Source organism: Epinephelus lanceolatus, chromosome 21, assembly GCF_041903045.1.
Source record: "Epinephelus lanceolatus isolate andai-2023 chromosome 21, ASM4190304v1, whole genome shotgun sequence".
Taxonomy (NCBI): Eukaryota; Metazoa; Chordata; class Actinopteri; order Perciformes; family Serranidae; genus Epinephelus; species Epinephelus lanceolatus.
In genome coordinates this window covers 10,206,629-10,494,986 of record NC_135754.1, presented here as the reverse complement: position 1 = coordinate 10,494,986, position 288,358 = coordinate 10,206,629, and the positions used below count along the sequence as shown (strand labels likewise).

The 288,358-nt window shown below is 41.2% G+C and overlaps 1 protein-coding gene across 22 annotated transcripts; it reads left to right on the top strand.

Annotated features, from left to right (window-relative positions):
• The first annotated feature begins 60,247 nt into the window (after positions 1-60,247).
• Positions 60,248-280,127, top strand: cacna1g (calcium channel, voltage-dependent, T type, alpha 1G subunit). Of its 22 annotated transcripts, none has more exons than XM_078163617.1 (38): positions 60,248-60,354; positions 88,434-88,567; positions 110,639-110,736; positions 130,929-131,088; positions 134,651-134,945; positions 135,546-135,638; positions 135,799-136,687; positions 137,470-137,870; positions 157,003-157,154; positions 158,407-158,592; positions 163,931-164,048; positions 165,935-166,090; positions 170,229-170,294; positions 179,787-179,880; positions 191,138-191,316; positions 191,775-192,101; positions 192,985-193,164; positions 196,684-196,784; positions 205,487-205,604; positions 210,525-210,593; positions 212,417-212,601; positions 221,056-221,182; positions 223,027-223,152; positions 223,277-223,366; positions 223,502-223,694; positions 225,430-225,480; positions 247,914-248,065; positions 251,179-251,288; positions 254,383-254,516; positions 258,663-258,733; positions 261,398-261,476; positions 261,810-261,931; positions 264,063-264,476; positions 265,919-266,071; positions 268,895-269,017; positions 272,452-272,659; positions 272,979-273,148; positions 277,989-280,127. In XM_078163617.1, exons 1-38 carry the CDS (start codon positions 60,262-60,264, stop codon positions 278,979-278,981), a joined length of 7,410 nt encoding a protein of 2,469 aa, XP_078019743.1. In that variant the 5' UTR covers positions 60,248-60,261; the 3' UTR covers positions 278,982-280,127. The 22 variants fall into 22 exon arrangements, with proteins under 22 accessions (XP_078019743.1, XP_078019742.1, XP_078019745.1 ...); XM_078163616.1 differs by having other exon boundaries at positions 191,135-191,316; positions 247,917-248,065; XM_078163619.1 differs by having other exon boundaries at positions 191,135-191,316; positions 265,967-266,071.
• Positions 280,128-288,358: the final 8,231 nt, after the last annotated feature.

Sequence of the window (288,358 nt, the reverse complement as noted above, 5' to 3'; positions counted from 1 at the left end):
AAATGTCATGATGTCACTGTTTGAAATCGGTTGTTACCAGCTTATGTAAGCAGACATCTTATTTCGTTTTACAGGAAGTAAACATGATTGGATTTTGATATAAGAATACGAGGACATTGATTTTTTTTGGCATATTTAGTTTAATGAGGGCACAATATTGCTGAGGATGTGATCTGAAAGGGTTAAAGAAGCCTTTCCATTCCAACATGCAATTTTGTGTACAAATTTCATTCTGCTTTTGCTTCACACTCAGTGAAGCAACAAATTGGGCATTTGTTTCAAAATGGAGGAGGAAATTTTGCTCCTATTGGATACTTTACCAACTTTACTTTAAAGCTGGGTTTGTTTCCTTGTGTCTGAACCTCTGAGGACACCTGAAACCAGGTGCCCTGTTGATTGAGTTGTGTTGTGATGCTTGGGAAATTATTGTAAAAGTGGTCATTTTTTTCTCCACTTAATTTGTTCATATGAAATTCTCAGTCTGTTAGATTTGGTCTCTATTCCAGTCCCGTCCTCTGTCCTTAATTTCACCCGTGCTGCCTCTGTTGCAGCCACAGCTGCAGGCCAAACCTCACAAGTCCAGCTCGCTTCGCTGTCAAGTGCTCAATCAGTTCTGTTGCACTTTAGATCCAAACAGGTTGTGAGAGGCTGTATGAAGAAATGAAGGAAAGGACGATAGGCATCATGGTAGACAGATGGAGGGAATGCGCCACCGAGTCCCAAACAGTGGGAAAGTCCTGAGGGAGAGATTTGTTCTGCTCCCCTCTGCTACGCTTCACTGTCCCTCTTTCTCACTCCTTCCCTGTCTACTTTTATCCCTCCTCTCTCCCTCCTTCTTTCACTGTTTGACTTCCCTGGCTGGGCTGTGATTTGTTTTGTTCTCTCCTAATGCTATCTGTTGCTATTCTCAGAGGCTTACTGGCTATGAGGATGGACAGTGTGTATACACTTGCCTCGAGTGCGGCGTCACATCAACGCTGCCATGGCTGAGTGTGTGTGCAGTGGGCAGAGGGGGGAGTCTTTGAGGAAAAAGAAAGGGCCAGAGAGACAGAGAGCTGGCATGTAGACAAGCATGGCTTCACTCCATATTCACAAGACAATTTTACTATCTACTTGTTGACAGAAACTCTCAAAGCACCCTGGGAGTAAAAGTCTGATTCGGAAATCTCTCAGTGAAAATCCCTCCACTAGAAATGTAGTTTGGAGCCCACAAAGTGAATGTCACTTTTCAGCATAAAGAGAGAACAGCTCGGAGCAGTAATCTTTCTGGTGGCAGCCATTTTAGAGCTTCCTCTCTTCATGGTGGCATTGTGGTGCAGTCCCAGTTGATTATGATGTTGTCGGTAGCTGTGGCTGCTTCTCTCCACTCTCAGTAAGCCACTGTGCAAAGACAAGACACAAAATTGGGTAATATATGACTTTGGAGACCTGCGATTGCTCAGAACGCGAGACTTTATTGCATGTTGTGAATACAGTGCATATGGTTTTGATTTGGGTTACTTTTTTTCTTCCAAGCTGGAGCGCAGACACTCAGCCACACACATGCAGATGCACGCAGACAAACATGGAGAAATATGCATGCAAAACACACTCACACATGCACCGACACAGATACTACACACACTTGTGTAAATCAGCCCCTCCAGAGCAGCGTGTTTTTTTTTTAAGATCACTATACTCACTGATCCCTGCCCTTTGACTTTCTGACCCCACTATGCCTTATTCCTGATGGCTACTCTTGCAGTTAATTGCCAGTCATGGCCAGTGTGCCCCTATTGAGTTGCCTTGATTATATATCCAGTGCTGGACTCATTACTTTAATAGGCCTGCACTGACAACTATACATTACAACTGAGGAGCCAGGATCTAAATGCTTTCTGTAAGGGCCTTTTGACACTTTGTAATCCAAACCTTGAGAGGATTTCATTGGGCTGAGGTGATGTAACCACTTAAAACAGTCTTTATGAGCGGAAATAAGTTTGTTGTGGAGTTTCTGAAGTTGGTGTTTTGCTAACAGAAGTCAAGCATAAATGATGAGAGGGAAAAGAGGATGAATTGTGGAGAAAACAAGATGAGTTGGTGAAGTGAGGAGAAAAGATGTGCAGTGTAGCTGCCAGGAAAGCATTGAGCATGACGTTCATGAACATACAGTAGCGACACTCAAATATGCACTAAGCATCCTTTGGAAAGTGGTTTGGAGTCGACAGTGCTATGTGGTTATTCATTTCTCATTTCAAAACTGAACAGACACGAAGATTCATGAGCATTCATGAGCAAGGAGATATATTCTGATTCTTCTGGAAATACAGTTTGGTACTTTTTGTGCACAGAAAAGCATTCCTTAGTTATTAAATAGCCAGTAGGGATCTTATAGGTTTGGGTGCTATAACCAGTTTACAAGGCACACCTGTAGTGCAACTTTATCGCCATACAACAAAGTCAATGTAAGACAATTCTGCAAAACTCTATGGTTAAGGTATGGCTAGGGTTAGGCCTGGAAAACATTGAATTTTCACATAAAATGCAAGCTACCTTTTGCACTGGCACTGAACATTGGCATTAAAAATAGGACACAAGATCCAAAATTGTCCAACATGGACGAAATTCCGAGGGATACTGGGCTGAATAGTGACTAGCACCATGAAACTGATTCAACTTTACTTTTGTTTGTGTATAGAATGGATTCTTATGGCCACAACACATGTACTACACTGTAAGCATCAGTAAAAATTCACTGTATGATAAACAGCAATCATACATTTCTTTTTTAACCTCAAACAAATGTATATTTTCATGCTTAGAAATGTGTGGAAACGGAGACAAACAGTACCCAAACCATGAGAAAACATGTCCATCAGTGTGAGGGATTGTTTTAAAACGTCTTCTGGCTCTGACAGAAGAAGCTCTAGTTATGGTGTTGAAAGACAAAAACACAAAGCAGGCATCATTTTCTGACTCATGAAGTAGTCACTGTCCTTGTGAGAAAAAAAACAAACAAAAAAAACCCAGTTGTGTAAGGACACAACACACCAGAACCGTGCTCGTATGTAAAGACATGGTGCCCACCCAAACTGTTGAGAGGGATGTCTTGAAGGCAACGGTAAAAACACTGCATTCACAGTATGGAATGCCAAGCCGCAAATACTTCACACAAAACAAAATCCCGAACTTGTACAGCAGCTGTCGTGAGAAAGAGGAGCAAATGGCACACACACACACAAACACACACACACACACACACACACACACACACACTCAGACGTAGCCTCAGCTGTGCAGTGTGATAACTTCCACAAAATTGTATAAAACTGCCTCCATAACCACTGTAACATATAATATTAATTAACTGATAGTAACTTTAACTTCGGGCAATAATTAATTACTTTCCCAAAGTCTTCTATATATATGCATTTTAATCTCATTCTACTGGAACAAACAGGGAAGTAATTATATAAATGTATTTCATGAAGGTAGTTTTACTGTAAAATGCTCTAATATTACCATTATATAAAATATGAGGTCACTGCTTTGTGCTAGGATCTTGGAATTTTGACATTTGTTATAACATATAGAATCTTATGCAATTAGTACGTTAATACTTGATACTGATTGGCCAGAAGGTGTGCATTATTTTCTGATAACCCCATCCCTCAGACATTATAACCTCATTGTTCTAATGCATACTCCTTGTTATAAGAAATGGGCAGTGCAAACAGTTTAAGAATGCATCTGTGGTTGATATAATGAGGCAAAGGGAATCAATACACAGTTAAAATGGTTAGCTACATAAATGGTTGAAAAAGATAGCTGAAAATAATGTATAAATTGTTGAAATAGATAGCTAAAAGTAGTGAGTTAGTTTAAATAGTAAGTAAAAAGTAATGGATAAAAAGATAAAATAGTGAGCTTAGCATAGTGGATCTAGATGGTTCCAATAGCACCATGGTGCGTTAACGTTTTTGTATGGGTGAGCCATCTGGTGAGGATCGCCCTATCTTTGCCTGCCATGGTGCCCAGTCGATGATACTTGAACAAACAAATCAAGGTAAACAACAAGGTCCATATGGCAACCCAAGACTGGATTACAGACCCTAATGCAAAACCCCTGCTCACACCTTGACCCGGACATTTTGAACTCTCTCTTTTCTGGACTCAATGCACGCATTTTGGTTATAGAGGTTATAGAGTTTGTGCCTCCTAAAACATTCCCCCCATCCCATATCACGTGATAAACCTTCACATTCTCTGTAAGTAGCTAAAAGTAACAGATAAATGGCTGAAATGGTTAGCTAAAGGTGTAACAGTTCAAATAGTCAGCTAAAAGTAATGGATAAATGGTCAAAAAAGTAAGCTAAAAGTTACCGATAAACGGCTGAAATAGTCAGTTAAAAGTAATATGGTTGAAATAATAACCTAAACGTAATGGATAAATGGTATAAAAAAATTGGTAAATGGTCAAAATAATGGTGAAAGGAATGGATAAATGGTCAAACTAATGGTAAAAGTATTGGTAAATGGTCAAAATAATGGTGAAAGGAATGGATAAATGGTCAAACTAATGGTAAAAGTAATGGCTAAATGGTCAAAATAATGGTGAAAGTATTGGTAAATGGTCAAACTAATGGTGAAAGGAATGGATAAATTGTCAAACTAATGGTAAAAGTAATGGATAAATGGTCAAAATAATGGTGAAAGTAATGGCTAAATGGTCAAAATAATGGTGAAAGGAATGGATAAATAGTCAAACTAATGGTAAAAGTAATGGATAAATGGTCAAACTAATGGTAAAAGTAATGGCTAAATGGTCAAAATAATGGTGAAAGTATTGGTAAATGGTCAAAATAATGGTGAAAGGAATGGATAAATAGTCAAACTAATGATGAAAGTAATGGATAAATGGTCAAACTAATGGTGAAAGTATTGGTAAATGGTCAAAAATAATGGTGAAAGGAATGGATAAATGGTCAAACTAATGGTAAAAGTAATGGCTAAATGGTCAAAATAATGGTGAAAGTAATGGCTAAATGGTCAAAATAATGGTGAAAGGAATGGATAAATAGTCAAACTAATGGTAAAAGTAATGGATAAATGGTCAAAGTAATGGCAAAAGTAATGGCTAAATGGTCAAAATAATGGTGAAAGTATTGGTAAATGGTCAAAATAATGGTGAAAGGAATGGATAAATAGTCAAACTAATGATGAAAGTAATGGATAAATGGTCAAACTAATGGTGAAAGTATTGGTAAATGGTCAAAGTAATGGTGAAAGCAATGGATAAATGGTCAAACTAATGGTAAAAGTAATGGCTAAATGGTCAAAATAATGGTGAAAGTATTGGTAAATGGTCAAACTAATGGTGAAAGGAATGGATAAATGGTCAAACTAATGGTAAAAGTAATGGATAAATGGTCAAAATAATGGTGAAAGTAATGGCTAAATGGTCAAAATAATGGTGAAAGGAATGGATAAATAGTCAAACTAATGGTAAAAGTAATGGATAAATGGTCAAAGTAATGGCAAAAGTAATGGCTAAATGGTCAAAATAATGGTGAAAGTATTGGTAAATGGTCAAAATAATGGTGAAAGGAATGGATAAATAGTCAAACTAATGATGAAAGTAATGGATAAATGGTCAAAATAATGGTGAAAGTATTGGTAAATGGTCAAAATAATAGTGAAAGGAATGGATAAATGGTCAAACTAATGGTAAAAGTAATGGCTAAATGGTCAAAATAATGGTGAAAGTATTGGTAAATGGTCAAAATAATGGTGAAAGGAATGGATAAATGGTCAAACTAATGGTAAAAGTAATGGCTAAATGGTCAAAATAATGGTGAAAGTATTGGTAAATGGTCAAACTAATGGTAGAAGTAATAGATAAATGGTCAAAGTAATGGCAAAAGTATGGATAAATGGTTTGAATACTTAGCTGAAGTGATAAATGGTTAAACTAGTCAGTTAAAAGTAATGGATATATGGTCAAAATAGCTCAAAGTTATGGATAAATGGTTGAAATAGTTAGCTAACAGTAACTGATAAATGCCACTGCCATTTGTAGTATGATATTGTGACATGTTGGCCACTATTGTATTAAAAAAAAACATTGGACAATATGTACTTTTAATATAGTCATTTGTGTCAAATAATCCAGTTAAAAATCTATTTGGATGAAAACATATGGAACATGATGGGAGATGTTGATGAATGGGGAACTATGAGTTTATCTGACAGAGCTGCGGGGGTTCACACACCATCACACCACCTCACTAACACACACACTCAGGAGAAAGTTCAGATGCTGGCGGAGTACTTAGTACTAGCTCTTTGAAAAGAACAGTGGGAGGTAACTAGGTCAACAATACACACATGCGAACACCTTATTCTATGAATAATTCATCTCAGCCTCATATTTAAAAGGAAAGTTTTTGTTTACTCGACACCTGATTAACCACAGTGGAGCTGAATTATTGGCAGGGGAAACTGTCGCTGCGTTCGTTTAATAATGTCTCACACAACAGTGTTCCCGCAGCTGATGGATTTAGTTTTTCCACATTTCCTGTCAAATATCAAACCTCTATTTCTGCACTGAATAAAGCCAGTGCAATCTACGCTAGATTTCACAACACTTCTTTTGAAGTATGTACTTGTGTTTGGGTAGATTAGCTCCAAATTCTGCCCAGAGAAGAAACTTCTGAATCATACTGAAGCATTGGTGTGTTTAAAAAAAGCCAGAAAAAACACAAACAAACCAGTGATTAACAGAGCCATTCAAAAGTCACATATTTATAGTTTGTTGATGTCACCTATGTCTATTTTTTGTGATGGATGCAGAGCTTCTGACCTCAGAGTTGAACCCTCAGGTCTATTATTCAACACACAGCCAAGCCCAGTAGTGGCGTAATGCATAATGCATAAAGCCGGTAATATCTTGGCCTTTTCCCTACCTTTCTTTCTTTCACAACTGTTTGTTGACTTGGGAATAGGGATTTGAACTGCCCTCGGATAATAGAAAGTTAAAGAATCTGAAAAACAAGAAGACTGATACATTTTGGACAGAAATGGAAAAGGATAACAAGGATTTGAATTTTCCCATGCAACTCTAAAAATGATAAAAATAAGGTCTTGGTTATAATAAGATGAAATCATCCTTTAAAAGCTATTCAGTGCAAGGTCTGTAGGTCTTGATGAGGAACAATATTAAATGCAAGGATGTTTTTAATGAACTGATTTCTTTGTTGTTAGGGAGCTAGCTGTTCATTAAGGGAGTGTTTGTGTTGGAGGGCAGCCTCAGTGCAGCAGACCACAGAGGGAGCTACACAGACAGCTTTATCCCAACCTGCTCTACACTAGACACCAACCCTCTGTCCCTACTTCATCAAATAGAATCTTCAGTCTTCATAACCAGCCTCACACCTCCACCCTCCTATTTTGCCCTCTGTATGCTTCCATATCTTTCCTCTTTCAACTGTCTTCTTTGTAAGTTTCTATCCTTAAACTTGTTGTCTTGCTTACAGCTCTCGTGTTTACCTTCCCCTTTGCTCTTCACCCTGCCTCTCCCCACCTTTGCCTTTGCTTTCAAATCCATCTGCGCACTGATCTCAGTGTTACACCAACCCAGAGCCTCGTGGTGTTTGAGGAGCACTTTAAAATAAGTTCAGACTGCGGGGCATTCTTAAGATTGAAGCAGTGTAAAAAAACCAAGCCTTGACTCAAGCAAATCTTTGAAAAAAAGTGGAATTATCTCTACCCCTGGGCAGATTTTTCACTTGCTTTAAGAAAATATATGATTTTAAGACTCACTGCGCTAGAATAAATGATTGTGTAAGATGCATATTATTCCCAGTGGGAGGCTGCTGACATCTCTTAGAGTTGTTCTGGCTTAAAAAAAAAAAGCATCAGTGGTTTTGTCGGGGTGGGTGGCGGCAATAAAAGGCAGCTGTAGCATTGTGTATTTGTTTTCATTTGTTAGGCGACAGGGTTGAAGGGGAAATGAGATGAATAAATAGCTGTTGTTTGTTCATACAGTAAAGGCCGGGGTGGCAGACAATGCCATGGGCTGCCAATGGATGAATTTTTCTGCTTTTAATTCCTCTTTTGTTTTCTGCAACCAAAAAAAAAAAAAGTGCTCAACTGTGTTAGAGAGTCAGCCTACTGCAGGAAAAAGCCCGATCACTCACACACTCTCCTTTCCATCCTCAGGTCCTTCGGCTCTTCACATCTAGAAGCACTCCGCATATTTTAGCATGCATATGAATCTCATGATTTTTAATGGCTCTAATTGGCTATAGCTCATCGCTCTGGAGTGGGCTTTAATCTTTTGTGTGTCAAGGTCTCGCCTCACTTGCTGAACCAAAACAAATGAATCAGTACTTGTCTCCATTTAACTCATCCGTGTTCATCCCACCTCCCCTCTACTCTCTGTGCGAGTGGCTTCACAAGCAGAGGACCATTTTCAAAATAAATGCAGTGTGAAAAATGGTATGTTCATATGTGCAAGAGTGGAAATAATGAATTTCCTGCTCATATCAGTGTGACTGAGTAGCTTTTTGTATAGTTTTTGAATAGCTGAAGTCAGGAATTTTGCTTTTACTCAACTGCGTTTTGACTGACTTATTTCACCGTGGAATATTTTATGTGCAGCATTTTGCTTTAGAGTGTAGGTTTTAGAGGCTGCATGACATTGGCATCGACCTTTTTAGGGTCCTTTTTTTTCAATCTTTCCACCATGTGTTTACAGTCTTATCTTATCACGTTGTGACATTATGTGCCATAAATTAAAATTCAGCTCAGTAATTGCTTGTACTTAAGTAGAATGTGAATTTGAGAGTGAAAGAAACTCATTTTTATTCCATTTCAAAGTGGTTTGAGATTAAAGAGGACCCATTATGCTCATTGTCAGGTTAATACTTGTATTTTGGATTTTTAATAGGACATGTTTACATGATTAAATCGTTACAGAGAAACACTTTATTTTCCGTAGACTTAAAAGTGGACATATTTCAGCAGAAAATGATCTGAAATAGGGAAGAAAGTAACATCGGCAACCAAGACTATGTTAACTTGAAGTTAGCATGTAGCTACATGTAGCAGTGCACTTGCAGCCAGTAATGATAGCAGAACTTTCTCCCACTAAAAATCACCAATAAAAGCTTCTTAACACAACCAGGCATGTTCCAGCAGGAAAATGATTAGAAATTGAGGAGAAATTAACAACTTTGGCAACCAAGATTGATGTTTACCTGATGCTAGCATGTTGCTACATGTAGCAGTGTATGTGCAGCCAGTAATGGCTGAGTGGTACTTTCTCCTGTAATAAAAACAAATCACCAATAAAAGCTACTAAACAGAACCTGACATATTGAGCTGAAGTCTGATAGAAATGAACACCATCTGAAGTCAAAATTGCATGTTCCCCTGATGTTAGCATGTAGCTACATGTAGCAGTGTGGGCCACATAATGTATTCACTGAACATGTAAAAAAGAATCTGTTACAATCTGCTGTCTTCTTGTGGCCAAAGTAGAAAAAAGCATTGGAAATAATCAGAACAGTCTGAAGCCTGAGGTTTTGGTCGTCAAGGACAACTCTTTATTCGTTATTTAAGTTATTTAAACTTAGGCCACTTTAAAAATCAACATTCCTCACTGTAACGCTACACACACACACACACACATATATATATATATATATATATATATATGTATGTATGGCTGAAAATAAGGAAAAGCATAATAGGTCCTCTTTAAAAGAGTAAATTAATCAAAGCTTGCTGTTATTGTGATGCTGATTAGTGCAATCACTGCCGCTTTTGTTGTTGCCAACATCTTGTTTTTGTATCAAATGACTGCCTGCTTTCTACTCTGTGTTTGCGTCTATGAATGCACTGTACGTGTGAATGTGAAGCCCAGGTGTGGCTGAGAAAGTGAGACCATTAGCATGTTCACACCATGTCAGAGCTGCTTTCCTCCGGGGGCAGATGAAGGAGAGTGATGCCTTTTTCTTTCTGCCTGAGAAACTCCAAGTCTTGAAGGAAATCTTTGTTCGTTTGTGGTAGAAACTCTCTCTTTGTTTCAGTAAATGAGTTTCTTTTCATACTGAGACACCACGACATATTCATTTGGTAATCCCTCATGGGCTGTAGGGATATTTGTGCAGTCAGACAAAGATTTGCTACAATCAATAATGGATTCCCTGATGAATATATAGTCTTTTCTGAGCCACGTGACAACAGTGTAAACTGCAAGCATCTTTCGGACTATTGCAAGTTATTTCTATACTGGAGATGTTCCAGCTTTGTTTTAGGGCTCTATGTATATGTGGATATTGTTAAATGATGCTGGATATCACATTTTACATATTGCAATATTGTAAGTGTAGAAGGGTTTTCTGTAGAACCTCTCATAGGAAGTTCTGGGTTTAACTTTTTACAGATGGTTCTAGGTATAAGCCCTTATTTGGGTTTCTGAGTATAACCTCCTGAACGGTTCTGGGCGGAACATTTATAAAGAGGTTCTTCCAGGAACCAGAAAGTGTTCTTCTGTGGAGACAAGTGGAAGAACTCTATCTGGTTTTAGTTAGCACCTGTATTTCTAACAGGGAATAGCCAATCCAACATATGGTCCCAATATTGATATGGAAGTAATTTGACAAAAATATCGTGATCTTTGATTTTCTCTGTATCGCCCAGCCCTACTTTGTCAAATTCTTTGCTGCCTCTGTGCCTAATTTTCCCTGCTAGATCAATAACTCATCTTCTTATTTCATCTCTCTTTTGAAATAAATTAACAGAAATTGGTGGCAGACACCTGGTTGCATGAAAAATGACTTGGTGTAGCTGCAGCTGACACCTCACTGTAAACCAGCTGACAATTCACTAACACAGCAGACATAGGGTCACAGGGTACAATATGTGTCAAATGCACGGTCATGCTCGCAGCCCATCCGCTATAGGAGTAATGGATTGGGCAGTAGAATATAGGACAGAATGATGGGTCAGGTTACATCACCGCTGTCAGATGTGTGTATGTATGACAGAGTGAGACAGCGTGGGAGGCAACCTGCATTTCTGCACAGGAGAAAGAAATATACATGCTCGGGTGCAGATACATGAACGTGTCTGCATACATTATGAGGTATTTGCATGTACTGAAATACTGTACATGCCAAAACACACGACAGCAGCCCCCCCTGTGAAAAATCGAAATAAAACCAAGCACCACTCGTCATATACTTCAGCTGTGGAGTTTTATGTAAATCCAATTGGGTAGAAAACAGAGCTCTAGCGAGTTATTTCTGTTCTAAGAATGCATTATCCAAAGTGATGAGGACAGTTTTTGAGGTCGCTCCTGCTGGAAAATACTCAAGACGCCTGTGTGTGCCCTCCCCCTGAAAAGTCTCTGTTCTCTTCTAATTGCTGCTTCCCAAAAAGCCACTCGCTGACAGTTTTACACCGAGTTTGACAAAAGCAGCGGGGAGAAGGGAGGAAGTGAGGTAGACATGAGGATGAAGGGGTGAGAAGAAAGAACGGGGGGTGGGTGGGTGGAAAAAAAGAGGGTGAGGTTGAATCGCACAGAGTGAACGTCAATATCCTTACCTTCCAGGGAAGTGCTGCCAGCTGCAGATTTTCTCTGAATCTCCTGGTGCTTTAGCATAGTCTCCGGTGTCGAGAACACTGCAGTGCCCTCCTACATTAGCTTCTCTGTATATAAGCATTCACCTTATTAATCCCCACTGAAGAAAACCACCAACACTGTCCTACACTGGGCCTTCTGTTCTGCTGTAATAATCAAGACAGCCATGTGATCCTCTCCTACCTCTGCAGATACACATTTAATGGTAAAGAGAACATATGATGAATGCAATTCTTGTATAGTCAGACATACTTATTAAAGGAATACTTCACCTTAAATATATTGGGTATGAGTATCTAGCATTTAACCAGTTGTAGGCCAAATAGTGGCTCTGAAAAGTTCAAGAAGATGTCAGCTTGGATTCACAAAGCTTACAATAGATTCCAGTGGTGACCCAGAGTCACAGCGAAAAGAGGCATCTGTCAGATCTGAACTTATCAAGCCTCTCCTGCAGCGTAATCCACTTTTCCCGCTGTTGATCCATATGCTCAGTGTGTTCCAAGCAATTGTTGCTGAGTAGTACTTTTTCTCTCTTTGTGCTACGTTGTGGAGAAATCGAAAGTTTTTGAAACATATGGATCAGAGGCAGGGAAGTGGATCATGCTTCAAGAGTGAGTTGAGTAGTTTCTGTCGATTTTCACCACTACTTTTGACCAAACTTCACATCTGTCATCCTCCATGAAGAAGCAAGCTATAAACTTTTCAGACCCATCTTTCAAGGTTCCAGGCAGGGAGTGATACTCAGAGGACACATTTTTATTTGAGTATTCCTTCAGCATATGTCAGAGTGTATCCTTATTTGGCCTTGGTTGTTGGGTGTGGGCAAAATTGTAATTCTGAGATGTGATGATGGAAGGTAAACATAAAGTAATATTTCAGCATTTTTTTTAAATGCACTTACAAGCTTTCTTGGCAAGAGTAAGATGATTGGATGGATATCACTCTGATATCTGCCAGTTAGCTTAGCTTATCGTAAAGACTGAAAACAGGGGGAAAAAGCTATCTTAGCTGTGCCTGAATGTACCAAAATCCATGACTGAAGCTCACTAATTAAAGGTCCGGGTTACTTACCTTGTCCGTTTGTGTTGGAGAGAATGAGACCTTGGTGAATAACTCAGCTCCTGGTAAGAATTTCCTGAATAATGAACACTGAAGGAATTCTTACCTGGAGCAGTTTCAGTTGGTTACAGTCTGCAATCCTCACTGCTTACAAACTGGACCTTTTGTATGTTGCGTGTTGCAGAGACTTCCACCAGGCCTTTTGCCGCCTTGAGAGGTCACTGCACCCGGCCAAGAAATAGTCCCATACGCTCCATAAAACCACAAGTTGTTGTTTTTGAACGTCTTCTTTTTTTTTTTTTTTACAGAAGCCAATTTCCGGAAATGTGAAACATTCCCCTTACTGGCATCCTTCATCTGAGTAGTGTTTTCTTTCTCTTCTGGCTACTACACATGTTGTCTATCATTGTTTTCTGTTCTGGGGATTTTGTTGCCTTGGGGATATTAAGATAAAATGAAGCCTTGTGTTGCAGAAACAAAACAACAGAAATGTTTTCTTCATTGACGTTAAAACAAAATATTTGTCCTTGGTAGTAGTGCGAAAATGTCCACTTACTTGCTTTTTGTGGATCTGTTAAAAACATTTGAGTCTCCTCATCACACCATACTTCATGCCAATTGCCTTTGACAATTGAGCATATTCAATGAGCTGGTGAAGACCATGGTATATGGTTAAAACAGCTCCAGAAAAAGCCAGTAAGTTGACCTTGAGTAAGACTATTTTGTCAGATGGTATATTTATTTTCCAACTTCAACTTCTCTGGCTGTGGAATAATCACAAGTCAGTTGTCACACTGTTCGTCTGCCATTGATTCATAAAACACAGCTCAGTTTGACCACAGCCTGCAGAGTCTCACGTCTGTGTGCATGGACAGCTTTTATCAATACAGTCCCTGGCTCTAAGGCCGAGCTGGTGGCTTCCACCTGCACACTCACACTCTTACAAACAATGTGTAAATCCCTGTCTAAAAGTATGCAGGGGGCCAAGGCAGAACACTGACTAACTAATAGGATTTGTGGGTGGTTTACTTGCTGTGTATATTTGCATGCATAGTTTTATTGAAAGAACAAACAGTACTAAGCAAAGGCTCCATTACTGTGGTTTATGAATCATATACTGATCTTAATTTCAAGCCTCAGTAACTAAACACAGACTCTTGGATTTTTTTATTTGCAAATTTTAATAGATTTTCTGTCCATTGCATGCACTAACATGCCAATGCCTTAAAACGTGGAGCCACATGTTTTTTATGATTGTTGTTTCCCCCGTCGTCAGGCATTTCGGGGAACAAATTGTGTTGTTTCCTGCAGAGAGACGATGTTTGTGGAGAGAGGGTCTGCAAAAAAAAGTTTCACAAAACTGCAAGCCAGTGACTGACATGTGCGCGCAGCTCAGATTCAGCCACCATTTGGCCGGCGCATGATGGGAGCAGCTAACATGGTATTTAGCTCCCTATTATGTGTGGATGGAATTGTCAATCATGATAACATTACAATGAGCTCAGGGCTGCAATTTAAAGACCCATTCAATGGGTTGTCGCACAATGGAAAATCGAGGAGAAAGATTGTGTTGTCAATACCCAAGCTCACCTGTCAGAGTGACACATGAAGAATACCAGCAGGAGGGTGGGGAGAGGAGGGGGGGGGGGGGGTGTTAATGAAAGAGCAGGCTGTAAAAAAGGAAATAAAGGGAAGGCTGTAGGTGCAGTGTTGCAGCAGTTGGTGACTGATTACAAATTATCTTAATTATCTCTCGTCCCTTGAGAAGCATTAGACCACTTTCAAACAGCACCACTGGGAATGGTCATCCGTTTGCTCTGTCTCATGGTCACCACCCTGAATCTATACCATATATGTTTTTCTTTATTGGCTCTCTCCTTTCCTCTAGCTTCCTTTCCTTATCTCTCCTCTCCGTCATTTACTATAGGCACTGTCATCTTCTGCTTCTGTTCATGTTAACAGACATTGCCTTAGTGACTGTGTGTGTGAGTGTGTGTGCAGATGTCATAAAGATGTAGGAAGTGTTTGATTGATGGCGACATGCAGTGACAGCGTCCCTAACTTCAACCAGGCTTTCACTATAATGGCCGCAAGCCGAAGCTAATTTGGAAATACCAATATTTACTGTTCCTGAGAATAAATCTAAGACGGCCTAAGATCGACTCATTCGCTCTCGACTCATTTTACCAGTTTGTAATGAGATGCTGGTGATTTTACTGATGGTTTATTCTTTCCATTATTCATTATTCATTCCACTGTGTGAACTTGGAACTCTGACAACAATTATTCCGTTAGATATCCCCTCAGTTGGTGTTTTAATGATGGTGGTGGAGAACGATGTTTAACACATCGCTCCATATCTCCCACAGGTGTTCATTTGGGTTGAGATCTGGTGACTGTGAAGGTCAAAGCACATGATTCACATCATTATCTTACTCATTAAGCCATTCAGTGAACCTCTGTGCCCTGTATGGAAGCATTTATTGTCATTATGTTCCTCCAATTATTCGTTGAATTTTTCTTCCTTTTAATTTGTGACCTGCCAATATGCTCTGTGTTGTGTTTATTGGATTGACAGGTCCAGACTTCTTGGCCCTCTTTACTTCCACTAGGACTTTCTTTCTATTGCCAGTCAGGTCTCTTATACTGGCAATGATTGCAGCAAGCGCTGGACTCCAAAGCAGTTTTTAAATGTCCTTTCAGAAACATGTTGGTGGTCCCATGTATGTCTGAGTCAAACTAACGAGGTTTCAATGGGGGCTCAGTGTTAATCCAAATGAGCTAATATTAAACTTATGGAAACTGTAGACAGGGTATTTTTTATAATTATTAGTTTTAGTGCAGTGTCAACAGTGGCACAGCCTGTCTAATCAACTTGTCATCAAGATCACGGTGGTAGGTGTGAGAATAAATGCTGTATTATATTTACTGCCTCATTTCCACTGCATGGTTTGGCTCGAATTGACTTGACTAAACTCACTTTTGGCACCAGGTCCTTTTCTTTTCCACTGCGGATAGTACCTCCTCAGTGTAGGCAGGATTCTCCACTGATCGCCATAGTGACCCCATGTGAAACTGTGGTGACATCATCTTCAAGGTGACACTTGGGGATCCTGTCATCAGCAGCCAAACAGAGAAACGTCTGCACATCGTCAATCATTTGTCGTAGTTTTGTAGACAACTTGGCTATTTACATGTCACAAGTTTGTGTAGGATGTCTCAAAGCGCACAAGCGATGATACTCTCTGACCAATAAGTGGTCTGCTGCAGGGTTTGTCTCAAACTCCTAGTATCTGCTCAGCTCGCTTGGAACCTCAACTGAGAAAAAAGTACCAGGTAGAAAAGAGAGAAGAGCGGTGCCATACAATGCAGCAGAAATGCGGCATGTGTGTAGAGCGATGTAAGAAATAAGCCTCCATTATTTTAATGTTACTCTTTGTTGTTTGTTGGTTTTATAACGATTCCCTCTCTTAATACAAAGAAAATGTAGCTGTGTTTGTATTGTGCATCATCTTTGCGCAACAGACAACATAAAACAGGACAGAAGGAAACCAATGTGGTGATCTCGCACACATACACACACAAACACACACACACAAACACACAGATGCAACAGGGTGAAGACAGAGGCAGTGGTACACTGGAGCATCCAGTGAATGATGGTCTAGTTAGCAGCAGTCTGAGTCATTCCTACTTCCTGTTGAAAGGCAAACACAGTGTCGCTGTTTGTCTCAGGCGTCGGTTTGGTTTGTGTTAGGTCGAACTGTTCTTCTATTAATATTTTATGTGCTACTTTTTATGCACTCTGCTTTTTGTCTCGCTCTTTGGGATGTATGATTGTCATACTTTCCATCTTTTTCGCATTAGTGTTATGGTTCTGACCATATGACGAGATGGTTGCCGTTTGCCAAGATCGTGGCTTTGTGAACGTGTGTGTGTGTATGTGTGTGTGTGCATGTCAGTATCAATGTGCTTTATTCCTAAAGTTTGATTGCCCGTATTTGTGGCTTTATAGATGATCTCAGCATTGCGTGCCTTGTGGGCTTGTGTTGATGTTGTGTGTTTGAGAGTGTGTGTGTGTGTGTGTGTGTGTGTTTGTTTGAGGGGGTGTTTGGAGCAGGCATGAGGCAGGTTCGGGGGCAAGCGTGTTGTGGTGTAGTATGGCCTTCCTCCAAAGCCCTGTGGCTGTTGAACTTTTATGGAGAGTCAAGCGCTGCACAGACCTTCCACTTTGCCTGTGCACAACACACACACACACACACACACACACACACACACACACACGCAGTCACACACCAGCAGCAGCTCAGCCTTCATTAGAAGTTCCACCAGTAGCCAGGCCTGCAGCCTGACACTTCAAAGAGCTCTCTCTCTCTCTCTCTCTCTCTCTCTGTCCCCCCTCTATACTCTGTGCCCACTCTCTCATTTTGGGGCTTGTTTTCTTCCTCTGTCCCTTTATGGCTTTTCTATAATTCCCCTCTTTCTTCTACCATTTTCCCCTGCTTATTTTCCTCTATTTTGTCATGAAGATGTTTTATCCACTGAGGGAAAATACTTATAATTGGCTTTGTGTGATCTTTTAAAGGAAAACTCCACCAACAGTTTTTCCTTTGTGTTTTAAGTGCTCACCTGTATCTACATGTAGGCTTTAGAGGAAGCTCTAAAATCTTTGTAGTTTGCTTTTTAGTGGAGAACAGTAGCCACAGTCAGCTTGGAGTCACAGCAGTTTGTGCTTGGTCACACCAAAAAAAGCATCACTTGCACCTCATTATAAAATAAGTATTGCTGGAAGCTTAGTTATCTTATCACTGTTTGCACTTTCATACTCTGGCACAGCATGGTTAAACAGAATTGGAAGGTACAATAAACAGACATGACATATATTTCAACAATTTGACTCACAAATGTCAAAAATTCACTTGTTCTAGTTTCTTATGTAAAGATTTTCTTTGTCTTTATGACACCAAACTAAACAAATTTGGGTTTGTTGTTAGGCCAAATATTACATCTGAAGACAACATATTGAGATCTGGCAAGCTGTAATAGGCATTTCTTACTATTTTCTCACATTTTTAGACCAAGCTGTTCATCAAGAGAATACTTTTTTATTATTTCATTGTTAATCAATAATACAAATAAGTGGTACTTGAACTCTTAACTTAGCAAACTGTGCAAATTTCCCTTTCACTAATGTCTGAATTCATTTCCCCTCCGTGAGCAAATCCACTGATCCTGGTGAGTCTTTTTAAAAGTAGTTGGATTTCAATCTGAAACTTTGTTCTGTTAGAAATGCTGATGAGCAGGTCCTTGGATTCCAATGGTAACTCAAAGTCACTGCTAAAAAAGTGTCAAAACACTTCACAACATCCATAGAGACTTCTGAAACTCCTACAGCAGCAGAATTCACAACCTTGCCATTGATGCGTGTGCTCATTACTGTCTCAAAAGATCTCTACTTTCAAAAGATCTAAATTGCCAAAGATGAAACTGTGGTGGAACTTCAGAGCTATGAAGAGGTAATAGGGAAGTGGTGTATTAAGCTATAGTGTATAAAAAACTATGAGCATGCTGATCTTTGAACATACTGAGCATATGGACACCACTATAAGCATTGTTGTCCCCCATGTTGCTATTTGCACATTCAGTATTCACTTGCACTAAATATGTTCACTTTAATCCATTGCTCACTTTTTTATCCACTGCTCATTATTATTATTGTTATTATTTATTGCTGTTTCTTGTATCTTTTGTACTTATTTCTGCATGCCTAGTTTTTTAATTTTTTAAATATTGAAATCTTTAATTTGACTCTTTACTCTTGACTGCTGTAACACTGGAATTTCTCAATTGTGGGATCAATAAAGGTGTATCTTATCTTATCTTATGGACTGATAGCAGAGAAATAGATGATGCTGCAGGAGTGATTTGAAATGTTTAGCATTTTTATTTAAGCATGGCACAGTATACAACTGCAAAATCCTCTTGGCGTGGTCGTAAATTCATGTGAACTACAGATTCTTTTCTCCATTAAGGAGCAAACTACAACATTTTCAGAGCCAGCTTTCAAGCCAACAGGGGGTCTTTTTAAATCATATTTGCTTTATTTCTCAAACTGGACCCTTATCTCCGACGTTTTTGTGTCTAAGTGACTAATGGGAACAAAAATTGGTTCAGTATTGAGCGAGAGGGCTTCAGATGACATCTGCAAAACAGGCTACAAAGGATCCCTACAGAGACAGACTTTTTGTTAGAGTAAGATCTTTTTTGATTAACCAGAAATTGCCTAAAATTGCCATCGTCAAACTCAACAGACTCCATTCTAATAAACAGTAATTTTATTGTGAATAGAGCCAACATATAACTGGGTGAAGTAAGGGTTTGGTTCAACCAAACCAGAGTTGGTGATTGTTGGAACAGTAAAAAGACAAACCAAGACTGTTTTTGTGAGTTTTATATTGTTTCTGTTGACTTTGAAGGAAGTGCGTTTAAAAAGATAAAATTACTGTTTATTTGAATGGAGTCTGTTGAGTTTCGTGATAGCAATTCTGAGGGTGTTTCTTTGACATAAAGTCTATCTCTGTAGGGATAGTTTCAATAATGTTGTCAAACAATGTGAGCCTGTCAGTGGCAAAAATATGCACGTTTAGGGGACGTAAATTGACGGTGCACAATTGCCCCAAGTGGTTGCATTGCATCCTGTTTTGCAACTGCCTTCTAAAGTGCCTGTTCAATACTGCACCCATTGGTCACTTAGACATAAAGACATGGGGACATGTTGTCCAGGTAACAGATGAGTGAGTTAAAATTACCCTTTGACATAAAAAAAAATAGAGAGATTTTTGGTGGTATTTTCCTTTAATCATCTGAGGACAGATGTGGGGAAGGTCAAGGCTGGATTCATGATTCTTCAGCACCGGCCAAGTATCTTAATATCTCTTCTTCTCTTCATAATCTCTGCTGTGTCTTTCTCTGGTTTCCCTGGTTTCCCTGGTTCATGTACAGTTTACAAGCACACACAGGGAGAAGAGAGACAGAGACAGATTCACAGGCTGAACTCTGTATATCTCTTTCTGAGAGATGCAGTGGGGTAAACAAGCCCCACTTGGCCGCAGACCAGATCCCAGATATTGATCGATATTCACGTGGATCGTTCCCAGAGAAATGCAGCCCCGCAGACGAGTGCTGCAGATGCATTCGATACTCTGAAGTGTTACTCCACCGAGGGAGAGTTCCACCAGGAGCGGACAGATTATGCGTGTCATGATTCAGCTTGCAGCGGGCATTTCTGAAGCATTTTTGTGCTCCATTCACCCGCTGATGAATCGCAGTTGTGCATGATAACGAGCCTGGCAGGACGAAAGCAGGCGTTCCAGATGTGTATCCAGATGAAGGGGTGATGTAGTGGAGCAGAAGTCAGTTTACAAATATTCTTGAGCAGAATAGAGTTGGAATTAAAATGTGTCAAAAGTATGTGAAATCAAATGTTTCACTCCAGTTTTTGTGCTTGATCCTGATCCTGGTTCAGCCTTGAGCCAGTCGCCATGTGGGCTCCAGCTGTGTGTATTCCTTCACAGCATCTCTCAGACCGTAGGAAAAAAAACTGTCTGGCTTTGACTCAGGGAGACCCCAAATGAGTGTGTGTGTGTGTGCATGCGTGCGTGTGTGTGTAGGTGTGTCTAAAGGGGGGTAACCCTATGACATGCTTTAACTTTGTTCTTTCACTGCAGGAAGCATTACGCGCCTATTTTTTTCGCTCTAATCCTGCTCTTACCTAGTGCTTCCTTCTCTCATTACCAAACTTTTTCTTTCTCTTCCTCTCTCTCTCTCTCTTACACACACACACCTTGGGGTATTAATAGTTCTGCTAATCGTGCAGAATATTCAGTGGAAAGGCCTGTGTCTATGTGAGTGAGGGAAAGAGGAGAAAATGGCTCCCAATTAGCTCAACTTTGAAACTTTGGCCACTATTCCCCCTTTTTTCTAGAACATTCCCCCCTCTCAGCCCCTAGCTAGGGGTGTGTGTGTGTGTGTGTGTGTGTGGGTGCGCGCGTGCGTGCGTGCGCATGTATGCGTGTGTTTGTGTTGTCGAATGTGTATGCGCGCATGAGCTTGAGGGTCTGGCACCGAGATGACCAATTAAAACCAGTGCCGGCAGCGAAGGACCAATGGGAGCAGGGCGCCAATGCACTTCTCCACCGTCGACGTGGTAACGCAAACCAGATGCAGTTGGGCAGTGTGTCTGTGTGTGTGTGTGTGTGTTTGTGCGTTTGTGTTTGCTAACATCTACTGTATGTGTTTTTGCGAATGCTTCTTTGCTGATACACACTTTCTGCTTGTGCATGTAATGAACATTTTTACCTTTTTGGAAAAAGAGATGCAGAGCTTGCAGATTTTGTTTGTGTGAGAACCAAAGGGTGTACGAAAGGGTCGGATAACAAAGAAGTGGTCAAAGAAAGAGAAGTTTTCCTTCTTTTACCCCAATAGATATCTTCTAAACGCCACAGCAGGCCTTCTATCGCTTGGCTCCAAAATATCTCACGTTGCACTTACTGAGCATTGTTCTGGAACTGTGCAGAGAATCATTTCTGACATTCTCTGTCAAAAAGCCATCATCCTGCCTTCATCCTGCACTTTGATTGCATTCAGAGTTGGCATTATGCACGCCAGATTTTTGTTATTGCTTTTCTCCGAGTTCTTCAAAAGTTCTTTCATGCAATTAGGTTCTTTTGAAGCTGAAGTGCACAGCTTGAGAGCGAATGAAGGGCTGAATTCTAAAATATTATGAGATTTTGTAATGTGACTTTTTTCCACGTTGGATGAATACTTGCTGGGGGTGTTTAGAGAAATGCCCAACAGAGGCAAAAATCTGCATTCTGTGTATTTTAAGACAAGAGGAAAAAGAAGAAAATAAAACTACAAAAGAAAAAGACAAATCACTCCTTTACAAAGCCAACTCAAACCAAAAATACACAGCCATCATAACAATACTTTTTCCAGCTAATAGTTGTTTCCATAAAAAGTTGCACAACAAAGATGATAGCTTATTGGTTATCCTTTGCTTCCAATTCAATAAGCCAAAAAAAAACAAAAAAATGGGGCACATGGTAAAGCCTGTGACGTCTATGTGTATTAAGGCCATTGCAGGTACAAAACAAAACAAAACAACAACAACAACAACAACAAAGCTGGAAAGGGGGTTAATGTTCTGATAAAAAAACAACCCAGAGTTTCTGAGATTTAAGTCGTAAATAATATTCTGAGAGATTATATAGCACAAATTGGCAAGAAAAAAATTCTGAAATTTTCTCAGATTTAAACTAAGAGAAAAAACGGTGGTATGGTAAGGAACCAAATTGCTTCACTTTGCATGGCTGGGTCAATGTCATCACAACACAGATGCCGCATTCACACTTTATTTTAAGTAGGGCTAGGTCATAAAGACCTCAATACCGAAATTGTGGCGATATCGTAGGGTTGAGATTTTTGATAAATAATCACCAGTAATGTGGACATAATCAATAAGGCCAGAGTGTTTAAAAAATTACGTCGCTTTATTACATTGCAGCTTTTAAAACCAGAGAAAGACACACTTACAATACTTAGTTATCTAAAATCTAAGATGATGTCTATTCTCATATCACAATGTCAATATAATATCGAGTACAGTACACCACAAAGGCACAGTTTAATCTCAGAAAATATCTGACATTTTTTAAATTTATTTTGTACTTTCTATGGCCCTAACATGCCATCATATAAACTAGCTCACTCCTTGGCTGTATTATCGCTCTGTTTGTATCATGTAAAGCATGATAGAAACCCTGGTGGTACAAAAACTTTATATCATATAAATCCCAAAAGAAACCAAAAAATAGAAAGCAGGAGTAACAAATTTCCAAGAAAATGAACATAGCTTTGCGTTTTATAAACAATCTTATCAGCTATCCCTGCGGTGTGGATCTATGTCTTCTGGCCGATTTGTCGGTCCACCACTTTGGTCCAAACTGAAATATCAATAACCAACAATTGAATCAACTGTCATTCAGAAAACCAATCCTAAAACATTATCTTGAAAATAACAATAAATGGTGTGCCTAGCTGAGACAAGTAGCATATGCCAAAACCCTAAAAGGAGTAAAAAGCAAGCGGTTAAAAGCTGACTTTTGAGTTTTAGATTTCATGTCAACAAAAATGATACCCGTGAGCTGCTATGAAATTATACACTCTCAACTTTCGCAACAGCAGTAATGTTTGGCAGGACAGGGGGTAAAAGCTAAAGTCACAACTCTAGACGTTCTGCTGTTTTTTAGCTTTGCTATGAATGTATCGGACGCCTGGAGAAAATATCTGACTTCCCCTCCAGACTTGCAATTTGATCCAAGATGGTGTCTGGAGATGCTTTCAGCACGGGGGTACTTTGGGGATGATTAAACCCTCTCTCTCTCTCGCTCTCTCTCAAACACACACACACACACAGCAGCTGTACACTATATGATGGATCTTAGTATCCCACAGGGCAGTTGAAGTTGAGATAAAGTGGATCAGTCTGTTCATGTGCCGGTGTATTTGTGGGTGTGTTTGGCTCTTTCGTCAGTCATGTTATAGTCTGACTGTATCTCTCAGGAAAACGGGGAGCTGTTTCTGATTACGTCCACAGTGATAGTCATGCTGTTTAATTGTCTTTTCTTTCAACATGGAAGCACAGATTTTCCACACATACACACAAAAAAACATGGCAATATCTCAGTGTATTGATAAAAAACAGAACCCTCTTAAGTCTAAGTTGTTCTGTATGTCGACTGATTCACCTCATTTAGAAGGGCTGACTGATTGTGTCAGATTTCATTAGATGATCGATGGTTGAGAAGTAGTAGATGGAGGAAGCAGTCCAAGTTGGAGTGAGGGAATGAAAGTATTCATGGAAATAAGTGGCGACCTCTCCAGTGATGACCGGGAGAACTTGTGCCTAGAGAATGATGCAGAGAGGGATGGACAGAAAGCGACAGGCGTTGAAAAGGAGGGAGAGGGATGAATGGAGACAGAGATGGAAAGTGACAGTCAGACAAAGGGGTGGAGGGACTTCAGACTTCATCGTCCGTCTGTGGTTGCTCATGATGGATTTAAGACGGAGACAAGAACTCATGACCTGTGAGAGTGCGAAAATTGCATTTGTTTGCAGTAATACTGTGTCCACCTCTTTGGGAAATTATGTCTTCCTTGGTTGGTGAAAGCAGTTCTTTCATGTGCACCTTTGGAAATTTCCCAAATTTGGCAACTGTTTGCTTCTGAACCTTTTCTACATTCCCAAAGGACTGGTGTCCATCTGTCCATTACGTTAGAGCAGATTAGATATTGATCACTGCTTGCCATAATTCCATCAAGTTGTATCATGTGATATTGACTTGGTATCAGGATTCCATCAAGCTTATATCTGCGTGTGCATGTGTAAGCAGTTTGCTGTATTGGTGCCAGGTAGTAGCATGGATTTAGGAGTATGCTGTACTACTAAATCCAGGCTATGTGCTCCTCCGTTTGTCAATGAATGTGTGTCCACACAGTTTGTATCTGTGTAGTGGGAAGAAAGGCCACTACCCTGTCTGTAGTGGCAGCATAGGGGTCGACAATCTGATGTAAAAAGAGCCATAGAGGCACAAACTGGTTACAGGCTGCCATAACAGTGGTGGAAAGAAAAACGAAAAAAATGTCAATTCGCGGTGTTGTACCCCCGTAGTGCGTTTATTTTTAAAGAGACTGTATATAAACGTTCAATTTCCTGTGAAAACAGAAGTGTATCTTGAAAGGAGACAATGCATGTAACAGGCAGAACCTTACAAGGTGTTCCAGAGCGCCAACAACCAGGGTACCTTGCGCATCATATGTGGACATGGAGTCCATGACATAGTCAGGGTAAGAATGTGTTGACTACATGTGGCAGTGTGAGACTGTCCTCCAACAAAATAGGTCCACATAGGTCATTTTTACAAGCAGAAATTACAACCCATATGTACGTTTTTGTTAGGCGACAACCTTTGGTGGCCAAAATTATATTACAGAAGCAAAGGAGGAAGTCAGGGTACGCAGTATAAAAAGAACAAAAACAGTTTGAGGATCGCACACGGATATGTCCGTCAGCAGGTAAAAAGATTTTAATGAGGCCTTTCAAGCATTTTTAAAGGACAAAGCGCTTTCGGCCGTCCGGCCTTCATCAGTGTGAGTTAGAGGACTAGTAGTGCATGCACTGATTTAACAGCTGCAGTGGAGTCTGCAGATCAGCTGTGTTCAATCAACAATCACCTGGAGACCAGGTGATTAGATGTAAGGTAGATAGATGTAAGGTTCCTCAGAAAAACCAATCTTCAAAAAATGTATCAGAATTTCCTAAAAAAGATTTCATTTTTAATTTTTTCAATTTCATCTATAAATTTACATCTATAAATATACATCTATAAATATGAATACAAATTACATCTGACATTTAGAGTTTCCAAGACAGGTTACATGGAGTCTATGTTGGAACCTTAATATGTCCAAATTGTGATCAACTGTTATATATTTAATCAACTTTTACCTGTCCTGATGTATGAACGGTAGTCATACCTGATGTTTTCAGTAACAGTTGGAGTTGTTGATAGACATGTTTTTTAACTTAGCACATATGTATGTGATATGGGATTGTCTGTTTATTGTCTTTGGTTTTTCAAGATATTGTGTGAAGCATGTACCATCTTACATGCCACTCTAGGGTCTGTGTTGGTGATTGTTGATTGAACACAGCTGATCTGCAGACTCCACTGCAGCTGTTAAATCAGTGCATGCACTACTAGTCCTGTAACTCACACTGATGAAGGCCGGACGGCCCAAAGTGCTTTGTCCTTTAAAAATGCTTGAAAGGCCTCATTAAAATCTTTTTACCTGCTGACGGACATATCTGTGTGCGATCCTCAAACTGTTTTTGTTCTTGCTGGATATTTATTTGGACTACGCACTAGGAGGATCAGAGCGCAGTGGTAATTTTTGAGCGTTAATTATGCAGTATAAAGAGCAATAAAGTCAGCTTACGGTGGGTTGGTCAAAGAAGCACAGGACTTTAATCCAGGGGACTGCTGTTTGTGTCCCACGTGAAACCAGTAGTCAATGTTGAGATTGTTTTAACAGCGTAGCATAATATGTAGATATATTTCCCATAATGTGTCAGGTGAGTAACGTCAGTGAGATACAATAGGTTAGGTTACTCCAAACCATGATCCTTTTCTAAACGTAACCTAGGAGCTTTGTTGCCAGAACCTAACCTAGTTTGGTGCCACTGTGGCCGTATCACAACTTTTACCACATTCTTAAAATTGCGACTTGTAATGGTCATATCTGAGCTTTTCTGTAGTCCAGGGGCACTAAGGGCGTGCGTCCACATTTTTCTTCTTGCTCAGAGAAGTAACAATACTTCACTCTAGTGGTTCATAAAAAAAGGGACTCCCAGAAAAGTTCATTGATTATCAACTACAAGGGCTCGGAGTAGCTGCAAAAAAAAAAAAAAAAAAAAAAAAAAAGAAGGCGCTTGGCGTGGTGCTTTATGTCTAGGCAGCAGCATATGTCTCCTAACTGGGAGATCATCACTGGGTGCTGGCTCTAAGACAAAAAGATGTGATATGGACACAGGCCCTAATTTAGGAAACAGGGTAGAAACATATGACCTATGTGGTCGTATGGGTTGAAGGACTTGTTGGGAAGTGTAATCAAAATGCTGTGGAAACAAAAGCTGTATTATAAGAAACATCTGAAGAACTGAATTTTTGGGTTGTCAGCTGCTGTAAAAACAAACTTTCACTTGAGAAAAAAAACAGAAGGACAGAAATATCCACATGCATATTATTTTAATTAATCTCAATGATAATTGTACATGCTATGAAAAAAATCCTACTCTCTGCATAGTAGTGTTTCCTGGCCACAAATAAGGTGTTTCTGAGTTTTATAAAATGATGCATTTTATCTGATTACTGAAATCAGAGCAATCACTACAAAGTTCATTCACACCAGAGAGTCTTCACAGGGGGCGAATTCCAACTGAGATTAGTTCAAACATCTGCAGTCAGTAAACATTTTGCTTCACTCCACCACTGCAGCAATGGAAGCATCACTAGAGAGCAAACCACTTAAATCAGCCAGTGGGTTTATCTATAGAGATTTAGGCAGGAGTTATAGCTCTCATAGCATCTTCTTGGCCGGGGCCAGGACCCCAACATGAGCTGGAATCCTGTTCTGGTTTGGGATCCTCTCACCAGTTCAAACTGCATATATTCAGTAATAAAAAGTGACAGCTTTCTCTGAGCCATATGGATGTAATGCAGACAGCATTTGGCTTAGGATTCCAAGCTTAGTTTTCCAAGCAACTGAGCAAAAGTCTCCTGTGGTTGTGAGCTGAATTTAAAAAATAAAAACAAAACACAACAACAGAGCAGAAAGATTCTTCCAGTCACATGCTGCATTCTCCTTTCAGCTTATTAGCCAGCGCGGTTTCAGAGTTTCCGACAAGCCTGACGGTAAATCCCAAAGCCTTATGGGAATCCTTTGTTAATTAGGATTCACCTTGTGCGAGGCAGACTTTTTTTGGGAGGGGGAATCTGGCGTCGCTGTGTGGAAACACATGCTTGTTGAGCTAATGGAACAGAGAGTTTTAGTCCCTTAGAACGTTTCATCCCTGCGGTGGAAGCACGCCGTACGCCCTCGGGCCCCCGTGGCTTTATACCTGCTGTCTCCGCATCGCTGCTCCCAGATAGCTGCCCACACACATTTACTACTTGTGTCGAAAAGACAGAAGACTGGTTGTAGTAGTGAAGTGGCACATTTAAATGTTGGCAACTTCCATCAAACTGTTGTAATCCTTTCGCTTTGGCTGCAGCTCTCTTAAACTTGCCTTGATGTTGCATGAGAGAGTTACTGATCAAACATGGAAGGCACGCTGATAACTTAATGGACTTATGGTGAGGAGATGAGTGTATACACATAAATGGCAGCGTTTTGGATCATTTATTTCCCAAAATAGCCATAGATATATGGAACTCAGAGTGTGTGTGTGTGCAGATCAATGGCCTCCTTCTGTTTGCTTCTGGATGAAGGGATGCAGGGATTTTAGCACTCATTCCTCCCCTACCTAACCAGTGAAAGAGGGAGAGATGGAGTGTGTGATAGAGGATATAAAGTCCCTGAGGAGTAAAACGTGGACTTGCAGTTTAATGAGAACCCTGGCTCTAATGCAAATGGGAATTGATTACCGCTGCTGAAGTGTCAGGAGATACTTAACTCTGACAGGAGAGAATGTGTGTGTGTTTGGGTGTGAGTGAGCATGTGTGTGTGTTTATCTTTTGTCTATCGTATGGTCAATACGCTGTCTCTTCCATCTTCCTTGCTTGTCACTTCAAGAACAATGTCTGATTATACTTTTGTCAGCACTGATGGGTTTTTGATGTTGTTTTTGCCCACATACATGTTGTAATGTTCCTCCTACACCGAGGAAGCATGGGTGCATGTGTGATGGTGCATTTGTGTGAGGCCTAGTGTGTTAGCTTTGTCATCTCTTGTTAGCAGGGGCCCGCTGCGGCTCCTAAGGGGCCCAGTGTGACATTTAGACAAGGCGATAGAGCACAGCCCCTGATGATCGATCTGCTTCTTTGTGCTACTGCAAATAAACAGAGATCTCTGCCCTTAGACTAAGACAGTACACCAAGATGGCTCCACTAGGGTGTGTGCCTGTGAGAAAAGCATTGATTTATGTAACTATGTTGCTAATTAGATGTGCACAGCTATTGAAAACACACACACTATCTGTTTTTTTTAGCCAAATAAACTGCAGTAATGAGGCAGATATGCTAAAAATGATAAGTCACAGTGAGCGCCATGGCCCAAAGCTTTAGTTAACACCAGCATGACCTTTAAATGATTCGTAAAATTGATCTTTATTAACATCCCGCCACTCAGTCAAACCCTATCGTCTCGCCTCTTTTTTTTTTTCATCCCTCAAAGCCAAGAGCCCTTTAAAAGTTTACAAAGTGGCCTTCAGCTCTCATTTGCGGATGGATCACTCATTAGGAGCTCCATTAGTGTCTTGTGTTGTGTGATCCCAGCGAATTAGCTGCAATCAAGCCGTCTTACTGATGCTAATCTGAAACAACTTAACGGGGTTAGCCTAGCCGCTGCCGGCACTCCAATTAAGAGCCGTGTGAGTCACTTAAACAGCCCTCGCTTTCAAAAGCTGCAATTCAAGAGACAATCGCTCGGTTGCACAAGGAAATTGGTGGCTTGGATGTGTTCACGTTGCTATGTCACTGCACCTCAAAAGCTGGAGGTTAGCTTGTGGCTGGTTGGGCTCGTCACATGCCCTGATTTCAACTGGGTTGTTGTGTTTCCATAAGTACCGTATGTAAGCAGAGTCAACCGGATGTTTAAATGTCTGGTTACTGTCATTCTGTAAATAATATTCCTCCAATTCCAGCCTGGCTCTCCCAGTCATGGGTCAGTATTTGTTGCTCCACAAGCTAAAAGCATGTGGATGCTCACAAAAAGAGGTGGGGTAGTTTACATCAGGAGTCTGGAATATTACACAGGGAATATATGTTCTTAGAAAACCAATGAAGAGTTTGGAAAAATGTGTCTGGATTAAGATCTTTTCATCAAGAAGGCAGAAAATGATTGTAAAGCAAATTCATCAACATGTAGATGCAGACATATGTGGTAGGCATGGGCACATTATGAGACAATGGGTCCCTGGGCACAAAGGCCCCACCACCTTTCCTACATAGGAGACAACACACAGACTTTGTGGTGGTTTTGCCTCATTTTTGTTGGGGTTTTTTTTTGTGTGTGTGTGTGTGTGTGTGTGTGTGTCTTCTGTAGTTGTAATGTAGCTTTTTGTGATTTTGCATCCTTTTTGTAGAAATTTTGTCTGTCATCACTTTAGTCTCTCCGTTTCTTTGTAGTTTTGTGTTGCCTTGTGGTTGTTTGTGTCTCTTTGTGGGGTTTTTTTGTAGTCAATTTGTGTGTCTTTATGGTTGTTTTGTGTCTCTTTGTTGATGTTTTATGTCTCTTTGTTATGTCTCTTCAGTCATTCTGTGTCTCTGTGGTTCTTGTATGTCTCTCTGTGGTTGTTTTGTGTCTCTTTGTAGTCCTCCGTGTCTCCTATTAGTTGTCTATGTCCCCTTTTAGTTGTTCTGTGTCTCTTTGTATTTTTGAGTTTCTTTGTGGTTGTTTTGTGTCTCTTTGTAGTTTTGTGTGTCTGTGTGGTTGTTTTGTATCTCTTTGTAATCCTTTTGTGTCTCTTTGTGGTTGTTTTGTGTCTCTTTGTAGTCCTTTTGCATCTATATTCACTTTGTGTCTCTTTCTAGTCATATGCTGTCTCTGTGGTTCTTGTGTGTCTCTCTGTGGTTGTTTTCTGTCTCTTTGAAGTCCCTTTGCATCTCTATTTATTCACTTTGTATCTCTTTGTGGTTGTTTTGTGTTTCTTTGTAGTCCTTTCGTGTCTCCGTGTAATTGTTTGTATCCCCTTTTAGTTGTTCTGTGTCCATTTTTAGTCGTTCTGTGTCTCTTTGTGGTTCTTGTGTGCCTCTTTGTAGTTATTTCGAGTCATTTCCTGGTTGGTATGTGTTAATTTGAGTCACGTTTTGGAAGTGAAGGCCTAGGGTGTGTGGGGCTAACACTTTGGACCCTGGGCCTGGGCTCAGTGGGCTTGTTCAGTAATCCAATCATGGTGGTAGAGGAGTGTGGAGAGCAAAGAACTTGTCCTCTTTAGAAGTGCCTACCTTTGTTATTTGCTAATTCTGTGTATTGATTAGTGTTTTTTGTAGAAAACCACACGCAGTGTATAATTTGACCACAAAATGATCCCAGATACTTACTTGCTTACAGAAAATGATGTTTTACCCTTGAGAAAACTGATTTGATTTTCTCTTTCACTACATTTAGTTGGCGAAGCAATGTTTGTTAGTCTAAGCATGTAGTCAGTGTTTATTTCAATCACTTTTATTAAGCCACTCAGCATTTATACAAAGTGTGTTCCCTGTGTTAAATCATGCCAAAAGTAGTGCCTTCAGGATTTATTAATGAATGCTGTGTCAAATGTGTTAATGAACTATGAATGGAATACTTCTGACATTGCACTTATTTGCTGTCTTGCCAAGAAAAGATTGATGGGCTCACAGTATTTCCTCTCATCATGCCTGAGAGGATGTTTGGTCCTCATGAGGACAAAACCGCATCAACACACACAAACACATATAATAGCTTGATGCTACAGTTATTTGGCTCTCTTGTAGGGCATTAATGGCTATTAGCCAACCGCTGGTATTTACTCAGCACCCATTAGATCTGATTGTTAGCCTATGTGGCTAATTAGCATTCCCCAGCTGGCACTTTCACTCTGTTATTAGGCTCTCTTATCCACCAGCCGCTACACTAACAAATGTATCTGCATCTAACCCTGATGACATCTATGTTTAGCTCCATGGATATTAGCAGCATTGCTAATGAAGTTTCACACAAAACTAGACAGTCTGTGTTCTCAAGGTTGGTTGGAATGAGTCCTGGTCTCTTACCATCAGGTTACACATCTGTCATGAAACCATAGATTCTCGTTGGAATTGACAGGAACACTAAACGCATTGAGACAGAGAAAAAAATGCAAAAGCTCCAGGTGTTATACGCCTCCCAAACAAGCTTTGGCGGTGGTGGTCTGAGCTATTGTTGGCCACATTAACGGGTGTCAATGCCACATGTCTCCATCTCTCACATAAACACTGCTGAAGCAGATCAAACCAAGATCAAACCAATGCAAATCAAACAGGTGGTCGACAGTTTGGATAATAACACCTTTGTGGAAAATAGATAGCAATTTAGATGTGATGGGAAACATCTGAAACAAAGTGTTTACTGTCTTTTCTTTAGAGGATGCAAGTGTCATTTGAGGTGTGATGTGCTTGTTTTGGCTTGAATCTCACTGTTTGTATTAGAAGCACATTTGATCTTGTTTTAATTGAAACTCATCTGGAGATTACCAGGTAGTAAGGAGCCACTAGAGGGAACCGTGTTTGTTTCCCTGCAAGCATTCTGCAGACTGATTACAGCGCTGTATTAAAAGTGGAGAATGTTTAATCGTTCCTCTGCAAGTAGAGAAAGTGAATGAACTCAGTGAATAGATAACGAATCATATCATCAGACTTGTGATTGTTGCGGAAAACAGGGAATATTGGCCCCCTGGTGTTTGTCAGAGCAACAGAGAGGTACAGATCTGTTGTGCTCTAATTGTGCTGTAGATCTGACTCTCTGTCTCGCTCCCCTCTCGCTGGTCTGTTTGTTTCTGTGTGAAAGGCACATTGTTTGTGCCGCATGCACCTGGGAAGGCACCGGCCACTTCACACGGTGCAGCTCAGGGCCCCCAGAGAGCTGACTGCTCCTCGTGCCTCCTGTACCTTATATTCCCATGCTCCCCTGCTTACTGATGAGCTTCACTTACTCTGTCTGCTGCTCTTTTACTCCTGCTCTCCTCCCTTGGCTCTTTTGTTCCTCTTTTGAGTCTAGCTTCACTTTTTTTACCCAATATATTGTTGCTTTACAATACAGAGTTCCTACTTACTCTGCTTACTCAAAACTAAAGGTGCCATCCCTTAGTATGGTGCATTGGTCTCCATGTAGCTCTGTGTATGTTTTGGAATCAACCTTGAGGCAGATTTCAGACTTGACATAGAAACAAATTTGCTAACTCGTCACTTGATTGTGATAGCTCTAGTGAAGAGTGCATTCTTGGAACCCATCGGCTGTATTTGGCGTCTGACTTCCGGCAGACGGCGATACAGCCTCTGGGGGCAGACCAGACCATTTTTTGGCATTCCGGTTTGATTTGGGCGGAGGAGGCGAATTTCCGTTTCTGACTTCCGTTTATATATAAGTAAATATGCTGAACCATTGCGATGGATTCAGAGTTTGTAGTGACGCCAATTATGTTCCGTCTCGTTACTTCACCGCACGGAGCGTTTAACCTGGCAACAACTGCAGCCGGCTCAAACGTGATTGGTCAATATGACGCGGACTACAAACAGCCTACAACCGGAAACCAGGGCTCTTCCGCTCTTCTTCCGGAGGCAAGATCTCCGGGGTTGTCTGGATATAGAGACTATGAAGAGTGCAACGGCATATTATGTTAACATTGGTAGTATGCTAGCTTTGTATCATATAAGCTGTGTCTCATTTCAGGGGCTGCAGCCTTCCAAAGCTGCATTTAAAGGCCAATTACGTCACATCAGCACGACCAAGGCTGTCCCATTTCAAATACTCATCAAATGTGGCCAAAAATGCAGCCTCCTTTTCCAGAATTTGGAGGAAGCAAGTGATGAATCCCTCATTGCCCAGCCTATCCCAAGATGCATTGCACACCGGTGACAATTATATATTAAGTTGTTAACTAACAGTTGTTAACTAGCCAACAGTTAACTGTTGTTAACATTAACAACAGCACACAGCTTAAACACTCTTAATTAAAAAACGGTCCTCCATCAGCCTGAAATATATCAAACGGTAGTGACTCTGGCAGTGAATCATCTCCTCAATTATTAAATAAAATAAAAAAATATATATATATATATAATAACAATCTCTGGGTCAATGATTTAGGACTAACTAAAGGACTACTAGCTTACTCCTTTCGTCAAGGGCAGCTGATTCCTAGCTAACAGGAACACCAATGAACAACAACAACTGTGATGCAACTAGGGAATCCTCCACGGACCAGAGCGTCCCATTTCAGAGACTGTTCGGTTTGGCTGATGTAGTCTTCAAAGGACTGGCCGATATATACCATGAAGGCAGCTTCCTTCAAAGGCTGCAGCCCCTGAATTGAGAGACAGCTATTGAGTGCATACATAGTGGTTCATGCGCATGGATGGATTACTGAACGGGCCCACTGGGCACAAGGACACATACAAACACATACTGACCAGGAAAAGGAAAATTCAAAGGAACTGCAAAGCGACACAATATAACTGCATAAAGGGGCAAAACAACCACAAAGAGGCACAAAAAGACAGAAAAAAACCTCAAAGAGACAAAAAATGACCACAAAGACACTTAAAACAACCTAGAAGAAATCACTACTAAAGAGAGATGCACAATCACCACACTGAGACACAAAACCACAACAACAACAACGACAACAAAAAAGGCAATACCGCCATAAAGTCTGTGTGTCTTGCTCCTGTGTAGCTGAGGTGGTGGGGCGTTTTGCATATCTGCGCCCAGGGGCCCAGTGTCTCATAATCTGCCCATATTTATTCGTGTTTTAACACACTATTTGAAATCATTGGTCCTATTTTGTCGTGTGGATAGTAATCCATGTGCATATTCCTTAAGACTGGATGGCAAAATACATACAAAATTGACTTTTCTATCATTTCAATTCATCTGTAAACAGGTGCATTTCCTCACATTGAACACTGGGGGGCGTACTGTACTATACGGGATTATGGACAAAAACAAAACTGCGTGGAAATGAAGTGTAACGGACTGTAATGTCCATAAAAAGTCTTAAGTTTTGGTTCCTTTGAGCATGTTAAAGACCTCCCATTTTAATCCGTTTACCAAAGCAGACTCTTTAAATTAAATTTGCCTTCCAGGCAGCCAGTGGTGTTATATCAGTCCAGTATAAGACTACGCTGCAAAGACTTGCTTCAGATAATCTAATTGAAGAGAGGGTATCTTTTAGAATTTGATGTTGTGATTGAGTGGTAATGCAGTTGAAAGCAGGAAACAGGTCTTCCTTAGTGGTGCATTCAGGCACTTCAGTGCACCACTTGGAAAAGTTCACACATTTTGAGTTGGATTTGGTTGTGGGTGCCTGAAAACAGTGCAATGAAAACATATTCAATATGAGAACAAAATATCATGGCGGTAGTTTCATTGCACAAATATTGATTTCACTAACTGCATTACAAACTAATTCTCGTGCAATTTCACTCCCTTTCTTCTACCCCTTTTTTTCTTCTCTTTGCTCCTTCCCACTTGCTTCAGCCTCTTTCTGTCCATCTCTCAGCGGCGCTGTCGTGTTTTGAGGCTCCCTTCTTGTTTGTTTCCTATTGTTTGGATTTTCCTCCGTCGCTGATTCTTTCCCCAGCTCTCTCCATCCATCTTTATTTCCATCCGCCTCTTTTTTCCCCTGGCGCTTGCTGGTGTTCCCTCATTACAGGGGCTCGCCGACGGCTACTTCCCGCTGCACTGCTCTGTGAGGGCTGCGCACGGATTACATGTGTGCGTGTGTGTGTGTGATTGGGTGTGTATTTGAATTTTTTTTTGTTGCTCAGTTGGCAGAGAAAATATGACAAATCCTACATTATTTCCAGTCCCTTTCTGATTTTTGCATGTAAGTAGATGCATTATAAGGAGATTTGTCTTAACTTGAAAAGAAGACTCCCCCTTGAAGGCTAAGAGAAATGTAACTGCTCAAGTAAGAGCATACAACCCATCAAGGCATGACTTAACTATTATCAAATCCCATCAGCAGTCTTGGAAAAAGGCTTTCTGATTAGGTAAATTAAGAATGAAAACAGCCAATCAGAGCACCCGCCACTTCTTTAAAGACAAGCCATTGGTCCAACTCCCAATTTCGAGACACATGATATTCCTGCTGCATCTCTGCATGTGTATGTGTTTGTGTAATCACAGCCATATGTGTACACATTCCTGTACTGTACATAACATCAACACACTCACAGCTCATGATGCCCAAACACAGAGATGCCGACTTCATTGCCATAGAAACCGGATCCTAGCCAGTAAGAAGGAGCTGCCTTTTTCAGCAGTGTAAACATTTTCTTTGTTGTCATGGAGAAGTGGACACTGTTTGCATACCTTGTATTTGTTCTGATTTTTATGTTGCCTTTCACTGTGTGTGTATGTGTGTGTGTGTGACCTTAGATATGTTGCCTGAGGATGTGTGAGAGAAAGTGAGAGAAGGTCGAAGGCTTGGTAATTTATTAATCAGCAATAAATGAATTAATAGTGCTCGCAGTGTGGTGCATTTTAAGGTGGAGGAATGCTCCGAGGTTGTGGTTTAGAATGCGTTGGATGTTGTATTGGTGTGTAGGTCTGGGAGAGGTTATTTGGGGTTGCTGTTCAATAGCTGTTTGTTCTTGTTTGGGTTTTGCCGCATGCTTGAACTTTGTGACAAAGACATCACCGCCAGGCGAAGACTGTCAAAAGGAGCTTATGTTTGAAGATTTAAATTTGCTGTTGTTGCAAGTCCCTCTTAGAGATGATTTTTTAGAAGTCTCCCTCTCTTCCCTCCTTTTCTTTCTTTCTGTTTCTGATGTTGGAGGCAGCCAAACAACACAGACCTGGGATTTTTGTAAAGCTACAGAGAAAGTTTTGAGTCATCCAACACTTAATATCCACAAGGCATTCTTTGAGATTGGCAAAGCTTTTAGAGTCACTGGGGTTTATGGGCTCTTTCTCTCCCTCACACACACTCCCCGCTTACCTCGCTTTCCCTTTCTGAGAAGCTATTGGGGCCTATAGCCATGGCTTATTTGCTCTGTATAATGGGCCGCTCAGTGCCAGAGGATTGGCTTGGCTGGGAGGAGAGACCAGAGGAGAGGAGAAAGTGGAGTCAAGGGAGGGAGAAAAGGCAGAGTTCTACTCAGGGAAGACTGCTGTTTTGGGCCGAAGGTTCCCCAGGTCTCCATTGTAATGACTGTATGTGTTTATGTGTATCTGTATATAGTGTAAGTAGTGGCCACAAGCGGCAGCCAAGTGGAGATTGAGGGATACTTTTAGTGCACTGAGAACCAGACAATACGCAGAACACACCAGACGTTACACCACCCCCACTGCCCCATTTATTACAAACGATTAGACTGAGAGAGAGTGTGTATTTGTACAACCCGTTCTCTTTCCCAGGGCATCAAATACAGCAGCACGGTCAAACCCCTTTGGCATCTGATAGCAATCCACAATGCACTCTTTAGCGTCTGTATTACATGCACTGGGATCTACCTCCAATGTAAACCCATTTGTGGCAATGACAGAGTATAAAGAACAAGGAAGTCCATCTAGGGAGGAGGTTAGGGTGGATGGATGGGTCAAACCAAGACAGGACTTTGACTCAGGAGACTGTTTGTGTCCTGTGTGACATAATTTGTACCCAAACCATGATCTTTACCTAAATCTAAACAAGTAGTTTTGTTGCCTAAACCTAGACTTGTTTTATTTTGAAAAAGACACTGTGTACATGTTACAAGTGGAAACTGTACATTTCCTGTGAACATGGAAGTCCAAAACTGACACCAGAGGGGTACCTAGAGTGTCATAGTTTGAACCCGAGCGCCTCTGCTGCTGCTGTATTTGATGAGATAGGAGTGAGAATGTGTTGATTTGTGGGGACTCAAACAAACTCTGTTCTTACTGTTACATTATTAGGACTTACATCCCATTACAGAAGACAAATCAAGTCCTCACAAGGTAAACCATTACATTTCAGGGTTAAGATTAAGATTAGGGTTCTATTAAGGTCAGAATAAGGAATCCGGCACATAGTGGTTGTTATTAGAGTTAGGTTAAGTCTAAAGGGAATGAGGTTGAGTCATTTCAAAGTCTTTCTAAGTGACAAAACCAAATTTTGTGTGTGTATCAGAAAGAAACATACATATACAGCTTTAAATAGAAAGGACACATACAAATACAGAGGACACAAATAACTTACAGACACTATGGGGAAGTCAACTTGGTAGGGATGGGTTTTAAAAAGTTTTTTAGGCAGTTTAGGGATTTTGCTGAAGCTAACAGCAAAAGCAAAGTCACCTTTGGAATGTGGAAAGAGCCAGGTATGAATAAGATACCTTGGCTGGGCAATCTGAGTGGCCTAGAGCTGGTATGAGGATGCAAAAGAAATGGAAAGGAAATTGGAAATATATGAAGGGACAAGACCATGTAGGGCCTTGTAGATGATGAGCAGCATCTTGAAATCTATTCTATACTTTACCCTTGAGCCAGTAAGGTATTGCGAGAATTGGTGTGACTGATGTATTGAAAATTTAGTCAATATTACCACGAACTGACATTGGAGATGCAAGGTGCCTTGAATTATTAGTTTCATTGAAAGAGTAACACAGAAATCTTAATATACTGTTATGTACTGCCTTCATACAGTATATCAATTGTTTCACCAGTGTTGGTTACAGGCAAAAGCTCTGGGTATAGCTAATAACAAAGACCTTACCCTTTCAACATGTTCACACTACGAGCAACAAAGCTATAATCGCTGAGTGACTGTTCAAAGGTTGCTCAAGTGCTTGTTGATGTAGTTAGCCTTGTCTTCATGGCTTGTGTGTGTCTGCTACTTGCAACAAGCCCCTCAACTACCATCACTAAGTTCTTCTCGGGTCAATTTTTTTTTTAATGTTCTTAATCAGTGTCTGAGTCTCATTTTAAGATCAAATTCCGCAGCAAAGTTGCACCCCTTTGTGCACGGTAATCACAGAAAGCTAGCATAATGTCAGCTAACTAAGCTAAATAGCACAGCACCACAGCTAGAAACCAAAACATATGATTGGTTGAGGCTAGCTCAAGTTTAATTTGACGCGTCTTGCTCGTCACACAGTGACAAGTGTCAGGCATCAGTTTTCAGCTTGATGTCTCCAGCTTCCATTGAAAATGACTTGTAACCAGTTGCTTTGCCACCAGTAGTCTGAACACATCATTAGGGTTTACCGCATACATAGGTCTCCAAGGTCAAGAATACATTTTCACACTTTTGTCACATTTATGTTTTAGAAGGAAAGCTATACCCTGCATGTCTACAGGGGAAACCCTAATTGAAATTTTCAAATACTGTATTAGTACGAGGCAAAGATGAGTGGAATACCATTGAAACTTAAATCTAATTTCTGCTAAAATGGTTTTCATCCGGAGAGACATTAAACTTGCAACTGAGGCAGATAATAATCACATATGCTGACATACTCACACACAGACCTGTATCTATAAGTGTCTATGCATGAATTTGTGTTTGTGCATGCTGTGGTAATGTTCCTACACCCCCAGAACTAAATTAATATCCCTCTCAACATTTGAATTGTATTTTAGTACCAGTAATAAAAACAAGCCTCTTTGCTGTCTCCCCAGCGTCTGCAGTCTGAGAGATGCCTTCTCATGCTACACCAGCCAAGAAAAAAATGGTTCATGATTTAGGACCAAACATTCAAATACACTTTTATTTCTTCCTCACTCAGAACAGGACAAGAGAAGACAGCAAGAACAGGCTGTTCTTTTAAAAATGTTCAGACGAGAAAAAGCCACAGAATGAAAGATTAGAGCAACAGCATGCACTGCTGCTATTGTACAGGTGGAAGAACAACTTCAAGCTTGTCACAGAAACGCTCATTTTTTTTAGAATCAGAGTCAAGTTTAATACGAGGAATTGAGAGCTACGTGGAAAGCCAGTGTACTAGCAGAATAATCATAGTACAACTTCATCATGACATCCAAAAGAGTGGTCTATAGCAACAGAAAAAACAGTACATATTTGAACAATTAAATGCTCGCTTCTCATGTGCCATGTTTTTTAGAGTCTCAGAAAATAATCTCATCTGAGGGTCCACTTCTTAGCACTTTCCAGAGCTTTTGTCTGCTCATCACAGTCTTCTTCAAGGAATAGGGTTCACTCGGGTGTCGTCTTGAGACTAAGGTGTGGAGCTTTGGTCACACCTCATGACACCTACACATGCTCTATTTGCTGAAGAAGACCTTGAGATGTGGTTGAAACTGTGGTGAAAACAACTATCTTGAATCACTGAGTTGATTCAAGATAGAGTTGTTACACAAATGGTCGAAAATGATTTACCATGCTCAGTTAGCAATGATGTGTTTACAAGGCTGTAAACATGTTAATTTCTTTTGTAAAGTTTGGCATTTAAACATCAGGGTTTATGGGCATTGGCTTGCTTCTGGAGCCGCCCAAGTGGCCATTCAAGGAACTGCAGTTTTCAGCACTTGTGCATTGGCTTAATTTATCAGGCTCAGAAATGCCACAGAAATGCTCCTTTTTTTAGGATCAGAGTCAAGTTTAATACAAGGAATTGAGAGCTATCTTCCATCTGCCCCCAAGGTGGGCGCTATGCTTCTGCACCACCATCGTCTTGACCTCAACGGTAATTGCCAAATGAATGCAGTGCGGTGCGCGGTGCGATTAGCTAGCCAGTGGGATACACACATGGAACTCACATGTATGCGAAGCTGATACGTGTGCCGCAACAAAGAACAGAGAAGCTTGAATTATGACAGAGAGGTAGCATGACTTCATTCTCTGCTCAGGACGCCATTACTCCACTATGTTGTTACATAGCAAGTAGTTGTGTACTGCTATTTAGTACTCTAAATATCATATAGAGCTCCTTTAACTAACCGTATTAACTGTGTTTTTTATTCTGATCATGTTCATTTTAGCCCTTTCTACGACTTTAAGGTCCAGATGAGCTTTTTCCTGTGTGTGTGTTCATGTGCATGCCGTCATTGCACAAGTTCAGATCTGTTTTCCCGTTGTTAGCTCTGATTACTAATTAGCCTAGTATCTGAACTGTATCACATGAATATCCTGTGTGTGTGCGAGAGCTTTCATGTGTTCTCATTTATATTGTGTCTGTGTGTGCGTGCAGACTACAGTAGTGTGCCTCTGCTAACTTCCCCAATATTAGCCTGTGTTCTGTTCCGGGGCCAGATTAGCAGCATTGATAAAACTGACCTCATGTTAATCATGCTGATTCTGGCGCGGCGATGCATTTTTCTCATATCGTAACTTCCCTCCATTTGCATATTTTCAGTCGGGGCATTCTTTTCACTTCCACTTAAGGTTTTTTTTTCCTAAGCTTTTCTTCATTTTCTCATTATGTTTGCTAGTTGACCTCTAGCTAACCTGTCAATGCAGCACGAGGTGTGTTTTCTCTTTCCTCTCCCTGAAGAATTAAGGGCTTATTTGTTTGCTGTGGCATTTAAGTGGATTTCCTCGGGCACTTGTATACCCTACGCGTGTGTGTGTTTGTGTTTGTGTGTGTGTGCGTTTGTGGATGTGCATTCAATGCTAATTCCACTGAATGGAAGGAGGTCTCTAAATAGCTTTGCCTATGAATGAAATGGCAGCGATGGCAGACTCAAGACGGGCCGAGAGATATACAGTGAAAGAGAGCTGGAGAGGGATTCAGTCAATGGTTAATTAATGAGGAGCTACAGGGAATTGAAACACTGCCTGACCTCTGCCCTGGCTCAGCTCCCTCTACGCCTCCCTTCCCTCTATCACACACACTTTCTGACAGACCAGTTGCGTCCTTAGAATTTCTGAGAATGTGTGTGTCAATCCACAACAGGTCTATCAGCCAGCAGCAGCCATTAGCAGGGATATTATACTTTCTGCATTTGTGTGTGGATGGTTAAAAAACCACTCAGCTGAGGATTCGGATCAATTATTCATCCCTCATCTCTCTTCTCTCACTTTTTGCCTGTTTAATTTGTTTTTCTCTCACCTCAATCTTTGTGTCTTTGTACAGCGTTTTTCACTCAGTCCTCCATTTTTCCACCCCTCCCTGTCTACTCCTGCTCGCCAAGAATTGGACAAGAGATATGAGACATGAGTGTGCACACTAACAAAAAAACAACAACAACAAAAAAAAACCCTGCACACTCACAGTAGTGATTTCTGTAGGAGATCATCCTGTCTTCAAACATCTAATATATATGCTTTCTGCTCCCTTGGGCTGTTAGAGCTCTCACTCACAATAGGAAACACACACACTGTACACCCGAGCACCGGTACATATAAGCACACACACACTGGCCAGTACATCTCTGTCAATTAGGATGACAGATGTGGTGCTGTGTCCTGTCTGACGATCACACATCTGTTAATTCAGAGCTCTGAGAGCACTTCCTGGCCACAGGTGTTTCTGTGTGTGTGTGTGTGTGTGTGAGTGTGCCTTGTGGTCATACAAATAACTGTCATCTTTCACTTGCAAAGGACAAAGGAAGTTGTGTGACGTTACAGCAACTGCTACTGGGCAGTATGTCGATATTATATCAATATCTTAGTATGAGACAAGATGTATCATCTTAGATTTTGGATATCGTGATATCGTAATTGCTGTCATGTCCTGGTGTTAAAGGCTGCATTACAGTAAAGTGGTGTAATTTTCAGAACTTAACAAGCTGTAGGTGTTCTATTATTTGCCTTTACACACGTGGTCTATCTATATCCACATCACTGATGTTTAGTTACCAAGTCTCATTGTGCAAATATTTTGGAAAAGCACCAATAGTCAACCCTACAATATCATCCCAATGTAGATATTAAGATGTTTGTTTAAAAAATATTGTGAAGTTTGATTTTCTCCATATCATCCAGCTCTAACAACAATGCAGAATGTCTCCCAAAGGAGGTTGAATGTACAAAGGGAGGGATTTTGACACCCAAGGCATCACTGCTACTGGTAGTGAATTTCCACAGATAAGGATGCCTAGCTAGCAAGAGATGCACTAACCATGTGTATGGCGATTATGTTTTGGTGAGAGCTCAGTCTCTGACCTGACTCAGAACTCATCAGGTCCTAATTTCTTACCTCCTTCTTACCTACCTTAAATTATGTTTTAAGTTCAGTTAATTTGTTTGTTTTTTTCAGTAGGATTAAAAACTACGGGCCCAATTTTTCATGAAACTTGTGGAAAGGGTGTATCTTGGGCAAAGGACGAACCCATTACATTTTGGAGTGGATCCAAATTATGGGGCAGATACAAGAACTATTTTTCACTTCGGTTAACATTGAGAGATAGGACATTTGGCCTTGGTGGAGATCTGTGCTCTTCAGTTGCCCTTCTAGTTTCCTGTCATTTCAGTCTTTCTCATTTTTCCTGCTGTCTGTATAATTGTAAAGCAGATTTATAAAGCTCTGGAATAAGCATAAATTCTCCGGGCCAGTTTATATGTAATTCCATTCCCAGTCTCCTCTTTCAAATGGCTTTGCATGCAATGCCTCTCTTGGTTTTGTCTAACTTTTAAAGAGGTCTTTCTTGGACTCAAACAAAATTCTTGGACTATAACAAAACAGTCTCCCCACAAGGTCTATTTAGTAGCTGTTCTGGTGCTTTCAGAGTCATCACTTCTTCAGCAGATGAAAATTGCTCAAGTGCCGTTGTTTCCAAGGTCAAGCATGGATTTTGAACAGGCAGTCATTAAAGAATATGGAAATTTAGAAATCTACAAATTCACGACTACTCCACTGGCAAACTCCATCTGCTGATGAAAATCATGTTAGTTGGTTGCCCAACTCAGTATCCCTTTGAATATTGGATGTTTCTGCAGTGCAATTTTTATGTCTAAACCAAAGATCCACTTTCAGTGCAGGAAGCAGTGTGCCCTTCATGTATTAGTGTGGTGCATATCTCTAATTTAAATGATGAATTTTAAAAAATGTTGGCATTGGACATTCAGAAACATTATTATTTAGGGTCTGCAGCATTGTCCAGTATCAATTTCCTGTCTGGTGAATGGGTGATGGTCCTCCTTTGTGAGTTTGTGGTTCTCTACTTTGATGTTTCTAAGATGCTGCCAACTTAAATTCATGTCTTTCACCTTGTGTTCAGTCACACATGTGAACACAATAATATAAGGTAGTCCCTCTCCATCTTCTTCTGAGCCTGAGCAGCAGAGAAGTGTAATTGCTGGGTGATAGAGATTTCAACATTATGACATAAGTGGAATGCAAGAGGTTCCTTTGCCTTTACAAAGCTGCTGATTCGACAGTCTTAAATCAGAGCAAAGAAGCCTTTTACTGAGCAAATAATGTACATCGTAAAACTATACTGCAGAAATTAGCATATTTGATGCCCCAAATGGCAGCAAGAGCCACTGTACCCTTATGATATCCTGTAGTATAGTCTTTCCTTTCTACCTTCTTGCTGACTGTAGTGGAGAAGGTGATATTTCCTCGTATTACGTCACCAAGCCAGCTCCTCCAAAAGTGTGAAATCTTTCTCCCACTCTCTTATTCTTCTCTCTTTCTTTCTTCTCACATGTTGGCCCGCTGCCATTTAACAGCATAGTAGAGCAATATTTTCAACTCTGAGTGTGGCCGAGTGTTTGGACACTACAGGTATTAGATCAACTCTTTGGTCATGCTATGCTTTTGCCATCCTATTGCAAAGCAGTGACCCGTCTGAAATGTGAGTAGCGAGGGATCGTCTGTAAGCAAGCTGGGATGATAAAGCATGCTTCAGTCTTAGCAGATGGTCGAGGAGAGAAAAGCGAATTCTTCACGTTCTGGATGGTCTCTGTGGTTGATGATGTCGCCGAAATAAATGTCAGATTCATCAGACTTTCAAACGCCTTTGTCAAAGTTCTGCTCCGTAGCTGCGACAACTCTGCCCCATCACCTCGGCTACAGACACCACAGCAATAGAGATGTGACTTCACAGTACTTCCCAATGAAAGCCTGCGTTGCTAAGCAACTCACAGTCCGCAGTGGCAAGATACAGGGGTGTTTCCTGGCTGATGAGAGAGATGTGTGTGTATGTGTGTGTGTGGAGAATCTGTTTGTGCATCGAGCCCATTAGGAACCCTCCAGCCCCCCCCTCTTTGGCACATACATTTTATATGTAAAACTCACTTCTAAAAGCACAAGGCAGCAGTTCACCAGCTGAAATGATGTAAGTATCCACAGGAGGACATCTTGGAAGATAAACCAGTATTGTTCTGAATATTGACGAGGCAACCAGTCAGCCTTTTCTTTGGTCCCTCTCACATAAAAATTGATCTCTTTATATAGTTCTTCCTAAGTGTTCCCATTCTGCCTATATAGCCTAATAGTTGTACTGCATGTATCCATATTCATGAGCAGGGGGTATGAAACAAAGTTGCTGCCTATGTAAATGGACAGCGTCTTAGAGTAAGGGCTGGATTTATCAATAATGTAAGCTGGTAAAAGTTTAATGGTGTTTGCCGTCGTCGATGTTACCCCCGTGGGAAAACCTTCGGTCAGTTATCTAACCTCACTGACAAACACACACACACATGATAGTGCAGTCACTGTGGTGAAATGCCTTGTACAAACTGATACTGATGTGTTCACCTCTATCTTTCTCACATGCTTCTTCTTATTCTCCGTCTTCCACATTTCACCTGTCATTCCTTGTGTCATCTCTCATTTTCTCACACATGCCCTGTCTCTCACGTATTCTTCCTTTTGGTCTTACACCTCCTCCTTCCCTTCCTCTGTCGCTCTCCAATCCCTTTCCCTCGTTTTCAACCCACCTCTCATATGGTAGGCACTGATACAGCCAGCGTAACAATATGCCGCTATTTCCCTCAACCTCCTAACTCCCCAGCTCCTGACTCAGGCTGCTGATAAGCCGTGTCAAGCGAGCAGCTGGGATATGCAGTGTTATACCAGCTGGATTTTCCACGCCACGAGTCGAGGCGCTCCGCTGTAACACGCTGGCCTTTTGCTAAGAGGTGCGCCTCTTAGTATGTCGCTGAGGCAGCTTATTTACAAGCTTAATACTCATTTTAGCTGGTATAGTTTTGATTAAACTCCCTGCCACTTAGTGACAGCTGTATCAGAGAAAAAACTGCAGTATGTGTCAGCTCTTAAGGGTTTTTCTGCGTCTTCCTTATTCCTCTCTGGGTTATGGAAACATAGCAACAGTTTATAGACAGGGTGAAAAGGATTTAATCAAAACCAGATTCCTTTAAAATGCGCATATTAAAGGAAAACCAACTAAGTCCTGTTCCAGCAGCTTCAGATTCAGTTATCAATAACAGAGTGTATTCATTAACTTTCTTTACACACATTTTCCCAGCGAGTCCCTGAATTCAAACGAGCATCTGTGAGGTCACAAGCATGCTTTTTCAACCTCCACACTAATACTAAGTCTGTTTTCACCATTAAAGCCACAGCATTGTGTTTGTGCAATGCTTAAAATGAACTATGTTTATATTTTCTGATATGCACCCTCTCTCCTGGTCTCAATCCTCACCTGTAACCAAAAATTAAAAGGAGTATGACATTTTTATAGTTGTGTAAATCATATTAAACTGGACAGACGCTGTACATATTTATTTGTATGTCCAATATGCAGGGTTGGAAATTAGCACCAGCCTCCAGCCAAATGCTGGTAAAATATTTAAGTGGCTGGCAGATTTGCTCCACTTACGAACAAAAAGAACAATGGTTATCTATTTAGTGACTGGTAGATATTGGAATCAGTCAGCCACAGTGGCAGGTTGACAAATAAGTTCATTTTCAACCCTTCCCGTATGTCTCATTCACTCAAATTAATTTAACTGTCATGACCTGGATACTGACACTGAACATAAACATGGATCCCTGATAAGTTGACTATTCCAGTAAGGTTTTAGTCAAACAAGATAACAGAAAGACAGTATTATTTTATACAATTCTAAACTGAAGTTAAAGGAATACTTCACCCCCCAAATGATAATTTGTATATCAGTTACTCAATCTGTGTTATGTTGAATTCATAAAGAAAATGCTGTTTTCTTTGCATGCCTCCACAGTAAAGGAAGAATTAGACAATAGAGAAAATTCCTGATGAATTGAAGTCATAGGGGGCCACGTTTAACAACTGCAAAACTTTATCAAATCTGATTACAAACTTTCACACAACGGGAACAATATAATCCAAGTCTCATTTATCCAGTCAGATGCTCAGTACTTCCCAAAAACTGAAAATGCATGTGTTTGGGATGTACTGAGCACACAACTGGATAAATAAGACTTGGATTGCTGCATTGCATGTGTGAGTGATTGTAAACAGATGTTTGATGTAGTTTTGCTATGACTTCAATTCATCAAGAGCCTGTAAGCAAGAAGAATGTAAACCCTAATTTCAATTTCATCTAAGTAAACCAGTAATATCTGAACAAACTCACTACAGTTTCTTATAAATCTTCTGACAGCAGCCATGTTGGGTAATTGCAGAACTGCTCAAGCAGCAAGACAGACGACCAAGAGTGTGGGCATGCCAGAAATCCATACGAATGTCCAAAAGACAGATCTTTGATCATCTGGGCAATTAATCAGGAGGTGCAATAGCCTGATGCCCTTGTTATCTATCCAAAGCTTTACCACCTACTGGCAAACAGATGATAAGCATGTACAGTAATGAAGCTGAGAGGTGAATTATTAGAGCCACTACTCATTTTGTATCCCAAATGCAGTCATTCCCAACTCTACTTGACGCAAGTTTTGGCATCTGCAGTGAAAGCACTCACTGATGGTTAGATTAAGCAAAAGAGAGAGAAATACACAGACTGATCGATAGTACTTTAATGTTCTCCTGCTCAGAAGGGCAACAGGGAGACAGACAGAGGACTGAATTCTACTTTTGTGATAAAGTGGCATTTCTTCAAGTGGGGTCTCGCAGACAAATAAATGTAAACGCGTGAATGCACACTCATGCATGAGCACACATGCACACATTTAAGCACAATGACAGTGACGGATCGCATATTACAAAGGGCTGCGGCAGTCGCCCTCAATATTTCATGAACATCCTTCCCCTTTCAGTTCTCTCCTCCGTTTTTTATTTCACTCTGGCATGTTCAGCATTCTTCCTCTGAAAAAAAGCTTCATTTTTTGTCAATCCCCTCCCTGAGAATAGCTGGGGTAAGACGGTACAGGCAGAAAAGTGAAAGGAGTGGGAAAAGAAAGTGATCAGAGAGAAAAAAAGCTTTGAGGGGTTTGGAGAAAGAAGGGATTGATGGGAGATGAGCAGCAAAGGTTAGGCAGCAGCAGCCATCTCATACTTGAGAGATAAACCTCACTTTTCACCCTGAGCTACCTTCCTTCCTGTTTTGCACACCTTCACATATAGTTGCTGTGCTTTCTTGCCTTTGTAAAGTTTGTCTTCTGAAGAGAAGGCACTGAACTCCTGGGGAAACTAAGACAAAGAGAGGGGTGGTTGTCATGAGAGGTAAAAGACAGAAAATGGTCTGTAAAATAGAGAGGCCACTTAAGAAAAGCAGAACTAAGAAAGGGGACAATGATTTTAGTGTCAGCATTCCTCTTTATGGCGGCCATTTTATAATCATCTCCCCAGTGATTTCCTGTCATCAGACATGAAAAGTTTCAATTACTGTCCCTCTCTCAAACTAACTTCTGTCTGAATCCAAATGTCTGGACTTTACTGTCCTTGCTGACTTTGAGGGCTGTCCACATCCAAGACTGTCCTCCATCCACTGTTTTTAGGAAATGCCGAAAACAACATATGCTGAGGTTGTAGTGGTTGTAGAAATGAGAAAGTAAACTGTTGTTTGTCGAGTGAAAAGAATGAAATAGTGTGAAATTGTGTCATTAAAGAGCCACAAAGTTCACAGGGGCAAGAAGCTGTGGTGGTTGGATGCGTCAACGTAACATTGGAGTTTAACATGGGAGACTGATTTTTGCTTCCTATTTCTTTGCAGCAGTCAACATCGGTTTCTTTTAACCATGACTACAATCTTTCCCTAACCTAAGTCTTTTTGGTGCCTAAATCTAACCAAATCTTAACCGCAGTGGTGTCAGAGCACAGAATCATATTACTTTTCAACCTCATCTCATGGAAATTTGTAAAATGACCATGACCTCTTATCACTGTATTACATGGTGGCGCTTTTTGGTCTCACTACCAATTGCGTGACATTTTCCATGGAATTTGTGTGTCCACCGTGACAAATGATCCAAATTTACTTTCCACTGGCATTCTGTGATGCTGGCATGCAATTTTGAGACATTACATATCATCAGTGTTGTAGTGCTTCAGAGCAGTCTTGATCTCGAGATCATTTTTCGTAGGTCTTGGTCTCATCTGAGAGTCGACCACATACTTAGTCTCCATCTGAGATAAAGAGGACTTGAATTATATTTCAAGACCTGTCAAGACCACAACTGTGGGGAAATCACTAGATTGCCTTGGCAAAAAAAAGGAGTGTTTAATAAAGATGGTTAAGTTGATTTCAGCTCCTTAGTGTTTGCATTTGCTTGCTTATAGAAAGCAAAGGGAAATTCTCACATACAAAATTTGCATAGTACACTTACACATACACAAATATGCTGTATACTGTATGCTGCAATAAAGACTTAATGGTACGTGTTTTACCTGGTAAGTGCCTCCATGCAATGTGGTACTTGCACAGGTCCGGTCTTGACTTGGTCTCAACCCCTCAAAGTCCTGGTCTCGGTTTTGATACACTCTTAAACTGCGTGCCCACACCAAGTAATGTGGTGTTAAGAGGTTGTGGTCATTTCACTTATTTCTGTGAGACCAGGCTGTTATTTTTGCCCACAGGTCAGAGCCCACAGCCCTGGATATCCCTCGCAGGTTAATTCAGCCCTGGTCAGTGGTGTTGGTTATATCAATGGAAATGACTGAGGTCTGAAAGTACACTTTATTGCTTTGTGGCCCAGCTGCCTCACATAACCGACAAAATGACAGTTAGCTTGCTGCTGAGTATATGAGAGTCTACAAGAGCCCAGCTCATATGCACGGTATCATTTGCACATTTTCTTGCCCTCCCCCACCTCCATCTTCCTCTCATTTTCAATCCTTCTCACAACAAACTGAAGGTAAGCAAACTGTCAAAGCACCAAAAACCAACATTCCTCATAGGTCCTTCCTTTGTCCCACATCTACCCACCTCTGCTCCCATCTGTCTTGTTCTTCATGCTGTTCAAGTGCAGCTGCCCTTTCCTGCAAGTGCCGCCGTCAGCTTTTAATAAGGGGGACACACTCACACGTTGTGACGTACGGCTGAATATCACTGCACCTGTCCAGACCCCAGCTCAGTGTCCTGGCTGCTTCATATTCCAAGACACCTTGCATCTACTGGTGCAGGACTGTGCCTTTGTCATGTTTGAACTTCAGGGCAGAGTGAGTTTTAATCAAGAAGAGGTGCCTTTGCACAGCCTCTGTATGGATCCTCTGTGTGCTTTGATCTGAATTCCTTTCATGAGCATAATGGGGAGTTGTGAAGCCAGAATTTCACCAGGTTGCGTCAAGCTGTCTCAGTCACATACTGTACAAAGTAAGCAATAATCATGCTAATTTAACGTGGGCTCATACATGCTTTTGAATTCCAATGAGTGCCTTTTGTGACTTGAAGCTACCAATTGTTAAGATACAGTATGCACCATGGAAACATGGAGACACTTGGAGAAAATACAGAATTATGGTAGTGACAGTGATAAATTGATGAATTGATGATTTGTTACTTTAGTTCAGTTCAAAGGTTTGTTGGAAATATGTAGTTAATTCATTTCTTTTTGTTTAGAAAGGCATGGCATTATGCTTCACAATGCTAAGACGCTTTAAATGTCACTGTTTTGACCTCTTACTCAGTCTAAGCTCAGTCTAAGTTTGTTGGTCGTTGTTTGTTTGTTTTGAGTAAATTCTCCAAGTTCAGTGCAAATTTTAAATGAATCTCCCGAAAATTGTCAAAAGCAAATGCGAATAAATGTGTGTTTCAGTTTACTCATATTATGCGAATATAAAAGAGTTGTGCGCATCAAGATAAATAGTTGGTAGTGCTACATGTAATTCTCCGGTCAGGTGTCATTAAATATTGCAGAAGAAGAGGATGCAACAAGATGATGTAATTGAAAGAGCAGATCTCAAATGATGGAATCATGAAGGAAATACAGTATTTCTTTATTTCATGCATTGATTAAAATTGCAGACGGTTACGCGCAGGTCTCCTTATCTCTCCGCATGGATCTCATGTTCACATCACATTTTGCCTTCAAGTAGCTCAAAGATTGTTGAAATCATCTTATTTTATATCATCTGAAAGTGTTGTGTTTTCCATACAGGCTTGTTTCACAGCTTTTCATGACAGGATAACTTTGGTATTTTTTAACCTGGACCCTATTTGCTGTTTTTGCTTCTAAGTGACTACTGGGAACAGAAATTGGTCCAGTATTAAGCAAGAGTGCTGCAGCTGGAAACCGCGAAAGCGACCACAATGTAATCACTCAGTGCTTGTTTTTGTCACTGACAGGTACATTGTTGGGAGGATCCCTACAGAGGTAAACCTTTTTCTGTCAGGATAAGATCCTTTTTGTTTTTCTAGACACAGCCCCGAAATTGCCATCACCATCTTTTTACTCTTCCAACAAACACCAACTGTTTCCCCTGCTGCTTCTCTGGTGTCTGACATCCCTTTCACTCCTGTCCTGATATTTTGTGATAATAATCTGGTCTGATCTGATTCTGTCAGTGGCAAAAACTAGCACTTTTAGTAGACGTAAATTGATGTGCACTAGAATGGCAATGTCAGGATTGTTTCTGGTTAAACAAAAAAGATCTTTAACAAAATGCTCTGTCTCTGTAGGGATCCTTTCCATGATGTTGTTAGACTCTTAGAATAACAATCTGAGCCTGTCAGTGACAAAGACAAACACTTTTAGTGGATGTAAATTGATGGAGTGACTTCATTGCCTTCTTGCTCAATACTGGACCAATTTCAAAAACTATTGTCTTCATTAGTCACTTACATACAAAAACATGAGGAAATAGGAACTAGGTTGATAAACACCAAAGTTACCTTTTAAAGCTCTATGGTGTTCACACTGAGAGAAATATTGAAATCCAAGTGGCTGGCAGTTTCATCAAATCGTTACTCAGGATTTTCATGTTCCATACATTTCCCTAAAATCTATTTTGTATCCTCAGAAAACTTGCAGTCTCCACTAGAATTTCACATTTGTCTGCATGCAGTGATTGACAGTTCTCTCACTCGCTAGGCTGTTAAAAATCTTTGTGTTACATTTTCAATCTGGAAAAACATAACGAAAACTGTGAAAACGCTGTCACATTTCTGTCAGTCTATTCACCAATATTGGTTCCTGAATACATTTAAGGTGTGATTTATACTGCGCTGTTGCATAACCTCGCTTTATTATATACCTGCAACACCTAGTTTTCACTGTTAATGAGAATTGGAAGTGTGGAAAAGTGGCGTCTCATGTTCCCTGATACTTCCTGAACCCACCGTATCTGATAGGGAAAAATGGATTTTCAAGCTGATTTTTTTCGAGACATATTCCATATTAAAAATGCAGTTACAGAGATGCACACATTAATGAGCAGCAAGATCTACAGCAGCTCTTGATGTAACTATACCGTGCATACGGCCCCCTTGTGAGAGATATAGATTTGGAGAAAGAGCGTACGAAGAGCCAAGGATGTGTGGTACATGTGGAGATGCAGAACCATGTCCCGTGTGAGTTGTAGTAAACACAATGAATAATATCTATTCAGAGAGGCCCGTCTGTATCGATCGCCCTCGGACTGTGTGCACACCTCATCTCTCGCTGCTGAGGATTCATTCCCCTGTACGCTCATGAAAGAAATAAGAGCTGGAGAGAACTTGACAAGATGAAACTTTTTTCTGTACGCCAAACTTTGCTCCTTTGAATCCGTTACTTTATTTCTCTTTTCTTCCTCCAGAGCCAAACACACACATATATACACACTCTGTTTCTTTTCTTTGTTGTTTGTGTCCTGCTGTCTGGTGTCAGATCATTAGTGGACAGAATCAGAGTGAATCAGCAGTGTGAGGCAGGGGAGGACATAAGGCTTGCATATTGTTTTCCCTTCATTAGACAAGAAGAAAGGGACTTAAAATGTGTGTGTGTGTGCATGTTTGTGTGTGTGAGACCGAGGGAAAAAGCTGAAAGAACCCATGAGAGCAAAACACAGGATAAATTTTGAGGTGTTGATGAGTTTGATAATTTTGCCTCTCTGATGAAAGCATTGTTCTATGAGTTTGCCTGTGTGTGTGTGTGTGTACTTGTGTGTGTGTGTCTATTTGCATGTGTGTGTATGTGTGTGATGTAGAGTACACTTCTTGCTTTTGGAGTTTTGACAGAGCATATCCTTGTGTATCTTTCCTCTAATTGAATCCATCCCTCAGGGCGTCACCGCTTGTTTGTATGCTGACACCATGAAGGTGTGTGCATGTGTGTGTGTTTCTGTGCTCAGAACACTGCAAACGCTCTCTCCTTATTGTTTAATTATAGCCCACCAGCTGGGGAGACAGAGGAAGAGAATGAGGGCAGGAGAGGAAGAGTTATTGATTGAATTAGTCAGATTATTCATATTTAATGTTTTGCTTTGTCTCCATCCTTCTGCCCAGGCCTTCTCCTCTGCCGTCTCCTTGATTTCTTTCTGTTAATAAATTACTTTTATGCAAGACCTCCAATAAACATGACATTCCATACACTTCATGAGTCGACAGGGTCTGAAGTGCATCAATAAAACATGTCTGCTTTATAAACGCGTGTCCAAGGGCAGCGAGCGAGGCTGCCACGTTCACAGTACTTTACTCATCCGCTTTAAAAAAAAAAACTGTTTCCTTGCCTTGTCAGTTGTAGAGAGTTATAAAGATCTCCTTTTTTGTAGGTCTGAGTTCTCTCTGTGACCCTAAAAAATAGTATTTTTCTCTTTTTATACTCAGTCTGGTGTCCACTATCTAGTGCAACAAAGTTTAAGATTCTGGCACACACCTGCTCCTTTGAGGTACCGATAAAGATCTCTCAGAGCATTTTTCACACCTTGACCTTTTATGTATCCTCACTAAGCTTATTCTCTGAATTGTGCAATGTTAGCAGTAGCATTAGCTCCCTCAAAGGAAGCAACCACTTTGCAACAAGTAGCAGGCAGGTCCCTAATAAGTGCCCCAGGCTTTGAAGACAATTTTAGTAATGGTCAAACAGTGTAATTACAACTTGCCATGGGGTCTAAAAAATACTTTTTCCCATAGACTTGCACTGTGAAACATGTCTGTAAATCAGTGGATACATTATTTTGAGCATCACTATCCCTGCAGAATGACTCGTTTCACTCTCAGAATTTAATCAAGCCCATCAAGTTAGCAAACTAAACTTTGAATTTGCAGATTTGGCTGGTGGAGGTCACTAGTGCACCTGTTCTATGGGCCCAATGATATGGCAGCAGTGCCGATCATCTGGGTAATTTTCAAGAATGAATTTGAATATTTTTGGTTACATGCACCACTGAACATCTTTGCTACAAATAAATGATGTCTGGCCTTGTACGCTGTATCTGGTTCTCTCTGTACATCCATGGATGCAAGACTTGCCAATAACAGAATGATGGTAAATGCTAACACACAGTCCAACAGTAGCAAAAGTAGAGAAGATTGTAAAGTCAGCAAAATGACTCAGTTTGTAGCAACAAAACCCTTGCGATTTGTGGCCACTTGGTAGCAGAAACAAGCTCCAACACTGATATATTATCACCTTTAAAGTTGATGTGTTGGCAAGTTAAAATGTTGCTTGAATACACTTTCAGCAGAACAACATTAGCATTTGTTTGGCCACCCAGCAAATGTCAGTCAAATCATAGCTTTTGTGTCGAAAACAGTTGCTGCAGCAACTGAGAAAAGATGCTACCAGAGAAAGAGTGAACTAAAACAGTTAAATTGTGGGCTATAAAACCAAAACAATGATCTGAAAGGTGCTAAAAAGCTATCAAGTCAGGTGATAATGGTGGTATTGTCACATGCAGCGACTGATTTCAAGTTATAATTGTCACGCGATCCATTGTTAAAATAAAAATAGTGATTATGATGAGGGATGCACAATATGGCTGCTTCTAGCCAATATGAATAATAAATACTTTTCTACTTCTCATGGCCAATACCGATAACAGATCATTTCAAATGTTTGTATATTAAAAGTCAGTTCATCACCTGCAGTTAATGCACACCTGAAGGTAAGACAGGCTAAGATGCATTGAGCAAAGATCCATGACTTTATATTCCATAGCTCTGACCCAACCAAATCTGACATCACTATTGTTAACACAACAAAAGCAGAGAACAGTTCTGACTCTTCATATGCTCGCTCTTTTTTTTTGAAAGTACATCAAAAAACTTACAAAACATACTTTGGTTTTTCATAGAGCATTTTGCCTAAGAATTCAAATTAAATGCTTTGTCATAATCTGTCAAATCAGACATGTCAACATATTATAGACAAGTAACTGAAACAAAAAGTAAAGTGCATCCCTCGGTACAAAAATAAAGGCTTTGTGTTTGTACCCCACGGTCTCTCCGCCTCCCCTCTGCTAGAAGGCTACTGCTGCGGGAGTGTGAGCTCCGCGCTGGGGACAGCTGACAGTGACGATTCGCCCACACACACACACAGTGAAAGGGCTGTTAGCATTGTACAGCTAATGTTACGTAACAGTTACCCCACAGCAATTGTGTTGTCTCTCTCTGTAACTGAAAAACATGGCTCTCTAGGTAGCATGTTGTGCTTGTTCTTTTTCTCTGTGTTTACTGGCGATCACACACCAACTTTAAAGGTGCATACCGCCACCTACTGTGTCGGAATGTAGAGATGCTTCGCTTATCAAATTAATGAAAGCAGTTTGGCTTTGTGTCATCGGACTGCCAACAGCTGTAATTTAATCGGAATAATACATAACAATATACATTTCCTGTATTTATTAATTTACTTTTAGAACTTTTACTTTTAGTTGCGTTATTTCATTTTCGAAACGTATGTAGTTTCCCTTTAAGTTTGTTGGCTTGTCAGCCCACGTGCCTGTCATTCAGCCTGCCAGTCAATTGTCTGTCTTTCAGTTTGTCCAACTTCCCAAACCCCAGCCTGTCTGTATCTATTGATTGAAACTGCAGCAAGAGACCAGCGTTGCTAAATAACACAAATTGTAATGCCTTCAGTGAAGCACTCCGTCCACAACAGCAGACGCTAATGATCCTTAGCACCAGTATTTATGTTGACAGTTCACTGTGATGACTGTCTCTGGTAACATTGTACAGAAAGCTGGGTGCAAAAACATCCATCCAGTGGTTTTTTATGATTGTAGAGAGTTTTTTGGCTTCAAATATCTTGTCCAAGGTGTTGAGAGGCAGGAAATCACATACCATACCTCAGCATGGACCCCAACTCTAAGGTAAACAGTTGACCTGCTGTCCTTTGTGCAGCACAAAGTATGAGTTGTTTCTGTTGTTTCCACTGTGCTTTAGTTTTGTTTGTGCCTCTTGTTTGCTTTGTATGTTATTGTGAGAATTTTCATGCTGACCTGTGCAGTCCTCTTTAATGAGGGCGACTTTTGATTCTAATGTGGTCCAGACAGCAGTGGAATCTACAGGTCTTGAGTGCATTTTTAGTTCACACTCACAGTTTTGCTTTGCTACCATAAATTAGGAAGAGACCAATTACCCTATGAAATCTTAACATTCTATTTGTAACCCTGGTGATATCAGCAAAGTCTATGACCCTCTTCAGATTTGTTTTTTAGAGGCTAATTATGAAGTGTTAGGTCTGCTTATTATACTAGTCTTGTGCAAACAGAGCTTTGAAGAATGACTTATCAGTGACCTTCTAAGTTTGGGTCTTTAAGTTTGTCAGCAGTAAAATGAAACAACATACATTACTGGGTTTGCTGTACTTGGCTCATTGTTTCTAATATGGTGGTGTTACAAATATTAAAGTATACAGTGCTAAGTGATATCATGTGTTGTAATACTATATACTTATACTCAGTGTTCTTAAGATATATGTATGATTACCTTCGAAGATAACAGAATTCAAAATATGTAAATGGTCAATGATAAATTTAAATTTACCAGATACTTTCTAAATTCTTGATTTTTATACAGAGTAGACATAGTGCTCAGTAAAATGCTTTTTTTTAATGTGAGTAATTTGCGAACATATTCAATAGCATAAAACAAGATAATAGAAGTAAAACAAACGTTAAGAGGCCACGATTCATACAATGAACCTACCCTGCTCTTAATTTACCTCTTTGAAATAGAATTCAGCCTTTAAAATTGCAGATTGATACATTTCATATTTTCATTCCAATGAAGTGAATTTAGAACAAATAATTTTAGATAGACTACATGCTTTTCAAAGTAAAATTTTCCAACCTATGACATCGGCATAAGCATTGCTATGCCATCAAAAATTCAAATGTCTCTCATTTCCTTCTATAACAGAGGCGTCTGTAGAGTTCGAGGCAGTTTAAGACAACGTTACCAATCTTTTTTTGCAGAACATAAAGCTTACGTCAAAATATTAGTAGCATACAAAAATCAGCAGACTATTAAGTTTATTCATCACAAGTGTAGTTATTTTGCTATTTTCATTTTCAGTAAGAAACAAAATGAAAACAGCTTTCCTTTTGAACTTCTTCAAGTCATGGAAAGTTGGCTTTGAAAGCTGTGGGTTACCGGTGGTTAGAAAAAATACATCTTGTTGTATATTAGAACATGTAATTAAAAAAATGCCATGCTCATTTATCATTTCTGATGCAGAGGGAAATATAATTGCTTAAATACGCCAATTTAGAAACAACATACTGTAAAACAGTCAGTTTATAGTTGCTGGAGAAATGATGAAGTGAAACTTTACTGAACTAAAATGACATTATGTTTTGCTGTAATTGAAGCTGGTGATTACACAAACAACACATGCAGCTCATTATTTTTAATTAGCCCCACCTTCTTAGTCCTTGGCAGTGAACTTTTGCTGCGTGTCAACAACAGTTCGCTTTCCCTAAAACTTTCATTGCCACCGCTCTCAGACTACGGGCCTGAGTGCCTTAGCTTTTGTTTCCTGTTTAATGATCCTACTCTCCATACTGACTGATCTTTTTAATTGCATCCCTTTGGACTCTCACAACTTTCTGTGCATCCTCCAGTGTGTGACATAATCCTGTGCTGCCTTCCAGGTGCAACTATCATTACCCAGCTGATGCTACTGAGGTGCCTTGTGGTCATGGACTCAACTTCCCTCCAGCCTGCATCTATTATTCAATATTCCTGTTCAATACTGGATTGGACCTACCGCAGAATATCACATTCTAGCCCAGCATCCCTTAAAACTACTTTCAAATTGGATGATCCTGCAGCACATGATTCGTGTCCAATGCCGATGGTCAGTGCTGATGTAGGGAGCAGTGTTCCCTTTCTTTAGAGAGGTATAAAGTAAAGTTTTGGAGGGTAAGATTAGTATTTTTCAACTGGGATCCTTTTTTCCCATGTTTTTGTGTCTAAGTGACTGATGGGAAGAAAAATGTTTGTAATTGGACCAGTGTAAAGTGCTGTCGGCAGCTGCAATACAGTTTGCAATGTCAACACTTGGGGCATGTTTGTCCATCAATTTAAGTCCACTAAGAGCACTTGTTTGTCGCTTACAGTCTCAGATTGTCATTATAAGTACCTGACAACATTAAGAAAGGACCCCTACAGAGATACACCTTTTTATTCAAGGGATACTTTGATGATTTTCAACCAGCTTTGTATCCTAACAGTGTGGGTAGTACAAACTGTGTTAAACTTCCCTCCATCTTGCCAGCTCCAAGATCTTCCTGGCCATTTGCCAGGGTTGGGATTTACTCCTTGGCTGTTGTTCAAAGTGTTGCTCAAACTGCAGATTGTACTTCCTTATTTTTTAATGCCTTTTGCCACTATGGATAGAAAGAGTGTAGAAGCGGATTGAGAGAGAGAGAGAGAGAGAGAGAGAGAGAGAGAGAGAGAGAGAGGGAGAGATGGGTTGTTGGGGGTTGGGGGTTGTCTCTCTCAAATTCACTGCCTCTTTGGCTGTTGCTCTAACTAGAGAACTAGAGATTCCGCATTTTTGTATATCTACCACCACAGACACAAAGCATATAGAAGCGGATCAAGAGAGAAACCTGCCTTTCTCTCTCTCGCTCTCTAAAATGATGCCGAAACTTTGATCAAACTTTGAGCAGTGCTGATGAAATATCAACCAAGATTCTGTTATTAGAAAAACATTTCAGTGCACCATTTAGCTCTAACACAAGTAACAGGAAGTGGGCGCCATACTGTTTCCTGTATTGTGAAAAATGGAGGCTTAAAGAAAAATCCGATCAAACGGTAAAACTAAGCAGTGCTGATCATATATTAACCAAGTATTTCTTGCCTAAAATGTTTTCAGAAACATATTTCAACTTACCATTTAACTGTAATTGGAGATTGTTTGTTATTGGTTGGCTGCCATGTTGATTTTTGGAGAAGCAACTGACATTACGTCACCCACCAGTGGGAGTGATTATCGGCCCAGTCCGCGTGGTGCCTTCTGGTAGTTCTAGGTTTTCTACCTCATGAGCAAAAGTGAATGCCATACCCCTTTTTTTGTCTGCTTTCCCTGGTCACTTAGCACCAATTTCAGAAGTCTTTCTACTGCATAGACAACCTTGTTTTGTGAAAAGATCATCATTCCAGCAGTGAAATACTTCTTTAAAGAGTAAGATTGTTTTTGTTTCACCAGAAACAGCCCTGAAATTGCTATAACCAAAGCCACCAGACTCTGAGATATTTGAGATTCTGTGTTTAGCCCTCCACTACATATCTGTTTTCTCAGCTTTTATCAGATTGTCTGGTATTCTGCTTTGAAACTCTAGCCTGCGGTGGCAGCTTTTGACCAGCATAAAGGAGGAAAGTTAAAAACTGGCTTTCACAGTTGTCCTGCACTCAATTTTTTTTTGTGTCGGCTCTGGGGCCATGCTGACCCAGCTGCATTATGGGTCAGCGGGATGAATGAGCAAGTGGCGGCAAATGCGATAAAAGACGGACAGGTCGTTTGTCCTCACAGCCTGTGTGCACCCTTTTACACACATACATTCTTAGATGAAAAGCACTGTTTTCCTTTTAGCTCGCGCACACACACACACACACACACACACACACACACACACACACACACACACACACACATTGGATGACAAACAGTCTATTCTGTCTAACATTGTTAACCAGGCTGGATGCAGGGTGCTGTCTGTGGATGCAGTAGCAATATATAATATATGTGGGCGTGTGTTTGTGTGTATGCATGCAACCCACATTATCTGATAGCACATACTGCAGCAGTAGCAGCCTTATCTGTGTTTGATCTCATCATTGATTGGTGTCACATAGCCCTGCCTGGCATTTAACCTAACCACATTAGGAAAGCCCACTTCGACCCTGTGGTCAATAAAATTTATGTGCTATGCATCAGGATGTCTTCACGTATACCAACTCTGCAGCCTGATACTTCATTCTCCTCTCAGTCAGCCTCCCAGTCTCTTAGCATCTGCTTCTCTTCTCTGTTTTTTTTGCCTCACACAATCTCTTTATGGTGCCCAACCAGCACCTTCGCTAAGGACTTGGACATGCCTTGCAAACAGATCTTTGGTTAACAGGGTGAAGAGGGAACAATGACTGCCACTCAGAACAACCACAGGTGGGATTTTCCACCTCCCATATTCCTCTGTGGCTCATTTTTCCTCTCAAAAGCAGTTTTTGGTAGTGAATTGGAGTGAAAGAGATAAGCGTGCATCACTTTGTCAGAGTTTATACATTTGAATGGGATAATGAGGTCACTGGAGAGAGTATAGAGATGTATTTTGTGCTTGTCATTAACTGTAAGCTCCTGACTCTTGTCTTTGGATCACAATCTATCATCTATATTCCTTAACTACTGCTCTCTACATGGTTCGAACGAGCATCCATGTTGGTGATCCTGCTGAACTGTGTGACACTGGGCATGTTTCATCCCTGTGAGGACATCTACTGCAAATCTGAGAGGTGCAAGATCCTGCAGGTAAGACACTTTACAGCTTCGTATCTTATGGATTGTATGTGTTTGTTTAACATAGAAAATTCAAGCAGAGCAAGAGCAGAATGCAATTTTTATCTCTCAAAAGCAGTAGGGAGATGTACCTAAAGGAGTTCCAATATGTAAGTGATAACACACAACAAGGTGTCCTGATACAGTTGAGGCAGAGACGAAGAATGCTTGAGTCCATTATTTCCAGGAATCAGTATACCTATGTGTGTATCAATGCTCTTACACACATCACTCACAGAAAGTGTGGCTGGGGCATCACTGTGAATGTCTTCCAGGAGAGACTGTTGAACAATATTGAGTCTCAGTTCTCACCATTGCCCCATATATACAGCCTGCTCGAGATGGTAATGTTGCACCTCGCCATTCTGTGGAAACGTAAATAGAGAGAAAGAAAAAAACGGGGATGAGCAAACTTTCTGTTTTGTTTTTGTGTGTGTTTCTCTGTCATCATTCTGTTTCTCCTCTGAATTTTGATTTTTTGAGATGTAGGTCCAGGAATGCAACAAAGGCTGACCTCCTCATGAGTTTTTTTTTTCTCCTCTTCAGCAGCAGCTTGTTGAGTTTTAGTTGCAGGGGTGGATGATTGATCAGTCGATTAGTTTGTGGTTGGATCGATCAGAGCTGATAAAATCAGATCAGTGGATTAGAGGAGCAGCTGCTGCAGAAACAAGTGAAAACAAACTTTTAGACCTAGCGCTGGACCGCAGGGTGCGAGGTTTCCATTGGAACACAGCCGGTGTCATTAAAGGTAGTTGGCGTTAGCTGATGAGGGGTGGGGCTGACTATCCGTCTTTTTTTATTATCTTTTTTTTTTTGCCAGTGTCAGGGCTTGACGCTAACTTTTTTCCCAAGGAGCACATGTGCTCCTAAGTTGAAAAAGTAAGGAGCACACAAAGAACTTTAGGGGCACAATGTATATTGATCAAATAATGTGTTTTCCGTAATAAACGTGATGCAAATAGACATTTACAAGCAAAATTATTTAATGAATTTGTCTACAAAATGTACAGAAAGGTAAAATCATCAAGTTTTGAAAAAGTATTGCAATTTAATTTTGTCTTTAATGTTATTATCTTATATATATTATCTTTGCAATATGATTATCTTATATAATGTTATTACTATCCTAAAACATTCTCCAGGTCCTCTGAAACTCTGCAGGACTTATTTCCACCCTGCCCAGCAGCGGTACCGTGGCGAATGGTCCCTAACTGCGGAGAGGACAGAGCAGGCCTCCCCAGAGGTCTGCCGCTTTTCCCGGTCCGTCTCCTCCACACTTTGACTTATTTCCACGCTGCCGACAGTGGGACTTAACGGCAGGGCTCCACTGGCTGCAAACGTAAGCGTCACGTCAGCGTAGCGTTGCGGCGTATTCATTGGGGCTCCACTGACTGCGTACGGAAGCAACACGTAGAGAAGCCAGCGGGGTTGTTTACCGCCGAACCGAGAGGCTGCATGTAGGCTGAAAGAAATGTTAAAGCATTTTCCACCTAAGTTATTACATATATTTGAGTTATCTACAAGTTTACTGTACTGTTTGTCATCTACTCGCTTTCGAATGTCCGCCACAGACATTTACACAATGTCACAGATAAACATGGGTAAATGCATGAAAAAAAGTCATCACATATCACCTCTGATAATGGTTTATTCATTTTAAAACACATTGTGCTTGTTTAGCACACTATTTCATGTAGTTTTTATCTGCTGGAGGGTCATGTAGGGGAGCGTAGCACGACAAAAATAGAAGAGCCGCGTAAAATAGAGAGTTGTCGCGCCGCTCCCGTTGCCGGTGGAGTCGCTGTAATTGATTAACAGGGGGGCGAGCTGCTACGGGACTCACGCTGCAGACGTGTCGTGCCGCTGACGTGCCCGGTGGAGCCCGGCCGTTATATTCATTGTGCCGACAGTAGCTTGGAAAACCGCCCATAATGCCAGGGCCTGCCCTGCCTGCGAAGCGCAGCGCACCGAAATTCTCCCGCGAGCCAGAGCACTTCCGTTCACATCAGATGCGCATCTCTCCACGCTGGTCAACAAGCGGTTCTGCTCCCAGCTGTTGTCTCCGTCACATTTGGGGCTGTTTTTCCATCATGGGTAACTACCCAGCTTGACACATTCGCTCGCGGCTCGAGCAGAAAATAGACCACACGCCGAAATGATCGCTGCAGGGCCGGCGGCGGAGCTGCGCGGCGCGGCCGGTGTGGATGACACAATCGGTTAACATGGGCACCGAAAGGAAACTGGCTTCACTTCTCAGCGCTTCGAGGCTATTCGTGGCGCTTCCGCGGACGGTGTGGCTCTTAACCGTGTCACACGGGGAAGAGGGAAGAGGGAAGGCGGCTAGAGTTCCTCCAACATTTGTGGTTAGATTATCATATTTTTTTATTGACAAAAATATAGGCTGCTTCGGCTGATTTTTTTATGCTCACATGTGCCCCTAAATATTTTTTACAGTTCGCACACACCTATTTTTAGTCGCAAATGCGAGTGAAACGCTCGCACTGTCGAGCCCTGCAGTGTGTCCTTGTGTATCAGTCTGTGTCCCCTCTCTAAATCCTGAGATTTTTGCAGGTACATGAACACAGCGCAGGTGGTACTCTTTATGAGTGTTGTTTTTTCCTCAGCAGCAGTTTGAGTTATTTTGAGTCGCTGGGTGGATAATTGATTAGTCGATCCGATCAGAGCTGATCAGATCAGATCAGTTGATGAGAGGAGCAGCTGTCTGTGAGTGAAAGCAAACTTCTAGACCAAGAAAAATGAACAGTTAAGTTTCACTTTCACTGTTCCGAGTGTTCTGCTGTTCCATCTTTGCCCAGAGTACGCTCAGCGCTCCTAGAACATGGTGCTCTGAATAACCGAATGGTACATATATTCCAACAGTGCACCTAATGAACCATCCAGCTCCAAAAATAACCGATCAAATGTGGCTACAGATGTTTTGATCGTGGAGGGGGGTTGCCACAAATTAATGAATGTGCAGGAAACCCTGCTGTCTGTTCACAGAGTCTGCTCTGCGCCCCAAGACTGTAGTGCTCTGAATAAGCTCTGAATGAACAGTCTATCTCTAAAAATAAAAAATCAATCTGTGGCAGCAAATGCTAATATTGTGGCAGGGTGCCATAAAATAAATGAATGTTTGGGAAACCCTGTAGTTACAGATCCAAATCGACATCTATGTAAAATAGGGGAGATGCCAAGATAGGACCTGGGTGTCGCTGGTGCTGTTGAGCTACACATCACGCCGATTTTGCTTCTAGAGTGGCAGCATACAGTCGAAAATCACACTCTGGGGCAGCATTTGTTGTCCCCTTTTGTTTCAGTGTAAATGGTGGATCTTCATTATGGCACTTTTATCACACCTTTGTTTAGAAAATGCTTCTCAGTAGTCAGTAGTTTGATTCATCTGCTACAGTAGTATAGCTGGACCTTGAACTCCTTATTGGAAAATGTGATTTAACTGTTGATTGAAATGATGCTTGAGATGTCCTGTTGAAAGAAACAACACAGAGTAAGACACATTTATCACCAGCTTTTATTTATTTGCTTTGATCTTTATTCAATAAGACAAAGAAAACTCACTGGAGAGTCTGGTAGGATGAGCATGAAGAATAAGAAAACACAAACACATTACAAAAACAACATTCACACTCATACAGTAGATGTGACACTTGTAGATGCAGACAAGAAATGCAGAGCAATGGCTGGAAAATATCAGACATTACAGCAAGGCAAAAACCGCCACAATCTGTACGGCAGATTATTCAAACACAGCGAATAACAGATGACGGGGAGCAGGAACTCTGAGAGGTACAGGTACAATTTTCTAAACCAATGCCTTTGATAGAGTCCCAGAGAGAGAGCGACTAAAACAGTATTTTCCATCATATCTGGCCTTTGCAGCTCCCTCCATTTGCATTATCTCCAATGGAAAATAAACAACAACATTGTGTGGAGGCGTTTCCATTAATTTATGGCCCTCCTTTAACCTAACAAACACTAATGGAGGCTGCATTGTTGTTCTTGTTGTAAAACACAGAGGATAGAAATCCCATATTTTTTCTGCGTTGGCTGAAGGAATGAAGCGAACTGAGGTGCAGCAGAATAGATCTGTGTTATCTGGCACCATACATCTTCTGCAGTGAAGGGATAATGTGCTTGCAAAGTGGTTCCAAATAGATTGAATCAGAACAAAGTCCTCTTATTTTCTTGTCCACTGATTCAGTGAAATAGAGCAGTTTCATTCCAAACCGAGTTATCTGTCATTTTAAAAAATACAGCTCTACTCCGAGTATATGCTTTCTGATGTGAAAGTCAATTTGCTGGGTAGGATATTTACTGATCTGAAGCATCTGTTTAAGTAATCATACTTCCATTTTCTCTAAAAAAATAAATGGATGCATACACATAATTTTCTTTTATGAAATTTACCATTACTTTTGAGAGTAGAGGAAGTACAGGAAAAGAAAGGAGACAGAATGAAAGGTAAAGAGGGAAAGGAGGGGCAATGAGAAAATGAAATATAAATTCTATGAAAAGGATGGTTTCAGATGAAAAGAAGAAAAAAAAGAAACATGAGGAGCGAAGAGTTTGAGGCTGCTGTTGCTGGGCAGCCCGAGCCTGTCGACTCCTTCCATCTCTCCGCTTGTGGATATGAGATGTGATTTAATTCAGTGGGTCTCCTCTCTGGAGCGCAGATGAATGCACAGCCTAGAGGTTAAATGCATTCTTATTAATTCCCCGCTTCCTCCATTTCAATCTCACCATCACTCACCGCATTGATATGTTAAGAGATTGTAAAGGCGGATAAACTACACACTGGCATGCTCTTGTTTGTCTTTGATCCGTCTCACACTGTCTGGAACATACTGACTCGCCGCTTTTCTGTCTATTTACATCCTCGCATGTCTCTTTATTTCTCTCACACTCTTGACATGCTGTTGCCTCGATCCCTCCTGACTTCTCATCGTTTTTTTCTTGTCTTTTTTTTAACAAGAGTTTGATTTGACTTTACAACCACCTCAAGTTAAATATTTTCCTCAATACCTGATTTTAAAATTCGTTTTGATAGGACTGTACAGTGGTAACAGAGAAATTAGGTGAAAATGGTTTCGACCCTGGCAATTTTCGTCTGTGTCAAAGGGAGTGGGCCTCCCACACAAAGCATACTTTTAATTATAATCATGTCATCATCCTATTATGATGATAAAGATTGTTGTTTTTATGAATAAAGAATAAGTAGCAAGACAGCTGTAGGATTTACTGAGAGATGAGCTCTAAGAGATATATTATTCAACAGAACTGCATTAAGAGGAAAGTAATAATGGTAAGAAATGAAAAGTTAAGAAATAACTGACTTTATCAGTTACTGCTGACTTTATCTGCAGGTGGGGACAAACTGACACAATGATGACAAAAAAATGATCTAATGTATTTCTTTTGCTGAATTTATATCAAGGCATTGCAAAACTGTCGTAAACCTTTCACAAAGTTTAAAAAGTTTCCCTCAAAAAATTCTGTTCTATGCAACCAATTGGCGAATCTCATTCAGGGCGCCCTATTTAAACTGCTCTGGCCTGCCTACTGTTGCTGCTTCTTCTGCAAGCCACTTTGCAACCCACCTCCACCCCAGCTCCTCCTTTTCATGCTGTGTCTGACTTATCAGTGTCATTTCTGTTTGTCATTGATGCTGCACTGTTCTGTTCCCGGAGGTCTTTGCTGCTGTTCTCCCCAACTTAGGCTTTCCTTGTAGGCACATGAAAGGGCGGGGAGGTTTGCTCTCTCTGCCTCCGGCTTTCCTTGTTTGCACATGGAAGGGCAGAGAGGTTTGCTCCCTTTGCTCAGGCTTTCCTTGTTTGCACATGGAAGGGCAGAGAGGTGTTCTCTCTCCGCTTTAGGATTTCCAAGTAGGTGTGTAGAAGAGGCTTTCTGTGAAGGCCTGAGGAAAGGCAGAGAGGCCCCAGAACAGAGACATACTGCCAAATATAATACTGCAAATGGAAATACGAAACGGTGTGATCTTTAAAGCCCAACTTGCAGGTTGGAGACCATGGTGAATAAATGTGTAGGAAAATGATGTAGAAACTTGATTAAAACAAAAAAACAAAAACATATACACACTACAGTGACTTTTGTGGTCGTTTTTGTGAGAGAATTTTGCTTCCGCATCTACAAACCCACTAACCGGAAGCAACGTAGCATAAGGGAGTCTGGCCGAGTTCGATTGAGTGTAACATTAATAAACATGGATCCCAGTACTAATTTTGGGACTGAAGAGGTTGAAAATGTACATTCATATGCATATGACGGCCCACAGGCTTATAATTATGAGCCTGCTAGGCGTCCAAGAGACCAGGAACAGATCAGGGTTAGGAGAAATAACGGCCACAGGAGAGAAATAGAGCTATGGTTTGAGGAGAACCACTGGAGAACTGGGCAGGTGTCTTGGTGAGCGACCAGCGTTAGCTAACGACAGCTAACGATGTCCAACGCTGTGTTCACATCACAACATTAAGTTTGCCATCACGTATTAGGTTATAACAAAGCTACCAATAGTTCTGCCAGTATTAGATAACTAATGCTACTTACCCATAACAGAAACTAATGCGCAAATATCAGCTTGTGTCAGACGTATCTTGCTATGCGTGTTATAACTCCGCATTACGGTGTATTGACATCCGCAGGGGAGAGAGGGAGAGAGAGGGAGAGAGAGAGAGAGAGATACGAAGATTTCCTGATAATTTGTATGATAGGTGCTTGTGTGGGAACTGCCAGCCCATGTCCTCAGCTGTGGAGAGTATGTGCTGCAGGGAGGTGGATGCCTTCTTGGCTCTGGTGGAGAATCTGACCCCCAGACAGACATAACATGCCTCAGACTGCCCATCAACCCTCACGCCACCTGCTCCTGTCTCAAAAACGGAGGCCTCTCTCTCCGCGGAGCCTGCCCGCACGCCCTCGCACATAGCCCCGAGGCTCTGGTCTTCGCGGTCTCGCATATACCCCCGAGCCTTGCTCGGGTCACAGGGCAGGCGGGCTCCGCGACCCAAGCCTCGGGGTTGGCTCCACCAGGAACATAATCCTCCTGTCCAAAATGAGTGCTGCACGCGGCTGTGTTTTTGGTCACAGATGAAGCCGTGAAATCTCACCTCTTCACCTGCACATAACGCACCCAGGCACAAAAACTAACTCCACTCCTTTTTCTGTCCGGAACACGGTGCACTCGATGTCCTGAACACGGTGCACTCGATGTCCTGACAGACAACCTGCACAAACACAATAATTCAGCATAATCACAAATGGTGAAATGCACTGTTAACAACCGAATAAATACTCACTCACAAGTTTACTACCGCTCAGACTCACTACCACCTACTGCGCATTGGACAGAGGCAGGGTCAAGGACGCAGAGTCCCTCTCGTGACATAGTATCAGGCGATGTTGAAAAAAAAGCGTTTTTAGAAGAGGAGCTAAAAAGAGCCACTTTTTCCTCTGAATTTGTGCCCTTATTTCGTGTAAACCATAATAAATTCTGAATTAACTTCTCATATGGTAATTTTCAGACAAGGTTATGTATATATTTTTTTAAAAAATTAACCTGCAAGTTGCACTTTAAGGACTTATTGTTTACCATCAATCATTTTTTAATGATAAAGTAGGTTTAAACAGACAATGTGAGACATATTTTGCTATTGCAAAGTAAAGCAGTTGCAGTATTATCTGCTGGGAGGTTGTCATGTCGCTCATCCTGAGCAGCAGCCTTCTCTTCTTGCCCCTGTTATTAGCTGGATCAGCCTGCTGCTACTCTTTATCTTTATCTTTATCTTTATCTTTATCTTTCCAGAGTAACATTACTCTTTCCTCCTCCAATTTTGCGTTGTACTGCATCATCATCGGTAACAATGTGTGTAATTCCAAGTCAGATGGGCTGTTCCAACAAACAGGCCAAGGCCGGCAGTTTTATTCCCCCCTTACATTTGTTTTCCCACATTGCTGGTGGTGACCTTGCAGCCCACAAGGTGAGCCGGCCCATCTGGCATTCACCAGAATTGCCGATGGCCAGTCCAAGTCTAGCAGTAACCATTAATTAGAAATAGTTACTAACATTGCACAAAAAGTGTTTGCATGATGTGTGATTCACTGCTGCAAAATACTTGAAAAAAATGACTTGGTGTAAAGTCTACAACTGGGGTCCGTTTCACAAAGCAGGTTCAACAAACTCTGAGTCTAATCCTGAACTCTGAGTTGATCTACTCTGAGATAGGAAACTCTGAGTTTCCGGTTCCAGAACAGCTGATTTGAATCAGTTTAATCAACTCAGAGTAGTTTCACCTGGAGTTAAGCGCGTGCACGACAACTATAAAAAGCCAGCATCAATGGAGCCCTGATTCGACGAGTCACCATGGCAACGGGGAAGAGGAGGGCTGCGTTTTTCACCCCATTAGAATTAGAAATCTTAATGCGCTCATACGGCGAGTTTGCACACGTTTTCAAAAAGAAGTACAACACCGCTGCAGCTGCAAAAGAGAGGGAGACGGCATGGGAGAACATTGCTGCTCGGGTCAGTGCGTAAGTTTAAATGTAGTCCTTTGCAACCACAATAATATTACAGGGGAAAACTGCTTGAATGGTAGCCTATTAATTTATTTCATTTAGGTGCAATCCCGCAGGGGAGAAGCGCACTTGGCAGCAGTTTAGGATGAAATATAAAAACATTGTTCAAACAGGTAAGACCTCGGCATAATCTCATGGGGGTACCTCATTCTGATCATGTTTTACATTGTAAAGTAAATATTAAGTGGCTGTTTGACTGTGCAGTTGTTTTATCCCCAACATAATGCTGTTTTCACACACATAAATATCTTCTCATCTATATCATGTTCTGTTAAATAATTAAGCCTATTTAAACTAACACAGACTTCTACTCAGCGAACAGAAAGAAGGCAGATGCCCGTAAAACGAGCACACTTTTCTGACCGCCCTGCATACAGTTGCCTTATTCAAATGCTCAGCATCTCCGACATTGTACAAAAACTTCCATTTACAAAGAAACGCAGCGCAACACATAATATCTGCTGGGACGTGAGAGCATGACTACGATTGGTAATGTTGCAAATGTAAGGACGGATTAGGTTGTGTATGTAGATGATGGACTGTGACGTGAAACGGTACAGCTCAAAAAGATAATTGTGTGGAAATGCTAAAACATCTATGCGCGGTCTGATAACCATCTCCCGACGAATATTTAATTCTCTGCGCAGTAATGCTGCACCTTCATCCACAGGATCGTTATCAAAAGGACATGCCATGTTAGTGAAAAAAGTCGCCACCTACTGTGCCTAATGGACTTCTAATATACTGACTCTGATTTTTTAAAATGACAGACGGCAGAACTAGGCTACGCCAAAACTCGCCTGCTGACTGAATGAATGAGGAAATCAAATGGAGTGTGTGGCTCTGAAAGAGGGCGGAGACAGAGAGAAACTCGAGGTTCATTGACAAAAACCTGGTCCCGACCAGGTTAGGTTCATAGAGTCTGTTACTACGGTAACTGACCGAGAGCTTAAGTTACCTCTCTCTCTGAAACAGGCTAGAGTTACTCCTCTTTCTCTGGTTTGAGTTACCTCCCTTTTTGAAACGGAAAACTCAGAGTTTCCCTCATTTCAGGGTTAACAGACTCTGAGTTTTCACTAAACCTGCTTTGTGAAACGGACCCCTGGTGGCATCTGACTTAATTGTTGAGTGGTAAGATGGTTAAAAAAACTACGCCAACAAACAAACATGAACATTTGATAATGTTATCTGTTACTAATCAGAAATGTATTTCTTTTGTCGGCTAATAACACAGAAAAGTGATATGATTCTTTCAGTCTCTGCCCAACCTCTTAGATCTTGCCTGTGCTTAACATAGCCATGCTAGCTTAAGTGCAAATGAGGGAGCTTAGTCGGGCCCTTCATAACTCTCCTCTCTGATGCAGGTTAAATGAGCTCTCATCTCCTGACACAGCTAATGGCTACTGTAATGGTCACAGGCCACCGTGTAGCTGCAGGGTAGAGAGTAGGATGATTCACGCTTTATGTGTCAGCACTGTTGAAAGGTTACCCCGAGGCATTATTTACAAGTCATTTTAATGATACTCAGAAGTCGCTTTAAATTCACTGGTTTTCAGTTTCATTACATTGCATTGTTGGATGATACTAAAAGTAATCATTAAATCGATGATTTGGATTAGTATTACCTCTGCAAAGGAGGTCATAGTTTTGGTGCCAGTTGTGCATCTGTTTGTCAGCTTGATTATGAAAAAACTACTGACCTGGTTTTAATAAAACTTGGTGGTAGTGTGCAGCACAGGCCAAGGAAGATCTCATCAAATCTCGGAGCTGATCTGAATCATGAGGCAAATGAACCAATTATTTTTTGCTTGTTAAATTTGCAATACATATGCTGTCTTCGGATGTCACAAGCAAATATGGAAGTGGCTGAGCCGAAATGGTCGCAGCTAGCAGTGCCATGCAAAAAACACCAACAATGCTGACAGAGCTGACAGTGTTAATGCCAGAGGGCGGGCAGCACACTTCAGTGATGATGCTGTCCCGCCACCATGGGTGGGGGTGACGTTGTGAGATTTGGCCATGGTGGATGTCTGTACTTTCTGAGTGCTCCTCAAGTTTCAAGTTTAAGTTGTGTAAGAGGCTCAATTTGAGTTTTTTAAAGTCAACCACGGACATCCTATTTTCAGCTATGTTAGTGGCACAGCTCTAGGGATGTCTGTCAGGTGGGACAACATTTAATGGAAATTTGTACACACATTCATGATCCCCAAACAATAAATCCTAATGACTTTGGTAATTCCTTTTTAACATGAGCTCCCAGCAGCTGACATTTGTTGTTTTGAGTATATTGCCTTTGCCATTCAGTTGTTGCCGTTACATACACCGATCAGTCAAAACATTAAAATCACTGACAAATGAAGTGAATAACATTGATCATTTCATTACAATGCAATGTTCTGCAGGGAAACCTTTGGTCCTCACATTCATGTGGATGCCCCTATACGCACTCCACCCACCTAAAAACTGATTGCAACAGCTGATTGCTCAGCAAGGCAGTGCACCATGCCACACCACAAAAACTGCTCAGGAATGGTCCAAGGAATGTGACAAAGAGCTCAAGGCATCGACCTAGCTTTCAAATTCCCCAGATCCCGATCTGATCAAGCATCCGTGGGACAAACAGGTGCCCTGGAGGTCCTTAGTCCAGGTCTCGACAGATCAGAGCCAAGTCAGGTCTAGGCGTTGTTGACGGATCCTTTGAGTCCTGTGGGTTGTGAGGTAAGTTACCGGAATGCCCAATGGATGTTCGATCGGATTGGGATCTGAGGAATTTGGAGGCCAAGTTGACACCTTGAGCTCTTAGTCACGTCCCCTGTGCCATTCCTGAGCAGTGTTTGTGGTGTGGCATGGTGCATGTCCTGCCTGGGGGGCACACTTCCATCAGGGAGTGCTGTTGCCAGTAGGGGGGCTGTACTTGGCCTGTAATGGTGTTTGGATGGGTGATGCATGTCAAGTGGCATCCACATGAATGCCAGTACCCAAGCTTTTCCAGAAGAGCATTGCACTGTAACAAAACAATCAGTGTTCTTCACCTCACCTGTTAGTGGTGTTAATGTTTTGGCCGATCGGTGTGTATTCATGCTTGCCCCCCAAAAGATCCTCTGTGAAAACTGGCAAAATTATGTCTAAATTGCATATCTTTTACTTATCAGCCAACATAAATGCAGATACCAGTATATCAGTGATCTGCTAAACTGTATCTCTCAGGCTCCGCTAACACCTTAATGTATATGTCTATCGAATAGTGAGGAGAAAATATAGTACTACCTATTTGTGATATATCTCCCTTCTAACACTTTCTCCCAGTTGATACCCAGACCTGAACAGACCGCAGATGAGGTACAGAAGAGAAAATCAGAGAGCACTCCATATAAGAGTGAAAAAATAAGGGATAAGTGATGATTTAGCCGATGGAGTAGTTTCAAAGAAATGTCAAACTCTGGCTATAATGTAGCAGCTCTAATGTTAAAGAATGTCTCTTTTTTCCCTGAAGGAGAAATTTCAATGGAACACATTGTGCTCTGAATGCTACAGCGCACACTTAACCTTCCACTGTCCCTCGCAGCTACAGTACAAAACGATGTCTGTGGAAAGCGAATTAAATCATTGCCAATACAATGGCAACGCTGGGTTACAGAAAGAAACACAGAGAGAGGAAGAAAGAGAGAAAGAAGGATGGAGAGGAGTTGGCAGACAGAAGGCATGGATTTAAATTCCTTGCTGAGATGGAGCTACTGACATTTGTGTGGAGTCACAGTGCTGTTGCTACATGGAACTGCTGTAGGAGCTTTCAGGCCTGATTGGAAACCACACACACACACAGGTTCACCCCTACGTCAGCCTGGCATGGGCCTGCAGGATGAAGAACTGTCAGATCTTGTGTCTGCACGCGTTTACCCTGTCTGCTCTGAATGGTCGTGATTGAGCTGAAAAGTTCCGCTCACAATTTTATCTCCCTCCACCTGTGAGGAGTGGATCTCAACTGAATGGCAGATTACAGTCAGCCTGCCCTATTCTCCACACCACATGAGGCATCCACCGCCTCCGTCGGCATGTATGGCTGGCTGTCTGCCTGCCTGTGCAGTGCACCTGTGTGTGTTTGTGCGTGTGTGATGAAAGCATCTGACCCCTGCGATAATAGCATTCAGACTTGTGACAGGCAGAATTAGCATACATAGTGGCTGAGATTTATTTTTCCAGGGAGGTTGCAGGGAAATGTTTTCACAGAATTGATGGCACCTGTTTTGGCCAAGACGAATATATACATTCATATTTACAACTTTCTATCTGTTGAGATGCCCTTTAGTTAAGTGCAGGGACGGACACAGCAGTCATAGTGGAGAGAGATTACTTGTGGATTCAGGCTTCATTAGTTATGTTCTGAGAGACACTGTTTACCACTGACCGCCTACCTTCTGGGAAAGTGCTGCAGAGGATTGATAACTTCTTAATCAAATATGAATGGATTACCAACATTTCTAACAGCATTGTTACCAAACAGAAAGAAAAGACACTACCCAAAAGGATTTTCACAACTTAGCAACTTCATTTTTTTCCTCATGAATGGCTTATGACTGATCTACAGACAACCAATAAAGCCATCTGTTCATCTGTATTTGTTCCCTCTAATGACCATAGACTGTAAAAATGGATGACGTGTCATCACTTCCTCCCACTGCCCATAAACGAAGCCAAAATATCCCGGACACGGGTGCTGCCATCTTGCAGTGGTGATGTTATTTGCAGCCAGAGTCTCCACAGTTAATCGGAGAGTGGAGCCAAGAGTCAAGTTTCCACCCATGCTACTCAATCACAAGTCAATCACAGCCATGGAAGGATTACTGAATGGGTCTACCGGGCACAGGCCCAGAGTGTCGGGGGGGCTGTCCCTAACCTGCAAAGTGTCACATTAAATTAACATGCACTGACCAGGAAGAGATTCATAATGACCACAAAGAAATGCAAAGGAACTGCAGAGAGACATAAAATGAGAAGAAAGGGGACAAATAAATCCCAAAAAGACACAAAATGACCAAAAATAACACCAAATTAGATCAAAGAGACACAGAATTACCTCAATTACCTTTTAATTGATTAACACCAAACATCAGAAAAATTAACACTTTAACATATACATTAGTGTGATAAGAAGTCCCTAAAATAACAGACAGCATGTTTGGGAAAAATTAATTTAATGTGTACTTAGTTTGTTTTTTTTTTTAGTTTGGCCCATGTCCTGTCCGCTAATATGGAGGGGGTGGGGTTTGTGGCCTGTGCTGCAGTCAACCACCAGGGGCGACCAAAATGTTCTGAATTTCTTCTTTAAGGGGGTTGTCATTTCATCTATCTTTATATATAGCTTAGTCAATAGCAGAGTTGGGTATAACGCGTTACAAAGTAACACGTTAGAGGACTTTGATTACGTTTTGCAGTAACGAGTAACCTAATGCGTTAGTTTGCTGTTTGAGTAATCAAATACTTACGTACATTTTCAAACAAGACATCAGTTACTTCCGTTACTTTTAGAACGCTGGTCCTTCAGCTCTGAGACAGCAATGGCTGTCGTTTGGTTCTAATAACGGAGATAACGTTAAACCTATCAGTCTGAAAGAAGCCACAGAGCTTGTGGCTCGCTACGTAGTCAGAGAAATGCTGCCGTTGTCTACAGTGGAGTCTAAATAGGTGGAGTAGGACTCGCTGACAGACATATTTCAGACTCAGGTACACGCTACACGCTGGTACTCACCAATTATCCCCGGTCGTCTTTCACGGCGTGAGTGATGTCATCGGGTTATTCTTGTCCTATTTTTATTACTTTCACTATTATTTGAGTCACTGTGTCTGTTCATGTGCCAGCCGACATGTTGTTGTAGTCACCTAAAAGCGTCAGCAGATGGCAGGAGCTACATTTGAAGCGCCTGTAAACTGTCAAGCTACTGTATCTTCCACAGGAAGTTCTGACAAATGTTTCAGAATAAAAGCCTATTTAGAAACCTTGGCAATTCTCTCAGCCAAGGTTATAAGGGGCTTTTAATTTGAAACAAGTGTTGAGTTTGAAATGATGGTGCGATACAAAGACAACGGAGCGGATAAAAAGTAAATATATAAACACACAGAGGGATTAATAAATAACGGACCGTCTATAATGTAGTTTGTTTCAAATGAAGCTGGGAGCTTCTGCAGTTGTGGTGAGTAAAAGCCCCGCCACTATTTGTTAATGTTATCACTTTATGTCCGACCGTGAGGATGTACCATTGTTTGCTAGCTTGATGCTAATGATAGTAACATTAACTCAACCGGTTGACAAAGTGCCTCTGCTGTTTCACACCATCATTTCCCCCTTTTACTCTGTGTGGTAACATCCCTAGAGGAAATATTAAAAACGCTGGGGTGTTGTTGTCATACAGTTGTCCACAGCAGCAGATCGTTCTGTGTTTCTACTGGTCAAAGTGACGGCTGTGATGGGAGAATTGGATCTCAGTGAAGGGCAAGTGGTCCATAACTTTAATTTTGGAGACAAAAAAATGTAGACTTAGCGCCCTGTGGTCCATTGCCCAATAGGAAATGTAGAATACTCAAAAGTACTTTAAAAGTGCTTGAGTTACTTTTCTCAGGGAGTAACGTTGGAAGTACCTTTAAAGTAACTGAGCTACTTTACTCAGGAGTAAAGTAACTGGTTACTTTTTTAAAAAGTAACGCAGTAACGTACTTTGATTACTTTTAAAGTAACTCTTACCCAAAACTGGTCAATAGTGATAACACCAGACCCCCAGGAATACTTGCTTCCAGTTTTTCCCAGTGGTCACTCGCAGAAGGGCAGCCAAAAAAAGAAAAAAAAATCCCTGCACCTCAAAAAGCAATTTCCCCATAGGCCACCATTATGGAAAAGACATCTCTAAAACTGTTGACAGGACACCTCAAACTGCAAACAAGGTCAGTTATGACTCTTCCTATTAGAAAGGGTATGGTCAAACTTTCTTAAAGCGATTGAGAACCATGACATCAACACAAGTCGATGAGCCAAGCTGGCACTTGCGGGCAGGGCCAGCAGAAGAAACACTACTGAGCATATTCAGTGAGCTGCAAACCGCAGAAATAAACCCAGGAGCTAAAAACCTTATTTGGCATGTCACTCTCATTTTCTGGTCCATCTACATCCCAACCCTCACCTATGGTCATGAGCTCTGGGTAGTGACCGAAACAATGAGATTGCGGATAAAAGCTGCCGAAATGAGTTTCCTCCGTTGGGTTGGCTAGGCTCAGCCTTAGAGATATGGTGAGGAGCTCGGACAGCTGGAGGGAGCTCAGAGTAGAGCCGCTGCTCCTTCGTGTCAAAAGGGGTCAGTTTAGGTGGTTCAGGTATCTGATCAGGATGCCTCCTGGGCAGGGCTTGATGCTAACTTTTTTCCCAAGGAGCACATGTGCTCCTAAGTTGAAAAAGTAAGGTGCGCACAAAGAACTTTAGGGGCACAATGTAAATTGATCAAATAATGTGTTTTCTGTAATAAACATGATGCAAATAGACATTTACAAGCAAAATGATTTAATGAATTTGTATACAAAATGAAAGGTAAAATCATCAAGTTTTGAAAAAGTATTGCAATTTAATTTTGTCTTTAATGTTATTATCTTATATATATTATCTTGGCAATATGATTATCTTATATAATGTTATTACTATCCTAAAACATTCTCCAGGTCCTCTGAAACTCTGCAGGACTTATTTCCACCCTGCCCAGCAGCGGTACCGTGGCGAACGGTCCCTAACTACGGGGAGAATGGAGCAGGCTTCCCCAGAGGTCCGCCGCTTTTCCCGGTCCCTCTTCTCCACCACACTTTGACTTATGCCCACCCAGCCGACAGCCTGGCCGTGGAGAACGGTCCCTAACTGCGGGGAGAATGGAGCAGGCTTCCCTGGAGGTCTGCCGCTTAACCCTGTCCGTCTCCACCACACTTTGACTTATTTCCACGCTGCCCAGCAGCGGTAGCTTGGAGAATGGTCCCTCACTGTGGGGAGAGGGCTTCCCCGGAGGTCCGCCGCTTAACCCGGTCCGTCTCCTCTGCCCAGAGACGTTCCTGGCTAGTTTTACGCCCTGGGTGAACCATCACTCCTGCTGCTGGTTGAAACGTGATAATAGGGGCGCCCCAGTGCCCACTCCACTAACTTGACATGGAAATGAGCGGTAGTCTAGAAACCTTTTTTTTTGTTTGTTTTCCCTCACATAGATTGCACCCTGGGCGGTCGCCCACATTGCCCATAGCAAAAACCGTCCCTGCCTCTGCCACACTTTGACTTATTTCCACCCTGCCGTCAGTGGGACTTATATTCATTGTGCCGACAGTGGCTTGGAAAACCGCCCATAACCGTGTCACACAGGGAAGAGGGAAGGCGGCTGGAGTTCCTCCAACATTTGCGGTTAGATTATCATAGGCTATTTTTTTATTGACAAAAATATAGGCTGCTTCGGCTGATTTTTTTATGCGCACATGTGCCCCTAAATATTTTTTACAGTTCGCACACACCTGTTTTTATTTGCAAATGCTAGTGCTCCTGGGCGCCTCCCGCTGGAGGTGTCCCAGGCACGTCCCACTGGTAGGAGGCCCTGGGGCAGACCCAGAACCCGCTGGAGGGATTACATATTATTTTGCATCTACGAATTCATTAGTGAATGATGTGGTCACTGGAATATTTCACATGCATTTATTCTTTTAAAACACGATGTAAAACATTCTTAGGCATTCTTGACCTTAGCAACCAACTATAGCCATGTTGACCTGCCAAGTTATTGAAATGTTTTTTGTAGCAAAGTTAATTACTTTGTAAAAACCTCAAAAGCTAAAAATAGGCTATTCACTTTGCCATAGACAAAGAAAAGAACCCAATTTGCGAATTTCATGGCCTGAAATATTTGGGATTTTATTTGGTAAACGGCTTAAACAATTAGTTGATTATCGTAATAGTTGTAGTTTTTTTCTCGTTGATCAATTTATCATTTAAGTAATTGTTCCAGCTCTAAAACAGATCAATAACAAACATGGATCTCCTTGTGGAAATCCCTCTGCAGAAATTCCATTACATGACACTGTATTAAGAAACCAACTCCTGCTCACACTGTCTGTTGAGATCAGAGGTCAGGGTCAGCTGCAGCACACACACCAGGCTTTTGCTAAAGGGCACTTAAGCAGGGTGGATACTTGCTGTACACTTCATCCCTCTTGAAAGACAGACCTCCTGCCAACAAGTCCCCCCTGCATAGACTGGCTGATTATTTAACCACATCTGTCTGTGCTCGTGTGCAGAAACACATGGCAATATTTGAATCATATGCAGGAATGTTTCTGATCTGCAGATCTGCATTGTTCGTCACACTCGGGCACCACACTGTATCTAATAGCTGCTTTGACACTTGAGGATTTGGAGTGAGCTGCGTCAAGTCATTAGGGAGTGTTTTAAGTGCACTCAGCATTAGTGATTAAGTGCACTTAGAACATAAAGGCTCCGTTCAGGAGGTGATGAGAGGGCGTGTAATGTTGGCACTCGCTTGACGCATTGATAACACGCAATAAAGCTCCCTGTGCTTGCTGATGTCTGTGTGTGCCTGGTGGACACGTGTGTTTACACTTGTTCTCAGGCAATGTGAGAAGTTACATTGGCGCCCACACACGCACACACATACACGCGCAGGGGGGCTGTTAAGCTGGTGTGTGGTGTCACTGTTTAGGCTGAGAGGTTCACGCAAGCCTGGATACACATGGAGGGAGAGAGAAAGAAGCTGTCTGAATGCTTTATGTGTGTCCATACAGTGTAATTGTGTGTGAGAGATAGACACACACTAGCGCATAGTTACTCACACACACACACACACACACATGCAAATACAATCAAAGTTATTATAAGCAAGCACATGGAAAATAACATACCGTATACACATGAGCATGCACACACGCAAATGTACCATTATTCATTATTCATTATTCACGCACACTCACACCACAGCCGCGCTCACAGCGAGATACTACGGGAGACATAATCACAGTAACAGTGGACTGATACCCTGGGAGAGAGGGAGGCAGTGGGAGAAAAAGATAAGAGCAAGATAAAGATGAGAGAGATGGAAGTCGGTGGTACATGGGAGGAGGAGGAGGAGGAGGAGGAGGAGGAGGAGGAGGAATGCCAGTAGCTCACATACAGCAGGAATCCCGTCCAGCTGTTATTGCAGGGAGACAAGAGTGGGAGAGAAGATTAGAGTGGCAGAAGGCTAAAGACACAAGTGTGTATCCCACTACTTCTTTTTCTTCATTGGCATAAAAGTTAACTTGTATGGGAAAATGAAACCAAATTTTAGATGTGGTCTATCTAAAATGAAAAAGTGATAAGCCTCTGCTTCTGGAAGGCTGTTGTCAAAATCATAGATCACAAATTAAGACATCGCCTGTAGGTTATTGTGGGATGTCCTGAAACCTGGATTAGGTTTAGGCTTGACATCATTTTAGCCAGTCACTTCATTTTTGTTTAACAATGGTATTTTCTGTGGCTAAGAAGAATTGGGACACTCAAAATGGCAGAAATAGTGCACTAGAAAACTAGGAATGTGATTCTAGACACATGCTGCCTTCAAATGCAACTAATGAAGTTGTGATTACAACATGGAAAGTAGTGCACACAGTGTGCTTGGCATAGTGGTTAAATTGTGCTTAACCACTATGCCAAGCGCTGGTAGGGAAAAAGCAGCATGGACGCTACTGTCACTGTCTAGAAGCCACCGAGTAAGATATCAAAATGGAGAAAATGCGAAGGCATAATTACAGAGGACAAAGATGAGGCTGTTCAGAGTATTTTCCTCAGACATATCATAAAATTAGGAGAAAAAAACTCCATTAAACTAAAATTATGATATATTAATTGACTATTATACTACCAAAAAAAGAACGTTAATGGCCTCCACCATTTCTACCAAAAGGTCTGAGCTTTCAGAAAATTTCCACTTACTAGATCATGAATAGTACTTACATGCATGGGCGTTCATATGGACTCTTCTCATCAACGCAGTAAAGAAGACTCTAGCATACTCTGGAACCTGAGCCTTGCAACTAACATAAAGTATGACAGACAAATAAGTATTCATACAAAAAAATTGACAAGATAGGAGCAACCTGTGTGTTAACAAACGTGCATAGTACTGATGGACAAAAGCACCATTGTCATCACACAAAAATATTGCTAGTAAAGCAGTGGATGGTCACGGCGAACCGATCATCAAAAGGGTGATCGACCCACACTGAAACAACACATAGTTGCTGGTGGGCAAAACACAGGCAGCACCAATGATGATACTATTTGAACCTGGTTGGTAATGATGCACAAAAATAAGGGTGGATAACAGCTGTGAAAAGGAAGAACTGGAAACCAGGATTAGATAATCGCATTGCAGTAGGCTACATGTTTCATTTCAGGTAAGTAACATCAGCTAACAAATCTTTGAAGTGGAAATTTGAGATGCCTTTATGTTGTTCTGTGTTGTTGAGTCAAGTCAGTTGCAGACATGTTTAGCTAGCTAATGTTGCCCCAAAGCTGTCCAACATTACTTTGTGCAAGGGCTTGATTTAATCACATTTAATCGAGACTTGGCAGGTTAAGATGTGCATGCTAATGTTAAACTTGATTTAAGTGAGCCATTTCATAAGTTACTAAAAAGCTTTCTGGCAATGTTAGCTGCAACCAACTGATCCTGGTGTCCAGTTTTTCCTATTCATAGCTGTTATCCATGTGTATTTTATTTCATGGTGATGTCAGGGGTAAATCTGTGCCACAATATTCTGCTACCCCTCTCCCATTCATTTTACACTGTGTTACCACACAAAATTGCACCATGGTTAAGGTGCTAATCTTGTATTTTCTCATGTACTGACAAGGTTAAAATTGACCTTTTTCACAGCAGACATTTTGACATCATAGAATGAAAAGCACAGGTGTATTTAATAACATTAATGGTGGCTGCATTCCAGTTAGGGGAGGTCCTGGTATTGTGCCAGCTGGCTCACTGGAATAGTTTTCTGGCACACTTAATGGACCTGAGCCATCGTTAATGTTACCAATTTCACCTGTGCTTTTTATACTATGACAAGTCAAAGTGACTGCTGTGAAAAAGGTCCATAGTATTGTCGCTGGCGCTACCTGTGTTGTTATCACTCCATGATATCAGCTGGGTTACTCCTTTTGGTATGTAAGTGTGCCTTTTCATATTAACTTGACCTCAATGACTCTTCTTAATATAAAATGTTTGCTAATAGTAGCTAACTCACCCAACTTAGTCGTTAGCCACTTTGAGCTTCCCAAAGAAATTAGCGACTAGCTAGTAAAAAATGTCAGACATTTCACAGCTAAAGACCCCAAAAAGTTTCTCAGACTGTATTTTGGGTTTACATTCATCAGGTGGCCAGAAATATGACTCCAAATGAATGCTAATGTCGCTCTTTGTCTGCTAAGTGACAAAGAAAGGTAAATGTTAGCTAAAATGTCAGCATGACAGCATGCTGCTAATGCTACATCTGCTAGCCAATAAGTAAAGTGTTGTTTTTCTTTAGCTAACTGATATTGTATAACGTTTAACTGTTTAATATCAAAAAAAGATTAATGCAGTTTTATTGACTTAATAAAAATGTAGTAACGTTAGGCCTATAGAGTGCTTCAGGGATGACATTTTTTTTTTGTAGGGCGACATTGAAGTTAGCCTGTGGGATTTTTTTCACTGAATTTTGGATTGTTGCTCTGTAGCTCTGTGGCTAGCAAACATTCATGATACTTACACTTTTTGTATAGTAGGCTAATCTTCATAAATGAACATTTTTATGAATTTTGAAGCCTAAATGAAAACGCTAAAAGTAAAAAGCTAATGTTAGGCTACAAACAAACTACACCTTAACATCGACACCCCAATGAGGCTGTAGACGTGTCCGGCGTAATGATGTTTTGTAGTCTCATTTACCCATTTAGTAGCAACAGCCTTTTTAAAGACATATAAAAGCTTTAAAATTCATGCTTTCATGTTGTAGAACAAAACATGACAGTCTCTTAACGTTGTGTTAACCACAGACCTTATATCAGCCATCTAACCAAAGACTCATTCATAATCCTCATTGACTTTGAGATGAGGAAACCGGTAGCGGCAAAATGCTAGCTCATTTCTGGGTTTTAGGACTCATTCATGGGGCACTCTATATTCCCATTAAGAGGATAGATTATATCATTGTAAAAAATAAAACATAATTTATATGTATACGTTAACAGCCCTTCTTCAGGTAATACATTTTTACACGTCACAGTATAAAGAGAACAAGTATATATACTACAGTTAATAATGTCAGAAATCCATTTAGCTGCTACAGTTTCAGGGTCCTGTATTTTTCATGATGTCTGACTGTCACACTGTCATGGCTTATTTAGAGACTTTAACAGAACAGAGCAATCATTAACGTAATTAGTATTATCTGTCCTCTTCCCACTATGACAAGTCAAATGGCTGCTATGAAAAAGATGTACGTATTTATTTTGTGCCACGTTGCGACTTAATAGTTAGGTACTTTAAAGTGATTAGTCCTGTACCCACAGTTTATGATATGAGGCTTTTACAATTGCTGTGATAAACAGTCAGCGTCTGGTGTGCCTTTACAAGGTTCGTCTGGTGCACAGGAAGTGAAGGCTTTTCCATTTCTGGCAGCAGCACCAGTGGTTTGTTTGGAATAAATATAGAAGGATGAGCCGTGCTATTTAACACCTACACAATATCAAAAGACAAAGACTTTACAGTACTGCCAACACTGTTTCATTGACAAATGATTTTGGAGAGATGCAGTGCAAAACCATGGAGGCAACGAGCACAATAAGCAGCAGCAACACATGCAGAACCTGAATGAACAGTTGGCCCCTTTAAACAGTGTCTGAGCTATGATGTACCCATTAAAGGGTTTCAGTTTGCCAAAGAAAATTGCATAACCGCCCCTTATATTATCTGATTCCCCATTTCATTTTGCTCCAACAGTATTTTTGCATTTTTATTTCTCACTGTTACAAAGAGTTTTAGATTGGATTGAGTCACCACAAGTTGTCTGCTGTCATTTGTTGGCCCATTTCACACTTTTGTGGCTGTCACGCCGAATGAAAGCCAATTTCGTGAGGCTTGTCTGAACTGGGATTAGGCTGGATGATATTATAATTAACTTTTTAGTTTTGTTTTCACATAATGTGAAAGTCTGATTATTCATTGGGGATGTTCCAAAAGTTGCAGAAAAATATCCGACGGAGTTCAAATATTCTGTCGCTCTGTAAATCTCCTCACAGGGAGAGAAGGCAGTGGAGGGTAAAAATTAAGAAGTGCGAGAGCAGTGAGCCGTTCAGCACAGGTCACTTGTGTCTATTCCCTCTGAGGCAGGCATGTGTGTTAGGCTTCTCTTGTCTCCATGTGGATGTACAGGCAGTGAACCATGGTGACAAGGAACACACACACATTTCCATTCTGGTAAACACTCTGCTTGGTATCATCACTGTAAGGAAACCCAGGAGATCTAAGCCTGTGATTGGTGTCGTTGCTACAGAGCTTTTCCTGTATGTTTGGATATTAAATCCAATCCATGCTCATCAGGGTCATGCAACATGTTTCACGCTCCACTGATGTGTGATACAAGTTTCGGGGAATCAATATCCTGATTGCAGAGGCTGTATTACGATGAGCTGCCGGCATGTCCTGTTGACTTGGATGAATTTGAAACCCAACTGTGCGTGGAGTGTGTTTGTATGTTTGGAGCGAGAACCGTATGGAAGGTTGAGTTGGCTGACATCAGCTCAATGTCAATTTATCAAGAGTCCCTAAAGGCTTGGCCCCTTGTGTTACGGTATGCATGTACTGTATGCATTCATGCATGTGTGTGTAATCAGTGTGCAGATGTACGTGTACATCTGAAGTGTGTGTGTCTAACAGTAGAGATATTGTACCCACCACCCTGAGTCTTAAAGAGGATTCTTATATTGTTGGCTCTGCAGGCATGCAGGGCTTTAGCTAATGCAAAATAGATGAGTAATTACTCCCCAGCAGAGACAAGAGGAATGGCTCCATCATGAAACAAAAGAGAACAGAGATAGAAGGATGAAGTATTAGAAGGGAAAGCAAGGCAGTCATTTTATGCTCAGCATGGCAGTAAACATCTCTCCTCCTCTCTATTTCACACAACACTAGACCTCTCTCAGTCAGCCATGTATCTTGGGTCGTAACACCTGTCGATAGTTGGACTTTCTTGTTATTTCGCCAACAGACTGTTGATGTGCCCTTGTTATCTATTCTGAAAGGTCCAGCGTGAAAAGCATCTTTTGAAGAGCTGATTGCTAACAAGGGCAGGGTGCTTCCCTGCTGGTTGAATAGGGCTTTCTTTCTGTGGGCAAAGAGAAACCATTCACACATACTTTACATTGGATATCATGTACTTTCATATCTATTGCATAAAGAAACATTTAGAAACATACACCATAACAAAAAATCTAGAAAAAGATTGAAAGTGGACATTTTCCTCAAAGCCTAGCAACTACCTCAGTTTCCACAGTTACTTAGATTGGCCATCCACTATTTCTGCAACTGGGAAAAGTAAAGAATTAACACTGATACACTGGTAACTGGGAAAAGCTACTGATAACTATCGGGGAAAAACAAAAGCACGATCCTCTTCTTGTTTTGGTTGCACAATGGTTGAAGTACTTCCTTTGAGCTTAATTTTCTTGGAAGATTATACCCAGGGGCAGAGAGAATTGCATAGAGAAAGTCTTACAGGGAACCAATTTAAACGCAGATGGTGTCATTATTATCTAGCTATTACACTGTGCAATCAAAATTTACTTTATAAGGATAAGTTAACACAAAAAGTTGTCTATTTTCACTTTAATCTGACTTGAATCTTTTCACGTCTTTGTGTCAAATATTGAGCTACAGCAAATGGTGAGCTTAGCGTTAAGACTGAAACCAGGAGAAAACAGCAAGCTGAACAAGATTTGGACACCGAGCTTTTAAAGGGGTTGGCAAGGCTGAATCCAGCTTAATTGCTTTGTCAGCTGTACAAACAGTTCCAGGCCACCTGAAGTTGAATTTTAAGTTAAAGGTTAGACGTGAGTGAAGTTTATTATTCTGTTGCGCTGTCTGAATTATATCTCTTTACTCTGTGGCTGCATTAGTATTTGATTCCCTGTTGTGTTCACCTCCAGAGCAAATATAGCCATTTGTTTTTGTGGTCAGGCGGTGCGGGAATTCAAACTTGTTGCCTCAAATTCAAAATAGGTGATAGACGGCATTCCCATTGCTGGTAGACCAGTAGCAAACAAGTATGCCTTTCTGTTTTTTTTTTTTTGTTTGTTTGTTTGTTTTTCTTTTTTTCTGGTATGTTACGTTCAACGTCACAGACGGGCTGAAAACAGTTTAATAGACAGCAGAGAGCAGCATGGAGGCCATGGAAAGTGTTATAGTGGTTACTTTTTTGGTTACTTTTTCACATCTGTGACTTATTCAGTCACTCTTTCAGACTCGGTGCCGACTAGTTTTGAATGATGTTTGAGTGCTACTCGGACGGGGGCGGAGAGTATTTTGTGGTGGCTCGTTAAAGGTCTCTGGCTCCTCTGTGGCTAATAGTGGGCGAGCGGCACCATCAACCAGGACAAGGGGGCATACACTCTCTCGCACACATAGGATTTCCTCCTCCACAGACCATCCAACGGCGGGGGGTGTGGCTGGCAAAACAGATTCTGATAGGTCTGTTGGGCCGGCCAGCTGATAAATGACACGTCAGCTATAACCTTTCTTACTAAATACAAAAGTCAGATGTTGGTGGGTGTTAGTGGGTTTTGTCCAGTGGGAAAAGGGCTGTACCCGTTGGTCAGGCACCTGCACAATGACAGCTGGAACTGTAGGGAATTGCAGGAATTCCCTGTGTAGTACATGTCCAGCACACTCTGAAGGTCAACAGTAGAGTTAGCAACAACACAGACTATTGTGCTCTGAGCAATCCAAATTGGGAGAAAATATCAGGTGGTGATCAATCAATAGGGATTGATCGTCACCTGATATTGAATCAACACAATACCTGTCACCACTGTGCCATGTTATACAGCACAGACAAGTTGGTCTCAGCAGTTCAGATTCAATTTAGATCAAACACTGAGCACAATGTTTTCTTTCTTCTACCTTTTCTTTTGGGGGATTATGCATCACTGAACAATCTGCTCGGAGGCTCTTCTGCCTCTTTGGAGTAAATGAGTGGTGCGTAAAACATCTGCAGTGATGTACGGTCAGTATTAGGGAGGAACCTGGGGCAGCTGTTTGAGAGGAACCAACTGTCTGATAGACTGTATGCCCTGATAATAGCAGTGCAACCCCATATGTTGAGTAAAATCTGTAGGGATGCCAGACAGACGACATAAATGCTCTTCAAAGATGAGATGGATGAGAACTTTGCGTTGCACACACACACACACACACACACACACACACACACACACACACACACACACACACACACACATACATTCCCGTGTGAACCTCCACATTTTACTCACATGGAGAAGCTAGCATGTGCCTAAGCTAACAGGATTTGATATATTTATACATTTCTCTGTTCATGTTTGGATGACTCATCTATCAGTGGGTGTCCTGTGCCTTGATCTTCTTCCAGATTTAATTTTTTTCACTTTTTGACTTTGAGCTGCATTCTTTTCCCTCCTCATCACCGATTCCTTCTTTTCTGTCTTATGAAATTTATTTATTGATTTTCACATTTCAAGAATTAAGGTTATCCTCCTTTTCATTCCCGTCCAACTTCCGTCCTCATTTTCGCTCTTGTTTTCGTCTTCAGTCCAATCTGATAATGACTGGGAGAGCTGAGGCTCAGCCAGACAGTCAGACAGCCAGTAATGAGGGCAGGAATACTGATTAGTGCAATGAGCGGCTTGTTCCAGGTTATTACATTATATACTCTGGATCGGAGGCCATTTGTCACTTGAGTCCCCGTTGAGACGGCAAGGTGGCCTCATGGTGTGCAAAACCATCTTTAGGCCAGGGGACCCATGTTGTCTGTAAGCATCTAGCTTGTTGAAGTGTCCTTGAGCAAGACTCTAAATCTTTTGCTGCCAGGAGGCTGTTATCTTTTTTCTCTTCCCCCCTACCACGGGGAGCCTGCCCTTCTGACGGCAGTGCAAAGAGAAAAGAGGATTCCTCTGCAGGAATTAATAAAGTATCATATTACTGTCAAAGGTTCTCAGTAGGCTATTTTTAAACAAGCAGAAAAAAAATGTTAGAGAGAGAGAAAGGTCTGTCGGGCAGTTGGTTAGTCCACCATGTTGGTTCTATTAACTATTGGATGGATTAACATAAAACTTTCATTCATTGTAGCCAAATGACTCTTCTTGTGCCACCAGCAGGTCAGAGTTTTCACATATAAAATGTTTCACATATACTAAATGTGCTGCTACAAAATTTTGTGCATTCACAGTTTCCACATGGTGTATCCTAATGTTTTTGGTGGCACCCTAACATTTCCTTTGAGGTTGGCAGTTATGGTTTTAAATGAAATGTATAGCCCAGTTGCTAGAGGGAAATGACGTTGTTTCATATGTATCATATCAGTGTCTCTAAAGTGGCATAGTGTATGATGTGCCTTTGTCAACAGAAGGTGGAGGGGACAGCAGATGGCACGAAACCTAGGCAGACTACTGCAGACCAGTGTTTGTGACCAACAAACAAAACAAAACTAGTTGTTTTCTAGTAACACATCACTGTTTTTCCAGCAGCTTTTTAGCCATAAAGTGACTGACCTGTCACTTTATTTCCACCAAGAACAGCACAGTTTATGCCAAGACATCATTTTTCAGCGGGGATAGTGTCAGGAAAAGCAGTTGTTTTTATACTGAGACATACCTGTGTTTCCAGCGGTGATAGTGCTGCAAAAAGTGGTTGTTTTTATGACAAGACATTCCTGTGTTTCAAGCAGGAATGAATGGCATTACATAAAGCAAATGTTTTTATAATGAGACATTGCTGCTTTTTGACCATGAATACGTAGCGTTACAAAAAGTGGTTGTTTTTAACTGAGACTTTGCTGCTTTTCCAACTGGGAAAGTGTCACAAGAAGCATTTTGTTTAAAATACCAAGACATCGTTGCATTTCTAGCCAGGACTGTGTTACTGAACAACAAAACGATCTTTTCCGAACATAAAGATTCGTACATTTTGAGCATCATCTGTCTTTTCATTTAGTGCTATAATCAAGTCAGAACTGTATTTCTTTTCTCCAGTTTGGTTCAGTTTGGTTTAATATCTGCAAAACTAATGACATTCCCATCAGCCTAAGCTGTGCTTTGTGTTGTTTACTTTCAATAATAATGCCAACTTGTATCTTCTGTGTCTGTCTCTCTGCAGAACTTTGATGACTTCATCTTTGCATTCTTTGCCATTGAAATGGTGATCAAAATGGTGGCTCTTGGGATTTTTGGCAAGAAGTGTTACCTCGGAGACACGTGGAACCGCTTGGACTTCTTCATAGTGGTGGCTGGGTGAGTTATGCAGTTACACGCGCAAACATGTGCACACAAACACACAGGTGGCCGAGCATAACCGTGCGTAAACACTGTAGGCTTTCACAAGAAGCAGTACACACACACACACACACACACACACACATGCAACAAATTTGAGCAGTAATCAATCTGCACGTCAAGATTTGAGAGTGCAGGGAGGACAGAATCTAGAGAGTTGTTTTGAGCTTGTACATGTAATTGTGTCACCAGATTTCAACGAGCTGCAGGGTTTTCTTTGCTTGATGCCCCCAGAGCAGATCAAACAACACTGGATTTAAAGCATGAACCTGTTAGAACCAGTCCTCTAAGTAACATCAGGCCTCTCCTCTGTGCGCTCCACTGGGTTTGTCATTAAATGAATTTACCCTGAATGTCCTGTAAAAGCCTTTTAAAAAGGAACTGGTAGCAAGTACCCTCTTAAATTCTTAAGTGCTCAGAATCTGTCAAACAGCTGAAAAGAGTGAGATCAGATTTAAAGAGTGAGGGTGTGAATGCAAAATTAGTTTTCTTTTGAACTTGTTCACGATGTTTACTTGAGCACTTTGTAACTTCACATGCAGATTGAGGCAATTGGAGCTGATTGAAAAGTTCTGTGCTTATCAATCGCCCTAACATAGATATGCACGCTCATGCTTAAAGCTGCATGCAGCTGTGTCCAGGCACACAATACACTTGCATGCACTTGCAGGCCTGTTTACACAGATGCATGTTAACAGACATACTATGCAAGCAATGTATGAACACAGCGGGTGCAGAAGCTCACACAGTGACACTCGCAGCAATGCACACACACAGTAATTTGATTAAACATGTTACAGAACATAGCCTGCTGATTTTGGTCTGACATTTTCATCACACTACATCCCCTGCTGGTTTTTAATGCCATCCTTCTGCCACAGCTTCTGTTGTCCATCAGTAGGAACAGGGGGCATTTCGTTCTGTTTGTGTGACTGTGCGTGTGTGCTTGTCAAAGCGTGTCCGTTTGGGCAGAGATGAGATACATTTCACTTACTTGTATGCAGTAACACACCTATAAATATAATGAAAAGAGATATTCTACTTTGATGCATACAGATGAAACTATAATGTACTGCTGGGGGAAACTGGGTCATTGCAGCAGTGCAGGTTTAGCACAGGCGTTAGATGAAATATTACGATATGGAATTTCATAATAAAACATAATGGAAATAGACAAACTCATCTGTTTTATGAATTACAATATTAGACTGAAATTGAAAGTTAACTCAAAGTTTTTATTTTTGTTTAATATTGTGACATGGTGATTTGGATTGGGTTTTTCATAAATAAATCCAAATTCTAATCTTGTCGGATATATTCTGTGTGACTATCACATCTAGTTTCCTGGGAACCAGCCGAATCTGCGAGCTCGTGTTTTATTTGCTCTGGCAGATGCGTCTGGTCCCCCTCCACTTTGGATAAATTTCCAGCAGCCTGAGGACATGCTGAACCAATCACAACAGTTTATCACTTTGAGACAAAGACCATGAAAAGAAGCATTGTGGGGGAGGCATTTTTGAAAACAATCAAGATGGCTGCAGCTGATGTGGAACTTCCTGTTGAAGTCAGTATTGAACGAACAGGATGGTATATTTACGCTAAAGAACAACCAACTGCTCTTAAAGCTTTTCTTGAGAAGAAAGATGTGTTTCCCACACTGTGCTGTGTCACTTGTTAATAACCTGTTGATAAAGCCCCTTGGAAATCAAAAATAATATGACATGCTACAGAATAATTCACAAATGCGATTTGGTAAATGTCAGGCAAACATCTCGGGTTGCAACTACAGTAACAAATCTTTTTGTTATTGATCATGCAGCCAATATTTATTGCAATTTGCTCAACTACAGTCACAATTTTCACAGCCAGAGTTGACATTTCAATTACTTGTTTTGTCAAATCAACAGTCCAACACTCCCAGAATTTTCAGTTTACTGCCATAGAAGTGTAACAGAATTAATAAATATGTACTTTTGTGAAGCTGGAACTACTGAAGTTTTGGTATTTTTGCTTGTGTACTCAAGCAGTTGATTGATTACCAAAATACTTTTCAAGAACTTTTCTGTTGATCAGCTCTGATCACATTGTGAAAATACTGTATTGTGAGATGGAAATACGTATCATATTATAGCTCATATTTAAGCAATATCACACGAGAGGGAGTGATGTTATATTCGTATATCGTCATGGCTGTGATTTGGTCATAGGCACGAGGCCGCAGGCATCACGAGCTCGAGTGTGATATTGCTTTTATACAACAGTTCAACAGTTAAATAAGCAAGGCTGATTAAGAAATGTTGAAAAATGAGGACAAAATAGATAATTTAAGCATTTTATTTGTCTTCCGCCAACAAAAATAGTTCCCTCAGGACTCCACTGTCACCGTTGCTATGTAACGCAGGCATGGTGCGCCAGGCACTTACTCTTTATACACATTTATCTGCACGTTTCCATTAATTGTGCAGCCAGTGAAATAAGTTTCTGGTGACTGCATGGTGGACTGTTGCTTCACAGGCACAGCCGACTCTGCCTTCTGATCTGACAGTATGTTGCTTTTCTCCAAGTCATTGAGCTCTGCTGATGAAACACTGACAAACCTGGATGTGTGCTCAGATGAATTCAGCTTCTCCTCTCCCTCATCTTCCTCTGATGACCATTCATAGTTCAATTCAAAACTTATTTTAGGAAATAAATCCATATTTTTGGCTGTTTGACAGTGGATGAATTAATTAGCCTACAATGCAACTGCTGACCTAACTGACACTAACCGTCAGTTTTGATTTGATTGTTGATTGCAATCAGCTGTGAGGCGGAGTGATACATACACAGTGAAATAACCGTGATGTTGTACTCCAATATCATCACGGTTTTACTGTCTCTCGACCAATCAGATTGCAGGGCCGGAACTAACTGTTGTATAATGTTGAATACCTCATAAGAGTATAATAAGTGTCTGACATTTGGTTAGGATCAGCTAACTGAAAGTATTCATTGGCACTTTGTGGTGGAACATGAACAGAAATAGTGTATGTACATGCAGAAACATGTATGTGTTTTCAACATTTAAGATGAGGGTAAGACATAACGGTCAGTTACAGTGTAGACCAGGAGTCAGCAGCCTTTTTTATGATGAGTGTCAAATTTCAAAGATTAGGTTGGCTGGTGTGCCAGTGGTATTTGTTGACATGTATGAAATTTATTCAAGTTTTATACACTGTCAGTTAGTTACTCTATTTTTACTCTATCAATAATGTTAGACTGCAGGTCATTGTATCCTCATACGACTCGTATGATATCCTATTAAAGTGCACTGGTTTGTTTGACATCCTGTCCTTTATGTAAAGTTATGTAATTTATGTAAAGTTACGGAGAATAAGTTTCGGCAAGTAAAATTACTTTGGTTAGGTTTAAGAAGAGAAACATGGTGCCTTAAAATGAGTCAAAGTTCACACGGATCTGAACATCGGTCTCACCCACTGCCCCATCCTCCCCCTTACTGGATCACTTGCGTCCACTTCCTTGTTTTCTCCCGTCAGCGTATTGGTCACATGATGGCAGCCTTCCAAAATACGTGGATTATGCAAGAATTACTGGCTCCTGATTACGTGGGATAAGTTGGATTTTGGGTGCATTACTTTTCATATGAAAACATACAGACAGCCTGCTCATTTACTCATTCACTCATACAAAACCATGTTGTGACATTGGCTACCAAGAAATCTAATATAAACTGGGTTTACCAATAGCGTGATCCTTCTCTCTGCTTGTCCCTGTTCAGTTGTGCTACGTCTGGTCTGTATATTCCCTCCTTCTCTCTGAATGGTCTGTTTTCAGTTGACAGAGACACACACAGTGTCATCGATGTCCACTCTTTCATTCACAGCCATGCTGAACACCAGTGCATTTCTCAGTGCGGTTTGCCGGATGTGCACATTTTCCGTTGTATCAGTAATGTGCCTCTCAGTAGTTCTTGCAACAGAGGTGAGTCCTTAATCCCGGATGTGATGGTGTCTTTATGGAGCAGTCTATCCAACATAACCTCTGCCTCCGTTGAAGCAAGCCTCTTTTATGTTTTCTCTGTCTGGAAACACACCTGTAGCATTTCCTTCTGAAATGTTATAGCTATCTTCTGTAGCCTGATTTTAGTTTTTATAACATGCTCCTTTGCTTAGCATGTTTTTATGCTACCGCCCTTTTGATCGACTCACCTTTATTGGACTCATTTTTGAAGTTTTTCTCTTGCTTGGCTTCAAAATGACATTTTACACCGGATGTTTGACACACCAGAGCTTTGCAGCAAAATGCACATATGGCTCGGTCTCCTCCTCCAACGAATCCAGATAAGGTTGATGGGCTGGGCTGAAAAGTCCTGCAAGATTTCCTTGCCGTGTTGAGTGCAAATTGGTGCGATGTGGACTCCTCTTGGCCAGATGCTTACTGGAAACAGCACCTGTGCTGCTGTGCATCAAGTTTTGTGACTATTTGTGCTTTCATTTGCTAATTGGACAGTACGTTAACACATGTTTATACCATCTATTCCTGTCTCATAACTGAATACAGACCATGCCACATTTCTTTTGTGGTGCAAAATATGGGGGATATTTATGGACTAAAATGATATACTCTATGCAGAGATGTGGCTAAAATATTTCTGCTAATATAGAGCAGACAATAAGTGCAGGAACATGCTCATGTCATGTACGTGGACTGTATGTGAGGAAATCCTATTAATACTTCTCACATAGACTTTAATCCGACCTCCTGCTTGACTTGATAGCATTACATTGATGGAAACTGTTATTGATGGAGATGTATTTCGGTCCAGCCGTCTGCATGCACTGTAACATGCAACTGTGATGTCATGCTGTCAGATCGAGCCTGGGAGCCCTATCACATATCACCCCCTTTTCTCTCCGTCAGCGTATTTCTTGTCACTCTTTCCTCTGTAGCTGTGAAAAACGTCACAAAAATAATTTATGAAAAATGTTGGCGCAGGTTTTGCGTATGTGTATTAGAGCATGAACGCTATGAAGTGTAACAGCAAACATGGCACAAGAAATTAAGTCTGTATATATTGGTGTCATTTATGTTGGCTTACATTTGAGAATGGAGCTGATGCTGTGAGCATGTGTGTGTGTTTATGTTAATATCTTTAAGTGTTCTCACAGGTTGCCATTTCCAAACAAATTTTTCGAAAAAATCTCGTCTGTACGGAGAGCCCCAGCCATACAGAGACAATGGTAACCTAGGTAACAGCTGGTTGTCGGGCATTTGATATATCCCAGCAACAGTTGTTAAGTCTGCGGAGGAAGGCTCTGATGAACTGTTTGTTTCTCTCCGAGACGATAATTACAGCGAAGCTGCTTTTTCAGCAGGTCTTCACTCTCTCCTCCTAATCACCTCACTGTCAGGAGGGAATGATGGAGGGATGAGTGTACCAAACAGGTGGACTGTGGAGAAGGAGAGGTAGATGTGGAGGGAGCTTTTAGCTGGTGAATGGTGGAGGGAGTGCAGGATGGATGTACTGCTGTATGATGAAAAAAAAATGGAGATAGGAGTTTCCAACTTCAAGACTTTAGGAAAGTTTACATCTGCTTTTCTTGTTTTCTGATGGTAGATGAAAACTCACACTTAATAAATGACATTTTAATCTCACAAAAACACAGAGGTCATTTTGCAGTTGCATCACTGGAAATGCCTTCACTTAATACACTTGATATTTCGTTTGTGCATTGACTTTACGATGCCTCGTTTGCTCTCAGTTGTGAACTCACATCTATCAATCTTCAACTGCATGCGTGAGAAGTGTGAAAAAGCTGATGATGGCACCCAGTGTGAATAAAAACATTCACTGCTTGATGGCTTCAGAGGACTTGTGTTAACACCTCTAAGTTGTTTGTTTTACCTGTCAAGCTGTTCAGAGTCATGAACACAGAGTAAGCACACAGTCTCGTCTTGACGTTTAGAAGTCTGAGCCAAAGTAAGTGTCGTTTTAATGCATAGATAAATTCCCCCTGACATTTGTTATATTGATGCACGTAATGCAGAAACACATTTTTATCATTCTTTGACACTTGGTCTACTGAAAGCAACAGATCCTTGAGCATTTAATTTTCTGCTGTATCAAACTGGCACCAATCCGTGACTTCAGTGTACCATTATTACTGTTACTCTAGTTAAGATGACTACAGGAACTGACAAAAAAGGTAAATGTATTATGGTGCGGTAAAAAAAAAAGTATGTGCTGGTGCACCTGAATGAAAAAAGTTAGATGCACCAGTTCAACCAGTTTAAGAAGTTACAATGGAGCCCTGCAAGAGTCTGTTCAAGTTATCTCAGACCTATAACTTATTGTTTCAACTTATTGTCACACCAGTGAACCTCTCTCAGAACCAAACACTCCAACATGTCACAAAACTTTTATAGGAGTAAAAGGAAAACAGAAAATACAATACACATCAATAGTGCAAGGTCTCTATTTTATATACATGGCAACACTACCAAAACTAGAAGAAAACCAGTTGAGATAAAAGGACATTTCTGTTTTATTACAATTTATTTTTAGCCACTCCAATGGCTCGGCTCTAAGGATGGTATCCATCACAGTTTAGAGACCAACTTCCTTCTTCAGCTTTCAACTATACTTGCTGTTTATGTGTGTCTACACAGATTGTACAGATGCCCCTTTGTTCTCACATCTCTGATAGAGGTAATGGACAGAACTACCAAAGTAAACTTAAAATAAACCAGAATTATTTTCTTGTACCAGACAACTGGCCTGACAAACAGTCAGCATAATGAATCTGGCTTTGTGGTTGCTTATCTTTTTTGTCAGCTCCATATCTGTGAATTCATACAGTGCCAGACATAACTTTTTAATTGTTCTAGGATGGCACTTCCCTGATTGAAGACTTGAGACATCATATCACAAATTAAAAAGTGGGGAATATTTTGCCACAAAGTTACAGAATGAAAATTTCTTACAGAGTTTTAAATTAAACAAGACAGAGATTTGAAGTACGCCTAATAAGCCAGATTAATCAATTCATATTCATTTAGTAAAACCCTCCCAAACAAGTCTATTTGCATTATAAAGAACTGATTATGCCCATGTTTAAGTGTAGCTAAGTCACATTTTATTCTCAGCTCAGGATTGAATGATTTGTTATGAGAGTGTTTTCATTTATTTATGCGTTTATTTATTGATTGGTGCAGTGGAGCCCCAGTCAATAGCTGAGGGAGTGTAAGTGCAGAGCATACTAGCACTTACTGTAGCAGACAGGCGATCCTATCCATAGTACATCGATCTGACTTAACACTCTCTCTGTGGTTGGATTCCTCCCGGAGAGAGACAGAAAGGATAACTGAGGAGGACGAGGGGGAGTGACGAGGGAACCGGAGAAAGGGCGATAGATTGACAGAGAAAGTCAGACGGAAAGAAGGAGTGAAGCTGAGGCAGTCGGGTCGATCGCGTTATTGGACTCCCTCAATATGTAATCCGGTGTGATGGTGATTTGACATCATGGGAGAAGATACTTATTTTGGTTGTAGCGTCAGTTTGAATAAATGACATTTCTCTGAAACTTCTATATTTCACAGGCTATAGGTAATCCAGTAAGTTTTACATGAAGAGTATAAACCTTGCTACAAAAAAGCCATGTTCCCAAGATGAATTATCCCATGTAAGCCTTTAATCATCCCCTGCAGTACACTGCTGTAATTCATGGCAATCCATCTAATAGCTGTTGAGATATTTCAGTCTGGACCAAAGTGGTGGACTGACTGACCATCGTTGCCATCTTTAGTAAACTTATTGTGAAAAATCAGAAAAAAGTAACAAAATTGTGTAACGGGCATATTTTTGCTTGTCCTTAAATTATCTGGTGACCTCTCAGATTTTTCTTGAGACCTCTTTTGGTTCCAACCCATCTAATCACAGGCACTCTGTAAAGCATTTCATCAATTTATTTGGATTACTTTTTCAGTGACGTTTTTATGCCTTTACTGGACAGGGCCAGGAGAGAGATATGCAAGGGAAATGAGTGGAGAGAAGGATGGGGCATAACATGCTTGATGGTGCCTCAACCCAGCAGGCCTATCAGTACATTAATACCATTTAAATTTTGAGGCATCAAGACATAACAGCCAGAATACATAGGACACAAATGCAACATGACACGTCTAGCCGTAGCATGCCCTTGGCAGAGCGTGCCCATTATAATCAACAGAAGCTGCTACACTGACCACAGAGGTGAAGCTTGGCTGCTCGGGCATCGTGCAGCTCTTCTCTAGCTGGTCTATTTTTTTATCCCTACATGCAGCTCAGTGGCCATCCAATCAGTAATAACTGCATAGACCTGCATGAAAAAAGTTCAGTCTGTTTGAAAATGATGCATATAAACCAGGGGCAATGTTAAGCAGCAGAGCAACCTCATGGGTACTTTTACATTTCACATTAAAAATTAAATCAAATGTACATCATATAGTTCAAACAATCCAGGTGTGAAGGGAACACTGTGGGAACAGGGAAGAACTAACGAGACAGGTGTGACAGAAAACAGGCGGGAAAACATACAAAGACAGGAAGTAAAACCAGACACGACACAAATTTCTACAAAATAAAACAGGAAGCAGATTTAACATGAATGAATAACATGAAACAAGGAACACAAACAGAAAACTCCTAAACAAAGTCCATAGGATAACAGAATATAAACAAACCCAGGATCATGACAGACAGAGTCTGTGTAGCAGGTAAAAGACATCGCTCCGCCCCGCCTATGTGACAAGTCGTGTCTGTGCGCCATGTAATTTGGCGGTAAGATGACTTGAAACGCGACTGTCCTTTATGCATTACCTACAGTAAATCTCTAGGATTGTAGAGAAGCCTTGAGAGACAAGTGAGGGAAAAAATCCATGATCCATTTTTTAGGTCTGACCACATAGTTTTCTCACCTGTTTATGACTTAAAAACACATGGAACAAAATGTGTTGCCAGGATCATCTTTCTAGGTTCCTTTTTCTTTTTTCCATCTGTGAAACTATCTGGGGAAACTAAAACTCACCTGGATGACAACACAAATGCCTTTAGTCCTATCTAGTACATGAAGTAGTGGTACACTTCAGCCTCGTGTGGCCAAAATGACACAAAACAAACACCACTGTCCAAATCTTTTTTTCGTACAGTAAACACAGGAGAGAAAAAAACTTGAAGTAGAATTGCTAGTCAAAGGATCTGGTGTCTTTTTTTTCAGTGCCATCAGAGCTGAAGGTCTGAGAGTTCGTCAAGGTGGTGGATGTTTGAAGTTGAGAGAAGCAAATATCAATCAACCTGCAATGTGCTTGTCCTCTCCAATAAAATAAAAGAAAGCCAAAAAGTGTATAGGGCCTTACTGTAAATTTGAGACTGATTAGAAAGGTCTGACACAATGTGGAGACTATATGGTGTACCTATCACCTTGACCACACTCCCAATCATTTAAGATAATTACATAGAGGTATCACTATTAATTTCTCCATGATATATTGATATTTAAAATGCAAGCTTAGCACCTTTAACCAACCTTTAAATATTCAACACATCCTCTTGGATTTCAGACCTGTGATTGAGTCACACTGAAGGAGGTGATAGAGAAGCAGAGAATCTAATCCTCAGCATCTACTTCTTTCTTCTCTTTATGATTTATTGATGACACTTTGGATCGACTCCAGCCCAGTTTAGGGGGCAGCGGATGGAGGTAAGGGTGTGAGGATGGAGGTGGAAAGGTGAGGGTAGTAGAGATGTCAAGGGGAAGGGAGAGAGGGAGACAAAGTAAGAGAGAGAAGAATAGATGAGATGAAAGGGAAAACACCAAGGGAGGATACTGTTCAAGGGGCAGGTAGAGAAAGAAGTGAAGGTACTTTTTTTTTTTTTTTTTACCTTAATCACATATTTGTTTTTCCTAGAATATTGCAGAGAGACTAACGTTAGAAGAACCGTACAGGGATCATGTTACTTTAACATCCCTTTACATTTATGATAGTGGTGACATGTACTCGAGGTATTGCGCTGTACAGTTACTGTGCTTCATTCATCAGATCAGGCAAGGGCACAACTGTGATGTTATGTTGCCTTCACTTGATTTGGGAATTGACCCTTTGCTAAGTCCTGCCTCTCCAGTGCAGACTGGCCAATCATATTGTTGTGACCTGAGCCTTAACATGGGGTATCATTTGTTGGGACCTGACCTTGTAACAGGCCTCCAATGAAAGTATCAATATGGCTATCGGGAATAATTAATAATTATTGTTAATATGAATGGGGGAAGGGCATAGCAGACCCTTCTGTCTATGTCCTACCTCGGTCGAGGTCCAGGACAAAGAGCGGGCCAGCAGCTCAGGAGAAAAGAGCAACAAGTCTGATGGAGAGCAGAAAGGTCTCCTTGTTGGCTTGTAAAATCATGGGGTTGCATGTCCCTGTGATAGTAATGTCCTGTTAAGTTTGAAGACTGGTCTCTCATTTAGGTCTGACAGTGATCCATCCTGTAGAGAAATGGCTGTCCTTTGTTTGAAGAACAAAGAACTTGCGGTCTTGGCTAACATTCTCGATGGCATGACCCAGAGGAAAAACCTTTACATGTCCAGTTTAGATCTTAACAAATGACAAATCATCTGTGGTCCAGTGAATCCCACAATATCATCGGCCAGCACTAACAAGGGTCCGCTGCATCAACTCTCATGCAATTGTTTCAGATTTTCTTCATTTTCTGGCTGGTTTTGTGAATTTCATTTGTCAGGATATATCTTTCAAACACATATTGGAAATCCCTTTGTTTGCTTCTATCGAAATAACTTTCTCATTTGTCCATAAAAAATTGCAAAATTTCTTCAGGAAGTGCAGTTCGCTAGAGTGTGGGCCCCACATTAACTCCAACAGCTTGATGGACCATCACAAAAGGGCGGGGCTTAGCATCGGGTCAGTTGTGGCCTGCACCTCACATTAACGTGGAACTGTTCAGGTGCTGACTGTGGCAGAAAATTTTATGCCAAAATGGACATTTGGGGTGATGTTGTTATATTTTTTTTTACCTTTTGTATGTCAACAAATCACATCTTTAAAAAAATGAAATAACACAACCCATCAAAGTACAGGAGAACTGATAGTTGAATCCTTAATTAGGTTGAGGACAAACAGAAGCGTTGACTCATACATTCGCTAGTTAACATATTATAACACACATTACTTTTCCTACTTTGTGTCACTAGTCAGTAGCTGGCTTCTATGCTCTCTATGCTCTACGTGGTTAGCCTAGCTTAGCATAAAGACTAGAGGCAGGGGGAAACAGCTAGCCTCGGTCTGTGCAAAGTGGGAAAAATACACCTACCACAAACTAAAGCTGAGAAATTAACATGTTTCTCGGTTAACCCACACTCTTCAAGTGTTAGTGTTAGAGAGAGAGAAGTGTGGAAAAGTGATGTTGCTGTCCAGAGAAGAGGGAGAGGGAGAGAGAGAGAGGACACAGACAAGGATACAGCATCTATGAACAATGATGGCCATTAAACAAACTGTCTCTCCTTCCCTCCCTCTTTCTCTCTCTGTCTGTCTCTCTCTGTGAGCTTGTACTGTACAGCATCTGGATTGGACTGCTGTGTTTTCTTGTCCTGGGTGTCCTTATCCACCTGGATTCTCCTCCATTAGCTAGATTATCTCCGTACTACAAGTGGGTCAGCAGATCGGCCATAGCTTATTAGTCAGAGGGAGCAAGGGAGGGGATGCTTCAGAGATAGAAGGAAGAAAGATAAAGATGAAAACATTTGAGCAGAAGTGTGAGCAGAATATTTTAAAGCTTTACGAGGAAACATTTGCATGTAAATCTGTGCCTGTATTACCCACCAACATTACGATGTGGTAATAGAGAGGAGCATCCTGCAGCCTTCCTTGATTTACCCTGTGTTCCCAAATGAAATCCTGCTTCCATTAGTCATTGGTGAGAAACCCTCTCCGTGCACAGAAAGTGAATATACTTCAATCCAGAGAATGGACTCTGCTGTGTTATGTTGTGTATCTTGTTAGCAAGAATGTAGATTATAATAAAATGAAGTCATAGAATTGCTTCCAACAACTTCAACTAAGAAGTCAGGGCAGTCTGTTCAATATGTTACCTTGAAGGCAAAACCCAGGACAAAAGAGTTCACAGAGCACTTGCTACTGCTTGTAAATCTTAATTGCTGTGAGCACATGGTAGTAATTAAAGATAGGTGTATCAACATTTCCTCCTGTGGATTTTGGCAGCTGGATAGTCGGATGACACTGTGGGTTTCTGTTCCAGTGAAAATGACGCCCTCACTTGTAACTTTGGTATTGTGGTCACTAACAGTACACACTAACAAAAAAAATATATAATCTCTACAAAGTGACATCATCTTACAGAGTCTGTGGGTACTGAGGCTGAAGCCTGTAATTTACTAAATTGGCCTGTGCAACTCCAAGAAGGAAAAGGAGGACAACATAATGTTATGTGATTTCATCCACTGGCCAAAAGGATGTGCTGCAATTCAGCCCAGTCGCCAGAAAAAAATGTTGGCATTGTAGATTTCTGCACAGCACAGTTACATTACATTTGTACATTTCATTCATATTGTATCACTGTTTCTAAAGAGACACAGTTGTAATTTCATGTATATCAGCTGACTTCAGCATCAGGAGGTGGAGGGGATGGTGGATGGCATGACACTTAGGCGGGACAGCTACTAATCTGCAGACTACTGTCCAAGACCAACAAACAACAACACTAGTTTTTTGTGAGCCGTTGCTGTTTCCAGCAATGCTTGTGGCACCAAAACTGAGTATTTTAAAGATTATTTTTTTGTGGGCTTTTGCCTTTAATGAAAGGACAGAGAGTGAAATGGGGAGACAGAGAGAGATTGGGGACCGACATGCAGCAAAGGGCCGTGAGCCGGTCCCGAACCCGCGGCTGCTGCAGCGAGGCACCGCCTCCGTACATCCGTACATGGGGCACCAGCACTATCCACTACGCTACCGACGCCCCAAAACTGAGTATTTTAAGCCATAACATGGTCTTTCCCGAACTATAACCAAGTGGTTTTTGTGCCTAAACATAATTATACATTAACCATGGTATTATTGAAACATAATGAAATCCACTACATAAGAATGTACAAATGTTACATTATCCATGGTTTGTAGAAACGTACAATGCCAACATTTATTGTGGTGATTGGATCGTGCACTTGGAGAGTTGCAATGATTTTGATTCCAGCTTCTTAAATGTGAATATTTTTTGGTTTCTTAAATCCTCTCTGATTGTAAACTAAATATCTTTTTTGGGTTGTGGACAAAATGGGACATTTGAGGATGTCATTTTGGGCTTTGGGAAACTCTGATTGCCATTTTTCATCTTTTTTGGACATTTTACAGACCAAACAACTCAACAGCCAATCAAGGAAATAATTGGAATATTCAACTGGTTCTCACTCCCACCTCATCAAATACTGACATTTGGCCAGTGGCCCGTCTGTGTCAGACACTGCTGCATAGAGGCATCCCTTAGCCGTGGTATGGGAGGAATGGAGGACAGGCAACGGTATTTGTTGATGCTCTGGGCAACTACTGTAGTAGTATGTGAGAAAGTGTGTAAGTGAGAGTGAGAAAGTCCACACAGGAGGGCAGGGAGGGGATGTGGATGCATCAAACAAACTGGATTTTCACCTGGGACACCACTGTTATCTTCCTGTGTAAAACCCAATGCCAATTGAGTTGTTTTAATAACGCTACACATACAAGCAAACTATGTAGTTTGCTTGTATGTGTAGCATACTATGCTTACATTGGTAACAAATACACCCGTTTTTAAGGTAAACCATGATATTTTTTCTAAACTTTACCATGTTCTTTTATTGCCTAAACCTGATGAATAATACATAAGAACAAAGTTTTTTACCTGTATTCTAGGTTTATTTTGAAGAAGACTGTATGCATTCAGCAAGCAGAAACTGTACATTTCTTGTGAGAACAGAAGTAAATTGACATGCCAGAGGAGCTGCATATTGCAAGTTTATATGACAATGGAGACGGTGCTGTTTTTTTTTTTTTCAAAACACTGCGTTTTAAGGCACCCAAAACGCCACTGTTGAGTAAACGACCAGCCAAAACGCAACAGAAGTTTACCATTTTTGGTTGAAATTGTTGTTATTGTATAAACCTAATGGACAATGAAAATGATCATTAGTCGCAGCCCTAGTAGGCTCTGTAGAAGCTGATAATATGTAACAATCATGAATATCGTCATAGGAATGTGTGTTTTGTCAGTTGTTTTATGTTTCACACAGCATTCAACAGTGTTTACAGAGAACACTTGATTCTGAGCGTGTGCATTACTATCAGGTAGCGTCCTCATTATGATATTGAATTATTGTGGAATCTGTAAGGATACTTTTCTCTAGTTGTACAAAAGTGTCACTAACACAAAGGTTGACATCGGTAATTTATTTTTTAAGAGCACTTTGCTTAAATAAAAAGTTCCTTTATTTAGATTGATTTGAAGTGGCTGAGGTATCAGTGGGATACCAAGCTCTGCAGTTATCAAATAATAGCACACATATTATTGTTTGATGAGAGAAAGAAAGTCCCTCAGGCACAGTCACAAGCAAATTGGTTTGTTAAGTTTGATTTTGTTTGACCTGGGAACAGTTGGTTTGAAGTGGACTACTTTATATGCAGCAAAGACAGTCACATTTTGCGAGCATTTTTTGTTGACATAGTTTGCTACAATTACAAAATAATGAGTTTCCTGGAGGGAATGAAAGTAAGCATATAACTTTATTACTGTTATGTATTATTAAATATGTGCTGCCCTTACAGATGTCTTCTGTTTTTATTAGTTTTACGCTAACTGCACCTCCTCTCCCATCAGAGCTCTTACAGAAAATGGAGGAGGGTGCAACAACAGGGTCTAGTACTTAGATTTCCCATTGGGATATGCCAGCTCTGAAGTGTCTGTCTGAAGTGACTCTGAGCATCACACTTAATGGCAACCCTATGTACGAGTGCAGTTCAGTGGCTAAGACATGACTTTTCTGCTGAGGGGCAAGAAGAATTCCCTCACAGTATGTGATTGTTGCAAGAGAAAGAGAGATATTCAGTAATCAAGCATGACTGTGAAGAAGAAGTTGGTTAACATTTGGGTTAGATAAGCAGCAGAGTGGGTTGATGGCAGAACGTGTTGCTGATGAAAGGCTTTCAATCTGATTCAGCATGAAAACACTCCATCTGTCTGTTCTCTGTGGTTTTTCCTCTCTACACTTCTCTGTAATGATACTTCACTCGCTTCAACGTTATCAGCCTCTCTTCATTAGCTGGTGTCCATGCAGCGTCCTACATTGTACGTGTTGTTTAAGCATGTGTTGTAACATAATGATTGGTAAGAGTTGCTTTTATGGTGCACATACTGTTGCACTTTAACAATACACTGTGTACACAAAACCACCTCCTAAACACACATACACTCAAAGAGCTATCCATCACTCACAATCTGTTTGTTAAGGGACATCTAGTGTGACAGCTTGCTTGTCACTGATGTGGAGGCGAATAGAATGCAGGCAATATATGACTAAAGGAATATCAGTGAAGAGGACAGATGACTTGTTAGTTCATAACAAGTGATAAATGATAGATTAGACAAATTATGATGGAGGAATGTGCAGTGGTAAAGCAGCATAATCCAATAGTCCAATAACATAGCAATTTAACAGGTATCGTTAAACAGGTATTGCAGCCCTTTGACTATGGCTCAATCAAATCAAACCACTGCTTAAATGCATTTCTCAATATTTATGATTATGACTCAGTATTTCACAGATAAATGATTTCTTTCCAGGGTGTTAGTGTTTTGTGTGCAAATATTATGTGCAAAATGAGAGCTAGCTCTGTATGGAAGCAATCTGTTTTCTTTATCAAACAATAAATAAAACATTTTCTCACTATGGTTGGCACATTTAGGAATTAAGTGTGAGGACAAAAAAATGGCAGATATTATTTTTAAGATGAGCTTATTAATAAATTGTGGGGAAAATTGGATATTATGGTAAGAGCTAGGTATGAAACAGTAGTACAGTAGAACTTTGTATTTATCTAAATACTGGTGTTATTTAGTGAAAAAAATGTGACTTATGCATTGAGTTGAATAAGTAACTCAATCTACTTGCTTCATGATCATGTATTTGTAAAGGGGGGCCTTTGGAGTTTTTGAAAGGTGTTTTTTTTTTTTACCAAACAAACCTATGCTAGCAGTTTTTATCCGGTTTCCACAATTTATGCAAGGCTTAATGCATCCCTAGCCCACCTCCAGAGAATAAAGCTATTGCTTGTTCTCTTTTGGCACTTTGAAGGGCAGAGCTAGCCTTGTAACCAGAAGTATATGCAAGCTTATAGTTTATTTGCCCTGGCAAGTGTGTCTGGTCCCCCTAGCGTTTAGACAGATTTTCAGCCTACCTGACCAGAGTCAGGCCAAACACCAGACAATGATCAGACGATGATCAGACGATGACTGGCAGCCTGTGGAGCCTTTGACCTTTACCTTAATTGTGTGATGACATCATTTTTGGTTCATGCAACCTTGTGCTGGGGACATTCAACTTTAGCATTTATTTGGTGTCAATAGTTAATCTCCTTGTAGCTCTGGTTGGGTCCACACCAACTCCTCAAGGAAGTCCTTTAGCTTTTTAGATAATAAATGCTCCACTTTGTGCAACAGCTAGTCGCTAACTTTGTCTTTCTGTTGCTGTACAGGTAGCGTAGAGTCACTTCATTACACCTTATATTAATAAAAACAGCTGCCAACTGCAACTGAAAATGTGGTTGATGAGAGTGGCGATGCGGGCCAAAAACCAAAACAATCCACCGAAAGAAGCTAAAACTGCAGAATCTGCTGTTTCGACACTGCGACCCCTTTGCCATTACACACATTTGTTTGTTAATAAAGAAAATCAGCTGTAAAAAGCATGTTAATGAAAAATAGGATCAACACATATTTGATCTGTCTCTGTATTTCATATTCACATCATTTCTCTTACTTTTGGCAACTCAACAAAACAATATAAACAGGTGTGTAATTATCAGCCCTCTACATGGAATGATCACTGGGGTTAGCAGTGGATGTGCATCATGTCTGTTTTACACACATTGTGCCACCACGATGCTGAAAACATTACAGAATACCCAAAGTCATTTGTCAAGTTGCCTTGTAGTGAGAATGCCCCAGCTCACCTCATTAGGTATTCATTCGATGCATTTCCAACATTATTTATCACATAATTTTCTTTGCTGATAACACAAACTCCCCAGCCTCAAATCGAGCATGAAAACTGAGGAGACTCCATCAAAATTTGTCAATTCCATTTATCTTTTCTCAGTCTATCCATCATGATTTGCATAAAAGAACAAAGACGGAAACCCAGCCAGGGAAATGATGAAAGAATACACTTGTGAGTTTCCCTTTATATCTGTCTCTGCCTTTTGGTCCATCTATAAGTCATCCACTTCTTCTTTTCACCTGTCAGATATAGGACTGCGGGCTACTTAACAGTATACCAGTGCAGTAGCTGCAGGAAGACAGATGGGTGGATGAGTGAGATGGACATTAGATGAACAGACAGATAGATAAAGGCAGACAGATAAAGGTTAGGTGAGGACAGGACGGGTTTAACACTGGACACTGTTCTACATTCCTGAGCTGCCTAGCATACTTTCCTAGTATAGCTCCTTCTGGGTGGCATTATATCTGATGTGTGTGTTCCAAGCTACTGTTGCCTTTGTTTTGGAGGAGATGGAGCTGGAAAGCTGTATGTATACCATCCCTCATGTGTCTGGCTGCTTTGGCACAAACACACACATTCACCCTCTGCGATAACTTATGAAGCTACATGCCCAGAAGAGTGTGAGTGTGTGTTTGTGTGTGTGGTTTTGTGCATGCCATATATTTATTGCATGACTTTTACAGTATGAATCTCATTACATTATTCTATGAGTTTGTCCTTGCAAGGAGGATCTCTCCGTATCAAGATGTGTCATATCAGCATGACAAGATGTAAAAAAGTTTTTCGTCCTCGTCTCCGTCCCTGCTGTGTAGATCTGCTCCGTGTGCTTTAGTTTGGGAATTCTCCTCACGCAAACTCCCTCCAAGGTTGGGCCTCCCCCATCCTCTCCTGCTTCTCATTTCTCAGTCCTCCTCCAGTTGCCCTTCCCTGTGTGAGCATCATCAACACTGGCACGGACTCTGACGAAAACAGCGCACGACTTCCTGTCGTTTCCATCGTTTGTTTGATACACTCCATTTCTCCTCGGCTGTTTGTTCATTCCAGATGAGGGGAGATGGGTCAGTTTTCACTGAGCGCACCAAACTTCATCTGGCTCTCATCAGGGGCAGCAAGTGTTTTTTGCATGGACTATTTTTCAACAGACATCATTCATCATCCCCTTTTATGTTTGTTTGGTCAGCCCTGTCTGACGAAAAATTACACCAATATTTGTATTATATTGCTCTGGGGATTTATAGCATGTCGATGGCACTCAAAAGTGAGTTTTCCCATTGGTATCCTAATTGTGTTACCATATATTTCCCATGGGGACTATAATATTCAGCAGGGGAATCATGGTGAATTCACTGTACATTCTCTATCTCATATAGCCTGATCATCATACTGAATGGCCATTTTACTGTCGCTTTATTATTCAATCTAACATTTTGGGTATAAAAGCGATTTCTGTGCGGAAGAGTTTGTTTTTTTAATTGCATCAATCATTAATCATAAATGACTGAATGTATGTGTTCTTTCAACATCCTGGAAGAGGTTAGCAGTAGTAGTTGCTCAGAGTGGTTAAAGTGGACGTATTATGCTCATTCTCAGGTTCATACTTGTGTATCTTGGGTTTTTCCCAGGACATGTTTACATGCTTTAATGGTCAAAAACACTTCATTGTCCTCATACTGTCTGTGCTGGAACACCTGTATTCACCCTCTGGGACGCTTCGTTTTAGCACGTGTCTGTTTAAGCCCCCTTTCCGAAAAAGCCGTTAGCAGCACCATAAAAAGCTTCTAACCACTACTGGACAAGTTCCAGCAGGAATATTATCTGAAATCAGGTTGAAATTTACAACATCTGCAACCAGGTTTACATGTTTTCCTGACTCTAGCATGTTGCATGTATGTTAGCAGTGTGCTGGCAGCAAGGGAATGACTGTAATGGTGAATAGCTTCACTCTCTACTGTGAGAAAACACCGATAAAAGCTTCTAAACACAACTGGACACATTCCCACAGAATATGATCCAAAATTGAGTAGGAATGAATAACAATGGCAACCAAGAATTCCTGTTTCCCTGCGTTAGCATGTAGCTACATGTAGCAGCGTAGGCGACATGATATAAACACCTGCAGGAGTGTGCCTGGAACAGATGACCATATGAAGACACCCAGCACACTATGATGTCATACTATAGCCAGAAAAGAAAAAACTGTTGGAAACACAGTATATTTATGGTCACCTCGTTGGTCCCCATTAACATAATAGTTAGACCCCTGGGAAATGTGCTTCTTTGCTTTCTTGCTGAGAGATAATTCCTATTTATATAGCAATATCTATGTACAATACTAAAATACAATATTGTCTTGTTACTATTTTTATGGACATTTCTTTGGGTCTGGCAAACAGAGATGAAATACCTGTTCTTCATCCTACCTACAACTGTCTGACTGGTTTGGTATTTTTGCACTGAAGCCCAGGGTGACAACTTAAAACATCCTGTTTTGTTTGACCACCAGCCCAAAACCCAAAGAGCTCATAGCTTACCATGATATATTACAGAAAAAAGTAACAAATGCTTACAACTGAGAAGCCGGGGCCAGAGTATAGTTAACTTATAAATTAATCACACCTATATGTCATGGGTATTACCATTTATCATCACTTAATGAAACACTTGAATTGATTTTAAATCAAAAAGAAAAAAATTGCACATGACCAAACATAGTTTCTGTCCATGCCCGACCCAAGGCAGCAGTTTTGGGCCTGAGCCCAATTAGAAACCAGAATTTCCACCACAAAAATATTGTATAATATATTAACATTATCTATCACAAGCTAAAGTCAGCTTGAGTCTATTCAGTGGGGTAACAGACGTACATGATCTCTGCCATGCATCTCCTCCTACTGAATGTACAGCCCATCCCAAATGTGTGTAACATTTCTCATCATTAGTAAGTGCGGGAGTCAGGATGGGTTGATGGCAACACACAGCCTATACATTATTCAGCCTATACATTATTCATGACATTACACAGACTATATGGTCGACAATAAAAGAAAAGGAAATCGGAGCAAACCTGACCTGTTTCAAGCTCCTGGTAATTCTGAAAAATTACGTCCCGTCCCAGCCCTAACGAGTCGGGCCCTATTGGGCTCAGGCAGAGAATCAGCTACACTTCCCATAATGCAACTCAGTAGTATCTTTTCATTATGCCCTCCCTATCGCTAAGCACAAACTTATTAAACTTATTCACAGTAGAATAATGCACTCTGTAATTCGTGAATTAATTTTGACATGTAATTTTGGTGAAGTCCATTTTTGATGTTAGTTTTCATTTCCTGGGCGATATGATATTAACCTTTATAGTCCTGTTTGGAATGATAGGTTGTCATGGGGTATTCATATCTAACTTCTTTTCCTTCTGTGCTTCAGAAATGCCTTTTTTTAATTGCAAGTTGCTCTTTTGCAAAAGTGCCACTTGATTCCTTTTGACCTGAGTGTCCATGGTGACCATTACAGAATATTACACAGCTGCTGATGAGATAAACCTGTTCCCAGAGACCGCCAGATAGTGTTAACCCCGCGTCTCTCCGCTGGTGATGGGAGGGCATTTCTGTGCTGTTCTGTTAACTGTTTACCCATTTACCTTCTCTCTGTAGTCCGCAGGCCATCTGTCAGCTCTGTGTACGTGTGTGTGTGAGAGAGAGAGTGTATTTTTTGTTTTAATACTACTTTAGTGCAACAGACCATAAAAGGCTCGTATTGGGACACCTCAAACACACACATTCATTTAGGGAGTTTCTTGCAGTGAAGGTTACCAACGGGCTTCTGCACACACACGCACATACACTGCCGGACATGTGTTGTGAGTTTGTCAGACAGACAGACTTGGAGTCAGCACGAGGAGGGAATTCCTTCATCTGCACGCCCCTTCAAGCTGCACATGTGCTCAGCATCTGCTCCACACACACATACACACACATAAGGAGAGTGAGTGGGAGAAGAGATGACGATAAACACTGATCAAGAAACAAAAAAAAAGCTTTTTTTTTTCTAGCATTCCACAGTCTTTTAAGCGCTGTCCTTCTAACCTCCCATCACAGCCTGAAAGAGCCCTCTAAAGAGCTGCCAGAGAGGCTGTTAAGAGTGTGCGCCGTCTCAAGGTTACGAGGCGGACTGATCTGATGCTGCTCTTTTATGTACTGTGGATGCCACATTCTCCTCTCAATGGCAAGTGATTCACCCGCTCTTGACGTCTCAAAGGGGATCCACATATGCCGCTTGCTCCTTTGAAGGTTGATCGTGTGAGGGTACATGTGAATATAAGCGTGTTTGTCAGGCACACAAACATTGCGTGTATGCTGCGCTTCATATACAAGTACAAACGCATGCACTGCAGTGTGTGTGAGGTGTTTTTCTAACTTTCTGCTCTGTTAGCTGCAGTTGGAATGAAAGCATATTGTTTGCCAGAACACATGTACTGCAGTCATCTCTAAAGGCAAGAATGCAAATGTGATTTGGGACATTAGAGGATTAATTACCACTAGCCCAGTGAGAGTGGGAGAGCATGTAATACATGCAATATATAATTGGCAACATAACATTGCCCTTACATTTTCTGTGTTTTTATTCCCAGATGATAAAGTAGATTCTGCAGTTGTAGCAATTAAAGGCTTTGGTTTGTTGGTGCTGCACTAACACATCGTTCTTTCTCTCCACATGTTGCAGGATGTTGGAGTACTCCCCCAGCCTGCAGAACGTCAGTTTCTCAGCGGTGAGGACGGTTCGCGTGCTGAGACCTCTGAGAGCCATCAACCGAGTGCCAAGTGAGTGCAGACCTACTGGCCTTTCACACTTAAGCTCTCTATTACCAGACTCTGGATTCCAGAACACTCTGTCCTCTAATATCACAACACTTGTGGCTTCCTCTGGAGACAAATACACGTCTTTGATCTTAAACTGAAGCCAGGCTGCTAAAGATACAGATAGTGTGTGTGACTTTTAGGCTGACCATTGCTTTAGGCCATTGTGAGTGGCATCAGTGCAAGTTTAGGGTGTTACCACAGATGATCTGGTGGTGTGTGAGTTTCAGATGTGAATCTCTTACTCTTCACAAAAAAATTCAAAAGTTTTATAAGACGTACAAACATAGTGTGCACTACTTAAGGGGTAAGTTCGGTAATTTTCAACTTGTACCCTATTTTCCCATGTTTTCATGTCCAAGTGACCAATGGGGAAAACATACAAACTGTCAGTTTTCATCCAGTATAAAAAATATATCAAAGTCACCCTCTAACTGGGCCTGAAAATAAGCTTGTAGCCTCAGTATTTCAAGACTTCTTTATCTTTGTCATCAGAAATGACAAAGGCATAATGCAAATACATAGAATGTAGTCATTGTAAAATTCAGTGTAAAATTATCATTGGCCCTAAAACATTTAGTCTTTTGGATAGTGAATCAAAGAAGAGGACCAGCCAGAGCCAATGTGTGTGCCACACACTTGAACCGAGCTTTTAATCCATAGCAGACCACTTATGACATCATGTAAGACTATATTTTCTGGTGTTTGAGCACTGGTAGTGTGATGGAACTTGACCACATAGTTATTAGTGGTTGTACCCATACAGTGTGTAACATCCGTAGCAGACTGGGAGACTACACAGAGCCCCCTGTGTACGTGCGTACCCCTTGTCAGTGTCTGAATGTGCATTCACTCCCAGTCAGAAGACATAACATCATTACTGTGACACGAAGTTGTCACTGTCAGTTAGGGATGTTTAAATGTTACAGTATAGCTAATGCTAACAGAAAGGTGTCATACTGAAAGTTTGCAATAAAAGAAAAAGTAAGAGATAATTGAGAGGTATAGAGAGAAATGTGCATGAACTCTCCCCCAGTCCAACACTTAACATCTGTCTGTAAGCTAAATATGAACCTTGAAACCTGCAGTTTCCCCCTGCTTCCAGTTTTTATGAGAAGCTAAGTGGCTGCTAGCTGTAGCTTCATACTGACATCCTGCCATGACAGTGGTATCAGTCTTCTCATTTAACTCTCTGTAGGAAAGCAAATGGGCTATTTTTTTAGTAAGAATCCCCATAGACCACCATATTAAAATGCACAAATGTACAGCAGAAATAGACATGTTTACAGCAGGGTACACAAATCAGTTTTGGTCTCTATAGCTCATTTCAACGTTCATGACAACTGTATAACTGTATAGCCCCTTTTACACTGCCAGATTTTCTGCGAATGTTAGGCCATTTTGCCGGCAAGCTGCAAGTGTCTAGACACACAGAGCTGGATTGGCAAGTTGATCCGAGGTGCCCAATTTTCTGCCGCATAGGGGTAGACATATTGGCGTAACCTTTTTGGTTTAAGAAGAACGAGGCGCCCCTCTGCCATGGGAGGGGCTGTTGATGACTTGTGGGAGGAGCTGTTGATGACGCCGCATGTGCGAGCCACTGGCGGTGGACTCACAGGAAACAGCTGATACCAGGAATGAGCAGCTAGTAGCAAGAGGGAAACGTAAACCTGAAAGACACTGTAAAGATGAGCAACTGGGGAGACAAGGAATTGCGCGCTCTCCTTGCCATCGTAAATGAAGAGGCCATTCACCGTCAAATGACAGGGATGGTGAAGGACGGGCCAACTTATGAGAGAATCGCCGAAGGACTGACCAGCCGTGGCTTTCCTCAGAGTGTGTCACTGTTTACGTCACACACTGTGCTACACGTTTTGTTACTTGCTCACGCCCCCCATTGCCTCGAAAAAGGCACATTCTGTATGTATGTAACACAAAGTAGGCAGGCGGCATTTTGCCGCACCCCCTGATTTTGTTTTTATACTGCCAATGCTGACCGAAGACTGATTGGGCTTTCATACAGGAGGTAAATCAGCTACTTTACCTTTTATATATTTTTACTCACTCCCTTCTATCGTTCTGTGTCCCCTCTCTAAATTCTGAGGTTTTGTTTTTTTTACGGTCTGTAAACGCAGCACAGGCAAAACTTCTCATGAGTTCTGTTTTGCATCAGCAGTAGTTTGTGGACTTTGAGTCACGGGGTGGATAATTAATCAGTCAATCTCAATGGAGCATCTCAGATCAGAATGATGGATGAGAGGAGCAGCTGCTGCAGGGGAATGAAAACTTTTAGACCCAGTGTAAAGAACGATTAACTTAGTAATTAACTCTCATTGCACCTGGCGTTCTGCTGCTCCGTCTGTGCCCAGAGTGCATTCTGCTGTCCAACAGTGTGGTGCAATAAATAACCGAATGGTACATATATTCCCACAGTGCTCCTAATGAACAGCCCAGTTCCAATTATTAAAGAATCAACACGTGCCAGCAGATATAATTATTATGGTGCTACACATACAGGAATGTACAGGAAACACTGTCACCTGTTTCACTTTAATTAAGGCTTAAAGTTACACATAATTAATGTCCAGCTCAGGTCACTTCTGGCTCCAGAAAAAAAAAAAACAAGATCAAACTGAAGGCTTTGAAATGGGAGTCCGTAAACCAATGGGTCATGGTTTTTCCATTATTTTATACAGTCTATGTTACAGGCACAAAACAGTTACTCACATATATGATTACTTCACCAAAGGGCTCGACTGAGTTCATCTATCCCATCTCTGAGATTTCATTTTATGTGTATGCATTCTACAAAATCCAACTTGTCCTTCAGAGTGTTCACCTTTAAGGATTTAGTATGTGATTCTGTAGAAAGGTAGTTGATTGTTAAGTTTTATTCCCAGGTGGACAAATACAGACCCTTTGGGCTGGTGGTTCCGATCCAACTGCCAACCAAAAGTGCTGGTATTTGACCAGGGAATGAAACAGAAAATCAACTATCTTTCTCCCGACTCACATACTGAACCTTTAGGGTAAAGTATGAAAAAAGACTCTTCTTGTTAGATGCTTGGTGTCTGCACAATTTGTTTCCAGATTAAGATACTTGTTAGCCAACCAACACAATGACAGGTGGCAGTAAAAAATGACATGTCTCTTTTCCTTAATGTGGAGAGACTGATTTCTGTAATAGTTTGAAGTCAAATGTCACAGTATTAGTATTTAAACCAAACACTGAACTTTAATAGTTGGCACCAAAGAGCCGCATTAACTGACATTTAAGAACATATCACAATGACCAACAAGTGATATCTTGCTTCTCATGATTAATTGGACTTTGTAGCAGGAGTTATTAGCTGTATAAATGTACCTTATCTTAATATTCTGCCTCTGTCCTGGTTCTTGCTTCAACTGGGGATCACACAGGTGGATTGAATTCTTACTCAGCATTGGAATGTGGGTCAGGGACATGCCGGTCCACACTTAGTATGCTGCTTTGACTGTGTCCTTGTGTTTTGGTTTCCCCCAGACGGTCAGCTCTGGACTCAAACAGATTTATATGCAATTTTCCAACTCACCGAATTTTATTAAAGGACTGTAGCTCATAGCTACACTCGCACACACAGACTATCACACTTGTTCATTGCGACGAACGCACAAAATCCCTGAGTTGCTCGCTCTATCCATCATCCTCCCCCTCCCTTTCTTTTAAACACTCACATATTATCCTAACCCCCCAAAAATGGTTCCATATTTCACTCCCCTTTTCTTCCATCGGTCTCCATTAGAGTTTAATCAGCACAGATTGAATTTCCAGTGCACACATTAAGGCTTAAATAAATCATAAGCATTTTTATACCCACCCAGCAGTCCACTCTGTGCATTCCTTCTCACCTTGATTCCACCCCCTGCAATGCTTTCATTTAAATACAGACCCTAATTATGTCATTAGCTCCCTCAATTGCTCAGAGGAGATTGCAGACAAACTGAGCAATGATCCCAGGATATGTGTGTGTTTATGTGTGTGTGTGCATGCAGGTGTTTATCCCTTGTAGGTGCAAGAATGGGACATCAACCTCCTATCCATCTGCCGATGACACTCCCAAACCCTTTTCTGTAATCTTACCCTCTTGTCAATCAAGCCGTTGTAGGGGTCTTGTGCTGCTCATTAGGCCACACACTCGGAGAGCGCACAGCCTCGCTCATTAGGCATCCAACAATTCCTCATCCTAATCACAGGACTAATAGCGGCATTAATGTGCGGATGATTTGGTCTGGTTCTGGCCCTGCGGGGAAAATGTCATTGGGTAGAGTGGTGGTGATGGTGGTGGTGATGGTGGTGGAGGGGGGGTCCCCAAGTGTTTTGTGTGGCTGGTATCTGTCTTCTGTCCCCCCTTCATCCCTCCACCAGCCTAATCAAGTCCTGGGGAGAAGCTCGCAGCATTCATCATGACTGGGTGGAGATGTTTATTTTGGAGCTCAGACTATTTTGAGTCACACTGAACTGAATCTGAATACTGTGAGTTAATTTGCTACATGTAAGACTAGATTCGTGGAACTGACAGGTGTTTTTCTCCTGTTCCATTATTAAGCAGTTGATGGGTTGGTAGGAAATGGTGGTAAAAGGGCAAAGCTACAGTTTGCCCTTTAAAGTTCGGCAAGCACCAAAAATCTGACCTGCCTAACTGGCGATATTACAGAAGAAGTATGGAGTAGGGATGACATAGATGTTGCAACATAAAATGTGATAACATCCACAGATTTACATTTGTATCAGTGCAGCGGCAATGAGTTATACTTGTACGGTACAGTTGCCCACACACAGAAGTTGTTATCACGTAGGATCCTCCTCTCGTTCTCACAGAGTTCATCCCTGGTCTAAAAGGATAGATGCAGATTTTTCCAATTCTATCTTAGAGTATGGACAGGAGGAATAATAACAGTGACCTATAAATGTATTGTACATAGAGAAATGTGAGTATTGTTTTAAGACAGCCTTTAAAAAATGCGAGCCCTTTATGTGTGAGTTCTTCAATCATGTGCTACGTCGACCACAGCAAGACTAAAAGTATTACAGGGTAACTTTTAGCATAGTAGCTATTTAAACATTAATCTCAAAGTATGGTATTGACTCTGTTCAAAGGTGTGTAGGATTAGGAGGGATAAAATGTTAAAAATGGAATATAATATTCAGAATTATGTTTCCATTAGTGAATAATCACCTGCTTCTAAGAACTGTGTTTTTGTTAGCTTACAATTAGCCCTTCATATAAGGTGGGTCCTTTTCTACGATAACTGCTATGTTGCATTGCCATGTTTCTACAGTAGCTTAGAATGGACATACCAGAGCCTGGCTCCAAACAGTCCTTTTGTTTCTGCATTGAAGTGGCAGCTTGAATTTGGTGGCCTGAATGCAACTGAAGACCACCGGACGTTTTTCCACACTCTTAGAAAGGAAGGGGTGAGTTCAGTTGGTTGCGATGTGTAACCTCACCGCTAGATGCCACTACACACTGGTCCTTTTCATGAGTTTTGGAGGTAGTCAGTGCTTGACAGGTGGAAATGTTGACCTGATGGTGGTGCAAAATGGATCCTTAAAGTCTCTGGATTCATTCTATTAGAATCGCTAAGGTAACTGATAATAAGACGAAGAATTGGGGAATACTGTATACTGTCACACCATGATATGTTATTGAATTATTTATTGTACCATGAAAATCTCATACTGTTGCAACCCTACACATGAGTAAATGCAGGCGAGTGACCATCACCGGCTAAGGCAATACTTGTGCTGAATATGGGCAGTGCTGAATGTGATGCACACAGACAGCTAGCTTGCTAATAAATACCAAGAAGTATGATGTTATTGGTACATATCCCTTTTCCTGCATCCCATATGCTTGTCTCCAGAGTCACTGCCAGCCAAGCAGCATCTATAATGTGGGGCAGTTTGTATTTTTTCATGGCCTAATCATGTATACAATATCAGCTGGTTAGACACAACAACAATCAATGTCTCCTCCACACACATTCGCCGCTATTGGGTGAGGCTGCAACTTTGCCGGTCAGAGTTCACCAAAGTTGAACTCCAAGATGCGAATTTGCTTTGTCACCGTAGGCAAATGTTTTTTTTTGAACCCTTCACTTGTATTAAATGGTAGTGAATGGGAGGTGATTATTAACCAATATTAATTTTGCGCATATGTGACTGTGCCCTAAAGCTTTTGGGATGTTGCACTCTAAAGTCATGCTGCTAGCATGGCTTGAAATTCCACTGCTGTCCCACATCCCTAGGTCATTCTAACACAGTGTGAATAGCTCGACAGAGAGCTGCTTGGCACGTAAACAGCAATTACTGTAATGCAACGAGCATCTAATTTCTGTAATATAGTTGCCAGGTAAATGAAAATATATTTCACAGCACAGGGTATTAGAAAGCATACAAATAAACAAGCTGTCATCAGTATGGGTAGATTAACCGTCCAGAATTGATCCTCAGGTTACTGTCGTGAATGAGAAGCTGCCAGTTTTGACATCATAAATCCTAAAAGAGGAACCAATGTGTGTATTAATCTTTGTTTTGGTGAGGACAAGGGAAATGTTTTGTCATTGTGTATAGTGGAGATGTAGCTGTATTTCAATAATAAGTGTGAGAGTAGTCTAGTAAATCATAACCTGACACAATCCAGATATAAGGTGCATATTAATGCCAGGTTGAAACAGAGCCAGGATTGATATTTGTCTGAAGATACAGACCAGACAGTGTTGCTGGCTGATACACACTGTGGATTAAAAGCTCATATCAGTGTGTATTTACAGGTCAGCAGGGTTCATTCAGTCTGTCAGTCCAAGATGGTGTAAACTTTGCATCTCCAGCCTCTTGGTTGACGTTCTTGTTGATAGTTGTCACTGCTGCCTAGAATGTAAGCCATCTGAACCTGGATCAGCAGATGTGTAAACTGTTAGTACTCACATTCCTCTGCCTCGATGTCTACAGCCCCACATTGCCCTTTTCTCCCCCTCTCCCTGTCAGTTACCTCTTACATTAAGCTTGTATTGGAACAGAAGGCTGGAGCTCATCTTAAAACACACACACACACACCCACCCTCAGACTTGTATTAACGAACACATTGTTCCTGGTGTCCACGTCCTTGGCTTTGGCATTGATTGATGTGCTAACATGGCACTCCTGCCAGTGGAAGTGACAGATACATTTCGCAGGCTTCATCCGCCGGCTGCCAACAAAACCAAAAATCTCGGGCTGTACCCACCACATCACCACCCACAATCTGCCACCTGATTGGCTATTACCCTCACGTCCAGTACTGGCCTGCAGGGACCTTGTCCCAGGCCTGTCATTGGCTACATCAAGGCAAATATGACAACTTGTGGCTTACCTGTGTAGGGTCTTAATATTCAAAGGGAGTGGCTCGCCACTCGTGTCCAAAATACAGCATGTTTTCCTGGCTAACGGGAGGATCCTCTCTCTCTGGAAGGAAAGAAACATTCGCTCATGGCATGGAATTAGATAAGTTGCTTTTGTGAGGTTGTATTATGCAGTTGTATTGAGAATGCCTAGCTAATGCAAAGAGCAAAAAAGAAATAACTTGAGATACCCAAACCTTTTCTTTTTCTTCTTTTTCAAAGCAAAGGGTGCTTTTACTAAGTATTAAATAATTGGATACTTTTCCATTTAGAATCTATTATGAGCAGATACTACTTTTGTAACCTTGATTTTGATGCTACAATATGCAAATAGAATTGAAAAGCTGCTTTAATAGCTTTTACTTTCAGGCCTCAAGGCACTGAAACCTAGAATACTGACTTTAGAATGCTGAAATATCATTTTCTGTCTTCTGTTTGTAGGAGTAAAGGTGTCATTGTTATACACAGAGAAGGAAAATAACTTTCTTTATCCTCAGGCTAAAGGGACACATTTATTTCACTATCCAGCAGACACAATTTTTTTTTTTAAGCCAAACATGTTTTTGGAATAGAAAAGGACCACAGGATGACGGTTGCTCACCTGCCAAAGCGCCTGGTTTGGTGACCATGCCAGCCAGCTGCAGCCTGAATTTACAATTCATTATTTTCCTGCTGGCTTGGGGTGATGTATTTTCCCACTCTGGTTATGGACAGGTCCACAATGCCAAGACCAGCTGGAGTTAAAGAAGAACTCCAACAATTTTACATCGATTGTACAGGTTAATTTAAAAGACAAGTGAAATAGTACTCAGCCTGACAAAACAGTTATATAATGTCTTTTGTAGCTGTGGAGGAGTGTCGTCCTATGGCGTCTGAGAAGATAATCCCTGATGGTGTTATACAAATAATAAATAAACACAGCAGTTACAAATGTATAGACCTGCAGAGGACATGTAGACTGACAGAGATGGACAGGAACGATCAAATACAAACATAATACAGTTTGCACAATGCAAAATGTAGGATAGAGGATTTTTGGAGCTTGACCCATACTACGGACTAAAAGTCAGAATATCTCATCCTCTGCTGCTCTGGTTGACAAATCTTTTTTATGTAATTTGTCCTCTGAGTATTGTAAAACTGAGACCTATACCCAGCTGGTATCTTAAGTCTTTATAACTGAACCTGACTGAGCACAACTGCCAAACCCAATCCAAGACCAAAAGTTACGTATTTAATGTTTTCACCAAATGCTGACTGACAGGACCTCAAGGCTCAGCCAGGGGGAGGAAGGTGTCCAGTTTGGGAATGATATGGTTCTGTTGGCTTCATCACACCATGACCTCCAGCATGCACTGGGGTGGTTTGCAGGCAAATGTGAAGTGGTCAGGATTAAGGCTGTCCCAAACGATTATTTTTGTAACAATAAATCTAGCGATTATTTTTTCGATCACTTGACTAAGCTAACGGTTAATTTTTCGATTAGTTTAACGATAATTTTTTTGATTATCAATTATTTTTTCATTATTTGATTAATGAGGCAATTTAAACAATATGAATATCAAAACATTTCTTATTAACATTTATTAAAACATCAGTGTATCCCCTACCATTATATTAGAGGGGCGCCCCTTTAAGGTTACCTTTCTTATAGAACAGGTCTATACCTTGTCCTTTTATTAAACAAACTAAATAGCCTTATGTTATTTATCTTATGTCATTTCTGTCTCTACATGGTCGCACCTTTACAATTCTCCTCTGCTCTCTGTAATGCGCACGGTGGAGTTCGGCCCTGATGCGTGCACGCACACACACACAAAAAACCCTAACCCTGACCCTAACCAATGGTCATGAGCTTTGGGTAGTGACTGAAAGAATGAGATCCCAGATACAAGCAGCAGAAATTAGTTTCCTCCGTGGGGTGGCTGGGCTCAGCTTGAGAGATAAGGTAAGGAATTCGAATCCAGAGGGAGCTCAAAGTTGAGCTACTGCTCCTTTGTGTTAAAATCTGAGGTTTTATGCAACAAAATTACCAAATCCAGCCTGAAACACATCACTGCATCAGGTGGAGCAGGGTATCGGTACTTGATACATTTAAGCTATCGACTGAAATGACTCAATACCAAGTGGAATCAAAACATCTCCCGTCAAACAATACCTGCATTTGCTCCTTTTTGTGCCAGGGATCTGAGCCAGGACTATCCCAACCAGATAAACAAACTTTTTGTTGCTGCCGTCTCCAGAGCCCTTACTATGAACAGTCATTTCAACATCTGCCCAGTTAGCACAAGCTAACACAGCAGCAGCTGCTAACAACCAACACAGAGCCGTTAAACAGTACGACAACAAACTCATACTGACTCTCATACTGGACTCGACTCTGTCGTTAAACCAGATAATAACCATTAGGTAGCATTAGCTGTGTGGTATTAGCAGTTAACCCTGTTACTGTGTGTGCAGCTCTCACCAACTGTCCCTTGCAAGGAGCTCACACTAGCGGTGTAGCGGTAGCTACAACCCATATAGTCTGTGGTGTTGTGAAGTCGGGCGCAGTGTAGTTTACATAGTTGGCAGTTCAGTTTGCCGAGATGCCACCAAAATGTTTGAAAGTATGGCTATACTGTGCTCCACTTTATTCATTATTGGTATTGAATAAAGTACTCTGTTGGTATCAGTATCACTTTAAGGGTACCGGCATTGGAATTGGTATAGTAATTTTTTAACAATACCCAGCCCAGGTGCAGCCAAGATTGAGACAGGCAGCAGCCTGCAAATCCCTGTACTCTATCATTAAATTAGCACTTTTAAAAATAGGCAGCGATTCATTGGTAGCTTTTTGAAGAAAGAGAATATACTGTGGTGTAGAGGCAGTGGTGGTATGATGCCCCAGGCTTGCATACATAACAGATATAACAAGATAAGACATTAATATGCTCCCCCTCTCTTTCGATCTTTCGATGCTGTCAGCCACGTTTGGATGAGGTACTGCTGATTGATAAGACAGAGGCAGCAGTCAATAGGTGATTATCGCAGGACGAAAAAAGTCACACACAAACACACACACACACACACATACGAACACATAAACACACTCAGACACATCTCCATCTTAACAAGACTGAGCCCAGAATAGCCTTTGCATGCGTCTTTATTGGTGAGCCACTGCATGTGGCCTTTTCCCAGTGCCTCATCAAACTGTCACACACAAACATTTTTCTCACACTCTTATATGCACACAAACCTGGAATGCATGCACGTGTGTGCTGGTATTTTCATGTATCAGTAACACGGATTGTTTCATCCTGTTCTCCACGCTTTGTTAGACCCAATGTTTGAGCAGCGCCTGGTTCATACACACTGTCTTGTACTTCTGCCCAGATAAACCCTAAAGGCAACAACAACACAACATCATTGACCTCCCAGCTCCCTGCGTGCTCATGCCCTCCTCCTCCCACTGCACATTGTTTGCTGTGCCTCATTACTGTAATTAAAGAGCTTGCAAGAACGTCCTAGCTTCTATTCTTCGCAAGGTCTATAAGTCACCCCTTGACTTCTGCTCTTGTATTGTGATGTGAGGCCGAGAGGGAGAGCCCGGAGGAGTCAGGGGGATGGGTTTAATCCGAGGGGGTTCTTGTTTGTAAGTAGAACTGAGAAAATAAAAGACTGATAAGGTTAGATGAAGTTCACTGGAGGAAGTTGTCTGCCAGAAGCAAAGGGTGTCACAGCGTAATGCTTGCACTTTGCTGTCAATTCGTTCGCTGCTAAAAACAAAAGATCTTGTTAGTTGGATCTAGATATGACAAGAACACCTCCAGCAGCTCTTGGCATGCAAGTGATATTTTGTTGTTTAAAAGAGAAAAGATTCAGTTTTACTTGGATTTTCAGTCCAAATTCATTTTCAGCTTGAGGTTTTCCGTCGCTACAGATTCTTAAAGCTTGAAATTCAGTTCTTTGATCACTTGGAGTCGTGCTGAGGTACAGTATTCCCAAATAGCCTTTCAAGTATACAACCATCTCCCCAACACAGCTGTGATTGTCAAAGAGATTTGAGTTTAAGCTGTAGTAAATGCTGGTTTTGAACAGTGTGATGCGTAAAGGTGGAAGGCATAAATGAGGAGCATAAATTAAGGGAGTGATTTAGTGCAAGTGGGATGTTGTGGAAACAAAAATCTGGGAAAACTTCCAGACAAGCATGCAAAGAAGAATTTCTAAATATGTCCTCACAAACAAGAAGATTCGTATTTATGGAAGAGGTGTTCTCACATCTTTTCGCAGTGAACAGTAATACATTTCAACGTTTCTACATCCTTCATCTTGTGCATGGACTGGTTAATTTACATGTGGTACAGACATCAAAACTGCTCAGATTTGAGTTGTAAATAAAAGTAGCAACAAATAAAGATAAAGAGGAAACCATCACAGTCAACAAGGTTATAAAATACCTGTTTTACTTTTCCATGACTAGGCCGAAACTCAGAAATTAGTTGCTCTCTGAATGTCAGGGCTGACCGCCTCCTCAGAGCGCGCGCATGCGCACACACACACACACACACACACCCACACACACACACACAAACTCAACAGAGTGAAATCAGACAGCAGCAGAGAGGCCACGGTGCAGATGAAAGAAATATAACCTCAAGATTACTTGACTTAAGTAAGTGCGATATAACCTCTGCCAGCTAAGCCAATACTTTATCAATACATGTGATCAGCATGTAGAAAGCCATATTTCAATCTGCTCTGTCCGCAGTCTCTCATTCACTGCTATTATGATTTACGATCGCGGTCGACACAAGCACATCGCGCTTGCGGTGCTAACAGCAAAGTATTAAAGACAAACTAAAATGAAAGCTGTCTGTATGTAGGGTAACACTTTATCTTAAAATGTACCTGAGGCAGCCGACCTGCAGACAGTGAGTCTCCTAAGTAGAGGGTAACAGCGCCAGGTCACCATCGGTCAGGTATCCCTCCTCCTCTTTCAGCTCTCGCCAGCGTGTGAAAGCCGGGCCGATATTAATCCTTGCTCTCCCGTTTTCTTTTCATTGTCTCCTCAGACACCTTCACCTTCTTCTTTTTCTTTGTTGCTTCAGTCACGACAGCCACGTCTAACTTCGTTCACCACGGTTCGGCTGCACTACTCTAAAGAGAGGAGGGGGATATGATGTATGCTGTAAAGCAGCCAAATTTTGTAGTCTTTTTTGTGTCCGTGTTCCTACCCAAACCCCGTAACTGTATAATGCCAGTGCAAGCAAAACAGACGCTCTCAAGCAATGACGGAGGTGTCATCCAATCTATTGTGAGTTGATGTACCATCACAAGGATCTCGGATATATATTTTGAGGGCTCAAAAAATCCATTGTGTTGCTTTAACAATAGAAAGTGGAGCTATACTCTCATTACAGTCATTCCTCTAGCTGCAATGATGGTACAGAATATGGACTACGGACACACACGCTGACCACCTTGGCTTTTTTGATGTTTACAGAGACAGGTCCAAAATGGAGCCTCAGCATACAGAAAAGAGGTGTTCCAGCACAGAGTGTATGAGCAAAAGAAAAGTGCTTTCGGAATAGTAAAACATGTAAAAATATTTTAGTACAAACCCAAAATACGGGTATATACCTGAGACAAGTGTCATGGTTCCCTTTAAGATACTGTAGCAGCCAGCATGCATCAGGGCATGGACTTAGGGAGAAAAGTGTCATATAATGTGTTAATGTGTTGTTATGTTTAAATGTGGAGATGAACATCAACAAACACTCTTGAGGATTGTGTGTCTGTAACTTAGGAATCAGTTTGTTGTAGGGAGTACCATTGTATTACTAAGGGTTTGTTGGTATTGTGCGCATGGTCAGGTGTGGCTCTAAACATACGCACAAGAGGAGAGAATTTGTCAGATCACATTCCATGTGTAGAAATGAGCTTAAGCAGAAGTCCCAGATCCAGAGATCAGATTCAGTGATTTCATACAAATTGGTGTACACAAAAACAAGTAAACTCACTGGGGCAAATTAAACCAGCAGGTAAACAGAGTTCAGAGGGCTCTGTGTCTGCCTTTCTCTCCATCAGTTTTCATTTTTCTGCATGTACTCCTCTCTCCGGGTCACATGGCTCGCTTATGCAAAGGCACGTTCCCATTTCAGGGACGTCTAGTCATCTCTGTCTGGAGTCACTGACATGACGCTAGTTACCATCCTCTCGGAGCAAATAAGAAGAGACGCAGGTGTACACTGGCCCTCAACTCAGAAAGCCCATTAATTCACAGTACACAGATTACAAAGCTGGCTAGGCCTGAGCCGGACCTGGACAGGAGAGCAGAGGAAGCAGACCTAATCTGCGTGCTAACAGATGGCTCCCCGATCACACACAGCCACCCGCCTGCCAGCCATGTTGGAATGGAGTGGCCGCCCACAGCGAGGTTGGAGAGGGCGCGCAGGCGGAGGAGGAGATGATTGTTATTGAATATGAAATGTCGATCAGTTGGAATGAGCACGCTTTTCAGGTCGGGAGAGGCTCAGAGGATTGATTCTCTTATCTGCGAGATAAACAGAGGTGCTTTGGTTGATATTCATGTTTGCCTGCGTGGCTGAATGGAGAGTTGTTGTCATATATGGCTCTCGTCCAGCTGAAGTAATGTTTGATCCCCCAATTTATACCACCTTTGAAGTAACAGTCAGTCTTAAAACGCTCATTTTTACCACCACAAATATTTTATGCTCTTATACCTCGGGCTGAATTGTTCTACCATCACTCTTATTGCTAAATTTCAAGCACAAACTTGTTCTGTACATCTAATAAAGGAGGTTGCTTTTCTTATGGTCACCAGAACATTTGCTAGCGAAGGGAATTAGAGGAGAAAAGAATGCATTCATTACATTTATTGGCCTTAAGGATACATAACACAACTTTGTTTGAAAGACAAATCCAGTGTACCTTTACTTATTCATCCAAAAGCCAAGGTTGATTTAATGTTACGTTACGTCACTTATGTACAGTCATCGTGCACTAACTTCTACTACCTCACATGAGGTTACGTTACTCACCTGCATGTTTTAAGTCAGAACATGATGTTTTTTCTAGGCCTAACCCAGTAGTTTTGTTACCTAAACCTAACCATGTTTGTTTGACAGCATTAACCACATGTTAGAATGTGTTTTAGCTATGTGTCACATAGATATGCTAAAGGGTGCCATGTGCGACAAGGGGTGTGGCAAAGTATTGTATCCGTATTGACTCCTTCAGAGCTCGTCAGCAGAAGTGAAAGTAAAAGCCATCCCCAGATTTACTCTTGTTTTGAAATGAGCTTTGTCTGTTTTGTGTTGCGCCTCATTATATTTGCTTTATGCCGCGCTGTATCCATGATTTTCTTGGCTTCCTCAAAGATGTGTACTGTTGCTACCTGGTCGCTACCTTTGTATGTAGTCCCGTCTTTACCTGCACTCTGTTATTGGCTGGGGCTACACACCTGCAGATGTTCCTACCACAGTACTGTAAAATGAGACGAAAACAAGAAAATACAGGCAGAGGGCAGAGTTTTTGCAAATAAACACACTACCCACACACTTCTAGTGGGTCATTAGTGATAATTGAGAGGGATTGCTTGATTGATTGTACATAGAATATCATTCATTCAGATATACTGGTTATTTACTTTAACTTTTTACTTGTACTGTTTTGGGTAACAATCTGTAATTTATTCATTTAAATTCTACAAAATTGGATTTGTTTGTATTTAGTTTGTTTTTGCAGTATATATATTTCCCAGTACATCCAGATAATTAGTGTAATATGGCTCTAGACGGAAAACAGAAATAGGAGCTATTAAGTTCTATATATTCTCACAAAAATTTCAGACAACTTGAGTTGAAACAATTAATTCTGTCACTTCTGAGATCATTTGTGACACTGATATATTTCACATCAAGATTCAGAGGATTGTCAAATGTAGCTCCTTTTGTATGATAAATGTGGCAAATGATCTATGTTGTTCTCCATGGCTGCAGCTGTCAGGCGAGTGGAAACCAACACGGAGCAGTTTAAGTATTAAACTCTCATTGTACAGATGCATATCCACTCTGGATCGCAGCGCATAAAACCAGTTAGTGTGCCTCAGGCCTGCTGTGGACACTAATCCCAGCTGCTGGTCCTAACTCAGGCACAGCTAAGCAGCATCCTAACAGCTCAGCACATTACACTATGAGAGCAATCACTTGAATGAGCTGAATGTGTGCTCTTGTGTATGTGTTTGGGATGTGTGTGTGTGTGTGTGTGTGTGTGCCTGCACTGCTCAATAATGACCAGAGAGAGAACAATAGAGATGAATTTGCTGTTGTAGGCAGCGAGTCAGGTCTGTCAGAGTGTATCAGAATACACTTTCTTCGTGAGTTCAGGGCAATTATGTTGAACGGATGTCCTACCAAAGAGCAAGTGGCAACAAATGGCCTCAGGCAATGACTCACAGTTTAATTTTTTGAGAGAGATATGCCATTATGAGATATTTTCTTTATGACTCTCATCTCACAATGTGCTTGTATATTCTGTTATGCTGGTAATTGAATATTGCATCAACGGCATAATGTGGCAGCCATTGTTAAATTGAAATATCTTGGAAACAGTGTTTTTCAAGAGTCTTGCCATTCAAGAGTTTGTGTGTTTTCACTGCTGTCACTTTTGCCCCAGCTGGGTTTCACACATCTTTGCCACTGAGAGGAGGATGCGGTGGAAGATACCATCCAAACATTCATGTTATCCCGCAGATGCTGCTCACTGCCACTCATTCTCCTGTCCTTCAATAGTAGGCTATCTTTGCTCCACTCCTCCATTTATCTCCTCCCTGCGTCTCCTGGCTGTCTCCTCCTCATTTGTTCTCCATATCCTAGCAAATCTGCGAGATCCTCCTTGTTTTCCATCCATCTGTCAACACCAGAAACTCTCTGTCTCAGTATGTATCCACATGAAAAAAAAAAAAAAATCTTCTACAAATATGAAAAGTTCTTCATGCAGTTTGGTGTGCCGCTCCCAGATGGAACGATATCGTTGAAAGGTGTTAGAGCGTGGGCAGAATTGTATTTTTTAAAACATGTTCAGTAAATACACGTGTTTCATTTAAAGCAACAAGCATGCTAACATTTACATTTTTGAGTTTACCTGAGGGTGTCCGATTGGAAAGTCTTTCCTCTCCTTTCTCTCCCTCTCTCTTGCTCCGTCCTCCAGCTCAGTGTGCTTCCCCCGTCTCCTGTGTTCCTTGGTGGCTGTCAGCCCAGCAGACGAGCTCTGCCGGTGCTCCGACAGGGACTGTCCCGGCCTCTCCAATTACCCAGAAAACCCCTGATCAGGAAAATGATCCTCATTATTGACGCCTGACTCACAGGGTTACTACTGGGAGGGTAGCCTGCAGGGATGGAGAGAGACAGAGACATGGGCACACAGAAAGAAAGACAAGGACAGAGACACAGAGATTATACAGTAGCTATGGATGGATAGATGGAAGGATAATAGATAGATAGATAGATAGATAGATACATACATACATACATACATACATACATACATAGATATGTACATACATAGATGAGAATGAGGAAAATCAGTGCATGAAAATAAGAGCAAAATCTGAGCTGCAACAGCAGAGGGACACAGCCAGATTTAGCAGAGGGAGTGTGTGGGCGGCAGGAAGTGTGCGTGTTGTCAGAAACTTGAGGGAACACTGTCCAGAGCTGACAGAATCAGGGATGTACTGTATGAAAGGCGGAAAAAAGCAGGTCTTTTAGTGTGGCGTTAATTCAGAGCAAGTTGTAGGTGTACTGCTGACACTCTCACAGACTGCTAACAAATCCCTGTTCTTCCGTTGGACTCAGGACTCTTGTGTCTTATCCAAATGTATTTTTATACTTTATTCATTCAAGGAAGGATGCTGCTGAGCACACTTTGTTTTCTACAATGGCATGTTTAATATTTTTTACAGTTACAAATATTCAAACTCAGACAGCAAGGTTCTATGTTCCCCGCTAACACAAAAAAGGTTCTATGTTTCCCCAGTTCTATGTTCCCCGCTCAACCAAGCGGGAAACATAGGACCCTTTTTGTGTTAGCGGGGAACATACATAGAACCTTTTTTTTGCAGGGTTAAGTGGGGAACATAGAACCCGGGAAACATAGAAGCCGGGAAACATAGGGATGACCCCAAAATAAGTGTGTCTGTTAACTAAATTAAGTAATGAATGCAAGTTAGCTTACGCTACATACGTGACATACATTAGGTATACATATGTGACTTAAGAAAAGTATGTTATGCAAGTTGACTAAATTAGCCTAGCAACTAACAGAATTTTGCTCAACAAATAGCTTTAAAAGATACATGCTATTTAACTTTTTCGCAGTTACTGTTGGTTTAAGTCACCACATGGCTCGAGTTTCAGCCTGCTTGCATGATTTTTCAGCCTAGCATTGTTGAAACAGAGCAGCTAACGTTGCTTTGTTGCTGCAAGAAGTTAGCGGAGTGTGGCCCCCGGCAAGGCAACATGCGCCATGTTGGCATTGTTTACTTACGGCATGTGTATGTTGACTCATATTGTCTCTGACGTTGAAAATCATTCCACACTGCTGATTTATTCCCGAGTAAATAACATTATCCTCATCGTCTGTATCGTGACTGTTTGCCATCTACCTGCTGCTGTTTGATGGTGTCACAGAATTTCAAAATAAGGTGTAACCTGCGGATGATGATATAGATTGGTCGATGATACTGGATCATTGATCATTGAATCGATACATTGATCCAGATTGATTGATTGTAACCATAATGTCCCTGATGGAATGAACACTTTACATTTCTGCTTTCTTGCTAGTAAAGCTAGCGGTGATAGCCAAATGGCTAACAACAAGCATGAGCCTTTTGGTGCTTTAAAGGTAGCTCTGTGAAATCTGATAAACACCTTGCTGCATGGATGCATTTTTGTAGATCAACCCAGAAGTTGGTGCTGCCCTGGTTCCCTTGACAAAAACCGTAGGGGTTTTTTAATAGGATTTTGGATTGTTGCAGAAAATAAGCTCTGTGACCAACAAAAAATTATGATACAGGTTTTGCTCAGCAGGCTAATCATCACAAATGAACACCACTTTTATGATTTTCGAAGTGTAAATGCATTTGCCAGATGTAGTTGGTTAAAGTTTAATGTCCCTGAAAACCTCTATAGTCTCATTTAGCTACTTGATACTGTAGCAACCCCTTACTGACAGGTAAAGCTGATGTGTGAATAGGGTATTTACTGACATATTTTATGTTGTAGAACAAATTGGAAAGTCTCTTAAGCTTGTGTTAACCACAGACCTTCAGACATCTAGCCAAACACATTCAAAGAAACCCAGTGATTTCAAGATGAGGGAACTAACGCTGACTAATTCGCGGGTTTTAGGATTCACTCCTGCACAACTCTATTGCCTCAAACTGTAACTTGAGATAACATTGGATATTACCCTCCTCTCTTCTTGAGGCTAGAGGCTACATTAGCAGCTACTAGCATAATACCTCCAAATCTCTGGCAAAACTGACGGTGGTATAGTTGCATTGTGGGTAACGTAGGTGCCAGATTTTGATGAGGAAGAAGAATGCTGTGAATAAAAAAAAATGATATCTCTTGTTCTGCTGCATCAGTTTTGATCCTCTCACCATCATCTGTCTGGACGTGTTATGAAGTGCAGTGTTAAATCATTGTGGTACTCTTAAAAAGCAAGCTAGTTGTTTATGTCAGAAGGCATGATGTCATTTTCATTTATTAGTGTAATTATTTATTTAATGTTTAAAAGAATGGTATATGCGAGTGGAACAGATTTATATTACTTACACCTTCACTGCAGTAGCAGCATATGTCAGTGAGAATCATTACATGTCAGTGGGGAGGGGGATGTGGCAGTGGAAGAGGAGTGACATACTGTTTTTATGAGCCGAACAGCAGACACATACGAGTAGGCAAACAACTACACATTCAACTTAGTGGCATACACTAATCTGCATATGCCATTCGAGCAAGACTGGAATACAGACAGCCCCTTTATGAATTCAGCGCCTCTCCTTTATTCATAGGATTTTGTGAATCTTTATTTTTTTAAAACCTTCCCGCTGGCAAAACGTCCTCCTGACAAATTAATATGGTGAATCACTTCTGTTTGTCAAGAGCCAGACCCCATATTGTTTACGACTAACCCAAAGCACTGCTCTTCATCAGTTATAATGAATGACCCTGTTTTGATAGTTACTCATTAAGCTGTTTAACTAATATAAAACACCGGGAGGCTAAATTCACCAGACCAGTGTGCAGTAGGCTGTTATTTTTACAATGCATCATTATTATTTGATTTTCAATCAACTGTAAAAAGTGTTACAGCATCAGCTTGCAAGTGTATAATGAAATGATGACGTGATTGATGAAATGAATAAAGAAACTGAATTGTGCACTTGAAGTACACATGAAGTGTGTCATAATAGGCCAGTGCAAGCGTGAATGGTTGTAAAGTGAGATGACTGGTACTCATACCGGCCATTCTATTTAATAAAATACCCAGCACTTAGCTCTGAAAAATGTGTTGCACTGCCACTTGTAGTAAAAGAGGTTTGATTTTCCATTCTGACAGTAACATACACCTAACCTGCTCAAGTTCATATCTGCTGCATGTGTATCAATAAACAATTATGTGCTGCCCGGCTGTTTGACAGTGTCCTTGTCTCCTCTCTCAGGTATGCGCATCCTGGTGACCCTACTGCTGGACACCCTGCCCATGCTGGGTAACGTGCTGCTGCTGTGCTTCTTTGTCTTCTTCATATTTGGCATCGTGGGCGTCCAGCTGTGGGCCGGCTTGCTCAGAAACCGCTGCTTCGTGGAAGACAACTTCTCCTTGTGAGTTCCACCTTTACCAATCAATATTTTATCTGTGTACTTGTGCCAGTATGTGTAGAATTTTTCCTACTGAGATTTCACTACTCACATCTGCTCAGTTTAATGTTAACTGCGGAATCCATATTGAGTAACAAATTACTGTAATTAACTGTAATTTTGAGATATTTGTACTTGAGACAATTTGTTGTACCACATCTGCACAATACATTTATTTGAAAACTGCACTTGCTAGAAGCTTTCTGTTTATCCCAGTTGCTATAATGATATGTTGGCAGTGTATGTGTCTTGAAACCATGGATATGTTACATTTATACATTTCATCATGTCACCATTTCTAAAGTGATACACCTCAGATTACATGTATATCAGCCAAGTTATTCATGGGGTGGGGGGGTGAATGGCCTGACACCTAGGCAAGTGGACAACTGTTAGAGACCAACAAAACCTGGTCATTTTTAACAACACATTCTCACTCCGTCCTTGTCACATATTGACGTGCTTGGTCGTGGACGTGCAAGGTACCCTGGGTGTGTTGGTTGTTGATGTTCTGGGACACCGTATCAAGTTCTGCCTGTTACATGCATTTTCTCCTTTCAAGATACACTTCTGTTTTCACAGGAAATTTAACGTTTCCATACAGTGTCTTTCAAAATAATTGCGCTACGTCAGTACAACACCGCAAACTGACGTTATTTTCCTTTAACAACGAACACACATGGCTAGCTTTAGGAAAAAAGAACAGAGTTTGGCTCAAGAATCTTACGAAATGCGAACACCGCTCTCTCGGGTCAAAGTCAGTGTTTGTTGGACCCAAACACCACCCCTCCCACCCGCCCCACTTGGATATTTGCCGCCTTAACCTTCGTTCTTGTTCCACCACGTTACCCCCTGATGCTGCCAGGTGCCATTAAACTATAACGTTTAATGTTAAACAAATCCAGAAGTGTTTCAAAAGACATAGGGATATTTCCAGCCATGTTTGTGGCAACCAAACTGAGTATTGTTAATGAGGTGACAAAACTGGGTACCAAACTTTTATGTATTCAGAGAGGCTTCAGCAATGTTCTCTTTTGTTCTGCTATTATGTCTACAGATTTCCCTATTAGCTCTGTGTGTATAATTCATTATAACCATTAGAAATGATGACCAAACTTGCCAAAAGAAGATCAAAGCTTTAATTAACCAAAATTATCCTTTAAAATGGTCAAAGGAAGATACTGAAATAGACACAGTACATCAAACAAAATTGCTATGCACAAAATGTGCATATATTCCCTGTTTAAAAAATATTTAGGCTGCTATTGGCCTTCAAGGACCCATATTGATAAAATTGTTACCAAACCAAAGATGCACACGGTGACTGGATTAATTTAATATAGTAATAGAGCTGAGATAAACAACGCAGGTGAGATTACAAATAGGTCTACAGGGGACCAAGGTAAAACTGTGGAGTAAACCTTGACCCTGCACGCTGAACTGGGTCATGAAGTCAGTGAGGTTAGTGATTATAGAGTCTCATCATCATGATTAATGGGAGAGCGACAAGCCCTGAAATGATGAGAAAGACCCCATGGTATGTGGGACATGGGCACCCATGGCTTATTCATGCTCCCTGCATCAACCTGGCTTCATTACTCTCTATAGGATTTATGACATCTCCCAGCTGTAATTTAAGTTCATGCATAATGGCTCTGGTGAGCTGGCACATTTTTTTGTCATCATCATCAATTTTTCCTCTTGTTTCTGGAAGGTCTCAACATCAGACGAATGGCATATAAGCCTGGCTCTATGTTCAGAGTCATAAACATATCTGTTTTTACGGCTGCTACAATTTCTCTTGTAATCATATCGCTAATACATATTTTCATGCTTTACCAAAGTAACAGCTGTTAACATGGTTGACAGTGACTCTTTATTAGGCTGACTGAGAATATGTGAGAGCACTCGGTAGGAGCCACATCCCGTGCGTCATTTAAGGGTGTGATAAATCAAATGTGTTTCTTACTGAGCTCATCAGACCAATAAATGCTCCTGTAGATCATCCTTCGGTGTGAAACAGCCTTTAAGGATGTATAAATAAATGAGTGTGAGGTGGTCCTGATGTGGGACTAGTCTGGTCACTCAGAGTATTTGAGGATACTATGCAATTAATAAAAGCCGCCATCTGAATGTGTGTTTACGGATAGGCCAGATATCACACATTAACCAGACACACATACCAGTTAGTCCAGACAGAGTGCTCCGGAACAGATATGCTAAGAGGTGGTGTGGCAGGCAGACAAACACAATGCACACAGGGGTCTCCCCAGCCATTTAGCCCCAGGTTTGTCAACACAGTTACAGCTGGCTTCACTGATTAGTTCCTCCTATCTGTTGGAAGGAGCGTTAATCAGTGAAATCAGCTGCTGTAGGATTTGCATGGAATTAAAACCTGTAGACTTTGGGGCTGCAGTTGATCCACTTAAAATGACACCCTGTGAATGCCAAAATCTTTGTGTAATATAAAAACATCCAGCCATTTTAACTGCCTCGACCTGGCAGCAAAAGCAGGTTGTAATGCAGTGATGGCAGAGGGACAAAGATGATTCCCTGAGGAGAGATATGTCACTGTCTCTTGTAAATTGTCTCAGGAAAAACCCAGGTGAAGAACAAATGTTTTTTTTAGCTTTTATGCTTCCTTAACCTTGTGCCCAGATGTCTTGTGGTTTCACAACATGTAGCTTCTTGTATTTCAACATTGTTTGTATGAAATGTACACTAATTCTCTGTCATTATTGTTAGCAATCAGGTCATTTTATTATCTCCTCATTCCAGACCACATTTCTTAGCCTGGTGTGACCAATAGCTTATAGTGGCTAATGTTAGCTAATATTTTAAAAATATATAGTTGTGTAATCTTCTCTACTTGCCTACATATAGTTATCAATGCACAGTTAAATGTGCCAAAGGTTGGGTAAGTGTTCCTATGGAAGCCCAGTGTTCATATTAAATAATGTTTTGACCTGCCACATGGCCTTGCAGTCGGTGTCAGGCTCTCCTTTTATAAATCTACTGGGCCCCATGACAAGTGACACTACTCTCCAGCCCTGACCTAATTTACCTGCCTTTAACTTGTGCTCTCATCCAAACAAAGAGCAAATATCCAGTGTCTTGTCCCAGCCTTATACCTCTACTGTATCTGCTTAGGTAAAACTACAGTGGCTGGCCCCACTGGCTTGAATGATAACTTTGTGTGAATGCCATGGCCCACTCAGTTGTCAAACCACCATCCCTGTTCAGTATATCTGGTTCCAATGGCCTTACCAATAGGCACTAGTTAGCAACCCAACTGGTATGAGACACTTTTTTCTTGACCTGTCATGACATTATTATGGAAGCCATTAAGTCATTGTAATGAGAAACTTTCTCTAAATAATTACTTAGAATCTCAAAATAATGAGTTAGTTAGGTAGTTTCTTACACCCTACACCTGGGGTCTAGTCTGATGTGGTGTGGTGATTGAGACCAGGGTAATTCAGTTGGCTAACCTCTGCCGTGTCTTCTCTTTTTTTTTTCTCCATAGCCCTTTCTCTGTGGAGAGAGATAAATACTACCACACTGAAAACGATGACGAGAACCCCTTCATCTGCTCTCTGGACCGAGAGAACGGCATGAGAGACTGTGACTCGGTGCCAAAGCTGTATGAAGAAGGAGGAATTCAGTGCAACCTGGACATGTATTCTTACAACAGCACTGACAACACCACCTGTGTCAACTGGAACCAGTACTACACCAATTGCTCTGCTGGTCCGGTCAACCCCTTCAAGGGAGCCATTAACTTTGACAACATCTGCTATGCCTGGATCGCCATCTTTCAGGTAAAACAGCTGTTCACACCCGCAAGGCATGGATGAAGACCCATACCAAAACTGTTTGTGAGACCTAAAATTTTGCATTGAGGCACATACAGTGGGGTTTGGCTGACATGCAAGCGTGTAATACAAGATGGAGACGAAGAGGGAGAAATGGAGCCTAATTGGGGCTGCTGTATCATAGAAATAGGGCTTACTGGATTAGCAAGTCGCCACAGCCACACCACCAGACTGTAGCTTAATTTTTCCACACCATTTGTTTGCTATATCCGCGTCATCTGAAAAGCCTTTTTGCTGGAGTGGTTATTCATCACTGTATAGCTGAGGGGGGTAATTTTGGAGGACGAAAGCCAGATTGGAGATGAGTTCCCCCAAAAGTCTGGCCACTGCTCCAGTGTGCTTGCGTTGGGTAAAGCACACAAGAGAAATGTTGGGGATTAGTCCTCTGCTGAGTGTTGGTATTTGGAACACTCTAGACTGTGAAATATGGTCTATTTTAGTCCCTTTTGTATTTCTCTTCTCTATGGTTTCTTTATGAGTCGTCTGATCTTTTTATTTTTTCTAAGTCTCTGTATATTCCTCTCCTCTGCTTGTGTTCGTCTTTAGGTGATCACTCTGGAGGGCTGGGTGGACATCATGTACTTTGTGATGGATGCTCACTCCTTCTACAACTTCATCTACTTCATCCTACTCATCATTGTAAGTGCCACTTCATGGTGCCACTAGCTGTGTGTGTGTGTGTGTGTGTGTGTGTGTGTCTGCTGATGATTGAAGAAGTGGATCAGTCGAGGGGACGCTTGTGTGAGCATCTGTTGGAAGTGTGTGAATAACAATGTCATCCACCCCTCCTTGTCCTTAGATCGGCTCATTCTTCATGATCAACTTGTGCCTGGTGGTCATCGCTACTCAGTTCTCAGAGACCAAGCAGAGGGAGAGTCAGCTGATGAAGGAGCAGCGGGTGCGATTCATGTCCAACGCCAGCACCCTGGCCTCCCTCTCTGAGCCGGGCTCCTGCTACGACGAGCTGCTCAAGTACCTGGCTCATATCGTCCGCAAGGGAGCCAGGCAAGTGGCCCACGTCTGCAGGCTCTTGGCTCGCCGTGCAGGGCTTAATATTGCCGCCTCACCCCCACCCACAGAGCCCCAACGTAGCCACAGCCAGAGAAGGAGGAGAAAGCCCTCCAGGCAGGGATCTGTGTCAATTCATCACATGGCACACCATCACCATCACCACCACCACCACTACAACCTGGGGAATGGCAGTGTGAGGAGAGGAGGGAGCTTCAGGTGTCTTGAGGGCCGGGATGTGGAGGCAGGTGCTCATAACAACAACAGAGGGGCCCTCGTATCAACCACCGGTGCTGGGCATCTTGCTTTATCTCCACCACTTTCAGTGACAGCAGCCACCTCAGATACAAACCTGGCTACTTTGGCCAACCTTGCTGCTGGAGCCGCTGATTCGTCTTCAGTCCACACTGTGATTCACACAGAAAGTCTTCGCTGTACCCCCCCGATCCCAGGTCCATTCTCCCTGGCCCCGGCTCCCGTCTCCAGGGCCATGAAGAGGAACTCTGTACCTTTTGCTGCTCCAGGGCCTAAGAACTACCCCACTCTGCAGGCTCGAGCCCTGGCAGAGTCAAGACGAGGGAGTGTTGCTGTCAGCACTCTGACTAACATCAGCTTGAATATCCCACCCATGCCCCTGGAGAGACGGCAGTCAAGCCTGGTGGACGCACACACTCCCACAGGTAGACAAATCACACAAAACCTACAGATACGTTGCATTGAAAATCATGATCGTAAACACAATCAGAAACTTGGAACGAGTTTGATTAGCTTAGCTGCATTCCTTTGTGCTGTGTTTGCTTTGTTTCATATTCCCATTAAGAAAAAACTGGAAGGCAAAGTGAGGGTTTTGAAAATAACAAGTGTACCTCGTTCAGTCAGAATCAGTGCCTAATTTCCATATCAGTGTTGAAGCAAATCAAGTGACACACCACTGGAAGTGTTCCTTTTTCTGCAATCATCCATTTGGTGGAGTACAGTATCGATTTGTCGTGATTAAGCTTTAAACTGTAACACTGTCCAGAGTTGGGTTTTTTCGTGAGAGACAGAAAGAGTGCTAATTACAGTCAATAAATGCTAATCCCTCACATCCGAGCCTGTAGCCAGCTTGGTCTGACCCAGCCAAGTTCTATAAGGCAGCAGGCTCAGCAAAAGTCAGGCCAGGTCTGTGCAGGTTGTACAGACGGTGGAAATGCTGGCAGCAGGCCAGAGAGACCACAGCACAGCCTGAAGAGACAAGGCATTACTCATAGCACACACTGCCCATCACCGTCAACCACACTCCCTCTGACACACACGCAAACTGTCCAAAAATGTTGTTGTTCACAACAGATCTCTTTCATTGGATTTGACAATTTGTCTAAACCTCTTCATTTTTGTAATTTATCACAATCACTCTGATTTCACTGCAGTTTCCTTCTCTTCGTCTCAGTTTCTCCATCTGACCTTTCTCACTCGGCTGCAGCCCAGCTCTCCTGCCAGCTGTCAGCTCGTGACCTTAGCACCACCAGCAGTGCCATGGACACAGCCGCACTGACATCGGACCCAGAAAGTTGCCCCTTGTGCGCAAGAGCGCTGGCCAACGAATCAGAGGGTGGCACTGAGGGCAACGAGACCCCTGGAGACTCCGACAGCGACGGCATATATGAGTTCACCCAGGACCTCCATCACAGGGACAGGAGAGACAGCCGGCAGCCCAAAAAGAAACACCGTCGTCTGGGCAAGACGGCAGCAAAGGTGGTTCACTTCTGGAGGCTGGTGTGCGACACATTCAGGAAGATTGTGGACAGCAAGTACTTTGGACGAGGGATTATGATCGCCATTCTGATCAATACTCTGAGCATGGGGATTGAATATCATAAGCAGGTTAGTGTTTGTGTGTATCTGGATGTCTCATTGAGAAAAGTGTGCGTGTGGAGTTGAATGCAGCTGTTGGATGGTGCTCCACTGAGGTAGTAGCCATAATAGCCTATCAGATGAGACCTAATGAAAGACTGTACGGCAGTAGTAGTTTAATGAGGCTTCTACATCAGGAACTCGGGCCCAGATCTGAGCAATCTTGGCCCCAAAATCCAGTTTGTTTGACTAGGACGAACACTGTGTACAGTACCCCGGCACTAGTGATGCGTGGGTTAGGTTTTTCTGAAACCTGCACCAACCCATCATGAGAACCAATAAGCCTCTCCTGCTGCAATAATAAATGACCCAAACCTGACCCACAAAACTGCAAATTGGAGCTGAAAGTTTCAGGTCACGACCATCACTAGTAGCAACCTACTTGCTGTTGACTATTGTATGTTGTTTTCAGTCAATATTGTAATATAAAACATGTGTTTTCTGTTTATTAAATACAAACTTAGGAAGACAGCAAGTATTTACCCATCTTTTAAAATAGTTACATCTTATGTATGATCTTGAGTGCACAGCTGATAGGTACAGTGGTTTGTCAAAATTATGTAACAGAAGTGTAAATTTAAGATTTGGTGTAGATAGCTTGCTAGCTTGCTTGCTTCTAGGTTATTAGGCCTACATATTCTCAGAGGGAAATATTTTTACTTTAACAGGTTTTCCTGGTCAGAAACAGAATAACGGCAACCCTGAGCACAGTAGCACTAATGATAAAACTGCTTAATGTGGGTGAGAGACAGAGAGAGGGGAAGAGAAGGTGGAAGGTGGACTAATGTGCACTATTGCTGTAAATTATCAGTGACTTAGTCAGAATGCTGCTTTGTCACTTTATGACCCGCCAACCCGAGACCTGTCATATTTTCTAACAAGCTTACCTGAACCACCTGACTTGGGTTGTGGGTCAACCTGGGCATTACTACCACGCACAATATATCGATCCATGCCCGGGACCACTTGAAAAGGTGGTCTCGAGTACAGTTCATGTTTACTCAAGTGTGGTTCACACTAAGTGTACCAAAGCACAGAGATGGACTGCTATTTAACAAGGGTAACAGTCGGCGAGTTGAAGTTGCAAAGTAGCATTTCTCAGTGCAGCTGATTTCCTCCGAAATCTACATGTGTGCGCAGCATGTGCTGCTGCGTACATTTCGCCTTTTAAATTGCACAGCCATCAGTGATAAAGTAGGAAGGCAATCGAGAGGGTCATTTTTGACATTGTACCCCGAAGATAACCTATAGTAGATATAATGAAGAGTTCAACTCCAACTGTATGTGCTTGGGATCTTTCAACTGGCATACTTTTCTACTCTGTAGCGACAAGGTGAACAAATGTAGCGTAGATGATGACGCAAATGTACTGGGGTATGCAACAATATTGCTTGTGAAAGTTGAGTGCTTGTGAAAGTTGAGTGGCTGGGGGTGGACTGGGTGGCAGTCGTTCTTGCAGTCGGTATGACGGTATGAATACGGTATGAATCTATCATACCCAATATGAATATTTGCTAACATATATATCCTCTGTATTGTTCTGTGTGATTGTGTAAACTACACAACTCCCAGAGGCCCAACTGAAATTCCTGATGTCTCTCTCTGGCCTCATTTGTTTACACGAGCATAATTACAGCCATGTGAGAGAGAAAACAGAAATGAGAGAGTATGAGAGACAGAGAGAGAGAGAGAGAAGAACTGGGGTGATTTAACGGGTGAGGAAGGCCCCACAACATCTGACAGAGATTGTCTTTCTCAATCTGCAGTGTTTTACTCCTGGGTTTCTTTGTCTTTGACCCCATTTACACCTCATATTACCATGCAATGTGGATCAGGACATCTTGTCTGGATTAGGGAAAAGGCATGTTAATGCAAGGTGTAAATGCATGCAGAACACATTGCAATCAGAATGATATTTGATCGACTACGCCACATCTGGAGATCGTTTGGAATGCATTGTGATCAGATCTCAGCCAGGTGTGAATACAACCTGTACAATTTCAAGGAAAGCATCAACCCCGCATTGTTTCCCTTAATCTGGGACACATGTGTTTTTTGACTAGTCCACGAGCTCCAAGTAATGCATAATAAGATCTGACTACAACACATGCAGAAGAGATAAGACAGCACTTATTAATGCCAGGTGAAAATGCAAAGGCCTGTGATCAAATGTCATTGTCTAGACATATCCAGATACATTCCTAAAACATTTAGAGTTGAGACTGAATAACAATGATAGTTCTGAGGAGAGAAATACAATAATTTAGAGGCTGAGATGATCTGATCCTAGTGACTACAGCGTTATTAACCTTTTTAATTGTTCTGTTAAGGCACTGGCTCTTACAAAGTCTTCAGTAACGTGAGCCAAAATATTGGATATTATAATTAAATCAACATTAACCAAAGTGCTTTTGTTTCCTTAATTTAACAACAGAAGAGACTCAGGATACGAAACCCGCACTCTTGGGTAAAAGTTCGTCACTTTGTATGCCCACTAGGGATGTAAATGGTTAACCACCCAGAATTTTCTTGACTGATTGTGTATGTCAGTCTATGGGCTCTAGTTTCCCAGCGCAGCGCAGGTGACGCAGGGTGGCGAACCCCGCGCAGAGCTAGTTTCGAGCAGCGCAACCCGAGGTGCGCTCAGTTTGGTAGTTTGGCAGACCGAGGTGCGCTGAGATGGGTGTGGCGGCGCAGCAGGGGGAGGTGTCGACAGATCCAGCTTGGCGCAGTGACAGTTTTGTGCCAAAAGGCTTCGCCGAAGGTGCACTAAAAGCTTGCCAGCTGAAACCAGGTCTACTGTCAGCGCAGGCAGAGCGCAGTCGGTGTAAGCTGAAGTTTGGCTGACCGGCGGACAGTGAGCACACGTCACCAAAACCTCACAGGCAGGTTTCCAGAATATCAGGCACATTAACAATGCAATAAATAGCCACAAAACCACTATTCAATGCAACTATCTGCAATCAGCACATAAATGTATCTCTATATTGACTGTCCCGTCACATCTGATGTCAGATCAAAGGGGATTGGCACCGTTTGGCACCGTTTGGCACGCGTAATGGAAACCCAACCTGATTTGATTAACACAGCCTGCAAACTAATGAGTTCACATCCCTCTCAGCCAACTACAAACAGCCACAGCATCAGAAAGGGAGTATATATTCAACATCTGTCATCTTAGAAAAGTCAAAAGAAAAGAAACAGAGTGAGACTGCGAGAGAGAAAGAGAGGGCGCACGTGCGCACGAGAGAAATGCAACATTGATTTACAATTGTGGTGACCTCCTCCCAGGCTACCTTTGCATCATCAGCCTGTGGAGGTCTGCTCGCAGTTCCGTATATTTGGACACTGCGAGCTTGGACCTCCCGGACCAAAACATCAGTTTCCTCCTGGGAGAAGTTTGGCTGTCTGACGCTGCTGCCATGGCAAATTGAGTAAACTCTCATTACGCCTTCGCGTGGCGCATTTAAGGGCGAGGAGAGAGGCTCATTTGATTGGTGTGATGTGTGTAAAACCCACTCCACGCCTTCTCTCCTCCCTCTTTCTGACTTGCGCAGGTAGGAGGGACGGAGGTGGGATAGAGGAGTAGCTGCGCCAGGGCACACGGTGTGCCAAACTTACAAAATCCACCTGGCCACACCCAGTTGGTGAAGCACAGGTGCGCTGCGCCCCCGCTGCGCCCGGTCTGCGAAGCTAGAGCCCTGTAGGTTATTTCTGCTACTCTTCAGGTTATTGTACTGCGCAGACAGCAAGCTAGCCACATTAACATGCAGAACCATAGTGGCCAGCGCCCACCCTTCCAGTGGGCAGGTCTTGTGAGGGCCAGTAACCCCTTTATCTCCTCCAACCCTGGCATTATATACCACTGGTTAACACCTTATATTGAAAACCAGATGTAGTCACAAGTGTATTCTTCTGCTAACTTCGCCAAGTTCGTCTGTAACTCAGTTTGGGCTGTCTGAATGCGTTTACCATGAGTGTCAGTATGTGGGTGCATACAGTTGTAACATCAACTGATTTGACCACAGAGATGCGAGTGATGGCTGGCTTGACCGCAATTTATTTTTAGAACATGCAACCAGGCACTCATGGGCATTGTCTTGGCTACCCTTGCTAAGGCATATACTAATATTTGATAGCCAGCCCAGCAATGAAAGCGATTTGTAGAATATGTACCCAGTGTAAATAGAGTGTGCTTTGTTTGAATATGCAGTGTAAATACAGTGCACTCCTGTGGATAGAATCAGCTGGTTTTAATTGAGTTGTGGTTTTAACTGTGTTTGAACACTGTTGACTGCTTTGCAATCTTGTAAATAATTCTAAAAGTAGGCTATGAAGTCAAGTCAGGTGTCAGTTATTATATTAGTTAATTAAACGTGGAATTTTTGCTTTCTGTACACATGAGAAGTAAAACCTTGGATAATCAGTCTTATCATATCACATACGAGCCTAGCACGAACAAAACAAATTAACTGATTGTGTTTTTTTTTTTTTTTTAATTAATGGCTTGTTCGTTGACAAAAGTGTGTCAATTCAAATTTGGTGTATCAAATGGGGGCTGCTTGACTGCAAATTCCCAGGCTGCTTTGTGTTGCCAGTCCACCACTGGGTGAGGGTTTACCGTGGGAGTGGCGGTGGTGAAGAGGTGGATTAGTTTGCATTGAGCCCTCATTTTCTCACTCTTCCAGTTCTTTCTTCCAGACACTGTATCAAGAATCAGGCTTTCACAATGCAGTTCCCTTCACATGAGATGATTTTCCAGGTCTTGAGGTGTGTGTTGTGCTTGAGGCTATTGTGCTGTGTTTTTGGCATGTGCGATTTTGTATAAAGTTATATAACGCAAGTAAAGTAAGTGACACGAGTATTGTGTTTGTTTGTTTGTTTGTGTGTGAGTGTGCATGTGTGTGTGTTTGTAGGCGTTTAGAAGGAGTTTGAAGCCTGGCCAGGTTTCATGAGGTTACTTTCGGTCCCTGACCCAGTGCCTATAAACACATCCAGATGCCATCCTCAGCACACACACAGAAACACAGGAGGTTTTATAGCTTTCTAGTCTTTGTTCAGTCCTTACTTTTCCTGACTCCTCTCCTTCTCTGTCTGCACTCACTCCTCCCTTTTGCTCCCTCCTTCTTTTTATTGTGATTCTGTTCATTCTTCTCCTTCCTCTCTTCCTATTATTTCTATTTCCTCCTACTCTTTCCCTCTTCTTCCACTGCATGTCCTCCTTTTAACTTCCCTCAGTCTTTTTACCATATCTCTCTATCTCATTCTTTCTCCTTATATCCTCCTCCTTGTCTGACTCCTCTTAAGTCTTTTCTCCTGTCTCTCTCTGAAGTGCTCTTTCCTAGTTTGAGTAACATGGATCCTTCTCGTCTCCAGACAGGCTGCTGAAAACTTTACTGAGACGCTTAATTGATTGCAAGCCAATACATCCAATAGACACAAGGATCACTAAGCCTCTGTTTGTCTCTGTAACTCTGTCCACGTGGAGGAGAGACTGGGCTTCAATTTCCATACATCCTCCAGCCAAGTTTTCTGCTGGAGTTTTGCAGTGTGTACCCCTTGCGACTGCCACTGTAGGAATTAGGTTGAGACTTACCTGCTGTGTGCACTGCTGCACAAGTTTAAAATCATCTGTCTTCTGCACTAGGTACGGTGGATGCATCACAGATGCCATTATTGTTTCCATATTCCTTAATCCGTACATCACTATCGATCTCTGATGGATAGAGATCAACCCTTTTATACTGAATACCATCTGCTAAAAGTTTGTGTTTGAGGAAAACAGCCCCTTTAAGAAATCGTATTTCAGCTCTGTTGAGTTTGACAGCTTTTCAATCAAGTTGGCCCGTTTTCCAGCCCACACACACACACACACACACACACACACACACACACACACACACACACAATAGATCTGGCATTATGTATCATCCAACTGCAGATAAGGTTGTGGAGTTCAGACTGTGTCTTGAAGAGAATTTGACAAGATAAAATATCCGCCCAGATGATTAACTGACGGAGAGAGAAAGATGGGGAGCATACACTAACACACTTACAATTAATCAAACTTCAAGCACAACCTAATTTTAAAGGCCAGTTAATGTCTCTGCTGGCAATACTCACACATGATTTGCTTACTAATGAGGAATTATGCTGGATATAGATGGGTATTTCTGACAGACAAGGATATTTTGTCATCTTGTCACAAAGGTGGAGTGTCTGCAGCTGAGCGTTTGCATATGCCTGGGTCTGGAACTTTGACTCTGCCCACTTTGAGTTGACTGATTTGCCTGGCATTGTTTCTTGGTTAAAATAAAAAATGTCTTACGCCATTGTCAAGGTGTTGTTGAGCAATATCAAGCATAACCAATGAGGAAATAACAACAGTGGTGAGCACTATAAACAAGGTAGTTGTTGCTATCGGGGCTGTTCTTAATCGACATGTCTTCTCAATATTGCCCAACATTGAAGTTTGCTTTATCTTTGCTCAGCTTCACTCCTAAAAATTGGTCGTTACCCCCAGAGCCTAAATCATCATCAGACCAGTACCCAGTGGCTTCAGAGGTTGCTGTAATACTTCTCAATGGCAAATTAAGCTTTTAATTTTGCTTCCAGAGAACTGAATATTGACAAGATAGCACAAGACGTGTTACTCTGGGGTTGGCTCACTGGATGAGACTCTTTACCACACACACTCACATACATGTACAATATGAACCGCTGTGACCTGACTCCTGCGATATAAACTGGCCTCTTGAGTAGACAGACCATAACAGACTCTATATCCACACACGTGTCCTTCAAACACAGACGTTGTTACCCTGCAACCCATCAGTGTGTATGGAACTACAGGGCCTGAACCCTCACTGTCCATGACACATAACAGAGCCCCTCTGTCTGTCTCCTATCTCTTAAATGCACAAATAAGTTCACACAAACACTCTGCTGTTTGGGAAATGGCGCACACATGCTCTCGCTTCGAGGGCAGCAGAGAGAGGCAAGTGCAGCGAATGTAAATGTGTGCACGACACAGATGGAAGGATAAAAAGATGATTAAATAGAGTGTTGGATAGGGATGACAGTGTAAGGACTTGGAGGCGAAAGGATAGAGGGGGTGATGGGTGGAAGAGAGGAGGCGGACGGGTTGGACGAGTATGGAGAGGGTGTCTGCTTTATCTCTCCGCGCAGTTTAAGAGCGTTACCATTTATGGTGGAGCTGATGGAATAGTTGTGTGTCTGCCAACTATGTGACACAGCCCATAGTCTATTTACTTGAGAAGGTCAACCTCTCTCTTACTTTACATAAGAAACTTCCCTCTGTCTGTATGACCACCCGTCTCTGTCTTCCCTGCATCCTTTTTCTGAGGCTCTCCTGTCAGTCTTTCCACTCCCTCGATGTATGCTGTTGATGCCAAAATAGCTTGAGTAGAAGTTAAGAGGCGTAGAAAAGACAGGGATGTCAAGGGAGACGTGGTAAAATGCATGGTTCCTGTTTTGGAAATCGTTGTTGCTGTTATAGTGGAAGCTTTTTAGCACTGACATGAATATTGATTCAGCATGTAGCTGTTACATGGGCCCAAAGTGATCTGAAGTCACTTTTGGGTCACTTAGTCTACATTTCCCACAGGCGACCTTTTGACTTCATTAACCTTGAAAAGCTATTCGCTTGGAAAAGAAAGTTGCTGCTCAACAGTGATACGTGTTGGTGTTTGAAAAGTATGTATGGTTTGATCTTGTTTTGTCACTTTATGAGGGGCATTCACTTTGAGAGGGGCATATTTAAGGGTCAAGAGCTCGAGATTGTTAAGGGTAGAGTTACACTCATCCCAAGTGAATGCAGCTAAAACACACTGTGCAACAAATGCTGAGCCCATTTCAAATAAATTGGCATGCAGCTGTGGTTTGACCACTTTTACTTGCTCTGTTACTTGCAGCAAAAACAGCCATGAACTAGTTTTTCAATTTGTTTCCTGCTAATCACAGCCAACCTTTAAAGGGACAGTTCACCAAAGATTCAAAAAAACATATTTTTCCTCTCAGCATAGTGTTATTTATCAATATTGATTGTTTTTGGTGTGAGTTCCCGAGTGTTGGGGATATCAACCATAGAGATGTCTGCCTTCTCTGGAATATAAAGGAACTATATGGCACTCTGCTTGTGGTGCTCAAAGCACCAAAAAATACATTAAAAAATGTCAATGTCTCTTTCCAGAAACTGGTGGCACTAGGTACACTGTCAGTAGATGCACACTACCTTCTGTAGTGAAATGCGCTGGGTGAGTGTAGTTTGGTAGAAAGAAAATAGTTCCTACATGAAACTGCTCACAAGGTCTGTGGATTACCTCGTAACTGGGATCACAGTTTCTGGAAAGAGACATTGCTAAGAAGGAATGTGAAATTTCTCAAATGTATTGTGTTGGTGCTTTGAGCATGACAAGCTGAGTGCCATCTAGTTGCTTTATATCTGGAGACAGCAGACATATTTACATACAATATGTCCGACACTCGATAACTTACACCAAAACAAACCAGGCTGATAAGCAGAACTACAGGTAAGAGGGAAAAATGTACTTTTGATTTTGGGGTTGAACTGTCCTCTTATAAATAAACTGCAAGCTCCAAAATTAGACTGAAATTATGTGTGGTCTTCCACTTTGTAGTGATTACCTATGAATGCAGCTCTGAGACAGCCATTAGGCGTGATACATCAAGAGAAAATATCCTTTGAAATTAATGAAAGCTGTTTCACCACCTGCAACAATTTGTCATATACAGGACAGTGGAATCATAATATGCCTTTTACCATCTCATGTCTCAGTGGCAGATGTTAGTCTTAATATTGAAATTAAATTAAAAAAAAAAAGTTATTTTCTGTTTTATATCTTATTTTATTATATAGCAGTTATTCTGTTTCACAAGCTAGCAGGTTTGTAAGGCTGTATTAGGCACAGTAGTACCGATGCAATACATGTTATTATGCTCAAAAAAAAATTTACTACACTCACTGTCTTAGTTCAGCCTGTTAACATTTGCTGATTAGTGTAAATGTATTTTACATAAAACAGAAAGTACAGCTGAGATTGACAAGAATGTGATTAATTTTATGAATATGGTCAAAAAGCAATGTTTTGCATGTATGGGTATGGAAGCCCATTTCTGCCAGTGTGATGAAACGAAAAAAGATCCTGTTAAGTCATAATAATGAGAAACTTTCTGAGAATAATGACTTAGTATCTCAAAAAATGAGAACTTTTCAAAAAAATATGTTAGTTTCTCAAAAAATGAGAACTTTCTCAAATTAATGAATTTGTATTGTTTCTCAACACTTAATTTCATATTTTTTTAATTCTGTTTTCATACGTTTCTCATTACTTTGAGGTATTTACTCATTATTTTGAGATATTAAGTCAATATTTTGAGATATAGGTAGGCCATTATTATGAGATAAGGAGGCCATTATTTTGAGATGCTAAGTCATTATTTTTGAGATTTTAAATCATTATATTGAGACAAGCAAGTCATTCTTTTGAGATACTAAGTCATTATCTCTAGATTAGTATGTCATTATTCTGAGATACTTAGTCATCTATTTGAAAGTTTTTCATTATAATGACTTAATATGATCTTTTTTATGACACTGGCAGCAAGTGGCTTCCATAGAGTTGAAAGAGAGATCCCCCTCTATCCAAAAGCTGGGGGTGCAACAGTAGCTATAGACAGAAAAAGGTAACAGAAAGCTTGAAGACTTGTGAGGCGCAGGGATTCTATAACAGATACGTCACTGAGGTCATTATGATTTGATTGAATGTTGTTACAAACGGGAATGTCTGCTTATATTCCTGAAGTTCGGCCCCCTGAACATTAACACAACTTGACAGTTAAAGTTGTGAGGTAGGATTAGGTTCAGTTATTGTAAGGACTGACACTAACATTAGTTTAAAGTTACAGCTTGTTTCATTTTTATAGGTTATGGAATTAATGTACAGTGGTCTGTGTGTTTGAAGGTCTCCTGATACATTCTGATGCTTTATCATGCACACACATATTAGTTTCTCTCCTTTCCAAACCTGGAGAGACAGTGGAAAGACCCTTTTGTTGTGCTACTTGCTCCAACCAGAGACAATATTTATTCAGCTTTTATCCTGCCCTGCCTGAGGAATGCAGAGTTGGCATCTGAAGACACTGGCCTCCCTCCAAGAAAGGCCTAAGAAAAGTGTTTTTCTAATTTGTACAATGGTGAGGCATAGAAGGCAAAACAACAGCTCTTAATCCTGGTTTATAGAGGGAGGGCTTTTCCAACCCCGAAGGCCATGAAATCAAAAAGGGAGAATCAATGAAGTGATCAAATGATGGATTCAGTTATTTCCTGGTTCAGTGAGATGTCAAATAACATGCTGCCTGTATTCAGCAAGTTATCCTCTCCTGCCCTTGCTCTTAATCTACCATTTTATCCCCTTTGCATTGTCTCATCAAGTACTGGTTTCAGCCTTTTGTATGGTGGTATATACGCTAAAATAATAATTTAAAATAGAGGGCCGAGTGTGTTTGGAATAACAATTTATAAAATAAACAACCTACAGTTCATTTGGAAAATGTTGAAAATGGCAGAAAAGGAGTCTGTGTGGCCAAAATAGAAGTTTTCAAAACTCTTTAGAACTGATACTGATCTTTTGCAATTTTGTATGGTGTGCAGTCGCACTACTCACTCAAACTACGTAAAAGTAACTTAAACAAAGGTAAATTATAGAACAATGTTAGGGTTTTTTGGTAGATCAATTAAAACATATCAATACTTGGCATCCAGTTCAAATTTTATATGCAGTTTGCTCCTAGGAATTGTGTTGAAGTGGCTGTTTCCAAAAGCACATATGCCATAGAAACAGTTTATGCTTTATTTTTGAGTTAGGTTCACATTTAATGAAATAAGTTTCCTTAACGTTGAGCATAAATTAATTTAATGTAATTCCTTTAAATGCATTATTTAGTTCATTGTTCATAATTAATAGGCAGTGAGATTATTACATTTCTATTAAAAGATACTAGTATTGTTTGCAAAATAAAATGTTACATTCCAGTCTACAAACATCAGTCATATAAAGTTCCTGCAGTCCAAAGCGAGTGACTACTCCTAGTTTGGTAGTTTTGTGCGGTGTTGAATATGCTTAGGTAACCATTAAAAACAGAATGTATGTGATTTAAAAACAACAAGGTCCCTAAAATTGATCCCTGTGGAATGCCAGGTTCAAGGCAATAAGACAATGGTTTGACATATGGGAAAATGACCTTGTTCGCTTTCTGGTGTAGAGTTAGATAAGAAGATCAATATCACTCTGATGTCTGTCCATTAAAGAAAAAGCTTGTATTTGACACTTTAGTCTAAAGCTAACAAATTAAAATGTACTCATATGTTTATTCCCTACAGAAACCCAAGCATAAAAATGCAATTTGGCATTGTATGGAGAGTTATATGCTGGATATTTTCTTGGCTGCCAACAAGTCCCAGCTGGCCAAGGAATCGGTTTTTGAACGGATTAAACTAATGAGATATTTGTTAAGTTAGTGTTAATAAGTAAGCTTTACAGGTTCTGTTTGTTACCTTTGGAAAGCCAGTCCAGTCTTTTTGCTATGTTACAATAACTGGCTGCTGACTCAAGCTTTATGTTTACTGGGTGAGAGAGATATTGATCTTCTCATCAAATTCTCAACTAAAAAAAAGCCAATTACCATATTACCAAAATGCCAACCAATGTTTTAAATGTGTGCTGAGTTAATTCTGAGGTGACAAATTGACTTTGACCATGAAGAGAACTGTGGCAACTGTGGGCCCCACCTTGCCTCTTTAGCTTCTGTAGCAGTACATTATGGTCAAGCATTTACAGTGCTTTCGAAAGATCCAAAAACCACAGTAAATTCCCTATTATTATTATTATTATTATTATTATCCCTGTGTAGTTCTTTCATCAAGTATGTTAAAGAGTTTATGCAGAGTTTCATGTCATTCAGTCATCTGAGACAAATTATCCTCATCACTGTTATTGAATCACAACCAACCACCCATAATGGTGAGTGTATCATTCTCCATTTCATACTTGGAATTTCCTCTTCTGTAGCACGCCTAAGCAAACCACTTGATTAAACTAACACGCACACACACACACACACACACACACACACACACTCACCAGACATGGAGCTGCATCACTGACAGTCTGGGGCTGAGTAGATCGCAGCATCCCGTTTAGATTAGATCACATCAGATTAGGTGACATTACATTAGCGCTAACCAGATTACACTATTCCTCATCTAACACTCTTTACCTCCTAATGCGGCTACAGCCTCATTACCCAGGACACAGTCATCGAAGGAAGCAATTAGAAAAGCACAAGCGTCTTTCTAACTTACACGCTCCTGCACGTGGACAGATTTATCTCCCTCTAGATAGTGCGTACACCTCGGTGGTCATTTGATGAAGAAATTTCTCCTGTTTGATAAGCTAATAGCTGTGAACCTTTGCTAGCATTCATGGGGGGTTCTGGGTGTATTTTTCTACCTCTGTGTCTTTTGTGTGTTCCTATGTGCATTTCTGTGTGTGAGAAAGGCTTTTATGGTCTCTTTCTCTTGCAGTGTTCTTGCATGATGTCTGAGGAATGTCTAATACACAAGCTGGAACAATAGCATAGCAGAAACAGTGGGGGAAAAATAATGACGTGAACCTCAAGGCCAGATGTCTGCAGTCCAAGTCTCACCTCATAAAAACTGTACTTCTTGTTCTGGCTTATCAATCGCATCTATTATAAAGCTGTGTGTGGATGTGTGTGTCTGCACGCAAGTGTGAGTCTGTGCAGAGCTTTGTGCATACAGTATGTGTGCATACATGGTAATGGTTAGAGCTCATGGTGTCGGTTTATGTGTGTGACCTTGATGTACGAGTACACATAGCTATTAGTGTAACTTTGGGGCACACCTCTGTGCATTTGTGGTATTACCCCAGTCTGTTCACGAGTGTGTGTGTTCCTACATAGCTGTGTGTGAGGGCATTCATCTGAAAGGACACACAAACATCCAAGTGCGCTCGCATTTGTTTACCGTTTGAACTTTACTTAAATGCACAATTCGTGCGTGCGTGTATGAAGGATTTGCCACCGCGCCTGTCAGTGTACAAATGAATGGACACAATAAAGCGATGGGATCAAACGAATAGATTTGTCTGTGTCTGTGAACCCAGAGACAGATGCAAGAGACACAGACAATGAAAAAGAGGTGAGATGAAACAGAGAAAAGCTTGTTTTTCATGGAACGGGCTGTGGGCATATTATTCTTTTTTAACAAGGAGGCAGGAGGGGAAAGACATCACCCTCTTCTCTGTATATATTTTCTACTCTGGCCATTTAACATTGCACATGTATTGCAGGATAGTGCTTCCACTAACATGCTTAACAAGTTACATGATGAAATACACATTTCATTTCTATTTTTCCTGCCACAAATCCCTTTTCAGCTCCTCCACTCTGATTCTCCAATTACTTCTCCTCATTATTAGTTGCTGTCATCTCATTTAACAGGCAAGCTTGGAAGAGCAATAATAACACATTTGAATTTGTTGGAGATGGATATATTCTTTGATTTATTGAACATGAGGATGACAAGAATAATGGGTGTTGACGGTAATATGCTGATCACAGCTGAGTTGAATTATGATTTTAAAGGAAGGGTGGCAGCTGCAGAAGTCATGTAAAATGTCTAACTAAAAAGGAAGGAGTCTGTCTGTCTCTATGTCTGTCCTTCAGTTTTCACAACCATTCATCCTTTTAACCGTTCGACTTCATACTTGGTGGGTGTATTGCAGAGGATCCAAGGAGGTGCAGTGTCAAGTGTGAGCTCTTAAGATGTACAGTACATATTAATAGCACATTTTGCATTTATTGTGTTTATTGAGAGGGGACCCCTATTGACTGTTACACAAACAGCAAGCTGAGTGCGTGAATTTACATTTTCTTGGATGGCAAAGACACAACCCACTTTGCTCTGCCTTACTGTGCCTTCAATTGGCTTACCCTGATATTTGTACCTTAATCCTAACTAGTCTCACTGCTCTTACCTAAATCTAACCAATCCTATCAATGAAGGCCACAAGTACCAGCCATCAGAGGGAAAGTAGGGCAAGTCATGCCTTTGCTATACTAGGAAACACAACATAATAGCTAGCTCTGCATCATTTGCTATGGTACATTCAAGAACAGGTAAAGAAAGAGAGACCAGAGATGTTATGTTGTGGCAAACTCAAACATTTCAAGCATCAGTGATACAGCTTCAGAATCAATGGCTTTTGTTCCAGCATTAAGCTGAGCTTTGACTTCATTAAGGCCAGTAAATGTTTGTGTGAGCTTTTGCACCTAAATGACACATATACTTTAGCATATCATGGCAGGTGTATTACTCGAGAGCCAAGGAAGGGCAGTGTCAAGTGTAAAGTTGTTTAGATAAGGAGTTCTTGAGAAAACTGTAAGCAGCAATGGTGGAGGCCAAGCATCCACCCATTATGAACAGGCACATTTTGTAAGGGTGCTGCACTAGTAGTAAAATAGATGTGTAGTTTTTTTGGAACAATGAAGAATCTGTAATGGTATTTCGAATTGTACCATAAATGACTTTTGTTGCAGTAGGGTGCCAGCCAGCCCTTGTTCATTTCATTCTGACTTTTGCCCCCTAATCCTTAAAAATACACAGCATTACCTGCACAATGCACAGAAATTGGCAGAAACAGGAGGTGCATTGGCCCATAGCTCCTGATTGCCCCAGGGCTCCTGGTGGGTTAATCCAGCTTTGTCAGGTTGGATAGCTGGGCATAGAAATTGTCTTAGTTTGTCTCCCTACCAACAATCAGCGCTGTTTTCTTTTTACCATGACCGCAATCCTTACCAATATGTTTAATGACTTAAATCTAACAAAACTTCAACGATAAGAGTGGCGGATCCGATGATGTTAGGAATATTTTCCATGAAGGTCATTTTGGAAAGCAGTTACAGGCTATTAAGTCATTTAAGTATGAGGATTGTCAAAAGTAGCAACGACAACAAGTATGGTTATCATAAGCTTCAGGCTCTCAATTATGGTGCAATATTACATCTTGGTGTTGCTGGACATTCTTTCCCGCCTCAGGGCCTGCTGCTGCATGTTAGCCTTGTGGGAGTAATGACTTAATACTCAGCAATGACTTGTAAGTGTTGACTTTTTTAAACTCAGAGATGCTGTCAGGATGCTCTCATTGAAGTTTTCTGTAGACAGTGGTTGGTTTTGACTGTGATTAAACTGAACACAGATGCACATAGTGAATGACCCATTTCAAGTTTCAACCACAAAATGTCATGAAGTTTTGCAAGTAATTAGAGAGTCACTCAACATGAGGCTGAAAAGCATTGTTTCACTGCCCTGTTTGGTTGAAAGTTTAAAGTCTGCTGCACCTCTGTCCATACGTTGCCTCACTGGAGGGTTTGGTTGTGTGTGATCCAACATATGTTCTTCTTCACCTGTACAAAGTATTGTCATAGTGTACTGAAGCACCCTGGAGTACACTACCACATTACTGCAGCAAGGTGAGAAGTTAAAGAACAGGCTCTGCTTTCGGGTGGTGGGTTTATGATAATATCGATTCCACTCTCATGTTGTCCGTTAAAGAGCTGTATACAACATTCAGAGCATTAATTTAACAGTGAATCACTATTTACTAGTAAGTTAAGACATAGGTGAGTAATGGTGCCCTGAGTGGAGAATGAAGTCACGCTACTCTTCTGTGTTTTGTAATCCAAGCCTCTCTGTTCTTTGTTGTGGTAGAATTCTGGCGCACATGCATGTTAGTGCCATAGACTGTATAAAATCATGGACGTAGCCACTATGACATCACCCATTACTCTTGCATTTTGAAACCTTAAGTTCGCCATCTTGAATTCAGAAATGACCATATGTGGGTTAGAGTGTGGAGATACCACTAGCTGCTAGCTTGGTGTATTTACAGCTGTGGTAACTGTAGTAGTACTAATGCTAATAGTTATTTTTGTAAGCAAAAAACAAGCCTAAAACCAGTGAAACAAAATGTTCTTGCTGGAAACACTTAACATCTGATGCCTTGGATGGATTTCAGTGCAACCAAACACTAGACCAGACTTTTTAAGCCAACCAAAATGTGTATTCACTTTCATGACCTGAAAAGACACTGAAATAGTGACAGCTACAGCTTCGCCTATAGGCCCATTCTGTGAATCTGGAGTTATGCCATGGTTATGTTAACTAACCAACATTGTTGCCATAGTAGCAACTTGTCAGTGGGTGGCACCCACCTGTCACTCAAAGCAGCCGCGGCCTTAAATATGCGAAATGTTAAGCCTTAATAACATTTACAGAAGTGAAAATGAATCCCCTATACAGCTGTTATGAGTGAGGACATTAGCTATAGAGACAAAACTGTTTTTTCACCAGGCTGTAAACATTTTTATTTCTGCTGTAAAGCTGGGCATTTTAACATGGGGGTCTATGGGAATCGACTAGCTTCTGGAGCCAACCTCTAATGGCCATTAGAGGAACTGCGTTTTTTGGCAATTCCGCAACGGCTTCCTTTTCACAGCCCTGGAGGCTGCTGCTTGGTTAGTGCATGCAAGTCTCTGTGAGTGTGTCGCACTGGCTAGCAAATTACCACCATTCTGCAGTGCTCTCATTCGGCAGGTACCACCGATATTGAGATGGTATTGTCACAGAAGCATAGCACCCCCCGTCCAGTTTCCCCCCAGTTTAACACCATTAGGTCAGCACTGTTGCTGTGGCTAACACTGTTTTTTTGAGTTAGCATTGTTAGCTATATACGTTCAGTCATGTTGAGAACCGGCCTATCCCGGCCCAGACGGAACCATATTTAGCTCTGAATGTCCTGTACAGCTCCTTTAAATATGAAACTTCACATGCAGCTGGATAGCTTAGCTTAGGATAAAAACTGGAAATGAGGAAATCCACCTTCCAAGAGCTCTAAATCTCAATAATTAACTTTTCATATTGTTTGTTTAAAAGACTTATACAAACCAAAGTGTAAAAGAAATACTTTATTCCATGTGCCTGATTACTATGCTAAGCTAAGCTAGCCAGCTGCAGGACGTAGCCTTGATTTAATGGACATATATGAATAGCATTAATCTTCTCATTTAACTCTCTGCCTGAATGGCAACAAGCATTACTCAAAAAAACATTTTTCACTGAACTATTGGTGCCATATTTCCTTTGTGAAAGAGAAATAAGGCTCCACTGCCAAACTTGTGTCTGGACGTGCTGAACCAGACAAAAGCTCAGCATGAATTTATTTTAAATGTTTATTGCTTTAAAGCAGGGATACTGGAGCAGTCATTTTCCCATATGATCTAAAAGCAGTGTTATGCAGGGTTCACACTGGACACAGATCACACTGATTTGTTAATTGTAGCAAAGTCGCCAGTCTGCAGTCGCCGGGCCATTCACACCAGAAATGCATTTTTCTTCGCTGGTCAGCAAGCGACTCTGCTCTTTGCTCTGTTTAAATCACATGTAGAGCTCTCTCTCTGTCTGATGGTGTGTCAGTGAGTTGGTTGTTTGTGTGTGTTTGTGTGATTGTGTGTGTGTGTGTGTGTGTGTGTGTGTAGCTCTGCTTATCTTTCTTGCTCTCTAGAAATAGATAGAAATAAATAGATTATCAGTGTGTTTTCTTGCCATCTTCACTTACAGCTTGAGACAAAAATAGACCAGACGCTGAAACTATCGCTGCAGATCGCGAGCAGACCAGAGTGCTCGCTGCCGCAACGCATCCAGTGTGAACAGCCCAATCAGTTAACATGGGCACCGAAAGCAAGCAGGCAGCACTCCACAGAAAATCGGCACACTTCGCAGCACTTCTGCATCCAGTGTGAACTCGGCAGTACAACACAAGTGACAATATTTCATAATAGCCATCTGACTTTGTGTCACTGTTGCTTTAGTGCTCTAGACAAAGTGGTGCCGTAATGCAGCACGAGGAGCTGTTATTCAAGTGACGATGTTAATCTCTGTATTCCTTTCTCTGTGTATTCATGCTAGTGTTGAGTAATCGCCGCTTAAACAGTCATGGTGTATAGTGATTAGTGGCAGCCCACCAGGACTGGCTTAATGACACACTGTGTTTACATTACATTACATTACCTCCCAGTTCAGCCCGGGGATAACGTTTCTGCTGGGATGGCGACTCTATTTATACACACAGAGGGATATTGAGACTGTGAGATATAGGCAGTCACAATCACATATGTGCACACATTCGCTTACACTTTTATGGTGAACATGCAAACACAGATCAGGCCCTCAACACCTTCCATCCTCTGTGCCATGTCAGTGTAATGTGTGTGTATGACACCGTGTTAGAGTTGTGTAAACTGTTTATTGCATGGAGATGAAAGACCTCATGAAGCTTGTCTGGGGTGTTACTCAGCCCACAGACACATAACAGCATTCCCACCGGCTCTTTTCTCCTCGCCAATAATTACAGATACTCGCTATAGATGTCTGATTTACATACTGTGTCATATTTGGATGTGCCGCGCCTTTTATCTTTCAGCCTATGTTCTTTCTCTTGTCTGTCTGCATTGCCTGTTTTCCTCTGTTTTTCTGGCACACATACACATACTGTACACACAGCAGTTTGTTTGATCTAGATGTGAGTGGCAGTCCAATTCTCTGATGAGCTTTGAGCAGATGTCCCAGGCATATTCAGCAGCAGCATTGTGATCAGTGTGTGTACTGGGGCAAGAGAAAGGTTGAGTGTGCGTATTGTGTCTGAATGTGAAAGGACAGATTTGTCACATTTGAACTGAATTCAGCCATCGGCATATTTGCTTTCCACAGCAGGTGTTGTTGCTGTAGTCATATAAAGGGTTTGCTATTAAACATGCACATCCAAGAAGAATTTCAAAGTGCTGTCAGTCAAGCTGAAAACAAGACAAATGTCTTAGCTCCTGAATTTTTTACAATTTGGAGATACAAGGATTATACAAGAATGTGTCACCATACTGCAGTAACGTCTCCTCTCTCTTTGTCTCCTTGTGTCTCTGCCTCCAGCCTGATGAGTTGACCTATGCGTTGGAGATCAGTAACGTTGTGTTCACCAGCCTGTTCTCTCTGGAGATGCTGTTGAAGGTTTTGGTCTACGGGCCCTTCGGCTACATCAAGAACCCCTACAATATCTTCGATGGCATCATCGTGGTGATCAGGTGAGCTGCAGAGCAGGATTAGTTTTTCACAAATCCCTGAAATAAAACAGGGATCCTTTTCCCTCTTCTCTTTTTAAGATAATGCTCATGGCCAGTTTCCATCCAACCAAATTTAACCAAACTCAGCTCTGAAAAACATGATATCACCTTTCCAGTGTGGGGAGTCAATAGAGCAATCAAAAACTGTAAACAGTCTAAAATCGGTGCTGCAGTCTATAGTCTGGTAGTGCAATGTATGTGTAAATAATGGCTCCTCCATTTCCAAAAAGTACTTTTCTGGATCGTTATATGAAAACTTTTACATGACTCATGCAATATACTCCAAGTCTCATTTATCTCTAACTCCCCAAACTGACAGCTCTCTCTGACAGGGAACTGAACTAAAAGTAAACTCTCTTCAAAGCCAGGCTCCATGGACAAAACCAGTAATTTTACCTCACCAAACATGGGCTTTGCTGGTCTACTGCCGCCTAAATCAGCAGGTTTTTTGTGTTATTGTGTGACTTTACCAAAGTCCAAACTAACCCCCTTTAAATAGAGCAAAGTTTCGCTTTTCATTCAGTTATTGTCAGAAAGGGCCATCTGTTTAAGAAGTTCTGGGCATATGACCGGATAAATGAGAGTGGGATTATACTGCCCAAGTTGTGTGAGAGTTTATAATCAGATTTCTTTTGTATAGTTTTGTTGTTTTTTCAAAAGGACCCCTATCTCTTTAATTCATCAAGAATTTTCCCAGATTTTGGATTTTTCGTTCACTGTGGAGACATGCAAGAAACATATTTTCTTCATGAATTCAATGTAAAACTGGGGGAGTAATTGATACAACATTGACATTTGACATTGCTGTTTGATGCGTTAATAGGTAACTGTTTGCTAATGTGTTCATAAGACATTATGTCAGTGTTGTGTTTACAGCCTGTTCTTTTGCCCCAAAGTGGCAAAAGGAATCAAGAAACACTGCTTTAATTATTTAATCAAGTATAAATAAATATTTTATAAAGCATTAATAAACAATGTGAAGCTCCCTATCACAAAATTAGAAGTGCTGTTTACAATGCTTAAACATCTATTGAACATGTTAGTTCTAAACACATGATTAGTAATAGTAAAAATGAATACAGTAAAAGCAGTAGATCTTCATGACACTGGAGATTAACCTGAGAATATTGGTCAGGACTTTTGGCTGTTTGAAGGCCTTGAATCTAACATGAATGTATATGTGTGTTTGTGAATGTGCCTTGTCTTCGAACAGTGTGTGGGAGATCATGGGTCAGCAGGGTGGCGGTTTGTCGGTGCTGAGGACCTTCCGGCTGATGCGGGTGCTGAAGTTGGTCCGTTTCATGCCGGCCCTACAGAGGCAGCTGGTGGTGCTGATGAAGACCATGGACAATGTGGCCACCTTCTGCATGCTGCTCATGCTCTTCATCTTCATCTTCAGGTAGGCAGAGGGAGAGTGGGTGACCTTGCATCCTGTCTTACTCCTAAAAAATATATAAGTATCGATCTTCCAACCTCATGAAAAAATGAACTGTCTAGTTCTTGCTGCTGATGAAGGAATGACATCAAAGAAAGCTGAAATAGAAAACAGACGGGGTAAACTAAAGGGAGTTCGATCAGTGAGCATGAAACAAATTCTGCAGATGTAGTTGAAAGCACAAAGGTGTGGAATGAAAGTAAATTGGTTGGTCAATACATATGGGAAGGAAGGAGCAGGGAGAAGCAGTGATCAGTGCAGATGTGACAGGCAGATTAGTCGATGGGATGACAAGACTAAGTGAGTCCCAGGTCTTGTCAGCAACCCTTCTTTTTGCCTGTTAGGCCTGGGGCTGAGCTCAACAAAATCCAATGTGTGTAGGTCCTCTGCACTTATCTGATGCACAGACACACCAGCAGAGTTGTCAGAACAAAATTTTGGCATCATATGTTTCTGCAAACTGAAGATGTGTTGCATTTGTATGTTTCATCCATATGACGTAGTTCAGATTACATGCACATGAGCTGAGTTTTTCATCAGATAAAGAAGAGGATGGTGGATGGTGTGACACCAAGGCAAGATGGCTGCCAGGCTGTAGACAGCAGCAGACCACTGTTGGAGGCCAACAAAAGCGGATATATTCTATTGTAAGTTTAGGATACTTCCAACCGTGTTTGTGGCAACAAAAGAAATACATTTTCAACACGTTTTGGGACTTTTTCAGCCATGTTTGTTGTGACAAAAACTGGTATTTTTTTAGTGAGAGTTTGGGACATTATCAGCCATGTGTGCATCAACAAAGCAGGTATTTATTTAATGAGAGTTTGAGACATTTCTAGCCGTGTTTGTAGCCACAAAAGTGGTGTCTTTTAACAGTCTTTTTCGGTGACATTTCCAGCAATGTTTGGTGTAACAAAAACAGGTAATTTTTAATGCAAGTTTGGGACTTTTTCAGCAATATATGTAGCAATTAAAGTAGTGTTTTTAATAAGAGTTCACGGACATTTCCAGCCATGTTTGTGGTAACAAAAGCGGGTATTTTTAATGATAATTCAGGGCATGTCCAACTGTGTTTGTATCAACCAAAGGGATGGTTTTTATTGAGAGTTTAGGGCATTTCCAGCTGTCTTAGTAGCAACAAAAACAGGTGTTTTTTAACTGAAAGTTTGGGACCTTTCTAACTGTGTCCATAGCGCCAAAATAGGTATTTTTTAACAAGAGGTTGAGACATTTCCAGCTGTATTTATAAGCGACATAACTGGGTATTTTAAGCCAAAACATATTTTTTTTGCTTTGTCTAATCCTAACCATCTGTTAACCACAGCATTGTCTCAACATTAAATTGAAAAATTGAAGGAAGAAGAAAGGGATAGTGCACCAAAAAATGTAAATTCAGCCATTATCTACTCACCCATATGCCGAGGCAGGCTCAGGTGAAGTTTTAGAGTCCTCACAACACTTGCGGAGATACTAGGGGAGAGGGGGTAGCAACACAACTCCACCTAATGGAGGTATAAGGCGCCCCAGATTCTAACATTCAAAAACATAATTGAAACCACAAAATATCTCCATACTGCTCGTCCGTAGTGATCCAATCTGGGGCGCCGTGCGCCTCCATTAGGTGGAGTTATGTGGATCTCCGCAAGTGTTGTGAGGACTCTAAAACTTCACCTGAGCCTCCATCAGCATATGGGTGAGTAGATAATGGCTGAATTTTCATTTTTGGGTGCACTATCCCTTTAAAGTCTCATTATATCACCTACATATAAAACATACAAATGTATTATCTTTAGTTTGCAGAACAGACACTACCAACATTTATTCTGAAGATTGGGTTGAACACACACAAAGCTGATCATCAAAGAAAAAATGCAATTGATTTTTTCTTTTTATGGCTCCTGTTGATGATAAAATATGTGCAGGAAACTACCTTTAAAAAAGACCCCTTTTTATCTTCAGTGAGATTGACTTTATTCCAGAATGGATTATTTCCCTCAAAGCCCCTGGAAACTTCATACCTAAAGTATTTCTCTGTAACATTAAATATTTATGACTAAATAAGCAACATCAAGAGAGAAAAGAGAAAATAAAGAAATCTCTAATGTAAAAGAACCAAAACACTTTCAACTCTGGCAGAAAATAGTGTGTTAGTGTTGGACTCCATCATGCACAGCAGGAAGCTGTCTGGAAAAAAAGTTTCAGAGGACTTAATGTTTGTGTTATTTTCAGATTATTTGAATATTAATTATGTTCACTGTAAGTTTAAATGAAATAATTTTTTAACTAGACACCTTCCAGTGACTGCATTAGTAGAAACAGTACTGTCACAAACTGGCCTAAAATCAGTCTCTTTTCTTGCTGCCTCACATGTTAGTAGCGCTTGTCAGTTTGTATCTGAGCATGTTCAGCTTCATTTCAGCAGCTTGTTGAGATGTGTGTATATGTATGTGGGGGCACACATGCACTTTAGTACACACACATACAAAAACACAAACACACACACTCAGAGTTCCAAGGGCCTTGTATATGCATATATAAACAGCCTCTGATTTGAGTGAAGAGTTGCCATGTTGACACAGCAGAGGCCTGTTCATTGATCCCTCAGCTCCAGTTGAGCTTCACTGTCTGTGTTTATGAATAAAAGACAGACTGCAGTGCACGCTCACTGCTGGTTCAATAATAACACTCCCGATTAGCTGTCTTACTGTATGTGGCCTTGAACTAACTTTCTTTCTGTCTTTCTTTCTTTCTGTTAAGAACAAAGTAATAATGGGAAAGATAATATTCAGTGTTTTGTTCTCTGGCTTCTGTCTGACAAGACCCTGATCAATACTTAGCATAATGTGATGGCAATCTTTCTGTCTTGCTTTATCTTTTTCCTCTATTCCTCTTCACTGTATTCTCGACCCTATCTCCACTCAAACCCCCTTAAGAAGAATAAAGAAAAAGTGCTATCAATCTTCTCATCTTACTCGTAGAAAGATAGCAAATAAACACACTTCCAAGAATAGTGAAGCTTTAGATTTAAAGGAAAGGTTTGCTATTTTAGGATTTATTATTTGCTTTCTTTCTGGGAGTTAGATGAGAAGATTGATATCACTTTTGTGTCTATGCATTAAGTATGGAACTAGAGCCAGGAGCGAATTAAAGCAGAATAGCATAACGACTTGAAGCAGGAGGAAACAGTTGCCTGCCTCTGATCAAAGTTTTAAAGTTTGTTACTTTAATTTGTACACAAACAGCAATGTAAAACTGGCAATTTGTGGTTTAAGGGGAAATTTAATTTTGCTCTCCAGCTATTTCTCGAATAACTCGTGACTTCCCAGAGCCTTGTCATTGCAGTGAGATTTCCAGCCAACAAGCAGAGACACAAACAACCTGAGCAGACGGATGCATTTTGCTAGCCAGGAAATTCACACTTAAAACCAGCTCCATCTGAAACCACATTTTCACTGCACTGCTTGTGTACAGAGTAAACAAACAAGATGCAATGAGTTAGTGAGTGAGCTTTGGAGGTGTTAGGACCCAGCCATACAAAGTGAGTTCCGCAGGTTTGTGAGGCACTGCCTTCTTGTTGAAGCCTGCCCCAATCAGATGGAGCGCTTTTTGCAGCATGCTGTATCTTATGTTTTTTTAATTGTTGCTGGGCAACCACTAAATCACTGGTAATAGCTTAACTGCTATTTTGCTGTGAAGTAAAATCACGGATCTGTACTTTTAAATTCCCCATAAAAATGGGACAGACGGGGGGCACTTGGGGACTGAGGAGAAATCATAGGGAGTACCACCGGCTGGTCCATGAGCTACAGGTTGACAATCTGCTGTCAGTCACCAGGCCTAATTAAGGTCGGTAAACTGTTAGAAAATAGCTGATGTGACAGTTGGTTCAGATATGTTTCAGCTTACCTTGGGTAATGGTGAAAGTGAGCTAACATTAGCTGGACAAACCATGCATGTTACCAGTTGTCTTAGCCACTTACAGAAGGCACACCTTCCAATTTATCTGATTGAGGAAAAAACTGCAATAATGCTGAGCACTTTACTGGTCTGAGTTGAAGTTGTTTAAACTCGAGGCCTTCAGGGCACACAAAAGCAGTGAGCAAAATGCTTCACTCTAATTGTAAACCATTGCAAAATGCTGTCCCAGGCTGCCAAAAAACTCTCTCTCTGATCAGGGCCTTAGTTGGAAGATTAAGTTACCTTTGGACAGAGCCAGGCTAGCTGTTACCCCCTGCCTCCAGACATGCTAATCGCCTCCCAGCTCCAGCTCCGGACCTCTTTTTATCTCATCCTCATAACGAAAGCAAATATTGGTGAACTATTCCTTGAATTTCCAAAGCAGTGGAAGTAGAGTCCTGCAGGGGTGACAAATGCCTCCCTGATTCCCTCATCAAAAAGCCAACAGGATTGTTTCATTGGATTTTGGATTATTGCAGAAAATAAACTCTGTTGCAAACAAACGTTTATGACCTTACATGTTTTGTTTGGCAAGATGACGTTCTATAATCTCATACAGCCATTTGTTAGAAACAGCCTTTGTAAAACACCTAAAAGCTTTAACATTCAAGAGTTGGGTATTTACTGACATATTTTACACCGTAGAACAAAATGTTAAGGTCTCTTAAGCCTGTGTTAACCACAGACATCTAAGCAAAAACCCATTTAAAAAACCCATTGACTTCAGCATGAGGGAACCAGGAGTTCAAAAGTACAAAAAGTGCTAACTCATTTCTGGGGTTTAGGGCTCATTCCTGTACCACCCTGTACCTTTTACTTAGATGAGACTGTGCCTTTGTTTCTAGTGCCAGTGATCTTCATTTGCTTGAATGAGTACAAGGTGTCATTGCCATGGTTTGTGACTCTCTCCATGGTGCTGAACTCAACCTGGCATAGGCACTCCATTTCCACTCCCACTCCTCTTGGCAACTTTACTCCCTCAATGCATTATTGGCCAACTTTTTAAGAAGCACTGACTGTATATTACCTGACTGACAGCACTCCATATATGGTGTTTTTGTTAACTTTGCTTCTCTTTTTGTACATAAAACTAACGAGTGAATACATCTATTTATGCTTTTGCATGGCAGTCCCCCGGGCAGTAATTACCATTCATGTTCAGTACATTCTGCCTCAGCTGTCTTGCTAGCAGCAGGTATAATCAGTATGGTGGAGGCAAAACAAGGCTTTTCACTGTGTTTATTTCTGTTTATTTGTACTGTATCTAATGGGTTGGCCTGATGTAAACATTTACCCCTCTGTTTCCTGTTTGTTTTCTCCTTTTCCATCCCTCCTCCTGTGTCAGTATCCTGGGGATGCATCTGTTTGGTTGTAAGTTTGGGTCCGAGAGGGATGGAGGAGACACTCTGCCAGACAGGAAGAACTTTGACTCTCTTCTCTGGGCCATAGTGACTGTCTTCCAGGTGAGCATATACCCCTTTCTCCCCTTCTTTTACTCTAATACACATTTACATTTCACTGCGTTATGGCCAATTTAGCTATAGCTTTATATCTGACTCCAATCTGTTGAGACAGTAAAAATTTAACAGCAGGATGACCTAAAGGTATGCAAGTTTATCTCCCATCTGGAAGCTTTAACTTCCTGTGTGATCACACTGCAGCTGCTGAAGTGCCCTCAAGCAAACAACATCTTCCTGCCTTATTGGTGCTGACTGAACCTGTCCCCATTCGGAGTCTGAGAAGACAATTTCCTCTTGAATAAATAAAACACATCCAATTTAATATTTCTCTTCACTCTCCCTACCTGCCTATCTCCCTCATTTTCTTCCACTCTATCTAATTTCCATTTCCAAGTATCTCACAAAGGTTAAGTGGGTCTGCCTCTTGCATCATGTCACCTTGGATCAGTGATTAGGCCTTCTGTTGGGTCCAACATTTCATCCATTATCTATCCACTGTATAGTATTTATCACCCTTAATATAGTACCCATTTATAATTCACTGAAACATCTGATCAGGGACAATGTGTCAGCATGTCTCACTGCAGGGAACATTGAACTGACATGTCTGTTCTTATAATGTTACACATAGGGGGTTTAATGTTGGTTCACTGATCCAGTCTACCTAGTCATGAAAGCATTTACATTTGTGTGGTGTCCTTTCATATGAAAAGCTTGTAGTGCGTAGAAAGTGTTTCTTCTTTTTGATGGATAAATACTAGAGAGATACCTACAAGAAATTAAACTTCATAAACACGCAACCTATGAAGCATTATAGGAGTGACCGTTCGCTAAACCGTTCCCCTGAACAGCAATTGTCCAGTCATCACCTTGCAACTGGACAGTTTAGATAGATGTCAGTCACCATGCACACAATTTGAAGAAGCAGGCAAGAGTACCACCACGAAAGCTAAGCGATGTACTACTGTGGATGGGGGGGCAGCAGCAACATGTGTTCTAGTCACTAGGACTGTTTTTTAGGTTGCTAAAATTTGTTTTGCTGCTGCACTGGTCCGCAGCAGTACATTGCTTAGCTTCTGTGTCGGACTCCAGCCTGCTTCTCCAAACTTGGGGCGTGCTGACAGCTACTGTAGGTAATACACTGACTATGAATAAGTACCTCATACAACCCCACTCAGAAGATCTGTACTCTCTCTTTAACTTGAGACTTCAAACCTAGCAATCTTATAATGTGTGTGAGGTGTTCATGGGGCTGTGCAGTATCAGCAATACTCCACATTTAAGATTTCAGCCTTGTCAAAACCAACACAAGACCAGAAGTGTAAGGAAAACATTTAATGTTTTTATCTGTTTTATTGTAAGCTGCAAAAGTTAGTATATCCAGCTAACTAGCCTACTACATACAATAGCAACCCCATGTTAATTTCAAAGCCAAGGAACATATTTTGTTACTAACGACATTAGTGTGTGGCATGATAGGTTTTAATAAAGTCTTTTCACAACTAGCATATCCATTGTGTGGTATTTCCCCCCAATGTATACAATGAATATAAAAATTATAACATTAGCTCAGCTTGCAAGCTACAGCTGTTAAAATCTCCTAGCAACAGTTGTCACTTCAGCCGTCGAAATCATGGTTGTCGGATAGAAATGAGATGCTATTTTTTTCTACTTCTGTCAGAAAGGACCCATGGTTTTAGAACATACCCAGAACTTGGAGACGTAAAACCACCACTCTTAGCAATGCCTTGAAAGAACGGAAAGTGACAAGTAAGAAAGGGGGATGAGGCTTAGCAAGCGGTCACTTCTCAAACATATTAAACTACTAGAATAATTGCTGAATAATGATGTACTTCTTCTCATTAATACTTTTTTCTTCTCCTCTTTAGATCCTAACCCAGGAGGACTGGAACAAGGTGTTATATAACGGCATGGCTTCCACCTCTCCTGTAGCTGCCCTCTACTTCATTGCGCTTATGACCTTTGGCAACTATGTCCTCTTCAACTTGCTGGTGGCCATCTTGGTTGAGGGTTTCCAGACAGAGGTATGACGTTGCTGGTTACAAAAATAACTTATGTGAAAATAAGTCTTTAAATCAGATTTTTTTAAAAGCCAGAGAAGAAATCTGCCATTGGGTTGAGATTCTTGCTCTTCTTATAAATGCAGGTCAACTTGTTGAATCTTACACAGTGATCTGGCTTGCTGCCAGGTCTAAACAAATTATTTCTGGAGGGGTGAAAATGGTAAATCACTCAATAAGGTGCTTACTTTTCAGCACAGGCACACAGAACACTAAAAGATGGATCTTTACACCCACACATACATAACAAATCCATACGCTGTAGGCATTAGCCTATACCTTTTTCTTGCACTCTCTGCAGCGGGTTATGTGAGGACATGAGAGCACACTAGTTGCAGCGTTTCATTTTCCTCTCCTCTTCATCTTCATCTCGCTGTCAGCCTCTTCTCCTCCCACTCTTTCCCACTATCTCAGCAGTCATCCTCATTATTGTTCTGCTTATTTGCCAATGCAGTCATGCCATAAAGCACATCATAAGAAAACTATGTCCGCTAGACTAGACTGCGCATCAGCCCACATCACCCACATCCCGTTTCATCAGTCTCACGCTCGTATACCTTTTTTTCATGCCCCCTGATCTTTCCCCTCCTTAGTACAACTCATTTTATGTCATAAAACAAAAAGTGAAATGTTCTCCTCCAACGCACTGTGTTTGTGATTCTTCTCTAAGACAGAGAAGGACAAGAAGCTGTTTAGAGACAGCAGCAGGGAAAAACAGTTCCCCTGAAAATTTCAAGGGGAGCAAAAAAGTTGAAACTCATTGAGTGACTTTTTTTCCAGCCAGCCCATTTGGAGCATAAAGGGCTTTATTTAAGACAGATAGAGCGACTGAGAGAAAGGAACACAGGGTGAGGCAAGATTGAGAGAGTAAATCACACAAGTATTCAGCCTATCTCACTTTCTACTTGTCTCTCTCCTCTCTTTCTTTCTTTAAGGAGTGACAGCACTTATGCTTTGATCTCCGATGCTCTTTGGCTCTCGGGCTGAGAGGAGAGAGAACGGACGAGGGGTGGCAGGGAGAGAGGTTGACAGCCTCATAAAATATGGATTAAATTTGAATGGGCTTCTCCTCCTATTGCGCCTCACTGCTGTACAAATATCATGTGGATGACTGTGGTAAATGGAATGACATAGGAGGTGGGAGACAATGACCAAAGCTGCTTAAGATGAAGGCTTTATATGCAAGCCAAGACTAGTGCTAATGCATTTCTGGAGACTTCTGAAAGTCTACCAGACATTAAAATTGGGTTTTGCTAAGAATCAGTGACATCACGTTTGTCTCAATATGGTCAGAATTGTAATGGCAAAAACATCAATTTAATAAATTGATTAATTTTTTAGCACCACTTTTATTTAGTGTTGATACAAACTGATGATATTGGTGCTTTAATTTAACTGGTGCAATATCTGTGTGGAAAAGAACTCATGAACCAATTATAATATCACTTAAATTTCTATGGCTACACAGGCAGTTAACCAGCTGGATGGCTGACGTTTGCTGTTGCTTAGCTTGATCTGTGTTTTGAGCACTCTTTACATTACGCTGTACGTTACTCTGAGTCCTGATTCAAGTCATGATTCAAACAAGTGCCAACAAGTGCCAGGGCTTAAAAATAAAGCCAACAATCCCCCCATTCGTGACCCTATTTTATTAGGGCTTAAACTCATAATTAGGGTTGTTGCTGTGAGTGACAGGCTGTTTTTGAGGAGTCACCACAGTGGATGAGTCATATCCACCCCTCGCTCCTCAGAGCTCCACCCCTCAATCATAATATGGTCACTCCAGAAATCCAAGATGCTGATGGCCAAAATGCCAAACTCCAGGCTTCAAAATGGGAGTCCAGAAACCAATCAGTGGTGTTACAGTGACTATGTCCATTATTTTTACACAGTCTATGGATTCAAAAACTTAACGACAAAGTAAAGCCATTACAGTGTCGGGTTTGTTGGGACTGTTTATAGGCTCAGTGTCACATGTTATTCCCTGCTGCTGTTAGCTCGTGCTAACCAGGCAAACGTTGAACTGAGTGGGAGGAGAGCTGACACTGTTCTTCAGCGCTGCGCCTCACCCACCGATATGTAACAGCAGCAACAGAAAGTTTGCTGATTTTTCTCAGTTTATGTTTGAATTTATGGTTTAATGGGCTTATTGAAGCCTTGTTGTTCAATTTTTGAGTATGGAAATTACTTGAAATGCCCATCCCTACCAGCTGGCGCTTGTCCTTTCTATGGAGTGGGATGACACTTGAATGTGTAGGAGCTGCCAATGACCCAGCAGATCTCTATGCTATGCAACAGCTGTGGTCAGATGCTATATTTTTGGGTTGTCCGTTTGTCCTTCCCATTCTCGTGAGCACAATATCTCAAATATCTCAGAAAAAGCCTTGAGGGAATTTCTTCAGATTTGGCACAAATGTCCACTTGGACTCACCAAAGAACAGATTAGAATTTGGTGGTCAAAGGTCAGCTTCACAGTGACATCATAACGTCCTGCAAAAACACTTTTCTGGCCATTATTCAACAACATAACTCAGGAAAAGAAGGAAAGGCATTTGGTCAGATACTGAATTGCTGACTCTAATTTTAGATGACCATCATGAAACTGTGCTGATTGTATATTTCCTGTGTGCTTTCACATTGAAGATGTGTGTAACTGGCTGGCGGAGGCATACAACCGTGAGGCAGTAATTTTAGATTCAAAGACATGAACAACAACAAAAAGACTCATAGCAAACAATGCTAACACTAGGAAGCTAAGTTAACTATCTAGCATTTTAGCATCTTTCAGCTCATTGTTTTCTTTCTCCAGCTTCCAACTGTGCTGTTTTGGTTCATCCTTATCTATGTCTATCTCATAGCATCATTCTCAGCTGCAGCAGACAGCTGTTTTTGTTTAGCAAACAAGCTATAAAACCCCACTCTGTGCTACCTGCCTGCGGAATCTTCAGACACATACAGTACATATACACACTCCCATAAACACACACGACCAAATGTAGAAACCCCTGAAGGTCTATTAGCGCTCTGTTCTGTTCTCCCCCTCTGCTCTCCTGTATCATCACAGAGCTGTTGGCTTAATTCTCCCTCTCCTTTTTCAACTTAACATCCTTTTCTGCAAACACTAAGTTTATTTTTAGTTGGCCAAACTTTCCCTGCGTCAGGGTTGCTAGGTAACAGGGCGCTTGAATGACGTGAGCCAGGCCTGGAGAGATGAACAGCCATAGAGCCAAATCACACAAAGCCACACACTATTGTGTCACTTCTAATATCCATATTGCTTTGGACATAAAGGCAGCAAAGAAATCACCTTATGGAGGTGTTATGTTTTTTTCAGTCCTCTTTGCCTGTTTTAATTTTCTTGATTTAACTCATCCTTCCATCCTCTTCATCACTCCATACTCTATTGCTTCCCATTACCCATCTCTTTCTCTCGTTGTGTCGCTCCGTCAGGTTGTGACAGTTTGTTCATGTGACAGAATCCAATATCCGCTGCAGAGAGCGCAACAGACCGACCTGTTTCTTTTTGGAGACCTATCAACAGCAGAGAGACAAAAGCTGTTCTTCTTTTTTATTGCACCTCTCACTCTAACAATAAACATACATTTCACACATACACAAACATGTAGGATTCACACTGAGACAGATATACATACTTGAGTCAGCTGCAGAGGAATGCTTCTAGGCTGAGCACATTATGTCCTGAACGATACATAGCTCATTAAATTTAAATGTCAGTATCATTTACATTACTGCTCTCTGAACAATTTTCATCCAAAACATCAGTGGAACCAATGGAGGGTAAAACATGTCTGTCCTCTTCACCTCTACTCTTTACTGTCCTGACTTTTCATGCTTTCAACTAATTCCAGTTGCTGAAATGCACATGTGCATCACGTGACTGCATACTGTGATCCAGGACAGTTGCTTTGATATGCTGACATGTTGCATGGTAAAGTGAAAATGTTACAACAGGCTGAATCTCCTTTAACTCTCTCGTTCTGCTCTTGTCTACTTGCTGTGGTTACACCTTCTCACCTCTCTGCCTCCTTTCCTGTGCGCGCCTCCCTCTCCTGTCCGGCTGCACCGATCACTTCCACTATAGGAAGTGTCCAAGCGGGAGGATTTGCATGCCCAGCTGAGCCTAATTCAGCTGCCTGTAGACTCAGGGGTATGTAAAGCACTGCAGCTCTGCCTTCCCGCCCTGCATTTAATAAACTAACCGCCCTCCTTTATTCTCCCCTCTGCCTTCCCTCTCCGCCCGTTCTCCTCACCCTTCCCTTTAGAGGCTTTACAGTTGCATGTCAGATCTCTCAGTAACCACAGCTTGGAGGTTGTCTTCTCATTAATAGTCACAACGGTAGCAGGATAACTCAAAGTATATGTAGGTCCTGAATGCTTTTGTGCAGCATTTTTGTCTGATTAAGAAATCAGCTACATCATTTATCAAATACATTAACATACAAAATAATAATTCCAGCCTATGCTAGCTGCTAGTGTCTCAAAAAGGGCCACTTCATCCAAATTACAAAAACAATCTGCTTTATTTTTTGTCTTGCCATTAGTGATGTTGTGCCATGCAGATGGGTTCTGTTTTACTCACAGAGGTTTTTAGATCTTCACTGCTGAAAGTCTTGCTGCCAGCCAATTCAACAGAGTACTGAAGTGGGAAGTAAAAGTCCAGTTCAGTTGCAATGAACTTGACTTTCATTGCAAAAAGTGTCTTGCAACTGGAGCTTTTCCAAAAGATGAGTAACTGTGATAAAAAAAAAAAATCTGGCTCTTTGAATTCAGTAAAAAGGAAGAGGTACAAACCAGTGTTCAAAAAATCTAAGGGCCCTGATACACCAAGCTAATGGTCAGCCACTGGTCAACATTGGGCCGTTGGTGAGCATTTGTCACCCTAGTCCGTGCCGTGTGTCCTGCACCATTGCCCCTCTTGTCAGCCTGCACTGGCTTTTTTTCGGCCAATTCGGCATGTTGAATCGGCGTCAGTGAAGGTGGAGTCCATCGTTGAATGAAATTACTCTGATTGGCAGTTAGCTCAGCACACGAGAAGAGAAACGGAAGTGAGGAAAGTAAACAAAGAGCTAAGGTCAAGAGAGAGATTAAAACAAATTTGTTGCATGAGGTAAGATTATTGTTCCTTAGCTGTTTAGCTCTTCAGCAGAGACGTTTCATAATGGTTTGTTCACTGGCGCATGGTAAATATGCTCTGTTTTTTCAACTTTGGATTGTGTTGTTAATGCGATAACTGGCTAAATAGCGTCAAGATGGTATTCAAGTTTCACTTTTTGAATGCTGAATACAGACTACCACCATCTGCTGGTGTGGAGAGTTATTTCCTCTCGCTCAGACTCAGAACGTATGAGCTAGTTGGCCTTTGGCTGTAGCCTTTGCGGTGTGTTCATGTGCAGTGTGTTGGCTGAGACGCAGACAATGTGAGGCAATGCAACAGTCAGCTTTCGTTGCCGCTAGTTCTTTGAAGTCGGTTTGGTGGTTCTGGGCCTCAAAGAATGAGGTCAGCTGCAGCTCCAAGCAGCATCCTGGTGAACATCCAATCACAGAGCTTAAAATTCCTGCTAACAGAAATCAGAGGCTAAAGATAACTTTTTGTAGACACCTGACTATAGTTAGCAGTTTAACTCAATCAGCTGCTTTTGTCTGGGTCAGTTTTGAACAATCTTGGCAACTGTTGCACTTTGTTCCCACTTGCAACAACCGCTGGCCTCTTCTCCAGAGGAACAGCTGCTGACATTAATGTTTATTGTAGTATTTAGAACCATCCATTTGCCCAAACCGATGGGAAATAAAAACAACATAATTTTGCAGAAAGTTGAAATAATTAAAACTGGTGACTATTTTAAGCCATAGCTAAAAGAAATAATAAGAACTGTTCGCAGCAAGGTTTGTGGATTACCCCGACTAAATAGAATTTCTTTGGAAAAAGGCTTTGCAATTTAATTACAGAGAGTAATTTGTCAGGTCTTTGTGTGCCACTAATGGAATTCTATTCATTTTCTCTGTGTTGTGGCAGTGGTTTAAATCTCAGCAATTGAAATCTCAAAACCTCTGTTGATACAGCATGGCTCAATACCTGTAGGGCTTAATGAAAATGCATGTTGGGTGTTTTTTGAAATTTACATGAATTTGTGGAACAAGAGGAAAGAGAAGAAACATAATAACAAATGCTGTAACACCCTGAAAACGGTGCAAATCAAATTAGTTAACAGTACAGTATGATACAGTGCAACTGGCTGGATCCCTATGAAACAATCAGTCTCACAGAAAAGAACCAAATTCTTTATTGTTGGCGCACAAATGCAGAAATGCAACTATGTTGCCAAAAGTAGAGGACCTCCAACATGGCTGCCAGAGACTGTCACATCATCTAAAAGTCCTCCAACCTGCTTCCTGCATGATGCCCTTGCTTCTGAAACTAACTGAGGCTGTGAGTGACTGTTCAGAAGAGACAACAAAGTGCTTAAACACTTGCATTACTTTGCTGTGTCTTTTAAAAGCAGACTCCGTATTAAACCTCAGATTGAATGCTCACCTCCCACCAGCCCTCCACCCTTCTCTTTTTTCTCTCTAGCCTCAGGGTAAGAATGCCGCACCGGCACTGCCAAAAATCTCCCTCTCTCAGTCTCTGTTTTATCTGGCTGAAGAATAGAGATGAAGGGAACGAGAGAGGGGGACGAAGCAGGGAGGCTGAGTGCCGGCTTTTTGGGAGGCCCCAGCACAGCCAGATGAATCCAGACGGACTAGAGGATGAGAGCTAATAAAAAGAGTGGGGGGATCAACTCTGTTTGCATGACTCAGGCTCTTAAGGCAAGGCCAGTACACTCTGTGAAATGAGGCCTTTGAAAAGATGGTTGTAAGTCTTGTCCTCATGTCCTCTAATTTTACACACTGTTGAATGCTATCCAGAACTGAGCCACGAGTTTTCCAGTGGACAAACGATCCAAATTGTTGAAACACAGCAGCCGACTGGGGGCCCAAGCTAGTAACGGGGATTTGAGTGGAGTCTGCTGGCTGGTCTAATGGTTAAACCTGTTATTGTAGTTTGATTCTTCTTCTAGATTGCCTCTTATAACTCTGTGTACACTGTATATGTTTCATACACTATTTCAACTAGCTATGTATAGAAGTCTAGAGCTGCCACTATTAAAACAAAGATATTCAATCAAATGGAAAACTAAAATTTATCTTCTAATTTGAAAATAAAAATCTTCATTATTTTGACTTTCCTTTTGGCGGTATCTATGCGCCTTTTAGCTTATTTATGTTGTTTTGTTTTGTTCTTCAAATTGGCAGAGGTTTATAATAAGTTATTATTTTGATAATAATAATATTGTTTTTGGCACTCAAGGTCGCCAAACATTACATAAATTCAGAAATAAAATGCAAGAAGCAACAAAGCCATTGTGACCATGTTAGCGTGGTTTCATTTTTAAGTTCAGGATGCAGATTGCAAATTTATTATATATTCAAAACATGAACATTATGGAAGTGCTATGTTTTATGTTTTACACATGAGTTTTATTTTTTAATTTTCATTGTGCCAGTAATCACCTATATTGAAAGTTGAAAATGAGAGCTGGATTTTTAAAATATATGTGCAAAGTGAAAATACAGTTTGATTAAATTATTTTATTTCAATGTTGGCACTCCTGGACCTCCATACAGGTATTGCTGTGGTTGTCATTAATGGTGTTAGTTTAGAGGTTTGCTGCTACAGCTCAGGTATCCAATCCAATCCTGGGCTGATGCGTCTCAAATGCAGCTGTGGTAGGATATAATTTTGGTGGACACACACACACACACACACACACACACACACACACACAAAACCCCCCAAAAAACAATTACCCCTCTTGCTCCTATCAACATCCACCATCCGTCTTCCATTTACACCCTTTTTAAAGCAATGTAATTGAGATCCCCCTGTGTGCTGCTAGTGACTATTATTGTCTGGCTATCAGCAGCATCCCTGGTCTGGCCAATCTCCTGCTCCTGCCACCATGCCTAAATTGGGGTGGCGGAGTGTAAACAAGCTATCCGAACAACCAGGTTATTTCAGGATGAGGGATTTCCCTTGTGTCCAGACCCCCCACCCTTACCTCAGAGCTATCATCCCCACCTTTCCTTTCCCCAGTGAAACCACCAACACTTCCATCTACTCACTGATCTTGGCTGAATTCTCCCTGAACCAACAGCATACTCAACACTTACATACCAAGAAGCCCTTTCAGTAATATAACCCTATTAGCATCTCCTCCCTCATCTAGATAAGTATTAAAACCAAAAACTACAAAAGGCTTCTCTGTTGATGACTCCCTCTACCAGTCTTATTTAATTCCTGCTCCTTCGTAGATGCCTTAATCTGGAAAGAAAACTCAGCGTCTTTTTTTGTGCAGGGAAGTTTTTTGATTCACTCTGGCTGGATCTATTTTCATATGGAGGATTTGTTTTCTGACAGCCGAGATACGGATTAATGTCAGCCTGTGAAGAAGTTGTACGTAATGCACTAGAGAGGGAAAGGGTGAAGAAGAGACAAAAGAAAGACACTGAGAAGATGACGCAGAAAGGAAAGATAGAGAGGGCAGAGACAGTGAGAGAGAAAAGCATCGGAGAGAGGGAGAAGGAAATCTGGAAGATCAAAATCAGGTCTGAGCTGGATTCATCTCTCCCTTACAGTCTGGTGTGGTTTCAACCAATTTAGCTGATTGACTGTGGGTTTCTAAATTGCTTTGTGCACTCCTGACAATCAGAGTGCTAGGGCAGAGCATGTCTGAGGTCAGCTCGATCTTTGATACAGTTGGTCAGAATCATATAGTTTAAAGTACTCTAAATCTGTTTTAATCTGCTAGTGCCATCTGTAGATAGAGGCGTATGCTACTGCTGCACATAGATTAGTGTTGTATAAGCTGCTATTTTTTATTATGCTGCCTAAAGAGTCCTACACTTTATGTTTTCTTAAAGGAATCATTAACTTAGTGTAGCCGAGATGCTGAGCCAAAAGAAATAATAGCGTCAATTAATCTTCTATAGTGTTAGTCCTGCAGGTGTAGAGGAATCATGTGCTTGCACTGACTTCTATTGGAAAGTTAAGCTATAATCACCTTCCCCACACATGAAAACAAAATCACAGTGAAGCTTGGGCTGGGGATTTAAAATGGCTACCTATAAAGAATGTTTGCTTTACAGTGTTACAGCACATGGGACTTTGAAAAGAGGAGGGTGATACATTTTTTAAATAAGACGCTGTTTTAGTTTTGCGCCAATATATTTGTTCTGCTGCGATTCTAATATTAAGCTATAATTTTTATTTAACAGCGCTGCCAGAAATGTATGGAAGCTCTGAGAGGTAAAATCTAGTGATGCATTCATAAGGTCTCCTTTGTTTATGATAGGTAAAAAGGAGGTTTTGCTAGGATAATCTTTCTAAGTTCCTAAATTTTTTAGCTGTTAAAACAGATGGAGAAGACAAACTTTGTCCAGGTGAAAATCATTTTTTGAGTTAGGTTTTTCTTTTACCATCTTTGGAAACAGGCAAAAGATTTTGGCAGGGTTAAAAACAAGGTTTGCCAGGATCCTTTTTCAAAGTATGTTTTTTTTTTCTTTTCTTTTTTCAACCATGAAACCAGGTGGAAAACTTTGGCAGGTGAACAGTCATTTCTTCAGTTATTTTATTTTTTTCCCATCCAGGAAAACACATGAAAACGTTTTGGCAAGTAAAAGAAAAGCTTTGCCAGTATAATTTTTCAAAGTTTTTTTTTTTTTCATCTGTGAAAATGTAGGGGAAAAAAGAGAGTTTTGACATGTGCTTTTTTTTTGTTTTTAGCAGGATCATTTTTCAACAAGTATTTGTGGTTGTGGTACTTATTTCGGCCACAAGAGGCTGAAGTGCACCACTACCATAATGTGTATCGGACTAAGCATTCATGTTTCCTTCCAGGTGAATTGTAATTCCTTCATGTGCTCTAAACACAAGGTACATGACAGTAATGTTATTCATTAACACAATATATGCGCCTTTACATATGTACTTTTATTGGTACTATTAGCTGTATTTAAAATGTGGGGTAGTGGTGAATATCAGCCTCTTGTGGCTGAAATGAGTATTATGCGAACACTTGTTAAAAAATTGATCCTGGCAAAACTGTTCTTTAGACAAGACAAGAAATGGATCATCAGATTTTTTTTCTCACTTGCCTCTCAGGGCTTCTGTAGAACAGGTGTGATAATGGAGATGAAATCACCATCATTTTACAACTCTGTAAAGTGCCTTCAGACACAAAGCAATGCAAATTTTCACCTTGTGTTATTCCTACGAATTTTACACCTGGATAGTCGCTGTTTATTTGCTGCAGGCGATGTACCAACCATACAGATGTTCGATATAAGCTAGCCAGCAATGTGTGTGGCCAGTGATTGGCCATGTTTTCATGTAGCAGCTCCTCCTTTGACTGATCTCAGAACTCAGCAGAAACTCTGGTTCTTTCAGATATTTACCTCAAGTCTTCTTTGTCCTTTTCATCTCTGTGATGTGAAATAACACTAGATTAAAGCCCTGGGATAAGCACAAATCGTTTAATCAAGCTGAAACATTTCTAATGGACACATGGATGATGATGATGTTCTCAGTGGGCATAGTGATGAACCTGTCCAGGGTCATTTCCTTTAAGCCAGCTGTTTTGTCTGTGTGCCTCAGAAAGGAGAGATGAAGGTCAGGTTGTCTCGTCAGTCTTCACCTGGGCCTGTCAGGTCTGGTCCGTATTCTTATACTACAGAGTCCTCACAACAAAAGCCCTGGCCTTGCTTTGTGAGTACACACACTCTGTCACGCTGACCTTTACATTGTCCAGAGGCTACTGCAGATACAAGCTCCTACCTGACCACCGCTCAGCAGGAACCAGACTCAACTGCTCTCCTCTCTTTCCCCCCTTACCTGAAGAGAAGAGAGAGGGAGAGGGAGAGGAGATAAGGTTGAGCACCCACAATGCTTAGTGCTGATGCTCCACTGGGTTTGTCCTATCACAGCTGTCCTGTCTGATTGATTGTGTGTGGGTTGATGAGCCCTGTAGGAGAGGGACTCTTGCTGTGGTTAAAACAGAACTTTGTTTTTAAATGTTTGGTGATAAATTGTGGGGTGTGTGTTTGCTTAACAGTGCGAACATTTGTCTGCGGTATAATCTTCATGCCCAAACATGTCTAGAATGTAGCTAAAGGCAAATTAGGCATGATTGTCTAAATACTACTCCCATAGAATCAGAATCAACTTTATCGGCAAAGATATGAAAGACAAATATGAAAGGGGAAAGAGAGGGAAGGATCTGCAGCAGAGGGCCTTGGACAGGACTCGAACCAGGGCTGCTGCAGTAAGGACTCAGCTCTAAAGCTAATTTATACTCCCTTTATGTATGAAAATACATACGTCCATTTCAAAAGTTTTAAATGTCACTGCCCTCATACTTCCATGCGTCCTTTATGATGGCATAAATACAGCCTATAGATGGCACTAGAGGGCAGAGTCAAAAGTTTCACACAACAAATGAGGTAACAGTGGAGGAGATTGTGAAAATGCAGGCTATCTTTAAACGGAGGCAGGGTCGTAGATGACGGTGGTCTGTATGGCCATTATATACATCCCAACATATGGACAGAGAATTCTTTTTACTATTTTCACTATATGGTATATTACTATGTATTATTATCTATTACTGATTTGTTCCGTTCTGCCATTACTTAAATTTCTTCTTTGTCTCCTACAGTCGTATTACGCTTGAACTATGCTAGACTGCCTCCATGTTCTCTGGTGGTGCTGCTCCATTTCGTCCGTACCCATAAGCTTTCAGAAAACATGCACAGCCACAGGGACAATAACCACAGCGTACGGACAAAAGGGTCCGTCCTTCTTTGTCTACGAATCTACTGTTGAGGATAAATGTGTCCCTAATGGTACATATTCTGTTACTGGGGCGCTCCATTGGCCAAGTATTTTGAAGATTCAAAATATTAATCTGATTATCAGCAGAATTGCCTGTTGATCGTCATGACGTATAGAGAGAAAGAGAAAGTCCTACTGCATGTTGAAAAGAAAAAAAATTGAAATTGTTATTATAGAGAGCACAAGATACCGAAAAAAAAAAGAGATACTGTTAGATACAACCCTAAAGGCGATTGGACTTGTTTTAGATTCTTGAAGGCATTTCTCATCCAAAAGCCGCCTGAGTTTCCTTCATCAATTCAGAACATAACACTTAGTTTTCATACCTTGCTATTTAAAGTAGGCATTCCCAGGTGCTCCGTGTTTCCTGCTGTGAGCTGAGATTTTAAATAGGAACAAGCCACTGTGTTAAATAACTAGATGCAGGAACGTGATGAGCACTGCAACCACGGCTGTCTCCAAGTAGCCCTCGAGTCGACTTGCCTGCTAATTCATTAGCATCCGCTCTCCTTATCTAATTTTCCGACACTTCACAAGTCGGAGAAAATCAGTCTAGGCCTCACAAACAGTGGCTTTAACTACAAGAGGGAAAAAAGGCAAATTGGTGCCTCAAAGATAGCCATACCCAACACGCCTGCAGTAAACAAATGCAATATGCAGTATACATCCACACCCACCGTGTCTTTCTCTCACACTCTTGGGAAGTATCAAGAAAGTAATTTGTTAGTTTAAAAGGAGGTGCATGGTGATTAGGTCCTGAGGCTTTTCTGCACCCAGTTTATTCACTTTGCTACCACAGAGGTTTGACTCACCGGGTCGGCATTCTATTAATCCAGCATCCACCTGGCAACCCTTGCACATATTAATGGAGTCTGCAGGCTCCGGCATAGCGCAACTAATACAAGCAGGAACTCTAAGGTTCACTGCAGTAGGTTTGTAAGTGGAAGGCAGCGTGAAGCAGCGCCTGGAAGAGAGTAATTAAGAGCTTGAGAAAAGTCTGTGAAAGATAGTAAGGGGAGGTAGTACGATATGTAAATGTGGCATAGTGAGAACGAATCAATTTGACTAGAACAATGATAGAGGGCAAAACAAGGCATAAACAGCTCTGCTGTTCTGAAAAAAAGTTGAGGGTTGCTGATTTACAGATTGCCTTACACCACGATGAAGTACACTTGGTGTGTGATGTGTGTTTGTGTGTAAGTGTGAAAATCGTGGACCTAGAGACCACACTGAAGCTCTATTGTAGCTGTGTACAGGTCTGGCAACTAAAAAGAACTGCCATGCGGCCAATGTGATGTACAACAAAAATCTACCTGCCAGGTTCTCTCTCAAAACCGCCATGTTGCATTTTACTGTTTGTGTTTCAGTGTGGTTTCTCCATGAACCTTCTCACTGTCCTTGCATGACAACACTTTTCATAGTTGATCTTTTTCACCGTCTCTCTGCCCCCTTTGACCTTTGAACTCTGGGATCAGGGAGACCACACCCTCACCCGCCTGCTTACAAGAGGGAGGTTGCCTCTAGTGACCGATCCGAGGTCAGATCTGAACTGAAGGATTGATGCGACACTGGGACTACAGAGAGATACAGCCAAGCAGGGATCTGTGTTTAGAGGCAACTTCAACCCACATGCTTTCGGTTAACTCTACCAAGAAACAGATTTTCACAGGTGCTCTCCTCTAACTCTTTGTGTGTTTTTTGTGTGTCAAGGGTGACGCTTCCAAATTGGGTTCGGAGATCGATTCCTGTGCACGAAGTATGGAGGATGTTAATGGCAGCAAGAAGGATTTATCAGCCTCTGCAGGTGAAACTGTACATGAGTATACAGACAACACAGTGCATGGCTGCACTCTGCTTGAATCAATGGTGCTGCAAGAGGAATGCAAAGGATTGAACTCAAACCTTTATTACAACACTTGGCAAAACTTGTAACACTTTACAATAAGGTACACAAAATTAAAGTAGTTACTGAGGAACTAATGAGTAACTAATGAGGAACTAATGAGGAACTAATGAGTAGTTACTGAGGAACTACGGTACACAAAATTAGAGTAGTTACTGATGAACTAATGAGTAACTAATGAGGAACGAATGAGTAACTAATGAGGAACTAATGAGGAACAAATGAGTAGTTACTGAGGAACTAAGCTACACAAAATTAGAGTAGTTACTGGGGAGCTAAGGAGCAACTAATGAGGAACTAATGAGTAGTTACTGAGGAACTACGGTACACAAAATTAGAGTAGTTACTGATGAACTAATGAGGAACTAATGAGGAACGAATGAGGAACTAATGAGGAACTAATGAGGAACAAATGAGTAGTTACTGAGGAACTAAGCTACACAAAATTAGAGTAGTTACTGGGGAACTAATGAGGAACTAATGAGTAACTAATGAGGAACGAATGAGGAACTAATGAGGAACTAATGAGGAACAAATGAGTAGTTACTGAGGAACTAAGCTACACAAAATTAGAGTAGTTACTGGGGAGCTAAGGAGGAACTAATGAGGAACTAATGAGTAGTTACTGAGGAACTACGGTACACAAAATTAGAGTAGTTACTGATGAACTAATGAGGAACTAATGAGTAACTAATGAGGAACGAATGAGGAACTAATGAGGAACTAATGAGGAACAAATGAGTAGTTACTGAGGAACTAAGCTACACAAAATTAGAGTAGTTACTGGGGAACTAAGGAGGAACTAATGAGTAGTTACTGAGGAACTACGGTACACAAAATTAGAGTAGTTACTGATGAACTAATGAGGAACTAATGAGTAGTTACTGAGGAACTACGGTACACAAAATTAGAGTAGTTACTGATGAACTATTGAGGAACTAATGAGGAACGAATGAGGAACTAATGAGGAACTAATGAGGAACAAATGAGTAGTTACTGAGGAACTAAGCTACACAAAATTAGAGTAGTTACTGGGAAACTAATGAGGAACGAATGAGTAACTAATGAGGAACGAAAGAGTAGTTACTGAGGAACTAAGCTACACAAAATAAGAGTAGTTACTGAGGAACGAATAAGGAACGAATGAGGAACTAATGAGTAGTCACTGAGGAACTAAGGTACATAAAATTAGAGTAGTTACTGAGGGACTAATGAGGAACTAATGATGAACTAACTATTAGTTAATGGTCAGTTCTTCAGTAACCCCTGATCAAATTTCAGAGGAGTAGCTACTGAGGAACTAATGAGGAACTAACTATTGGTTAATGGTCAGTTCTTCATTAACTCATGATCAAATTTCACAGAGGGGTTAATCACGACTTAATAATTAGTGAACTCGTTACTTCATCAGTACAGAATCATTACTCAATAACCCGTCCGTTAGTTAACCTTTTTATGTCCTAAAGTAAAGTGACACATAATAAGTAGTCTTTCATTACATTATCATCATCTTTACAATTAGTTCATTAACAAATAAAATCACAGACAGCAGGATTCTTGAGAAGAGTTTTATTCATTATTTTCAGACCACATACACATTAATATGACCATCCATGTTATTCTGTACGATGATGCCTTAGAAATAAATATGATAGTGTGTCACATTTTAGGTAGGCTAAGCTTAAAGAATTTATCATGGGGGCTGCGTGTAAAGTACTGTATACTGATCACACCGTTGTTCACAGTACAGTTGTTTGAGGTGCACAGAATTTAAAGTAGTTACTATGAAACAAATTTGGAACTAATGAGGAACTAACTATTAGTTAATGGTCAGTTCTTCAGTAACTCCTGATCAAATTTCAGTAGTTACTGAGGAACTAATGAGGAACTAACTATTACTTAATCATTACCTACCCTTTTTGTGTACCCTAAAGTAAAGTGAGACGGTAATGATAATGGTAATGATTACTGAATCATTACCTACTCATTAGTTACTCTTTTTGTGTACCCTTAAGTAAAGTGAGACATCAAAATGAGTAGGTAATGATTTAGTACTCATTACCTACTCATTTTGATGTCTCACTTTAAAATGAGTAGGTAATGAGTACTGAATCATTACCTACTCATTAGTTACTCTTTTTGTGTACCCTTAAGTAAAGTGAGACATCAAAATGAGTAGGTAATGAGTACTGAATCATTAGCTACTCATTAGTTACTCTTTTTGTGTACCCTAAAGTAAAGTGAGACATCAAAATGAGTAGGTAATGAGTACTGAATCATTAGCTACTTATTAGTTACTCTTTTTGTGTAGCCTACCCTACGAATGAGGAACTAATGAGTAGTCACTGAGGAACTAAGGTACATAAAATTAGAGTAGTTACTGAGGGACTAATGAGGAACTAATGATGAACTAACTATTAGTTAATGGTCAGTTCTTCAGTAACCCCTGATCAAATTTCAGAGGAGTAGCTACTGAGGAACTAATGAGGAACTAACTATTGGTTAATGGTCAGTTCTTCATTAACTCATGATCAAATTTCACAGAGGGGTTAATCACGACTTAATAATTAGTGAACTCGTTACTTCATCAGTACAGAATCATTACTCAATAACCCGTCCGTTAGTTAACCTTTTTATGTCCTAAAGTAAAGTGACACATAATAAGTAGTCTTTCATTACATTATCATCATCTTTACAATTAGTTCATTAACAAATAAAATCACAGACAGCAGGATTCTTGAGAAGAGTTTTATTCATTATTTTCAGACCACATACACATTAATATGACCATCCATGTTATTCTGTACAAGGTGCTGACACACCAAACTGACATCAAAGAACTAGCGGCAACGAAAGCCAACTGTTGCATTGTCTACGTCGCCTCACGTCACCCTGTGTCAGTTGCATTTGAACACACCACAAAGACTACACCCAACGCTTGAAACTGTTACTCATTTATTTTGGCACTGCCCCATTGTCAAAAGACTCTGGAGTGATATTTGTAATTTTATTGCGGACAATATTAAAAAATAATTTAAGCAGTTTTGGAGGGATGTGCTGTTTGGACTTTTTGACTTTAACAGAAATACGGCAAAACCCATTGAAAGATTTATTATTAATCTCATCTTACTTTTGGCAAGATTTCACATTCACAAATGTAAGTTTACACATAGAAAACATTTTATATTTTTAATATTTTCTTGTAAACTCTTATCCCCCCTGGCCCCTGTTATATGACATCTATGTGTAATGTTGAAGATCTGCATTCTGTAAACTTCCTGTCTTAAATAAAGTTGTGGGGGAAAAAAAGAAGACTACATCCAACGGCCAAGTAGCACATATGTTCTGCGCCTGCGTGAAAGGAAATAATGCAAAAAGGGAAACCGGAAGTCCGTTGAATGCATGAGATCAACAAAGTAGCGTGGAGGGACAGAGTGATACATCCTGTCAGCCGAGGGGTTTCCTATCTGTGCAGCCGAGTACCGCAGCACTTCCACGGACTATTACATCCAGACGCTCCCCGTGTTTCCTCCACAGGCTCCACTTCACTCAACTTCACTCAGCTGCCCGACAAACCCGCTGCTTCTTCCCACTTTAACCTGAATAACAAACCAGGGCTTGGTGCTCCGGTTGGATCCAAACGGAGAGCCGGGGCTAACGTTAGCTGGGAAGCTAGCGGAGGCTGCTTCCCTCCAGTCATGCTGCGGCTAACGCTCCACTAGCCGCTCCCAGCTAGCTCCGGTTTGTTATTGAGGTTAAAGTGGGAAGAAGCAGCGGATCTGTCGGGCAGCTGAGTGAAGTGGAGCCTGAGGAGGAAGCACCGGTTAGCCCTGGTTTCACTACAGGCAGATTCGCTTGCTACAGGGAAGAGGATATAACACCTGAACAGCCAGTCAGAGGGATCTCTCTCATCGACAAGCTCCGCCGCCGACTGAACATGCTCAATCAGCCGAAAATTTGGAATGAATGATGAACTAACTATTAGTTAATGGTCAGTTCTTCAGCAAGTCCTGATCAAATTTCAGAGGAGTAGTTACTGAGGAACTAATGAGGAACTAACTGTTACTTAATCATTACCTACCTTTTTTGTGTACCCTAAAGTAAAGTGAGACATCAAAATGAGTAGGTAATGAGTACTGAATCACTACCTACTCATTTTGATGTCTCACTTTACTTTAGGGTAGGCTACACAAAAAGAGTAACTAATAAGTAGCTAATGATTCAGTACTCATTACCTACTCATTTTGATGTCTCACTTTACTTTAGGGTACACAAAAAGAGTAACTAATGAGTAGCTAATGATTCAGTACTCATTACCTACTCATTTTGATGTCTCACTTTACTTAAGGGTACACAAAAAGAGTAACTAATGAGTAGGTAATGATTCAGTACTCATTACCTACTCATTTTAAAGTGAGACATCAAAATGAGTAGGTAATGAGTACTAAATCATTACCTACTCATTTTGATGTCTCACTTTACTTAAGGGTACACAAAAAGAGTAACTAATGAGTAGGTAATGATTCAGTAATCATTACCATTATCATTACCGTCTCACTTTACTTTAGGGTACACAAAAAGGGTAGGTAATGATTAAGTAATAGTTAGTTCCTCATTAGTTCCTCAGTAACTACTGAAATTTGATCAGGAGTTACTGAAGAACTGACCATTAACTAATAGTTAGTTCCTCATTAGTTCCAAATTTGTTTCATAGTAACTACTTTAAATTCTGTGCACCTCAAACAACTGTACTGTGAACAACGGTGTGATCAGTATACAGTACTTTACACGCAGCCCCCATGATAAATTCTTTAAGCTTAGCCTACCTAAAATGTGACACACTATCATATTTATTTCTAAGGCATCATCGTACAGAATAACATGGATGGTCATATTAATGTGTATGTGGTCTGAAAATAATGAATAAAACTCTTCTCAAGAATCCTGCTGTCTGATTATTTTTGTTAATGAACTAATTGTAAAGATGATGATAATGTAATGAAAGACTACTCATTATGTGTCACTTTACTTTAGGACATAAAAAGGTTAACTAATGGATGGGTTATTGAGTAATGATTCTGCACTGATGAAGTAACTAGTTCACTAATTATTAAGTCGTGATTAACCCCTCTATGAAATTTGATCATGAGTTAATGAAGATCTGACCATTAACTAATAGTTCATCATTAGTTCCTCATTCATTCCTCATTAGTTCCTCATTCGTTCCTCAATAACTACTCTAATTTTGTGTACCTTAGTTCCTCAGTAACTACTCAATAGTTCCTCAAAAGTTCCTCAGTAACTACTCCTCTGAAATTTGATCATGAGTTACTGAGGAACTGACCATTAACTAATAGTTAGTTCCTCATTCGTTCCTCATTAGTTCCTCATTTGTTCCTCATTAGTTCCTCAGTAACTACTCATTAGTTCCTCATTAGTTCCTCAGTAACTACTCTAATTTTGTGTACCTTATTGTAAAGTGTTACCAACTTGTACCATCTGTGTTTGCACAGTTAACTGCTGGCAGTTTCCCTCCCTAATCTTTGTTAGATTACGCACTGTTTTGTCTTTCTTACAAAATGAATGTAAAAGTTTGCGATACAAGTTAGGCCGAAGGCATCTTAAGTATACCCTGTACAAACATCCCCCACCTGTTCTCTGTCTGTGGCCTCCTGTTCTCAGCCTTTTCTCTGTAGGTTTCAGACCATACTCAGAGGGCACGTGCCTGCACAGCACCAAACCAGTGCAACAGTCTCATCCATAATTCTTCATACACCAGTTCCCATACTCTCTAATTACTGTCCGTGCAGACTCAAAAGACCAATTGAAACACTACTGTATGGAGTAGAACTCCCAGACGTGCGGTATCATCTCCCCTCCAGCCCCTTCAGATGCTCTGTATGAAAATGCTCACGTAGCTGAAAGAGCCTAATGTACGTCTTCTAGGCCTTGGATAAAGGTTGGAAGACAGAGAAATTAGCGTTATTAAAGTTGCATTGCCCTCTGCATGTCATGTATTTGTGTTCCTGCCAAACATAATATTCTCTCCCACGCATCCCATAAGATTAATGCCTTGCTGAAATATTCATGTTGCTCAATAACAGTATGAGGCATCCATTTTTAAGTATGCTGTGCTGCTTTACTTAGGCTGCACCCCTGTGGCACTCCTCCCCATGCACCACCTCTTCCTGCTCTTCCTCCTGTTTTAATTTAAGTTAGCACTTTCATTCTCCTCTATTATCCTTTTTTAAAATCAACTTTTTGTTTCATTTTGTCACTTCTATCTGTCACCTCTGTCATTTTTCTTTCAATACCTTCATCTTTAATGAATTAATCTTATTCATTCTCCCCTCTATTCTTTACATAAACCCTAGCACTCCTTAAAGGAATACATAACCTCCAAAATGATCATTTGTATATCAATTATTCACCCTGTCTGTGTAATGTTGAATTTGTGAAAATTTGGTTTTTATGCCTTCAAGCTGAGGCAAGAGGCATTATGTTTTCTGGTTGTCTGTCCATACATCTGTACGTCTGTTTGTAAGTCCATCTGCAAGTGCTTACATTCATTCGTCCAATCATAACATTCTCTTGAACACAATATGTCAAGAACACCTTGAGGGGATTTCTTAAAATCCGGTATGTCCACTTAAACTGTTAGATGAACTAATTCGATTTTGGTGGTCAAAGGTCAAGGTCACTGGGATCTTGTGTCTGTTTCATTCTCGCGAAAGCGATATCTCAAGAACACCTTGAGGGAATTTCTTCAAATTTGACACAAACGTCCACTTGGACTCAGTGATGAAATGAAAAGATATCGGTGGTCAAAGGACGAAGGTTATAGGTCACTGTGACCTTGCCTCTCTCATTCTTGTTAATATCTCAGGAGCGCTTTGAGAAAATCTCTCCAAAGTTGTCTCAAACGTCCTTTTGTACTCAGCAATGAACTGATTATAATTTGGTGGTCAAAGGGCGAGGTTACTGTGACCTAGCATAATGTCTTTTTCCATAACTCAAGGACTCATATGCTTATTATGCTGAAATTTCACACAAATTTCTAACAGGGTAAAATGATGAAGCGATGGCATTTTATATTCAAAAGGTCAAAGGTCAACAACACTTTTCTGGCCACTATTCGACATCATATCTCAGGAACAGAAGGGGAGTATTTGGTCAGATACTGAATTGGTGACACTAATCTGCTGTCAAGTTGAAGATGTGTGTAAGCAGCCATGTTTTAGAATTTGTAGTTTATTGCAGCAACATCTATATTTGAAGCTTTTTCTACTGTCATGTCTACATATGAGTGTGAACAGACATGGATGTAAACTGTATCTGCAACCTGACTGGTTCACCAAGGCACACAACAGGAGGCAGTAATTCTAGCTCTCAAATGCCTCCACCTTGAATGAAGAATGCAGAAGTGAAAAAATTCTCGATGACTCGAAGTTACTAGGGGTTATGTTTAACAATAGCAAAACTACATAAAAACATCCATTTATAAATTCTCAGGGTGCTTTCAGACCTAAAGCTCACTTGCTTTAGTCTGAATCAGGGACCAAAGCAAGTTTTATTTTGTTATAAAGTTGCAAAGTAGCCTAGAGCTGGTTTGTGTTCTCACGGCAGCATTTACAAGCGGACCAGATAAAATGCCTTGCGCAAGAAAGCTGCTCTTGATTGGTCAGAATTTCCATGCGCGAAAAATCCAGGAAAACGTTGAAGAGGAGAACTTGCAAGATAAATGCAACACTCTCTAATGTCACAATGGAGGGACATCTACACAGGTTGATTTTAGTGCTGGTCATCATGAACTATATTGCTGTTATTGTTCATTTTAGTCAAACCATACAGTTTGAAAACGAGGCGCGGCTCCAACTAGAAAACAATGCTTTGATGCATTGGATGTGCTGAATGTGCATATTAAGGCAGTACAGGAGGAGGTGCACATTAGTAATCCTCCAGGACTGTAACATGCTCATGATTAACTCAAACAATGCGTGATGCAACTGCAGTTAGTTTGGATCGAGGTCAGAACACGTTCTCACCACAAACGAACCGCACCAGAGTTTGTTTGTAACCAGACCGAGACCACGTCTTTAAGAAGGTCTCGGTCTGGTTGTGAGTGAGATTGCTGTGTTCACACCTACCCAAACAAACATCACTCAGGTGGCAAACAAACTTGAGTTTGATTGAAAGCACCCTCACACAACTCCTACAGTATAATCCAGGTCTCTATGAAGTTTGATCAGTACTTCCCAAACACATGCATTTTTTACCCAGACCTATTTATTGTAAAATATTTCCGCATTTGAGTATCTCCTATGGGCAAGCCTGTGCGTTTGAATTCTGCTTGTGGATTCTGTTGAGCTCAAATGCATGCTTGCCCAGGTGTGCTACTTGCTAGTGTGTGGGACTGTTTAAGCAGAAATGTTTTAAATATTAATTTTAGTAAAGATCCATGTGTTTATTCAGTTTATTTAGCTGATTACTTATTTTACGTGATTCCAGAGCCCATTATTAATTCTAACAATTTATGTGACAAACATGTTATTTAGTTATTAGTTAAAATTACTGTAGAGAAAAAAAGATAAATGTAAGCAGCAGACAGGTGGAACTTTTGGCACGAGAGCAGTGTGCCCCACTTCCACCTACACCCCAGATGCCATCTATTCTAGACTGAACTGACTGAGTGCTCCGTGTCCTCACTGCTGCTGCAGTCTGTCTGTATCCTACATGTTAGTGGATGATGCCAACGAGTTTCAACTTTATAAAGTCTAGCATCACTTGGGCAAATGTTATAAAGATATTTTGATATCGCCAGGCATTTCTATCAAACATTGAAAACTTTAAATACTGCCAGTGCGTTTATTGCGTAAATATTGCGGATATCCTCATTTTCCGCATTGAAGGTCTGCGAAGAGCTGCGGACGTGCACGCGGTTCTGTTCATAGTCTAATTGACTGCCCGCTCCAGCCCGCAGCAGCAAACGGGAGGACTGGGGTGTGAGCTTACTGTCCTCCCACTGCCGAACGGGGAAAGTGAAACTAAACGATGCTGTTGAGTCCGGGGTGAATGTCTGTCATATATCCATACCATGGTGATGCGGATGCGGCTGGCGTGAAGAGCAGAGATTGGAGGGTACTAGACTCACAAGTCAGTCTTTAGACGCTTTGCTTAACTAAAGACTGACGACTTTCTGCCTGATTTTGTGTTTAGATGGGCGGATACAATTTCAGAGTTTAAAAAAACTCCCTATGTTGCAGAACCAATAGTAAATCCGCAGGGCAGTCCTTCGGTGGCTCGCTGAACTCTTGTGCTTGTAAACATAGTCCCACTAGAAACACATGTAGCGGTACAAAATGGCTCAGCCGTACTAGCAGAAAACGCTGTCAAAGTTAGTGGATGTTTGTCGCGTTCACAGCGACACATTCTCGCCAACTAAAAGAAACAAACATAATCTTTTACAAGGCCATGACTCATCCATCTGGCAGGACTATAGAGGGAATCGCCTTGTTGTTTACAAATACTTCCGGGTAGAAAACCAGCAGAGCTTTTAGCTATATATATATATAGCCTATATATCACATTTTTCACATCACTGTATCACCGTTTAGACTAATCCGATATTTGTAAAGTCTATCAACACAATAACTGAACAAACATTACTATTTCTGTGTGCACGTTTAGCTGGGCTAACCGTTAGCTGTTAGCCCTGTTAGCCGTTAGCAGTGTCTGTAATAGGTAATAACTCTGTGAAAAAAATATCTTTTCCAGCAGATATCTTAGTTACAACATGATTGAGCTAGCAAAGCAGTTTTGTGTTGCTATGTGTGGTATTTATTCAGTTTTGGGAAATCACAATGTCTAGAATGCATCAGTGGCTGCAGCTGACAGGGACAGCTAACACCAAGTTAGCAGCAAAGCTAACATCAGGACGTCATCTGTTAAAAGCCTCCCGTTGTCGGATACGACATGAAAATACTCTAGTTACTCTAGTTAGCTCAATCATGTTGTAACTAAGACATCCGCTGGAAAAAATATTTTCTTCACGGATGAGCACACGTTTGATAAAACGGAGTTAAATCTCTCGGCATCCATTTTCAAGCTCTCTGTGTGTTTGTTTCCTTGCGGACGAGAAAAGGGGGAGCGCACATTTCTGAGAAGGCGTGTCCTTTTCAAAAATGCAAGAGGCGTTGCTTTGTTGCCGGCCGTTTTCGCTGGTGTGTTAAACACACTTTAGAAAGGAGTGTCCCCAGACTATCAGAAGGCGGAGATCTCTGATTGTCTGGTGGCGAGACTAGGAGGGTACGCACTGCGCAGTCAGCACGTTGTTGTGCCTTCATGCGGTCACAAAAAAAATAGGAATTAGCCTTTGCCGGGAAACACTGGCCGCGTGCGTAACGGCTGTTGGGCTGGCACGGGTACGGTGTTCACACAGACTGCCAGCAGCCTGCTGCTGTAACCATTGTATTTCCACAGTTAAAAGCCAGTACGCCACTTATTTATGGAGCCCTGCAAGCCACTGCATTGTCAGCAATGTTTGTTTACAAATGAAGGGATCCTTTCCTCAGAAACATTGTCAGAAGGCTTTTGAAACTGAAAGAGGAAGTGTTGAGTTATGTCTGCAAGTGATCTAGACACTGAAACTCTAGTGAAAGGTGCTACAATGTCAATACGATTATCAAAAGACCATCTGTCTACTTTTGCTGAAACGTAGGCCACTGCACAAAGCACCCTGGGATACCTGCAATGCGGAACAAGCTGGCAGTGCAACAAGAGGGTGTGACAGTTTACCAGTTCAAACGGTGCTCACATCTAGACAACAAATCAAGCTGCAGCCACAAGCGTACATGTGTCCAGTTTGCCCAAACTTGCGTCCGCCCTGCACAGCACTTCTCGCTCCGAAAGTTGTGTGAGTTTTTAAATGGATGTTTTGTTATAGTGTTGCTGTTTTCTCCATTTTTGAATTCTTTGTTCACCATGGAGGCATGGGAAAAGGACAACATTTTCTTAGAGTTCAGTGTAACAGGTGGTGAGTAACAGAAATGATAATTTTTTGGGTTAAGTGTTCTTTTAATCCTTTCCGACACTGCTCCCATTTGTTCTAATCCACTCCACTAAATTTTACTTTCTACATCCCTCTTTCCTAAACTAGTAGTGCCTGTAAATGGCCACGTGGACCTGAAGACCAGCCTGACTCCACCTCTAATTACCCACACGGCTGCCACTCCCATGCCCATACCCAAGTTGCCCATTGGAGGGGACCCCGTCCTGGGCTACGAGTCCCGTCGAGGCAGTAACGTCTCCATAGACCAAGCCTGTTATGACAAATCACCGGTTTGTATATTTGTTATTCTTCTCACATACATCGTACCCCCCGGCCTTCCTCCGAGTGTCTCTCTGGATTCATTGTATGCGTCCTGCTGATGTGTGGAGGTCGTAATGATTGATGATGATTAATGTGGCGTGCCGGTCTGACTCTCTACTTACTGCTGCCGCTGCCACTCTTTATTTGACAAACTGATGATCGGGATAAAGACTTGAGAAAATAAGCCCAGATCTCTACATCTGCTCCTGTCTGCCTGTCAGCATGAATCTCTATTCAATTCAGCTCACGTCAAGCCGAGTCAACCCAATTCAGCTTGGTTTATTTGCATGAAAGAACAGCTTCGTCCAAGTTCCAAGATACAAGATCAACACATTTACATGCTGTTCCTCTTGTTATTCTTTTTTTTCTTCCCTGCTTTTCATCCCTCTGTGCCCCTCTTACCCTCCTGGTCATCTTCCTGCTCCAGACCAGCGCCCAGAGCTCTTCCCCACACGCCCCATGGAGCTCTGGCAGCGGCTGGACCAGCCGCCGGTCCAGCTGGAACAGCCTGGGTCGTGCCCCGTCACTCAAACGCCAGAAGCGGCAGTCTGGGGAGCGGCGGTCTCTCCTCTCCGGGGAGGGTGGCTCCAGCTCGGATGACGGGGAAGGCGGAGGTGGGTTGATGGACGAAGACGACGCTTCTCTGGCCAGGACGGACTCCATGTCCCAGTCGCAGAGAAGACCCAGACACCGGAGGATGGAGTCAGTGGAGACTCGGAGCTCTATGGATTTGCACCCTGATGCTCTGCTGCAGGTAGACACTGTGCATCCATCAGTTTCCACCTCTGAATAATTTCAGGGTATTTGTCGGTAAGACTCTTAACCTGGAGCACAGTTGGGGTTGAAACTATGTCAATACCACAATCTCCATAAATTGAAAGCCCCGCTCACTTGAAAGTAGTAACTTTTAGTGTACATCTTAAAATTATATTGTCAGATTTTTATGGCATCTTTCTTTGTTGCACTTACTGGAATGTTATTCCTTATCATAGCTCTAAGTAAGAGTGTGAAAACAAACACAACACTGCATTTTAACTTTCTGACACATTCACATATTTTAAAACAAAATGAAATAAGCTTAGGTAGTTTTAATGACAAACTCTCTGCAGATCACCAGTTGAGTTAACCAGGTTATGCTAGCATTTATCCTGACTCACTGACTATGAAAGCAGGCAGGCTACAGTAATGGAACTGTTATTTACTCATATGACATTGACAGTCAGTTGTTTGCAGGCTTTCCTTCCATCAAAAGATTAGAGCAGGGATATTTATTTGCTGAGTAAATGCTCCTCTCTGGCTGATGAAATGTTAACAAGGGATATCACCTGCTGTCATCTTTGGCTGGGATACAACAGGGAAGGACTTTGCTTTGTGGCATGGAGGGGAATTGCTTTATGGGTTCCTTCAGCCCAGCACAACACTTATGACAAGTTTGTAGTCTTAACAGAATCAAATAGAAGACAGAATATAAGTAAACAATTGTGTTCAGTAGCTATCAGACCTCTGTGCATGAAGCAAAGCTTACCAAATCTGTTACCATACAAAGCACCTACAGAATAAGATTATGAGAGTATAGCATTTATATGACAAGTGTGAGCTGCATCCTGTCCCTCCTTCCTGTCCTTTTCCATGTGCAGGTGCCCTACCTGTACCGCTCAGCCAGTATGCACAGCTCCAGGCCCCCTTCACTGGGACACTTACGGCCCCCTGAGCACAGCGACTGCAATGGGAAGGGGTCTCCATCGGTCCTGGGCCCCACACATGTCTCTCTGGAGGAAAACACTGAAGACGAAAATGCAGATGACGAGGCCAGCCTGGTCAGTGTGTGCGCATGTCTTCATGGTTGCTTTTCCTTCTGCAGATCGATCTGTGGTTAATGATGTAGAGCTGAGAGCTCAAGATGTAACGTGTAACTTTTATCCATTCAAATGTATAAAAATGACCAGACCAATGTTACATATTTTGTTGTGTGTGTACGTCATCCCAAATGTTTTCATCAATGTTCAAACCAAGAAAAATCTCTAATTTTAATCAGGGATGCTGCCTGTGTCATTTTGCGTCATAGTAGTTGCCTTTTACCACATCGTTACACTGAGCGCATCCTTTGTATTTGTAGCACCCATTTGGAAGAGGTTTAAACAAAGACTATGTACTTTTTTCACTGATTTTATATAAGCATGCACCAGGCTGTCTACATGATTATGTCTTCTTCAATAAACATACGAGTGGTGGTTCTTTTAAATCCATGGATATTGTTGGATCTGATGATAAAATGTGCTAGTATTTTTTAAGAGCAGAGCCCAGTCTTTGGCAATTGGTGCTTGCATATGTATTCACTCCCTTTCCTATGACGCCCCTAAATAGGTTCTGGTGCAACCAGTTACCTTCAGAAGCCACATAATTAGTTAAATTAAGTCCACCTGTGTTCAGTCCAAGTGCCACATAATATTAGTTTTTATACACCTGTTCTGAAAGGACCCAGACTCTGCAGCACCACCAAGCAAGTGGCACCATGAAGACCAAGGAGCTGGAGAAGTACAGATTAGGGTTGGGTTATAAAAAAGTATGTGAAACTTTGAGCATCCCACTGAGCACCATTAAAATATATTATTAAAGAATGAAAAACAAGCCTACCAAGAGAGGGCCGCCCACCAAAACTCAAGGACCAGGCAAGAAGGGCATTCATCAGAGAGACAACAAAGAGAAAGATAACCCAGAAGGAGCTGGGAATTGGAATATCTGTCTATAGGACCACTTTGAGCGGTACACTCCAAAGAGCTGGGCTTTATGGAGGAGTGGCCAGAAAGTCTCATATGACTAGAGGACCCTCTTCCATAGGTTTGGGGAGTCTCCTACATTTCTTCTGGTGAACTCCAAATATGTTCCTATTTCTTTTTTAAGTTCTAGCTTTGTTTTCTGGCCACTGTCCATAAAGCCCAGCTCTTTGGAGTGTACAGCTCAAAGTGGTCCTATGGACAGATAATCCAGTCTGTGCTGTGGACCTTTCCGGCTCCTTCAGGGTTACCTTTGGGCTCTTGGTTGTCTCTCTGATTAATGCCCTTCTTCCCTGGTCCTTTAAAGTTTGTGGGCATCCCTCCCCTGGCAGGGTTGTTGTGGTGCAATATTTTCTCCATTTTGTAATAATGGTTTTAACAGTGCTCAGAGGGATGTTCAAAGTTTTAATTATATTTTTATAACCCAACCTTGATCTGTACTTCTCCAGAACTTCATCCCGGACCTGTTTGGAGAGCTCCTTGGTTGTCATGGTGCCACTTGCTTGGTGGTACTCCTTGTTTAGTAGTGCTGCAGACTCGGTCTTTTCACAACAGGTGTATAAAAACTTAGATGATGTGACACATAGACTGGACATAGGTGGACTCTAGTTAAAAGATTGTGACTTTGAAGGTAATTGGTAGCACCAGGTCTTATCCAAGTGCTTCATAGTCAGGGGGGTGAATACACATGCATGCCACTTTTCAGTTTATGAATTTATTCATTTAATGTTAAAACTCTTTATAAACACTTTATAAATTTTGACTACTTTTCTTAGTCCTGAATAACCATAAATTCCCCCTTGATTATAGAGGAATTGTTCACTGTAGGGCAAACCTGCCCCTGGGTTAATGGTGTAGGGCCAGTAATGTCAGCACTAGAGAAGGGTTTGTCCTCATCTGCCAAATTATTTGAGTATATCCATTTGAGTTTACTTTAACTGAAAACTTGAATAAATCCACTCTTGCATCAAATTGTCTATCTACAGTGGTAGGAACAAATGACAAACCTTTAGACAGAATGGAGATGTGTGCGTCACTTGTTTTGTAGAAAGGTTGATACCACATCCTCTTGCTATGGTTGTGCGTCAAAGGTCTGTGGCCACCATCTCGTGTTGAACCATTTCCCCTGTCTGTTTTCTGGTTGTAAGGAAAGCCCCTGTTCCTCTGCTGATACCTGCTTTCTGTAGTGGAGTCCTCTAGGTGCAGTGCAGCATTCCTCCGAGGTTGCCTCTTGTTTCTGTCCTTCCCAGCGGTACACTCTGTTGTGTGAATAGTCCTCTGTATCCCTCTTGTACTGGATCTTTTCGCTTGTAGCAGGTGTTTGTATTTCGCCACAGACTGGTGGATTCATCAATAGCTTTGAAGTCAGGGCCTAATTTCTCTTTAGTTTTGTCTTCATGTTCTTTGATCATAGAATTATTTTGTTTCTTATGATACTTGCTCAGTGATCAGTAACATCAGATCAAATGAACATTTGTTTGGGATTTCCCTCATATCTGTGTGAATGTCTCACATTACGTGCCTATAGTAGGTTCTTTTTGGATCTTTAGTCCCCTGGGAATGCCCTTGTTGATCCAGTCTTCACTCAGCATTGTGGGGTGTAGTTGTAGGCGTGCTCTTTTTCTTTGAGTCTCTGAAGTTGGATTCTCAGCTTCCCTGTTGAGACACGGTTGTCCTCTGTAAGATTATCGCACGAGGGAAACAGAATCTTCTGGTCTTGAGCAAATAAGTGGATATTAGCACATTTCATGGTAAGATGGTTAAGGTCTTGGAGTATCTCCATTATATTATCATGAGTTGTGTTTGCTTGCAAGATTCTGGAGTGCAAAGTGACATCAGGTGATGTCTGTCTCTGATCAAGGTGCATTGGAAATTATCACTTTAGTCTTGAAAAGAAGATCCCACACAATTGATTGGTGGAACAACATAGATAGTGTGCAGCCCATTCCATGTGCAAAATTAGTTGTGGGTGTTTCTCAGTAATGACAGCGTCATGTGTATCATCTGTCACATTGTGTACCCCATGGGAAAAAGAATGAAAACAAGGAAACAAGTACAGCATGGAAAATGAGCGTGATGGTTTCCAACATAGGATAATCCACAAGGACATTTAATCATAGAAATGACATGAACGCTGGAACATGTGATGACATTGTCAATGAAATACTACGTTCCAGTTTACGGATGAGTTAAGTAGTTGCCTTTTACCATAATATTACATTGAGCACGTTCTCTGGGGAATTAATGTAGAAAGTGACAAACAAGTATACATATGAATACAAATATTTTGTGAGTAATAGTAATCATAATATTCATCTATGTAGGACATATATAACAGGGACTTCTATATACATTAAAAGATCATCTGCAAATAAATGTTTACTGTATATTGATGTTGCAGGTTGCCTTGTTTTAGTCATACGTGTGAAACAGTTTTGTAAGAACAAACCAATTGAAAAACTTACATCCGTGCAAAATACTGTAAGTGTGGCTCACAATATGCAACAGGAAATTGTGAACATATGAATAATGAATGCACTGTGCACTTCCTGCTCCCTCCAGGGTCGTTTTGCCAGACTGTTCCGCTGGCTGGAGAAGAAGCAGCCGGAGTGGTGTAAACAAAGAGACACCTGGTCACTCTACCTCTTCCCTCCAGACTCAAGGTACCATTCACTCCTCCGCTCACTTCCATTACTCCACCCCTTTGCCCTGTACTTGGTTTTACAGGTACTTTTTCAATAAGATACAGCACTCAGCACTCTTAAAGTCTGTCGTTTCCAAAGAAAAACTGTCAGTGGCAGGATAAATTAGGTTGTGTGCTTTAAAATGAAATGAAATTTTAAAACACAGCACTTTTTAAACGATAGCTTTTTGTTATCAGTGTTCAGGATTAGACTGAGCCATCATCTGACAAGAAGAGGAATCTTCACATTGTATTTGACTGACATCCCATAATGCTGACTGTAATGACAATTTTTTTTTAAATTTTTTTTTTTTGCCACAATGTGAGCGCAGCATTTTTTTTCTTCAACTCCTATTCCCTCCCACAATCTCACTTCAGAAGTCTCTTTTATCTGCACATTTCTGCCATGTCAGGGGTGAGTAAGGAGCAGAGGGAGGAAGGGAGTTTCTCCTGCTGCTGCGTGTTATCTCAGCCACGTGCTGAATCCATCGCTTCCCACCCCTACTTCGCCCCCTCTTCCTTCACTCCTCCTCCCCTTCTTGGGCTTTGATCTGTGTGTCTCTGCTGTCTATTTGGAGGATGTGGCTGTGGAGGCAACACCAAGCAATACCAGGCCCCAGCCTGCCACCACTGCACCGCAACATGCTAATTAAACATCAAACATCAAGTCCCCACTCACCCACCCCGTAGGAACTTAATGTTACCCCTCACTAGTGTCGTATAATGTCCATTCCAAGTGAGTTGAGGTTCGAAATTTGAAAACTCTCAGATACAGTGTAAAATGAGCTCCATCATCACACTAACAAATGAGGTGGCAGCACCAGGGAAAGACTGAATAGACTACTTAAATTTCGTGTTGATTCGAAATCAGTGTGGTGGTAGGGGACTTGACTCATCTGACTTAAACTGAGTGAGACCTAAGTTGCATATTTGAGTGACTTGAGACTTGCTTGACTAACACCAATAAAAGAATTGGCTTTGACTTGGTATTCGTGATTTGAGACTTGACTTAGAATTGAAACAGATGACTAAAAAAGGACTTTTATAATAAATATTTTCATTTATTGGTTTGAGAAATAGGATTTTGTTTTTGAGACATGATTGGGTTATTTCTAGTGCAAACCTGGCAACCTACTAGGAAGCAGCAGACCAGGAAAGACAAATGCATGAAGCAGCTTTTACTGAGGGGGCTAGTCCAAAAATAATAACATTTGCATTCAAGGATTATGTCGTCGATGACGTTAGTAAGAAGAGAACAGCAGGATGCAAGGTCTGCAGCTCAGAAATCAGCGACATGAACAACATATCATCCAACTTCACCCATCGCTAGAAAGCCCACAATGAAATATACTTGTCTTTGTGGCTGACTGCTCGAACATTAGCTAGAAAGCTAACATTTGACCAGATCATCAGAATTTTATATGAGTTGCTTGATTCTCACTACAGTAACTTGAGACTTTCTTGAGGTGATGTTTGAGGAGGATTTAAATTTCAGTTCAACTTCACAAGTGAAATTAATGGTAAGCAGCCAACATCAATATCACTATGAATAATTGAACTATTAATTTGCATTGACGACGTAACTATTTGTGAATTTGAGCCATTTCAGAAGTTCTGGATGTTTCTCTCTTCTGTTGGCCGTATTACATGCTTTGGAAAAGCTCCCTGTAGTCTGTTATTTTCAGAGTATTAAGAAAACTGAAGGATCTTGGCTCAAACCTGGCTTCTAGCTGACTTTCAATCTCAGCGGGCTGTAACGTTTGGCCATGGCTGAGAGTGACATCGAGGACACAGGCTCTGCGTGGCGCCCATTCTGGCCTTGAACCACCGCAGACGCCCGCCTGTGCTCACAATCACATCAAGAGACAGCAGCGTAGTGGGAGGCCGGAGTCCAGCTGCTTTCACATGGACCCGAGTTCACCTCAACCTGCCTTTGCGCTCTCTTTTGTTACTGCTGCTACTGATGATTACTGCAGGGGAAGTCTTAAATGAGCGGAGGAGTGGGCCGGCCTTGAGGGCATACTGTGATGCAGTCACTGCGATTCTGCATGTTCGCCATATGACTGGGCTGTGTAAGAACTGTGGTCTGTCTTTATGGAGACTGGGGATGAGCCAGACTCACAGGGCTGTGCATGTAGTCCCTCATATCAAAGATGATCAGATCATGTGGAACTACACTGAGTTGCGGGGGAGGGAGGTCATGTGAGCAGCATATGATAAGATACAGATAGGAATAGAACAAACAGACAGCAAGGAAGATGTTTCCAGAGTTACAGTAAATAGTGAAAGTAATGATCTGTGGCATCTTTATGTCGAAACTCTCTGCGTTCCTACTTCCCAGTCCCAAATGATATAACAGAAAAGTGATTCCGCCTATAGCTGGAGAAAACATTAAACGTTCTCGCCATCTGTCAGCTTTTTCCTGGAAAGCCAGCTCACAGGAAGTACTGCGGTTTATGTCTCTGGTTTCTGGTTTGTTTGGAATGCACAGAAGAAGAACCGGATAATTAGCATGAGCGCCTCTTAGCTCTTCTTGCTATTCTACACAAAGAGGGTGGGTAGAATACTGGAAATTTATACCAATGTAAAAGTACAATTACTCCCATAAAAAACGACTTAAAGAAAATACCATTTGAGAAACCTACTCAATTAAAGTAAAAGTATACCTGTCAATATGTTACATACTTAAAGAAGAAGTTATTTTCCGTGAGGGCCAGTGTAAAATAATTAATAAACAGCACTTGTTAATACAACCTTTTTATTGAAGTAAAGCAGATCGGCTAATCAAACGTATAAGAATCGCCTATACAACTGAGATGCAAACAGTTTCCCACTCTCTCTCCATCTCTTCCACTTCTACCCCTCTTTTCCATATTGCAACATCAAAGATTAACATTATACATAAAAAATTAAAGTAACTAGCATTAGCCAGCTAACTACATTTTCACATACAGTATGTGCAACGTATTTCAATGTTCTTGCAGAGGTAAGATGAGTTTTTAAAGGAAGAAATCTCAAGAGGCATAGCACTTTATTATATAAGTTATGTCTTTATTTAGATTTTGCTAGTGAATGTGGCTAAAATGTGACTAGTGATTGTCATTGGAAGCTTCCTTTTGTTCTGGGTTTTGCTCCATCATCATTGTTTTGTGGTCCAAAGACAGGTGGGGCTTATTTTTCTTTCAGGCAACTGCAGCTTGGCATCTGCAGTAGAGGCGTTTGTCGTGTGCGGTGCCTCCATACACTCAACCCTCGCATTTAGAGCAAACTAGTTGTAACAAACATATAAATGGCAGATGTAGTGAAGTCAAAGGTAGATTTCTGGCTCCAAAATATACTTGAGGAAGGAGTAGAAAGAACATTTAAAGTACTAATTCTCTAAAAAAGTTGCTTTTCTACTCACGTGCATTACTTGTTATGCGATACTACCAGAGGTGTTGACTTGAGTCACATGACTTGGACTCGAATCAGACTGAAGTCACAAATTTGATGACTTTAGACTTGACTTGCAACTCAACTTGGACTTAAACATCAGTGACTCATGACTTCACTTGAACTTGAGCCTTTTGACTTGAAAATACTTGATACCTTCCCTCAAACCCAATGATTAATTGTTCAGAGGAATCAATTCATTTCCCCATATGAATCAAGTAAAATTAACTCTATTCATTCCCAGCAAGTCAACGCAGATTCCCCAGACTGACTTTGTTTAAATCAGTGCTACAGTATTCAATCAAGTTTCAAGTTGCAGGAGGGAAATATGACGTACTTTCTGTTACTTATCAATTAGAAAAAAATGATACCATGGGTAATTTCATTCACATACAAAAACTATGTGGTGGTCAGCAAAAACCACATTGCAGTATGCAAAATGTGGTTGAAAATTACAGATAAAGACGCAACAACTTCCAACAAACTTGTTTTAACAAGTAAATACACAAAAAAGGAGCATTTTTGATTTATGTGAATTTAATATATTGCCAATTATGTTTTTAAAAAGGTGTAAAATTTGGCTAAGAGCATATTATGCCTTGTTCAGGACTTGAAACTCAAAGTTTAGGCATTGAATTGGGACTTGCCTGATTTGACTTGGGACTTGAATGCAGAGGCTTCAAACGTACCTGTGATTTGCAATACAAGGACTTGGTCCCACTTTCTCTGGTTATTACCCACCCCTGCAAAGAGGTCACGCCAGGACCTGAGTGAGCGCCAACAAACAGACTTGTTCAGCACAAGATCCAAGCAAACATGTCACACCACCGCCTACACTGTTAGAGTGACAGGTGATTTCTGGTGCAAAAACACCAGAGACGGTCAAAGATTAAAAAGAATATAAAAAGAATGTAGATGAGGAACACCAAGAGTTGGCTGACGATGTAAAAATCAGCTAACACTTTGGGGGAAAAGTGTTGAAATGTACAGATTTGACTTTTAATTGGTAGTGTTTGGACACTCTTAGTGATATTTCAGAAGTATAAAACTAACTGTAATCAATCATGTCAGCTGTCATTTAGGAGCAGGTGAGGTATTGATGCCGGAAAACTCAAAAGGTCAGTAAATGTCATCAGAGGGGAAAGCAAAAAGCAAATAAAATCCTTTCATATAAACATTCACGCATCAAGATGTCAGTGTTGGGTTTTTTTCAAATCTCAGGTCTGACAGAAATATTTTTGCTCTTTGCTTGAGCACGTGGTGACAGTTTTTTCCTGTGTTTTTTTTGGTGTGTTTTTGTAAGTCTCAGGCCATTTGAGCTTGACATTGAAGTTCTCAGCCCACTTTCAAACCATGGAATCAGAGGCGTGTGTTTCCCATGTGACCTCCCTCCCTCCTGCTTGAGGATAACACATGAATTCTTTAGCATCAAGGCTCTGACGTGCAGATGTCAAAGAGGAATTAGCTCATCCAGTCCGTCTACCGTTTGCATAATGCTTATCAAAGTCAGATGACACGCATACATACATACACACAGACTCAGCAAGTGTTGACACAATGGTGCCTGCGTTGCCAAATAAAGCCAAAAATCCAGATCTGAACCTTACAATATTGTCCCCCGCTGTACACCGATATGAGCCATCAAAGCGGATTTGACACACAGTTTAATCCTTTCCACTGTATATGACAAGCATTCCCTCTTTCTTTCTCTCAGTTGTCGTGAGCTAAAAGCTTGGGAACCTTCTCATGTCGGGTAATGAAAGTCAGACATAATTAATGACTCCTAATTCTACAGCGGTTCATTACAGGGTTACTATATGTGAGACAAGCGCTCTTAAATTGAATGAGAATCATTCATTACTGTGGACAGCGTTTCAGTAAATGTCCTTGTACAGTGATGTTTTTTATTTCAGGTTTTTCTTAGAACATACCTGGAAGGAGCACTCCACTACAGTTCACAGGAACATTTAAGAGACATTGCAGGTTAAGATTTTGCATAGTAAACACGATAATCTTAAAAATATGATGCAGTATATGTTAAACTACTCATTAGTATATACACTGAACAAAACTAGAAATGCAGTACTTCGGTTGTTCCCATTTTTACGCCCCTGCACCAGCAATAGCCGTGGCTGGAGGCACTGTATTGATCGCAGTATCTCAAGAACGCCTTGAGTGGATTTCTTCAAATTTGGCACAAATGTGCAGTTGGGCTCAAGAATCAAGTAGTTAGGTTTTAGTGGTCACAGGTCAGAGTTTAAGATCACCTTGTGACCTTGTCCGTCTTATTCTTGTGAAGGCGATATCTTAAGAACACCTTGAGGGAATTCCTTTAAATCTGGCACAAACGTCCACAGATGAACTGATTACTTATTACTAACCTCCAAAATGACCATTTGTTTATCAGTTACTCACCCCATCTGATTCTTCAAATTTGGCACAAACGTCCACTTGGAGCCAATCATGTAGTGACTAGATTTGGGTGGTCAAAGGTCATGGTCACTGTGACCTCATCCATTTCATTCTGGTGAATGCAATATCTCAAAAGCACCTTGAGGGAATTTCTTCAAATTCGACACAAATGTCCACTGAAACTCAAGGATAAACAGATTAGAATTTAGTGATTGACGCTCAAGGTCACTGGGAGAATTCATTCCCTAATTATGACCACATTTCACACAAATGTCTAATAGGACACAGTGATGAAGTGATGGCATTTTTTTTATCCAAAAGGTCAAAGGTCAACTTCACTGTGACACCACAGTGTTCTACAAAAACACTTTTCTGGCCATTACTTAACGTCATATCTCAGGAACAGAAGGGGAGACATTTGGTCAGATACTGAATTGGTGAATCTAATCTTGGGTGTCCACTTTGAAACTGTGCTGATTCTATAGATCTTCTGTCCTGCTGAATTGAAGGTGTATATTGAAACATCCATGTTTAAGAATATGCTGCCTCTTTGAAGCAACATCTATATTAGAGTCATTGTCATGGCTACATCTTTTTTGTTCTATCTTGTTCCTATGGTAGTCCATCACAGGCACATTGGTTTTGCTGATATAAATAGTCTCTAAGTGAAGACAGTATGTTTTTCATTGGAACTTTTTCACATGAATCATACTTCCGTTCGGCCAAAAACACACGTTAATACCTTTTGATAATTTCCTCTGAAGTCTTCAAAACATATTATATGAGCCTGGACAGACATGGATGTAAACTGAAACTTGACTGATTGGTGAAAGTATCCAACTGTAAAGCACAAATTATATATATATACAGTACAGGCCAAAAGTTTGGACACACCTTCTCATTCAATGCGTTTTCTTTATTTTCATGACTATTTACATTGTAGATTCTCACTGAAGGCATCAAAACTATGAATGAACACATGTGGAGTTATGTACTTAACAAAAAAAGGTGAAATAACTGAAAACATGTTTTATATTCTAGTTTCTTCAAAATAGCCACCCTTTGCTCTGATTACTGCTTTGCACACTCTTGGCATTCTCTCCATGAGCTTCAAGAGGTAGTCACCTGAAATGGTTTTCCAACAGTCTTGAAGGAGTTCCCAGAAGTGTTTAGCACTTGTTGGCCCCTTTGCCTTCACTCTGCGGTCCAGCTCACCCCAAACCATCTTGATTGGGTTCAGGTCCGGTGACTGTGGAGGCCAGGTCATCTGCCGCAGCACTCCATCACTCTCCTTCTTGGTCAAATAGCCCTTACACAGCCTGGAGGTGTGTTTGGGGTCATTGTCCTGTTGAAAAATAAATGATCGTCCAACTAAACGCAAACCGGATGGGATGGCATGTCGCTGCAGGATGCTGTGGTAGCCATGCTGGTTCAGCGTGCCTTCAATTTTGAATAAATCCCCAACAGTGTCACCAGCAAAACACCCCCACACCATCACACCTCCTCCTCCATGCTTCACAGTGGGAACCAGGCATGTGGAATCCATCCGTTCACCTTTTCTGCGTCTCACAAAGACACGGCGGTTGGAACCAAAGATCTCAAATTTGGACTCATCAGACCAAAGCACAGATTTCCACTGGTCTAATGTCCATTCCTTGTGTTTCTTGGCCCAAACAAATCTCTTCTGCTTGTTGCCTCTCCTTAGCAGTGGTTTCCTAGCAGCTATTTGACCATGAAGGCCTGATTGGCGCAGTCTCCTCTTAACAGTTGTTCTAGAGATGGGTCTGCTGCTAGAACTCTGTGTGGCATTCATCTGGTCTCTGATCTGAGCTGCTGTTAACTTGCGATTTCTGAGGCTGGTGACTCGGATGAACTTATCCTCAGAAGCAGAGGTGACTCTTGGTCTGCCTTTCCTGGGTCGGTCCTCATGTGTGCCAGTTTCGTTGTAGCGCTTGATGGTTTTTGCGACTCCACTTGGGGACACATTTAAAGTTTTTGCAGTTTTCCGGACTGACTGACCTTCATTTCTTAAAGTAATGATGGCCACTTGTTTTTCTTTAGTTAGCTAATTGGTTCTTGCCATAATATGAATTTTAACAGTTGTCCAATAGGGCTGTCGGCTGTGTATTAACCTGACTTCTGCACAACACAACTGATGGTCCCAACCCCATTGATAAAGCAAGAAATTCCACTAATTAACCCTGATAAGGCACACCTGTGAAGTGGAAACCATTTCAGGTGACTACCTCTTGAAGCTCATGGAGAGAATGCCAAGAGTGTGCAAAGCAGTAATCAGAGCAAAGGGTGGCTATTTTGAAGAAACTAGAATATAAAACATGTTTTCAGTTATTTCACCTTTTTTTGTTAAGTACATAACTCCACATGTGTTCATTCATAGTTTTGATGCCTTCAGTGAGAATCTACAATGTAAATAGTCATGAAAATAAAGAAAACGCATTGAATGAGAAGGTGTGTCCAAACTTTTGGCCTGTACTGTATATATACTGTACATATATATATACATATATATATATATATATATGTATATATATATATATATATATATATATATATATATATATATATATATATATGTATCAGTATTGATACTTTTATTATATTGATACTTTAAAATTCCCTTCAGACATGTTTGAAGACAAATACAAATCAGTTTTGAATAATTTGTGTTTAGTTGAAAATTGTAAAGTATATCTACTCCCTTCCCTAAAACCGAAGGAATATTTGCCTTTATTATCGAGAAAGAAACACACTTGTTGGTGCAGTTGCTTGTTTTGGATGGATACCTATTTATCATTTCTCTGTTGTTGTTTTTTCCAGGTTTCGCATCCTGTGCAATAAGATTATCACCCACAAGATGTTTGACCATATTGTGTTGGTCATTATCTTCCTCAACTGCATCACCATCGCCATCGAGAGACCTAGCATCACCACTGCCGTGAGTCTAAAAACAACAGCACAAACACCCAGTTAGCTTCACACTACATGACCTTTTGCTCTGTAAAGTTAGAGTTAAGAGTCTATGAAAAGATTCAACTTGAATGTGTTGCCTTCAGTCTTCAATGACAAGCACAATGAGAAGAAGAGAGAAAGAAAAAAGTCAGAAGTCAAGATGAAAGATAGGTAGAAACACAAAGAAGCATAAACGCATATATTACATATTTATAATACAGAAATGTAATAAATGTGTGAATATCAGTGTTGAATCCATTATAAAATACTCACTGGCAGCCTAAAAAAACCTCAACAGAAAGGGAGAAAAAAGGAGGATGTACCTGTCAACAAGTTCACCCTTGATGGCTGTTCAAACAAACACACACACACACTCGTCCAAAACAGAATTACTACAGTAGTTTACTCTCCAAAGAGAAAAGAAGTGGAACACCATGTAAGCAGGGAACCACTCCTGTTTGACTGTGAGCCAGGAGCTTTGGGTAATGTGTGCTACACCCCTGTGTCTACTGCACTGCATCATCAACACCATCACCTCCTTAGCTAATGCACTATCCCTTCAAATAGAGGAGGCCTGGCTGAATGCCTTGCAGCAACACACACGCACACACACATCTAAGTGTGTGTCCTTTCGTACTTCTAGCCATAACATCGGAGCCCAGTCCAGTCACTCCATACATAAACACAATAATTATCACTGTTTGATATTTTTTTTCCCTCACTGAGCGAGGTGTTCCGTGGATGGACCTAATTGCGGTCCAGTCTTGCTGGAACACTCCGTTCTGCTTGTTTTGCGACTCAAACACAGAGGAGACAGTGTCGTTGTAATTGATTCAATTATCTGTGGGCTAGCGTACGTGGCTAATGTCGAGGAAAGGAGATGTTTTACAAATGGAGGGCGGCCTACAGACAGCCCCGTCTAATCAGGGCAGAAAGATCACACACACACATACAGTATATATATGGGATGATTTCTTACCCCTCACCTCTGCACACACAGGTCTGTAAACACAAATGCACAAAGTCCACCACAGCAGGCACCCTAACATTCACATCAGAGTGCAGTACTTTTGCATGCACATACATTTTGTCAGCTTCCTGCCGTGGCCGTCGTGTCTGGTCTGCACCCTGAGGCCATTATTGAAATGAGATGGAAATGTATGACGCAGCAAGCAGCCCGAAACAAGAGAACGAGCAGTCGTTACAGTTTTGAGCTGCGATGCTTATTGCTCCAGATCTCATTTGGCCGGGTGGTCATTGCATGCTGCTATTTGTTTGCCTGTGTGGGTTGTTTTGAATTAATGAAGCCGATTGTGAATCGATTTCCACTCGCTGATTCTGTTTGGGCTGTGTATGACTAAATTTCTATTTAAAGAATATAACATGTGACAACATGTTATATTCTTTAAATAGAAATTTAGTCTGTAAGTCAATTTAGAGATAAAGCATTTTAGTCACAACAGTTTTAGTGCGGAATGCAGGCTGAATAATTAGTTTATGGTCTTGGAAGTTATGTCACACACTTTGTGTTTGGCTTGCAGTGCATTGCTGTTTTGGTTTGGTGCTGGATGTTGCTTAGATACTGTCTTCCTGTTGCTTAGGGGAAATGATTGAGGATGATTATACCACCTATTATGATTTATTATTCCTAATTGAGCTAGGGGACAATACATCACTGTCTAGAGTTCTAAATTGAATTATATCAGCATCACCAGTATAAAACACAATCAATCTAAGTTTTCTGCATCCACGTCATCAACATTGAGACAGAAAGATAGCGCTACATGCTGGGCCATGATTAAAGCTTTCCAGGAGGTGTGGGCCGACTCTTTTCTGCTGCTCAGGAATGCAGGAAGGGTAGGTAATTGCATAATTGAATGCTGCATTAAGCAAGATTTTTATATAACAATGTATTCCTGTACAGTCATCTACTAAATTATTGCTATCATACAGAGTGTTGAGCTCCCTAAAAATTAGAGAGAGATACTGTACCTCTCCAGCACGGGGCTGCCAGTGTAGAATGCCTCGTGGAACATTGTAGATTACCCTCTGGAAGTGTATAGTATTAAGTATTGTTTTCCCTGGCTTGTTACTAAGCAAAGTCATTTCTGGTCTATGTCATTATGTTCAGCTTTATGTCAAACCAGGCTGAGCTAGAATGAGCTGTATAGGCTGCTGGCTTGTGGTTCCCTAAATTGTGGTCAGACACACTGGATGCCAGTCGGTACATTCATGGTTGAACTGGGAATGACACCACCACTATTATGAGGAATGGGAGGGGGGCAAGAGGGAGACGGTTTACTACTGTTGAGAGAGCTTTGGATTCCTCTCACCATCTGACACAATAGGCCATTTTCACAGAAGGAACAACACAGGTGTAAATAATAAAAGTAAAGATGGTTGAACTCCATTTAGTTGCTCTGATTTCAGGATTATTGTATCTGCATGCTTGCTCACTGTCCCTCTCACTGGAGCTCTTGATTAAAACAGAGCCATCGTTAGTGCTATTAGTAACACCTGTGATTTTCCAACTATGACAAGTCAAAATGTCTGCTGTATGAAAGTTTTCTCTCTTGCTTTCAGTCCTCGGTCTTCTTTTTATTTAATTTCAGTTAGCCAAAATGTAAGTGTACATATTGGAAAAAAAGCTACAAACTTGTTGATTATGTGTTTAATTTTGTTCGGCTAGCTAGCTAGTTAAAACAGCTAACGTTAGCTACAGCTGTTTACATGCAAACAAATTTTAACAAACCTTATTTAGCCTGCTACAGAGGAAAGTCTCAGCTTCTTTAATATCGTTTATTTTATCATTTTGTTCATTTCAGTCAGCCAAGATGTAAGTAAAGAAAGTAAAGTAACGTTGAAAGTGATACCTTGCTTCAGTTTTGAGGGCTAACATTAACTAACATGACAACAGCTAACCTTAGCAGTATGCGGTATTTCGGCTAGCTAGCTAACATATTTGTTGAGTTTTCAAGAACCAAATTTACCAGCCTGTTAGTGAAAACCCAGAATTTGTGAATAATTCTAAATTTGTAGTTTAAAAAAAAAAAGTTGGTTATTTCAGTTTGCTGAAACATAGCTACATGGAAAAAATTAGTGTAGCTTTCGTGAATGCTTAACTTTTGCATGCTAGCTAGCCAAATTGGCTCGAGTAATTTACATGTAGCTTTCATTTTTTTAGTTAGCAAGCTATTTGTTCAGTTTAAATCAGCATACATATAAAATAATTTTGGAGCAAGTTCTCACCTTGTTCAACATTGTTAAGTTAGCTTTTTTCATCGTTTTGTTCATTTCTGTCGGCCAATATGTAGCCTCAGCATAATGTTAAGTGTGGGGGGAAAAATTACCTAAATTTTTGCAGGCTAGCTAACTAAAATGCAATTTGTTTTTCATTATTTTCTCCAATTTATTTGGCCAAATATACTGTAAGCACATGAATTATGCAAAGGGTAACTTCAAGTTAATACTGTGTTATTTTTTCAGGCTTGTTAGATGGCCTCAGCTATTTACAGTATTTCTGGCACAGCAGGGTGTATATTTTTAAACTGATCTAAATCTAAATCTAAACCTAGATCTAAAGTTAACAGCTTGTAGGCTACAGCTGGTAACATGATTATACTGTACACACCTAAATTAACCAGCCGTTTTCCAGAATGTGGTTGGACTGACAAATTTAGTCAAACTATTGACCAGGGAATTCATATTTCATCAAGGCATACAGCCTGAATTTTAACTTCTATATCTCTTGCTCCTCTGTCATTCTATACCACATGCCTGTTAGTTCCTAATGAATGAAACTATGAAAACTCGTTCACAGAGGACAGGAATGGCTGCTGTCAAGCCTGGAATTTATAAACCCTCTCAACGCCAGCATTCCCAGTGATGTCATGCCTGACATTCCCAGAGAAAACGCTGCAGGACTGCCATCTCTGTGTTTATGTGTGTGATTTTGTGTTCCTCGGAGCATGGGTGATGTTACTTAGAGGCCGTGGGAAAGGCAGCCACCTACACCCGCTCACATGCACACACCAGACACATATCCAGTACATAGACAGTCAGTGGCAGGAAGGGGTTGTGTCTCCTCAGACAGAGGGGAAGCAGGGTAAATAAGCAGTCAGTGAAGGGATTTTATTCTTTCTAGATTGCTTGTTTTTTCTCTTAAGTCCTTGTTTAGCTCAGTAAATAGGATCCCATCCTCCCCTGCGTGCACTGCGCACACACCACTGAGCCATGCTGCCTCAGGCAACAGGGAAGCATGGAGTGCAATAAAGTGCATATAGAAGGAGATGTATTCACTCAGTCCTGATGGTATTGTGTTGTGTGCACACTCACAAAACAACATGATGGTGCTTGCTTTCTGAACTGCCTGTTTATCTCTGATAAAAAAAATAAACAACATGCTGGTTTAATTGGAAAACTGCCAATTTCAGCCTAAAATTTTCACTTCTCAACACTAAAGCGTTTCACCAAGTGTTTCACAGGTGATACGATGCCGCTTGTCCACGGTGCAAATGATTTAATTCAGGGAATACTTACAAGTTTATTTGCACTGTGAAAAACTAAAGATAATGTTTTTTCCACCAGTAAAAGGAAACTTTTAAGATTTTACGCTTAGATATTAGATGCCTTGTTTGAATTTTCCTGCAGTGATAATACATAGTAAACTTTATAATTGCCTGCCAGCCATCATTAGTGAGTGCAACAGAGATGTTTGTACAAAGATGTTTTCAAATACTGCATGAGGAAAATAGCTCCCTCATACATTATTCAGATCAATTTAGAAGCACACAAAGAACAAACTCAGTAGAAAAACATGCTTAGAACAAAAAATGTGAATTTCAAGTCATTAAAAGGGTTAGCATGTACCTCACTCATCCAGGTTTCTCTTCCTTCTTTACTGCAGGAGCGGATCTTCCTAAAATTATCAAACTACATCTTCACGGCAATTTTTGTGGCTGAGATGACTATAAAGGTGAGACACTCTAGATTTCCACTGACATGTTAGATTGTAAAACCTTTCTGTGAGAGTCCTCTTGGGTTACTTTCTAAAGCCCAGTCAAATTTGGTGAAAGAGTTTTGTTCTTTTATTTAATGGGATGCCACGTACTACTAAATATTGATTCTGTGGAGTGTCAAGCTTGCACGCTATGGCCACTGACTGCTTATGGTCATCATTTAAATGTGTGTTTGCTTTCCATTCTTCCATGAAGTCATCACTAATTTCTGTTCTCACTCACTCAGTAGACATCAGCTCTTTTGCCACAAAATATTTGGCAACTCAAGATTTTTTTGGTACCGTACCTCATCGTTTGTCCCCAGCTTTGAAAGGAACAAGATGAAGCATCTGTGTTCACTCACAATGTACAAATTTTGCATAAGATGGAGAAACCGGCACCAGACTCCACAAACTGCTCAGACACAAAGCTGTAGAGAAAATACAGCTATCTGCCTGATACCCGCATGCACTGTAAGCCCCAAAAATACAAAAGAAAACAGAGTTTTCAGAGGGAGGAAAGGGAGAGGAAAGGGAGGAAGAGAATGAGAGATTGAGACTCAAACAGACAGTGAACATACACACTGTACACACACACACACACACACACTCAGGGCTGTTTCATAATGCTAAGCGGAGGATTGTCTCGCCAGTATTCAAATGGACCAGCTTTGAATGGAGGTCCATGCAGGCGTGGGCGGGAGCGAGCGGAGGCAGAGGGGAGGAAAGTTCATGGGTGTCACTCATTCAAAGCCTCTGTCTCTATTTTTGGTCCCAGTGCGATTGGCGGGCTCACGAATGTAGGGCCCGTACACACAAGCACACGCACAGAGTACTGGTTGTGTTATTTAATTTTAAAATAATGTTCTAAAATCATGTCATAGTTTGGTGTTAAAAGATGTGGGCAACGTAAATCACCTAAATTAGGAATTGCAGGATGTTATTTCCATGGGTTAAATGTAATGAGGTAAAAAGTACAATATCTCCCTCTTAAACGTAGGGTAGTAGAAATATAATGTATCATTAAATAGATATACTCACATAAAGTATAATTATGTCAAATTTTTAGGCCTAATAATGGGACGCACTTTGTTCTAACACTGAATACACACAGTGAAGAGTCAGTAGTAGCTGTCTGAGATCTGTTTCTGCTCATCAAATATGATCAGCCTCTTTGATGATTCCCAGTCATATACTGCATATACTGTCATGCATTAATTAGCATCACCTAATGTAAATTATCCTCTATCCATCTCCCACTTTTTCTCTTGCTCTCTCATCTCTTTGGTTACATTAGATGATAAGAAATGCATGAAGCAAAGATAGCTGTCGTGGCCCGATTTAATACGTTTCAGCTACAAAAAAACGACAACAAGTGAGCCAGTCTCTATTATTTTCTGGAATGCAAATTGCATTATGGGTAGAATAAATGATGAGTGGTACCTATAGAATTAGAAATGCGGGTTGAAAAAGCTTGCAGCTTTTCTGATCTTCGCTGCCAAGTTGGAAGAAAACAATCTACAATGCTGTGCATACAGGACATTAAGCATAATAAAAGCAAAAGATGTCTTGATAACAAATAAATCTGCAAACGCTCACCCAAAAATATATATTGAATCACTGATTCGTGTATCATTTTATGCCACTAACATTTAGAGTTGATATGTCAATTTAAATGTATCAAAATAATATTGGTAACGCAGCAGTTTACCCTTTGAGCTTTCTGCTGCCTCAGTAGGATACACTAACTCCACTCTGCTGTATGTCCATGTGTCATGCCTCTGTGTGCCATCTGTTTCCAGATCGTAGCTTTGGGCTGGTGTTTTGGGGACAAGGCCTACCTGAGGAGCAGCTGGAACATTCTGGACGGGATGTTGGTGATGATCTCTGTTATCGACATCCTCGTGTCTCTCATCTCCAACTCTGGTACCAAGATCCTGGGCATGCTCAGAGTGCTGAGGCTGCTGAGGACCCTGAGGCCACTACGGTAAGTGGCTCTCCTGGGGACGCCGAAATTTAAAAACAAACAAACACACTGAGAAACCAGCCCTGAAGCTGTTGATAGGAATCACAAAATAAAGTCTTACCACAAAATACTTAAATGTCCGACCTTCTTGGTGGGAAATATTAAAAGGCCAGAACAAACCGACCCCATATACTGTATATAGGTTTGAGTCTCTCCATTTCCCAGACTCCTGGGATGAAGAAAGTGCCTGATATGGATGTTTTGTTTTAAAACGGAGGTGGCACAAACTGAGCTTTCTCTCAGCTCTGACATGTACCACCTTTTGGAGCTTTTGGGAGATGTGTGTGTGTGTGTGTGTAGGCATTTATTTTCGTGTGCGTTCATGCATCTGTTATTGTCAGCATGTACACAATTGCACAGCTATGTTTATTTGAGCAGAAGTAAGGCGGAAATCACCAATTTGGAGGCTGTATTTGTGCTTACATTTCCAAATGTGTGTCTATGTGTGGGCGCAGAGGGAAATCTAGAATGTGTGTCTTTGTGAAATACCAGACAGGGTCTTCACGTGTGTGCACTTCTTTGTCCTTAGTTTTAGCCTCAGTGTGTGTTCACGCGTGTGCCATTTGCATGCATGTAGCGTCATGCTTGACTTGGCTCACAGCCGCATGCTTGGTGTCTCATCTTGTGAAGGGGAGCTCTCTAGGCTTTGCCCTCTCTTGAATATTTATTGCAGTTCTAAAGAAGAGCACATAAATCAAATATTCATCTTCTTCCTGCCAAATTTACCCACTAAACACCACTGATCTTTTCATCTTCTTTTGCTTTTGTAACTTTCACCTTTGACATGAAAGGGAAATCTTTTGCCAGGACTTTCCTCCCTGCCTTCAAACAGTTACTTTCTTCTTTGAGTTTATACTGTAACATTGGCGTGTGAACTAGGTAGTGAATTTGTTTGTGCTTCACATTAGGTGTACATGTATTTGCAAGTATGCAGTGTGCTTTGCTGACTTATGCTCAAGAATACTGCCACGGAAGCACTCATCAGTGATAAGTGACAATTGTTAGTCTGAGCAGGACAGACAGTGTACACATAGTGGACATAGTTTGGTATGTATGTGAAAGTATGATTTCAGTTTATAGACCCTTTTAGGGTCGACATCAGACTGACGTCATTTTATCAGCTGGACGCAAAACATGACTCACAACCACAGGGCTGTCGGCTACATAGGAGTCTCAAAATGTCGTCTTGTGTTATTGGGAGCTAGAATAGAAGGAGTCATGACTCAAAACTTCAATTTCTTTCACATGCCAGCTGCCACGGCCCATCAACAAAAACGAAGACAACTTTGGTTAAATATGATAAGACAAAAGGACTGGACAGAGTTGATCATCAAAAATGGTCTCGGGTGCAGTGCACACTTCATACCTTATTTATAATTTCAGTAATACCATAGTACCACTGCTGGATGACCAGACGCACATACATACACACACACACACACACACACACACACATACACAAGTAGACAGACAGACAGTGACAGAAGATGAGCTCTGTGTGTGATTAGAAAACAGCAAAGGAGCAGAATTGCTTTTTAGTTTACTACGTCACCCCTTCAGCTTGATTAATGATGGCATTTTGTTTTATAACAGAGAAAGTAAAGTGCTGTATGGTTAGGGTTATCAGGCACTAGTACCAAATTACAGGTACGGGAACCATACCGGTTCAAATGTGAATGGTACTCTGCCCTATTAACAATTAGCCAGTCGGCGCTACAAGTGAGACTAACTGGTGTTAAGCATTGTCATGCTGTGACCCGTAACTGAGGAAATAACAATGGTGCCAGCTATAGACAAGATAGATGCTGCTATCCAGGCTGACATGTGAATTTGGATTCAACATTGTTTTACTTTGCTCAGCTCCAGTCTTAAAGCTCCGGCAAAACAAGTATGCTGACATGACTACGCATCAATGTGAACTTAAAATAGGGCTAGACTGAGGTAGGTACGTTGGTCTCTTGTATATGTTGACAATTCTGTCTAAATTTTAGCCAAAGTATTTGGTAAAACATTTATCAGTGTTAACCTACAGACTCACTTCCTTACTTCAACTTTGACCTACTGTCCGTTCTGTAATTCAGTCAGCCAACTCATGTGGATTAGGTTATTATTATGTGAATGTAAAATAATGCTTATGTGTGGCGTCTAGACTCTGACCTCCTCACAAGGAAAGGAGGGAGTGGGGAGTGATGGTAATAACATCCCCCTATAGTTGAACTCAGAGCCTACAAGTGAGTGGGTGGAGGGTCTTCTGAAATGCTATAGAAAAGCAGCAATGGACAGCGTGTCAGAAAAGAGTGAGCACATACACAACATACTTCAACATACTTCAGAATGTGGTTTGACTGCCACTGTGGTCCCTGATTACTGAAACTAGCATGCTGTTCACTTACAAGTGAAATGTTAATGTGACATTAAAAAGTGCACTTGCTGTCAAACAAGAGGCTTTCTAATTAGATCTGGTGCAACTGCGACAAACTGAGCACTTGAAAAGAGTACCTGATTCTAACTGCTGCTCAATCCTCTTATTTAATCCCCACAGGACAGCAAGGCTGAGGCTGTATTAATGTCGAGTAGGGAAGGTTTTAAAGTCAGATTAGGAAACATGTAGCAATTACAAGTTTGGGGGAAATATTCTCGAGAGCAAAGGGCAATCACTTCTCTGGGGAATGATGTCTTCAGTTTGAGAAAAATGCAACATGGCAGAGAGAGAGAAATGGGATTATGAAGACTGTATGAAGACAGGCAGAGAGAGAGTGAGGGAAAAACAGGAAAGGATGGAAAAAGAAAGAGGAATAAGCGGAGCTTGGTTGCTTGGCTCTCCCCTCCGCTGAGGCTGCAGATGAGTTACACGAAAGCAATACTGTAAAATCATTTTTTAAGGTAGTAATTAACTTTCAATCCAAAAGGAGGAGCATTAAAGGCTGTAGCATATTAAACTGTTAGTGTGCTGCTGTGGGTATATTATATGGCTTGGTAATAGTGTACTGCAGGTACTAAAAAACCTGTTAAAGATAATTCAGTCTGGTCAACACAGTAAAATTACTGCTTGGGTTACATTAAAGCCATGTTTCAGTTTAAGTAGTCAACAAACATTCCTTTGGGGAGCAAAACATTTGTGGAGCTACTGTACAAGTGCTTCTGCCAAACACAACAACACAAGGATGGATCCGTTTGTTAGTATTTGGTGATTTGGTGGCTAAATTGATGCATCCAAAACTGCCTCTAAATAAATATGGCAAAAACTCTATAGTACACTATGGGCCAATGTGAAAATGAATGGGAAGTAGGCACAGAGTCTTACTGTCACATACCCCATAATGTATTGGGAACAAGTGCCTGTTTCCAAAACAAGTCCTGCAATCTATACAACCACATAGGTCATCTGTTCTTACCTTCTAATATGATCAGCAGGAATGTTTCCTAAATTAGTGCACCTACCCGCGGCAGAAGAAAATTACTTACATGATTGTTAACAGTTGGAGATTTAAACACGTGGTTAACGCTGTGAAAAGGTCACAGCTTGGTTAGGTTTAGGAAAAGGTCATAGTTTTGGTTAAAATAGATACATTTGTTAAATATCTTAAGTTCCACACGTAACTTACTTTAAGTATGTGACATAAGTTAAGTACCCTACATGCATGGCATCAGTTAAATATGTAACTGATATACATATCTTAAAATAACTTAACGGTGACTTTTGGTTTCACATGGGAGACCAAGAGCGGCCTCTTGGGTCAAAGTCCTGTGCTTGTTTGACCCACCGATCTACCTCTTTCCCAGTCTTTGTCACTCTTTTTAGTATGTCACGTGACTTCCTCCTTTGTTCCCATTATTATCACTACACCCACCTGAGGCTGCCACCTAACAATAAACATGAATATGGGTTATATTACGCTGCTTTTACAAATGACCTATCTGGGCGTTTCGGGGGGAGGATAGTCTTCCTCAAAAACACCATCTAACAGGTATGATCTAAAAGTCTAAACCAGGGCTCCTCTAAGTCCGCAGCAAGGTCCGCGTCCAGACTGAACCGAAAGTCAGTCTAGACTCAGCACATGAAGTGCAAAGTTCTCTTTATGAATAAATCTTCTACTGATCAACGAATTGTTAGTAACTTACAGTGTAGCTGGAGATCATTCACAGCGATACCCCAACCCAGCTGGCACCGGACATTATTTATATGACATCAGAAAGATGCTGGACTCTTAGGTTGGACAAACGTTAAATTTTGGTTGGAATGAAAATCAGGTTGAAGATATTTTAAATGTCTAAAGACGTTTCATGTTGTATTTAATTCTGTTACTGTTGAATATCATGTTGTGTTTACATTATGACATTATGACATTATGCGGCCATTGGATTTTGTTCTCTTTACCTCATAACTAAGTGGTGTTATTCTTCGTCAAGATGATGTTGGCAGGAAACATTTGGAAGACGTGTTATTTCAGTTACTTAAAGCGGCACTTACCATTCTGGAAATTTTACGCTTTTCTTTGTTAAGGTTAAAATGCTATTAATAAGCTGATGGCACACTAAAATGTAAGTGAATTCCACCAGAGATAAAAACTCATAATTGTACCATTCTCATATGGTTCTAAGAAAATTCCGACCAATCATTGCATTCGGCCGAGTGTCCTGTCTGTCTTCCCCACGTGGAGGCCTCCGACTAACGTAACCGCTCGCATAACATTTTTTCTCAATTTCTACAACTAGTGTAAATGTAGCTGCAAGGTCTGCACAGAACATTCCATTATTGAAAGTTGTTCCGGACCTCTGACTTTGGATTAAAATCAGATGTAGACCTTTGGGTAATAAGTTTGAGAACCCCTGATCTAAACACAATAAAGATACGGAGGCTTTGTCCTCTGCATTACCACATCTGTTGAGACATGGAGTTGTATCTGTGGCTCAGTTTGGCATTTCATCCCAATTAAAGTGGCAACTTAGTCTTAGCATACCAAAATACGCTAGGTAACTGTTAGCCACTATCAAAATATGACCCACACCCAAAGTTAATATTGTGCATCATCAAAAATTCTGCTGATTTATTAGGTCGGTAAACAAAACACAGTCAGTCAATGAAACTTCAGTGTTCATTATTGGTGGACTTCATTTCAAATTAACATTCCAAATAGTTAAATTATGGCTAATAGGCTCATTTCTGTGTAATTGAATCAACTTGAATCCAAAGTCTCTGAGGCAGACATAAATACAAAAAAAAACTGAAAAAAAAAAAAAAAATCTTGATATATGTTAGATGTCATTTCAAAAAAGAGGAATTAAATCTGATTTAATAATAACTTAATGGCTACACAGTAAGGCTATAATATCTTTAACAATATGTTTGCCATTTTGGTAAAACTATGCCTTTAAGTTAAAAACTGTTTTTCCCCCAAATTCTCCAAATTCTGTTGTCAAACATAAGATGAGGCAGACATTGCTTTGCCATCCTGCCTCTGTGTTTTGTTATCAGCTTGGTGTCATTCCTCTTCGATTGTGGCAGACACCGGCTGTTTGAATTAAATATGAGCTTGTCTGTGTTTTCCCCTCTGGCAGCGTAGTGCACGTGGGGTTCACAATAGCAAGCATCATCATCATATTCTTGAATTGCTTGCTACATGTGTTTGTGTGAGTGTAGCTGCGGCAAGCAGGTGACTTTGTGAGTGTGTTTGTGTGCAGGTGTCTGTTTCTCATTAGGAATATCGTTGACATTAAAATGCACAGGAGAGGGTCCGCAGGGGTGCAAGGGTGTGTGCGTTTGTGCGTGTGACAGAATGATGCATCAGCTTTGTTTAACAGGACACACACACACACTTCTGCAGTCATTCATCAAGCCCACAACCGGACCTGAGGATGGGCCTCAGGGAAGGCCTAGAGGGTTGTACCGTGTCAACAAGTGGCACATTTATGTCACCCAACACCACCTACACCTTATTGACAAGCCAGCTACAGCCTAGAAACCCCTCCGCACCACCACCGCTGCGTATCCATTAATTGTACCTGCCACTCTCCCAGGCTTCTTTGCAGGCAGACTGGTCTAAACAGCTTTGTGGTGTTTGTGAGGTCAGGGCTGAACAGGTTTCTTTATTGATAACCCCTCCATGTGGCTGACCCCTGTCGCCTCAGCATTTTAGCTCATCTGTCACTTAATTATGATGTAATTATCCAAAGGTTTAGGTGCTTGCTCACTATAGTGTGGATGTTATTTGACCCTCACACCTTGCAGGTGACCAGTTGTGGCCAATTAAGTCATGACTTTTAGATTATGTTTGTGTGAAACCTGAATTAATTTGCCTACAGTTTACATTTCGCTCATTTACCGACAGGCACGAGAACGGTGGGTGGTAGAATTTGACAGCTGAAGAGAAAGGACAGCTCTAGGTTGAAAAACATGAGAGAAATTTACACAGCAAGGTGGAGCGAGAAACAAAGTTTAGACAAAGAACAGCGAGAAAATAGCAGCTGCCTCATTTTTTATGCCCTGTGTATCCCTGCTACCAAGCAGCCCTCCTCTCCTCCCTCTATTCCCTATTTCTATCTCCCTGCGTCTCTTAATTACACCCAGGGTTTGCACTGTGGGAACATGCCTGCCACTTATGCCCGACTTGTTGTTCTCCTTTCTCACTGTGCTGGTGGAGGAGAGAGATGGGTGGCGCACTTGTGCAGGTGTTGTGCATTACGGCAGACTCCTTCCTGCTCCTTTGTATAGCACACAAAACAAGGACACGCTGTGAGTCGCTATGAAATTATGCAGAGAGGTAGATTAGAAGAAATGAGCGCTAACTTTTCTCCTTCTGGCCCCCTCCATCCTCATCCTGCTTTTCGTGTCATATGCAAATAGACTTGACAGAGAGGAGCCCATCGCAGTGTGTGTCCTTCACGTACTGCATCATCAGAGTGTATTGACTCAGAATAAGAGGCTCGTCTCTTCTCCATTCCCCTCCTTAATAAGCCTTTTCACTCTGGCGTATTTGTCAGAGTGGAGCTCAAAAGGAGAACATGATGTAAAGAGGTAGGGAGGTTGGCCTGGGGGTTTTCATATGCAAAGCAGCAGTATGTGCAAACATATTTTTTTTGTGTGATCTGAGGGACTGAGCTGTAAACGATGTGATTCTGTCCTTGATGGACTGCAAGAGTGCTGACTCCCCTAACATGTTGCACTTGTCTTTCTCTCTTCAATTTTAGGATATTTATTCTACTCTCAAGCTAGTGTTTCTTTTTCTTCTAACTTTTGTCACTATCTTAATTATTTAGGGAGGCATGCACACTAATGCAAGGATCACCAGTTGCACTGGATCAACAGCAAATATGCACTCAAAAGAACAATAAAAACACCTTTGAAACATAATTAGCCATTTGACCTAAAAAGCTGGATTAAACAAGTGTCTGCAACCAATCCTTGAAGTGTTTAGCATATCTGTTCCACTGCAAAGAGATACGTCACAATTGCTTAAATATAAGGATAAACTTTTCTGTAGATAAGAACCTGACTTAGATGACTGCTGTTGCTGAGGAATCTAATGCAAATACAGCTGCATCAATCCTAAAAGGAGACACATGCCGATGCAGTTCTTGAACACTAGTACCCTCCATAGCTGAGCAGTGGTACTGCACCCCAGCATGAAGTTCAATAAAACATCAAAGTGATGAGGTGTAGCCATAGGCTTGTTATTCTCTGATCAGGTCTATTGATCAGTGATCCATCCTGGCTTTTATTATCTCATGTCTTCTCTTAATGTGCTATTGACTTTCCATTCACTCAACTGTCTGCTCAGGGGAAAACATACAAGGCAGACAAAGACTAATAGACAAAGGCAGAGCACGCACATCTGTGTTTTCTGTGTGAAAGCCTGTGCAGATTGGTGTGTGTGAATTGGCAGGTTTTTACATAGTGTGTGTGCGTTTGTGTTTATACCCTGTCGGAGAAGCTCAGCTGCAGTGCAGTGCTGCGCCGGGTGCCATGCTGGCACTAATTAAACATCCTCATCAGTCCATTGGCTTAATTAGATGTGTCTGTTTCCTTGACTGCAGAAATGAAAGGCGGCAGAAAGAGAGGTGGAAGAGAGAAAAAGATGGTTTATTTTAAAGAGGAGCAGGAGTGAATGAAAGAGAAGTTAATTTGTAAGCCAACAGATGTTTAGGTTTAAAAAGCTCTGAAATGTGTGCAAATGAGAAAAAGGGTTTCTGGCTGTGGTAAACAAGGGGATTTAGTGTGTATATATATGTGTGTGTATGGGTGTGTGCAGACAGGGTGAGGGCCTGGGGGTGTGTGGGGGTTGCGTGTTGGAACGCTGCAGGCATCCCTGCTCCATCTGGTATGAACCGTATTGTAAGTGACCTGAGAAAACCCTGCACAAGCACACATACACAGAAAGGCTGTGCATTAATATGCTATTATATGCTGTGTTTCAGTGTGATCAGCAGAGCCCCAGGGCTGAAGCTGGTGGTGGAGACTCTGATGTCGTCACTGAAGCCCATCGGCAACATCGTGGTCATCTGCTGCGCCTTCTTCATTATCTTTGGCATCCTAGGAGTACAGGTGAGAGCAGAGCAGGGAGGGTGTGGAGAGGGTGAGGAGGAGGGATGTAAAAGCTGTCTGGATGGCACTGACAGAAACATTACCCTCCTCCTGCCACGCTGCAACAGTTTGACATGTGACAAATATTCCCTCAATTCTTCACTTTCTCCTATCCCATCTTGGTAGTCCATACATCATGGAATCTTAGCAGAAAATTGTTTTTCCATGCCCTCCACACATTATAACTCACAGGGTAGGACACTTATGTATACTTATCTGGTTGCAGTAGAGATTTCATGGCTAACAGCCCAAGGACCAATCTATACCAACGAGCTATGTGCCCTTGGCATACCGCAGGCTCCTGTCTATCAGCATGTTTATGTCCATAAACCATCTGTCCAAGTAAAGCGGTGTCACAAAGGGTTAATGGCTGTGACGATGCCATGAAGCAGTCATTGGGAGCTGTCGCTAAAGAGCATCCATAGAATTCACTGCACCGCCTTTAACCTCCAGTGTTGAAAACGTTCTAAATGTTGTCAGTGCAAGTGTGGCCATTCAGTAGCCAATCATTTCTTATATACATTTCATACCAAGCAGCCATTGCTGTCTTTGGTATTTAGGTTTCCAGGAAGCACTTTTGGAAGACCTGAATCCCAGCTAGTGCCCTAACCCTAACCTTTTACAACCTGACCCTGGGCTACTCGCACAGCCTGGCAGGGTGCTGTGCCGAGTACAGTAAATATACATATACAGCCAGCAGCCGGTTAGGTTAGCTTAGCAGAAAGACCGGAAACATGTACCTTTTTTCCACCAAAATTAGCATTTATATGCAAAGTTTTTTAAATGCAGGAAAACACGCTAAATATAGGCAAAAGACTCCTTTCCCATTGCTAGTAGATCAGGGCCTTGTACACATCTCTGCAGTCGAGTATGCCTATTGGGATTTTCGGGGTGAAATTCAGTGTCACAAATGCACCCTAAGTAAGCAGTAGAAAGTAGCATGGAGGTAAGTGAAATTGTTAATGATGGTTACTTTTTTTAATGTCTGTTCCTTATTCAGTCTCTTTAAACTCAGTGAAGACTTATTTGGAACGATGCTAGAGTGCTGTTTGGGTGGAGATTGTGGCGGCGTGTCACCATTATGCTGGAAAAAAGGGCTTGTCCACCTGGGTGTCATATTTCCATCAGCGCTGGAGCCGATAAATACTTTTGACTTCTGCAGTCATTTGTCCCAAGAATGCCAATTGTAACCTTTCCCAGTCAGACACAAACGGATATTAATTGGTGTTAGTGTGTTTTTGTCCAGGGGGGAAGCGGCTTAGAAACGACAGCTAACCTACCTCTGTCCAAAAGTATCAAAACCCTTAAATGTGGTGTAACTGGAAGACAGGATGTTAAAGGTTTCTGAGAAGGTGTTTCTGCTGTTCTGTTGAGGAGACTGTGTCCTCCTGTATCACAAGTACCTCTCAATGACGCTTCAGTACCAGAGTTAAACTTTTACTGCGGACCCAAACTTCTATTTATTCTCACTGCAGCAAACAGGATGGTATTCTATTGCTGAAAACAGCTGCATTCTTTATCAGTAAAAGATGGCTCTTGTCAAACATGGATATCACCTAACTAGAGCGCTACTGTGCAGGTTTAAAGTGAAAAAGAAAACAAACAAACAAGCAAGAAAAATGTTGGGTAGAGATACTGGGGGAAAAATGAAACTGTATGAATCTTCTGGAAATATACTATGTATTCGATGATATGAAAAATGTCTGAAACCAAGCATACTAAAAACAGCATGAAGTACTTTTATGAATCAGTTTTCTGTTGAGGGTCACTGTAAAATAACGGGTCAGTTTGTTTTTTCTTGCCAGCTCTTCAAGGGGAAGTTCTTCGTGTGTCAAGGAGAGAGTGTACAGAATATCACTAACAAGTCAGACTGTTTGCAGGCCAACTACAAATGGGTCAGACACAAGTACAACTTTGACAACCTTGGACAGGTGAGATTTCCAATCAGTAAATCCGTAAACAAATGTTTTGTTGAGCTGCTTCGAAATTACATTTTCACAAGCATTTCAGTTTATGTATTACTCTCTCATTGTTTCTTCCCTTTCTCTGTCTCAGGCCTTGATGTCTCTGTTTGTTCTGGCATCAAAAGACGGCTGGGTGGACATTATGTATGATGGTCTGGATGCTGTAGGAGTTGACATACAGGTTAATATGTTTAAACACTCTCACGCAGAAACGCACAGGTTCACAATCTGTTAGCTGTCATTCATGAGTTAGAATTTAAAGAAGGCTTCTACTATAACTGTCTACAAAATTCTCTGTATCCTGTGTGTGTTTCAGCCGAGAATGAACCACAACCCATGGATGCTACTCTACTTCATCTCCTTCCTGCTGATCGTAGCCTTCTTTGTGCTCAACATGTTCGTGGGTGTCGTGGTGGAGAACTTCCACAAGTGCCGGCGCCACCAGGAGGCTGAGGAGGCCAAGCGCAGGGAGGAGAAGAGACTGAAACGCATGGAGAAAAAGAGACGGAGTAAGGAGAAGGAGCTGGCTGGTCGGTAGTCTTTCCACATCTTTCTGAGTCCTGCTTGATTTGAGCCTGAGCCTATTTTTTTCCTTTTTTGCTTTTTGATTTGGTTTGGCCGAATCTGGAAGAACGCAATTAGTGAGCTAGTACCAACTACAGTTGCTGCTCTGCAGTAGAACCTTCCCTTTCCCCTTCCATCCCCTTTTCTTTTCCTCGTAGGCCATCTAGCTAGTTTTTGTTGTTGTCTGGTGATCACCTGTTCTGGCTCTGCAGACTCTGCTTCAGACTGTGGAGGCTTTTCTTCAACTCCAGCATCAAATTGATCAAGCTGGATGTTAAGTAAAGCTTCCATAATCGGCCGGTTTGCAGAGGTAGGACAGCTGACTACTGGCGTTAGCCCCCTCACCCCCCTTCCCTCCTCCCTTACCTTGCCTGGTTTACCATAGACGCCGTGCTTGGGATGGCCCCTTGGAGCATGCCCAATGAGTGCTGACAGACGGGGCTTGCATGGTGGTGGGTATACAGAGCTAGAGGGAGGGGGAGTTGTTGATCATTTAACCGCCCTAAACAAAAACAAGACAATCCCCCTCCCTTCCCCTCTTCTGCATGTGGTTTAGTACAGCCGCAGGGGCAGGGATAGACTAAAATCTGGGAAGAAAACGAAGAGTCTCCCCTTTGTTTTCATGTAGCTAAGATCTGAGATCACTTCGGGTGAGATTTGTAGGAGTTAGCGTTGATTCCCTGCCCGTTCCCCCTCCCCTCCGGCTGTATAGGAGTTGGTGACAAACTGCTTGGTTTGTTTTTTTTAATTCTTTCCACTGCCTCCTATATGCAAAAACTAAAGTGCTAGCATCTGCTAGCATTAGACTTTTTGTGAATTTTGTGCCTATACTTCCAGTATTTTTCCCACTTAATCCAAAGGCACTTTATTAAAAATTTCTGCAAGGAGCAGTGGACACTATTGGTTTCTTGAAACTGAAAAAAATCCCTTTGTTTCCATCTATATGACATGATCATTTTATTTGACAATAGGAATGTTTCAACTCTTGAGAAATACAGATGGAAACTGATCTTCCTTTTTCAGGAGGCGTCTGCCAAGGGTGTCCAATCAATCGAGAAACTCTCGCAGACCCTTGCACACTCAGTCTAACACACGTACACTTGATAACTCAAGATGCCCCTTTTTTTTCGGACGCACACAAAACCTGCCATATGTCTAAGTTTGCTTCCCTGTTTTTGCTTTTTTCTATTTTTGATTGAAAAGTTTGTCTTCTTTTTTTCCTGGCCCAGTGTTTTTTGGGGGGGGAGGTTTTGCCAGGAAACCTTTTTTATACACAGCAGGGAGAAAAAAGGGCTGAATGTTGGTTTATTAGCAAAACAGCAACACAAAAAGGTAAGGTTGCTCACACAAAGAGACAACCTACTGGTGCAACTCAAAACAGTACAGTTCGTAGGGTGGTTGTAAATGTCTGCCTTGGGTTTGAGAACTTCGGTTTATGAGTCAACGGCGTCCTGATTGTTACGAAACAAAAACGTGTTATTCCAAAGAACTGGACTCAGAATCACTGGAAAGACAAAACGTAGGAACATAAACCAGCTTAATCTTTCATCGCTTCCTTCTGGCCTTACTCCATCCCTCTTTCCCTCTTTCTCTCTCTTTGACTCTCTCCTGTTTCCAACTCATCCTTTCTTCCTAGCTTTCTTCTGCTTCTCCCTGACTAACACAGTCTCATTCCTCTAGATTTATTGGTTCCGGGGGTGAGTTGGGCCCTCTCTGAAGGCACATTGAAAGGTACAGAGTTTCCAGCATGTTCTGTGTGTCCCTTTAAACACCCCCACCCACCACCACTGACCACGACAACCCACCATGGTGGCTAGGGTTCTAAGTTCAATGATCACGGGAGGTAGGGCCCCATCCCGCGTCCCCGCCCCCCTGCCTCTCTCCCATCAGCTCTCAGTCCGCTGGACATGCTGTTACCTGTTTTCTCTGTCGCTGCTTTGTCTTTCACAGCTCTTCCACACCGTCCGCGATCCATCCACCGTCCACAGCACTGCACTGCTGCTGCACCACCACCACAAGAAAAGAAGACTCTTGTCCAGTTAGGTTGGCAGGGAAACCGAGATGGGGATGTAGTGAGACAGGGATAGTTTAGTGCAATGCAACAAATATTGGAGTTACTTGAAGGTAAAGGATTCTAGAGTGTCTCCTTCACAAACCTACTGAAGTCTCATGATACAAATGTAAAGAATAATTCCAGTTTATGGCATCTTGGGCCTTATTTTCATTGTGTTAATCATCTTTTCTGTTGGTTGTGGTAATATTTTGCCCACCAAAGTAATTGCTGAGATGTAAGAACATGGTGACATCGCTACAACAAAGTGTGACAGGTCAAAAGAGACATGAGCAGTTGATTATTACACAGGTTGTACACAACTACAGCTTTGATTCACCCAGAAGATTTTGAGATATTTCTTTGAGTAAGTGAAAATTTTGACCTGCTGGTAGCTCTAGATGAAAAGTCAGGCTATGTTTACATTACAAGCGAGTGTGGCCCAAATCCTTTTTTTTTTTTTTTTTGCTCTCATGAGCTCTCATAGATCTGATTTTTTCAGAGTAGTGTGGAAACAGAAATCCATTTTTTCTAATTAGATCTGGACCACTTTCATACGTGGATCTAAATCAGATACATAGCGATCACTGGCCATGCGACTACTGTGAAAACGGCATACTTCACTGTGCAGACGCAGATCACTCACCATTTAGTGTGTGGTGCGTTGAAAATACAGAAGGTTACTGATGCTGTACCACTGCTGTACTAGGCTGCCCAGTCACCAACCAATAGACGCTTTCTGATGGGGACAGGTTGCCAACATGTCACTGACAGAATTATGGGAATGTAGCTCTGGATATCCTATGGTTTGGAAGAACTTTTCCTCCTTGAAACCCTGCACATCGGGGCTCCACCACTCTTGACTCCTCTCCCACACCTCTCCCTCCACAGAACTACCAGTATTGCTGCTATATAACTTTAAAAAGATGCCCACAGATGCCATAATGGTAGACATGATCAACTTGTTGTCTTTGCTTTGTACTCAGTGTTTGATGATCCAGTGTACTTTGGGTGGTTTAAGATTTGATTGATTTGACTGATGTATGGAGAGTTTCTGGATGAAGCTAATTCTGTTGCATCAAAACAAAAGCTCAAATCAATGGGGTAATAAAGGAATTCATCAAACAATAAACTAAGACTAAACCAGACACAAAGCAGTTGAAGACTGTAACCCCATGGCGTCATCCATGCTCCACACTCATTTTAGCACACCTGCCTTTAATTAGAGGTTCCTGAGATGCCAGATCAGGTGACACATTAGGGAATGTAAAAAAAAAAGGTAACTAGAAGGGCTGGCTCCAAATCGCTCTAACAACCCACAATAGCTGCTAATAGAGTCAGTGGACCGAAAGCCCATTTGTACAACAGCCCGTTATCCCGAAAACAAATGGCCATTGCTCCAAAGGACCATTTCTCTGAAAATACACCACACTCCATCCCAAACAGAAGCACATGGCCAATTATGCACAATGACATCATCAGACCTTTCTACTATGGTGATCATTTGGAAGGCGAAGCTTGCTCCGCAATGTCCTTCTTTTTTCTTCATACTGATGTCAGACATGGGTCACTGAGCATTAAGCCCTGTAATGTGAACGTAGCTGAAGTCATTGGAATTCATGCTCTTTGAGCCATAAATGTCTGTACAAGACTTGTTGACAATCTATTCAGCAGTTGTTAAGATATTTCAGTCTAGACCGAAGTGGTGTACTGATCAGAATTCCACATTAACACTGTTGCTCTTGGGCCAGTAGCTATGGTGAGCTCAACCAGGAACTGATGTTCACAATAGACATTTTAGCTAACTATTTTACCATATGCCTTCATTTCAGCACCTGAGTTTGGAACCTTCCCAGTCATCTGCTTGTATTTCTTGCCTGTCTGACTTGCTGATTACACAGTTATTATTACCAATTGGAATGATGGCCAAAGCTTTAAAAATTAGGCCCATGTTTTGATACCTCAGAGTCCTCCTATAAACTAGACTTACTTGTGTTCCTCGCTCACTGTGTCTTGTAATTTCGGCTCACTGCTGTTATAGTGGATCAGATTTATATTGGAGAGCTTGATCAGGTTGTACAAGTGGTGCCATCTTGGATGAACAGATTCTGTCTCTTGCTCTCCTTCTTTAATAACATCCTCTATTAAAGGTCACCGGCCTCCATTAAACTGCACTGGACCACAAAAATTCAATCAAGAGCATTCTGTTTTTTTCCCATTGAGTCTGTGCTCGACTTAAAAGCTTAATTTAAGACACCCAGTGCAAGAATATGTAAATGTGATGACAATAAATTGAACAAACTCAGGCAGAATATCTAACTTGTATTTCTGGCTGCAGTGTCCACAGCTTTAGCGCCAAATAGCTTGTTTCTCTTTCTCAGAGATTGTTTCTTAAGAAGAAAACAATCAATTTCAAGCTTGTGCATCAGCAGGATACCATTATTAAATCATGAGATACAAAAGAGTTAAATCTGTGGCCAAACTGAATACATTTATCTCCACCTAATGGCTGATTTACTAAAGGTCACTGCAGTACAAGTTGTTATTAAGCGAGACCACAGCAGGTTTGTTAACAGTGGTTGGCTCTTGTTGTTGCCATAAAGGTCATCTCAGGTCTGTCTGACCACCCTGACTGGTTTGCTCGCACACATGGTTGAATTGTCGCAACTTGTTTCCATGGCAGTCTGGTTAAGGTATTGTTATGATAGAGCTGCGGAGAGGTGTGTTAGATAATGACAACCTCTTCCCTAACTCTGCATTGTGAAACTTTGTGTGTGTATGCTTGTGGTTAGTATATGTCCAGGTGCAATGTCTGTTCCATAGGAACACACTCAAACAAGGTACCTGACTGTGTTAGATTGTATTTTGTGTGTGTGCTTGTGTGTGTGTGTGTGTGTGTGTGCATATGTGAGTGAGTCAGGGGGCAGACGGTTGGCGAACAGGTCGTAAAATATAGAGGAGCAGCTCTCATCCTTAAATCCCCTCTCCTCTCAGTCTGACCGTCTGAGAGGACCCCTACAACCCTTTTGTTGATCCTATGCAGCATTTCACGAGTGCTTGCAGTATTTTGATATTTTTACCCAGAGGTAATTACAGTGCCAAAAACACAAAACACACACATAAAATACAGCGTAGACACAGTGTGTTACTCGTGTTAGGGTGGTCACCACTCAGAGGTGTGTGTGGGCACGCATGTGTGTCATGCACAGTGTGTTTGTGTGTGAGCGTGCAGAGTCTTATCTGTAGCTTGCACTGCACTGGACTGGCTTTTTTTCTAGAGGCTAGAAGGAGGAGAAGAACAAAGAGAGGAGAGGAGATGATGGAGGAGGCGCATTAAGATTTTGACTGAGGATGGAGGAAAAAGGAGATACATAGAGGTGGAGGGGAGAGGTGGTAGAGTTAATCATGTACTCACTGACAAGTTGGAGCAAATTGCAACCATATAAATAGAGACATGCAGAGATTAGAAACAAGAGATGTTCTGGTACCATTTTTGCTTTCCTGACACCAATTCCGAAACCTGAACTTGTGTACCGACACAATTACATGTTTAAAAATAAAATAAAAGCTAAACCTGAACCTGAAACTAAAGCCTTGCAAACCAAAAACATGACCTTTTTACTGGTGAGACTTCCCTGTATAGAATACTGTTTTATTCAGATGTGAAACTACTTATAAATTCAGTGATAAGATACGTGGTATCGGATCAGTGCTTAGATTAGCGTACTCACCAATACCCAATCCAGCATTCTAGGCAGTATCTGAGGCATTTCCAATACTGTTATCAGAACAACTCCATTCAAAACACACATAATCACACCAGAGCTGTGGACTTGAGACTCGGACTTGAGTTTGACACAGAAATGATGGTTATTCCAACCAGTTGTCAAATGACAGACAATCCCATTTCTTGAGCCAAGACACAATCACGAAAATCATGCATAGTATGTCTTTAAGCTGCTAAATACACTGGGTAAAGCAGTTTCACATAACAAAATCAGTGTTTCTAAGACCCTGTTCAGCTCATCACATACGGGCTGCTAGCCCAGCACGTGCTAATGTGAGCTCACCTTTTTTTTTTTCTTAGAACTTGAGATCCAGATGTTCAGGAGGTTTATACCAGGAGCCAAATTATCCACAGAGGTCTCTTCCTCTCAAAAAACAAACTGACCTGTGGTTTAAACCAGAAAAAAACACTCAATAAAGCAGTTTTAAATTTGAAAAATCTTTATTTTTACGATGCTTTTGGTCATGGAGGAGCAAATGCAAAAGTGCTTAAGTTAAAATCTAGAGCCAATGTTTGATTTGTCTGTTCTAGGCTACTGTAGAAACGTGGCAGACCTGAAAGACAAAGTTTGGTAGATAGAAATGGCTCATTCTAAGGTAACAAATCCTACACACTTTTTACATGCTTTTAGATATTACTATTAACATAGCTTTGAAATGAGAAACTGTCAAATGCAGTGTTATGTTAAATGTCACCTTCAGGGACCCGAAACACTTGCATCCTGATTTGGTATTTACTTATGAAGACATGTGACTGAACTTGGACTTATAAACAGCTCTGAATCACACATATAAACGTTTGCAAACAAGAACCAAACAAAAGAGACCCATAAGAGGTTGGAGGAAATGATGGTAATCATGTTGACATATAAAAACATATCAAGCATACACAAAGGTAGACAGGCATGCACGCTGTCACACAATGAGCGACGCAAACACACACATAAATAGAGCCACAAACACACACATCCAGGATGGCTTAGTTCCCCTCAGGGTTAATGTGAAGTGTCTCCCTGTTTGACTTGACTTGTTGTGTTGAGTCATGCATTCTGCAGTCAGAGTCAGCTGCTTGTGACAGACACATCAGGAGAAACTACAGTACACTGCACATGATGAATGCTGCAAATTGTAAATATAGTTCCATATTATTTCCTTCTTCAGTGGGCTATCAGAGAGGTGGCATGCTGGATATTTTGACAGACAGCAGCTTGTATCAGGGTAATGATGCTCTCAGTGTTTCTGCACTAGTCTATAGGCTGTCGGCTGCTGTGTGCAGCAGTAGCAGTATAGGTAGTGGCAGTTTCACATGTGTGTCTATAAGACACTCTATATAACCCTATGCAACCTATATTCTTACAGCCAGTATTTGAAACATACCAGTAGATCTGTGAGACAAATTATCAGCATAAGTAACATATGAATCACCCATGATGTGCCATGCCTTTGGGGACTGCGATAATAGTTAATTTCAATGATCTGTTACTCTGTGGGTATTTTCTTTTTAATTAACTGATTTACTGTGCAAGTTTCTAGAGCCTAAGTGTCATCTTCCATTTGCGTATTCTGTCTGAAGAAATAGATAAAAACCCAAAGGGATTCTGTTGATGCTCATGTAAGATAGAGAAAAACCCACATCTTGACACTGGACAAGCTAGAACTTATTCCATATCTCAGAGTCTTTGGGGAGCTCTATGAACAAGTAACATGAGTTTGGCAACATTTGATCATTACATGGCAAACAGCTACCAAACTAACCTTGTTTCCTAGAAATTTTGTTTATATACTACTCATTTGTTTTGCCAATTAAATTTTGTGGGAAGTGTTATTGCTGCCAGGATTATATTCAGTTGGAATGGTTTGAGGTGCCACACTCTTGTACTGTGTGGAAGTTGTATGTGGGTGGTCTGGGTGGATGGTGGGTGTACTGCACAAAACTCAAGACTTTGGCACCAGAAGCTGGTGCCTCTTCTGAGTTCTGTGGGGATTTTAGGCAACAAAATCGCTTTGATTTAGTTTGAGGAGACATAGTTGTTTTTGGCGAAACTACATGTTTTATCTTCATTTTTTCCAAAACTAAACCATAATCCTTGGGACACGGCTCAGGTCAGTGAGGGCTTATTACATACTGTATGCACAGCAGTCACTTACTGTTTGCACCCATAACCTACACAAAAAATACAATTTTTATTGCGCTTTGTGGCATGTTTTAAGATAAATAACAGTCCATAAATGGTTTGGCGTAAATGAAAGCTGAGAGTCTGCACTTTATGCAGGTATTCATTGTTTCATTTAAAACCCATTGTGGTGGTGTACAGAGCCAAAATGACGACAACTGTATCATTGTCCAAATAATTATGGACCTGACTGTAATTGATCAGAGTCTGAGGGTTGTGGCCCTTAAAACAATTTAGCCACTGTTTTTCAGCTGCAACAGTCGGCATATGCTACAGCAGAGCCATTAACGCAAGCACAAGATTATCACACTCTGTGGTAACTGCCAGAGAGCCCACATGTTCTCATGTGACAGACTGGCGTTCTTAATTTTGTTGTACTCCAACAAATGGCAGGACCCACTGCAAAGTTAAAATGGCTTGCTTCTGCAAGATTTGTCTTGGGTGGTCCAGTGGGTTCCCAATACCAAAAGAGTCCTCTATTCCATAGCACTGTAGCTCAATTACTTTTTGATTTAAAGCCCTGTGTAATATATATTCCCATTTAGATCACCTGCTAGTAATGTTATCATTCAGTGAATGGGCATTATCAGTGTTTTTCAGCCTCATATGTGTTAGAAAGGGCCTGCTACACCTCCTAGAGGGTCCTTATCAGCCTATTAAATTACCTTGGTTATTGTTAGGCACTGATTTCTCTCTGCCTCAAGTAACGTGACATTAGTATAAATAGCAATAAATTCCACCTGCAGAGAAAAACAACATTGAACTGTTTTAACTGAAGTACATAAGTTTGTCACATTATGTTATGTTACTTACATAAGTTATGGACAAAAGAGGCCCAAATGTTTCTGATGCTGTCCTTGGTGCTAACATACTAATCATCATAGATCTGTTGTCCACAGCTGCTTTTTACTTAGTATGAAAACCGTCTCTTTCAGTTCATTAAATCCCTGAAGCCATCTGAAGGCAGCCGGAGAAATATGTTGGTCAATCTGCAGCCTCTGATTGGAAAGTGCTGCACCAGAGCTCAGTGCCATTACTGGGGCCATCCACTGTTTTTACCTCCATTAACTTATACGCAAATGACACCAGGCTCCTACAAAATAACCTCACACACCTCCACACACATCAGTCAGTTGTACCTCAGCATTCTTTTTCTCTGCGTTTCATGTTTTAATCTTGAAACGCATTAAGGTGCAACACATTGTTATTGTGTGTTCACATTGTGCCACTCTGCACCATCCAGACAACAATACGATCTCCTGAAGAACTGTGTTCTCATTTGTTAAGATGTCATACCTCACTGTGATTGGCTGAGCTGTTACAGAGCTATGAAATCAGTGATGTGACTGCTGAGAGTGTATTTACTTATCACCACATCCTCCGCTCTATATACTACCTCAGGCAGCTCTTTTATACTTTGTCCTGCTACACATATGTGAACCAAAATAGCAGGTGCACTTGGAGACGCCCCCACAGTCCATGCACCCAAGACCTACCTCTTAAAATGGGGCCCATATTGTTATATTCCTGCATGACCTTTATGTTAGTTATGTTTGCTAAAGCATGCAGTCCCATGGGGGACAGGGTCAAAAAAACAATTAGCTGACTGTTCACAATGTAACCTTGCACAGTCTATAGTATAAACCTGTAGTGCAGTAAGTAGGAAGTAGAACAGGGACACATTGGTGTTGTCTCTGTACTCCAGAACATGGGTATTTAAAATGAAACAATAATTTTGAGTTTAAAGTACCAGCTTTAAGCATCCGTTTGAGGGTGTCCACATTATATAACCATGGGAGAGCTGTGCAAATTTAATTTGTCCATTTGCGTGTGTGTCTGTGTGTCTGTGTGTTTGTGTGTGTGTGTGTTTGTGTGTGTGTGTGTGTGTGTGTGTGTGTGTGTGTGTGTGTGTGTGTGTGTGTGTGCTATGCCAGCACTGCTCCAATAAGTCAGTCAGAGAATTGTGGCTCTGCCATGATAACAGATGGCCCTCGACTTCTCAAACAGGCTGAACAGATCAACACTGTGGCCCAAGCAGCCCTGGCTGGGTCAGCCCCCACATGAATTCACTCTATCATACTGTAACACTCTCTCATCACATCTCACCCCAAACAGTCATCTTAGCAAGTTATACACATGCGTGGACAAAATTAAGGCTTACACCTCTAACGCTGCAAACACATGCAAAGGTGTCTTTATAGCCACCTTAATATTTATTGTACATGGCTGTCTCACTGTATGTGTTTCTGTTGTGTGTTTGATTCAAGCTGTCGTGATTTTCAAGACTGTTACCTTTGAATTAAGTAATTTTGTTATTTTTGGCCAGGGAAGTAACAACCTCTCCCCCCTTGGCTGGTGTCCGTATGTTGCTTTGGAAACTCACATATTTAAGTGCTAATTGCCAGCAGTGCCAGGCACTATAGTAAGGCCACATCTTTTTGTGTTAATCCACTCTCAAGTGCAGTGCACACTGAACCTGCAGTGATTCCTACAGCTTCTGTAAATCAAACTCCCACTTGGAGTCCAACAGCAGCTCTTCCCTGCTGTTGTCCTACTCATGGCTTCTGTATGTTACCAAGCTAACTACACACAGACAGTGACTGTGATGGAGGCCCAACCTTGAAAGTGCCTTGCGTAGGTTTTTTTTTTTAAATAAGGAAACAAATTTAGATTTACATTTGCTATTTACCACTAAAACAAATTCACAAAGAATGGATTGCGGTCACTGATAGCACCGTGAATTGAATCACTATCTGCTAATGATATTTCAGTGCAAACACACCTATCAGGTTTTGCAGCTGAGTGCATTTTTGCCATTTTTAGCATCTGATCGCGATTGCCTTTGTGGCAAAGTATACATTTTGCCTTTGCCCAAGAACACAGTAGACAGCAATGGCAGAGAGAAAAAATAAAAAACATTGAAGTGCTGAGGCATTCCTCAAAACTTCAAACAAGGAATTTAAATATGACAAAGAGAAACGGTATTTGGGATTTATTATCTCAGTCTGTCAGTGCGCTTCACTTACCACCAATTCTCTGGCGACGTAAATAACTGTAACTGAAGACTATTGGCACTGATCTTTGTAAATTGCATTTGTTTTTGCTAACGGCCACAAGAGCCATGCTGGCATTTTGTGAATTTGCCCTGTTGTGTGTATCTAGGAGACAAGATATATTTCCTTCCTAATAGAACATTTACAGAGACATTTTTGGAAGAATTTGAAACCTACATTGTTTACATCCATATTTGTCCTTTTCGTTCTGGCCTTTGTCGATGATGCAGAACAACCACTGCTCCACCCAGCCTCGTCTTGGCAAGGTGTTGGAAACATCAATAAGTCAAGACTGGTAAAAAGAAATTTCCGCACACTTACATCTGCAGTGTTTCACTTTAAAGTGGCCTTTGCAAAAAAAAATTCATACAAGGCAAAATTGCTCCTTTGCTTCGCTCCACTGGAGGTTCCTCCTTTCTCTCTGCCCGTGTGCATTTGGAATTGCGGCTACTTGAGTAATCAAATGATACTGTACTGCCATCAAATTGCACTCTAATGTAAGGCTGTTGACAGATTGAAAAAATGCAGAATATGGAAACTGTTCTGAAAACTTACATGACAGACAAACGTTTAGAGTCGGTATGTAAACGTGATTGACACAATGTGAGGTCATGATTATTTTTGGATGAAAAATCGACTTGTGTGCAAAAGGTTTAACACACCTAGAAACATTGCACTAGCAATAGCAGGACAGGAAAGATGACTGTAAGCTAGCAAACATGGAATATGAACAGGGATTGAACAGGGGATTGACTGGCTTCCAGAGCCAGCCCCTGGTGGCCATTCAAGGAACTGCAGTTGTTGGCACTTCCGCATTGGCTTCATTTTTCAGTCCTTGTATTGAACATATTTAATAGAACGTAAGGAAACACACAGTGCATACAGCCTATAACAAAAAGCATTAATTGGCCTAAACCTGAAAATGACCTGTCATATCTTATGATAATGATACTCACATGTGTCATTTGAGATGAAGAACTTTTCCACGAGGTGTTTACATTATTTTGAATATTCCCTGTGGGTGAGTTCATTCCCATATTCACTTAAGGGGTCATGGTAGAGTTAAGATGCAGCACAGTGACATTCAGCTTACTTCAGTGAGAAAAGCTTGATCTGTTGCCTGCTTTTAAAAAAATAATCTGTTTTAAATTCTAACAAGCCTATTATGTAATATATTTACAAGGAGCTTGCACTTAGGATTCCTATTTATCCCTGAAACACTCATTTTCTTTGCTATTGCGTTTGAATTCTTAATGCAAATCACAAATATGTGCATTGACCAAGTAATAAAATAAGTGACGACATACTGTTTGAGTAAAGGCATGACCACATCTGATTGTATTAAACCTAATTAGAATACCTCAATCTTACATTTAGGATTATAGACTTTATAAAACTTTAAGAATCCCAAAAGCAGGTCAGATTTACTTTCAGGTTCACAAAGTTTTCCAATCTTTTGAACTTCCAAAATATACGTAAATCTTTTGCTAAGCCGCTGCATAATGTAAGTCTCTATATCTCAGGTCAGTCAGTTTTAGAGTCAGTAAGAAAATAGAATAGGGCTTTAAACTTTTATAATAGTTTTACCATTTTCACAAAGTAAGCTTACAGCTGTGCAGATAATGGAGTCAGCAGCTGATATGGACAATGTGACTGTTGTATTCTCCGTGTAGATTCATAAATCCTCATCACCTTGAGGTGGGTAAACAAAGTCATTTCATATGTTTTGCTGGTAATCGCCGTTGTCACAACACGGCCAGCAGTCAACAGCAAAACAGGCACAATAGGATCACACGTCGTTTACCCTAGCACCAAACACACACAGACATGTGAAAACTTAAGTGTGGGTATATGCAAAGCAGTCTGACATTCCATGAATAGCTGTTCTTCATCTATTAACACACACACACAAGGAGACACACAAGCTAGCCGGTGCCAATCCCTTGTTGTATCTGGGTCAGAGCGAACAGAGATGAATCTAACGGAAGTTTCCCATTGCCCCCCTTTCTTTCTTCTGTTCCTCTGTTGTAGAGATGTAATTAATAACACCAGTCCTTTGGGGAAAGGGCGAATAAGAGAGAGAGAGAGGGAGAGGAGGGGAAATCTCAGAGGAGAGGAGAAAGAGTGAGAGAAGTGACATACCTTGGCAAAAAGTGTCACAAATGCAGCTTCAGGGTGTAAAAGTTTGATGCCACAAGGTGTAGGTAGCAGTGTTAAGTGGAGTGTTAAATGTGATGAATCTTTCATAACTTTTTGGGTTTAGCAGCAAATGGAAGCTGTGTTACTGCAACTGCTTGAGGGTGTGCCACGGGGTGTGTGTCAAGGGTTCCTGATGTTACGCACACTTCTTCCGACCCAAAAACCGACATCGGTATCTTAAATTGTAATAGTAAAGTCAAATTTGACCACAAGAGGTAATAATGTTACTTCATCCAATAGGCTAGCTAATGACGCTAATTTGCCTCCCAGAGACATTAAGTATGTGAGTTCATCCATTAATCTGGAGGCATGACTGACGGATGATTGATATGTACTGAATAGGTGATACCAGAAACTGATGGATGATGTTGATGTGCCTGAAAAGAAAAATCGAAAGTAATATAATGAATAATAAATCTTATTAATTTCCACAGAAGGCAGTGTTGTGGCATTAATAATTGCTGTGAAAGATCACACAGTGTATAGTTAGTTTGATTGAAAAAGTATTTTGTGGAAAGAAAAGCTGCCCCAACAACACTGCGCTATGAATGTTTCATGTTGGAAACTTTCTCTATGAATATTTCATCAACAGAAATGTCAAGGAGAGAACGGCACAGAGCAGAGTGGCAGACAGTCTCATAGTGTAGTGCTGCCCTGCTGCACTGAATGTGGTGATAAAGAGACATGAGGTGGACTTTGAATTTGTCTGTCTTGCTACTGAGCAGGAGAGTTCTCAATGCAGGGGGCCGAAACCAAAAGCTGGATCTTATCCTTTGTGTGAGTATACATGCAGTATGTGGTTTATCCAAGGACAGGCCTTCAGTACAAATGCTGAAGTAGCAGATGAGCTGTGCGTGTGATTAAATCAGGCTAGATATGACACACAATCTGATTGTTGGACTGAGTTTAGTGTTAATTTAGGCATCACAACTAATCAGAAGTTGGACTTTGTCTGTTCCAGTTTGGGCCAGTTGCTGTTGAGAATTGGAAGATAAAATCTAACAACATGTCGTGTTTAAGAATTATGATTTGATTTGATGAGTTAGATTTGTTGTTGGAATCAGGTCAGTGTGTTCAGTGTGTGTGTGTGTGTGTGTGTGACGAATATGATGTACTCAATTCCTGATCCTAGTAAGATTAGCTGGTGCCATTGGCATCAGCTAATGGAGATCCTTTAAAACAATTGAACAAATAAAAAAATAAATGTAAAGCTGTAGAAGAAATAACAGTATAACAAGACTATGGTACTTTACATACAGGGACTTTTTTTTGCCTGAATAATTTACACATCATTCTTTTTTTTTCTCGAACTGTTGATTTGTCACGAGTTCTTCCACAAACAATGTGAATATTATTCAGTGGAAAAGCAATGTCATTTTTTGCAGAATTAGGTTGATTTTTCTGAGCTTTCGCATCAAGAAAAAGGCATCAACCGATCATACTGCGTTTATACTTTTGAGAATTATAGAACAACATAGATGGCAAACTTTATTAGTCTTTTCAACCTTTATAAAAGCTGCTGCCAGATCCACTTCTTCCTTTTTTCCTTTTCAAAATAAAAGCCCTTGATTTACTACACTGCATAATTCGACCAGAGGGAACTCATATTCACTCAGAGCATTCTGCTAAATGGAAACTAAAATAGCTCACAGTAGCTTAGGCTTTACAACTTACCTCAGAAAGACTGCCACGTCACTACTGTTAAGAATAATTCTGATGCAAAATATTCACCAGCCATGCTAAAGATAGCATGTTAAAATGCTAACGTGCTAATGCAGGCATAACGTTTACCATGTTTGCCTTCTTAGTTTAGTGTGTTAGCATGCTAATATTAGCTAACTAACATAACACTGAGTGCAACAGAGTCTAATGGGATTGTAATTAGTTTGGTCATAAACCAAATTAATGGACAAATGGTGGCAGTAGATGAGATGTTAAGGGTAAACGATTATATACTTGATGTCTATACCAAGATTCACTGCAATCAGTCCAACAGTTGTTGAGATATTTCCCTCAAATCCAGAAATGTCATCCTCATGGTGACGCTAGAGGACAAGTCAGGGGACCACCAAAGTCACTATGATTTATCCTTTGTAACCAGGAATGTCTATACAAAATTTAATGGCCAATCATCCAACAGTTGCTAAGAGAATTCATCCTGGACTTAAGTGGCAGACCAACAGACACACCATAAAAACAACATTGTGATCCTTAGAGTTGTGCCACTTGCTTGGCAAGAACTGAATCTGTTATCCACTTCAGCGTGGCTTCCTTAACGCTCTCTGTAGAGTTTACCTTCCTTGTTCCCCACTATCTCATTTCTGTTTCTTTCCTTTTTCCAAACAACTTGCAACATATACACAAACAGATACATATGTTTTTGATGGATGCCCATTTCTGTGTTGGTCCAGGAACTTGTGAGAATTTGTGTTCTCACACTCACAGTCTAAACAATGTCCGATGTGTTTCCCTCTGTAGTTTTTCAACATCTTCTCCTTCCTGACTGTCAAGACTGAACAGTCAGTGAATGTTGGTGGAAATAGTGATCATGTGTGGGGTGTCCAGTCTTTGTTTCAATATTCTGTTCCCAGGTTTAGCGCTTAACTTGGAGGATTATGTTTGACAGAGTGAAGTAAACAACAAGATCTATTTTAGCTACTTTATGTCTGGTTTATAGCATGAATAGGTTTTACACCTTTTTAACCAAAACATCTCGCATGGAAGGGTAGAACCATTTCAAATCCAAGTACGGGTACATGAGAGTTAAAGACCTTTAACCAAGGAAGACTTTTCAGAGGATGTCTTCTTTTCTATTCTGTGTAGTTGACAGGGACTGTGTTGATATTGTTGCTCTGGAAATAAACATGGATTCCACAAAGGGAGAAAGGGTAAACACTTTGTCATTATACTGTTGAAAAGCTTCCCATCGGTCTGTACCTTGTCATCACCTGTTATCCCTGTTGCTCCGCCCTCCACTCACGCCGTCCAATGCTTGCCTTCACCATTGAGTCCCCCATTTCAATTGGTCCATCCTGCTCAAGTATGACTCAGAAAGAGGTGTGTCAGTCTACCATGTGAACCAGCACAATGTGTGTTTGTGTGTGTTAAAGAGTGCAGATGAGTGTGTGTGTGTGTGTGTGTGTGTGTTTATCATGCCCTGTCATTTTAAATGATGTCACGTTATCTTATTTATTTGCCTGTTTTCCTCTGGACTCCTCAATTTGCTCTGCTGCTCCTCTCTGTTGTTCTTCAGTTGAATTTATTTCTCGTCTTTATCGTCTTTGCCTGTGTTCTCTCTGTGTTCTCTCTCTCTCTCTCTCTCAGTGATTAATATTTAAGCAAGACAGCAGAGCATTCGGGAATTCCAGTTAAATCTTTTTTTGATTGTTTTACACTAACTTTTTTTTTTTTTTTTTTTTTTAGACTCTGTGTTTGCTGGATTTCAAAATTAAACACCTAGTCCTTGACATTGACATATTTCTCCTGGCAGACACTGAGTCTCAAGGTTTACTACTGAGTCATTCACCATGAAGGACAGGGGCATAAAAGCAGCCGCCGCTGCCTCAGAAATGTGAAAATATAAATGTTTCTCTCTGACATTTTACTCATTTCCATCCAGATCATTTACCTTCAAAGTGCACTGTTGCTGCTTTTACTGCCCGTGCCCTGCTCTTCCTTTCACAGCCATTCTTTTACCATCTGGGATCCAATCTTTAAGTCCCTACATCTCATCCATTCCCTTCAGCCATACCAATCCACACTTCTTACTCCAACATTCCAATTATCCGCAAATCTCTGATGGAACGCCCAAACCCATAGCGCCTTCAGATACATCCAGAGAAGATCCAGCTAAACAGAAACCATTGCACCGATGACTCAAAGTCATAGCAGTGTGTCGTGTTGTTTTTAGATTCATGGTGAGGCCTCCTTTTCATCGGAGTAGCTGGCACACATCCTTTCCACTTCACAACCAACTGCAGACACCCTCACTCAATCATCACATTGTGGACAGCTGTAGGTCCACTGTGTTTCAGATCCATTCTCTACATAACCAACGCAATCCAACCTGCGCTCACCCACACAGTCACAGTATACCCATAGTGCTGTACTGTGCCCTTCTTGCTCATCGGTCCCACAACAAAGGACCCTTACTGTGTCTGTATTTCCCAACAAAGACCGCCTCGGAAATGTATAGATTATGTTTTTGAGCGTGGCCGCGTCCAAAAGCAACTCCCAGGCCAAATATCCAGCCTTTAACATCCTCACCCCCAAAGGTGAATCAAGAGGCGGTGTCCACGAAGATGAAGGTGAGTGCACTGGAAGGCAAAAAGAGGAATAAGGCTCTTGGGGTTGTTTTTGGACAGGGAATTATTTACCTCTTTTGTTTTTCTTTGTCTAACAGTGTTTCCTTCTTCTTTTCTGTTGGACCTCAGGAGGATTTTCATCTGGGGATTTAGATCTCCTTACAGTCAGTGAAGTTATTCAGTAAGCCTAAAACCGAATGTCCACTGGATCTTTTACATACCTTTTGTGCTGTGGCTCAGTCGCAGCTCCATCATTGTTCCAGTGTTCACAGGAAACATTTCAGAAGCGAGAATCAGCAAACAAATTTCTAAAATAGTTACGAATTGTTTTGCCACAGTCATTTAGTTGTGGTAATAGATGCTTTGTGGCTTTACTCAGTTTAATTATTAGACTATCCCACACCTGAATAGTAGACTATTTATAGGTTAGCCTACTTTGATCATATTTATAAACGCGTATTTTTTCTCTAAATGTTAGTCTTCCGTCTTCACTGAACCATTTGTCTCACCCTAAAGCTGAGCGTCAGACGTGCCCAGTGAAGGTGGGGGGCTATGGCATTAAGAAAACAACCTTTTACCGCCTCCTGTGATCGCTCATTTTAAATGTCAGTGACTTTATGATAATGATACAAAAAAGGATTTCATCAGCACTGCTGGTTAACAAGTAGCAATATTTATGAGTCATGATTAAATCATTATTTCATACTTGTTCTGTTGTCTGGCAGCAGACACAGAAAAATATATGAATGAGAACGATTACAATGTGGACTCTGCTTAAAACAGCGCATAGGCGATCATGGAGAGAAGGAGGTGACAGAACCAAGGTTTTAAGGGGACTTAAAACCTTGGTTCTGTCACCTCAGCCGCCATTGCAGAAATGTTCCAGCAGAAATATAATCTGAAATCTGGGAGAAATTAACATCTGCAGCCAAGTTGGTGAAGATTCTCAGTGCTGAATCATAGGCAACTGGACTTCCTTGAGTTTCTTGAAGATGTTTCACCTCTCATCCAAGAGACAACACCCATTCACACCTGGACCCATCGAACCCTAACAACACACATGATGGTGGGTCAACAGCTCACATGTGACCTTAACGACTCTAAAGCCCCTTTTACACTGCCAGATTTTGGGAGGAGCTGTTGATGATGCCGCACGTGCGACCCACTGGTGGTGGATAAACCAGAAACAGTTGACAGCAGGAATTAGCGAGCAGGGGAAACGGCAAACCTGACAGACACTGTAAAGATGAGCAACTGGGGAGACAAGGAATTGTGCGCAGTCCTTGTACTCGTAAACTAAGAGGCCATTAATCATCAGATGACGGGGACAGTGAAGAACGGGCCGACTTACGAGAGAATCGCCGAAGGACTGACTAGCTGCGGCTTCCCTTCCACGTCACTGGTTACCTCACACGCCGCATTCTGTATAAACAAAATTTGGTAGGCGGCATTTTGCCACACTCCGCGATTTTGTTTTTATACTGTCAATGCTGAAAAAAGACTGATTGGGCTTTCCTGCAAATTTGCACAATTCCTGTCTAAAAAGGGCTTAAAACTCAGAGACTAAAGACTCTGTAATGGTTCACACCCACACAGGGGTTAAGGCATGCAATTCTGCACCAGTCTGTTAGAACTGAAGAAGCCTCTTGGATGAGAGGTGAAACATCTTCAAGAAACTCAAGCAAGTCTAGTTGCCAATGATATAGCACTGCAACCAAGACTACATGTTTCCCTGATGTTAGCATAGCTACATGTAGCAGTGAAGGCTATGTAACATATACACTTGCAGTAATATGACTGGCGCAGATGACCATATAAAGAAATCCATCACGATCCAATGTCAGCTTATCTCAAAAGTAGAAAAAAGTTGGAGACAGTGGAGTGAAGCTTGAGGTTTTTGCTCATAGAGACTACTTTTACAAAAGTATACCTCATTATTTGAAACTCTGGCCACAAGAGATATAACCAACAGACAATGTAACATTTTAAATGTGGCAGAAAATAAGGAAAAGCATAATAGGTCCCCTTTAACTGTCTGACTGTCTGAGCAGACCAGTCTGTCCTTTCAGTTTTGTTGTTTGCTAACTCTAAAGAGAATGAAGAGAAAGAAGTAGAGTAGGAAAATTGTTTCCTTTAAAAAATACGTTTTCCTTGCTGTTCTGACAAATTAGTAACAAATTAAATACATTATTGGATTTTGATTTTATGGTAATTGCCAATAAATATAGGCATTTATATACATTTGCAAGTAAATGTCACGCTTTAGAAATGCAAACTTCTCCAGCCAAAATAGACTCTTAAAGAGCTGGTAGTGAGATGCTTTGGTCATGGACCCGGTGGACACTGCTACAACAGTTAGAATGGCAGCAAATCATCTCCAGCAGCCACGACAGAGAAAGATTGGTGGACACTGGTGATAAAAGAACTGGTTTGTGGCAAAATAGTTTGTTTTTGTGGGTCACCTAAGTATAAGAAGACAAATTGTATTCCATTTGGGTCACAAATATTCATACAATACCTTCTTTATACATTCTAGAAAGTTTATGTAGTGCAGTTATTTTAACACAATGAGATCTAAATCCCTGTGAGATGATTGTCCTGAGTGTTCTGTTAAATCTACACAGAATCTGTGTCAAATATGAGGATGGTGGTGCAGGGAGCAGGCATCATGACCTGCACAAAGAAGTTTGCAGGTTGTGACCCCTCTGTGCCTTTGCACCCATCCTCCGTCCCTGTCAAAACGATGTCAGAGCTGAGAGAGGAGGCTGCCACATCAGTGAAGGAGGGGAGGGAAAGGACAGGGAGCAAAAATGAAGGCTAAAAAAATCTCCTTCCAACTGAATATCTTTCCCATCTGTTGCTACCTTACTCAAAAGAAAATAATAATTCAGATGCCAGTATGACTCAAAGCAGGAGCAGCATAAACTCTGTTGCTCATTAAGAGCGGCTCTGCTCTTTTCTCTGAGGAGGAGAAAAGAGCAGTGGAAGTGAGATCAGGAGAATTGGGGCAGCAGCGTAATTTGACTTCCTAAACTTTCACCTTTTCTTCACTCACTTCATTCCCTTCAGTCTCCTCTGGAGACTAGTTGAGCTTTAGCCAAAAGGTTTCTGTCTCTCTCTTTCCTTACATTTCTTCTCCCTTATTCCCCAATGTATTGTTCGGTCTCACCCTCTTTGCCCCATCCATAATATTAAGGGCAATGCTTACTTACTTCCTCAAATTACTTTTTTAGAGGGAAAGTGAACTACTCTAGCATACTCACTTCAGCTATTCCATACTGTATCCAACTCTTATTCTTGGCCCTGTATTTGCATGTATTTTATTGTATAGGAATATAAATGGGACAGCAGATATATACTGTGCTAGGAAGAGAAAAAGTTGTGTAAAACAACACACTTAGATGAATGATGGTGTGTAGAAGAGGAGGTGAAACAAAGGGACTGCTGTTAGGTGAAAGTATGGCTCGCCGAGCACCTGCAAACAGTAAGTAGAACAGAATAAAAATAATGTTTTCTCATCCACAAATGATGGAGGATCTCGTAAATAGGAACTCCCAGTGAATGAACCAAATTGTTGCATCCCACAAGCGCTATGCCCAACTGTCCCGATTCAAAGACACATGCCCAGACACATTACCCAAGACGCTTCAAACCTGCTTTATCCTCTCGGTGGGCCACATGGTAAATCGTCAAAAAGTATAACCTCATTTATAAAAAGCAGCTGACAAGATGAGGGAGTATTGCTGCAGTGACAATTCCAGGACCTGTGGTGCTGAAAAGCAAGGCAGGTGACTGAGTATGTCATCCTGTTTTAGTGCATTTATTTGAAAAGTCAGGCCAAGCACTCCAGAGGCCACATTATTTTCAATTTCTGGCACGCACATCTCTGTAGGAGTTCAAGAGCAGTCAAACTCCAACCCTGGCTGCCCTGTGGTTCAGCGGCTAGCACCAGCATTCAGGTTCATCTCCCCTGTTGTCAATATCAATAATTACCAGCAGGTGCAAAATTAGCTTTCAGCAAAGATGACCCTGAACACAGATATAGAATAATTAACTTGAAGCTCAGCAGCAGTGCAGACCTCTGCCAAACCTCAGCAACTCTCCAACTTATAATGCTGTAGAGGGGCCATAGTTTATTGGATGCCCATTTAAGACAGGTATATTTTCTTAATATTCACCTATTCCAAGAATTATATAGGAAATTCTAAAAAGGCACTTCCCTGTTTTTTTCTCCGCGGCCAGGTTTGATTTAGTTTTTGTTGTAATGCAATGTCAGTAGTAGTAATAGTTAAAAGGAGGTTATGTTTTCACCGGGGTTGTACTGTTTGTCTGTTTGTCTGCAAAATAACTCGAAAAGTTCTGAACGGATTTTGATGAAATTTTCAGGAAAGGTTGATAATGGGACAAGGAACAGATGATAAAATTTTGGTGGTGATCGGTTGAAGCAAAGTAGATAAAATAATAAAATGGTGGGAAATCCGAGCTGCTTGGCGGAGGTCTGCACTCTCCAAGTGCTCTAGTTCTTTCGTGTATACCTTGAGAAATTCAGGATAATATATATTTCCACACTACTAATTCCATCAGTACAAGTCATGTGTTAGTTACTACTCTGCTTCTATGAGTTTCTCTCAATGAATATATGTAGTGAAAGCACATTTGAAAAAATTAACAGCAACATCTCTATCCCGAAATTGTGATCCATTTCCTCAAAATAATCTACATTGGTACTGGTCACTTGGTCAGGCAACTAGGCTTGGGCGCTACCAAGCTAATATGGCATATCGGGGTATTTAGTACCAAATGTATAATTTTCAATACCATCAAAAGATGTTCCTCTTTCTAATAAACTGCTACGGAGATGCTGTATTTAGCAATGTATTGTAGTGCACAGCACGCACCACCAGAGGTCAGTCTCTACTGGTGGAACAAGCAGCTGAAAAAGATGAAAGAAAGATGGCAACTGTAAGTGTTGGGGGTAACGTTACAGGACTAGTAATAAAGAATAATGCTTTTACCCCTTGAGATGACTTCTTCCAATTAGAAAAATAGTTAATTCAACAAGATTTTATTTGACACATCATTTCCGCCGAGTCCAGTAATGTATTGGTATCCACCACAGAGTGTCACAGGTCCTCCATCATGCTTATTTCCTATCTATTATTCTATGGGCCATAAGTATTTAAACCCAACAAGAATTATCTAAGTAGGTTAATTGCATATTAGAAACACAGCATTGCTGCTAGACAGTGACATAAATGCTACAATGCCTTTTGTCACTATTAGCTCAGCATGTATATTATTTATTTTTTCTACACAATACCATCATACACTGTACTGTACACCGAGTGAAATGTCAGGAATAAATGAGAGTCTAAAAAAATAGACAACCCCAAGCCTTAGTGCCACAAATACAAAACTAACATGTTGAAATATTAACCTACGGTCACTGATACAATGAGAGTAGTCTTTGCTCTCCGTTGATAGTAACTGTGCACCTGGTAGGGTTTATCTCAAGAGATGAATTTCAATGCGTATATGTATTTAACATCAGGGATGGATCGATGGGCATTCTCCTCTGCTTACTCAGCTCTCCTGCCTTAATCCCTGATCTACAGAGGGAGTTTCTCCAGTAGGGAAACCACTAGGCACACAACATGAGTTGCACACAGGCATACACACTCGTGGGAATCGTTCCAGCTCAGCACAGCTGCAGCCACAGCAGCACACCTGGGCTAATTGGACAGGAGAGGGAGCGCTCCCAACACCCAAAGGACGTTTGCCTTTTGAGTGTGTATCGTGTGTGTGCGTAGCTCCCTTTTCTGTGTGACCTAGAGCCTCTCCTTCACTGATAGAATGAAAAGGTGATAGATAGTGCAAGCCTGCTCCCTGTTCCTCATCCCAACTCCCAGCCCATCTATCCATCCATCCTCTCTGGATGGAGGGAACAAAGTGATGGATGAGTGTGGAAAACTTTTCTCCTACATTATATTCTTTTCCTGAGAGGAGCGAAGTGAAGGAAATAAAGGGAGGCTGAGTCACATGACGATCAGAGAGACAGAAAGAGAGATGGCCATATATCCAGACCGAAATATCCCTGACAGCAGCCTCCTCCACTGAGTCTCACACACACACACACACACACACACACACATTGAGAAATGCTGTTTATCTCCCATCACACTCACTCAGGGGAGAGTTCATTTAAACAATTGTTGATCAGAGGAGATGAGATTTGATTTGATTAGTCATGACTACAGACCACAGGAGAGCTTGGCTGGAGTCTCTCTTTCTCTCTGCCCATTATCTGATCCGCCTTCCTTAATCCCTTCACATCTCTCCTTACATATCTCTTATTTTCAATATGAGTCAACCACCTTGAGTGACAGAAGGGTGTTTTCGTGTTTCACTAACCCCTTTTTTTAAGCAGCTTTGGAGGCTTCAGTCCTCAACACAGCAGGTCTACTGTGTAGTGTCCCAGTATATTACCTCCTATCTCACTTGTTGAATGCCACCCCCTCCCTCCTCCTCCTACCCCACTCCCTGCAACCCCCCCACCCTCCCTACCCCTACCCCCCCACCTACTTCCCACTTCCAACAGAAGCTCAGAGTAAACCCTACTACTCAGATTACTCCCCCATTCGCCGACTCATCCACAAGATGTGCACCAGCCCCCACCTGGATCTGTTCATCACCATCGTCATAGGACTCAACGTCATCACCATGTCCATGGAGCACTACAAGCAGCCCAAGGTCAGATCTGGGGGGAGGAAGGTGGGGTAATGATGGGCTCTTTGCTTCAAATGTTCATACCTGCGCTTGAATAATAATTGCAAATTTGTCCTAGAGTTTGTCTTACTCACTCAATGCAGTACCATTTCAGATAAAGTGACATCTGCAATCGGATACAATGCAGCCTGTTTACATACTGCGTTAGTCCTACAGCGACAAGGGGTGGGAATCACCAAAGGCCCCACAGTATGATATTATCACGATACTTAAGTCAGGATACAATACTATTGCAATTTTAAATGTGTTGCGATATATTTAAAATTGCAATAACATATATTGCAATATATTGAGATTTATTACCTTTTTCAAGTGCAAATTATGTCCCCAAAGAAAAATTTATCTGATAAGATAAAGATAAAGTTTACAGTCAGTTCATCTCACTTCGGTCATTTTTATTGCGGCAAAAATGTATCTAGTGGACTGAAAAAGCAATTGATTTCATTATTCTAGTGGGCTACTAAAAGTTTCATTTGTATTTGCAAAATTTATTCAAAATGTATTATTTATTTAGTGAAAAAAGAGATACTTGGTGTCCATGTAACGATACAATATTGCCATACAAAAATAGTGTGATACTATGCTGCATTGATTATTTTCCCCAACCCTAGCAGCGACTGAAAACTGCATAACTGATTCCAGTGCGTTGGTACAGTGCAGATTTAGTCTCTGGTTGTAACTGTTTGAAAGACATTTTCACCGTGCCACATATAATATTCAGGCAAAAATACAAAATTCTGCCAGATGTTTTATTTTCATTTATTTATATGGCATAAATATTATTAAATGAAAAAAATTAACATTGGCACGGAATATTTGCTATCTTAAAAAAATATCAGTATCTGCACTGGCCTTTAAAACGTGTCACTGGATTATTACTTTTAGTGTGCGTTTAAATGAGGGCGCGTTTACCGCGTTCATGAGAAGAGCCCCCCCCCGTATCATTCATGACCTAATAAGTGGAAATTTTCTGAGTTTACGACTTTGCGTACACGACTTCCCATGTCGTAAACAAGTGCTCACGAGCTACATTCACAGAATAAATCTTTCTGGAACAAAGGTTTATGGCTTCACAGGACTTCAGATAGTGTAAGTTATATAATATGTGCCAATAATAATAACATGCCAATAATAATAAAAAATAGCCTTTCGAAAACACCCTTCCTCCCTTCTTTAAACAAGGGTAAGGAAAGGGATCAGGTCAACAGAAAAATAAATAAAAATAAGATAAGAATTGTTTGCTAAGAAAGGCAATGATGAACTATGAAAGAGAGGTCAAAAAAATAAACATAAAACTATTAGTCAATAAAAGAGAAAAAGCCATAAAAAAGGGTTAGAATTAATCCTTCAAACTGTATAAATTTAAGGTAATCGTGGGTACAACAAATTCCGCCAATCTTGTACACCAAAAAGGTAATACAAATCATATGTATCCAAAGTATCCACATCAAGGTCTGCCATGGATACTGATATTTATAGCCCATATGTTAATCGCCACCAGGCAGGTGTTCCAGCTAGGATTTGTCCTCCACTCATTAGAAATATCTCTATTGCTTCAACATATTGTTGACCACCTGCTTGATCAGAACTCTAAGTTGGAGGCAGAACAAAAGATGGTTAAGGGCGGCAGAGGGAGAGCTGGTATTTAGCAAAATTCCACCAGAACAAAAGAGACAGAGATGCAGCACAAAAGAGAGAGGAACCAGCTGAAGAAAAAATGACAAGAATACAGTGAGTGGTTACAGGACAGATTAAGATGTAGAATGGCATAGTAGATGGGAATGGAATAGAGGAGGAGGACGTAAGGGTGTTACGTAGGAAGAATAGAATAGTAGAAATAGTGTGGGGAAGAATAGGACTTTTGGTAAAGTAAAGGGTTTTTATGGAACAGAGGTTGTTGGGTAGAATTTTAGACTGTATAAAAATAGTGGATACAGTTACCTAATCAGCGATGTCATTGCAGTAGCAACTTGCCAATCGACGGCACCCACCTCTTACTCAAAGCAGCCACGCCCTTAATTATACATAACTTTAAGCCTTTATGAAAGTAAACGGGTGAGTTCAATCCATCAAAGTTCAGTTCAAATCTATCCCCTGTACAGTTGACAGTAATGGAGAATTTAGCTCTAGAGACCAAAAGCGTTTTTGTACCAGACTGTAAACATGTTTATGTCTGCTGTAAAGTTGGATATTTTAACATGGTTGTCTATGGGGCTTGACTCACTTTTGGTGCCACCCTCAAGTGGCCACTACAGGAACTGTAGTTTTTGGCACTTCAGCGTCAACCCCAGAGATTGCTGCTCGGCTAGATTAGAGGATACTTAAGTCAGAGATGTCAAAGAATTGACCAGTGTTACACAGATAATGAAAGGTTTTTTGGTAGAATAGAGTGTCTAGGTAGAGGAGGGTCTTTGGTTAGTGTAGAGAGCTGTGATGTTGAGCAGGTTGTTGGGTAGCATAGAAAACAGTGAAGTAAGGAGACATATCAGAAACTGGAACTAGCTGTGAGTTAATGAATTGCCACCAGTGAGGATTGTATGAAATCTCCATTGACCACCAGTTCTCTTGCTGTCTCGCTGCTAAAGGTCAGTTTTTACATACAGATGGGCACTCTAAATTCTCCCACAGGCAAAAATGGACACTTTGATTCTAATGGCCTTTTCATGGAGAATGAGGGAGGGAGGAGTGGAGGGCGATGTGAGTGATCTATTAATGGAAAGGCTAATTCTGAAGAAGAGGATAGAGTTTACAATATGGACCTTGAAGACTGTAAATGCAGGAAAAATATGTATGTAGAGCAAGAAATATCCACCATAGCAGGCCATTAGTGTAACTGAATCACACTAAAATGGTTTTCCTTTTAAGAAGTGAAAAACATTTCTGTAGGGTGAGATCATTTCATTGGTCTTCAGTGCAGTTTCAGCACATTTCATTAAACGAGTGGCAATGAAACCCGCAAAAAAACCCCGAAACTCTGCTAAGACAACAGCAAATTTAATGTGAGGTTTACTGACTTGTTATGATTGATACTTGTGTACTTTATTGATCTTTAATATTTCTCTCCCTGAAATCCTCAGGAGTTGGACAAGGCATTGGAGATCTGTAACTACATCTTCACCCTCATCTTTGTGCTGGAATCCGTCTTCAAGCTGGTGGCCTTCGGCTTCCGACGCTTCTTCAAGGACAAGTTAGTATTTAACTACTATGCTTCCCATAGTAACGCAGTGACCTCTGTCAAACATCTCCGACACAGATCAGACAGTAATCCTGAATAAACATTTATCTCCCCGTTTAGGGTTTTGACATTTTAGTGGACGTGATATTGTAATAGAGCGGCTGTTAAAGGTACCGTTCTTTAACCTCTGAGTCATGTGGAAAATCTGAGGCAGTGTTCGGAGGGCTCAAATGAGCTTTTTCTAAGGTGCTCCAGTGGATGGTTCTCAGTGAGCCTGTATGAATACAAACGGCCTCGTTAAACACCCATAAAACACGCTGCCTTAGATGATTTCATAGCTTTGAAATCCCTGGCTTCCTGCTGAAAACCACACAATAATGCACAAACACAATCACAAAAGCACAAATATAAACTACCACACATCACATGTAAGTGAATACACACACTAACACACACACCTCATCGGAGGCATCATGTTTTTGGACTAGTGCTGACCACCAAAGGCTCCATGATGTCCATTCTCTTTGCCAGAGTAGACAATTATCCTTTTTGCATTTTGGCTGAAGTCCAGTTTGATATTACCTCAATACACATATACTCACACACAGGTACACACAAACACAGCATTCAGCCAAGACCTCCAGGACTAATTTGAAAATCTCATTGGCTTGTAAGTTGATTTTCTTGTGTTGATTCACACACTTTGGGTATCTAAATAAGGATGTGAGGGACATACTACAGAGTGGACTCTGAAACCTGCTCATAGAGAAGAAACAATAGACACTGACAGACCTGATTAATACGACCACCCACCACTGACTTTTACTCTCATATTGTTCCAAACATTTTCTTTCAGTGCACATTTATTGCACAGAGGCTGGAAAATTAGTTTTGGTCCCAACACTTTGATCTCAAGTCAAGTTACAGTACCTGGGAAAGAAAGTAGCCTGCTGACTCCCGATCTGAGTGTGCCAATTCATCGTTATGATACACTAAAATAAAATGATACCATTGCTGCTGTTTAAATCTGCCTCATAACACTGAAATAGTCTGCACGCTCCCATGCATCCACATTGAATTGTCTCTAAATTTAAAGTTTATGTGATTAGTTAACTGTGTGTGTCAAACACTCACCCCGTAGGCTTGGAAGCTTGTAAAAATCTTGTTGTTTGCTCCTTCACAAAGCGCTGCAGCTGTTGGCAGCTTAGGTTCCTGTCAGTTACACTGAATTCCAGTGACAGGTTTTTATAGCAGAAAAAAAGTTTCAAGATGTCCATAAGAACCAATTAAACTACTTCTGCAGCACTTCTATTGTCAATCTTCTTTTTGTCCATCCAAATGATTAGTATGTTTCCAGGACTCATTAAGATATGTTCATTAAAATAAAGTGTAGCTTAACACACAGCTTCTGTTTATTGCTCTGACTAAGCATGCATGTGCAGTGCAGACAGATAAAGTAATTTCAAATCAACAGAACTGTGGAGGCACCTGATCAGTATAACGCAGAACTACATTGTTCTATTCCTGACAAAAGTCTGATATCTTGTACTTTACAAATGTATTACTGTTGTCAATAAAACCACACCAAAACCAAGAACGGTTCCAAGAAGATATTGGACATACAAAAAGAAATTGTTTCAAACCGTGGGAAAGACATTTGTTAGCTTTCCAAACATTAGATGAGACCAATGCCTCTCTCGTGTCTCCACAAAAATATGATTTTAGAGCCAGTAGATGGTTAGCTAAAGACTGGAAATGGTGGAAAAGCTAGCCTTCTCTGTCAGAAGGTAACAAAACCCTCCTACCAGCACCCCCAAAACCTCAAAAAACACATTATATATTGTCACCGTGAGGTTCCAGGAAATCAATGCGCCCAGCTAAGAACAGTCTGGCACATAACTCTTTGTAAAACAGCAACTTCTGTTACTTTTGGTTTTATAGGGATTAACCCAGGGGTGGAGCCAGATGTAAACATGTGGGGCTCAGCCCAACGGTAGGGGGGTCTGGGGGCATGCCCCCCCAGGGAGAATTTTCTTCCCATTTCAACAGCTTTATGCACTATTTTTCAAGCCATTGAGATAATAAAATGCCTAAAATTTATTTTGAGCCACAATGGATCATTTGGTAACTTTTCAAGCAATAGACTATGACACACCGTCCACCTCAGGAACACCTAGGAAAGTGCAGAGGGTGAAGCTAATGCATGTAGCCATGCTACACCTGCTGATGACTTAGAGATACAGACATGCACAAACAAGAGAAGACCCAAAAATATTCACAGAATTATCTCCAGTCCAAATCCAATGTATGTAGCAAGGAGTTCATGCTCCATCCCTTTAAGCTAAAGGGGCTTTGGCCTGAAAAACATTGAAGATGCTTGCTATGACGTGCTGATTAGTGAGCTTTACAGGTGCTGGTAGGTGGTCTCTGCTACCTTTGAAAGAGCCAGGCTAGCTGTATCCTCCTTATTCCAGTCTTGGTGCTAAGCTAAGATAACCTCTTCTGGATGTGGTATTTATCCTCTCATGCTTGGTTAAAGTTCTTTAGGTACAGAGCTTCTTTAAACTGAAACTTTAGTAATATGAAAAATGTACACAAGATTTACACACACTCTTAAAACCAAGAGCCAAAATTAGTGCATGAAATTTTTTATTGGCAGATGTCAGCACAGGTGTTCACTTGTACTTGTACTTGACACTTTTGTGTCCCTTCATTTGTGAAGCGCGTTGAGGATGGCAGGTGCTGAAACATATCTGCTATAATGAGTTGAACTGATTCTGGCTTTGCTTTCCCAAGAGTGAGGGCTTCTGGGAATTCAGTAATTCAGAAGTATTTGTTTCGAAGTCAAAATTGAGTTGCAAGTCTTGCTAATCTTATCAAGTCTAAAGTTATCAGATTTAGGTCCAGGTCATTTGACTCGAGTTCACATCTCCATACCAAAGAAAATGACTTATCAGAAATGATTGATGATATGTGCAGATCAGTTTTTGCAACCAGTTTAATTTATCAGAGGTTTCAGTGGAAAAAAAAGTGATCTAAGTCAGAGGCAGGCACTGATGTGTGTGTGTGTGTATGTGTGTGTGTGTGTGTGTGTGTGTGTGTGTAGGTGGAACCTGCTGGATCTGGCCATTGTGCTGCTGTCCATCATGGGCATCACTCTGGAGGAGATTGACGGCAAAGCTTCACTGCCCATCAACCCCACCATTATCCGCATCATGAGAGTGCTGAGGATTGCACGAGGTATGAACACCGTCTCTCTCCCCCCATCCATCCATCCATCCATCCATCCATCCACCCACCCGCCCATCCCCTCCCCTCCCTGACATACCTTCCCACAGACAAAGACACACTCTGTTCCTCTCTTTCACAGTGCTGTACTTTTAAGATGCCTTGTAAAACAGCCACATCCCTGGGACTCCCCTCTTTATCACTTTTGCATGGCAGGTCTCAGTGGGGTTCGGGCAGGGTGTGAGTCGACCAGATGGCACAGAGAAACACAGTAAGCTGGCAAACGCAGCACTGAGAAGCAGCAGAGAGTTAAAATGTAGAGACAAAGACTGAGGAATGGGAGAGATGAGGAAAGATAGCTCAGGGTGGAGGAGAGTCAAGACACATTATGACAGTAAGTGAATTAAGCAGCGAGAAACTGAGACTAGGTATGGAGGGAATAATTGAGAGGAGAGGGGGAGGAGAGGAGAAATAAAAGGAAGAGGCGGGGGTGATAAATAACTTCTGACCTGAAAATAGATTATGAGAAGATGAAAAGAAGTTGGAAAGAGGAGCAGTTGATGTTAGAGTGAAAAAAGTTGAGATGAAGTGAATGAGAAGATAAATGAACGGAGGAAAGGTATGTCGTGGGTGAGAGAGACATACAGTATTTCTGGAGAGAGAATAAAGGGTTGAAATGGGTGGAGAAGGCTCAGAATTAGGAATGTCGAGCTAAAGAGACAGGTTGGATTTGGCAGGAGGTAAGAAGAGGAAGGAGAAAGCAAAACTGTCTGTGTGCTTCAGGCTGACTTACTGTCCAGGTAATTAAAGATAAGAGAGGATTGGAGGGAAGGAAACAGGACTAAGAGGAGAGGAGGCCCGACAGAAAGAGGAGATAAGACAGACAGGAGGGAAGCTCATCTGTTTTGTCTGATTACTGATCGTGTAATAAAAGAAGTAGCAGGGAAGTCGTTATTGATTACTGTCACACAGAAGGCACAGGCACAAACACATGCTCTTGTGTGTAATGTGTGTGTGTGTGTGTGTGTGTGTGTGTTTGGCTGGGTACAATAGTTGGCTCGTTTTCTATCTGGCATCAACATGCATATCATGTTCCATGTTCAGACTGTATCAGTTACACACTGGCTCCATTGTAATCACATTTTATCACAATCTGTCCTTGCCAGTGTTGATGTACAAGTTACATCTTCGGTTTAAAGCTGAACTTTTCATCTCACATTCCGATTTAAACAACTTTGTTCTATTCAAACTGCCTAACAATAGCTATCTAAATTGTTAATATATAGTTTTTCAGTATCCTTTTTAACTCTTTTGCTAAAAGCAAAAACAGTGAAACACAAAACCTTAAGACCCCCTTTACACCCTTTATTAAAATGCATCTTGTGACCAGATTGTTTTAGATATGTTGATTAATACATGTCTCCAGTATCCACATTGAGATCCATATTCAGATCACAACTTATCATCTTCATCATCATCGATTCCACTGTTGTCATCCTCATTGCAACTGGCACTGCTGATGGAGTCCATGCTAATGTTAGCATCTTCAGAATCTTCTGACACCTCCGTCACCATGGCAAAATGTGGGTTGATCACCCAGCAGCGCATGCAGTCTATCAAAAAATGGGCAAGTTACCCTGCCCCTGCCACTATTCATGTTGCTATCCTTTGCTGTTCTGTATTTGAATTTATTAAAGGGTAGCCCCTTGAGATGTAGCATCTCATTTTCAAGGGGGTCCCTATGCCAGCTAGTACTGCCCCCTGAAAGTCAAAGATTCAAATAATCAGTCAGAGCTCCCTCATTCCACTTAGATTCCTTCAAGTCAAGCAGTGGTTTCTTTTTTTGTCATTCAGTGTGCAGTGTAGGTCGTTTCAGTCCCCAGATTTAGCTGCAAAGTGTCCAGTACAGACAGCTGTGGACCCAGACCCAGGGTAAGATGGAGGAAGCTGCCCACAGGAAGAGAGGCTTTGCCCGACCAGGCTCAAAGATAACGTTATCTTCTGCCTACTGCTTTGAAGCAGTGAATTTACAGCTCGCAGCAACTTTGGCCAACATTTGATATCTAGTGTCAGCAAAAAATCGTTAGTGTAGTCATCTTGCATTAGCTCGGAGGGCTAAGTTGGCCTGAATGCCGCTGTTACCCTGACAGTCCCACTGAACCTTGCTCAAATTCTCAAGCTCTTCATGAAAAAAATAATTAAAAGTCAAATATTCCTATTGAACTATTCTGAGTTGGGTATAGCCCTAATGCCAGTTTCATTTGTTACTTTTTCGTTGCCATTGTAGCCAGGACCGCATGTAGCCCTTCTCAACCATTTGCTTAGCCATTCTTTCATAAATGGCTCAGTTCCAATATGAATTGCCATGTCTTGCTTGTATAATTTTGTGGGACCACATTGAAAGCAGACATTGGTCTCGTCTGGACTCCATTCAGGGGTGCCTTGAATATTCATAAGCTTCATGTTCAAGTTAGACATGATTCCATATTTTTTCCCAAGTGGATAGAAATCCCAAGTGCACTTATGTTCAGTGTGGTCACAATGTGTCCCTGACCACCTCCAGAGGTGGTTTGGCTGATCCAATCACAATCCATCCTCAAAGCGTTTTGGGTGCATTTACGCCTCATGTTGTCAGGCACTATCTGATTGCAATCCGATCACCCAAAATGCAGTTCAATGCAAGATGTAAAGAGGGTCTACCAGATGCAACAGTACTATAGTTAGAGAGTGAGAGAGATGTCAATCAATCTCAGTTTGTGACACCAACAAGGTCCTAAGGAGAGGTCTCATCAGGCAACACTTGTGTCGGTGGATGATGGGTGTGAAGAGGCTTTAAGTACAAACAAGTATCCCCGGAGACATGCTGACACATCTCAGTAGAAAAAGCAGAAGTGTTAATAGTAGAATTAACGTTTGCTGAATGTCATTTAACTGCTTCAGTTTCAGGGTCCTGGTTTGTTACTCAGAATACACTAGAGCCATTGTTAATGTATTTCTACTGTGACAACTCAAGGATGCTATGGAGAGAAATGCATTTTGATTTGATGCGATGGGCAGAAAGGCAGGATTGCTGAGAAATGTGTGATGACTTTATTGTTTTGACTTTTTGGTTACACCCACCGGTGCATGAGGTCACTATGCAGTGAGTATCAGCAGCAGTCTTCCTCTGGCTGTTTGACTGGATCTTTAAATTTGCCAGGATGGGCTGCCAATCAAGCTGCTTCCTCTTTTACTGTTGTTTACAATCTTTCCCTAGACCAGACCAATTTTATTAGAACATCCAGTATGAGCATGAACACTTAAGGGATCATGCAGGGATCACAGGATTCATACATATCCAGGCATACATTTAACATGCTAAATTTTCTCACTAATATTGCGCATTCTTAAAAGAATAGTTTGACATTTTGGGATATGCCTGTTTGCTTTTAGTCAAGAGTAGGACAAGATGATCGTTACCACTCTCATGTCTTTATGGTAACTATAACAAGAAAGTCAACAGCCCCTTAGCTTAGCACAAAGACTAGAAGTGGATCGGGAAACAGTTAACCTGTCTCTACGCAAAGGTTAAAGAATCTTGTTTTCTTTGATCATGTTTGTTTAACTTACTTGTGTAGGTTTAGGTAATGAACCTACTTGTGTAGATTACATTAAAAAATCTAAAGTCTTTGCAGTTTTGCAGGGAGTTACTTGTTGGAACCATTTCTTGGTACAAGTCTTGTTGGAGCTTTGTCGTCACTGTGAGGTTGCTAGGTAACCAGTGGAGACTTCTGGAAGTCACTGACCCAGAGCAAGAAAAAAATAACATTTCTGGCAATCTCTACTTTTCCACTTATTATTATGCATTATCTGTCAGTCTTGGTGCACCTTCATTGATACCCCATTGCCATACCGGTGACCTTATCAAACCGCAACCCCAATCAGAGAGATATGACCTCAATCAGGCGATGTAAAAGCCTAATGTTGTTCAATAAAAGGAAATCTGCGACCACACTAAAGGAGCAGGATTAGTCTGTAAGTAAGGAAGAAGTTGAGTCCTTTCAATTTCATAGAAGGCGTGATGGCACAAGTCCCTGTTCTGTTATATAAGACTGAACAATTTTAATATTGGTGAGACAATCTTTCATTTTCTGTGTGTGTATGTGTGTGTCCCCACAGTTTTGAAGCTCTTGAAGATGGCGGTGGGGATGAGAGCTTTGCTGGACACCGTTATGCAAGCCCTGCCTCAGGTACACAGTCAATTCTGTTAAATAACATCCACCAAAGCCACTGAATTATCTTTTCCTTCCTCATCCTCATTTTCCTCCATGGGCCTTTCATTTCCTACCACGTCCCACAGAAGCTGTCCTTAAAATTACATCCCAGGAGCAATTCTTTTTTGGTACATAGTCTTCTGTTTCAGGGCGTCGTCGTTTCCCATGAGCTTTTTATCAACTCTAGAGACCCTTATTTGCATAACCACCCCCTGCAGAGATTGGGAAGAGAATGTAGCTTCGGATTTTGTTTTGAACGTTGGTGGGTGGATCGGAGGGTGGTGGAGTTGGTAAATTAGATCAACTTCCACAGTGTTTGGATTGAGATAAAAAATAACAGTCAATCCTGTGTTCACAGCATTCTTTGATACTACCTCTGTAATTCAGGGAGAGAGTGAGTGTTGTTCCAGGCTAATTCCTCCTAGAGCCTGTCAGAAGTGTTCATGATTAATAAATCCGATAATGGGGGGTGGTGGGAGTGTGAGCAGGTTGCCACATGCTGATTAGCATTGACAGTAGCAGCAGCCACAAATCCTACAGCTTTCATTACCTAAACCCACCTCTCTATCAAAGCATCTATTCCCCGTTATCTTTTTTTTACTCTTGTCCAGGATCAGTTGCACTATTAAGCTTCTCATATTTTTATCCAGATTTTGCTTCTTCTTCTTTGCTTCAGTCACTCATTCACGGCATTAATGCATGGCACATAGGCAGTTCACAGTGAAAACGGAAGCAGATTTACTACCTGAAATTATTACTAGTAATTTTTTAAAACAATGATATCTTGATTTCAGACAGAAGTGCAGTAGGTACTCTGCCAGCACAAGAGCAACCTTAAGTGACATAAGTGTACGGGGATTGGTCGAACACATGAGCCAAAGCAGTACCAGCAACTGCCATTTTCAAAAACCTGTTGACCTTGTAAACAACAGACAACATAAAACCAAAAAGCAGCTCCAAACAAAAAAAGTGGAAGACAACATGGACAAATGGACCAACAGTGAAGTCCAGATACGCCGTAATTTTGAATCGTCAAAGGGGAATATAATAATCGTTGGTAGCCGGCATATGTCACTTCAGCGTTCCTGTATTGGGGCGCTTGTGGCTCAGAACGTAGAACGGGTTGTCCACTAATCAGAAGATTGGTGGTTTGATCCCTGGCTCCTCCAGCATGTTGAAGTATCCTTTGGCAAGTTACTGAACCAAAATTGCTCCTGATGGTTGTGGTTAACTACTAGTGTGTTAGTACATGTGAATGGTTGACTAAGTAGTGAGTGTCATGTGCAATTTCCATGTTAGTGCCGCTATTGGTGGTGCAAGTTTGCCTGATATCAGACAGGATTGTCAGCTTGTTACACTTTGTTTCCATCTTAAGTCTGACAGTGCATTCACTCTGATTGATTTCTGTGGGGGAGCAAGATTCAATTCTCCTTAACCAGTCACTGGAGACTGTTATATCTGCCTGAATCTAACGTCATTTTAAGTCCAGGTGCAGGTTTTGCTCTAGGTTTTAAAGTGGAGCAGAGGGAAGTAAAAACAAACTACAATGTCATGTGATATTGAGAAGACATGCAGATTTAGAACAACCTTGACAGCAGCATCTATTATGTGTATAGATGAGTCAGTCAACTTGGTGTGGTTGGTGGATTCCAAGGTCTGGACCCAGGCAGGGTGCAAATGCAAACAGAAAAAATACCCTTGAAGGTATAGTTCTCGGAAGAGCTTCCCAGCGCACAATTTCTCACGGGGAGTCCCCAGAACTGATCATTCCGAAAACACCCTCTCTGACTCCTCTGACTTTTTAATGTGTCCAGGTGATGGAATGCAAACCCTGCAAAGGGCTCTTGAATATGCGCTTGATTGTGACATACATTGCATTGTGCTCGAAGACTGAGGCTAAAGCTGCACGCCCCCGATATAAAGCCATATTATTTCCAGCTGATGACTCACGCAGAAGGTCTAGAAATAAAGAAACTGCAGTGTAACCTACTAAGACTAATCAATTTATTTAACGAACGTAATGTTAAAAAATCTAGCAGAGCTACTAATCTTAGTCTACCCAACAGTGTCATCAGAGTGGCTCCCACACAGTGGGGAAATACTACACTGTAGATGTGCTACTTTTCAGAGATTTTTTTTTTTTCTTTAAATCCACTAAATAATGTATTATGAAACGTTCAACTAAAGCTTACTGCTCCCCAGCTAGTTTGCTAGACGTGCTAACATTTGCAGCTTATGTTAGAAGAAATAAACACACTGTTAAATCCATTCCTTACATTTGTTTTCTGGTTTTGGAAAGGGTGCAAAGAAAGAAACCACCATCTAAGCTCTTTAAAGGTGGAGTATCGCTCTTACTACAGCCCTATGCTTACCGCTTCAACATGCAGGCAAATCCAAAGCTTGACAGGCCTGCCATGCCTAGTTACAGTTGCTCAGCTATAATTGGACAATAGCTGTTCGGTTGGTTTTTAGCGAATGGTCAGTGGCCATATCTTATATTTTCTCTTGGCTGCTTCCTCATGACCCTGCATTCATTTTCTCACTGGAATGAGCTGTTTGTTGTCTCTCATTATTGGTTTATTTTGCCTGGGATTTCTCTCCTCTGACTAATCCCTCTCTCTTCCTGTTGTCTCTCTGCAGGTGGGGAATCTGGGTCTTCTCTTCATGCTTCTCTTCTTTATCTATGCAGCCCTGGGAGTGGAGCTGTTTGGTGACTTGAGTAAGGACACACGCAGGCAGTCGGGCACACCAGACAGAGATTCACACACATACATACCACTCAGGCACGCAGGCTTGCACCAAGTGTTTAATTCTCCCCTCTGTGGGTTTAATCTATCTGATGTTAATTGCTTTCTAAAAACCCTTTGTTGAAATGCCATATTGATTTCTCTTTTTCAAAGTGTAGCTAGTAGCCTAGAGAGTAATAAAATACTATTACAGTTATTAACATTTTGTTGTTACAACTCTTCTTATCTTCATGACTCTCCTTTACTGTCTGGCTGTTCCCCTCCATCTTCTGTCATCCCCTCCCTGCTCCACCTTGTCCTCCCAGTCTGTGATGAACTCCACCCATGTGAAGGTCTGGGGCGCTACGCCTCATTCAAAAACTTTGGGATGGCATTTCTGCTGCTATTCAGAGTTTCCACTGGAGACAACTGGAATGGCATAATGAAGGTGAAACTGACACTGCAGCCTTGGATCCTGAAGTCATAAATACACATACTGCACCATCATTATTATTACGTATATTATGCACATCCATTCAGCAGGAACACAAGAGGCAGATTTAGTGGTCATGTGTTGGCACAGGAACCAATTTTTCTGCAGGTTACTACAATTCAGTGCTGTCCCTCCCCTCTATTCATCTTGCAAAAGCTGATTCTTTTTCACCCAGGGCCAAAAAATAGTAGGTTGTAAATGTTAGCTGTCGCTGTGCTTTTTTAGTTCAAGATTTGGTCAAATTTGAGCTTGAAAACAATTATTAGCATCTACATTGGCAGTTATGCCAAAATAGCACTTTTATGAGTTTCGTCTGTTGTCTCTGTGTTCTATTTCAGGTCAGAATCCCTACAAATCATGTTTATATTGGACAGTGGTGCAACACAGTGAAGTCCCTTGCCAACATTCAGTGCCAGTAGTAGTGGTGTGCTTTTTGTGTGGTGAGGCAGAAAGTAAGAGCGTGGAGGTCGTGGTGATGGATGCAGTGCATCTGACTTTCTCACCAGAGACCTGACTTCATGTCCCATTCTTATGGCTGTTTGTACCATCAACATGATCTTTATCTAACCTTAACCATATTGTCGCTGAAGTTATCCATGCAGGAATATTGCAGCCATGCAAACAGCTCTGTGAGGCTGTACCATAGAATGTATAAAACAATCCATAGCCATGATGTCGCCCATTGCTTTTTGGATTCCTGTTATGAAATCTTGAGTGTGGCATTTTGGCCTGTCACCATCTTGGATTTTTGGAGCCAGAAGTGACCATTTTTGGACGAGAGGGTGGAGCTAACCCTGATGCTAGCTGTTAGTTTGTTTAGCATGTGCATTTACAGGTATAGCTAACTATGATAATGGTAATACTAGCAAAAAAAAAAAACAGCCATTAGAGCAAAATGTATGTACTGGAAAACTGAACATCCAACTACTAAACAAGACTTTTGTAGGCAACCAAAACATTACAATTAACTTTCATGAACTGAAAACACTCAGCATTTCCGGCAAGGTTATGTAATCTAACCAACGTTGTTGCTGTGGTAGCAACATATGGCATGCACCTGCCACTTAAAGTGGACATGCCCTCACAGGGCTGGACAGTGCGACATACCTATACGCCACACGTGCTATGCAGAAATTGGTCCATGCTATGACTAAAATTATCATGCTATGTAGCTTTGCGCTGCTTGTGTGAGACAGAGCCACTTGTTTGTTTAAGCTTAGGGTTTGTGTGCTTGTTTCTTTGTGAGGTGAATTGATAGTGCATTTCTATTTATAGTACACTGTGATACAGAGCCTGAATACAGGCTACAGATCTGTTCATGAAATGCAGTGCCATGACGATACAGCCCCTTTGTACACCAGATGCACTGTATATAATGCAGACATGCCGAACTGTACTACACATGCAGCCTGTATCCTTGCAAGAAAGTGGAAACACTATAGTATTAACATGAAGTTTAAACTTTTATAAATTGATGTTCTTTATAAAACCTGGTTTTAGGAGGTGCTGCAACCTCCTCAGCACCACTCCCTCCCACGTGCATGGCAAGTGCATAGAAAATAATAATATTATAAAAAGATATTTAAAACAGTGTCTACCTTTTTTCAGCAATATATTCATTTGAAAGGTCATGGAAAATGACTTTTTAAACTGCACCCAACAAAAAATGTAATTCGTGTCAAAGCACATGGACATATTTGATACTTCTATTTGCATGCTACAACTTTGTGGTCTGTGCTACAAAACTTTGAACCTCTGTACCACCTGTGCTATGTGCAAAAAAGGTTATCATACAGCCCTGCCTTATTAACTGTAACTTTAAGCACTAAATGAAAAGCTGATCATGAACGTCAGCAGGCTTTTTCCTCTGGGCAACATCAGGAAATGCTTTCCAATAGCTGTCAAGACACTTCAGAACTGACTAACTGACTGACGGGGGAATGCAATTGCTAGAAAGAAAACAGTGCCATTGGGCATTCAGATTGTCCTTATTAAACGTTTTGCAGAATCAGTGTTCTGTTTGAGAACTGCTTGCTGGTAAAGTTTTAGCTCATGTGCTCATGTCATGTTTTCATGTTTCTTCCAGGACACATTAAGGGACTGCGCTCAGGACACCAACACCTGCTACAACGCCGTGGTCTCTCCCATCTACTTCGTCTCCTTTGTTCTGACCGCTCAGTTTGTCCTCGTCAACGTCGTCATTGCTGTCCTGATGAAGCACCTGGAGGAGAGCAACAAGGAAGCCAAGGAGGAGGAGGCAGAGTTGGAGCTGGAACGGCAGTTAGAAGCGGGAGAGACAGCGCCGAGGTCGCCCCAGCTCAACCCTCTGGCACTGGGCACGGACAGATCGAGTTCTGGGGGCTCCCCCTGGAGGTCCACTGGAGGAGGGGACAGGGAGCAGGAAAGAGATGGTCCTATGGACTCGCCCACTGCTGATATAACCAGAGACCCTGTAAACATCAGAGCAGACCCCCCTTCTTGCCTGGATCCCCCACTGGAGGTGAGGAATATGTTTGGTATTGCTTGTACATTATGTATGAGTGTGCGTTAGAGATATCTGGAGTGTGTTTTGGTTGTTTTGTTATGACATCCCTGAGGGCACTTATAAAATTCTGTGTGCATAACTGTGTAGCTACATGCATTAACTTTAAATGCCTTAATCACACAGTTATGAGTATTATCACAGTGTGTGTGTGTGTGTGTGTGTGTGTGTGTGTGTGTGTGTGCGTGTAGATAAGGTCCACATTATTGCACACACGTAAAAGTGAAACATGCTATCATATATTGTCTAGGTCAGATTGTTCGATTCTCAGTGGTCCACTCAGCATACTGCATGACATGACAGATGCTCTGAGGTCACTTCCTGCTGGGGGCCAAGCTGTGAGGCCAGTCAGATGACCCCCACGTCTCCGGTCATTAATTCTGACTCTGGTCCAAACCATTAGTTAATTCTCCGGCCCATGCTGAGGGACACTGAGCATTATGGATTGTATCTGAAATAATGGATTTCTTGGAAGGAATGTCTCTTCACTGTCTTAATGTAACAACCATAAACCATATGTAAACAAACTATAGCGGATATGGCCATATTAGGACATACTCACTACACATTCTGGCATCATTTCAAAATATAAGTGGATGCATTTATGTGTGATGTGTCCTAAATCAGGATCACAGTTGCAAGTATAAAATATACTCTCTGTAACTGATACTGACCCATATCAGCATGGTTTACAGTGTGTGTGTGTGTGTTCATGATTCTGTGTGTGTGATAGTGTGTGTGTGGCTGGTCCCTGTGGAGGACATGCCAGTCATAGACAGGTCACAGTGCCATGGGAAAGCTGGACCACAGGGTCTTGTTGTTCACTTTAACAGCTATTTCCAGACAGCAGGGAACTTTTTGGGGATAGGAAATAGAGGTCTCGCTATCGTTATGTTTCCCTCTAAGATGTTATCCGTCTCCCTCCGCCACTCTTCCAAAACATTTGTGGTTAAGCCGCAATCTCTTCTCCACCCCTGTGGGAGACCAATTCTACTGCGGTGTTGTAGTGCCCCCTTGTGGGGCATTAAGTGGTAACACATGAGGGCCTGAGGTGGATGTTGGTAAGGAGGAGGTTGTATCCAGTTGCAGCATGAAAATCCTAAGCCATTTAGTAAAGCACGTACAGGATTGAATACTAACTAGGATCTGGTTCTCCTACTTGGATGTGTTTCTTTTGTCTTGATTCTGCTCGTTTGTTTCTGCCTGATCGACTGTCTTTTTCCCTGTTTCTTTCTTGTGATTTACTCTTTCTCTCTACATTTATTCATGTGTCTCTGTCTTGACTTCTGCCTTTCTTTCCCCCTGCCCTTGTCAATTTTTCCAAAACTTCTGCTGTCCCCCACCTTTTCTTTTCCCCTCTTCCTCTCTCTGGTCTTTCCTTTCCTTCTGCATCATTTAAGTTTGTCCAGCGGAGAGCACAGTTTGACTCGGTCTCCCTGGTCATCCAGGGTTCAATGGAGGGAGAGTTGAGTTTGATGGACAACCTGTCTGGCTCTATCTGCCACTACTACGCGCTGCCCCCCAAGCCCAGCAAGCACAGCACCGACAAGAAGGTCAATAATCACCAGAATGATGACTCACTTCCTTCATTTCATATGTCTAGCGGGTCTTATTTCTCTCTGACGTGTAGGGCTGCACAAGTAATCATGACAAAATGAATATTACAATGCAGAGATTGTGATATTTCATTATCAAGAACAAATCCAAAAAGGTTACAGATTGTCTTGTTTTCCGTTACGCAAGGCTGAATACATTCATATTCCTTGTTTTCAATGCAGTGTCACGCAAGGACTTTATTAAAACAAGTGATAATGCATTTAAAGGGTCAGTTCACCCATTTTATCAGTCAGTAGTCTCAAGCCATACAAATAGTCTAGCCCAGGTTTTGATATATCTAACACTGACATTTGTGCATCCACTCCCAGAGCAACAAACATGAAAGGAATTATGTTTTTCTGTTATTCTGCTCACAGCATTTAATAATGAGGTTTTAAAAATGAAACAGCTACATGTCCTTTCAGAAACAACGTCCTGGTCACTTAGGATAATCCACAGACCTCAGTGGAACTACTTTCTCCAGAGGAAATAGTCCCTATGAAAACTTTCCACAGGGTGTTCTGTGGATCATCAGTGGGAACAATGATTCCAGAGAGAGATGTTGTGGTTTTAAATGTAATTTTCCAGTGCTGTGAGCAGCACAAACAAAATTTTATTGACCTCCATGAGTTTTAAAGTGAGTCAGTCTTGTTTGGATCTACAAATCTGTTTTTGGTAGAGTATTACCTGCGTGCCAGTGAAGTTAAGATTCTGATTTGCAGGAAGGACGATTTAGGTGCATTGATTTTCAATGTAGTTATTGATGTGGCTATTTATTTTTTTCTCGACATGTCTTATGTCTTTAAGCATCTCAGCACTATGTTGAAAATATGTTTTTCCCTTTAAAGGGGAACTGTGCCTATTTTCAAAATTCTGACATTGTACTCCTACGGTCTAAGACTGTCCAAAACTATTAGTGAACATAAACAGTATAAGTATAAAGTATAAAGTTTGCTCACAAATATTGATTGAACTTTCCCAGATCATGGAAATAACACTGGAGGTGTTCCCCTTTAATTTAAAACAGAATACCAAAGTCTGTTTTTCAAAATGACGCTTATTTTTCAGACTACTCCTTATCTTCTTAAAGCCCTAACTAGGCCTTTAAAAAAAGGCAAATTACACTTAAATTGAAATGACTCCAGCTCACTGACATGCGATTAGGGGTCGCAAATAGATTTAATTTTGTTTAAGGGGTCACAAGCAAAAAAACAGTTTAGAGTTAAGTAAGAAAATGTTTTGTTTTTATTTGGGTGAACTGACCCTTTAAATAAAGAAGCTTACAAGTATGGAGATGAGCTTGGTTGACTTTTGGAACAATAGATTTTTATTGAGAACAGGTGAAATTATCTCACCACTATTGGCAGAATTCACCGCTTATTTTAATGAAAATAACATTTTATGACTCAATACCACACTAAATTACTTAAAGATGAATAAAGTTTGTAAAGTACAGAATTCCTGGCCTGCACAGTAAAAAGACATCTTTGCATACATTTAGTCCATGGAGCTTCATTTCATAAAATTCATGGAAAAAAACGTGATGTTTTGTACATATCGTGCAGCCCTACAGCCATTACCGTACTGGCATTCCTCCACATTGAATATTTTCCCCTTTCTAACCAGCCCTGTTGCCCACCACAGTGCAGTGCGTCATATCCCGCCTCAGCTATGATCTCATCCCCTCACTCACGTACTCACTTACTTATATTCATTCATGCTTGGCAGGTTTTTGGTCTGGTTCAGCAGCCTCAGTGACATGTTTGAGAGTTTGCTCTGTCTCCTCCACACACTGTTTGTGTCTGTATGTACATAATGCACGGCATGTCCGCGTGTTTATATATGTGAATCCATCCTCTGCCAAACACCATTCCTGAGGCAAGGACATCACACTCTTGCACACAAGTCTGCAGAGTTATGGCTCAGTCAATAAGCTATGGATCACTGTGTCACTGAATAATGCATCCGGGTGCCTCTTTTCCACATTTGAAGGCAAATTTTGGCCAATTACATTAGCATTGCAAAACCCCATCTTCTAAAAGCTCTAAATGGGTTTGAGATGTCATTATTAGATGCCATAGGCCACCTCTCTCCTCCTGATATGCTAGCAGAAATGTTTTCCATTGAGTCTCGGGCCTTGCCCCTCTCTGCTCAGAGGGACCATTTGCCTGTCAGAAAGCATTACCCCTGTTAAAGCAGGTACAAGGCCAAATATACAGCAGCTCCTCTTACAGAAGCCACAAACGCCCAAGGCCTCTAAACACTGCAAGACTGACGGCAACGTTTGCACAGTTCAGTGATGTAGATTACATCAAAACAAGGATAGGCACTTAGAGGCGTTTTGTTTGACTCTACGCCTCCACAGTTTTCAACTGACTGCGCATAACAGCACACACAATATCAATGATTCCCCTCCCTGTCTGCTTGTTTGTTGCTGTGGAAGAGTGTGATTGTCTCATTTGCATCACATTACACACTTTGTCTGTCCAGAATCATCAGGCTGTGCTGGTGTGTCTGGACCCTGTCATAATACAACTGTTGGTAACCCCACAACACAATGATAAATCGTTTAAAAAGCCTAAATGTCTCCATGTGGTTTAAATTTTGCTTTGTCTTTCTTCCTTTCTGCTACATACCTCCAGCTTTATATATGTTGTTTTGAACATGTATTTACCTGTTAGCCACAGGTCTTATCTGTGTGTATCGTCCTTATCTTTATGTGTTGCACGGAGTGTGCGTTTGTTTTCTCTGCTCACCAGCCGTTGTCTCTTCCTGCCTAGATCCCTCTAGCGGAGATGGAAGCTCTGTCTCTGGCCTCTGAGAAATCCTGGTCCCTAGCTCTGACAGACGACTCGGCCCCTGACGATTTTAACCCCCTCTTTCTAACCACTCTGGAATGCAATGTACTGACAGTTCCTCTCTTTCTCTTTCTCCATCCCTCTTCCTCCTCTTCCCCTCTGCAGTATCTTGTAGTGTTTCCTTTCCCAGGGGACTTCCAAAGCCACTTGTCCCCCCACTACTCTCACGCACAGGGATGTAACAGGTGTAGAATAACAGAGAGAAAACAACTGGATGCAAAATTAGCAAAACAGCTAATATTCACCTGTAGTCCCAGCACAACCAAAGACATATAATGCAGCTATAATCTTTTTTATATTAAAAGTGTTATATGTACCTTTCGTTGTTGCATATAACAACCTGCGGACTGATTTTATGTAAAGGACTCAGGATGAATCCAAAGGACTTGACTAGCTAAAGTTAGCTACCAAATGGAGTCAGCTAACGTGAATAAACGACCAACAACGGCGGCCCAGAGCCGGACCTTCAGTTAATGTTATAACTCGAATTCAGTGCTGGCCAGTCTGTCTGGTCTGTATCCGGAGCTGCCGCCCACTCTCCTCCCGGGAAACTAGTGTCCTAGCGGCAGGGAGTGAGGCAGACAGACTTCAGGGTGCAGTAGCTGGTAATTTTTTGTCCCATTTGTGGTCTGACAAAAGTTTATTCATTAAATTTAGTGCCCCATATCATAAGTACAGCAGTGCTGGTGCTGAAAAAAGAAATATGAGAGGAAACGTTGACGTGAAATATATTGTGATATTATTGTTTTAGCTGGCTAATGTTAGCTGGATTGTTAATGCGGACAAATTGCTAGCTCGCTAATCTGTCTTAAATGGACTTTACATTTTGTCACCACCAGCCTCTGTTGGTTAGCTGTGCTGTTTTAGTGGGACGAGACTGCTGGAATGAGAGGTGAGTCATTTAAAAAATTAGGATTTCATACTACAATATGTGCCGGTTGATGGATCAAATACACACTGAATTAAACACCAATTCGATGCCCAGGTGCTCGCTTGTGATTTACATAATGGTCAACAATGGCATTACTAACAAGGATTTTCTAAAAGCTGCATACAGAACCTGTAATAATGGATCACATGACCAGAATATGAAAAGTGTTGCTTAAACTAAAAAACCCACCGAGATTTATCCTCTGATCCTGTAGCTATGCTCAGCTCTACAGAGCTTTATAATGTTTTTCAGCTAATTGTTTTGGTGTTCTGACCTGCAACGTTTCAGTTTTGATTGAGTCTCACTGCTTTTATTGTTGCTTGATAAACAGCTTGGAAAAAAACAGTCAGAAAAACTTTGCAGTTAGGTGAACTTAGTGGAGCATTTAGCAGCTAAAGCTCTTTATAAAAAGAGACAGATATTTCATTCAGGAATTAAAGGAGAATATTTGTGAGTTCTTCGCCCATTCATCTCATTGTGCATTGATGTAGTGCCAAATAATGCAAATGTAGTGGCTCATTTCTTACAACTCATTTGGCCATTTACAGTATGATGGATTACTTTATACCACAGCTACAGAAAATGTGTTAATGCTTTATTTATACAGGTCCAATAGTTTCCGATAGTTTCTTATACGTAACTGTAAATTGAAAGGAAAGGTCTTGAAAAACAACTGTGTCATTTGTTATTAGCTGTAGGTGCAGTGGAGAAAGTGTTCAGTTGGTACACTTCCAGTTCAGTAATTCCATTATATTGCTTACAGTACGTTAAGAGTCTTTTCGTCCGTGGTGTACAGCAACTCAGCAGCACATAGAAAAGGGTAAATCTGTCTAAAAGCATACAGTATACAGTAAGTGCCCAATAATAAATGACTTATGAACATACAGTATGGGACCTTTTGCGGCTTATAAACCAAACATAACTGACTAAAGTAATTCAGAAGTTTGTTTTTATTTTCTCAATAATTAGCCCCAAATGACATCATTCTTACCAGGAAACTTTTGAGGAATTACCAGGAAATGGCATACCCATAATATGAGTGGTACCCAAAATATTTATATGTGAATAATATGAATGCATGTGGCTGGCATGTGTGAGTTAAAATCATATTTAAGAATACGTTAGCCATTGTTGAGGGTCATAAAGTCCAACCACCATTATAAATCAGTGCTTAAGTGCACACACAATAGCAACACTATTTATTTTATGTCCCACTGAAAACAAATGGATCCAGCTGAATTCATGGTAGCACAATAATGCATCCAAAATGTCTGGATCTAGAAAATAATGGACTTGCTGGAAGGACCGGCGCTGCTTCACATCAAAGCGTTCTTTTTCACCACCTCATCCATTATTTGTCAGTTGTCATGCACTGAAGCTTATGTATTCATCCTCACCAGGACTCATCTATACATTCCTCCATGATATCTTGTCCCACTGGGCCCTGTCATTGAAAGGTCATCCTCCACTTTAAGCTGAAAATGAATTAAATGTCAACTAGCTGTCAGGATATAATTAACAACCACTTTGGCTCATTAATGATCACATCACTCCCTTGTAGTCACATGTCTTCCCCAGAGAGGGTCACTGTAACCTTGGCAATCTCAGAAAAAGGAGAAGCCCGGCCAACACATGAGATGAAGTCGCTGTTAATTGGATTGTGCTGGGACGAACACACAAAAAAGAAAGGAGGGGAGTGAGGAGGTAGAGGAGTACAAGAGGCGTTGAAAGACCTTGGTGAATCTAACCATGTGCCCTCCAGCTTTCTCTTCTCTTTCTCATTCCACCTTTCCAGCCGTGTGTTATTCTCCAGTCCAGTCCAGTCCAGTCCAGTCCAGTCCAGTAGAGTAGTGTGCCTCCTCACCTGCCAGTTTGAAGTTTTCTCTCCTTTTACTCTTATCTCTTGATTTCCTTTCTTCTCTCTCTCTTTCTATAACCTCCTTTTCCTTCCTTCTTCTTTTCCTTGGTTTACTGTCCTTACCCTCTGTGCTTTACATGTGAGTCCACGTCTTTTCTCACGGTCCTTTCCTATCAGTCTTCTTCTGTGCTTGTACTTGTCTTCTGTCCTCTGGTGCTGTGGTAGTTTTCACTCTTCTCAGAGTTGTTGTGTGTTTGCTACTGGGGTGAACAGTGCGCTGGAGCTCCAGTAGCTCTGTGATGAATGTGAACTGGTTTTGTAATGGGTCAGGCTGCAGGACACTGCCCCAGCTGACACACAATCACGGAGCAGGCTTGCGTAAAGTTACATGACTTCTGGGGGAAATGGAGACATAAGACGCAGAGTGTGTTGCGCTTGAAAAAAGAAAGTGCTCAGAAATTTCAGCCTAGCACAGTCTCGTTTCTGTGATCTGTGGCAGCTTTGTGCCAGTCAACTCCAACATGCAAAGATCCTGTCTGTTTTCTGTGTATGCTAATGACCACCACCTCTTTGCTCACAAAGATTTCAACTTGTGAATTGCTAAAAAGAGTGTGAAAGAGCTTGAGTTAAAGAGTAGCCCCAATCCTTCCAGCCCCAGAGAGACCCTGACTCTCTTCTCTCTTTCCACAGCCGGAGCAGCTAGATCCTGGGGAGCCACTGGAGGACAACCTGCTGAGCGTCAGGAAGCCCACGGTGGGACGCACACACTCCCTGCCCAACGACAGCTACATGTTCCTCCCCCTGCAGCCATGTGGCAACACGACCGTGGCTTCACCACATCTTCTAGCACAGACACAGGGGCCTGAGCACATACTGGGCACCCACAGGTCCCAGTCAGGTAATGTATGATACAGTATTCATTTTATTTCCAACAAATGTCACAGTAAATTGAAACAAGCACCCTGCGACAAAACAACACCTGAGCATTATTTACTGTTTTGTGAGAGACCACAGGTGTAGCTTGGGAGCTTATTTATTTGTTTTGATCCAAAGTTTGTGACACCTCATTTGAATAGGACAGACACAGTAGGCCCTGATTTGTAACATAATGAAATTTGACATCAACCAAGGAAGATACAGCTGAAATCCTCTGAGAACGAACACACCTGCTGTACCTGCTTTGTTTCACATTCAGTGCTGTGCTTGTTTGTGTGCAGGCTCCAGCAGCTCGGTGCGTTCACAACCAGAGGAGCGTTCCCAGCAGCTGACTGTTCCAACAGACCTCTTCAGACCTATCAGCCCCCACAGCCACTCAGACTCGGAGAGTATACCACGACTTCCCCCTCCCAGACGCACACACACATTCAGCCGCACGCTTCGCAGACAGGTGACTAAATCGCACTGATTCTGATTTTCACTTTACTCCAAAATCACTTTTAAAGCCTGTCTGTGTCTGTACTGTATGTGATGACAGCTTAGTGGTTCTCATCCATGTGCCATTTAGCCCCAATGATCTGGAAGTTTTGATTCACGCCAAACACTACAGAGGGTGATTTCACTGCTTAAAGCAGCTTTCTAGGAGAGACAAAAAGCAGAACTGGAGTGTTTGATGTGAATAAAAACTTAGAGTATGAGGGCTGTTGTTGGGAAAAATTAATTAATGATTTCTTTTTTTTAAATCAAGATGTAATATTTTGAGAAAACGTGTAAGTTAGGTGTCCTAATTTAAGTTTTAACACAGAAAAAAAATTAGAGTAAAGATGTGTCTTCATTTTTTTTAGAGATATTATTTACATATCTAAGATTTATTGAAAGGAATACTTTATTCCTCAAATCACCTTTTGTATATAAATTACTCATCTTATGTTACCTTGAATTCTTGACGAAAAGTTTGTTTTTCTAGCATGCCTCCAGGGCAAAATGAAAAATCCAAAAACTGAAAAGTGGGTCCTTTTTAAACAACAGCAAAACTATATCAAAACATTCCTTAACAAACTCTCACAAAACTCAGTGCACTATAATCCAAGTTTCATTTATCCTGTTGAATGCTCAGTAATACCCAAACAGACAGCCCTTTCTGACGGGGAACTGAACTAAAAGTGAAAGTTATCTGTGCTCTCTTTAAAGCCAGACTCCACTGACAGAAACAGTAGTTTTGCTGAACACAGGAGCTGCTGGTCTACCACTGCCTCATCAGTTGGTTTGTTTGTGTTATTGTGTGACTCTTGTAGTTTGAAGGGTTAGTTTGGATTAAGCAAAGTCACACAACAACATAAACTAACTAACTGATCAAGGCAGAGGTAGACCAGCAGCTCCCATGTTCAGTGAGATAAAATTACTGTTTTTGTCAATGGAGTCTGGCTTTGAAGAGAGCATAGACAAAATTAAATTTTAGTTCAGCTCCCTGTCAGAGAGGCCTGTCTTTCGACTGGATAAATGAGACTTGGATTACACTGCACGAGTTGTGTGAGAGTTTGTAAACAGATGCTTTGATATAGTTTTGCTTTTGTTAAACACGGACCCCTTTCACTGCAATTTATCAAGAATTTTCTCTGTTTTTGGATTCTTTGATCACTGTGGAGGCATGAAATGGTCATTTTGTGGGCAAAATATTCCTTTAATATGCAAAAACATATTACAACTTGAAATCATTTTTTTTTATCATCAAGTTGTGGCCCTGAAACCCTGTTGCAGAGAGAAATTGGTTTAGAGCTTTCCTACAACTCTCTCCTTGTTGCATGTTCTAAACAGTTTTACTTTTCTTCCTCCACCTTTCTCCCCTTCTTCCTGGTATTCCTATCTGTTATTAACTTATCTGCTGTCTCATTCTTCATACTGTATCTGTTAACTTTCTGATCTCAGCTCAGTTGGTCCCAAAAGCCGCCCGACCCTGAGCTACTGCACAAACACAGATACTCCTGTTTCTGAAACAGCAACAAACAGCAGACATTAGCTACCACTGGGCCTTTCAGAAACACTGTTCTCCATGATCATCAACCAACAGACAGACAGATTAACAAACACACAGGCTTCCCTCATTTTTCGCCTTTGTCACTCATTTGATTTTTATTTCCTGCTAACCATCAGCCACAAAGCATCTAAACTCTATAACAGGTAACTCTGCCTGTAGGAAACCTCACTAATCCTTCTAAACCTAAGCAGCAGGAGTTGGGTGTAACATTGCATCAGTGGATTTTTCAGTAGCTGAGAGACAGAATGTATTCAAGCCAGACAAAGATATTATTTGGCCGAGGATTTTACCCACAATGCAGTGCACTTACTAATATAAACAATACAACTCAGGGGATTGCAACAGAACAGCGAGTGCTGTCCATATGCATTAGGCCATTTTGTACACACAGTACCACAGTGATAGAGCACTTGTGACTTTTCTATTGACTAGATTAGCTCTACATAGGTACATAGATGTTGATCAGAGTGCAGTAGTTATTGCACTAAACCCAATTTTACTTTAAAAAAAAGTGTGACAGGGTGATTTCTTCTTAGTAATGTTGCAGTTATGATTTGTTACTCGGTGTTGTAGTGCTCTGGCTGGTGATTGGCCTGGCCTGGTTGTGATATCTTTGACCACTAGGTGTCTCTGTGGTCCCACCATTCAGGCTCAGGCAGGGAAACCCATGATTTCAAACATTTCTCAAAGTGCCCTACAACTCATGCATGCTTTGCTTCCTCATCTCTAGAGATTCAAGACACTTTAGTTGATTTAATTCAACTCAATTATATTCAAATATTATTGTAATTTCCTCCCCCCAAGTTTGTTTCTGTGAGGAACGAGTCATTTTTTGAGTTTTAGCAACCATGGTGCTTACTAACGCTTCCTCTTCTACAGTGTTTACATATTATGTTTACCCTCTGACTGTTGGCCTCACACCCTGTGGACGGTTTTGTTCAGAGGCAAGGATGACGGCACGGAAACACTGATCAGAATTTGGCTGTAAATTGAACTACAAACTGCACTCCAGACAGTTTACAGGGTTTTGTGTGAATGGTCAAAGGTCAGAGGGTCAGGTGGTGTGGCTCAGAGTTCACTGTGTCAGCTGGTGCTCAATCAGCTGAGTCCTCCTGTCCAATCGAAAAGAAGCAGCGTACACTTTCCTGGTGATAAAAACAGATATGAGCTCCTTACATGGAAATATTCACGTCAGTTGGCACCTCCTCTAAAGTACTGAACTGTAGCATGACTTACAGGAAAGTGACACACCTCTGTATTTATTACATTCCAGCAAAGTGAAGGGCCATTCTGTTTTCACAATCTTTATATATTTATATATATAATATATATTTTCAAGAGAATCACAATAGTGATGTTGAGAGTGTCAGGGAAGTTTGAGTACAAGAAGTTAATTTTACAGTCATCACATCCTTTTAAAGACCCCTTTTAAGACAAATAAATAATACTGTGTTTTGAAATATAATTTGCGTCCGATACAGGTCCTTAGCACAAGTTAGGTTGATTTAAATTTGTCATTTAATTGATTAAAAATGCATCCACTCCTGCCTTATTAGAAAATCCAGAATATGCACATAGTGTTAAATACATAAGTCGGACACAGTCAGTTCTCAGTGTATGTGACCTGGAGATTTTACATTCCCACATCACTCTTGCGTAAGTTTCATAGATCAGAGGGCTGTATCACGAAGCACGAAGTAGCTGGACTGACAAACCCTAAAGCCTCACTCAGAGGTAACGGGTATCACATGGGTGGTTATCAACTTGCTCTGTTAACCCAGGCTTTCTGCTTCAGGCTCTGTTTGCATTCCCTTAAAATTAGTCAAATGACGAATTCAGCACATTATCTGACTCTTAAAATTAAACAAGTGCATGCTGCTTACTTTCACCTTTGAAGAATATTGACAAACCTTCCAATTTTATTGTGAAGCAATGAAGTAATGAAAATGCTTAGGGGAAATGTATTGGAGTTAAGGTATACATTTTACTTAGGAAATGTGGTGGAGTAAAAGCAGAAGTTTAAGAAATATAAAAATTCAAGTAGAGTGCATATACTTTCTAGAAATACTTAAATATTCTAACAAAGTGTTATTACACCACTTATTAATAATGTAGTAAACTATTAAAGTATAATGTTACCTGTGGATTTATAAAAAGCTTTTAGAGCCAGTGTGGGCAAATGGACCAGAGAACACTACAAACACATTCAGGGAGTTCAGGGAGAAGAACAGATTTTCTGCATCATTAAAATACTCTAGGTTCCTATGGTTAAAAAAACCACATGATACGTACAGTAAGTGCTACTGTAATCGCACTGCTTCGTTTGGTGGCACTAATGAAATGTTACAGCTCAATAAATTGGATTAAGTGCATTTATAACATGTTCCCCCAGATGAGAATCTGTATTGCTCATAGATTGACATTGATTATAGAGCGAGGCTACTCGCCGATTTCAAACTGAAACTCAGGGCAAAAAACTGGTCTATTCCAGGTTTGGTCTCCAGCATCAGTTACCATAGCAATCCAGGCAGATTAAGAGACAGCCAGCTTCTATTAGGCCCAGCATACCTCCCTAACCCAGTGGTGTTGCTTCATGATACATCCCATGGCCCAAAGTCCTGCTGGCACACACGCACATGTTGAACTGAGATTTAGGGCGAGCAGCACAGAGAAACTTTCCTTCTTCAGCAGATGAATGTGAAAAAAACCTCTGCACATACATCATTCAGTGCAGTGACACTCAGACATCCGAGTGAAGTAAGAACAATAATCACTGAAGAATGGAGGGGGGCTTTGACAAATATTCCTATCAGATGTGAAAACAAAATACTGGCTCAACAGAAGCACTGCGCAGTAAATTAATAACACAAAACCAAAGAACACATCCAATAATGTCAAAAGCTGTTTACCCAACTTTCTCTTGACAAATCGTAATATGGAATTCTGCCATTGAGTAATCCAGTGTAACCTCTGGCTTATAATTCATGGCACAGTGTTGCAATCCATTTCAGCCGCACGCTGCCTTCAATAAGAAGTACAGAGAGGACTCTGGGGACATGCTGATCAGACTGTGAACTTTGACCCCAACTACTGCTTCTCATCCTCATCACCTCTCACTAACTAGTCTCCCCTCTCATCGCCCTGATCCCCTGATCTCCCCCTCCCTTCCCTCACCGCACATTTACCTCCATCTCCTCGCCCTTCTCTCCTAAATATTTCATCCCCCCCCGTCTCCCCTCCATGCCCCGTCCTCCAGGTTGCAGTGTCTACTGACTCTCAGGAGGCCCTGTGTTCAGACGGAGGGGAGAGCAGTGAAGGACTAGTGAATGTGGCCTCTGTGGGCCTCCCTCCATCCCCCTCCAACTCCTCCACCTCTCTTTCCCCCTGCTCCCATCATCATCAGCAGCCTGCACTCTGCCTGGTCCCCGCTACGCCAGGCGCCTCCCCTAAACCCTCGCGCCCCAGCAGCGTGCACACCCAGCTTCATGACCAGCACTGCCTCACCTCCTACACCCCTTCCTCCCCTTCGCCATCCCCTCCTCCCCCACCCTTACCAGCCAGGCCGCACCAACAGGAGAAGTTGGATCAGGAAGTGTCCCTCATTACCCGGGCAGGGTTGGCTAGCAGTGATGATATTATAGCAGAGGACAGTGGTGATGGCGGTAATGAGGGTTACAGCAGCTACGCAGGCTGCCCAGAGAGCCGGAGTCCATGTCTGAGGCAGCTGAAGAGGTTCCACAGCGCTGACACGCAGGGCCGCAGTGCTCCCCCGCCCCGCCCCCGCCCTTACTCCTGGCTGGACGACCCACGACGCCACTCTGTTGAGGTGTGCTCCTCGGTGGAGTCCAGCCCCCAGCGCAGCACCACCTCCACCTCCTCCGGCTTTGTGTCGCGGGCCGACAGCCTGCAGATCCACAGCCAGACCTCCACTCAGACCTCGCTGCCCTCGCCCCGACGCAAGAAGAAGATGAGCCCGCCCTGCATCTCCGTGGACCCCCCTGACGGACTGGAGCCTCAGTCTGGCCTCTACCCGAGCATGGGTGGACTCGGGGGCATGGGGCTGGGGGGACTGGGGATGCCCCCCCCTCTGCCCAGCCGGGACACCTGCCTGAGGAGGAGAGCGCCCTCCAGTGACTCCAAGGACTCCTTTGACCTGGGAGTTGGAGAGGGTTCGGGACAGGACGGAGGCTCGCCAAACCCCAACACCAACCCCAAGCTACTGACTCTTCCCAGAGAAGACAAGCTCTGAGCACTGAACACTGATACTGCAACACACAGACACACACACGCACACAGCTGGACGAACCCTCCACACACACAAACACACGATGCACACCGTGTATCTGTGATGGTGATAGTTCTAGTAATAATGCTGTAGAGAGTAATAATGGTAAAACTACAACAAACAGTAAAAACATCCTTGGTTTCATAAGGAGTGCAGTACTGTAGTAGTGTGACCATCCCTTGTCTTTGTATTGTTACTGCCAAAACAACCAGAGAAGAAGAGAACACACGAAACAACAACACAAACATGACTGTTTCTCTTCGGTTACGTCTGCATGCCACTGGCTGCAGCTCGACCCCGTAACCTCTGGAGTGACATCAGCACCTGGGATTTGGCGCCCTCTGTGGTCGTCATATGAACTGTCTGGTGTTACACAGGGTGGGCTTTGCCCGGTCGGTGGAGGTACAAAGCAATATGAACGTTTTAGAGACACTATTTTCTTAAATTATTGGGCCATAGTGTTTGTACAGGATGTTGTTTTTTAATTTCATTTGATTGTTATTTTCATGTCTTTTTTGTGATTTTCTTTTTTTTTTGTCAAAATGGTTTGTCTTTGTCTTTTTTTTCACTGTAGGATATTTCTAGCTTTCTTGGTTTACTGAGGAAAGTGAACGTTTTTCAAAGTGCTGAAAACCATGTATTTGTAGGAATAATATATAAATATATATATAAAAAAAACAAGTCATTAAACTGAGCTTGGATTTTTAAGCACACGCATTAGACCGTGGTGGTTTGATTGTTAGTGGAAAAAGGAGGTTTCACTTGAAGTTTTTACATTGATTGCTTGATTCTCTTGAGGGTCTGAGACAGCCCCTGAGGTCTCTGTGCACGGGATGTGAGGACAGAGACTATAACAACTTCAGAAAAACAACTTCAAATTGATTCTGCAGTTGTGTTTTTGACATTACTTCTTCTTTGACTTCTTAGAATGTGCTAATCCAACTTTTGTTGTTCAGGTGTGTGTCTGCAGCAGATTTATATCCCTCTGGGCATCAGAGATTGATATCCATTCCTCACATTTCCTCTTTGTGTGAAGAGTGGACTGTCACTGCAGAAACTCTTAGGCTGCCCAAACCCAAAAGCACAATAAATCTGACCTCATGAACTGAACTTTCTACTGACACTGGAGACTGTTAATTGTGAAAACAACATTAAAGAAGTCATAGCACACCTAACACAGCCATCTCTACTGCAAACCTTCTCCTCACCACAACCACTGCTCTCTATCACAATGAATTAAGGTAAACAGAATGAATGCACGGCAGGAGTCTCATATTTACTATGAAACAAGATGAAATGGAAGTTCCCTGGATGTAACTCCAGTTAAGGTGTGCTAATATACCCCAGCGTTGCTCTGCATCACAATGTCAAGTGTAACACTTACTCTGGGAAATACAGTTAAAGAGACAGATCACCATCAAATCAAAAACATATTTTTCCTCTTACCTGTGAGATAGTTTTGGTGTGAGTGACCGACTGTTGGAGCTATCGACCGTAGAGATGTCTGCCTTCTCTTGAGTATAATTGAACTAGATAACACTCAGCTTGTGGTGCTCAAAGCGGCAAAAAAATACATTTGAAAAGCTCAACAGCAATGCCTCTTTCCATAAATCATGACCTGGTTACTCAAGATAGTGAGCGGTTTCATGTAGGAACTGTCATCTTCCTACCAGCCAACCAATTCACCTTGCAGAAGGAGGTGTGTATCTACACATGGACCAGAGGCTCACGCTTGTGACAGTGCAAGATGTAAACATTATTGGTGCCCTCCTTGGCTGAGCTGTAACGTTAGCTAACTTAGTGGTGCTAGGTGAGCTAGCAGTAGATGCACTCTTCCTTCTGTATGGTGATATGGTTGGCAGGTGTGGTTTGGGAGAAAGAAAATAGCTCCTACATGAAACTGCTCACAACAAGGGCTGTGGATTATCTTGAGTATGCGGGTCATGGTTTCTGGAAAGGGACATTGCTGTTGAGTTTGTCAAAGGTATTTTTCTAGTTCCATTATAATCATCTCACTCAAAAATATGAATTTTTGGGTTGAACTGTTCCTTTAAAGGGGGATTACACTCATTTTACACATTTTACACAATGCACCTGTTGGGGAATACTATGTGGACAAAAGTTGCTCCTTTTGTGTCTCCAAAGGCAACTGCGTGAAGTCTGATGATCTGCCCCTAATGATGCCTTTGCATCGGTTGAGTCTGAAGACTACAAATTTGAAAATGAAAAAAAATCTTACGGCAAGGGGTTAGAAAGAAGAGATCCTACCAGACCTCTGTAGCCTGCACTTTATCTTTGCTTGAGGCTACAGTAGCTACTGCTAGCATAACACACCCAAATCTCCAATCTGACTTTTGATGGTTGAGTTACAATGTCAGTAATGTAGGCACCAGGATTTGACAAGGAGGAGGAGACAGCGTGAAATAAAAAAGATGATATCTCTGGTTCTGCTGCATCAACTTTGATGCTCTTTATTTTGACCTGTCCATCAAGAGTCTGAAAGTGTTTCGGGGGTGCAAAGTTAAATTAATGGAGAACTCTTTTAAAGCAATACTTTGTCCAGTCATGGATGATACATCCATCTGGTAGTGCGGGTGCCATGAACAGGAGCAAGCATAAATTTGGCTTAACTGAGAAAGGCTGTCCTAAAGCAGAGATAAGAGATAGGTTTTCCCTCACTGCCTCTACCATCATTTCCTGTGGAAACGCCAAAGAAAATTAGTCCCCGATGGATCAAAACATTCTCATATTTCGTGTTAGATTTGAATCTCCAACACCACATTTATATATGTTGTCTACACAGTGATTTAACTTTGCCTCAACATGGTGTCTGACTGAGTAGAAACAACTCGACTTACCATTTAGCATCGACAAAGAGGCCATGTACCCCATTCTTTGTCTTCCCTCAGGATCAGATAGTGTTTACTGATGAAGGCTGCACACAGGATGCATTGTTTTAAATATCTGCACCTTCTGACAATAGTTATCAGCGTCTTGGTAGCAGCAGCAAGTTAAAGAGCTTTAGCTGTGTATCACATTAGTGCCAGAAAAGAAGAGAAAAATAAATGTCTCAAGGGGTGTATATGTGTTCTTCCTTCTGGAACAGCATCTTCATTCTCTCCTCAAGCAATAGCAAAAGTTATTTATAACTTTTCTCCTTTTATGTTTTTATTGGAACTATCTAATGCACAGTGAGCAGGATACAACACTGGTTGCACTATGAGCTCTTGCTCAGTTTATTATTGTGACATGCATTAGCAGGAGACAAATGTGGTCGCTGCCAGAAATATCCTGTCTGCTTTTACACAAATAAACAACAATTAGAGACCGCAGAGACACAGAAAACATGACAACATGAACTTGGACAGAGGGAAATGTATCTAATGAGGCACTAAAACATTATCACACAGTGTTCATTTGTGCTTTTAATGATCTGAATGAATTGTCATAAAAGTCAGCAACATGATTCACTGCACAAATATAATTCATACAAATGAGCCTAGATTTTACAAACGATATGCAGGGGAAAATAGGGCTTATTAAATATGCTAATGTGCAGTGATCTAGGCTGTGTTTTTGTAATGCTCTTCAAACTGTAAATATTTGGTCTGACTTTTATGTAAAAGAATGAACTAAATCATTAATTATAAGTAATTATGAAAGTGCTTATCTCTCAGCAGGAGCAAAAGGGAGCTCCTAAGGCGCTTGTGGTTAATAAACAACTGACTTTGGAAGCTGAAATAATGATGTCAGGGTGATAATGACACGTTTTTGTCATTTAAAGAGCTCCTGCTGCTAAATAGTTTAGAGACATTAAAGTCATAAATCAAAACTTGTAAGCATCAGTCTAATCAACAGATTAAGACACTGCTATGTTAGTTTTCACTCATATTTCAGAGCTAGATGAAAGAAAGAGTTGGCTCAGCATATTCTTAGTCATATGCAAGAATGAAAGGATGGGTGATGGTGGTTTTTTTTTTTTAAATGAAGTGCAAATTATTTGCTTTATTGTCAGGTTTATGTATTTCAATTACATATAGAATTTCCATCAAACTTATTTATGTAATTCTAACGTAAACCAAAGAAGTACCATTTATGTAAATACCATAAGACTTCAATTAATTGCCTGAGCTATCACTGAAATCAACATGCCTATATTTGGGACAGGCGTCTATATGGGACAGGCCTTTAATTCCATTCACACAAAAGCTCAGCAAAGATCAAGAAATACAATCAAACTGTTCATTTAAACCAGTGTGAATATTACTTGTTCAAAAATCAGGCTTCAGATATCAATTAAATATCATTCATTTGATCTAGCTCCAACAGACAGAGCATGAGAGAGGGAGCAAGTTACAACACTTGAATATTATGGCACCTGGGCTGGCATACCAACACCACCACTTTATCCTGATAACACTCACAGCTTGGATTATTTTTTATTCAAAACCCTTTGATTCTTTTGATCCGAGGATCCTTTCGGACTAAAGGAATATGAATAACTTACAGAGTAATCAAGGAATGGATGAATAATTTGAGTTAGCCAACAACCTGCTTTCATACATCTAAACAGCTTCTATAAAAAAGAATATACTCCTTGGCAACAAGACCAGGGGTTTCATTTAAAAAACAATGTGTAGGATTCATGCTGAAAATGAACGTAAGGACAAAAGCAAAAGATGGCATGAACCAGAACATGTTTGACAATGTCTACAGTTAGGCCTCTCCATCTGGGTAACAAATTTCCTTTCTCCAAAATGTTCAGAAGCATGGGTCAAAGTTTCTTCCATCAAGTCTGTTTTTACACATCACAACTTTTGTGTGTGAAGTGGCGTACACCTCTTTCAGGCCTGCTCAATCGCCAGAGCAATGCCATCGCAGGGTGCGACAGATAAACTGAGTTCAACTTTTGGAACGCAGCAGTGCGCACCGCATGTCGCAAAGCATTATCCAGCCCATCCTCCTCTACTGCTCACCCTGCTTCTTCTACATTCTGTCAGCCCCCAACAAGAACAGACTCACACAGATCACACACAAAGCTGTCAAGATCATCGGCCTCCCCACTCCCAATCTCTCAGACCTTAACAGCACAGTCACTACACACAGAGCTCAGACCATTGCACAGGACCCCAGTCACCCCCTCAACCCACATTTCACACTGCTTCCTTCAGGACACTGGTACAGGACACTCCCCTGGAAAAGAATCAAATTCAACAATAGCTTCGTCCCCAAGGCCATCACAGAACTAAACAAAACTCAAAAACAGCAGTGACGTGCAAATGTGTGAATGTGTCTGTGTTATACTGTATGTTATGTGTTGAGAATCCATGTGTGTGTGTGGCAAATGTATGTTGTATCTGTGGGGTATGTGTACATGTCGGGTTGGCACTCAAGATGTACGGAAGCGTGAAGAAAATTTTCCTAATAGGACAAATCAACTACTCTAATGTCATGGGACGAGGAACAACCAATCACACCCGACAGATATCTTTCCCTTCTTCCGTAAATATCAGTCTGTGATAGATGTGGAAAAGTTGATCATTTTGATACAGGGCTGCCAGAGCTTTACATCTGTCCCACGGATGGTAGGCCTACACACTTATAAACAGTGCCTGGAAGAAGATCAGCTCTGCACTCAGGATTTCAGGTAAATAGCCTTTGATATGATGCAGGTTGCAACCTCAGACGCAAGCTCTCGGGACAAGGCTTTTAACTGAAGTTTTACGGTAAATCAAATAAAGGTGAGATGAATACACTATGAGGATTTATGTAATTATAGCTCATAGAATATACTTAATTTACTTTAATTAAGCTTGAGTATTTACTCATGATATATTAAAACAAACCTTTATTTTTAATGTTACTCAATGCATGAGTTAACGACATGAATCAATCACAACACCTTAAAAGTCAGTATTACAACTCTGACCATTCCATTTGTTTCTATTGTCTCTCTTGAATGACATACACTTTAGTGATAATTGGGTCTTTAAGTGTTTAAAAATGTATGTGAATTTTAACAGGCATATGATCTAATCCTCACTTGGAGAAAAAAAGGTGGCAGATCATTGTGCCAGTGCACTGGCAGCGTTATATCACTGCTTTTGCTCGACAAGGACTTAATGCACTAACTCGCTATTTTAAAATATCCCATCGACAGAGAGGCCGTCACTCCAGCCTGTTGTTTTTTGTTCTAAAAATGTTGGCATGCAACCCCTTTCTGTGGACGGTAAACAAAGTGTAGATGTTCCTCTGTATGACAGCAGCCCTGCCTACATTTAAAGTACTGTCTGTGGTGGAAGCGCTAAACGGACCTACAGTGTAGGTACAGTACATGTTCGTAGGGGTTAATTTGGCTCTAAAGATACTATACCGAAAGTTTTCTGTGGACACGGGACTTTTGAATTACTTTACTCAGTAACATGGAAATGTTACAAGTAATTGAATTTCTTTAACAATAGTTTTACATTTTTATGGTGTATCCATGTTCCCTCCACCTGCCTCACTAAACTCTGTTAATGTGTGTGGGCTAATGTGTATGGTAATAACAGGATCTCCCTGTTACTGGCATAAATAACACAGGTAAAGCGTAAAAATCAGCTTGGTGATTCAAATTAGCCTCATGATAAACAACAAGCAAAACAAAGCACCTGCGAAGCCCCTATACATGTATATGTAAATATGTTGAGTTCATTTCCATAATGCTACCAGCTATACAACAACAGTACATGGCATTATAAACAAAAACAACATGATATAATGAAAGCAGCGGCGGAGTCAAACTGTGGACCTAATTTATCTGCAAGATTTTTGCATTCTACGCTCTTCTTGCTCTCATTAGCTTCAGTCTGCAAAGGCAGCCATGCATATACACAAATACATAATCACTTAGTTGCTCAGACAAAAATGATTACAATTCAATTACAAAATCTTTACTCACCATCTGCAGGTTTGACATGTGGCTCTAGAATGTTTCCATTTTGTGTGTAAGTTTGTAACAGTGCATGGAAAACCAAAGACTGATGGGCATATACACATGACATCCTTATTTGGCAAGGGCCTCTGGTATGTCAGCCACAATAGGTGGAGCAGAGCAGGGAATCAGAGGAGGTCTTAGCTGTGCCAACACGAGGCAAACCTAATATGAAGCTGTTCCTCCCAATGCAGGCCTGGTGCCTGAAGCTGTGCTCATATGGCAGAATGATTTGGATTATCTGATTAAAACAGTTTATACATTCTACATTAAACAACACGCGTCAAATAAGGGTCAAACATGTAATTGAGTTTATGGACAGCTCACAAACTAAATTTGTAGGTGCACGGTGTGGTGTGTACAAAGACTTACTTTATGCATCACCTTCATTGTATGCAGATTCAAGGAAAAATGTAACTGCAGAAGGACAAAGCTCTGCTGTGTCTGTGCTCTTGTTTTATGAATTGTTGTGGTATTTGGAGCAAGCCATTTTACTGTTGCATATTGTTAAAAGCTTTGATATTTTTTAATTAAGTGGTCCCTAATCCTAAACATGACATCTATACCACATTCTCAGGAACCAGGAAACAACAAAGATATATACTAAGCATACTAAATACTAGAAAATGTAACATTTTCAGAAAAGAAATAAACAAAGTGTACTGTTTAGTAATGCTTCAAATTTGAGCTGCAACCATGCAGTTGCCTGCAAAAGTTAAGTAAATAGAAGATGGACTGATATCCAAAAGGCATGAAGTTAAAGATGACACATTTCTCCAATATTCTAAGCAATTTCAATCTGTTACAGTTTCAAAATAACAAAAAATGAAAAGAGCCTGGGGCAAAAGTTTGGGCACCTTGCATGGTCAGTACTTATTAGCACCCCCTTTGGCAAGTATCACAGCATCTAAACATTATCTGTATCCAGCTAAGAGTCTTTTGATACAATGTTTAGGTTGTGGGACTGTGAGGGCCATGGCAAAACCTTCAGCTTGCTCCTCTTGAGGTAGTCCGTTGTTGATTTTAAGGTGTGTATAGGATCATTGTCCTGTTGTAGAAGCCATCCTCTCGTCATCTTCAGCTTTTCTACAGATGGTGTGATGTTTGCTTCCAGAATTTGCTGGAATTTAACTAAATCCTTCCATCCATTCTTCCCTCTACCAGTGAAATGTTCCCCATACCACTGGCTGCAACACAAGCCCAAAGCGTGATCAATCCACCCCTGTGTTTAACCATTGGACAGGTGTTTTTTTGGCACCTTTTTTTCTCCAAACATGCCTTTGCTCATTGCATCCAGAAAGTTCTATTTTAACCTCATCAGTCAGCAAGACTTTCCAAAAAATATAAGGCTTGTTTCGATGTTTCTCTGCAAACTTCTGATGGTGAATTTTATGGTGAGGACACAGGAAAGGTTTTCTTCTGATGACTCTTTTATAAAGGTCATATTTGTACAGTAGAACAGTGCACCACTACTCCAGAGTCTGCTAAATCTTCCTGCAGGTCTTTTGCATTCAAACAGGGGTTTCGATTGCCTTTCTAACAATCCTACAAGCTGCTTTCTCATAAAGTTTTCTTGGCCTTCCAGACCTTAACTTGACCTCCTGTTAACTGCCATTTCTTAATTACATAACGAACTGAGGAAACAGCTACCCAAAAACACTTTATCTTCTTGCAGCCTTCTTACAGCCTTCTCCTGCTTTGTGGGCATCATTTCAGTTTAGTTTTGCAGAGTGTTAGGCAGCTGTTTAGAGGAGCCTATGACTGCTGATTGTTGGGACAAGATTTTAGGAGTCAAGTATGTATAAAGCTTTGAAACTTGCATTACCTGGCCTCTCCTAACGAACAAGCCACAGCCCTAACAAGCTAATTAAGGTCTGAGACCCTGTAAAAATTGTCTGAGACCTCAAACGTATTTGGCGTGCCCAAACTTTTGCATGTTGCTCCTTCCCTTTTTTTCCACTCTAAAATTGCACGAAACAAAAAATAATACACTGATCTTGCTTAAAATGTTGAAAATAATGTTCCATCTTTGACTTCATTCCTTTTTCGACATCAGTTCATCTTCTGCTTACTTAACTATTAACAGTACATGAGGTTTTGACCAGAGGTACCCACACTTTTGCATGCCACTGTACTTTGGAGGTTTAAATATTTTAAAACATAAATATTGTATGGGAGTTCCAGTTCTCGCCAAAGCACTTAAAGTAGTTGAAGTGTTATTTAATGTTCCATCAGCGAAATAGTTTCTGTTGAAGTGTGAACATCAAAATGAGTTTAGGTGTCAGTTGAGATGTTAGAGCTGAGCACTTTATATCAGTTTAAGTATAATTACTGACAGCTTGTAAAATCTCACCTTAACTCTACGACA

Bases quoted from the DNA above. Each gene is read 5' to 3' on its own strand.
- cacna1g (XM_078163615.1), top strand. From the start codon at position 60,262: ATGTTGGTGATCCTGCTGAACTGTGTGACACTGGGCATGTTTCATCCC. The intron at 157,155-158,406 runs GTGAGCTGCAGA...GTCTTCGAACAG, and splicing joins GGCATCATCGTGGTGATCAG to TGTGTGGGAGATCATGGGTC. The intron at 205,605-210,524 runs GTGAGTCTAAAA...TCTTTACTGCAG, and splicing joins GACCTAGCATCACCACTGCC to GAGCGGATCTTCCTAAAATT.